Raw genomic sequence first — 288,358 nt, 5'->3', positions numbered from 1 at the left:
AATTATGCTATTGTCATGTATTTCTACCCTGTTAGTTAAATTAATGTTACATTTTTTTTGTGGTACTGCTTTGGGCCTAAATGTTTAAGCTTGATAAGCATTTTATTCCCCCAAAAAGTTGTTAATCTTTTGACCTACAGGTGGCACTGTTGTATTACACGTTAAACAGAGTTTGATGAAGTTTGCTGTTGGCAGAAAGTATAGGACACAGTTATGAAAAGTAATATCCTATGTGTAATAAATGTCTGGTACACAGTCACAGTCAGTTATCATTGCTATACATATTAGAAAAAAAAATTGTTGAGTGATGTTTATTTTTGTATTCATTTCACACTGTTCCTGCTATAAGATTATTATTATTATTATTATTATTATTATTATTATTATTATTATTATTATTATTATTAAATTCCTTTATTGATCCCCATGGGGGAAAGATATACAAAGATATACATTTTAGCATATTCATATCTACCTCATACTGTTAATTATTATTTAATCCTTATTTAATGATATTTAATCAGTTTAACTCATTATTATATTTAATCTATATTACCACTATATATCTGTATATTACTCTGCACTTTACTGCTTTTTGTACTTCTGGTTAAATACTCATCTAATCTAATCCAATCTAATCTAATCTAATCTAATCTAATCTAATCTAATCTAATCTAATCTAATCTAATCTAATATAATATAATATAATATAATATAATATAATTTAAATATTATTCAAAATTGTTCATACATCTTCCAGGCTCACCTTGGACTCATAATATTCTTTTTAAAATGTTCTGTATTATCTTTGTGATTTCAGCTTCAATTGAAAATATACCGTCATCATTACAGTGACGAAAATAAAGCAACAAGAGGGAAATTTAGTGTTTGGCATTGATACCATTATTATTGCTGAATGAATTAATCTGACATTTATTTTCAAATGAGAATACTTTTTCAAGATTAGAGTGCTGCAGTATACATAGGAAACACCTTCTTCTGTTACAAACAACTATCACACCAGATCCTCTAGAAGCTTCAGAGTCCCTACTGAATTTGCCAAAATTGCATTTTTCGCACATTGCACCCAAGGCTTGAATAATTAAAAACAAACTTGATATGATACATTCAAACAGCACATACACAACATGTTGTAATACGAATGTTACTGTTTTAAATCAATTGTTTATGTGACTCCTTCCATTTTGGACAGCTCTCTCTTGTAAAAGCGATCACTGCAGGAGACTTCCTGGTTAAATAAAGGTTAAACATATAACATTTTCAAAACGCTTACAATTTGTTTTTTTATCACAAATACTACAGCTGTGGTTTGGCAAAACCCTGCCACTACTTAGTGTACCCATTGAACTCCACAGCATTACATAAGCAATGATATATGTCCTTGTAGAGGAGTTCTGCTGCATTTTCTCTGAAGTCAAGTTGTGGTAATACATTTGAAATTCGAATTTGAACTCTGACAGAAGTAAATTCCTATTCAGTTGTTTATAGAAATGCACAATATGCATGTATACATTTCATTATAATGTAATGTTCTTTTTCTTGTTTCTTCATACAGAATTTAATGGTAAGATGCAGGCGGTGGGTAGTTCTGTGTAAACATAATTTTTATACCTGCAGACACTTGGAGAAGATTCATTACAATGAATGAGGTTCTTCTTAAAGCGACTCCAAAGATAGATTATCTCGCACAGTGAAAATAGGGCTGGGACAGGGAGTTCCCCACTGTTGCCCTGGCAACAAGATCTCAGCCCATCCAGCTGAGATTGCTTGCTCAGCCAATCAGACACGGGGCCTTGGATAATTTATGGTATCCTGCAAGGTGTGTGTGTCTCTGTGGGTTTCTCTCTCTGTACAGGAGTATGTGTTTGAATGGATTTAAAAGCAGGTTTTTCAACATATAGATCAACTATACTGTAGGTACAGGTTGATGGTTTAGTGTGGTGGCAGCTTATGTTGAGCTGTTCAAACAATGCAATAAGAAACAGGAACAGACAGTACTGTTTGTAAGGGAGGTCTTTTTTTAGCACTCACACTTTGATTTCCCGAACATCGAGGTTCTGTCGACTGGTAGTAGCTCTTACATCTTCTTTGATTTATCCCTGCGTGCACTTCCCTTTGGTTTTGGAAAGTGCCTGGGGTGTATCACCATCATTAATACATGTCCCCAATGAAACAGTTTGGGCATTGAAAAAAAAAGAAAGACAGCTGGTACTAATCACTGTGTCAGACTGTGTGCAACTGATCTAAAGTCACTGTCCTTGAAAGATAATTAGATAGGTTAAAGTCCATCTAAATGACATACATTTCTATGCATGTCTATTCACACAGTGACTCATTTTGAACTAAATATTAAATGCTTATGGCTGCCTGTTGTGTTTGGATAAATAGTTGAGATGCTTTTTCATTTGCATAACGTCTGTATAATAATGTACTACTATATTGGAGGATATATAAAAGCTTTCCACTTATTGGTGTGCAGTACATTTGCTGAAACAGCTCTGAGAGACTGGCTCAGACATCAGACATGTGGCCTTGTGATCCCCCACTGTACAGTAAATGGATGCTGAATTGTGGAGACATGTCCTCTTGTTGTGCTCTGCTTTCTCAGTCAGAGTCCCTGGGGCGTCTGCTGAGGTCCTTCAGTTCACTACATACTGAGGAGCTAAATACGCTCTAAATGTACGTTATCTTTCTCACATCCTTCTGACGTGTTTTATGTTCTATATATTCTTATATATTTTAGATGTGTTCATTTGTTGTATGCTACATTTGTCTTATTCATTTGGTCTATATATTTTTATTTTTATTTTCATTTGCATTAAAAGCACTAGTGGAGTCTCAGCACTGCTGTCCCTTAGCATGGACCTGGGTTCATGATAGTGCCAACCGTTATTTGTTCTCCCATTGTAGATGTTGATCATTAACATCTGCAACATTTTATAAAAACCCAAGTTGATAAGATATTTAAGTCCAGAACAAGATCATGGACTGACTGACTAACATAACCACCCTAAAGCTATGCCGCTAGAAAACGCTAAAATATTCAGACAGTTTCCATACATGGATGATTAAGTGCATAGCACAAAATTTAACCGGCAGTATCAGGCAAAAACACTCACACACAGCTACTCTATCTTTGCTTTGCTACATGCCTTACTGCATCAACCTCAGCTGTGCTTGTGTTTAGTGTTATTTAGCAAATATTAATGTTGCTAATGTGTTAAACTAAGATGGGAGCTCATGGTAAACTTTGGTCAGCTAAACATCAGAAAGTTAGCATTGGTATTGCAATCATCTTAGCATCCTGGTGTTAGCTATTAACTCAAAGAACCACTGTACAGGCTCACACAGCCGATAGCATGGTTAGCTCTTGGTCCTGTTTATATAAGAACATTTTTAAAGGCGTAACTTCTTCTGGCATGTAAATAGCTATATAGCTATGTATAGCTTTAGTCTGATTATAACATTATAAGAAATAACACACTGCCTATGTAGTAAATGATAAATATACTCGATTTATTAAATGGTTAGAAAAAAGCACACAAATCCTTTTATTTCACACCAGATTTTATTGTGGTTGTTTTTTGAATGTTTCTTCTTAACTTGTGGTTCCTCTTACATCAGATTAGCCGTATGGAGAGAGGAAATATTGCACACAAACATCAGAAAGCACTAAGGAATACTTTCACTTGAAACTAATTGCTCTAAGTTACATATGAGTTGGGGAAAGGGGCAGAGAAGATGCAAGATCACAAGACAAATATACCACATAGCTGCAGACACACATTATTAAAGTTCTCCCAAGAGAAAGATAAGGAGAAAAAGGCATAGATAAATAGACAGAGAGAGAAAGAGAGGAAGTGTAGAGAAAGAAGAAAAGCCAGTTCAAGCGAAATGTCAGTTCAGAGATTGTTGGTCATGGTGTTGGTTTGAGTTCCCTTGCAGGAAATCTGGTCGTAAGCGGTATCATGAACACCTGACTTCATTTCAGAAATATCTGATGAGCTTGGTTAGTTCATAGAATAGCCCAAAGTGTCAAAGCCTGTAATCATTGAGTTGTGATTAGTTAAATGTTTCTCCAGAAGGTCGCCTGTCAAAGTTGATCTGTGGCGTCTGTACTGTTAGCTTGGTTTATGTCAGGTATGTGTTTAAAGTGTCGAGCTTTTGTTTAACATACTTTCATCTAAAACACATAAGTCACTCACTCTCACCTCCGTGTGTTGCCTCTCTCAAGACTACGCCTCTACTGGAAGCTGTTACCTTTTCATCCCGACTAAAGAGGACAAACTCTTCTGTCACAAGAGATTTTCAGCCTTCAACCTGCAAAACTAATGTACTGCACCCAAAGTCAAGTGTTATATTGATACAGTGCACATTTGTACGCCATCTGAGTTACTGTAGTATACAATGTCATGGCACAACTTGCAAAAATCATAACATTTATTTAGCCTAGCCCTGTTGTTCTTAATGCAAGTCTGAGCAAAATCCACTTAAAAAAGAGAAAGAATCTTAACATATCATGCATGTCTTCCAACCAGTCCATCGGCAACAAAGCTATTTATAATTATAGTACAATGCTTTAGAAAAACAAGACGTTTTAAGGTTTATGAAAATATCCTGCCTCGCCAGCTTTACAATGGCACTAGCACTCCCATAGCTCAATGATTACATTAGAAACAGGTATAAGAAATAAGATCAAATTTTTTCTTCTTGAAATAACTTTAAAATAACCTATAAATAAAACAGACAATCTAAAATAAAACGCGATCCTCTTAAAAGCATTGTGACAAAAGGCAAGGGAGCGCATTTTGAAGCAACTTCCTGTTGCGCAGTGCAAAAGGCTATCTGGACAATCAAGCACAATAAATAAGCATTTAACATAATAAATTAGTATTGATACATAAGCAGCAACATAAACCAGATTCAAACATCCGTCATAAATCAAATGAAACCCAGCCGACTTGAAAACATAAAGTTTCACAATAGGTGCACTTTGTCTCGCCCGTGATGAATATGAAGTCAGACCAATCGGACATCATATTCATGCTTATCAGTGTTAAGTGTTCTTTCGAGTTAATTCATATCCACCATCATTCAACTATGTAACCATATAACAGTCCTTTTTGGGATTGACCACTAGTTTGTAGAGTTACCTGCCCACTCTTCTGCTAGTTGCACCAGTTCTTATACATTCACTTTGACTCTCTCACTAAGGCAATAACAGAAAACATGTTTTATCCTTTGGTGTGGATAACAAATATATCTCATGCAGGGATGTTTTGTTCCTTGAAAGCAGTTAAATTGATTAAACCCTCTCATGTATTTTGATCCGAGGAATCAGAAGAAACTCAATACCGCATCATCATTATTTAAACTGTAAGAGTAAGCTTAATGGACAATCATGACTTGGCAGTTTTTTGGGATTCTGATCTCCCAGCACGATCCAGTTATACTTAAAAATCCCCTTGAGGATGTCATAGATGTCTAACTTTACAGTATGTAGGAAACATTGTCCTTTGGATGGAGCCCCTCAAAGCAAATTTTTATTAGTGTTAGTCCTCATGGAGATATTTTTTTTTCAGGGTTCGGTACACAAGAAGTAGCATTTTAGAATATAAGTGTTTAAGTGTCTGCTTAGGTTTTATGCTACATGGATTTGTTTTCTTCCTTAAATAATCATTATCAGTCAGTAGGCCTGCTGTTTTCTTGCTGAGCAGGCCTACATTTCTATCTTACAAGCGGGGAAAGACTCATCCTGCATGACAACAGTGCTGCTGCTGGCCAGGACCATGATGTTGAGCTCCTGCTGCTTGTCGTGGGTCTCCTGGTACCACTCCCTCATCACATCAGTGTCATGGGTGGGGATCATAGTGACCTGAAACCAGAGAGAAGGGGGGGTTTCTAAGTTCAAGCATTCAGAGAATTCAATAATCATCCTTACTGTACAACCAAAACATGTCTTTGTCTTTCTGTCTCTTCCCATTTGATGTTTGCATGCAGAGTTCAGTAGTATTACTAGCAGGGATTTATCAGAGATATTAAAATATCCAATGTTTTGTACGTCAGTCTTTTAAATCATTGGTAAGAAAATGATTTGAAGCTGGTTTATTCCAATTTATGTTTTTCATTTACCCCTACTCATATACTACGTTCTAATCTGTTTGCAAATGTGACGAACAAAGGACCAAAGAAGAAGCCAAAATTCAGCAATAAATCATAGTAAATGGGTTTATAACTAACAAATCTATTGAATATTGTATTTATACCTTCAAACCCATCTTGCAAAATGAAATTTTGGCGGGGGCATTACCAAATTAGGAGTAAGAAATCTCAAATTGAGGCTCAAAATTGTAACTTTACTGTGTACATGTCAAATAAAGCAAATATAAACAGCACTCCAGTTAGTTTTACAGTATCATATCAATCATTTAATTACTTACCTGCATATTGTTTCCCCACTGGGCCTTCCCTTCAAGCAGAGCATCAAGAACAGCCCTACTGGGCTCCTGAGCTGTCGGATCATTGCCACTGACCACATAGTAAGAAGAGCGCACCCGCTTAAAGAACTCAGCATCCACATTCTTGGCATTGCAGTGATTAGGGATGTAAACCAAATCCATGTACATAGGAGGACAGTTGGGCAGAGATGCCCCACCTGATACCTTTCCACTGCCAGTACCTGAAAGGGCAAAAAAAAGCACGCTATTTAAATAGTTCTCAAAATATATGAGCAAATTATGTAAAGTAGTAAAGTGATCTGAATTATGAAAACAAGAAAGTAGTACTTACCAGATGAGGCACTTTTTACACCTCTGGATGCAGAGGTATTAGTTGCATTTTTTGCATCTTTCCCTTCTCCGACAGTCTTCTTTGGAGACAAAGTCTTTGTGTCCTTTACTTTTGATAGAGCACTCTTCCTAGCTGGCGATGAAGACTTTTTAATGAGCTTTTTCTTCTTGGGCTTTTCTCCTCCTTCTGTATTAGCATTGTGGAGGTTTTCTTCAGCCTTAAGGGCCTCCGGGTCCACCATGCAGACATCATGGTGGCCTGAAGATGGAGCGGAGTCCCTGAGAGCGACTGGAGGAGGATCGGCATGCCTGTAGGTCAGCGTTCTGTCAGTCGGCAGAGTCTCAGAGTCATCTTCAGAGTCAATGTTAGCATCTGCTGTAATAGAGGGGCACTCCTCTGTCCCTGGTGGCACATCTGAATCCGTCTGGGAGGGGGCAGATTCACTGATGGATGTGGGCGGGGTCTCCTCACACTGCTTGGCGGAAAGCTTACCACCTGGAGGTGGGGGCCCTCCTCCTGACTTGGTAAGAGGCTTCTCCTCATCCATGGCATTCTCTTCATTGATGAAATATTCTATAGGGTTAGGGTTGATGAAAGACGGGGAAAGTTCTGTTTTAGGGTGACGATACTCACATGAAGTGACTAGACAGAGGTCGACATCTGTCTTAGATGGAGGAGAGGGGCTCTTCTTTGTGGAAAATTCTGGGTCCCTGGAGCCACAGGCAGAATTGTAATGACAAGGATCAGAGGAGAGAGGTAGATATGATGGAAAGGGAACTTTGGGGCTCACAGGGGATTGTGCCTCAAGTGTAGCATCCTCACATTTAAAGGGATTAGTCTCCTTTGCCGGGGAAAAGGTCTCTTTATTTGAAAAGGTACAAGGCGATGAAGGAGAAGCAGCTTTGGGAGGTGAGGGTGACTTGTCATATTTCTGCTGTGTGTCAGATTTATTAGAAATGCTCTCGGCGGATGGTGAAATTGGGCTGATTTTTTCTTGAGCCGGGGAGCCTCCTAGCACTGGGGATGGCTCATTGGATTGGGGGGAATGGGTGAGAGAGGATGCCTTTGGGGTGACCGGAGACTTATCTGTCTGGTCAGCCATGGTGTGTAGCATCTCTGTCATCTGGCATGGGGTTGTAACAGAGGGAGTTGACTGAGATGTGTCTGACGGGGTTGCAGAAGTGGCAAGGGCTGAATCGCTCTCCTCAAAAAGAAAAGGTTTTTCCACTGTAGAACTATGGTCTTCGCATGGTTTTCCATTTGCTCCATCCGAGGGAGAAGCAGCTTTGGGAGGTGAGGGTGACTTGTCATATTTCTGCTGTGTGTCAGATTTATTAGAAATGCTCTCAACAAATGGTGAAATTGGGCTGGTTTTTTCTTGAGCCGGGGAGCCTCCTAACACCGGGGATGGCTCATTGGATTGGGGGGAATGGGTGAGAGAGGATGCCTTTGGGGTGACCGGAGACTTATCGGTCTGGTCAGCCACGGTGTGTAACATCTCTGTCATCTGGCATGGGGTTGTAACAGAGGGAGTTGACTGAGATGTGTCTGACGGGGTTGCAGAAGTGGCAAGGGCTGAATCGCTCTCCTCAAAAAGAAAAGGTTTTTCCACTGTAGAACTATGGTCTTCGCAGGGTTTTCCATTTGCTCCATCCAAGGGAGAAGCAGCTTTGGGAGGTGAGGGTGACTTGTCATATTTCTGCTGTGTGTCAGATTTATTAGAAATGCTCTCAACAAATGGTGAAATTGGGCTGATTTTTTCTTGAGCTGGGGAGCCTCCTAACACCGGGGATGGCTCATTGGATTGGGGGGAATAGGTGAGAGAGGATGCCTTTGGGGTGACCGGAGACTTATCTGTCTGGTCAGCCACGGTGTGTAACATCTCTGTCATCTGGCATGGGGTTGTAACAGAGGGAGTTGACTGAGATGTGTCTGACGGGGTTGCAGAAGTGGCAAGGGCTGAATCGCTCTCCTCAAAAAGAAAAGGTTTTTCCACTGTAGAACTATGGTCTTCGCATGGTTTTCCATTTGCTCCATCCGAGGGAGAAGCAGCTTTGGGAGGTGAGGGTGACTTGTCATATTTCTGCTGTGTGTCAGATTTATTAGAAATGCTCTCGACGGATGGTGAAATTGGGCTGATTTTTTCTTGAGCCGGGGAGCCTCCTAGCACCGGGGATGGCTCATTGGATTGGGGGGAATAGGTGAGAGAGGATGCCTTTGGGGTGACCGGAGACTTATCTGTCTGGTCAGCCATGGTGTGTAGCATCTCTGTCATCTGGCATGGGGTTGTAACAGAGGGAGTTAACTGAGATGCGTCTGACGGGGTTGCAGAAGTGGCAAGGGCTGAATCGCTCTCCTCAAAAAGAAAAGGTTTTTCCACTGTAGAACTATGGTCTTCAAATGGTTTTCCATTTGCTCCATCCGAGGGGCTGTAGTCAACCTCAGTCGGGCCATTCTCTGTAGCACGTGAACTACCTCCCACGGACAGATGCTCTGGAGATTGCCTACTAAAGTCCAGGGCTAAGGAGTGGTCAGGGGACTCCTGGCCAAACTCTAACGACATGGTGGAGTGCTCTGGGGATTTTGTGTCCTGTGTTCTGCTTTTCGTCTTTGGTGAGATGTCTGGGGAGATAGACATGGGCCTCGGGCTATCTTCCTTGGATGGAGATCCCTCGGCTTCGTGGAAGGTGGTTGGGGTCTGAACCACTGATACAGACAAAGAGTCATCTACCTCTGTTGAGTGAGGAGAGCCTACCTCAGCATGAAGGGAGGGAGAGTCTGTGGTGGGTTCTGGGAAGGAGCTGGTGGCCAGAGAGGTGGTGGATGCTGAAGCTAAGTGTGAAAATGTGTCTTCTGCTACCACCTCATCCAGAGGGGTTTCTGACTTGTCTGATGTGGTACCCTCTGAAATGGACATTTTACTCTCTTCTTTGAAAGCTGTGAAAGGATTGGTGTCTAATTCTGGTTTGATCATTGGTGCTGAGGACGAGATTGAATCTCCATTTTTCTTCTCTTCTACACTGAAGGGTGACTTTTCCATCTTTGTTGGGGAATCAGGTCCAATTAAAGGTGAACATTTTGGAGAGAATATCCTCTCTACTGGGGATGAACTTTCTCTTTCCGGCTCATTAGACTCTGGAGTACCTCTATTGGAGGAATCCTCTTTATCACTTATGACCTCCACAATTATTGGACCCTGTGCTTCGTCTTCTGACACAGGTGGTAGAGCTCCTGCTTTTTCATCTACTGGTGACTGATAGTAAGGTGTGTGACCAGAGGACTGAGGTGAGTTAGTTTCCTCCAATGTCTTGTCATCTGGGCTGATGGAGGGATTAGCTGTCTCTTTGGCGCACCCTGCCATTGTCGTGGACAGTTCTATTGGGGCAGCAAACAGTAATGGGGAATCAAACTTGTCCTTGCGGTCCACTGAAGGAGAACGGACGAGTGGTGATGTTGCGGAAGTTGAACTGAGTCTAGCTGTGTCTGCGTCATGATTCTCACATGTCTCTTGAGCTGTGGCAAACCCTTCAGCTTTCCCAGCAGAGGGAAACCCCTTACATAACTTATCCTCTTCTAGTGATGAAGTTGGAGATATCGTGGAGGCGGAGTGGATGTAGTCCTGGCCTTCTGTGGCATCACTATGAGAGTGATCTGTCCCTGGCATATCTGGAAGTGGAGACAGCTTCTTACTGTCAAACTCTCCAGATGCTGATGTCACTAACCTGCCCATGTCCTGTAAAGGAGACCCATCATTGGGGATTTCATCACTCATCATGTCCCTAGGAGTCAACATCTCATCCATGGGAGTAGGCACACTGGAGATCTCAATGATGGACTGAGTGTTACCAGAGTTGACAGTGTAATCCTCAGGGGGTTCATCTCTGTTCTCATCATCAGAGGCTGCTGTGCTGTCAAAGCCAACAGGAAGCATTTCGTCATGGATGGATGCAGCTGGAGAAACAGGTGAGGACACTTTTGGTGAGGCTGATACAAACAGATTTTGTTTGTCTGTTTCTTCCACATTTACACTCTGACCTTCTACATTTTTGTTAGTTACATCATCGTTGTCTTCAACACTAGCTCCTGGTTTGACGTCATCATTTCTGTCTTGGTGTTCATCTTCACTAGGAACAAGCTCAACTTTATCTTGTTCCACTCTCTGTGGTTCATAAACTTCTTCTATCTCTGCCTTATCTTCATAATCTCCTCCCTCATATGTCTCCTCCATGACAGTACCTTCATCTTCAAACTTCTCACTTACACTGCTGTTGAGTTTTCCTTTAGGAACTTGTTCTTCTGGAGTCACTCCATTGTCTCCTTCAACCTCTGTTGGGGTAATACCCTCATCCACAGACTCCAATGCCTCAGGTGACTCTTTGGTTTGTATTATTTCTTCACTGTGGATCATCACAGTCTCTTCTTCCTTCATTTGTGGCACAGTTGCGTCATCCTCCACTAAATCTTCAGCTTTAAGCTCCTCAAAGTCCTTAGTGAGGTCCTCTGGTGTGGACATCAGGGATCGTACTGCTTCTGGATCCTCTGCAACTGCAACTGCAACTGCAGCTACAGCTGCAGCAGCAGCTGCAGCAGCAGCTGCACTTGCTGCAAGTTTGCCACTGTCCAGCTTTGTCTCCTTCTTTGTCACCTTTGGCTTTCCTTTGTCTTTTAACTTTGATGGAGTTCCTGCATCTTTCTTTGAAGGACTTTCTTTTTTCAGGGGCTTTGGTTTTGGTGTTAGACTCTTTTCTTCACCCACAGCTGATGTCTTCTTTATGTCTTTAAAGGGCCTTTTGACATCTTTCTTTTGCTCTTTCTTTTCTTCCTTCTTCTCCTTCATAGGTGAGTCTCTTCTGATATCCTTTTTTATAACTTTCTTTGCCTCCTCTCTCTTTACTTTTTCATCCTTTTTAACTTCATGTTTGGGTGTATCTTCTTTCTTTGCTACTTCTTTTTTCACATCCTTTTTCTTTTCCACAGGCACTTTGACCTCCTTTTTGGGTTTTATGTCAGACTTCTTTTTTTCTGGAGTTTCATTTGCAGCTGTTAGCTCTGCCTTTGCTTTTGATTCTTTCTCGGGTGCCTTTGCCTTTTCCTTTTTCAGGGGGGCCTTTTCTTTTTTCTCAGTCTTCTGTGTTTTTTCATGAGACAACTCTGCATCTGCCTTTGCCTTTTCTTCTTCCTTTGAATCCTTTCTGAAGCTTCTGCTTGGTGATGGCTTTGGGGTAGATTTAAGGCTCTCTTTGCTGTCTGTTCTGTGTTTCATCTTAGCTTGCTTTAGTGTTGTCGTTGCCGGCATATTTGAAGACATCGCTTTCTGAGTGACAACTGGCTGTTTCAGGAAGTCCAAGTGCTTTAGCTTTTCTAAACCTTCAAAGACGTGATGCTGGGTGGCATTTCCAGGAAAGAGAACACGCACAACCTTATCTGAGGGATTTGCAGGGTGCCACACAATGAGCGAAGAGATAGAAGTCAAGTAAGAGACGGGGAACTCAGATTCTTTTCCGTTTGGCAGCAGAATGGAGGCTGTGTCTTTTTCACTTCCTGTCCACTGCTTCATAAAGTGCTGCATCTCCTTGCTGTTCCTTGATGGATTGAGCACATACATCTCAAGCTTCCCAACGCCCATTTTCTGAAAAAGTATAAGTGGTTCGATAGCGTTTCCAACAGGCCTTTGCAGAGGCTCTAACCTCAAATTTAGCTTGGTGAGGAACTGCTGAGTGAACGCTGCCTCCTCAACATTCTTCCGCACTCTGTAATTAGGTTCTGGGTTATCCAGGTTTTCCGGAAAATTCACAAACACAACGCCAATATCTGGAGAAATCATGTTTTTCACCCAGTCACTGTTAGCCGTCGAACCCTGTGACTGTTCCTCCTCAAGCTCTGAAACCTTCCTCTGCAGCATGCTATTGATGCCTGGCAGGTTGTCGTCACCAATGTGGGTCATGAGGATGGAGTCCACGCGGTCCAGATGTCTCACCAGCTTCCAGAAGCAGGACTTCCTGTCTGAGCCACCGTTAATGAGCATGTTGAAGCCGTTGACAGCAAAGAGAGCAGAGTCCCCGCTACCAGCAGGGAAAATGTAGCAGCATGGTTTGGAGAGTTTCAAGAATCCACCTGAGGTTGGTGGTTCTAACATGTCAAAAGGAGATGGGATCTCTACTGATTCAGATAAATACTCTGTGAACTCTGAGAGGCCCTCCATTTCAGGGAGTATGGGAGTCGAGTTTAGTTTCATGTAAATGAAATCCTGCAGGTTGTGTTTGTCCAAGTTGGAGTTTTTCCATTCGCCTTGTTCAGGGCAGGACAGTGTGAGGTTGGCTTTGTTTGCCGGGTTAATGGTGCTGAGCAATTCACCAATCTGTGCATGAGAAAGATGTATTTACTTTAATTTTTAATATGTCAGAGTCTGTAATAAAATGAGTAGAGCTTTGCAATAACATATTCAGTGTATATGTGTTTATGTACATATCTGTATGTATGTATGTTAAGTTTTAAGACTATAATTCAATACAAGAATGAGAGGTTTTAGGGAAAGCAACCACCATGCATTCATTGAAATGGTGTTACTGACAAAAATTTATAATTTTCTTATTCTCTAAAAAGACTGGGGAAGCCATCCATTAATGTAATAAATCAAAATGCCAAAACTTAAAACAACATGTGTATGAACATGGGGAAAACTATCATTTAACATTGTCAAAGATCAAATTTTGGTGTATAAAATAAATCATCTTGCCAGCTCACCTCTTGGTCAGTGAATATGTCTATGAATTTGAAGAAAGAGAAAGATCCGGACTGAAGAATCAGCTCCCCGCTGTTTTCAGAGCATTGCCCTGAGAGTACCAGAAGCTTGTGTCTAGCAGTGTCCGAGATCATCAAACGAACCTTTAAAAATTAAAAGAAGAAAATGACTTGATAGCGCACTGCTGACTTTGGTTGAAAGTAAATGGAAAATAAGTGAAAGCAACTTTATTTATTGCAAATGCTTATGAAAGACAAACAGTACTACACAAAAATAAAATTAGTGGCAACAGAGACAGAAAATCCAAAGCCCTGCAGCAATTAGCTTGATGATCTAGTCCATTAGCTAATTAGCTGACGTTTCTTTTCATCCGTCTATCTCTTGCCTTTTCCCCTCTTTCTGTTGGTCTTTTATTTTTCTACTTCAGCAACATCAGCTTTGGCGACTGGCCAGGTCAAGCCTGCTGTGCTGTGAGACATTATTAATGCACAGTTTGACTGCAGACATGGTTTGGGGGTGGAGGCAAAGCTGAAAAGGAGCAATGACACAGGAGAAAATCTTGGGTCATCTGTGCTCCTGACACTCCTATGTCTTTCTTGTCAACAAAATGTAGTAAAAGCCTTAAAGCAATGACAGAAGTTAAGGCTGCAATTGTTATTTTAGCAGTAAACAAGGCATTAGTCTTGTCCTCTGATATCCTAATTGCTTTTGCATTACAGTCAACAGCAACGAACAGCAGTTCCTATTAAGAGGGTATATAATTGACCAAACATGGGTGATAGTCAAGGTTGAAGAATAATCCTTTTCTAGCTGTAATTGCTTTGTCAATGTTCCATTATTTAATGTATTTGTGAATTATCCCTCCTTGATAGGAGGATGGGCGATTAAATGCAATGTAATAGTTACAGAATATGTAAGAGGTTTTAATAATTGAACAAAAATTGCAGCTAATTTTACCTCGGTACAGACTGCTTCATCTGAAGGGTTGATAAGCACCACTGTCTCCAGGACATTGCTTTTATGGTGAAGAATTCTCTGCCCTGCAAAACAAAATGGAAAATAGTAAGAGAAGAAAAAAAAATCACAAGAGAGGTTTTTAATTAACTATCACTTAAGGGAAAAAAAACAAATATTTACATTACATATGCATATTACATTTGCTTAGACAATTACTCAAATGATTAAATGATTTTCAAAATAGTTGTCAATTACTTTTCTGGCCATCGACTAATAAGTGTACTAATCAAACAACTAATCCTCAATTAATAATCGACTATACTTGAGTTTGGACAATCAATACAGACAAGACACAATGATTACTCGTTCAGACCCATTCATTGTAGGTTCTCTTTGTATATATGGGGACTAAATATGGTTCAGTCTATCACAATTTACCATTAGTAGCATTTCGCCCTCATTAGACAGAGGTGTTACAAAGAAAACAACAGTCGGGTGTGACAGGCTCATAATCAATCATCATATTTTTGGATGATTGATTATGATGCTGATTGATTATGATGCTGATTGATTATGATGCTGCAGTGTGTCTGTGTGTATTTGGAGGTTTTCCTTTGGTCCAGCTGACAACATCATATGTCATCTTAACACATTACATTACATTACATTACAGTCATTTAGCAGACGCTTTTATCCAAAGCGACTTACAATCAGTAGTATATTACATATCATTCACCCATTCACACACTGATGACAGGCTTCAGTCCCTCAATCTGTATTTGTTTCTTCTCCTTGTTATCTAATTTATTTTAGAATACATGAATCAATGAATTCCCCAACAGCCAACTGACAAAAGACTGGTTTTATTGATTTTAATTAAGCTAATTTTCTGCTGGTAAAAATCAAAGGGAATGCTGTCGCTAACAATCTGCGAATACGACAAAGAAGAATATGTTCCCTTTTCAGAGGTCAGTGAGGTGTTCAGATGAAAATTCAGACATGAACCTGCAGCAGCTATATGGCTGCTGGGCCGATTCCTCTATATCTATTTCATATAGCAGATTCTCACTTTGGAGCACAGAGATGTTAACCCTGTCACTGCCTCCCAGAGGGCTGTCACTCCATATGGAAAAACTCTTCCATTCAGTGAATGAAAGATGCTAGAGTTATTGAGTATTTCCCCACCAACCAACCCTTTAGCAGTTGTGGTATTGCATTCAATTTGTTTAATGGAGTTAGTTGCCTGAAGGGAATACTATTCCTAATGGGCCTTTGATTGAGTTTTCATAAAAATTCAGTATCATGGCAGATGCTTAAATGACAAAGACAACATCACCTTTTTCTGCTTTCTTTGGGAGAGGGGAGTGGGGTGTTTGCTATTATTTTCTGCAGGTATTGCATTCAAATATATTGGTGTGTGTATGTGTAATATTTTAATTAAATGTAAATAATACCCTATTAAACTAAAGGTTAATTCACATAAAAGAACAATACAATACAAATACAGGTGCCAGAAGACACCTGAGGGTATTAAATGGCGGTTGATATTTTTGTTAGCTAGACAATTCAAGCATTTTGCCTCACGGGGGAAAAAAAACATACGGTAAGATATTATTAAGGTTTTTTTTTTTTTTTGCAGAGACGGAGCTGGCTACAATTTTTAATGGTTTTATTTCAGATCTGATATTTGCTATTTTATTTTATGTCCATTCAGAACATCTGTCATGAAGATACTGTTTGCGATATATTTGAAAACCAAATGCCACCAAAATGTCATGTCTGGATCTTTAATCCTTTGCATTTGCATTTTATTGCCAGTCTGAAGCAGAGATTTGTGTCAGTCTACTACTTCCATCATCACAATCCCAGTTGACTCCGGGGGAAACCAGCTTCGCTCAGCTTTGTTCTGAAGAGAGAGCAGTCTTAAACTGATGACTGAAGAACAAGTGACTTAGGAAACAGTTTTCAGTGGTGTGTGAAATGAGAGATCAATCAATCATGGATCTCTTTCCTTCATCCTGTCGTGCTACTATACACAAGCCATTGCCAATGTAATAGAAAAGCATTTTTCTTTGTTCGTCACACTGTGGATGACGCCCAGTTTACCGGCATTTTATGTGATGAAACAGAAAATACAGTAGTCTGTTAAGAGCACAAGGGAGTCACCAGCACTGCCACCATCGAGCTGCCAAATTGCCGGGTGTCTAGACCAACTCATCAAAAAATGACAGATTGTGCATTGGGGCTTGCCTGACCCTGACAATTACCTTGATCGATATAAAAATACTTAATGCCCAGTGCATCTCCCTCTCAGCGGGAGGCGAGGTAATGTGACATGCATCGCTGAGCATTTTCCTTTCTGGCTGAATAGAAAGAGCAAGACTGGTATAGCCCGTCTGCCGCAGAATGAACCAGACAGGGGAACATCAATGTGGATGGCACCTCACCAAAAATAGATCAGTGGAACAACTAAATTCAGTGTCTCCTCCTTTTCGCTTCAAAAAAAGACCTCACACATAAGGATTTAGAATGCATCTCCTCAGATGGCTGCCCTGTATGTGTCAGCACCTTTCTCCTTCCAGTCGTTTCCTTTTCCACCGCAACAGAATAATTGACCATGTGACTTCCAGCAGCAAAGACGGGGGCTCCCCTGAGCACAGTTTTCAATGTCACTTGTTCCCGTGCCCCCACACTACTGGATTATAACGGGAACTGGTGTATGCAATATGTCTGGGCATGGAGCTAATGGCAAGGCCACTGCTGTTAAGCTGACTCACGGAGCAGTCGATGACTTTTGCTGTAGTATTGATGCCTCTAAATAACATTTTGTTCTGTAGCAACAAGCTCGTCAATACAAATTCTAATCATTATTTCTCAATGTTATGTCTTCCCACCACTGATTTCTTTCCCAATTTTTCCAGCTATGAATATGCGGCTTGATAGGTCAATGTCTGGTCAATCTATCTGATGATTTACTGCTAGGGCCAGTCAGGCTTAATGGTTTAATAAGAGTCGAGAGAACACAGGATTATATTTGTGAAAAATATAATAGAATATAATCTTAATCTCAAACAAATTCATTCATGACAGTCTAAACAATTCTTAATTACTATTGATCATAAACTGCAACGTTGTCTTCAACAATCTCATGAGGAGGATCTTGAGTGGATTTGCAGTTTAGAGAGAGCCTTTTTAGGCATCAGTGCTGTCTTCATTAAAGGCAGAGAGCTGGGAAATCTATGCGTCACCAGAAGTATCATATATCCATCAGGGCGACACGAAAAAAGGGACACTGTCTTGCCCCTTTTTTCCTGCCTTCTCCTCCTCCTCACTGTGGGGTTCAGGCTTCCTGTGCACTAATGCAGTGTGATGGATGGCATATCATCTGTCAGGCAGACCGATAATTACATTCATCCCCCTCCGCCCAATACCACCTGCAGGTTTGTGTTTTCCTGTAAGCACTGAGCCCTGAGCAATAAAACGTTGTTCTCTTTTACACAGCTAATATGAAATTATACCTATCATAAAGTCAGATGCTCAGCTTCCTAATCAACCAATATTTATCCTGCAAAATGCACTTAATGTTATTGAGTTCGAAATTTTATATATTATAATATGCTTGTTTGCTTTCCTGGCGAGAGTTTGATGAGAAGATGGATACCATACTCTTATATCTTTCCAGTATTTATACTGCTGCAGCCAGCAGCCGCTTAGCTTAGCTTAGCATAACGACTGGAAACAGGGAGAAAAAGCTATCCTGGCTCTGTCCAAAGGTAACAAGATCTGCCTATCCACAAGGAGCAGTAACTATACTACTTAATGTATACACGTTGGGAAGTTACTGCTCATAGGTGGTTAATACTGTGGCACATGTGTCATTGTTCTTGTACAGATTAAATAAACAAGGTTTTATGTGGTCGATTAGTGCAATTTGGAGATGCTGACAGTCGGATTTGGTTACCTTTTGTCTTTATGTTATGCTAAGCTAAGCAGCTGATGGATATGAGAGTGATACATTCATTGACCTTTCATCTAACTCTCAGGGAAGAAATAAAATAAGTGTATACCCAAATGTTGAAGTATTGCTTTCCAGCGTTTTATTTTGTGTTTCACACAGTGACGCAACAGTTTAAATTCAAAATATTCTTCTATGAATTAAAAGAAAACAACATAATTAGGCCGGGAGACTGTCCTTGATAAACTTGAAAGCCCTGTGAATGTTTCTAGGAAGCCCCTCATAAAGCAGTCCATGTATTAAAAGTTCAAAAGACAATGGAAATCCTTCCCATGAGAAACAGACTTGGCAAAAAGAGAATATAATAGAATATAAGAGAATAATATTATTCCAGTTTCAGTGCTTATGCAGCGTTACATCTAATAGGCTTTATTAATTCACTAAGTAATATCTATCTCCACCCAACGTTTTTTTCCTTCCTACCTTATCCCCCTCCTCCATTTCTCCCTTGTTTGCTTCTCTCTCATCTTCTTTCTCTTCACAGCCAGTCCCCTCCCTTCTTTATTTTCATGGACAGACACTTACCACTGGGGATTCACTGCTAATTACTCCCAAATCAACTGCACATCTAGAACTGCGTTGCAAGGCAACAGCACTCATGAAGCAGGAGGATGGAGGATGGGGAAATGGTGAAAACAAGGCTGGATGAAAGTGAATGGGAGTCTTTTTAAATACTAGATATACATCTCCATGTTTTACCTCCCTTTCAATGTATTGTATTTCCCCTCTGTTAGCTCAATTCTGCGATTTGATATAACTGCATTAAAATAAATCACCTGATTTAGTCTGCAGCAGCAGTTGTTGGCTTGATTCATCTATTGTGAAGTATGAAGCCCTGCTGGTCATATCCAATATGGAGCAATGCCAAGCAGAGGCCTGAACTGCTGCTGGTTGTCAAGGCCATACTGCCCACTGACAGACCACATGTCCTAACCCACTGGATCGCTTCCATCTTTGTAGAACCTCTCCCTCACCTTGCAAATAATATCAACACCATGCAACAAAATGCTGAGAGGGCATTTCGAGGGAAAGGTCATAAAACCCCTCTGCTTAGTGTAGTGCATGAAAATTAAAGCCGACTGTGTACGCTGATGAAAAGTGCAGAGATGAAATGTAACCAAGTATATTTACTCAAATACTTATGTGCAATTCTGAGGTAATTTTACTTCACTTGAGTATTTCCATTTTCTGATTCTGCTTTACATTGTAGTTTTCACTCCAGCAGCTGTAGATACTTTTAACTTTATGCATATTTTTCATGCAAAACTGTGCAGATTTTCAAACAATAATCCTTGTTTGGTAAAAGATATCTTCCTCTTATGAAGTAATTTAAATCTTTCATTTCAGTTTTCTTTTTCTTTCAGCAGTGAAAAAGATCTAGTGGGAATATTTCAACTAATATCAAAAAATGTTAACGTCACATTTTCTTTTATAGAACAAACTGCATACTGTATTGACATGTTTGAAGATACGGTTATCATTTATAAAAGAAATTTTTTTTAAACATTGCATATCTTTTAAACATTTAAATTAAATGTTTAAAAGATTAGGTTTTATTGATTACATTTTCAACAGAAAAGTCTTTATAAATTCTGAGGTTTTGCATCTCTTTAATATAGTACATAAAATCATATCAACCAACTCCAACAAAATTCTGCTCATGTATCATACATCAACAATAATGATCCTATAGTGTATATAACATATTCTACTTAAAAGATATGCTTACTTTGGATATCAATACCTATATACTTTTACTTAACTAATGCATTTTTTTGTCTGAACATTTGATTTATTGATTGCTGTTGGGGTGTTAAAAGATTTTCAACAAATATAACAAAAAAAGGTTTTTGAAGAAGATTACCAACCCCAGTTTTAAAGCATAATCAGACTGCTAATATGAAATTATCAGTGAAAAAGATCTCTAATTTCGCAGTTTACCTCTGACATCTGCAGAGAAACGAGCGGAGTGTCGGGAGACAAACAGCTTGAGTTCCTGGTCCAGGTTGCAGTCGATAAGGTTGGTGTCCCATGAGCGGATACCTGCAAGAATAAAATAATGAAATAAAAATCAACAAGAGAATAAAAAAGAGCAAGGAGAACAAAGGACGCCAGCGAAGAAAAACGTATGTTAGCTCGACTGTATGAAAATGAATCAATGCTCACAGCAGACAAAACACCGAGGAACTTGGCAACAAGTCTAACAAATGTGCAAAGTCTCACCCACACCCACACATTTATCTCACTCATCCTTTGCCTCCAGTTCATTGGAAAATCTTAGAGGGAACATGTATAGACTTGTTACTGGTTTGGCAAGAGAAAATAAATCTATAATAGGAAATATCCATGGGCCTGTCTGTGTTGTGCCATAGGCCAGATGCACTGGTAATCTCGGCTGAGCTGAGTCATGGTGGTATCATCCTCTACTCATGATCATGCCGAGTAAAGGCCTAATGAAGGCCTCTGTGTAGGCCTAAACTGGGATAAAGGGTGTGGCACTAATATGAGAAAACTGATTGACTAACATGAGCAACAGTGATGAGGATGGTAAAATGTAATTTTACAAGACTAATGTCAATACATGTTAATACAAAATACATTGAAAGAATGTAGCCTATTAATAAAATAAAATCGTTTTTCAAGAATAAAAGAAAATCCTTAAAAGTGCTCAGAAAAAAATCTAAAAGTCCCCAAACTCAATCTTCACAGTCACAAGATTGTGTGGTACAACCAAAAGCTCCAGAACAGCTGGTGAAGGACCTTGTGTTTAGATTTTTACAAGGTCAAAAGTAAACTTTTGGTCTTAAGATGTGACACGGCAAGTACCAACATAATATTATATTGAATTAACATAATAGAAAACTAAACTGTGAATCCAACAGGTTAAACTGTAGATCATGGGGGATCCTAAATATGAGGTGAGACCCAGAAGTAACAACATTTCCTTTTATTCTCTCCTCCTACAGTAACTGCGCCATATTCTCCTCTTCCTTCTCCTCTCTCACACAAACAGTGCATTCAGTCCAGAAAAAGGCAGACAAACTACAGCAGCTGTGGCTTTTCTAAAACGCCCTGCTCCGTTTGAAAATCGGTCCTTGTGGCTTTCCGTAGGGACCGCAGTGCGGACCGAGCCACGCCCACAAACCGGTAAAGGGATGAGAGAGCTGGATGCGGGATGATGATGCTGATGATGATGATGGAGAGATGTTCCCACGGGATGAGAGGGGGGATAAATCTAATATTATCCCGTTGTTATAGCCAAGAGGTCATTTCAGCCTCAAAACAACAGAGAGTTTTATCAGCAGAGCTCTCTGCCACCACAACACGAGCAGAGAGAATGATGCTGCTATAAACCCCTGTTGTCTGGAATCGGATGCGTGGGACCCTCAGCTCAACCTGAAACAAAAGCCTGACACACCTGAATAAAGCTCTGGCAAGGTGCACTGCAGAACCGTAGCCGCACTGGAGCCAAAGAAATGCGATATGCTGCATTATTGACGCATAGTCCAGATTTAATGCTGAATCACTGCTGCTAGCTTTATTAGAGGACTGGGCCCACGTGTGAGGATGACAACAATTGGGCCTACTGACAATAATATGATAATCATACTGAACTAACACGGTGGGTGGGTGGCGAAGAAGGGTATCTGTGGGTTTTAAAGATGTGAAGGGACAATATTTGTCTTCAGTTTATTGTGATTTTACTGGGAGGGGCTGTTCAATAACCCCCTGCAATAAACATCACCTCTAGTTTAAATATTGACCCAATAAACAAGGTTAAAATAATGTTAATGACTCATCAATATGAATAATCGCTCATGCGTAATGTGTCGCGCGTAAACAGGTGCATCTGCATCCAATATGACTTCTAGAGGCATAAGAAGAACTTCTACTCAAACATATCTGTTTAACTTCTCATGGAGATAAGTGGCTGGCCTACATCCATCAAATCCATCCTCCTTACCTTTCTCTATGTCCGCAATGGCACACTTCAGGTGATCCTCCGTAATGATCTCCCCGATAACCACCAGCAGATAAAATTTGCTGTCGTTGAAGTGCTGCGAGGGGCCGGAGGATGTCGGAGACGTCCCCGATTTGCTCTGAACGCCTAAAGTCTCCATTTCGGAGGATTCTACCAGGGTGGCCATCCTGTCTGTCTGTCTGTCTGTCTGTCTGTCTCTTATCTCCCGTACAAGCGCGCAAGATCCAAGCAGCACCAGCAGCCTCCTCCCTTTACGCGCCGCAGAGCACCGGAGTGGTCTCCAGACATACAAGTGGAGCCTTGATAGGAGTGGCCCTAGCCTTTTATACCAGCAGACATTGTGTCATATTCGGTAACCGGGGAGAGGAGAGGGCGCCGGGTTTTTCCTTTTTTTTTTCTTTTCTCTGCACACTCACTCCCCAGCTGATGTCATCCGCAACGAATCAAACGCCTCCGGAAGTCCCAGAGATTTGATGCTTTGTATGGAAGCCTTCATCATTGCTAGACTCCTTACTTGTTGTTACTCTTTACAGATGCAAGTTTGATGTGGTATGGAGTACTTTTTAACCATGTGCAAAATTGAAAAATAAAATCCAAAACGTTAAAAAATGTAAACACTTTCTTTTTTTTGAAAGACATCATTTAAAGATTTATCAAAGGCTTCATAGATTTCTCTGATGCTGACTTCCTCTGTTTTTAGCCCTGAACATACATCAAGGGGAGAAGAAGGCTTGTTAGACTGCCGACACAAGAATATCTCTTTCAACAAGATGTATCTGCATTTATTCTACATACAAAAACAAGAATGTTGACATATTCTTTTAAAATTGATCTTGTCCTCTGAAAAAAACAATCCGTAACATGCAATCTGTCTTTTACAAGTCCCCTCATTTCATGGATGTTCAATATTAAATAGCTGGAGTGCCCCTTATAGTGCTCTATTTTCATTGATGTTTCTTTTGTATTTAAGTTTTCTGTAAACATATTTCACAGAGTTATTGCTCCTGTGGATATGATCCCCAGAGGTTTATCATCTGTGTGCAACTGAATGCTCTGAGTGTGATGATTGCTTTGTTATACTGGCCACAAATGTTAAGAGGATCAGAGGTTTGGTCTAATTCTGGGTGATACTCTACCGTTTTGTACATGCAGTGAATTTATACAACTAAAATAAAGTAATAAAGTAATCAATAAAAAGCTGCGGTAGTCACATAAAGTAAAGGAAAAGATGAATGCCCTCATCAGAGTTCACAGAAGAGTAACAAGTCCAGAGATGACAGGAAATGGTCGGCACCGTCCCATTAAACCCCTGGGCCTAGAAATAAATCTATATTTTATATAATTTAATTTTAGTGTAAAAATAACTCAGACCAACATCGATGCCGCAAATATCCAACATGCTGTTCTGTCTTTATTCACATGCATAAAGGGCTAACCCCTACCAGTATCCTTCATAAGTAGAGATAAATGGTTTGATGTCTGATCACAGCATCCATCTGTGATCTCACTCAGATCGGTCCCTCACAGTCGAACAGGAAGTTTCAAGAGATTCACTTGAAAAAAAAAAAAAAAAAAAAAAAGTCTTTGATTTAAAGATTTAAAGCTTCCATCTAACCAAAACAAGTTCTAGTATGAAATAAATATCAAACCAGAGGGGGGTTAAATAGGAACAACTACAAATGAACAGCTACTGAAAAGAACAGAGATCAAAGGATTCCAGTCCGTCATATTTTAACAGAAAGGAAACAGCGTTTGTGTGTGTATGTATGTGTAGATGTTAAATGCAGTTGGCAGTGAATAATAAATTATTTTTTTTATCTGACGATGTAAACATAACAGATGCTTCCCAGGAGGATCATCTAAAGTAGCAGCTAGCAAATGAGGCTCTTTGTGAACGCAGACAGACTTCAGAACTGTAGCCGACTGTTGCAAGAACAAAGGTCACGAATTTGAAAGAGACAGCTCAGGATGCAGATACAAAAGGATGCACTAATGGACACACACACACACACACACACACACACACACACACACACACACACACACACACACACACACACACACACACACACACACACACACACACACACACACACACACACACACACTAATGCAAACCCTGATTTACCCCCCTGGCAAGCCACATTGATGTGATTCGGTCTCATAGATGGGGTCACTGCAGGTGCGTTATTGACTTTAACAAGGCCATCAGGACCAGTAGTCCACTCAGCAGTGTGTGAATATTTCAGGACCTTTGTTGCCCGGTGGCTGGGCTTGGCCATATTCTCCCAAGGCCATGGGAGGGCAAATCAAACATTCATCATACACAGCTGGGAAAGAAGGCAGCCATTACAAATACAACAGGCTGCCACCAAAAGTCTCCTAAGGATGGGATGAACATGCGTGTTGTTTTCGGGAGGAGGGTTGATGGATAAGATCGCTATAGGATTTTGCTTGCGCGCATGAATTTGTGTTCGTGTCCCTGTGTAGAGAGGCAGTTAAAAAATGAAAATGGAAGGATTTTAATAATTCAATAACCTCGAACCCTTGTGGGTCTTACAAAACATCAAATCCTGTGATGCCTCAGGTCACTTGTAAAAACAACACTGCATAATGTACTGGGTGAGTCTAGAAAACAAAGAGACAAAACATACGATGAGAAAAAAAGAAATGTAAAGACAACCTGTTTGGTTCAGACAAAATAATTTCAATAATTAGGGTATGTGTCTGTTACTGTTGTCCTTTTCATATCAAATCATTTCTGCAGCTTTATCTAACAATGCACTGGCTCTGTCCGAGCTCTCTTTGTTCTCTTTATGCTGCTCTGAAATTTCACATATCAAAGTGCTGCTCTCTGCACCCCTTTCAGCTAGCAAATGCTATCAAATTCAACATATAGTGACAGACTTTGGTAGGCAGGTTTTAAAATCCGATTAAAATTATTGAGTGTTATCAAAGTACAAATGCGGATTCTATTAGAGATATTCCCTTTGTTTCCTTTGTCTACTGGTCAGTGTCGCTTCTGTTCCGTTTGAAATGCCACTTATCGAAGTGACCAAGGTGACTTTGACTTGCTTTCTGTCAACTTTGGTTAGTGTTAATACGTTTGACCGCTCAATGTTATTGGCAGTTTGGCAGTCCTACTGTTGTGTTAGAAGTGTCACTGTTGAAATCTGTGGTGTTCCCCAAGGGTCAATTTAAGGCCCTCTTTTATTTTCAATAAGTCTTACCTACTAGAGTTACATGTGCCAGCAAATCTTTACCAATAGAGTCTGGTCACAGGGTAATAGCTGACTCCAACCTAATTTTTGACAACAAATTATTCAGGGTAGCAAAATCCGGTTAGGCTAGCGTTTTGTTAAATTGTACTGTTTTTTAATCTGTCCTGGTTTTATTTTTGTAATCCCCTCATTGTTTTATTATTTAATGTTTTTTTATAACCTTAAAGCTTTTTAAATTGATTCTAGCGTATTGTCCTGCTTACTGTTTGTTTTACTGGACTTGCTGTGAGTAATGCCAAAGATATCACTCAATTATGACAAATATCTGATATGACATTATTTGCTGGCATGGAAACAGCCATCTGCCCTGACTTCGCATGGGGCTGCAATTAAGACCTTATTGCCATGGTGAGAGAGTGGGTTTGTGGGCAAAACATCTTTTGACTGGCTGAATCTCGCTGGCTCCTCCTGTGCACAGTTGGCACATAATGTTCATAATGGCACATATGTGCATAACAATTATTAATTGTTGTATTAATTATGATATTTATGTAAGTTATACACTTTCATTTCTGTAAATCTTGACAGACCTTTAACATAGCAAGGAAAGCACAGTTGTAACTACAAACATGTCATTGAGGACATGTGAGTGCCAACATGCATAATACTAAGACCCTGCCGTGACACAGCCAACAAGCCCCATGTGTTTCACAAGTAAACTGGTCACCTTGAGCAAGGTTGATGTGCAATGCATGTTTTTTTTTTGTCAGATATCAAAAGAGTGTTTGAATTATGATGGTTAAACCCTCTAAATTATGTGTTATTCAATACAAACAAAAATAAAATAAAAGGTGGAGCAAATGACCAAAGGTACTAAAGTAACTTATTACTTAAGTACTATGTGATAATGGAAAGAAAAAACATTTCTATGCTTTATTGCTGCACTGCGAGAAGTACTACTTTTTCTTCACTACATTTATTATCTACATTGTAGATTAAGATTTAAAATAGTAAACACATTATCATCTTAGATTGAATAAAAAATATTCAATTTAATTTAGAATAAACTACCTAAATGTTGTACTGATGTTAATTGGTTAAAATTCAATTTTGACCAGCTACAATAATAGAGTGAGGCTAACATGTTAATGCACTTTTACTTTTGACTTAAGTACATTTTTCAGAATACGTTTTTGTCCTCTTACTTAAAGGTTCTCTTGATGATATTCAGAGCATTAACATAGCAACAAACAAAAAAAATGTTGTGTTCAAATATAAAGCAGTAGTGTCCTTTGTTTGAATTATAAATAGCCTACGAACAAAACATACAAAAAAGAGCAGTGAAGACGAGGTCTTGGATAATGTGATAACTGAAGAAATAAAATGTTTTCTGCAGTAGACACTGCATTAATTAATGAATAAAACAAACACAAGGACACAATATTATCCTGGAGAGTAGAGCCCAAGTGCACAGATCACCCTCCATCACCGAGTCCCTCTCTTTTCCTGCCTGGTATCTCTTTGGCATTTCTCTCGGCCAGCCTACACCCTGCTGAGCTGACAACACCAATGTGTCACCCTGTTGTGTGTTTGTGTGTGTGTGTTTGTGTGTGTGTGTGTGTGTGTGTGTTGTGTGTGTGTGTGTGTGTGTGTGTGTGTGTATGTGTGTGAGTGTGAGTGTGTGTGTCACTGGGAGCGCGTGGGTGTCTGAACATACAGTACAATTGACTGAGAGAGACAGCAACGGAGAGAGGCACAGTAGAGTTCAATCAATCAGTTTACATGAGAACACAGTGGAACACACTCAGTCCTGACACTCAGTACAGTAGGATACGGACAATAATCTGTATGGGGGAAATGGGATTTACTTATCTTTTATTCTCAGACTTTATCCTGTCCAGGCATTGAATTTGTTAAAAAATACCAGGCAGCGAATAATAGATTCTGACCTGTTTTTCAGGACACAGAGGTCAGAAAGACAAGCTAACTCTGTGCACAGCAGTGGTGTGTGTGTGTGTGTGTGTGTGTGTGTGTGTGTGTGTGTGTGTGTGTGTGTGTGTGTGTGTGTGTGTGCGTGTGCGTGTCTGAACCACCTGAACCCTGGTGTGTCTGTTTCAGACGACTGCTGTGCACAGAACATGGCTGCCTAGAATTCAGACTGGCTAACCAGCCGGCTAATTGAATATTATTAGCCACACTAACGGCATGGCTGTGGGGATGACAAAGTCGGTCAGTCGTCTATTTTGATCCAGACTGAAATATGCATGAAATAGTTGTTTAGACCAACAACTATTGCATGGATTGCCATGAAATACAGAGCAAATATGTTCATGTTTCCTATGAATCATTTCACTTTGATGATCCTCAGACTTTTACCCCCAACACCACCAGCAGGTCAAAATGGATCCAGTCCGTGTCATCATTCATGTCCCCCTCAACACTGGTGATCCCTAAGCTTTTCATCTGGTGCCATCATCCGGTCAGAATCCAAATTTGTCAAACCACCAAATACTTGCAAATGTAAAGACATTCCCATCAGCCTTCAATGTATAATAATTAGTAAATATGTTAGCATAAGATGGTGTACATGGTAAACAGCATACCTGCTATACCTGCATGTTAGCATGCTGATATTAGATTTAGCTCAAAGCACCTCTGTGCCCAAGCCCAGCCTCACAGATCTGCTAGCATCATGGCTGTAGACTTGTTTTTAGTATTACTTCTTGCAGAAAAGGACCTTCATATGATTCAGTACATTGTTGTTTTAAACCGGAAGCTTTTTCTGTTTTCTTTGTTGGTTCTGGATGTAGTGTGTCATATTTCTTTTATGCAGACACACACACACAGGGAAGGAGAGGTAGGGTCACTGCTAAGTCAATGGCCTCCCTCCATGACCCTCTAATCTGTACTTTACTAATTGATCCTTGAGAAAGGAAATGTATTATTGGCCACGAGGCATCAGCTCTGACTTAAGCAACAGAGCAATATTCAGATGCCACATAGGTTTCAACATTTCAAAGAAAAATTGCTGTGAAAGAATGACACAGCGGAAAAATACGGAGTTATGTTTCATAATGTCATCTGTTTTAGTGGAGATCACATGTGCAGCTGTTCAGTATCTTGCAGATGACAGTGCAGGAGAGGCTTCGCCATAATTAGATTGATAGCTCCCTCTTGTGGTGATACAGGGACAAGGATAAGGAAGAGCATTCTTCAGTTTTAAGAGTTTATTCAATTGGCTTCAGTTATTGTTTAGCAATTTATTTACTGTAATGCTGCAACTATACTATATTTATACATGTTTTGGACTTTAATGTAAGTGATTATGTTGCTGGCACTTAATTATATTATTATAATTATATTATTATATTAATATTGTTAATCAATTCATGTGTAAATTGAATTATTCTGATGTGGTTGGTTGAGCTGAAGTCAATTTAAACTACTTTTTGGACTGTTCATTTAAGTCACTATGGCTTTGAGGAAGTGAAGTAGAAATAGTGAAGTTTGTGTATAAGATGTAAGTAAATGTACTTAGCTACATCACATTAGCCTACTGCTGGAAGGTACTTTTCAAGATATAGTTTCATGATGGTTAGTAATAGTAGGCAGCTCAGGTATTTGACCACTCTCTGTTATTTTACAACGGGTATTTTTTTTTAAATGAATTTCTAGCTATTAAAATGTCATAAATACACGTCTGAGACCTGTCACATAAATGGATTACACACTGAGTATGTTATTCCCACTACAACCTCTCACTAATTGCCAGTTTGTCTTGCTCTTGTGTGAGCTCAGACTCTGAAGACTAAACTTTAACATTGTTAAACAAACGCTTTCTCTATCACTGATCTGTGCGAGTCAATGTTACACCCTGATAAAACCTTCATCCTTACATCATGCACCTCCTCTCTGATTCTCACTTAAAACGCTCAAACATGTCATTACCTGAAATCCACACACACACAGAGGTTCTGGCAATGACCTCTGCAAAACTCACAGAAAGCAAAGATGAGTTCAGTCTGTGAGGTCTTGTTTTGCACCATGCTGGGCTTTTATTGTCATCTAACTGCTTTTTTTCCCCCCACAAAAGCAATTTGAGGGAGGCTAACTACAACGTCAGCCTGCTTATTATCTGAATTTGTGTAGTGGGCCATTATTTGTAATTAAAACACAACCAGTGGGTGGAGCTGTGGTGCTATAACACGGAGAAATATCACCTACATCTATCTTTGTGGGAATCAGTTTTGACATGTATGTGGAGCACAGTTTAGGACATTTTTGGATTTGATTTTAAAGTTAAGGGTCCGACAGTTAAAGGAATAGTTTGGCTACATTTTAGGAAACTATTCACTGTCGTGCATAGAGTTAGATGAGAAGAGCCATGTCACCCTTTATCTATTTTAAGGCTACAACCTGCAGCTTGGCTTAACATTAACTGGTGACAGGGAAACTAAAGGCCTCTGTGCAAAATAGGAAATATGCCTTTCAGCACCTCTAAAGTGCACTAAATAGAATGTAATATGTAGTTTTTTTAATCTGCTAACCAAAGTGACCAAAACTATGTGCAACAAAACTCCAGGTAGTCACTTCTTCAGGTCAAGAAATAGTCCCACACAACTCCCCATACTCCTTGTAACGTTCTTGATGAGTGTTAGATGAGAAGTCCAAGAGTGATATTGATCCTCTCATCTAAGATATTACGCATATTTTTCCAAAATGTCAAACTACTCCTTTAAATATAATAGAATTTAAGATTACAGTTAGATCTCAGTAAATCTCAGTATGATGTTTAGGATTTGTCTCAGGCGGTAGGGAGTTATTGTACTTGTATGCATCAACACACACATGTGTACTCTGCTTTGTGTGCCAACTGTTTCCATTTCAACAAGGACATTAGGGCAACAGTGATGTCCATTTAATCCATCGACTCCATTACAGAAATACTTGGCACCTGCAGCACAATATCAAACATGGCAGCACCCTTCCCGACATCTCACAGTGTCCTGGAGCGGCTAGTGGAGCCAACTCTGCTTAGTGGTAAGTAAACTGTGGGAAAACACAGAGACTGCATGTCACAGAGTTTTCTCAGCCGACGTTGCACCAAAGTACAGAAAATATAAGACATATTGTTTGCCTTTGATTTGTGTAAATGGTAGAATTTATTTAAAAATCGTGAAAAATATCATTAAATGTAAATGGGCCAGGCAAAATAGTTTAAAATATACTTAAAATTACCAGAGATTAACTCAGTATTTCCCATTAAGAGAAATGTAGAAATACAAAACTTCCATTTCCAGTGAAAAGCAAAGACATCCCCTTTTATCAGACCAGTCATTCCTGTGGTCAGCTCTGTAGATACTCAACATCAGTATTAAATGTTAAAACGTGTTGTTTTATGCTGATCACTACAGAGGGAACTCCCAGTGGTCCATACTGTTCTGTTCTATGCTCTGTGGTACTTTGATCTGGTTCCTGTCAGTTTAAAGGGCCACTCACTTCTTATCTTTAACTGCATGCTATCCACCAACAGGTTGACTGATGGTCATCCAAAGCTCTTGCCAAAGTGACACACACACATACACACACACACACACACACACACACACACACACACACACACACACACACACACACACACACACACACACACATTCCTTTTGGCTGACTACTTTTGGACCGCCATATGAAACAGTTCCGATATGTATCAGTAGAAATGGTCATTTTACTGCTCGGCGTATTAACTGATTTATCGTCGTACTGCTCTTCTCGCTAAATTAATGTTTTTTTAAATGTTTTATATGAGGCAGTTTGTAAGGACAATGTACACTTAGTTGCGACTCATATATTAGGTACAAAACATAGTGTAACGAAGCAACCCTGCAACATATCAAAGTTTCATGGAAGTCATAAAGTTCAATTGCTCTAACTAAATATTAGGTGTAAATTAGCTTTAGGATTCTAATGAAGATTGTATTATGAATGTAATAATTAGACAGGTCACCACATTGCCCTTTTTGTACCCGACGTATTAAAAAGAAAAACATTTCTATGGACATTTTTGTTTTGTCTTGTGTTCTGTGCACTGTATCAAAGAGAACTGGTAATCTTCCATCAACAGGGTGGAAATTAAAGCCCTTATAATCAATATTTTTATATCAACAATGGGTCATATGACCATGTGTCCTATGAGAGACACAATAACATTACTTTAGGCCCTAGGGCTATGGAAGTTTTTGGAACTGCAAACATCACAAGCAAAAAACGCTGTACGCTGTCGAAGTCTCGCTTGTTTGATGTGTAGTGCTGTCCATAATGCTGATCATGCATGTCGTAATGTTGCTGTTTTAGTTATTTTGTTTGCATTACTAACAGACTCATCCCGTGGACTGTTTGTGTATGAATTGTAAGGTTTAATAGTGGATTGAGACTGCTAGACCTTTGTATACTTTGCCATTCTTCTAAATCATATATACAACATTATTTCATATCTACTGAACCAAATTTAACTAAAAATGTGTCATCATTCAAAAATACTGTAAATAAGCATATCATTTCATGGTAGTCATTTAACATATAAACCTACAAAATATTTATATATTCGATATGATTCCGTTGTTGCAATAAAAAGTTTGAAAAAAATGACTTTGATTGTCTGAGCCAGATTTCCGTCAGGAGACCAGAACCAGAACCAGAACGGGATTCAGTTTTTAAGATGTCTGCCAAAACTTTAACTTTACAAGACTTTACTATTTCAATGCTGTGTTCACAGCTTGTTATGCTGCCCCCAAGTGGCCAAACAAATCAATGAATGCAGGTCTAACAATAACATATATTGACACCCACATTATCTAACCTTGCTTTGTACTTTTACTTTGACAAAAGCTTATTTAAAAGAAAAGATATTGACAATGCTCAGAGCATTTAAGAATTCACGGCCTTATTGTGGCCTTTAACAAAATTAGAGAGTGTAGCAAAGTGAAATTGCTAATTTAATTGTGTTACGTAAAATAAACTATTCAAATATTGAGGACTAAAATATAGAAACACATTTATCACTTTGATTAAACCTCTATTGGGGATTTCCTAGGTCAGGGCTTGGGAGACGTAATGTTTATGGAGAGCTGTGGGTCAGTCTTGAAACATGGAAGGAAATACAGTATTTACAGTAAGCTTACTCAACCTTTTAAATGCACATTGCAATTTGCAAATGTGTAGCTCTTTGCAGGGTAACTACAGTAATCAGTCTTCTTCCAGGTATTAAAGCCACATTACAGAATTTACACAGAAAAATTACAGTCTCAAGCTTGGCAAACATTAATAGAGTCTTTAGCACATTAACAAAGTACACTAGAAAATTTATAACCGTGTTTTTGTAACTGATGGACGCAGATAGAAGGTTTCTCCGTATGATTAGTTGTTTATTCAGTGACCTCACAGAGGCTCAGTCTGGATCAAACATAGTCACATCACAGCAATGACACTGATGATGCTGAGGGTAGCTGTGTATTTTCTGTGTAAATGGCCTTTACTGGAAATGTTAATTGAGAGACCTGGGCAAAGCCCCCACATACAACAACATCTCCATATTTCCCCTCAGCATTTCTGCTATTCTGTCACGTCCACAAATTTTGATGTGACTGACTTGCTCATTCAGCCAAGTTGGTTTCGTCATTGTCTGTCTGTGTTTTCAGTTCCTTATTCCCAGATGAACAGTTAAGGGAGGAGCACTGGTTTTTATCATTGATATGATGTGATGAACAAAGCATAATGCTTGCAGCAGACACTGCCATATTCTTACCTTAAAAGGTAGATACAGAGAACTCGTCAGCAAACAGTTGCTATTATACACACAAACAAAATACATGGAACAAACTAGCATTCATTTGGAGTCATGTTTCTGGCCACCTGGGAATGTAAGTCCATTATTCATTCCTCTTTTAGCTCTGTTATGGTCTCCACCATCTCTTTAGGGAAATGCCACGATGTTGAGCTGCTTTTTTCTCCACCAGGTAGTTGCTAACGATATTTGTCTCTCCATTTGGCTCTGGGTAGGTAGTGTCCTCAGAGCTTTTTTTGGCTGTAATAGCAATGAGAGAAGTGTGAGGGAACCAAAACGTTAAAGATGCAGGCCGGAAAACCAAAAATAATGCGATAAAAGAAGAGTTGTGCCGGTAGCGATACCAGTATTGGAAATGCCTCCAATACATCCAAAAATAAAGGATAGGGAATAGGCGAGAGGAGAAGATGGTATCAGAACAGCTCTATTTGAAAGACACTATAAAGCTATGTAGAGCTGAGGGGAACTGCAGAGTCATGTGATAATTGTCTGTGGATTTGTCACTACAAATAAACTACACCTTTCCCTTTAACACATCAGATTAACATCAGATTAGTTTCTCCATTGATGCTGTGAAATATTGATAAGAGCAGTTTTAAGGTGTAAAACTTCATATACTGCATCTCAAGTCCCCATATAGCCATACTTGTTGGTATTATTAATACTCCCCAATTTGAATATAAATGTTTTCCTGTATGTCTGTCTGCGTCCTCTTTTGTCTTTCCTTCTGTCTCAACACAAGCTGAACCAGATCGTATGTGTCTGTTAAGTGTATTCTGGTCTGTCTGGCAGCAGTGGTCAGGCCTGGCCAGTGTAACTGTCTTCTGCCAACCGGTATGCCAGCTTGTTACTGTACTGATCTTCTTTCAAAGCTCTACAATGTTTTTAAGTCAGAGTGTTTACAAAAACCAAGTAAAGATAGCTTTTCAAAAAAGGCCAAGCATCCTTGGGAATGGTTTTGAAATAGCCAGGGCAGAATCACGAACATTTAATCACATGGGAACTCTTTGCTGCTGTGCAAAAGACCCACCAAAACCACTTCATCTCACTTCTCCTCTAGTCTCCCATGTGTCTCTGAGCTGAGCCACAAACAGAATTAAATATAAATTCTAAGGGTATTGTAACAAACATGGTTTATCTGTGGGTAAATTGACCAAAATGCGAATATTGATTTTTGGTAGAAATTACCTCTTAAAAACCAAGAAGAAAAGTATGCCAAGTATATTGTCTGAGCTGCTGCACTTTTTATTAAAATAAAAGGAGCAAAAAAACCTCCCCATTACTTCGAGAAGTTTTTTTTTGTAAGTTTATCCGAGCGACGTGTACTGTTTAGTATCTAGAGATGAACTATTGATGATGGGGCATTAATGCCTTGCAGATCTCCCGTTTTGATAAACCACTGCCTGGAACAAGTTGCATGTGTTTATGCACCTCACTTAAACAAAATAGTTAGAGGCTTTAAGAGAAGAAAAACACGTTCAGATATTATAAAGTCGAGATAAACATAGGGTAAAATACTACTGGCATTGGTGCAGTGTTTTCAATATACAGGACATGTGGCGTGATAACACAGCTGCCTCCTGATTAGTCATTCCAGGGGAATTACACATGGCAAAGAGCCTTTCACAGCTCTTGACAACTGCAGAGATGGAACAATATTCTCACTGGAGAGACTCTCAAGAAACGATCCAACACAGAGTCCAGTAGCGGTGCAAATTAAGCAATAATAACACCAATTTTGATGCAGAGAAGTCACACATGCCGACAAACATGCGCACCCCAGTGGAATTAGAGAATAATTAAATGTCCCCACTTTCTCTGGGAAAGCATTTATCTTTGACGGATCACCCACAATTATTTGGCCTGGATTCCACCGGTCAGGAGGGGACTTCAGAGCTTACATAATGATCAAACGCGTAGTCCGGCCAGGGTCACTCAAAGTGCTGCTCAGCTTTGACTCCTTTCCCACGGAAACAAGGGACAGTAGCTCAAGATTTTGAAATGATGAAACTTTCTTATCACCATATAAAACCTGTTAACCTGAAGCCTGTTTTTATGTGCTGCAAGTCACACTTTACTTAGATATGTCACCAATTACTACTTCCTGGTGAAATGATTGTGTTGACCAACAATGTGCAGAAAGTTTGACATTTTTGGGAATCTGCTCTCTTGCTGTGAGTAAATCAGTTATCTTAGATTAGCAGAGCAGATTGGAAACAGTAATCCTGGCCCTGTCAAGAATTATTCCTGATCTGCATGACTCATTTTAGATTCTGTGTAAAGTGGCAAACATAGCGTCCAAAAGACGACACAACGTGTCACGTGGACGTAAAATATAGAGGAATTTGAGTTATATACAGACATATCTGTACTAGCTAACTACTACCTTCCTCAGAACTTTAAACAAATCTTTATCTTATTACAATTTTCTAGGACCGACGGGCTGTTTTATTTTCTATTTTACGCGTGCAGTATGAACACTAAGTTTATCGGACTGGACAGTGTGAGTACATAAATTGTGAGTTGTGACTTTATGTTGCAGACGTTTTACTCGTACAGAATCAGTTCAAATTAAACCACATTTCTTAAATTGTACAGTGTATGCCCAGCTTAAAACTTAATATTTAGCATTTTGCATGTTGTTTGTTTTACCTGTACAAAAAACCCAGAGGGTAAAATCAACAGTTTGTAGGGGGAGTTATGTGCAAGAAGACTGCATGAAGTCCCTGCTTCTAACTGGGATATACTGCCACATATCAACACCCACAAACTTTTAAAAACTTTTTTGTTGAGAGTTAGATGAGTAGATTGATATCACTCTCATGTCACTGCTGTAATTCTAAAGCTACAGCCAGCAGTCAGTTAGCTTGGTTTGGCATAAAGACTGAAAACAGGGGAAACAGATAGCTTGTCTCCGTCCAAAGGAAGGAAGAACTGTTCTCAAAAGGAGTCAAAGATCATGATCATTGCTCCTTCGTAGATATTTAGTATTTGTTTATTCTTTTAAAGGAGCTTTAAAATGGGCCTTTTTATTTTTTAATGCTTAATATGACGAGGAAAGCTCAGTAGTACTTAGTAGTTTGGCCCCTTCCTTTTCTTACCACATTATTGCAAATAATCTACCTCTTAAATAGATGTGACCACAGAGCATCAGATGAAAACGTTCAGTTTCACACGGATGTGGTTCATGTAAACATAAACGACAAAAAAAGGGGAAAAAAAGAGTTTTAACATGCAGATTTTTTTTTAACTTTTTTCATGTTGTTTCTCTGCAGCACATTCCATTATCTCATCTCCAGAACATAACTTTCAGCTTATACATTATTACTATGTCACATAAATCAAAAGAAAACTTTCATGTCTCGACTGGTTGGCAAATTCGTGGCCCGTCCTATTCTATAAAAGGTGAACAGCGTTTGTAAAAGACTGGAGCGCATAATGAAATGTCTGAAAACAACATGACTCTTTGCCCCACTGAGAACCTGACAGACAATCAAAGTATGTTATCACCCCTCCATCAATCAGCAAACTTGCATTAATGAGTCCCACAGAAAACTGGTTATTCTGAAAGTATGCTGCTGACCTTTTTCACATTAATCAGGAAAAGAAAATAAGATTGTTTCCAGATGAAAGTGACTGCTGATAAACTCGGAAAATTGTACTTTCCAAAGGTTCCTACTTCGATTAAAAGTGCAGTTTTCTGCTTAATAGACTGGCCCAGGCTGTGATCCAAGCAATATCATTTTCAATTTCATGCATTTAATCCTCTGTCAACCCCTTCCTGAACCCTAACTATGTTGTCAGATGTGGAAATGTTTTTGTCAGATGTTGAAGTGTCAGATGTTGAAATGTTTTTTGTCAGATGTTGAAGTGTCAGATGTTGAAATGTTTTTTTTTTTTTTTTTTTTTTTTTTTTTTTTTCAAATCAGCAGTCTGAGACATTTTAACACGTAAGCAATTCCAAGTGATATGGATCAAGTATCAAAGGGTTGCATTGTTTTTTAATTTTCTTTTCAGAAAATACTTTTAAAATTGCACAATTTCATGTTGTCAAAGCACCAACATAACAGATGTTACAGCTAACTCACCTGGACTTTGAAAGAGATGGCATGTACCCTGCTGTAGGCATCTAAATTTACATAACGCTGGACACACTGATAAAATGTCCAAATTAAACATATAGTCATAAGAATTTTCATAATGTTTATGAATACAACATGCTGTGGCCTAAACATGTAAAACTCCAACACTGTGATAACTTTGAAGCACTCTTCAAACTAAAATGTTCAGGCTTGCATTATCATCCCACATGGCATAAATCGGGCTGCATGGTGGTGTAGTGGTTAGCACTGTCGCCTCACAGCAAGAGGGGCCTGGGTTCATTTCCCGGGCTGGACAACCTTCTGTGTGGAGTTTGCATGTTCTCCCTGTGTCAGCGTGGGTTCTCTCCGGGTTCTCCGGCTTCCTCCCACAGTCCAAAGACATGCAGCTAAGGTTAATTGAAGACTCTAAATTGCCCGTGAATGTGAGTGTGAGTGGTTGTCTGTCTATATATGTCTGCCCTGTGATAGACTGGCGACCTGTCCAGGGTGAACCCTGCCTTCGCCCATTGACAGCTGGGATCGGCTCCAGCACCCCCGCGACCCTTAACTGGATAAGCGGTTACAGAAGATGGATGGATGGATGGATGGCATAAATCTCATAGTTATTTGTAGACAAATATTATGCAAACAAACTATCATCATATTATCATGTTTATAGCATTTATAAAGTCTGGTGTATCAATTAATCTGTTTAAAACCCTGGTGGGTTGCAATTCTTTCCATTCCACACTTGCTAATAAACATGTGCATTCCTTTAAACGGATCACTCCAAGTTACAGAAGTGGGTGGTCGTTTGTTTCTGTTTGTTTTAATGGCAGGAACACAAACCCCATGCTTGCTTTTAACCTGATGGTATGACATTTAATGTGATTGATCTCATGTGTGTACACACAAACACTTGTTGAAATGTGGCTCTAACCTGTGTATTTGTGTCTATGTGTTTCATAATGTCTATTTTATGCATGCATGGTGTATGTAATGCCATTTTATTTATGTTGTACTTAATATTCACTGCCATTGACTGCTTTTGACGGCAAATTGCCCCTTGGGACAAGTTTTCCTCTACACAACCATCAGTTGATGCGTGAAGTGCACGTGGCCAATCAGTGTGGTGAAAAAATTGGCAGCGGGGGTGAGAAAGAGTAGGTGGAGGGAAACGGTGGAGCTGAGAGAGAGAGAGTGCATCAAAAGGACAAAAGCCCTGGAGGAAAGTGCAGCTCAATGCCATGAGCAAAGGTCATGGTTAGTGTTTGAAAAAAAAAAAACACATGGCAAGCAGGGTTGATTGTATTAAAGCACTTTAACACTCAATCAGGATGTGGAAAGTAAGAGTCATGTATGCATGCAAATAATAAAAATGAAGCCCTTTATACTTTTCTCTGTCAGGTCGGAGTACCTCCAGTTACTCAGACCTAAAACTGAGCCTGAACTTGCGTAACAAAACAAAGCTTGGGGAGATATCAGATTAAGAGTCCTGATAGTGAGTTACCTTAAAATAATTGTTTCACATTTTCATATCTACGTTTCTTCACTTTATCGACAAGTGAGCTGAGAAGATTGATATCACTTTCATATGAAACCAGAGCCAGCAGGCTGTTATCTTAGCTCAGCAGTAGGACTGAAAAGCAGAAGCAGGTTATATCTTGTTTCTTTAATCTGTACAACAAACATAACGTGAAAACAAAAAGTTCTGGTATTTACTGGGCGTTATGTGCTGGAACTATTTCTATCTGCACAGTGACTGAGTCTTCAACTCAGAACAGAAAAGCCATCAATGTCCTTTTAGTTTCTTCCCATTGTCCCATCAGATAAATAGCCTAGCAACATTTTAAAAACCTTAATACACTTTTTGCAACCTTCAATCAGGGCCTTGCTCTTTCTTACCTGACGGTCTAAATAGCTAATATTACTTCCATTTATTTGGGATTTGGTTGGGATTTTGATAATGTGATGATCCATAAGTGCTATGGAGCAGTATTTGGGCTCATGGGTGATGGCTCTGGGATTTAAATAAATAAATAGTGACATAGCTCAGAGGTTGACAATCCTATGGGGGCCTATTTGGAAAGGAATTTATGTGGGCAAAAAGTAGGAATATCTGCTTGTTGGGTGTTGGGTGCACAAACTTAGTGACGTGCATACTTTTCTAGATGGGGACATTTGGCATGGTTGCCTTTTGCCCTGTGTATAAATGATGTCATTAAACTGTACAATCAATCTTTATAAGAAATCTGGTGAGCATTAATTATGTCTTGAGCCCTGGAATGTAACTCATCTCCAAACTGCCGGGAAAGGTCTCTCTCATAGGACTTGGGGCATGGGAAATGTTTGCAAGGTAGCAAACATTAATAAAAAGGAAATAAGTTGGGAAATATTACAGTAAAGAGCGCCTTTGTTAGTAAGAGGAGCCAATTCCCAGGAACTTAATTACTCGACTGACAAGTCAAACTAGAATCTAAGTATAAGCCTTTGAGGTTTCGGCCGTGCGAGTTGACAGGTGCAGGCAAACGTTCAAAGACCAGCTGTTTTTTGATCTTTCATTAAAGTACAGCAAATAAAAAGTTTAAGTAAGTATAAATTGTATTCTATCCAATTATATTTTGTGTAAACATATTTAGTTCCATATTCATTTATGTCAACATTTATTTTTGAGTTATTTATCATGACATATCTATTTGGTAGATTTCTACATGTATGTCTTTATTAGAATTTTTTGTAGTATGGCTTTTTGATTTAACTGATGATTAACTGGATTTTACTTACTTACATGATTCATTTGTTTTTTGACATGTTCTCATTTTGTGATGAAACCAGTTAAGTGATGAATAGATATGCAACAACTGCTGTGATTTGAGAACAAACTGGAACCAAACATGCCCTTCAAACGTTTATGCTCCAATAGTTTCTTTCCTTTGGATCATTCATCCATTTTGTTATCAACAGCAATCTATGTTCCGTTCGGGAGAATAAGTGACACACGCAGGAAAGAGGAGCAGCGCAGCAGTGAAAGGATGGGTTTTTGAGGACTGTTGCCAATGGATCCAAATGAACCACAAGATTATATTCACCTGTGCTGATTAAGGAGTTTTTTTGAAACTGTGTGTAACTAGGAAAAGCCATGATGAACTTATATCTTTTTCCACACATATTATTCTTAATTGAATTGCACTTTTTTTTATGTTGTGAGTTCTTTAAAGGAATCTTTTCTGCTTAAACATTTGAATAAGAGATGGACAAGTCAAATCTTTACTCAATATCTCTCTACTGAATTCACCCACATAGGACCTTTTACACCATAAAATCCACACCATTTTGGCAACCACTCACTCCACATATGTGAAGGTGTCACAAGTCTAATACTTTTTTACCTTCATTTGGTTTTTTTCATTCAAGTTTTGAGCAACATGAGTGAACAAAGGACACACGTTAAAAGCTGCCTTTAATCAGCCAACTGATTACACTCACCTGTGCTAATTAAGGAGCTGTAGAAGATGAGGCAATCTAAAAACCAAAACTTAAAAGGGACAAACAACTCTGGCTTCAGTTCTTTGAGTGTGTGCCACATAAAAACAGCGATGTCTGAAAAATGTTTGTTTTTGGCATAAAGTAAATAATCTTGCAGTCTTTTCCTGCAAAGTTGAGTTAAATTCAGACAAATAGAAGCAGAGAGTGATTTTTCATTTTCCTTCCAGCATTTTCACTGCAACTTCTTGCTCCATCTCCTCCTCCCTGGCACTTTTTCCTCTCACTTTTCACTGATAATGGCCCCAGATTTGACGGCCTGTGCAATAAGACAGAATATCGAAACATGGATCATCCCTGTTTATCTGCATCTCATCTTTCTCCCCCTATCATTATGCTTTTGAATTTCCTGCATGCGTTCCCTGCTCGCCTGGTTGCTAAATTGTTGGCGACAAGAGATCAACGATAAACCTTTTTTTGTCATTATCTAGCAGCGGTGTTCTCACAACTTAACCACTTACACCAATACACAACTTCCTTTGTATTTAAACACAAACTCACAAGTTCCATTTGTAGGCAGAAACACCCTCAGAGTGTAGGAACAAGCAGGTGGGCTCTGACATTCAAGAGATGACTGGAGGTCAGCAAAATGTCTATGAGGTCAGACATGATGAGCCAAGCTGCACGTTCAGCTGTAGAACATGGAAGCTTTTCTTATATATTCAAGAAGTAAGCTCCATAAAGAATCAACAGAGGGTGTAGCTGTGTTTTTAAAAAAGCATCAGAGCTTCTTGATGGACCATGAAGGTGCACGGATCAGCTGCCCGCTCCCGGACACACATGGATGCCCGTCACACAGTCTACTTTCGACAGGCATAACCAGGCTCTCCTTTTGTTTTTATGAATCCAGTGTTAGTTATTGTTACAACGACCTCACTGCTCCGGCGCTGTGCTCGGCCCCTTTCTCTCCATCTTGTATTCTTGTCAGTTGGCGAGCTGAACCTGGCAGAGCTGGTGTGACACTAAGGAAGCCGCCCGTGCGGTGCTGCCTGCCTCAAACAGGAAGTGCTTTGTTTTTCTCTGCAAATATTTCATCACTCTGCCTGCAGGCCCCAACAGCCCCCGTCATTTTGAAAAGGACTCGTCAAAATAAACACGTACACACACATTAGACTTGAATAATGTAACGGTATATCTTTCACAGACTGTGGGTGTTCTGTAACCACTCCTTTTTATTCAACTAATTTTGCTTCACCAGTGTTGTTCTTAATCTACCATGTTTGCTCTTTTACTGTGTTTATACATGCATTACTCTGACATACTTTTATGTATAGATGTATTTTGCAAGGCAATGTGATCTTGAAGATAGAATTCCAGGCCAGTTAGTCACAGCTAAAAAAACTTTTCCCTTTCAACATGACTGTCTTGTATTGAGCAACAGCATATCGACATAGTTGATTTAAAGAAATAAAAGATGTTATTTTGAATATTATTGTCTTAAGAGGTACGATTTTATTTTTCAGTAAGCTTTTAAGACGAGAGTTTCTCATTATGACTCCATACTATTAAACCACGAGTAATAGAAAATAGTTATCAGCAGTAGAACCGCAGAATAGTTTTGGGTGGGGGTGTGAAGGATGTATAAGAAGCTGACAATTTACAGTCATGATTGGGCACTCCTTTTGCACCGTTAGATACAGATGCTTAAACATTGAATCAAAAATTGAATGAGGAGAAATAGGTCTTATTTTCATTCCTTTAAATTACTTCCTTTATTGGTGTTCATCTAGTACCTTTCTTGAGCGCAAAAGTTCAAAACATGACCGTCTTTCAACAGAAAAATCAAGAACTTCACAAACAAGGGAATCTTACAAATGTATGATCTTTTACTTCCATTAGTATTGCAAGATCATACTGTGTAAATTCTGGATTCTATACAAACATGATGCAGCAAAGCAGGAATAAGACCGCTGTCCTTTTCAGGATGCTCTTTGAGTGTGTGATACATAACACAGCGCTGCCTTTGGCAAATAGTCAATTATTTTGCAATCTTTTCCTGCAAAGTTCAGTGAAATTCCGACGAATGAAGCAGTCATTTTTCTTTTGCCTTACCTCATTTTCAATGCAACTTCTCGATCCATCTCCTCCTCTCACTTTTTCCTCTCACTTTTCACTGATAATGGCCCCAGATGTGCCCTCCTGTGATGAAACATTTTTGATGTTGAATGACTGAATAGTTAGTAAAAGTTTTAAAACACGGTTTGAGTTATTTGTTTTAATTTTATTTGACAAGCATGTATGACTTATTATCCTCTGAGATATGTTGTGTTATGGCACTGAAAATGGAATATAATACAGCTCAACAATAATGAGCGATTCATGGGGTAGGGTCGACATAACTTACTGTTCTCCTTACTTTTAACCTATAACCTTTTCCCTTAAGATTGATGGGTTGTCAAAGATGAACGTCTGTCCAGAGGACCATAGTTTTGTCATTCGGCCCTACATTTCAGGAGGTGAGGTCAGAGAGCTGTAGAAAGTGGCAGAACTTTCCTGCTCGTTCCAATAAACACAGCTTTTTTATGACTAGGCAGGCCAAAACTCACTATACAGATATATCCTGTCCTTAAACACACACTGAGACACACACGCACACACACACACACACACACACACACACACACACACACACACACACACACACACACACACACACACACACACACACACACACACACACCAATTTCAGCATTAAAAAGTAAATCTTTTGTCCAGGAAGACGATAAATTAATTATTAACTTAAATATTTTGTGATTATAAACATTTGGAAGCAATGGAAAAAATGACTACTGTGAAGGGTGTTGCTCATATTAGTGGGTGCACCCGGACCTTTTATCTAGTGTCACCATCAGTCTCCACCTGAAGGCATGGCTCATCATTCGTCTGCAGAATTGCTCAAGCACATTGACTTACTTGAGATGGAAACCACAAAAATCCCAGAACAAAACAGAACAAAACAGAACAAAACAGCCAACAACTTATTTGCATTTTAATGGAGGTGTGAAAAGACAAGTGCCTGAGGAAGCTCAGGGGAAGTATCTGAAATGAAAATGATTATTTCATAGCTGAGCGCCAGTTTATTTAAACAAAGGTCCCTTTGTGTCCTTGTAGGTAGCAGCAGCTATTACATTTTGTTTTGAAACCTGTAGGGAGCCCGAGGGATGAAATGGTGGCAAGTACCAATAAGAAAACATGTCCACAGAAGTTAGTGAGGGCTTGTCTGAGAGAGAGAGAGAGAGAGAGAGAGAGAGAGAGAGAGAGAGAGAGAGAGAGAGACATGAAACAAACAAAGGTGCATACACATATTGTTAAACGGTCTAACTGGCATGTAGAGCAGAGTTCTGCAATTCAACTGTCATCATTTTTATCACATTCATTTTTAAGGAATGCAGAAGAGGACAGGTGTGGCACTGTGTTATCAAAACAGATGCCAGAACCCGCTATTGACGCCTTGAATGATTGCCTCATTCAATTCTGATATGAAACACAGAAGTAACACCTGTTGCTTTGTTTAGATCCCGAATAACTCCAATCTGCTGTTTTAATATTCTGCCCAATAATAAAGTCTTTTTTAATGAGCATCCTATTTAGTGAAAAACATAGCAACATTATGTGAGTCTGTTCTTTCTTACACAATCATTTCGGGTACTTTTCTTTTATCAGACTCTATTTTTCACTTTCCTTCAATGAAGTAGCTTTTCCAAGATACTTGTGATAATAATTCACAATTATCCCAATAATGGAAGTTATCGATACAGTTACAATGTGTAGGGCAATGGAAACTAGGGAAACGAGTGGCGATGTGTTGGACAGTGAGGCATTACAGCACAGGCTGTGTAAAGGATTACAACTTGAAACTCAGTATTTATATTACAGTTATTGATCCCAATATTGCTCTGTTTCTTCGATAACTTTGGGTGGAATTGTTGCTAACTGACACGTTAGCTTGGCGAAGGGGCCAAGCGGGTGTTTAGCCTCAAATAAAATGAGAAACAGGCTTCCTGTTACAACCAAATATGTCATATTTACATGTTGTGTCTTCTGAGCTGCTAGCTAGCCTCCAGTTGCCGTTGTTAGCACATGTGTTCGCCATTGCTAAGCTAGCTGTTAGCTGTTGATGTAAATACTTCCTAACCAGAGGCTCACTGCTTGCTACACCACGATGTCTTTTTTACACGTGAAATACGAGTAATACAATTAACAACTAATGAAGGTACATACTTCTGCTGTTAAGTTTAGTAAAGTGATCTACATACTATTACCTTTTAAATTTACCAGTCACATCGCACTCACAGTCTACATTTATTTTTGGTTTCAGTGTAACTTTTTTACTATCACAGCAGTGGATCTTTTGGTGCTTTTGTCCTTTAGGGGAATACAACTTTCTGCTCCTAAGACATGCAGCCGCCGTGCAAAATGATACCCAAACTAGAGAGGTGTAAACAGCCGGGTCAGACAAGGTCATCTGCTCACAATGGCTGGAGTCTGCAGAGGCCTGTTGGATTCTGGATCAACTGAGGTGAAGTACTGACGTATAACTCTTAGCTGTGTTTGTGTATAGGATGAAAAGTACATGAAAGGTTTCGGCATGCATCTTAATTTGGTAATTATACAATGCATCGCCCCGTCTCTGTCTCTCACACAGTCTCACACAGATGCAAATACTGTGAAAGCTTTGGGACATGAAGTACTTGATGTTTGCTCTTCAAGATGCCCGAGGGAAATAGTTTGCAACTGTTGAGGCTTGTTCCTCTAAAGCTTATGTTAAAACCGCACCTGAGTGTTGAGCTGATGAGCATAATTATAGCCATAAGTGTCTGAGGTTCTTTATGAATGTACTGATTGTGAGGGGAAAACTGGGGTTAGATTAAAAAACAATGTCTAAAAGCGAGGAGAGGGTGAAAAGTACATACTGAGAAAAAGATGCAAGCTTGTTCCCCTTTTTTCCAGGGAGTCAGGAAGGAGTCTCTCACTTCAGAAAAACTAGCAACGAGGCAGATGTGTGACAGTTTGGCTTGACTCCTGCAGAACAGCCGGGTCTTATCTGTTAACATAAACACATAAACTCACACTCACTTCTTGTCCTGACTGCAGAAGACAAAGATAAAACTCTGTGGTCTGCGTTTTAAGCATGTGCTGTTAAGATAGCACAGAACAGGCTGTATGTCCAACATTAAACAGTGCTGTTAGGCGTTAACTCTGTGCAATTTTTCATTATTGACAATACAAAAGAAAAAGATCATTCTCAAAAAAACAGTTTGTAAGTTTAACCTGCAGTTCATCAGGGATGACTGATTTATTTTTAATCAACTCCCTGGGTAGATTATTAGCAAATGTAATAGAATGGGGGAGGACATTCTTCCATTTCAAAATGGGTAAACATTAATTGCACAGTTTTCCCAAGTGTTTCTTGTAGTTAGACACACAACCAGTATTAGTTGCATCATGAAATCCCAGCTGTGGATTTTCACATTATCAGACTACTGTTAATAATTTACCTTGCATTGTAAAAAACAACATATTTGTGTGAAAGGAAGATTAGCAATGATGGGAATTCTACGTCATTTAAAAAAATGTTTGACCTCTTTAAAAAAAAATGTGTCCAGGCTGTTTCTTGATGCAGAGATAAGCAGGTCACAGAATTTGTTTTCCACGATTGTTATTAGACACATGAACCTTATATAGAGTTTACAATCTGCTCAAAGATTAAGATTAAGATTATTTTATTAACATAAAACAGAGGGATCAGTTTGTTGGTTATTTTTTTATTTATTGTTATACTACAACATTCACACCACAGTTTGATTTCCTTGTGGGTGCAATTTTTAATAACCGCTAAATCACTTTAATGACATCATTGACTTGTGGTTGAAGCATGTGTGTCACTGTATGCAGATGACGCATGTTCCTTGTTTTTCTTGTGAAAACCTATTTCATACCATTGCGACTGTGCTTACTATATTATTATTCATTATCTGTTTATAAATCTCTATAAGTGGAAGCATCGGGAGAGGATATCAGCATCGGAGGCGTTGTGGTTTCAGTTTGTAGTTTGTTTTGTATTAACCAATCACACTTGAGCATTCTTTGGTTAAATGCAGAAAAACAGTGTGCAGAGCAACAGAGGCAGAAAGCATTGGCGGAACTGCAATCTGGGAACCCGGAGGCTATTATCTGATGATGATTTCGCTTTTGATTGGTTTAAAATTAAGTTTGCAAACTGGCTACTTGTGAAACAATCCGGTGGTACAAAAACAACAAGCGGACAGAAAAAGGAACTTTTGGCCTTGACATTCGCTGGCTCCCCCTGACCCAGGAAATATAGCCACTCTCAACCAGCGGCTTATCTGCATCAGATCCATATCCGATGGGTTAAGGGATTGTCTGTTTATACACCAGCCTCCACTTTAGTTGTAGACAAATAATCACTTATATATCTGCTCACAAGAAAGATTCATTGTTTAAAATAACATTGTTTTTGGCCCATAATCGGGCGAGCAGGCTGCAGCCAGCTGGGCAGCTACCACTTTTTGCCAATACTTGTCTCTCAGTGTTTATGAATCCCCTTTTAATCGCTTTAACAGCAACTGATCCCACTGCTGATATCATCTTTGGAATTTTATTGGGGTTACATCCAGAGACGGCGAGTGAACCTGACCTCCCTGGGGGTTTACTCCTTCCTAAACTGACATGTGAAGTTTGTGTGGGATGTTTGATGAGCTGGACTTTCTCTAGAGCAAACACACGAACACAGACACAACCATTTATGGCCTTCTGTCTTTAATGGCTGTCTCAGAATTGTGCAGTCTTATCTTTCTAGAATCATTAATATTACTAAATTTCATCAGAGGAATGCAAGAATTGACGGAGTAGAATGGACAAATTGGGACTTGCCTTTCTGTTCCCTTAATTAGAACAAAAATGATCCTTAATAAGGCTCTCAGACTGTTGGGACTCATCACCGTGTGAGAGCATAACATAAACCATATCAGTAACATAAACAACAAAATACAGATCTGTGCATGCAGGAGAGAAAAAGAGAATGTGATACTGGCTGGCACATTCACACTGTTATTAAACTGATCATTGATTTTCTCTTTAATAACAAACTTGTAAACAAATGTTATTCAGTAAGTGTGCTCTCACAGCGCTGATGAAGCCAATAAATGTCTCTATGGTGTTTTCATTAGTTCCCTGAGGAATACTTAACTACCAGAATGTCTGAGGTTTTGTCACATGACCCTTCTCCACAGACTGGACCTGATTTGAGATGGGGAAGGGGGAGGGGGGATGGGAGGGGGGATGGAGTGGTAGGTTGGTGCATATAACCTCCCTGGGGAACTCAAAAATGTATCTGTTTTCCCAGACTGGGACGGTTTTCAGTTTAAAAGTTCCTTTCCTAGAATTAGCATTTCTTCTCTACACACAAGGTAATCACAATAAATGGCCTTCAAGTACACTCTTCTGTCATTGTGCCACAGTCACATCAAGCGTAAACCTGACTGCACCACCTTGTTGGCCAATTTGCTTGGGGCTTAGATGTTGTACTGATGGGAAAAACAAAGTATGAAAACACCATTATTAAGCAGAGGTGGAACTATTTTTAAAATAGCTCTGTGCATAATGAAGAACATGATAAAAACAATGTGTTAATACTCATAAGCATGGCATACAGCCTTGATTACAAGTAAGTGTTCCATGGGTATTTTTTTGCATGCAAAAAGTTGACTTTCCTACCTCTGACATAACGTCAGCATTTTCAGGAGTCCCTATCAGGCAATGTAAAGTGTGATAAAAGTATGATAGAATAGTGACTTAAAGGCTAGGTTCATATTTTTCAAGTCACTGTTCAATTTCTAGAGTGAGTTACAAAGTAAGTGATTGAGGACAAAATGTGCCTTTAATGTTTAAAGTTCAGTTGAAATTGATTTGAAGCTTCAGCAATTCGATTCAATCTAAATTATGGTCTAGTTTCAGGTCATTTTCCAGAAGCTCTGCAGCTCAACACAGAAACACTGTCCGAGGACAAACAAGGAGGGAATCTGGTTATAAAAACACTGTTTGAGTTTGGAAGGATTCCTGCCTCATCTGTCTTACTCTTTCCGCTGAAGCCTCATATTAGCTTCAGCTGAACTCTATTTCTTTAAAGTACAAAGACTGGGATTTTGTCCTCCATCACTTTGGAATGGTGTTTTAATTCCGGAGTTCTTATTTTGTGGTCCACCTTGAAGTGTTTAAACAGATGCTAAAATGGCAGTTTTATCTTTATATATGCACAGTAATATACTTGCCTGTTGCAAACACTGAAAGTAAGTATCATGGCCAAAGTGCTTATTTTGATTATCCAGAAATCTACAGTGGGTACGGAAAGTATTCAGATTTTGGAGTCCAGCTGTGTTTAATTAAACTGATTGGACTTGATTAGGAAAGGCACACACCTGTCTATATAAGACCTTACAGCTCACAGTGCATGTCAGAACAAATGAGAATCATGAGGTCGAAGGAACTGCCCAAGGAGCTCAGAGACAGAATTGTGGCAAGGCACAGATCTGGCCAAGGTTACAAAAGAATTTCTGCAGCACTCAAGGTTCCTAAGAGCACAGTGGCCTCCATAATCCTTAAATGGAAGAAGTATGGGATGACCAGAACTCTTCCTAGACCTGGCCGTCCAGCCAAACTGAGCAATCGTGGGAGAAGAGCCTTGGTGAGAGAGGTAAAGAAGAACCCAAAGATCACTGTGGCTGAGCTCCAGAGATGCAGTAGGGAGATGGGAGAAAGTTCCACAAAGTCAACTATCACTGCAGCCCTCCACCAGTCGGGGCTTTATGGCAGAGTGGCCCGATGGAAGCCTCTCCTCAGTGCAAGACATATGAAAGCCCGCATAGAGTTTGCCAAAAAACACATGGAGGACTCCCAAACTATGAGAAATAAGATTCTCTGGTCTGATGAGACCAAGATTGAACTTTTTGGAGTTAATTCTAAGCAGTATGTGTGGAGAAAACCAGGCACTGCTCATCACCTGCCCAATACAATCCCAACAGTGAAACATGGTGGTGGCAGCATCATGCTATGGGGGTGTTTTTCAGCTGCAGGGACAGGACGACTGGTTGCAATTGAAGGAAAGATGAATGCGGCCAAGTACAGAGATATCCTGGAAGAAAACCTCCTCCAGAGTGCTCAGGACCTCAGACTGGGCCGAAGGTTCACCTTCCAACAAGACAATGACCCGAAGCACACAGCTAAAATAACAAAGGAGTGGCTTCGGAACAAGTCTGTGACCATTCTTGACTGGCCCAGCCAGAGCCCTGACCTAAACCCAATTGAGCATCTCTGGAGAGACCTGAAAATGGCTGTCCACCAACGTTCACCATCCAACCTGACAGAACTGGAGAGGATCTGCAAGGAAGAATGGCAGAGGATCCCCAAATCCAGGTGTGAGAAACTTGTTGCATCATTCCCAAGAAGACTCATGGCTGTACTAGCTCAAAAGGGTGCTTCTACTCAATACTGAGCAAAGGGTCTGAATACTTATGACCATGTGATATTTCAGTTTTGTTTTTTATAAATTTGCAAAAAGTTCTACATTTCTGTTTTTTTCTGTCAAGATGGGTTGCTGAGTGTACATTAATGAGAAAAAAAATGAACTTTTTCGATTTTAGCAAATGGCTGCAATGAAACAAAGGGTGAAAAATGTAAAGGGGTCTGAATACTTTCCGTACCCACTGTAGATGCAAATCAGAGCTACTTTTTGCTTGAAAAGAGTGGTGAGGTTTGGTGGGAACAGGTGGTCTTAAATAAGGTTATGATGATGTTTTGATTTTGAATGGCGCTTTGTGAACAACTGTGGCAAACACCGCCATCTGTGCTTCTACGAGTAAGATTTGCATTGTGCAGTCTTGAAAGCAGTTCAAAATAAACCTGGCGTTTACATCTGCAAATGCACTTTTGATGTTAGCGCTTGTTGAAGGATTTATATAAAAGTCAGTGTATGGTATATCTAAAGAGGTCTATGAAACCCAAACGAAAATCACATAAATGGCATTGACCTGGTTTGAGTAGATGACAACTATAATTTGACTCAGAAACTGCACACAACCACCTGTTTCTGCAGACACAGGCAATGACTGTGGAACTGAATAGAATCTGATCTTGACCACAAGACAAAAACAATAAAAAATAAGAGCTGCACAAAGTGAAAGGTTGATGTCGAATGTCATTATGTCCATCACCTCTGCCTCATACCAGAATGATTACCATAGGAGCCAGATGAAACCAATTAATTTTGGAACAATGTGCTAAAAATGACATATTGATGAGGGGAATTTAAATCTTTCTGTGGTGAGACATATGTCTTCTTTTCTTTGAAAACTTAACCTGAGGTCAGAGGAAGTGGCTTCTCAGTCAAGGTTTCAGTGACTGTTCAGTACGTGACAAATTGAAAGCAGGCACAACAGATCACTCCACCACTCTGCAACCAACGCTAACATCCTGTTCTAAAACACTTTGTTTACTGGCCACAAATAACAGCATTTGGTTTGTTAGTTGCTCCTTCTTTGATTCAGTGAACAAAATATCAACTTCCCGACTAGTGTCCTAACAAACTTTTATATATTTATCTGCTGCAGCTGTTTGTGTTGCACACAATCCGAATGCCTCCAAGTAAAACAGAATGCTGATAAATAAATGTCTGGACTCTAGTGAAGTATGGCAAAATACTATCAGATGTACACCCAAGATGATCAAGTGCACATATCTCAAATTTGTGTTTGTACGCATCTTGAATTGAAAAAGTTTATTCCTTCTAGATAGATTTACTTAGACATAATTGATTGATTTTGTTTAGCAACTTTGCAAAGTCTCGAGCTGACTCAGTGGAGTGTTTCGAAGCAGGAAAGAGTGGTTAAAAGGTGCAGTTACCGCAAGTGTAAAAAGTACATTAAGATGACACGTGTTTTCACGTTGATGAACTTTGTGAGTTCTAGGGACGAAATTAATTATTAATGTATGTACATGAGGGAGCTTATTTTGTAAAAACAACATTTTCTTGAAGCAAGTGAGTTTTACTGCACTAAAATGTTAGTTTTAAACTGTTTGATTAGGATGAATCTGTTATACTGTAGCCCTGCGACAGACTGGCGAACTGTCCAGGGTGCACCCTGCCTTCGCCCATTGACAGCTGAGATCGGCTCCAGCACCCCTGCGACCCTTAACTGGTTATAAGCAGGTTACGGAAAATGGATGGAATGGATGGATGGATGTTATACTGTAGTAGATCCTAACAAGAAGGTTTGATTTATTTTGGCCCTTACTAACAAATTTCCAGCAAGAATGACCGTTACCATATACAGTACCAGTCAATGAAGGAACACATCTGGAATTATGTGGTAAACAAACAAATGCTCAACAAACCAGAATATGTTTTATATTTTAGATTCTTCAAAGTAGTTGAATGAGAATGTGTGTCCAAACTTTTGACTGGCACTGTATAACTATTAAGCATTAACTTAAGGTGAAAACTAAAAAATATAGACCAAAAAGGTGTAGACTGAAGCTAATAATTATAGTGAAACAACACACCTTATATTTTTACATGACTAATGTAGAGTAAAAAGTACAACATGTTACATAATGCATCATCAAATGCAAATACACACCTTTCAGTGCTTTTTCAGTACTAATTTCAGTACTTAAATGATCTTTTATCTTATTTCCCACCTCTGACCCGGGCGTTTTGATTTGATTTTCTCTCATACATTATTCATGCGTAATAATTGCGTTGATCGTGTCGGATCTGCTGACAGATGACGCGAGAGGCGTTGAATTCAGAGGTAATGAAGAAGAAGTGAAACCAGAACAGTGTATCGCTGAACACAACCGTTCTCCCTCTGCATGTGGTGGTGCATGTGGTGGTGCATGTGGTGCGCTCTTTCTCCAACACCTCACTGGTTGGATGAAGCGCAGAGGAGGAGCTGCCTTCAGTGGCCCAGGAGGTAACTTCCCTGTCAGTTTTCAGAGTGACAACAGCACGAAGAGCAGCTCGCTGTCACCAAAAAAAAACCCAAAACATCCTCATCTTCGTATATTTCCATCACGGATTGTGGACTTTTCATGCTGTGCGTATAAAAGGAACATGAGGAAACAATGGATTTGCTTCTTGTTGGAGATCTTGGAGAATGCGCCTTCGTGGAAAATGCCACTACTTCGGAAGTTAGAGGGGAACCGTTTCTCAGTGTGAGACAATGATAGAAGAAGTCCCGGCAAGTATGAACTCCACGGCAGCACAGGGGGCATTTCGACCGCCCACCATCCCGGTGATCATGTTCATTTTCGGGGTGGTGGGGAATGTCATCGCTATAGTGGTTCTGCGGATATCACGAAAGGAACAAAAGGAGACAACTTTCTACACACTGGTGTGCGGCCTGGCAGTGACTGACCTCCTGGGCACGCTGCTGGCCAGTCCCGTCACCATCGCCACCTACATGAAGGGCGCCTGGCCGGGAGGGGAGCCGCTGTGCCAGTACTCCGGCTTCATCCTGCTCTTCTTCTTCTTGGTCCAGCTCAGCATTGTGTTTGCAATGTCAGTGGAGAGATACTTGGCAATAAACCATGCGTATTTCTACAACGAGTACGTCAACCAGAAACTCGCAGCGCTCACTCTTTTGGGCATTTACATTTCCAACATCGTGTTTTGCGCGCTGCCCAGTTTGGGGTTTGGGCAGGTGAAGCGCCAGATGTCGGGGACCTGGTGTTTCATCGACTGGCAGAACAACCAGACATCAGTAGCGACTTTTAACTTGATGTACGCGGGTGTGAACTCGGTCATCGTGCTGGCCACTGTCATATGCAACGTGATGGTGTGCGGGGCTCTGATCCTGATGCACAAGCGGTTCATCCGGCGCACGTCCTTGGGCACGGACCAGAGGCGCATCGCGGATATCAGGCGCAGACGGAGTTTCGGACGACTAGCCGGAGCAGAGATCCAGATGGTGATCCTGCTCATAGCTACCTCCGCTGTGGTTCTCATCTGCTCCATACCGTTAGTGGTGAGTATCTGTGCAAATTGAACCAGACACGTTTTGCATCCCAGAATAGGTTTTTTTTTTACGCGTAAGAATGTCACAAAAAAAAAAAAAAAGGGAAACGCAGTCGTATATTTGCCAGAAAGTAATGGAATGGAAATGAATCCAAATGCAAATAAAGATTGTGTCAAACACCAAGAGTCAGGCGATGGTTGGTTACACTTTCCTATCAGAACTTTATGTTCTCGTTTTAGATCTTTGTGGTTGGATGACGCATTGATCTGAGGCGCAAGTGAATTCGTTCCCACTCCCTCGGTTTGCTGTTTGCATTCACAAAGATTTCATTTTAACATATGTGCGGTTTATAAAAGATTAGTGTCAACTCTCACATGTTGTAGCCTATCACTCTTTGTGAGTTGGCTCATTTTTTTTTTTAGCTCTCATCAACAGACTTCAATGTTCAGTCAGAGCGAAAGCAGAGGATAGCGTGAGATCTCTGCAGGTGTTTGCTCGTGCAGTGCAGAATGACAAGCATTCCCGCATCTTTGGGGTCAAAGTCAGTGTTAAAAGAAAAGGTAGTTTCCCAAATTGACAGTTTGTGCTCTCTGTGGACACTACCGGGGACAGAAACCCATAGTCCTCATTCTGAGTTAAATAAATCAGGTGAGAATCCTCCAGTGCTACTGTCTTTTTTAGAAGAAAAGTCCCTCACATGAACTTAAGATGAACCCTGATCTTTATATTTGCACTTCCAGTGGAAGCATCTTAGAAAGGGATATTTTAAAGGCCCAGTATGAACAGGAGGAATGATTACAGCGAGAAAAATACTCTCAAATGAGCAGGGCATTGTTTTAGAGTTGGAAAAGGCAAACCTATCCTTATAGGATGAAATGTCAAACATCAATGCTTCTGGACTCTCGTTTTGTGAAACAATGATTGTTGATCAGACCCGAGGGAAGCTCAGTGGCCAAAGTCATCGTATAATGAATGATGATGAGAACTGTTTTTATTGGCCTCTTGCCGTCTCTACACTGCTGTGGTTACACAGAAGTGATATTCAGCCAAGTGTCTATTTAGATTTTACCGTTCCATGCCAACCTTGTAGGACTATGTTAAATAAACAATAATGTTACTCTTCTAAATGAAGGGCAGACAAGTTTGGGCTTGTAAGAAACACAGTTGATTCTGCACTTGGAATGTTGTTCCGTGCTCCTTTATGTGACAACCGAACAATAAGTTCCTCAACTCATCTACTTTTTTTCTCTTCTTTGTTTGCCAGCTGAGGATCTTTGTGAACCAGCTGTTCACAAACCAGACAGAAGTGCTTTTCGGGTTGAACAAAGACCTGCTGGCCATCCGCATGGCCTCTGTGAACCCCATCTTGGACCCTTGGATCTACATCCTGCTCAGAAAGACAGTGGTCCTCAAGCTGATGGAGAAAATAAAGTGTCTGTTCTGCAAAATGGGCGGGCGGGGACGGAGGAACGGCGGGCATTTCCGTTGCGCCGACGGCCGCCTCTCATCCTCCATCGTCTCACGAGACTCTCCCTCGCTGGTGTCACGAGAGCTGAAGGAAATTGTGAGCACCTCGCATACCTTCTTGTACCCGTCTGAGGGAACCACTGTGACATCTCAAACAAGGACACAAAGCGGTTCCAGCCTACCGGGGCCACAGACGTTACAGGGCCCCCAGGAAGTGGAGGGGCCTCAAAGGGGGCTTTCACACAGCGATTTAGTGGACAGAGCGGCAGGCGAGCCACTGAGAGAGCTTCCGATGTGTCGCAAGGACCCGGCTCTACATGTGACCTTCACGGATGAGACTACAAACTTACAGGAGAAAAGCATATAACAGTGAACGTGATCTCAAAGAGCATCCGTCACTGTAAAAGAAAGGTTTTGGGACCTCAGATAGGCATTAACAAAGACATTATAATAAAGGAAAGGAATCTGAAGACTGAGTAGTCATCCATCAATCTGTAGATATCTTGCAGCATGCTATTAGACAAATGTATTATTGAACTAAATACCCATTATCAATGTATTACTCCTCAGTCTTAACTTTCCACAAACACCATATCGCTAAATACACTTTAGTAGAATGAGTTGAAAACAGTTATATCAACTAAACCATGGAGAACAACATGATGTTGTGGAGGAGCTCTTTTGTTGCACTTTTTTTTTTAAAACCACTGCTGGGCTGTTTTCACAACCTGCGAGACGACTATAACGAATTAATATTAAAATGTGAAAAGTGTTACATGATTTTAATTTATTGTAAGTATGAAATTGTATTGTTTCAATTGTATTGTTTTACGTCTTCTCTGTGAGAAGGTCCAGATAGTTTGGAGCCATTTTGAATCGGTACAAGATAAATATGTTGGTTTTTTTTGGGGGGTTTGTGGTGCGCAGGAACATTTGAAAACTATTTGGTCCAACTGGTTGTCAAAGGAGCTATGACATCACAGCTAGAATAATATCATCCCCTGCATTTCATAACAAAAGGCAGCTATGGCTTTTCCACTATACAGACACTGGAGGATGTTAAGAGGCCTTCTGACATAATGTGTTCATATAAAATCATTCATTTACTATTTCCAGCCCATTACTTTGTAAAGATTAAACCAACTTCATCTCATTTCACTTCAACGTAATGTGCAATTCCTCTCATCTAATCAGACTTTATAGGGGAATTAAGAAGAGAAAGGAAAAACACATTATCACATTTCCTGTCTGAGTTTAAAGGTTTTGCCTTATCTCACCATGGATTTCCTAAGTAGATTTCTATGAAGATTGATATAAATACCGTGTTCATATTTCAATGCTAAAGTTGTTGTAGCAACAGCCAGTGTCGAGTTCACCACAAAATGTTATATATCTTGTGAAAAGACTAATGTTGTAGCAAAGTCATAAATAGAAAATAAAAGTTGGTCAATATTCATATGCATGTGTGTCCCTTTTTTTTTTGGTATGGTTTAGGATGAGAGTGAAGTATGTTGATATGACATTTCTTAAATATTCATGATGAAATGTACAGTGTGATGTAAAGTAGGAGAGGGGACTTATGGGACAAATATTTACAGCTAAAGTGTCCGTTGATAAGGGAAGGCTACGGACGGAAAAGGAATCTGCTATTATTAATAATAGTAGTAAATAATAATAATAACAATAATAGTAATTGATAAATCCTCTTATACAAAAAATAATTGGTTTCAACCTCTTTAATATGAGGTTTTGATTATTTTTATAACTGGAAATATAATTTATTTGGAGGGGGGTTTGACTGTTTTTCAAAATAATGTGCTCATTTAATTTTATAGCTCAAATGATTAATTCATTCGTAAAAAATATAATCCGCATTTTAAACAAAAATCAAAAGAATTATGAGTTGCATCCCTATCTGTACAGACACAAAATCTATTTAACCTGAATGAGGTCTTAACATGAGCCGCCTTTATGAATCTTTGCTGAAATGAAATATTGATCAGTCCTCAATAGAAGGACTGCCAGTCGTATTATCAATATGAAAATGCTGGAGAGCAATGTGCAAAGAAAGCTGCCAAGTTTTTTTTATTTTTTATGAAAACCTTTTATATAGTATTTACTATAAAATGAATACAACAAAAGAATCTAACTGAAGGTCAAGAACGTCTTCAAATAAATGCTCTACGATAACATTTTATTTTGCTAGCATATCTCCGTCAGTGTCATTAAGCAGCTGAGAGAACAGCGCTGATGGCTAAAGACATTTCTAACCATTATCCAGATCAGATGGCACGGCACCGCTCACCCGCTGACAGATGGATTCTTCACCCCCAGAAAACGTTCAGGTCCAATGTGGCAGATGTCTAGAACCTTCCGAGAAAAGTTAAATCTCCCCCCGAGAACAATATCCCGTTAAAGAGAGCTGTGACCGCAAACAGAGCAATCTGTTTAAGTCTTCCAGGAGGAATAATGATTGGCAAAATAGTTGATAGGATTTAAACAGATGGCGAAATGAGACAAAAAGATTCTTCTTGGAAACTTTTGCAAGTCATTCTCCACCTCATCAGCCAACCACAGTGACAAACTATGTGACAGGCTGTTTAAGACATTTGCAGTCCTGCCATGAGGAGCCTGTGCAAACAATTGGCTATTAGAAAATGCTACTTTAAAAGCAGTGAGTGTTCAGGATGAGGCCTTTTACTGCAGGAATGGAGTTACGAGCAAAAAGTAAATTCCAGGAAATTATGGATATAGAAATATTAACAGTATTCGTACTATTACATTTTTGGCTAGGGGTCATTTTAGGGTTGGTGTGCATGATGATTTAGAATGAGATCAGATCTATTTAGGATTATGCTAAGGCTATATGCTCATGGTTTAGCATTACCATAGACTAGCAGACACAGCAAATAGTGTTGATAATAGTAATTAATAGGAATTGTAATTTTCAACGTTACTGTTTATGTGCTGGTCTGTGGGCCTTTTTTGTAGAATTTTAATTGTAAGACACTGCTCTATGTAGATGTTTAATGCTCACTGATATAAGATGAGGCAAACCAAATGTATCTAAAATCTATTTGTCTATTTTTAAATTCTATTGTATTTCAAACATTGTTCAACCCCACAACACTTCGAAGTAAAATATATTCAAAGTCCCAAAGTTTCCAATGAATCAAATATAAGTGTATAAAGTGATTTACAAGACATCTACAATATTTCCATAATGGAGCGGTTCCATGTTAGCCTCTGAAGTGAGATTAGACACAGTGGTGCTTGGAACTAAATGATAACATCAGCTTGCTAATGTGTCTTCCATGGAAATCAAATAGATATTTGATTTCAAAGTTGTGGACTAACTGACAGACCAACATTGCCTGAACCAAACACAATTCCAAGTCTGAATGATTCACTCAGTGTTAACTTCCAACAACTCCAATGAGTATGTTAGCTGCTTACATTAGGTACTTAAATTATGTTCTCATGCCATAACAGAAGCTGTACAGAGGTTCGGTTGAGCCAAAACAGTCAAACAATTAACAACAATCAGTTAAAGTGATTTCCATCATTCCTTCCATTGGTTTGGAGTGTTTGTTTTCATAATGCATAGTGTTCAAACCTGCCTCAGCAGCAGTGGGACTATCCAGATACATGTGTATTTAAACTAAACTCACTTGGCACACCCTGATTGTACACCGGTGATCTCCATCTATCATATTATGCAACTTCTTATAACAACATCTGCACCAGCTATGATTTAGGTGTGTCACAGGTAAGGGTGTGTCTACATATTTAATCATTTTCTCTTTGTTTTATATTTGTATTTCATTTAGATCGATTTGTAGAAATGTGTTCTCTTTGTCTTGTTAAAAAATGAAACACTTTGTATTGTAATTAGTGGACAGCAGGATTGCCAGTGGCTTCCAGTTAGCTTAAGACTTTTGGCAGTAGTCTAATATTGTTAGGTTTTAAAAAAAAAAAAAAAGGATGTTGTCCTGATATTAACTGACAGTTCAGAATCATAACTTAGCAGAAACCCTATGCATTGATGTATGTTTACATGACCTGCCTGTGTTGCCGACTTACCATAGAAACATACATAGTGTACGGTCAGATCCAATTTTTTTTATCCCACAGAGCCTGTACTATCTCTCGGCTTCCAGTGCCCTTTTTATAGAAACTCAATTATTTCTATATTTATCCTGCCCTACAAAGCTGAGAAGGACCTGAACTGCTTGAGAAGAGTGACTTTTATCTTCTTTTCCACGTAAATGCATGTTGTCCTTTATAAAAAAAAAAAAAAAAAGTGCACAGAAACCCTGGTGCTACTGCTGTTTACATTCACATAGCTGCTAGCATGGCTAAAGACTTGAACATTACGGTCGAAAAGTCAAAAACTTTCCGTCCAATGTATTTCTTTGACCGCTTTTCCTTGACCTCGATGGAAAACCTTCATAAGACTTAGGAAAAGATAACCGCAGTGCTCAGAGAATCTGATTGAACATATATCAGGCTACAGATGGTTTTTTTTATTTTTAATGAGTGCAGTGACAAACTCAATGCTGTACAAAAAGTAATGATTCCTGTCCAAAACAGAATCGTACGTCCCAAGGAGAATGTTCTTAATTTATCCAGTGTAATAATAAACAGCAACGGCAGATGTTATAAACGGCTGAATGGTGATTCACTTTAAATATTGCTGCTCGATGGTGGTCCAACATGCCCTATACCAAAGAAGGTAAGAAAAGCACCTTTCCTTAGCATTTAGAGAATTCTACCCGCTCTTATCACGGCAGCCACTTAGATAAAAAACTATTCAAGCGCAACCATAGACTGGTTACTTTCTCACACACTAATCATTATAATTGTAACATTTGGTTCAACTTTGGAACAAGTTGGTCAAAATCTTGCAACTCATAACCCAGAAACCATAAAAGTAGAAGATATCCAGTGGACTCAAAATGTCCCCAAAGAAAACAAACAGGGAACAAACAGGGAACTAATACATATTTTGATTCATGTTTATTCACTCATTGACAATTTGCTGAGCATGCACGCTCTTTATCAGGAAAAACAAGTTTCACAAAACACACACATTGAAACCTCACAGGTCATTAACATTCATCTAATCAGGGTGGATGAGTCCATGATCTGGATTTTCTAGTTAAGACTGGGAACTATTTGATTCTGTTTAATCATCACAGTCATGTGATTTAATCATGGGGGATAATACATTCTGAAAGATAAATCAATGGTATGAGCTATAGAAGCAAACGGCATTAACACAAATCTTTGATTGTGTTTCCTCATCAACATGTTTCACTGCTTAGTCTATAGTATAATGTGTGTTTCGAGCTTATGTTTTCCTTTTTTTTTTATTGTAATTTTATGCATAATCCCAAATGAAAAGTGCACTGTTTGAAATCCAGTTTTTATTTTAACTCAAACCTATGGACTCTATCAAGTGGAAGTCTAGTTTTCTAATGTTAATGAGTACATTAGCTACTAGCTAAAAATGTTATTGTGCCATCAGGTGAAACACAGAACTAGGAGATGCTAAAGTTAGAGTTTCAAAACATGTAAAAACTTTACATTCACGTTTTACACAATTAACATTAAAGGGATGGAAAATGTAAAACAACTCAACTGTCTTTTTATTCCATCGATTTAAACCTTCACCAGAATTAGTCAGTTCTCATGTTTGCTTCGGTAAAGGTTTCCTCTTGCTATAAGTTCACACACACACTCACTCACTGTGGGTTCAGAAATCACACCATTCAGTCTGGAAAAAAATGTAAAGAGGACAATCAACTCATCCTGAAACCACTTCAAAGTCCTCTTACTTTGACAAACTGTTCTTGTGATGGCGTCACTGCATCCTCTGATCCTTCCTCCCCAGCGAGTACATTTTTTATATTCCCCTCAGCGTCTATGACCACGGCGGTCCTCTTCAGCTCCTCGTAGCGCGTCTGTCTCTCTGCGACCGCCACGCAGGCGGCGAGCACTTCATCGGACTCAAAGTCGTAGTCCTGCTGAAGCTCAGGGGCATTCAGGATCTGTTCTTTGGCCTCCTCCTCTTGCCGAGTCTTCTCCTTGGTCGCCAAATGCTGCTTCTGTAACCTCCAGGCCCACTCCAGGTCTTCCTGCCACAGGGTGCGCTCGGATGGGCACAGGTGGATCGCAACCTGGAAGGACCTCACCGCCTACAGGGGACAAGTACCGCATGAGCTTAGAGTTCAAACACAAGCTTTTACGGGTGGTCATGAAAGATGGGTGAAGTTGTGTTTATCGTCTCCAACAAACTGATTGTTTTGGCCCAAATCCATTAGGGCCTTTTTCGCGGGTTCACTGCTATTCTCACAGATGAATGGTCTGACACTGGCATCGTGCAGCTGAATGAGCAGGTTTTGGTACATCGTTGGCACGTCAACCAGCAAGACTCTAACATTCTTTGTGTTGTGTTGAGGGCCAATTTATGGTTTCATTAAGAAGACGTCAATAGCTCTCAGCTGACTGTGCAGTTGTAGATCGATCGGCGTGAAAATGATTGTCCCACTGAACAGAAATAAAAACGGCCGCTGTCGTTCGTGGGACATAATGTCAAGCTTTAGCTGTGACAATTTACCGCCTGTGAAATGGTGGAATAAATCCATCTATACACGCTATCTGATGTTACTGATGAGCTCATAAATCCAATCTGACAGAGGTCTGAAATCTGTTAAGAAGATTAGATTCCAAATTAGTTAAGTCCTACTATTGCATTAATTAGCATGACAGTAATGAAACACCCAGCCAACAACACAAGTTTAGCTAATTTCAAGGAGCAGTGCTGCTCAGACTTGAAAAAAAAAAATGCTGTATAATCTTCTGAAGCTCAGTTAGAGATTAATGAGGTCATTTTGAGTCAGTTTTTATACTAAATATGAAGAAAAGGTTAACGGGGAGAATGCAACTCCTGAAACTGACCTGACGAGATCAGATCAGATTTTACCAGAGAAAACACATCACTCTGTTGGAGTTGTTAAACCTACAGTACAAAACACTCAAGTACAACAGACAAGTTTTTGGCCTGCCATCAAGATAAACACTGAATTAACATTAATTATTGACAGCCGACATTACTTGCTGCTGGCAATGTTTGACAGTACTGGCCGCAACACTGGTATTGTTTTCACCTTGTGAGTGCGTTTGTGAGTCATCAAGGCAAACTATGGTTCTGGAGAGCCCTACTGTAGCGGGAACTGCCACAGAAGTAGTACTGTGGACTGCCAGGTGTTTATGTCTGTCTGTCTGTCTGTTTGTGGACAGATTTGTTTAACACGATACAACAAGGTCTGGCGTAGTGGCTGGAGTGATCCCATCACCACATAGTCATCTAGTTTGTTTTGTGAATGTTTTGTGACTAAAAACTGCTGTTTGCTAATGAGAAAGAGAGATTCAATGACAGATTTGTGTCTAAATGTAGTAAAGGCGAGCAATTAGAAGCCTGAGGATGACTGAACACCATTGACTACATTAAAGAAAGGTTCTGCCCGTAGGATCAGCTCAGGACATCTCTTATGGAAGTGGCATGAGTTGTCCTACAAGCACCATGTACAGATGAAAAGTTTTAAACACCTATTATGATGAGCTCAGTTTTTCCGTTGCACCTGTTTCCAGTGAGCCACACCTCTTGTGAATATCCAATTAAAACCAGTCCATAAGTCAGTCCTGGAACATGAGCCTCGTGGCCAACCTGTGATACAAGTCAGGCCGAGGAAGTGTCATTGATGCATCAGACGCCAAGAATTTAATAACCAAGACAACAAACAAATAAACTTCCCAACTGGCTTTTCCTGGCCCTAAACAAGCAACAATATCATCTACAATAAATTATTTTCTAACGAAACTAAAAATGTACCTGTATGAAACTAATACTTGATTAGTTTCTATGTGAAAGCCCTTAATGGGAATCTCACATAAAGCCAAAATTGCTTAAAACATTAAGTAAAAATGTTTCCCGCTTGTATCATAAATAACCTGCACTGTCAAGTCCCCTTGAAAAAAGTGTTTGACAGGTTAACTGTGATATATTTTAGACTAATAACACTGTCTGTTCCCAAAACAACATATCAAGTTTCATCTTGAACCGACTAAAGTCTCATCATGACCTCGTTTCAAAAGTAATCCTTCAACAGACAAAATGCCACAGTAGGCAGATTAACCGGCTTCATCCTAATAATGAGGAGATGAATGGGGATGGGGCCTTTATGCTGACAGTGTCAGTTTGCAATGTTTTTAAAAAACATTAGAAAGAAGTGAGAAAATAAATATCAGAAGCTATATGTTTTATTTGGGTACATTCCAGAAGTGGAAATTAAAGAAGGGAAGGAAAAGAACAGACTCGTGGGGAATCGCTGCCCTGACATTTGCACAAACAGGCACTACTCGAACATGTTGATGCACACAAAGCTCTAAAACCTGACTGAACAGGCCTAACTAAAAATAGATGAGCTAATTTTCTCCCTCCGTTCCTTTCCAAAAACTTCATTATACAACGAGGTGTGTCTATATTTGGTTTAGTTTTAGCGCAGGTAACTTTCAACACTTCCCATTGTTGTTTGTTGGTGCTGTAAGACAGGTCTCTCGACGTCTCATCTGACATGCGGTGCCATTAGCTGAAGGGTTTTGGGAGTGCAGCCTTGTTTGCTTGGCTCTGAATGGGCAGACTGTGTAACTGAGATCCGCGGGTTCCATACGCCCCACAGGTCCTGGCGTGTTCTGCTGGCAATTTGAGCAATCGTCCAAGCCCCGGGGCGAGTGGGTGTGCTTTGAACGAGGGAACATCTCAGAAGAGAGTTTGCAGAAAGTAGTAAACAGAAATAACTGACGTATCTTGAAAGCCCTTCAAAGGCCAAGACGAAAACTGATTTATAATTATAATTAAGCCTTTATTAGTCCCACAATGGGGAAATTATTTCTCTGCACTTAACCCATCCCGGAGGAGCAGTGGGCTGCAATGAGTGGAGAGCAACTTGGGGTTGGGTGTCTTGCTCAGGGAGACCTTGGCATGTTGCCAGTAGAGGGGTTTGAATTGGCTACACAAAGAGGTTGAGTTTATTGGAAAGTCAAACATTCAAAACAAAAATGGGGCCTTTCCAATGAAGATCATTAGTGACTGACTGAGCAAGAGGCCATCAAGGTTATGCAACACGACTGAGTGATGTTAATGCCAGCTTGAATTTTGGTGCGTTTGCATTGGCAAAATGGCGCCTTTCTTTTCACTACAACCAAACAATGCATGTGTTTTAATCACTGCAGTGATACTGAGCCACCCCTAATACACGGTCATCTGCAATTATCAATGTTAAGAGTATTTTCTTTTCTGGTTCTGTTGTTTCCACCTTTCGTGTCTCCTCCCGCTATGAATCACAAATTCCTCCGCCATTTGTTGACAGCCCAGAATTAGATTGCAATTCAACAGCTTTTGCGAGCACGCCGCTCATTTGTTTTGGTTTGGAGTGTGTTTGCCAGACAAACTCACCAGGTCCACCTCTCCCAGGTTGAGCTGGGCACGGCCCAGAGTCTGCCAGCCCTCCCACCAAAGGGGGCGGAACTTCACCGCCATCTCCGCTGCCTTCACCGCGGGAAAGACTTCCTGTAAAATGGTCAGTATCTGTGGAGAAACCACCAATGATTAATTAAAGACTATTTAGGAGCTACCTCCACAAAAGGACAAATAAGGTGTAATTCCCAATATCAAACACATGGTTGATAAGATAAGATAAGATAAGATAAGATAAGATAAGATAAGATAAGATAAGATAAGATAAGCCTTTATTAGTCCCGCAGCGGGGAAATTTGCAGGATTACAGCAGCATAGAGTATCGTGCAAACAAGAGACATAGTAAAAATCAAGATAAAAAAAATACTATAAATAAGCAAATAACAGTAAATAATATTAAATTAAAAAAAGTTAAAAATCCACAATAACTAAAATATTATATACAGATAGAATAATTTTTGGATAGCAGAGATTGCACAGATTTTGATATCTATTATTTATTACACATATATTGTCAGTTTTATGCAAAAATGCCAATAGTTTACTGCTTCCAGAGCGTATAAAGTTTTTCTGGTTTTTATATAATTGCAAAAAATGATTATCTTTTGGTTTGGTTTTTCTTTTTTACATTATAAAGACCAAACAAGCCCTAGCGATGTGACTCATTCACCATCAGAACATACTTAACTGAACAGAACAATAGCACTGCTATGGTCACAAGATGAGTTTCTGTAATTCACTATGCTTCCATTTAACAGTGTTGCACTGAGCTCATTAACCCCCTTGACCTTGTCAGGCCCATCAGAGTGTTTAGAATCATCTTTATTCAGACACTAAGTTGATAAATGCTTGCAGTCACATTGGGATATTTTAATTGTGCTTTGTTGTCATGTACAATTCAAGCTGTCAAAAAGCTTTAAACCAATTATGCGCCATTTGCATAACAATCTGTGTAAAACAAACATAACACAATGGAACATAGCAATAATTGTTAATTGGAAAAGCCTATTTTTAGCCTGATAATAGACAATAATGTGTTAGATGTGCTTTAAATGTGTATTCAAACACATTGGAGCTGAATCTCAGCAAAAAAAAAGGTTTGTGCATATGTCATGTTTCAAGTGAGTCATAGCATAGAGTAGATAAATAGAAGAAGCCCATTTGCGGTGGTTTTCAAGTCCTGGTCCTCTAATGATTTCCTTCTCAAATAACCTATAATGGATAATATCATATTAGGAAAACAACGGTTAGGGCTATGAGGAAGTATTTAATTGCGTTTGTTGTAGTAAACGGATAAGAAAGAATTGAGTTTGTCTGTCCGCCTCCTCTGGCTTATCCACTTCTCCCAAATATATGGGAGCCATTTTTTTTTCCCCTCCAAAGATGCCTTTGTTTGAAGAAAAGGAAAAGCAGCTGAGGAACAAAGGCCAAAGAAGAGTGAGAGGAAGAGGAAGCGAAAGGAACGACAGAAAGGAACGACAGAAAGGAACAAGGAAGTGGAGCTAAAGAGCTGTTGGAGACATGCTGCAGACTTTTAGTCCTGTCAGCACCGTGCTGATACCATTAATCAAGTTTAAACGCATACCAAAGCTGCAGCCAAAAAGAGGGTCTATGTGGCCATGATGGCTGAGTAATAATCACTCTCACACACACACACACACACACACACACACACACACACACACACACACACACACACACACACACACACACACACACACACACACACACACACACACACACACACACACACACACACACACACACACAGGTCGTCACTCAGTAGCATTCCCAAACCAAAGGAGATGGACAGAGGATTTGTTCAGTTTTCTTGAAAGCTGGTGTAAGAGACATATTTACTGCAGGTTGGCTATGATTTCTTAGGTATATCCTGAACAAAAAACATTGTGAGATCATTTACATCATCCTGCCCAGATGCAAAACTACACCCACCAACCCTGAGGGCAGCTGTTGGGCTGCATCACATTTTAGACACGCATGCACGACCAGGAAACAGCAGATCTGCCATGTGGTCAAAGGAAATTCTAACCACTATAGATAAAGTCCGGCTGCTTAAAGCATAGGCTCACATTTCCTCATAATCTCCAACACAACTGTCCGCTGTTTAGTTGCATTATGGCTGATGCTGACGTCATGTTTTGACGAAGAAGAAGAAGACAGCGTGGAGTAAAAGTATATATATTTCTGGTTCTGCTGCGATTTTACTTCTTTTTCTTTCAAACTGTCCAACGACCATGTTATAGGATACGATGCTAAATTCATGGTTTACTCTTTTAAGACATGATGTAAAAAAAGATATAGATTTATAACATACCTGAGACTTCATCTCATACAGTAGTGCGTTGTCTGGAGTCAGCTGGATGGCCTCGTCCAACTTCTTAATGGCCTCCCAGTGCCTAGAGGAAACACACACTGTGGTTTAAACACAGGGCACCGAACCGGGGGATTGATCGCACGAGAACGTGTTGGTACATTGCATCACAAACCATAACCTGGTTGCTACGCGTGCACTGTAAACCACAGTGTGACACACGACAAAATAGATATGCATCTGAATTATTAATAGGGCATGTTTGTTGGCTATGATCTAAAGTTACCACAGCTATCAATGCCCCACACAGGTAATTTGCACTACATTGAGTTGAACAGGGCTTTGTGTTAGCATGTTTACATTACATTACATATTACATTACAGTCATTTAGCAGACGCTTTTATCCAAAGCGACTTACAATCAGTAGTATATTACATATCATTCACCCATTCACACACTGATGACAGGCTACCATGCAAGGTGCCACCATCAGACTCTAACTAACATTCATGCAACATCCAGTCCACACCGATGGCAAGCCTTCGGGAGCAACTTGGGGTTAAGTGTCTTGCCCAAGGACACATCGACTGCCGAAGCCGGGTATCGAACCACCGACCCTCTGATTGGAGAACTACCTTACTCTCCACTACGCCACAGCCGCACAGCCTGTTTAGATAATGCAGCGCTGGAGCATGACAGGCTCAAATAGACAATCACATAAAGCCATGAAATTGGACGCTCAGTTTTATTGCCTCCGCCCTGAGATTTGATATAAGTAAGGTCACCTGACGCACTGCCAGACGTTTGTTTGGTGGATATCATGACTTCCTTTTCCCGTGTAATTGCATATAATAGAGAAGTCAATACTGCCCTGACCCTGTCTTTCCAATCATGCATATGACATCTCAAAAGCTGAGATAAATAACTTTTTATGAAGCATGGCTGAGTCATATTTCAGTTTTTTGTGCATTTTAGTTTTTCCTTATTTTCACTCAAATAAAAAGGTCGAAATGAAATCCATGCTTTGTTCTTTTGACTTGCAGAGTGAAACAGGACAATATGCTGCATGGACTTCTTAACGCTGTTCAGCTGCAAGCGTACGCCACAACACTTGTCTTCCTGTCTTCCTGTCAGCAGAGTGTAAAAGGGCTACAGCAGGCTAAGTGTAAACACACACACACACACACACACACACACACACACACACACACACACACACACACACACACACACACACACACACACACACACACACACACACACACACACACACACACACACACACACACACACACACACACACACACACACACAGGGAAGCCCGTCAGGCAGTCAGTTTCTCGTGTGAGACAACAGGACCTTGATATTGGCTCCACAGACACATTTGCATACATTTACACAGAAACAACTGCAGCCTCACGGAGCAGCTGCCACCACTGGGCTACTGATCTGTTTTGCATATAATTTTAGACGGTTAATTTTTTTTTTTTTTTTTTTTTTTTTTTTTTAATGGGCACATGAATCCAGGTTCAATGTCATTGCTTATTTTCACTTGCCCGGTCTGGCATGTGGGTGAGAAAACCATTTCCCCGAAGTCAACTTGTACTTTCCCCAGTAGAAATGGTTTGATTTATTTGTGGTTTTCCCGGCAACACAAAGATGAAAGGGATAAATTAATGAGAACAAGGTCATGTTGTTGAGAAAACTTGACGTGCTTTTGAAAAGCGACCAGGCAAACTCTGCAAAACGTGGTTCAAGTTTCACCCACATCCTCCGACTCTTCCAAGCTAAAGTCCTGTTTCAAGGATAAAATAAAATGTTAGCTTGTGCTTCAGCTCACAAACGCTGTCTTTACCCGCCGCCATTTTCTCGCAAATGCTGGATTTGCACTGCCCATGTGCACCTTTAAAACGGAGATGAGATGGAAAGAAGGTGAATTCACTGGCCCGGCGGTTTACTGTCTCGATGTGGCATTTAACTTGAGCCGGGCAATCGGGCAATCATTGTTGAGCTCTGATGAATATGTTCACTCCAACATCCTTCACCTCCTCAAGTCAATATTTACTCAAGAATCATTTCAATAGATAACCAAGACAAAGGCTTGGAAAGATTATGAATAAGTCCCGTCTCGGTCTTTTATAGCTTTATGAAGAAGGATATCCTGAAAAAAATCAAAAAGCAATCAAAAAACACACAATGAGACCTTTAACGCTGATTAGTTATAAAACTCGGTTTACAGTCAGAACCAGGATCAAGCCTGAGAAAACACACACCACTGCTGTTTAACAGTAAGCGGGGAGTGAGGAAATGGAACTGGAGCGGTGTGGAAATCTCGAAAACGTATGAGGCAAAAGACGCTGCAAAATCATGTGAGGAAATTAAGCAACAAGTAAGCTAATACACCCCATGAAGCCGTAGAGCTAAATACAACTCCTCTACAGTCATTACTTCTCTGTACAGAAGTCACAGTAAGGGCAGAGAGAGAAGTACGATAAGTGGAAAGCCTGCAATTATGGGAATGATGGAATTGCACACTCATATGTAGTTTATAGAAGAGTGAAACATATGAAACACATGAGATAATTGAAGCATGGGATTGTTCTGAAAAGAGTAGAGGGTTGGGGCATTATGATCATTTTACACACTGTAGTCCAAAATAAAGAAAAAAGGCCCAACACATGCCTATAATATTACTAAACCAGTGGACTAATCTAAACCGCAAGAACTATAAACAAACAAAAAAGACCTTTGCAAGATGCTGGTCAATTGAAATGGCCTCTGGGAGCCGGATTCCATCTTGCAAATGCATGGCAGCTGGAAACCGGAAAAATCATCAAACTATGTGGAGCATTTGGTTGATGACGTGACCTGCTGCTTCACAAAACCCAAACGCCTACTAAGCATCTGTTGAAACAAGCTTTTGAACAAATAAATCAAGGCATACTTCTGCAAATACACGGGCTAAGTGTTGTTTACGAAATGTTAGGATTTTTTCACAATTGCCGTTTTTTTTTTCAGTTTGCGTGGGTTAAAGCTGATTTCTGAGTGAAGGAGGGAACGGTTAATCATCTTTTGTACGACCCATTTGAAATGACAACAGTCTTAAGTAAACGCCCGTTGAGCCCCATTTACAAATGATTATGCAATATGCATAATTTAATGTTCTTTTTGATTGTTTCGTTTGTTAAACAACTCCTTTATCAGTCAGACAATGGGTATTTCTTATTTTCCTTTCATCTGTACTTTTCACATATAATAAAGTGTAAACCAATCTGTTTATGCATGAACAACAATGACAGGCGTTAAATGAAACAATACGACACAATATCTGTTGACCTTAGGAATGTAGAAAACAGCCACAAGTTGCATAAAACTTCTATTACAAACAGGTACTAGAGGAGCTGTTCAGTTACATCAGGGGCATCTAAACCTAGGAAATGACAGACTTACATCAGATGTCAATGTTGTTAGAGAAAAAAAAAAAACCTAGCTGACATCCCCAACCAGACAGCATCTCAAACCTCTGAACAGCCATTATGGAGCAGCAAGACATCATTTCCCCCTGCAAAATCCACTTTCTCCTCACAAATACAATTACAGGCAGTCACTAAGGGCAACAACATTACATCTCCCGGTCCAAAGGGGGTTTCACAAAGTGATTGTTATATGGCTAAAAAGGTCAATTATCATGGAAGAAATATCAGATTACAGCTCCTCAAATGACTTTTTTTTTTGTCTAGCAGTGTCTATAAAAAAACACTTCATACAAAAGGCAGCTACGTTTTTTTGTGTGTTTTGAGTCACACAATAAACGCAGTGCTGGAAATATTTTGGAAATCCATAGAGCGGGGAAATATCACTTTGAAGTAATCATTAGCATTCTTCAGCATAGCATTTTTCTTTCCACAAGAGCACACTTTAGGGGGTGTTAGAGTAGATTGTAGGAGCAATTTAAAAATAAATCACTTTCTGTTTGAAAGCTTTCCTTAAATTGCTCAATGTTTTTGCCCTTTTCCCTCCACTATCAAATATAGGTCAACAGGCCTGAAATCTAGCTTCTTTCATGGCCGAAATATAAATTGTTCTTATATTCATTTACAATCTTGTCCTGAGAGGAATACAGCTCTTTGGCTTTTTAAATCCAAATCTATAGAAGAACATAAACTTGCAGACACCAGAACAGACCTAGTGCTTACACAAAAAAGCAATTATTAAGAAAACTGGGAAAACCTGTAGTTGAGATTGAATTACACTATTTAATGAATGTTTTTAATTTAAGGAGCTGGTCAGCAGAAAGCTTTTAGCTGCGTTCGATGGGTCTCAGTGCTCTGTACCATGGTGCCCTCCCTTGGACGGTTTCTAGTATGACAGGTCCCCAGTTGAAGCAAAGTTGAGCTCTTTTGTAGATACAGAAAGTTTCTCTTATTATCAACCAAATCACATAGTTGAAGCTGGAAGTATTGTAATCCTCATCTCTCTCTCTCTCTCTCTCTCTCTCTCTCTCTCTCTCTCTCTCTTCTCCCTCCTTTTTCAAGGTAAATCGAAAATGCTTTTCTTAACAGATCCTGCTCCAGAAGATGAGGAGCGGATGGTAATAACTTCCTCTGGATGCACAGTGGGTTTAAGTGTATTTATCCCCTGCTATTAAATCCAGATGTTCACTTAGATAATCCAGCAGCACACAGACAGGAAGTCATCAGTTTCAAATAAAAAAATAAAAACTAAGATTCAAATTGTAATCCTGCTTGCTATACAATTGGCACAGAGTACAGAAACCATCTTTCAAAAGGACATACTAGAATATGCATAAAGCTTGTTTGAGCAACAGGTGACTGACCAAATCCTGAATCATGCATTCTCTCTGCATGTTATTTTCAAACATGCCACTGACTCTGGATGTGCACAGTGCATGCACAGACATCCTCCAGCTCTGAGCATCGCATCATCCCCCCCCCCCTCACCTGCCATGCTCAGCCAGCACTGCCCCATCATCCTTCAGCCTCTGGCTCTTGGCTGCACAGTCCTCCAGCAGGATCTCTCTCCGCCGTTTGATGGCGAGCAGCCAGTCCACCTGGTCCTCCTGACTCGGTCCAGCAGCAGCCTCCGTCTTCTCCGCCTCGGCCTCGAACTGCTGCACCACTGCCTTCAAAACCTTCTCACCAGCTTTCCTCTTCCAGCCGAATGAAGCCATTCTGTGGGGGGGAAACAGGGGTGGTGGTGGTGGTGGTTAGAGAATATGTGCAATCAGCAAACTAAAAAAACTAATTATGCACCTCAGTACGTTTGCACATAAAAGATTGCACTTGAATTGATTTAAACATAACATATTACATGTGCACTTGCAGACTTCTACAGCTTCCCGTGTGCGAAACAGGACAATATTGGATGACCCGGAAGTAATGGGAATGTTTATGCTGTCTCTTAAAGACACAGTAACTATTATATTTTTTTTTTTTTTTTTTTTTTGTAAAGTAGACACACTATCATGCAGAGGTGTATTTAAGTACAGTACCAGTCAAAAGTTTGGACATACCTTCTCATTCAATGGTTTTTCTTTATTTTTATTTCTTTCTACATTGTAGATTAATATTGAAGACATCCAAACTATGAAGGAACACATATGGAATTATGTGGTAAACAAACAAATGCTCAACAAACCAGAATATGTTTTATTTTTCAGATTCTTCAAAGTAGTTGAATGAGAAAGTGTGTCCAAACTTTTGACTGGTACTGTATATATATATATATATATATATATTTATTATTATTTTATATGTTTTACTATTATACATGTTTTATTTATATTTTATATGTTTTACTATTATACATGTTTTATTTATATTATATATTTATATTATATATATATATATATATATATATATATATATATATATATATATATATATATATATATATATATACAGTACCAGTCAAAAGTTTGGACACACCTTCTCATTCAATGGTTTTTCTTTATTTTTAAAAAAAAATAATTCTACATTGTAGATTAATATAGAATACATCCAAACTATGAAGGAACACATATGGAATTATGTGGTAAACAAACAAATGCTCAACAAACCAGAATATGTTTTAGATTTTAGATTCTTCAAAGTAGTTGAATGAGAAAGGTGTGTCCAAACTTGTGACTGGTACTGTGTGTTGGTAAATTGTACAGGAAATATTGTTACTAAAATGCCAGGTGTGCAACTGACTCTCCATTTTGCACACTAGATGGCACCACTGGGATGACTCAGAACAATCTTTTTGCATACTTAACATTTTGTGTGCCATAGAAGATGTCAATTTTAATAAATGTAAATTTGATTTAAAATGAGCATTGCTTTATTATCACGTATTATTTACACAGAATTACCTGGATAGCTAAATAATAAGTGTGATTCCAGGAGAGCAAAGAAAGGGTTAACCTTAACTTCCTGTTAATTTACACACCTTTTTCCTTGTAGGATGGCATTCCTTGTGTGCAGTGAAAGTAACTTACATTCAAGTTCCCTTGGTAGTGTTGATTGCATGGTTGGTACTATCTTTCAATTTCATGTGACTTAATATTTCCTGATCTGTCCAAAGACTAGAAACATGCAGAGAAACTTCAGCAGAATTGTGTGCAATTTAGCAGTTTATTAGGCAGTTGTGTATACAAATGATTTCAACACTGTCCATTCAGATTTACACTGGTCCATCTGGTAGGGTCCCTTTACACAACAAACAAAAATAGAACGATATTTCTTTGAAGCAGTCCAAACAGATAGACTGGCAGAATTTATTTTCACTCCACTAGGACACTACTCCATAAACTGTCAAAAAGGTCACGGTTTCACACATTCATCTTTCCTACAAAACCCCTTTGAGAAGCTTTGTAATCAAAACTTGCAACTGCCCTATAAAACTAAAAATGTTTAGTTTTACAATATCTTCCCAAGACCATAGTGTGTTTCTTTACCATGATCAGTTTATTTCATAAACTTCAGTTTAAAATTGAGACATAAAAGATCAAATATTAACTAAATATTTCAGTCCAAAACCTGTCCCGCAGGACAGCAAGAGAAACAAGTTGATCACAATTATTGTCAATCTTGGCCATTTATGTTACATTATATTTTTGAAATGTATTTTTTTTTAATGCTAGTTTTTTTTTTAAAGCGGTAGAGCCAAACACTGGAAACAAAGCCTTGAGCAACTGCTACCACCTCAACACAAATAAAGTTAACACTTTTTTTAAGTGACTGACTGACAAAGGTAACATGTAAAGTTCCTTAAAACCTGGTTCAATTGACTTTAAGACAAAAATCTAATTATTCATGAGAAACCAGTTTACCATTCAAGTTGCTTTGTTTTCTCCTATTGCCTACTTAAAAAGTGTTAGCAGTTACTGAGGGTTTAAAATAGTTTGGCAAACAGAACCAGATGTTTATTTTACATTCGGCAGATACAAATTGTCTCCTTTTTTGGTAATGCAAACACTTAAAATAATCTGTGAATTTGTAACAGTTTTTGTGAATTTACAACACTGACAGAATAATTCTTGGACTTCCAACGCTTGTTTTGCAAAAAGTGCCAATAATTCTGATCAGCATTAGAGTCCAACTTTTACTGACATAAAAACAGTACTGATAACGATAAGGCAGCCAAACAACAGACCCCGCTTAAAACTTTAAGACTGTGGACAGGAAATGGAGGGAGATGCATCATATTCGTGATTAAACACATATATATCCAAGACTTTGTGAGCTTGCAAGTATATAATATTGTCCATCATTTTTTTTATCAAATATAAATCACCAACACTTTTATGATCTTAATGATTGTGTGATGTTTTTTTTTCTTCTACCAGAATTGCAATCTACCCAGCAAGACTTAATTCCAAGCTCACAAGTTTTTTTTCCAGGTTTAAGTATGTAGACCTTTCTCCAAGGTCAACATTCAAGGGAATGTGTGGGCAAAAAAATAATACAAATAATAATTCCAAAACGACAATATTCTGGATGTATTTACCTGCCAATAGACATTGTCCATGCACTGCATGTAATTGCTACTACTCATTTTCAATTTGAGCAATGAGGCCTATACACTTTTGATGGATTGGCATTTACAAATTGGATGTATGCAAAAGGCATTTCAGTCAGTGATCAAACTCAAATCCTAATCATTAATCTAAAAAAAAGAAAAAAGAAAGAAAGAAATAGAGAAAATACAACAAAAAGTCAAAACCACCTTGTCATTTTAATATGTGACACTGAAAATGATATATTTCTAGATTCTGACTGTCATGGCAAAATACCTCTTAAATGGTAAAAGCAGGCTATATTTATCTGGAAAGACAATCAAGTATCAGAATAATTATGATTGAAGGAAACAAAGCTGTGATATTGATTTAAAAACCAGTCAGTAAAAAAGGAAAATATATACCATCCAGCAATAGATCTTGATGCAAAAAAAACAACAACCCAAAATTCCATTTCCAATAGAACCAACACTCCATCCACTGATAAATATATTCATGTCTTTATATATAAAAATGTTGGGGACAGACAAATTCAAACATTTTTTTTTACAACTATGACACAAATCATGAAAATTTAGTCTCCGACAACTCAGATTCACACAAAAAAAAAAAAAGAAAACTAAACATAAATCTGATGAAGAATTCTTTTGTCCCTGACACAAGACAGAAATAAAGGGGTCATTGCACTTCTTCAGAGTTCAATGAATGTGATGGGCATGACAACTCTTGTTATAAGCAGTGCAGAGCCCCAATTCATCTGCACCACTTCTCTGTTTCCCCACAGAGAAAGAAACTAAAGAAACAAGAGCAGCAGGAAATAAAAGAAACTTGTGCAAAAGTGCTTCCTGCACCCTATACGACAGCCACCCAAACACCCAACCCTCAACATGTGGCTTCCTCCTCTGCAGGCAAAAACTTGATCTCGTTCTCTGTACTGGAAAGCAGTGCTCACTGGCTACAGTACAGAAAATTCAGTGTAATCACTTGCGCTTATATGTATAGGTGAGATGTGGACATTTTACCATTAAATTGATCAGGGAATTGTAAAAACCCCCTCCTATATGTCGTTCTGTCCTAGCTATTAAGTAGCCCATCTTTCATCTTTCCAAATAACCCCTCACAGTCCCTGTCCGCTTAGGGAACACTAACCTGCGTCAGTGCCACGGAACAATCACTTCATCCTCCACCGGGATGAATTGAGCCATGAATCGGTTGCATGCTTATTGCTATAAAGACACTCGGAGAGGAATAAAAGGCTAGCGATTGTTTTGCAAGCTATCGTGCAAGTAATTTAATAAGATTCGCACACATCTCAAAGAACTCGATGGTGTGGCTTCCTGGTCGAGGGACAGTCGGGGTGTCCGTCCCTCCGGTTGATTCGATGGATGAGGTCAACGATGACGCTAAGGAGCCCTCTGCGGCCTTGGGGGGTTGTACAGTGCTAGACGTAGCCGGAGCGTCTGCCCCGTCTACATCGTTCTTAAGTGTGGTGCGGTAGTTGCCCACAGACCCAGATCGGAGAGGGGTAGCAGTTCCAGATTTTGCCTCCAGCATGTCATCTAAAGAAAACAAGACACAAAAGGTTTTCTATAAAAAAAAAAAAGGTACATATAAAAAAATAAAAATACTTTTATTTCATTATATTTCCAAATCAAAGTCTATAAACAGCGTATATGCAGGATTTGAAAAGTTGGAAAAGACATTGAATTCTCTCACAAAAAGAACCTGAAAGTTATTTGAAATTAATCAATTTAATTTACAAAAGCCTTGAATGTTTTTTTTTTCTTTCAGCTATAGACTGTGCTATTAGTTATACATTGTTTTCTATGTGGTTGTAGGACTTTATACATCCATCAGCCTCTCTTTCCTTAAAACAACAACTGTAGCTATAAATGAATGCCGAGGTCGACCTGGCTGTAGCGAGAAGTCAAAATGTAGTCCGGTGCCCTTTAGACTGCATGCCTTTGCTGCGTTAATTCCTCTCATAACAACACTCTTATCTCATATTTGCCTTTGAGGTACCGCCGCACACCTCCAAAGACAAAAATCTCGAGCCCTCAACCCTGAGTCAATCATTTATGAAGTCTGCACTGATGCAGAGAACTACAGGACAGAAGCCGGGTAAACATTATCAAGATACAGGGCGCTGAATTCAGAGCTTACCAGAATATCTTATCAATGTTGACAGGTTATAAACTATCAAAGACTGTACGTTTGTTTGAAACATAAAACAAACATTAGTGAGCAACGAAACTATAATTTTATACGATCTTTTACCTTTCAAGTTGCTTTGATCATTTTTGTAAATATGAAATGAACGAAAAAACACATACATTTTCTGCATTTTTCATTCCCAGCTTAGTCGATGTGATTGATTAGTTAAAGCTCACCGTCTATGCTACGGAAGTCGAGGAGGTAAGTTCTACTGTCCACCTGGTAGAGTTGAAGGCTCATCTTGGTTTGCATCCCAGTAACGGGATTCTTCCTTCTCACACGTAGATAATAAGGATTCACGACCTGGAAGAGTTGTGAAGTGTTATGAAACAATGACTGTATAATGCAACCTCTTTAAATGAACTATAATATCACTAGTTAATAATAATAATAATAATAATAATCAATCCTTTATTAGTCCCACAATGGGGAAATTATTTCTCTGCATTTAACCCATCCCGGAGGAGCAGTGGGCTGCAATGAAGCGCCCGGGGAGCAACTTGGGGTTAGGTGTCTTGCTCAAGGACACCTCGGCATGTTGCCGGTAGAGGGTTTGAACCACCAACCTTGTGGTTACGGGACAAGCGCTCTACCTCATGTGCCACAGCCGCCAGTAGTTCACAGTTTAGTTACATAATCTCAACTTTACTAACTGTTTCAACGTGTGACCCTATTTCATTTAACTGCATTTCAACTACAAAAAATGAAGCCCCATCTTAGGCCTATTTTCTCCTCTTTGTCCCTCTCGTGGAGTTTCTTGCTTACCTTCCACTCATAATCCAGCTGTTTCATGGCACGGCACACTTCCGACATGATATCATTGGGTCTACTCTGACTCCGGATACCCAGGTGCCACTTGGCCCTTCTCACACCCTGGTGCTTGGACTTCTGGGGGTTCAATTCGTCCAGTGTGTGGCGAGGCCTGGGTGGAGTCTCCGCCAAGAGGAAGGGTACACGCTCAGGGTGGACCTTGATGATGCCGGACACAGCCGCACCGGTCGAGGTCAGGAGCTGGTCGTCTAGAAAAGAGTCGGGGGGGCTGGACGCCAGGTAAAAGTCCTTGGCTTCATTCATGATGCGACGATTGTCAATGATGAGGTGGTAGGCGACGGCCAGGGGGTCCTGATGGTTGCGACTGTATATGCAGGTCAGGACCTCCTCCTCGGTGCACTCAAACTTCTCACAAACCTCCTTCAGGGCCTCGTCGTCAATCATGTTGTTGCTGTAGGAGGGGTCCTCAGGGAACAAGTACTTTGGTAGGCCCTCTTTGAACCACTCATCCTCTCTGCAGGAGGAGAAATTATTTTTGTAGTCAAACAAACCACAGACCATGAATGCAACACTGACAATAAGACTAGTTTTAAATGTTATAATCTAGACAAAAAAAAAAAAAAAAAAAAAGACTAGATGGTTATAGCAGTAGTTCTAATTTGTAATTAATCTGGTGAGGCTCACCGGATCTCTTTGATTGTTGCTCTTTTCATGGGGTCCACCTGCAGCATGTGTTTAAGGAGGCTTATTACAGAGGGGTTCAGATACTGCGGGGTGAAAAAGATTCCGTCGCAGATCTTCTTAAAGAGTGTTGGCACGTGGTCGTCATCAAAGGGAAGCGTCCCACACAACAAGGCGTAGAGGATGACCCCGCTGCTCCAGATATCCACCTCCGGACCAGCATATAGCCTGAGGACGAGTACAAAAGAAACAATGTTGGAATCATGAAAGCCACGCCTCACTAGGTTTTGTTTATTCAGTAACATCTTGTTGCAACATATTGGGAGCATTCTTAAGCGCTGTGTCAACATCAAACATTACCTTCCTGAGATGACCTCAGGAGCAGCATAGTTTGGAGAACCACAGCTTGTTCGCAGGAACTCTCCATCTGACATCATGTTTGATAATCCTGCACAAATTAGACAAGGTTATAACAAAGTCAGTATAAGCCCTGAGAGCTGTTCGGCATATTTGATTGGTTTATCCTCGCATATAATACAAAACTAAAAACCCAGAGACCCGCCTACAAAACATTGCACCATAGTCTTATTAATTGTGAAAAGCTCCACATGGACTCTACATTTAATTTAGAGTTACTGAACCCAGTTCTGTACTATTGTTTTGACAAATAATGTCACCTGTGAAGACCTGGGTTTAGGACTCGACACGCTTACCGAAGTCTGCAATCTTGGCATTCATGTGTGCATCAAGCAGCACATTTTCAGGCTTGAGGTCTCGGTGCACCACCATGTGTCTGTGGCAGTAGTCTACTGCTGAAATAATCTGCTGGAACAGCCGACGACTCTCCTTTTCATCCAACTGTCAAAGCAGAAATTATCCATGAGGTGTGATCTTCTCTGTGAATTTGCACATCGCGGCTGACTAAGCAGCACTTGGTGTGGTGTTAGGTTATCTTTTCAAGCCACAGTTTTTGGTTCACAGGTTGCAGTATCTGCACCAAAGGCTGGCTATAAAACACAGAGAAGTACATAATGCACTTATGTGTTCAGGTCCCCTCACTGAAAACAAAATATGCAAAATCTGCTACATATGACATGATGGAAAGAGTGAAATCAAACATGGGACATCATTATAACAGACTTTAAGATTTTTTTCCAGTATCATAGTGTATTACCTTTCCATTTTTGCAGATATAGTCAAATAGCTCGCCTCCTGAGACATACTCCATCACCATGAAGATATCTGTAGGGGTGCTAATAACCTGATACCTGCAGACATCAACACAAAGTTGAAATCATGTGGGTCATCAACAAGTTATGAGACAGTTATGAGTATTTTTTCATTATTCGAACAAATAGGAAAGCATGCTATTAAATCCCAGGGATTTGGGGAACTGTGGAATGTTGTAGAAACATGGCATGTTGTGCTACATTTTTCTAGTAAAATGACTGAGCAAGAATGTGACTAAAACATAATATCTTGGTATTTTATGCCTTGCTGTTAGGAAAATAACCCATTTAGAAAAGGCACCCTGTGACATATTTTATGAACCTGAGATGGTGCACTGAAACACATCTCATGCTTGCCCTCACCGGACCGAATTAAATAAACTACAGGCGTGAAAGCACCTTTAGTTAGTGAGCCTAGTTTGCAACAGACTTGTTCCAAGCAAGAAAAGCTTATTTGTATATATTTGCATACAAGTCACAAATACCACAATTGAATACATCTATGATACAGTACATCTGTGGTTTGATCTGTTCTGCATGGAGACATTTTCACATTCAAAAGCATTGTACATAACTTCATATTGGAGGATCATTAGTTTTAACTTGATTCAGGTATGTAAGCCTTTGTTATTGGTTACCGCCTATCCTTTCAGTCCATGGCTTAGTGAGAAATTCTTGCACTTAAGAATCTACACTGGCACCCATTATACCTAGCCTACATCTATTTACACTACACCGGCTATGTGGCTACGCTTGCACATAAGCCCCATTTCTCCCAGTGATTATCATATTCAACATCAAGCAGCAGAATAAGCTAACAGGACAACAGACATTTCTGTCAGCAGCATTGCTGCAGCTCTGAATCCACAAGTTTTAAAATACAAAAAGAGCAACAAAGTAATGACATGGTAATATTGTTAAGAAAGAAGAGGAAAACCGTCTCATCCTAAATCCACCAACCCAAATTTGCAATGTCAGTCTAAAGGTAAATGCATAATGATTGTGACAGATTTGTTCTTGTAAGATGCACCACAAAGTTAAATTTATCCAAGTTTCAGTAGATGTGACAGTTGCTAACCGCTCTTCTCATCTCTCACGATTGCTACAAACATCCTGTAAACCAAATGAATGTGTGTTGTGTTGTATTGCTTCACTTGTCCTCACTAGACAAGCAACGCTGTGCCCTCTACCCCAGTGTTTGTGCGCCCAGTCAAAGATTAGATCGCTCTCTCACAAACAACACAAAACAGAGTTTACATTCTTTTGCATGCATGACATGTAGCTGGCATTTCATGCAATTAGCCACACCTCATGGTCACTTTAATGACCCTGTAACTGTGGCCTCGGGCGCTTGCTGCTTGTTGTGAACATTAAGATAGAAGGTAGGAAGTAGCTCTGCATTTTTCTTAATATCTAGATCGGCGAGTGTTTCAGCTCCACCACAGCATTTTTGTGTTGCCAAATAGAGTGTTTACTTCAGGGTTGTCGTCATTAAAAGCACGGCTTGACGCACATGTGCATTTAAGAACTAACAGCATTTAAGAACTGACAGCATGCTGAGCTTGCCTCTGATTAGTTTCACCGTCAGGTCAGACATGTGAAGTTATACAATGACTCATTCAACATCATGCCGTCATGTATCTATCTGCACCAACACATGCAGGGGTTGTCAGCAGTGCCATTCGCGATTTCTAAACAGTACAGGAAATATATTTGCTTTGGCAAATATATTGAATAAGCTTTTAGTGAACACTAAATTGAAGGAGAGGCCATCACACAGCAAGGCATGATGAAAGATGGTGATAAAGCACTTTTACTTATTAGAATGAAGGCTCAACAGAGAGGATCACCAAAACAGGCAATAAAGCAGAGTGAGCCAGGGACTGAAAGGAGAGGAGACCGGGTCAGACTGATATCCCCACATGGATGTATTTTAAAACACAGCATTAAAGCCTGGAAATAGCTCAGTGGGTGGCATTAATGTGGCGGCATGGGGATTATGGAGCTGCGAGTAGGGTGTAATCTAGGACTTACAGTTTAATTATGTGAGGATGCCTAAAAAGCTTGAGGTTCTGGATCTCCCTGCGGATCTTTCCCACCACGTCCAAACTGCGGATCTTCTGCCTGTTCAAGATCTTCACGGCCACTTGGTGCTTGGTCAGCTCATGTTGGCCCACTGCAGGATAAAACAAAAAGAACAGACATGAGCAATCCCTATTACAGCTCAGCACATACACTGGCGTTCTAAAGTTTGGAGTCACCTGTTATATTAATGTTTTTGTTATTTCCTTCAATAGTGACTTTTTTTAACAGAGACAAAAAAAAGTATAATTCAGACACCAAATGTATTTTTTACGATTTGTTTTCCAGTCCAGGAAAACATTACTGACCCAGATCATTTTTTGAGCCGCAACGTTTCTTGCAATTGGGCTCTAAATATTTTGGATGGCCATTTTTCTTTGAGCCTTCTGAAGTTTACCGGTTAGACTCAATAGGTTTAAACTTTGACTTGTCAGTCAATAATATGCTATTCTGACTCTCTGTGATCCAATTCTGACAGTGCTACCCCCAGACTTACCTTCTTTTTTATTTTAATTGTGAGGTTGTAAAACTTTCTACAACCTAAAAGAATGAAAGAAAGAACAAGAATAGTATTTTCTGACTGTAACTCATCAGGTTTTTGTGGCAGGCAATCCCAAACTTTTGAACAGCATTAAGTGGTGTTAAAAGCTTAAGACCTTAATGTGTCAGTTACCACAACACTGTGAAGACCAAGAATTATTAACAAACTCTAAAAACAACCTACGACGTGGTTGAGCCAATAGCTCGACCACCCCAAACTAAGCCTAATCTAAACCCAAACATGTATTCGTATTAGTTTGTTTCTGCACTGTACTTTTGCTCTGGTTTATGCTCTTAGATGCTTGTTTAAGAAAGGAGATGCACTTATGACTTCTGGTGACTACTCTACGCTGCTGTAAGCCTGCAAATTTCCCCGCTGCGGGACTAATAAAGGATTATCTTATCTTATCTTATCTTATTAGTTCTCTTGAATACCTATTTTGAATACACTTATTGTAAGTCACTTTGGATAAAAGCGTCTGCTAAATGGCTGTAATGTAATGTAATCCTTCGGGTTTAAAAGGGACAATAACTGTAGGGGAAAGAAAATATTATAACATACCATGCAAAGAAAAACCCAAACTTAATGGCTGAAAGGGAGAGGGGGGTTAGTAAACAGCTGCTATTGATTTACTAGTGCTGGTGGTGAACTATTAACCAAGCCCTTCAGTAATGAAGACCATAATCACAGAGCAAAAGACTGTGCAGAGATGACTCACTGGGAACTGTCAGTAAACAAAGCCTGTTTTTCTGACTCCCCCCCTAAAGAGACCCTTTATTTGGGGGTACATTAGGGCTCCATCATGAATTAAATATGCACTGCAGTCTGGAAAAACCATCAGACCAATAGTTATTAGTTATTGACACATGAATGGTGCCATCCTCTAGGTTGACAACACTGGGGCGTAGATGACACACACACACACACACACACACACACACACACACACACACACACACACACACACACACACACACACACAATAAAAGGCAAACACAACTCATAAGACCATGTGTCCCTCTGAGCTGCAGCACAGTTTTGCATAGTGTTTATAAAAAGGGATGCATTCATGCAAAGGCTCCTCATTCATATCCACCCATCTAGACTGCTCCACTTCCCGGTGTCTGTGGCTTTCATGCTAACTTAGCTTCCAAACTGATGTGGCTAATCAGAAGCTAATCTCATATATAATTCATTGTTTTTGCAAGGCGTTGGCAGCTGCGGCTACACTGCTAAACAACACGTCATGTCTGTCAGGAACAAGCTGAGCTAACTAGCAGGGCATGAGGACAACAAGTGTGCTAGCTTGAGTTAGCTTCCATAGCATGCTAACCTAGCGGCTAGGCTAGGAGCTATCCCATCGGCCACCATCTTTCAGCTGGCAGGATGCGCAGTCAAAGACGTACCTTTCACCTTTCCAAACGTCCCCACGCCGAGTGTGTCTCCGAGAATGTAATGTCCGATTTTAACTCTGCCTTCATGTTTCTGTTTTTCCGTCGCCATCTTCCCGCAGTGGCCTTTGCTGCGGGGGTTTAGCTGTTAGCTTAGCTAGCTGCGAGCAGAGATGGACCGAACTCCGCCGAGTGCGTCTCTACTCAAGCGACGGGGGTGGGCGGGGCCAAGGCCGGTGACGTAGCATGATGCCTTCACGGGTTCTCAGTAAAAAATCAGAAATTCGGGGTGTGATCATCAACTTGACATGGGATCGAGATTGTTTGCGCCTGAAAAAAGATATCACCAGGAATATATGGTTATTTTGAATTAAAGGAATTAAAGGTCAGAGTTAATAAAGAGGAAATGTGTAATAGACATACATGCGATGATTAATGGGAAGGAAAAGTAAGACAAAACTATTGCATTGGGGACAAAATAAGTGGAGCCGAGATTCAGGAGCAAATTTGAACAGACGCTTTAAAATGTAACATTAATTATTGACAGAGAAAGCTAAACAGCTTTATGGGAACTGGAGACCAACTCTGCCCCATAGAGCCATATATGGGCCATATTGTTTGACTGATGATATACATGACCTTTGTCTAAGACATTACATACTAGATTAGATTATAAATAAAATGCATTGGGAGTTAAAGGACTAGTGTATTAATAATGTGCATGGAGTTTTGTGGAAATGTGGTTCTGCCACACCCAAGCCTACCAAGTGGCAAAAATCTTATTTAAAAAACTTCCTATAATAAATTATAATGCTTGAATGAACACCTATTGCAATTTACGATAAAATGCACTCTTTTTTTATTGGGTTATTATTGTTTCTTTATTAGATTTTGCAACCCGGGGGATAGGAAATGCAGTTTTAAGCTCATGTTCATCAGTTGGAGAAACATTTAGTCATATTCAAATATTCAACTCTATTCAGGGAACTATACGAGCTGGAGAGTGAAATAAGAGAGAACATTTGGTTGGATAAAGAGAAGTGAGGACACTCACCTACCTCCAGAGACTGAGATTACCACCACTTTATTATTCATGGCAGTAATACTTACGAAGAAAATTCTGGTTATAGAAGTTATTAGATGGAAATAAAATACTTTATTCAGTGCTGCTTTTGTTCCTTGCATGTTCTGGGTTGATCTTTTAGTGAGTTGTAAAGTCAAAGGCAGCTGGACCTTGCTGTGGAGCCTCATTGATGGCTCTTGAGTTTCAACGGAGCCCCTTATACTGTATTTCATGACCTGGAAGGCTGAGAATGAGACGTGTTGAGAATAACAATGAGCTTGTTAGGATGTGAAGAGCTGCTTAGTGACAGTGATGCATGACCAAACTTCCTCAAAGCATCCAAACTCGTACCCCAAAGCACAGTGATCACAGCGTACGGTAGTGCACTTAAAATTATATCCCAAATAAGTGCAATTACTTTATTTTATTGCCAACCCAAAGTACAGGCTGAACAAATACAGGTTTCACTCTGTCAGTCGGTGATTATCAAAGAAAGAATGGCCTGTAAACAGTTACCATGACTCCCCAGAGAGTTCTGCTAGGAATTTACAGTTTATACCAAAAGTCCTTGTTGGTGACACTGGGTCTGCGTTTGTGTGTGTGTGTGTGTGCTGGGCTCTCTAAATAGGATTTGAGATTAAAAAAAAGAAAAAAAAGAAGAGAGATTAGATTAAAAACTCAATTCATCCAGTCCCCATTTTAGAACACAATAAGTCCAATCAACATCAATACAGTACAGTCAAATAGTCAAGAGGGTTTAGTTCTTTCTGTTCTTATTTATCAGGTGGGAATTTGAGAAGTGAGGGCCAGTAAATGTTTGTCTATAAACGTGTTTCACAGCTCTAATCAGAAACCTACAGATGCGATCAACCAAAATCTACTCAGTGGCGACATCTTGTGGTAGCTTGTCAATCTTACAGGCGCAATTTGTCAATTGAGGTTCTGGTCAGCTCTACTTGGGGGTAAGAGGTGAAGAAAAGAGCTGCTCAAGATGAGTAGAGGTGCTCTTTGACAGTGTATCCAGGGTTTATATATATATATATATATATATATATATATATATATATATATATATATATATATATATATATATATGCTTTATGCTTGTTTATATATACTTCTGGTGACTATATATACTATGTTGAATACATTTTAGACTATTAAGATAATATAAAAACACAATGTGACATAGGTGGCAGTCAGGCAGACGGGTTTTTTGAAAATACGTTTTTAGTGATTCTAATTTGCAAGTCTTGTGTAATAAGTGTGAATGCAAAGCATAATTTTCTTTTGGAAAGTACAAAACAAAGTTTTTGGGTGTGACTCAATTTCTGGTATTATTAGCTTTAATGTAGTGCTATATCTTAATACTTAACTATTTGCTTGGGTGCATGCAAATATCAATGAAACAATGGTCCAATCTGCCGGTTCAGTATCAACAGCTTAGAGATCATGGCTTTGTTTTGATGCTAAAACAAGCTCTCTGGATCCTACATTTCCCATGATGCAACTCGATAGTTTTTTTCATTAAACCCCAAATGACTCCTCAATACCAACTTCTTTTACACTCCACACCTTAAGTTTATAGTGCAGGCTTTCTGTTACAAAAAAAATCTACAGCTTGGCTCAATCTGAGATGACTTTAATTACATTACTGTTAATTTAAGATTATACTGTTTTCACAGGCTCAGTTGTAGTCATTGTGATGTGTAGATCTGGTAGAAAACCCCTTTATAACAATGACAAGTATTGGACTTTTAGAATGAATATGTCCTAATTTCTCAAAATGCATATACTATTCAAGCAACATACTTTTATCTGAGGTTTGCAAAAGGCCCTCAATTATACCTGACAGTTGCTACTGCGTGTCCTTTTTTATTACATGTTGATGATGATCTTAATGTAGCTGGCTTTCTTTAACACTAACAGTCTATGAAAGATGTCATCTTTATTATATAATTTGGTCTTTTTGTGTTACTAAGGAGATAATGTGGTTCCTCCAGGTTAACGAGCAGTCTGCCACCTGTCAAACATCTCACCCATGTCCTGACTTTGAGTGACCACTAGATGGCAGTATCTATGCAAGGCAGGAGATCCTGAGGAGGAGGACATCTGTCCTTAGACGCACTGCAGTGTTGCCTTCCTTAATTCCATGTAAGCCATAAAACCATTAACTACCATCAACACAGAATGATACACCTTCTGTAACTCAGGAACAATGAATCAAGGTCAATTAAAACCAGTCTGTGACAAGAACACAGTGTGTATATTCCTTATCTGCTGAGCAAAGGGTGCATAATAAATACCTTGTTGCTTACTGTGGAAAACACAATAGATACAATTGGACCTAACATTGGCCCCGGGGTCAGTGTCATCATCATTAGCTGGATGTTTTTATTTCTCCTTAGATACGACTCCCACTGTCAACCTCAGTTATGTGTTCCACCGTGCCTACATTAGTGCCTCCAGGCAGTATCACATGCAACGGTGATTATCATTTTAATTGCAGAGGTGCTTATAATAATCCCACTGAATCCGCCTGTTGACATGCTTATTTAAATATGCATACACTATTCCACACCCATGCACCTGCTCTCCCAAGGACATGGAATATATGATGGCCTTTACATTACAGAAAAATCAAACAAACCCAACAGACTGACTGCACTACAGTAGCAGCTATTGACTTTTTAATGAAAATGTTTTTATTGCTCAGGAGTGTGTGTGCACACAGCTGCACGTACATGGAGCAACAATGAAAAATGAATGAGGAAAAAATACGGAATGAATGCATTATTACAACACGCAAACGGTTGTCAGCCAAAGATTCACACACGATTCATCTCTTCCTGGGACTGAATGGGGAGATAATCATGAAAAACTGATAAATGAGATTTGCTCAATTACATAACTGATAATGCACAGGTTCTCCCTTTACATTTATCAGCACTGATAGCCAAACAAGTGGTGCAATGTGATCTTTAACAACACATGGATTCTTACAAGAAAAACTCCCCTAAGATGATGGACAGCCAATCTTTGACTGTGGCGTCAAGGCCACCCACCTGTCATAGACAAGGGGCTACAGTAAATGAACAAACACTGGTGTTTACTAGTGAAATAAAAAAAAATATCAGAATTAAAGACATCTCTTATACCTATTAAACTTGTTATTTTTCACTCAAAGTAAAAATGTGTTCAAGAGTTTAAAAAGAGATAAACAATTCAAAACTGAACAGGCCAGTGTAAGAATAATTTTAATTCCTTTGGTGTCTGCAAACAATGTGCATCTTAACAACATTAAAAGATGTAATACACCTATCAGACTGAAAACAAATAATAGTTTAAAAACACGTTTAGTGGATTAAAAATACTACGAGTACCAAATTCACAGTAAGTAGCGTGAGTTATAGGGACACTGAGGCACAAATAACAGAATTCACAGGACAATGAACGCAGTTCAACAGAGAGGGACGGTTAGGAGACGAAAGAAGAAATGTGTGAGGGAGAAAAAATAAATCCAAGAGAAAGTGAAACTAATAACACATGTATGAAGTATAAGATAACCTTAGCAGTCAAATCACCCAACAAACTGGTTAAACGCTTGTTGTGACATAAAAACAAAAAAATAATAATGTCAAGGAAAAGGGAAAAAAATGACATTTTAAAAAATTCACCACTTGAGAATTTCACTCACTCAGAATGTTGTGGAAACACCATATCAATATAATTCAACACACATCATCAAAACTACCTCACCAAAGAACAAAGAACATAATTTCATGTTTTTCTCTTTTTGTGGTATTAGCAAACTAAGAGGACTGCTGGAACTGAACACGTATGTGCACTCCCTCCTTTTTTTCAATGGGTGTGTTTAAGCTCTACACAGCATCTGCATGTTGAGGCACTTGGAAAGAATATGATTGTACTGTGTGGAGTTTATTATGTACATTTGTTACGCTTGTGTGCCCGTAAATCACACTCCCTCCAAAACTAACATGTGCTTAACCTAACAGATCTAAAAAAAAACCGAGTCAGGTTTGCTGTTCAAGCCACATACTGAAACTGAACGTCCCATGGTCAACATGATCTCTTGTTCACTCACACTAGCCGAGAGAGGAATATTAAAAAAAACGCATAGCAGTACAGTTATCTACAAAAAAAACAAACAAAAAAAAAAGTTTATTTGATCATAAGGTGGCCGTGATAACCTAGTTACTGATTCCAGATCAGTGTTTCGGCTCCAACGGGCTGATGACTTTGACCCAAAGGAAGCTCGGTCTGTTATCTCTGGCACCGGATCTGAGCCGCTGACTAAGATTAGCCTGGCGGGAATTCATCCAAGACTACTGAGGACAGTGCAAAAATGTGTTGGGAAAAACTGCTTCTCTTCCTTGTGCTTCTCCAAAAGCATCGCTAAAATGAACGCTTCCCCGAAAAAAAAATAATAACAAGGAAGGAAAAGCGACCTCTGTAGTCTGGAGTCTTCCCTTCAAATATATCCATGAGACAGTCACAACAAAATGTAATTTACCAAGCCGATGACATGTATAACTAACCAATGCTACATTTCAATTAAAAGGGAGCAAAAAAAAAAAGAAGATGAATGATAATATTCCCAGTCAAACATCATTTAGTGTGTTGTGGGCTCAGACTTCCAAAAATGACAAACAGCTTGCACACACACCATATATCACAAAATAACATCCTCAAATCACTGGTCCCACACTAATACAACACTCCACATGTCAAGAGAACGGTTGGATGGTCCCTCTGCTCTCAGGAGCAGTCCCGAGGCTCACGTCTACGGCTAAGGCAGGCTAGAAATGTCCCGCTTTGGAGGGGGTCCGTCCGGTTTGCAGGTGGCGCCGTTGGCTTTGTCCTCAAACACCAAGACTCTGTGGAGAGAGAAAAACACAGAGGAATCATAAAATAGCTAAACAAAAGGTCAATTCATTCAAAAGAAACACTTTTTATGACAATATTGACCAAGATACATATTAAATGCAACATGTTACAGTTGGAAATTCAACTTGTGGGTGCTCTCTGTTGGACAAGCTACGTGACTGACTTTTTCCAAACGACTAGAAACCTTCTTTGGTATTTACGACTGCAATTTATTTTTATTTTTATTGATATATCTGTATCATAAAATCGGGCCTAGATCCAGTCCACAGTACACAAAGAATTATGTTATTTGATTGTGATGAACATGCATGAATCGATATGAGTGAGCTCCTAACTAATATAAAAGATAATAATGTTGATGTCTGATTAATGACATAAAATGTTTTAAAATAATAAGCTTCAAAGGAAAATGCTGTTATTATGCATTGCATTTGCTGTTGTATTTGTGTGTTTTTGTCTTATTGAAATAAGGATTATCTAACGTTTATTTTTTATTATCATTTCATATACAGATTACTTTTATAAAATGTCCTAAAGCCCAAGTTGCGTTGTTTAAATAGCTGTTTGTTGCTAACACTGCAGCAACTCTTTGCAAATGAGAAAACTGTGACGTTTGCTTGAAAGATTACATCAAGGATTAGTTGTTTGATTGATTATCAAAATATTCCAGTTGACGAATCAATTCATCCACTAATAGTTTCAAAAGAAATGAATTAGGGGAGATAGGGAAACTTGGTGTGATGAAAGAAATGTAAATAAGAAAGACAGAAGGTTGTAAAAAGAGTGTAAAAGAAGTGAACAAGAAAAGTATAAACACCACGAGCAGGAATGTGTGAGTGAGGAGGGATAATCAGCTCCTGGAGGATTCAGAGAGTTACAGTTACAGTCGGGGTTATGAGCTGGCTGAGCGGTAAGTGAAAGGAAAAGAATGAAGGGAAACCACAAAGGGGAGTGAGGGGAATGGTGGTTGAGACTGTACACAGTAGAGAGTGAGGGATCTGACAGGAGCTATTCAGAGCTCAGAATGCCTGTCTTTAATTTCCTTTTTTGGAAAACTCTGCAAAGCTCCACTAAGCTCATAAGGAGCAATGATCCCCGACGACCAATCCGGCACTCAGCGACTCCAACTCTGGCACTTCTCCCTGGCAAACACCCTCACTCCTCCTTTATCTTCACACCGCGGATGTCTGCTACTCAAAGCTGCAGGCGGGACGGTCAGATCACACCTGATCAGTCCTTTACTACTGATTCAATCAGGAATCAAACAGCAATTTAAATGTCCTGTTGTTGTAAATAAATTATTCTTTATGGGACTTATCTGCTCTATTAAGATAGAAAAGCTAGATAGAAAAAAAAGTTACTGGCTGACTTAATCTTGTTATTGTGTGCATGCCATTGACTGTACAGTCTATGCTACACACCAAAAACGTGTTTAATATGTACAAAAACTGAAACATGTTTATGAACTTTCATGCCAACATGATATTACGCCAGTTTTTATCTCCATTTCATGGGAAAAAAAAGTGGAATTTTGTTTGTTTTAAATCCGTAATTTTGCAGTCAAAGATCCCTCCCAACTGTTGCTACTCGTTATCTAATCTCACCAGAGTGACTGTGCGTCCCTGTGTCATTGTGTATTGCACTAATAGTGACTCTAACCGGAGAGCTTTCACAAACGGGGCCCAACTTGCGGAGCCTGACCTCAATCATTTTTCCTCTCATTGTAACTACAGCAATTGTTGTTGTGCCAAATGCTTTGAATAAAACTATTCTAGAGCTCATTGTACCCTCAACCCCCCCCCCTCTCCCCTCTCCCCCCCTCTGGAGACACAAACAGCAGAACACAAGAGAGGCAGTGTAGACCTTTTGCAGTCATCAGAGAGCGGGGAGGAGTAGTAGAAACAGCAAGATACTCTATGAAGGTAACCTACACCCTGCGACCTATGTCACACACACACACACACACACACACACACACACACACACACACACACACACACACACACACACACACACACACACACACACACACACACACACACACACACACACACACACACACACACACACTACAGAACGTTAGTAGCCAATAGAAGCTTACTATAATGAACTCTCCCATCCTGTTTATATAAATATGTGCAAAGAGGAAACACAATTCTTCAAAATAAATGAATTTAGTAAAAGAAAATTGATCAAATTAAGACATTCAACATTTGTTTAAACTTTTTCATGATCGCTGACTACTGGACCTCAGCTGGAATGTGGAGACTATCTCACTAGATCGCTACCAAGTGGACAAGTCAGGCCTGGAGGGAATGAGGTTTTTTATAAATAGCTGGTGTGGGATTATGGGATACACTTTTTTGAAAAATGGTTGAGGGCAAAGAAGGGAAAAGTTATGCATTTCCCCTGTTTGGTGTTTTTGGGATTATGAGGATTTGTCTACTAAATGGGTCCAGCCAGTTTAGTCCGGCAGAGCTGACATGAAGCAGCCGATACACTCGTTCTCCTGCAGTCTGACCCGCTGCAAGGCTGCTTAAACAGGCTTACACTGCAAACACATTCCAGAATAAAAGCAAATAAGTCACCTTATTATTTTTAAGATATCATTTCTGTTGCAAAATCATTTCTGTTGTACAGAATCTCATGTGTTTGGGTGTTTTTGCCGGCCGGTCCCACGTGACTGTCAGTTGTTAATCAGCCTATAATCAGTTACCTAAGCACATGATCCCAGCTAAGGATAAGGATGAGTTGACTATGGATAGGCTTGCATAGATGGGTTTGGTTGCCATGGAGACGATTTACGCACCATGTGGGTGGTGACATCATATCTAGTCATGCCTGATGAGACAGTAGGCTGACACAGCACATGATTCATATCCTCCTTAACCGGCAAACGGTTTATTGACACAACTGACTCTGCATGTAAGTGAAAAAACATATTCTTATCACACACACACACACACGCACACGCACACGCACAGAGGTTTACTCACAGTTTGAGCACGGCTGAGCGCTTGCCCAGCATCATCTTGACAAAGTCCCTGTAGTTGATAGTGTTGCTGCTGCCTCCGCCCGTCACCTCAATGATCATTTTTTTCAACTCCAAGTGGGTCTTGGGCACCCCCAGCTTCTCCATCATCCTCTTCAGGCCCATCATGTCTGAGAGAAGGCAAAGTAGACAATCAGATCTGTGCCGAGTTGAGAGAATACGAATCATTTTTACGTATTCAAGTCCGCATTTTAAAAAGGGTCCCTCCAAACAATACTCCAACACATGTTCTGTTTCATTGCAAGGACCACGACAGCTGTATAATGTCTGACGTGTCTCTGGAAAGGGCTTTCTATGTCTTAACAGACGCTCAGAACTTCTATCAGCTTAGGAACTAAAATTTTCAACAGAAAGCATACGTTAAATTATGATTATGTTGGGTTTGAAAAATAATAAAAGACCAATAGAGTAGGTTATAATAAAAGATGATTTGATTTGGATCCGATGTGCTTTGAGCACTAATAAATTGCTAAAGTAAACCTTCATAATAACTAATAAAGTTTGCAATGTCCTTCAATGAAGGGTTTTTAGTCCAGGCATTTCATCACAAAATGATGGTTAACCTCACACGAATTGCAGCAAATTTTTTTTATGTCAGATAAAAAAATCTTAATGAATTGTATGAAGGGAAAATTGCCTAAATATGATTCTACCAAAAACGCATTTTTAGCCATATTTCAGTGACCGTAAACCTACATAATTTTTTCCTTGAAAATCTGGACATATATTCTACCCATATCTGGTCCTAATCTACACATATCTGGTCCTAATCTACACATATCTGGACCTATTCTACCTAGATCTGGTCTTATTCTACCCAGATCTGGTCTTATTCCACCCAGATCTGGTCTTATTCTACCCAGATCTGGTCTTATTCTACCCAGATCTGGTCTTATTCTACCCAGATCTGGTCTTATTCTACCCAGATCTGGTCTTATTCTACCCAGATCTGGTCTTATTCTACCCAGATCTGGTCTTATTCTACCCAGATCTGGTCTTATTCTACCCAGATCTGGTCTTATTCCACCTAGATCTGGTCTTATTCCGCCTAGATCTGGTCTTATTCTACCCAGATCTGGTCTTATTCTACCCAGATCTGGTCTTATTCTACCCAGATCTGGTCTTATTCTACCCAGATCTGGTCTTATTCTACCCAGATCTGGTCTTATTCTACCCAGATCTGGTCTTATTCCACCTAGATCTGGTCTTATTCTACACAGATCTGGTCTTATTCTACCCAGATCTGGTCTTATTCTACACAGATCTGGTCCTATTATTCCTAGATCTGGTCCTACTCTACTCAGACAGGATTAACAACACAAAGTAGGGTATGGGTACATAAGTAGTTTTGAAGGTATTTGGTTTGAAAACAATAAAATGGACAATTCAAATGCTGATGAAAGCACTAGATTAACAGTTAGGGGATCACCACACTCATCCTCTGGACAGCATGGACATCTGTACCAAATGTCAAAGTAATCCATTCTGTAGTTGCTGAGATATTTTAGATTGGGCCGTAGTGGTGGACCGAGCAACTGACATTGCCATCTGTTTTTTGTTTTTTAGCAGCTAATGTTGCCAAAACGACAAAAACAAGTTGACTTAAAGGACAATTAGCAGCTTCTTTCAGGACCTGCAGACCGACACTATCTCTGCTGTCGGACTCCCAGACTACAGTTCGTCTAGCATCTGCTCAAGACCGTTCACCCCGGTGTACAGTATGGTCTCACTTTACCTACAGGACACTAACATGACACATGAGCCTGCTCAACCTGGCCAGACAATACACACAGTATTAATTACTGCTCCCTCATGTCGACGCTGCACACGGGTCAGCTGACAGTTGTTATCTGTGCAGTTGGTGTTTTGGTGCTACTGTTACTCACCAATTTCTCCTTGGTCATTCAGGTCAAATTCTGAGTATTTATCTGCAAAAACAAACACACACAAGAGATAATTACCATCAGCTCAGACACACCACTTCACCAAGAACAACCTTTGAACAAACACCAATCCCCAGCTGGCATCTTGCAAGTCAGTTAAACTGTGTGTTAACAACCACTGTCCAGTGATATGTCTAACAATCTGCTGACAGCTGGCAAAAGGACAGACACAGACAGCTGATGATGACAGGTGTGTGTGGTGTGTGTGTGTGTGTGTGTGTGTGTGTGTGTGTTTTGAATGTCTCAGAGGAAAGCCAGGCCGAGAGCAGCTGAGTGTGGCTGACACCTGAGACGGATTAAACCGAGAGGGTCAGGAAGTTAAAAGAGAGAGAACTTAAGAGTTCAAACGCAGCAAATCAGGAAGGAAAACAGAGACGCTTTGGGCTTAAAACTGTGAAAACTTTCACTCATAGTGGTTCACTCAAATGGAAAATCTGGTCCTTCTAGACTGATAACAGCAGATAAATCACTGATAGTTTCCAGACAGATCCATACTTTTTAACTACTGGTATATAACTACTTGGTTTTCTGTCTCAGCAGAAGAAAAAGCTGCATTTGGTGCTGTTGTCTTGTACCTTGTGTACAGCAAACTCATCACTTATTTGTCTGGCACTTGAAGTCGCAAAGTTTTGTTTTTTTATTAGCAAAGAGCAATGAACCGGACATGCAGTCATTTAGCTTTAAGTAATAGTTTAACATTTCTGAATGTATGCTTATCTTATGCTTCGCTAGATGAGAAGATCAACACCACTCTCATATCTGCCCGATAGATATGAAGCTGGATCAAAGAGACAGTTAGCTTAGCATAGCTACTCAAAAATCACATTTCACGGACAGATAGGAAAGTGATAAATTCACCTAAAACTTTGTAAGAAAGTCAATATTGATACTCACCAAAATGTAAAAACTTCCTTTAACCTAAAATATGTAATCTTTAACACAAAACTTGAGTTCTGATTCTATTTTGATATCTGAGCTTTAGTTTTAAAAAATTAAGTTATTTATAACCTTACTTTAAATTATTGTGGGATAAAACTAACTAGCTTTGACGAGCTCGTTAAAAAGTTTTCACTTCAATATGGAGATTTGCTATTATGTTTAAATATCAAACTCCAACTCAAGTTCTAATCTTATTTTCATTGGTGGGTCGATGACTCTGGTTCTTCCATTGTTCATGTGCTCGTACTTCATTAATCCTCTTATCTTTAGATAATAATTGTTTATTATAACTAGTGTTTTTTTCCCCTTTCAGTACATCTTGCAAATCTTGCTCTGCCCTCTGTTTCCGTCACCTCTCTGTTTCCTGCCACAGTTAGACTTGTAGGTTATTTAAAGGAATAACTTGACTTGTAAACGTTGACATTCTGCCATTACATAATCCTGCGTTAGTCAGTGTAAAAATGACGGGGAGTGATTTCTGACAAAACACAATCGGGGCTAATGATTACTAAAGCAGCCCTAACGTATAAAAGCTCATTATAAACAAGCTACTAAAGTGTCTTCACGCTATGAAAAAACAATGGCTGACATTTTCCTGCTTCTCCCTAAATTTTACCACTCTTTTGTCCAGAACACTTTGGTTAGATTACACTTGCTATTTCTGTCCCACACTGGAAGCTCTGTGTTTGTGTGTATGTGTGTGTGTGTGTGTGTGTGTGTGTGTGTGTGTGTGTGTGTGTTGGGAGGGGGAGAAAGGGGACTGTGTGAATCCCATGGGGAAAGGGACAGGACAATGCTAACCCTGTTCATAGAATCTGAGAAGGGGGCCTCCACACATCATGCACAGACACACAGAAACACACACACACACACACACACACACACACACACACACACACACACACACACACACACACACACACACACACACACACACACACACACACACACACACACAGAACACAGACACACACAGACACAGACACACACACACACACACACACACACACACTTCTTGAGTGGGCCACTTGTCGTAGAGCAGCCTGTTGATCATCTGCAGCCACAAAACTGAACAGAACTGTCTTCAGTGTGTCCTCCTGACCCACATTCCTTCAGCAGCGGATGTGACAAAATGACAATCTATGAAGCAGCCTTTTTCTGCCATATTTACAAAGTGTTTTCTGCTTTTCTTTGGCCCTCATGAAGAAGTCTGTGATTTATGTTTGATTTTATTTTCCGTGTTTTGATGCCGAGTTTACCCACAATCACTTTGGCAGCTAACCCTATTATCTGTGGGGGGGTTTTCCCATTAGAAAAACAACCTTACTGATAAAATATTTGATATGGATAATGACTTCCCCTGCTATTTTGGCAAACACATAAACCAATTATGCAATGCTGTCAACACTAATTTGACACCGACTTAGGCTACAGGAGTAAATGTTCCTCATGTAGGGGATTAAGATTAGAAAATAACTATATGCTTTCTCACTCGAACACATCCACACAAGAAAGCATGAAATCACAGAAGAACTGATGCCTTAAAGGCAGAATGAGTGGGGTTTTCCAAAATAAAACAACAATGATGAAAAGACAGAAACATAAACCCTCTCAATCATCACTCATGACTCTCTAGACGTGTGTGGCGGCGTCTGTATCTGCAGAGATTTTTTATTCTGCTGTGTTAAGGATGTTTAATCACAACTTTAAACCGACTTCATCTTGACGCAAACTGTTTTGTGAAATCAGTGTCCAAAATAACGGTGATTATCAGACTAACTTCGGGTTAGTGTCTGACGCTGCAGTTCAGCAGTGACAGCTTTTTGTCTCTACTTTTCCCAACATGAAATACTGCAAAGTGAACGTACGATGTGTTGGATCAATCACCTGCTGATATGAACTCAACTGAACTGCTGTCAACATGGCTGAAACCGCCATCATTGACAGTTACATCCCAATAAAGCCTCAAATCCATACTAATGAATTCAGCTAGTTTAAAGAGGCACTGTTTACTGTTTGTTTTGTATTTTTTTGTTAACAAACAGCTTCAAATATGTAACTTAACAAAAAAGGGCTGATATAGGTTATTTACCCAGTGCGATTACAAGGTTAGAAGCGGAATAAAGGGAGGTTTCCAACTCTGCCGTTATTTACTAAGTGCAAATTTAACAAGCCAAATATTATATTTCATAAAAAGGTCAAACTTGGTGTTCCTCATGTCAGGTGAGGTGGAGCCTCAATATAAAACGCTGCAGGAAATCCTGCGTTTCAGTATAATTATTGTCCCCATAACAGCAAATAGTTTAAAAGGTTCAATAATATAAACTATTCTGTTTAGATGGTTGTTTTTTGACAAACATGGTGACAAGCACCAGCCATATAATCTATTAAAACAAATACAATAATAGTTTGAATAAGATTCCCAAAATCAATAATTCTAAAGTTAAATGTTAAATGAGGGTATATTAAGAATAATTTATAATAAGAATGACTTATTTTGGTGATGAATAGAGTATAATTGATATGATTTGGTTGGTGATAAGAAGCACTCTGTCTAGATACTGACCTCTGGGTCACTGGGACAGAATGGAAACAGAAGGAGAAAGATAGAAAGAACAAACAGCAATCCTCTCAGGACCTGGGTGTCGGATCCCCTTTCTGTTTATATATTACTGCTCCATTTCCTCCAGCAAGCAGAGATTGTAAGTAGGACACCGGAGTATGTTTCTCATGCCCCCTGCTCGAGTGAACAGCCTTATGCTATTCCTTCTGGAAAATCCCAGATATAAAAAAAATTAAAAAAAACCTCACATAGTCAGAAAACTAAATACTCTACATACACTCAGAGCACACATGTGTAATATCAAAGCAATGGGGAGGAGTTCTTTGGCAAATCATGCAATTTTGTTCCCGTAATCAGCTCCTTGTAGCAGTGATTTTATTCTATTCCCAGGAGCCATGAGCTTACCCAGCGTAGTTCTGAATATTGAAACAACAAGCAGAGGAACGCCCAAGCACATTCCTGCAAGCCCTCTGAGGACTTGGCCTTAAAAACCTCATTGGAATCTCGGTGTTTCCCACAGAAAAAAACCAAAATGCTTTGTATTGTGTGTGTGAGCAGACTGCTAACAAACAAACAAATATATATTGAGGCAAAGACAAATGCCAGATAAGAGGAACACACCCTCACAAAGACAATCACATTCTTGCAGATATACTGAAACTACTGAGGGGCTGGATTTGCTTACTTTTGAGCCCTTCCAATTTTTCAGGCAGGTCCTCTTCATCTCTGTATTTCTGGTCTTCCAGGTATTCCTGAGAAGGAGGAAGAGGGGTGAACAAACTGAAGGTGATCAGGAAACAACAAACACGTTTTACCAACATCAGTTCTGAGCCCTGAAACTTTGTGTAGGAAGTTTCAGAAGTGTTTAACAATGCACAGTTAAAGAGGAAAGCAGCCCATGCACAAACTAGAGCATGAAGTACGTTAATCTGATTGTGTTCTGTCAAATGTGTCCAAAAAAACTTCCAACTTGAGAGCGATGACTCCCAATAGGAAGATGTTCTTCCCCCCGCAGTTACATTACTTATCAGTGTGTTCATTAAGTGGAACACCCCACAAGGGTGTAAAGGAAAGAGCCTGAAGGGAGCTGTACTAATGAAATTATAATGACGCAATCTGCCATGTGGGAGTCAGCTTCAATCTACATGGAAAGAGAGAGAGAGAGAGAGAGGGAGAGCGAAAGGAGGACAGAGAGTCAGGTCGTTCTCTGCATTGACCTCCGTCAGGCTTGAAATGAAGGGTGAAGAGGATGAACGCCACAACTGGATGGTTATCAAGGACGCCTGACTCAGACGTGCTGAGTCAACGCTGTAGCTCCAACCCTCGCAGGAATGTCCTCTCACAGTCAGAGCGTAACTTAAAAGTACGCAGGTGGGAATGAACGAGGGCAGAGACAGTATTATGAGTATTATCACAAAGAATGTATCACGGTACTGAGGTCAAATACTGAGCATCTCCTCGAGCTGAAGGTTCAGATATTGGAAGTACGGGATTTCAGAGCTGCAACTAACACGTATTCTCATCATGAAATTATAATGAAATTGTATTGATTAATTGTTTGGTTTAAAAAAAAAAAAATCCAGAAAATATGAGAAACACTAGTTCAAACTGGTGTTTTATAAATGCTTGTTTTGTCCCATTAACTATAAAGATATTCTTTATAATATTAGGCCTATATATAAACATCACATCGGAGAAGCTGGAGTGATTTCTGGTTGCAGATTAATCGTACAGTACCAGTCAAAAGTTTGGACACACCTTCTCATTCAATGGTTTTTCTTTCATTTTTCTTTTTTTCTACATTGTAGATTAATATTGAAGACATCCAAACTATGAAGGAACACATATGGAATTATGTGGTAAACAAACAAATGCTCAACAAACCAGAATATGTTTTATATTTTAGATTCTTCAAAGTAGTTGAAGGAGAAGGTGTGTCCAAACTTTTGACTGGGTATAACTATTAAGCATTAACTTAAGGTGAAAACTAAAAATATAGACCAAAAAGGTGTAGACTGAAGCTAATAATTATAGTGAAACAACACACTTATATTTTTAATTGATTATTTGTCTTTATGATCTGATGGTATTTACATAGATGAATAACACAGGATTTTTTTGATTTTTTTTTTTTTTAAGATTTATCAGTTGAGGAATAAAAGGGGGTTATTGCTCCAATAAACACATTAGAAGTAGAAAACAAATGAAAATGCATAAATCTCATGAAGGAATGACCAGAGAGAGAGAGCTGTGACAGGAGCTCCACTCTGCCCTCTGTCCGCGACCTGGTTTCCACGAGTCCAGAGTAAAGGAGGGAAACAGAGATTATCGGGACATGTAGTTAATCTGAGGAACCACAACGTTACTGCACAGTTAGAGAGAGACAGCATGCATCCATTCAACAAGTGCCACGAGACTGCAGGGGTCAAATCAATACAATGCATTAAACATGCATCGCTATGGTCAAGTGCATTATTCACAAATACACCTCAGTGCCATGCCATGCGTGCGTACCTTGTTTATTTCCTCCAATTTGGACCTTTGCTGCTCCTTCAACAGTCCAAAGGCTTTCCCTCCTGAAAAAAAAAAAAAAAATCATATTATTATAAATGCATGCTGGTTAATACCGATGCAGGCTCAGCGTGCACGGCCTGCTGATGCTCCATTGTAGAGACTCAACGCGCTGCAGATGCAAGAGAGGACAGACAAAGCGGTCCGCTGTCTGCTTTATTTATTTATTTATTTATTTATTATACCTTGTACATTTGAAGGCATCCCGGAGTCTATCTGCGGGCTATTAATCCAGACAATGAGACAAATATATCCGAGCCAGAAGGCTGCCGCAACTGTCCGCCGGGGCGATGCTCCTACTCTCCGTTAGAGACTGGGCTGAGTGGGTCAGTAGGTACCGGTGTCAACACGGACGCATTCAGAGGGGGGACATCCGGTTGGTCTTTTCAAAATAAACGTGTGACACCCTCTCTCTACACATCCAGTATTAAATTGACCTTAATAATAATATACAGGGTTAGGGTTTTATTATTATTATTATATTCCTTTATTGATCCCCATGGGGGAAATTCAAGTGTTGCAGCAGCTCAACTACACAGACACAGACAATAAATACACATACTATACAACTACACAGACACAGACAATAAATACACATACTATACAACTACACAGACACAGACAATACATACACATACTATACAACTACACAGACAATAAATACACATACTATACAACTACACAGACAATAAATACACATACTATACAACTACACAGACAATAAATACACATACTATACAACTACACAGACACAGACAATAAATACACATACTATACAACTACACAGACACAGACAATACATACACATACTATACAACAAAATAAAGATAGAACAGGAATAAAAATGTACAGTATACAGTTAGGGTGTCACCCCCGGTGTGTGAAGGAGAGGTACCGCAGGTCCTTCCTTCCTGCTGCTGTCAGGTTGCACAACCAACTCTGCTCCCAGTAGACCACATGACAATAATAACATGACAATAAAAACCTGTGCAATACATTACACATTACACTGTGCAATAATAGTTAAAAAAGTTAAAATAGTTAAAATAGTTTTTTTCCTGTCTGTAAATATATTATTTCAGTTATTGTTGTTTTTTTCTACTGTTTTTTTTTATTGCTTATTTATAATACTTGTTTTATTTTATTTATTTATTTTTATCTTGTCTTCTTCTACTATGTCTCTTGTGTGCACTTTACTCTACGCTGTTGTAAGCCTGCAAATTTCCCCGCTGCGGGACTAATAAAGGATTATCTTATCTCTCTCTTATTTTAGGGTTATACAGTTTTAGGAACAATGTAATGTAGTATGTACCAGTCTGAGAGATGTGTGGATGCAATTGTGAACAGGAAGATATAGATAAATCATACAGTTGAATGCAAGGATAACAATATAAATAGGTTAAAAAAAAAAACAGGGACCAACATAACACAAAATATTGCAATAATTTACTTATATAAAATATTGCGATATTTTGTGTTATGTTGGTAGTTTTTTGATTGAAAGTTGACTAACAAGTATTTCTTTCAGCAATACCTTTTAATCACACATCTTAAGGTCCATACACATTATGGATAAGATGGATATATATATATATATAAATATCATTCAATCAAAAGACACACCTTCTCATTCAATAGTTTTTCTTTCTTTCTTTTTTTTTCTCCATTGTAGATTAATATTGAAGACATCCAAACTATGAAGGAACACATATGGAATTATGTGGTAAACAAACAAATGCTCAACAAACCAGAATATGTTTTATATTTTACATTCTTCAAAGTAGTTGAATGAGAAGGTGTGTCCAAACTTTTGACTGGTACTATATATATATATATATATATATATATATATATATATTGCAATATTTTGTAACTTTCAGCAAGACCTTTCAATCACACATCATTAGGTCTACAATGGACTTAAACAAAACTAATTTGTGCTTTTTTTGATGTTTCAAGCTCTTATTTTGAAAGTTGAAGCATCCGAATTCCTGCACAGTGTGTATTTTGTATCATCTAGCCTTCCCATTGAATGATGCTCTCGGAGTAAACTGGGTCGCCTCTTGCTCGCACATACCATCGTGTGGAGGATGAGAAAACTGCACCCAACGAGGCTGTGATTCAGACAATACCGGCGCTGTACCAAGGTGTGCCTACCTGCCGAGATTTGCATGCATCTCGCGAGAAATTCTGTTTTTCCCCCCGAATATTGCATCCATCCACCTCTTTAGTTCCTTTTCACACAAGTTATTATCAAACACTGTTATCAGCTGATGTTTTGATCTGTTTAGACTGGACGGTGTGAAATGCATGCTTTTAAAAGTCTGAGAAAGGTTCGGCTGCAGTTTATATTGCATCCACAAATCTCTAAATAAAACAGACTTAATCAACCTCAAACAGAAACACAAGTTTCTGTGAATGAAATCATTTTCAGTGTGCAGAAATACATTTCAAAGCGATAAAAGTAAGACAGCCGTAAAGCTCATTTCCATCCTCAAACAAAGCCTTTCAATCCACAATTAAAAAGCCAGTTTTTCCACCCAGTAAATGTCTTGTAAACACTGTGATATGAAGCCCTATCATGCAACAAAAAAAATGACATTCATCATCATATTGCGTGCAGATAATTCACATTCTCTTTCTCCAAAGCGTTTCATTGTCTCCCTATGATTGGCTTCTGAAATTATTATGCCCCAGATGGGGTTTTATGCCTCTTAATATGGTGTAATTTCAGCCTCATAAATACACATTTGGCTCATACAGAAAACCAGTATGAGGATTCATATTGTTTACTGGATGGAGGGAAATTACAAAGCAATCTGGGATGATTTCATGACCACGGCACAATTCAAATCCAACTGCCTGTTCACAAACAAATCATTAACAGACCTCTTTAAAGTGCATCCAAGCCTTTAATATAAAGAGTAGACACCCAAAACTCTTGAACATCTATCAGTAGTAATAATTAGTTTTTTTAATAGGCCCCCAATGTGTTTTCATCATGAAAGCCAATTAGCAGGTAAACAATTGCTCCCACAATCCCATATCTAATATCTCTTTATCCCTGGAAAAAAATCAAATGTTACACACCACCAGTTACACGACAAAAATGAAGATGCATTATTTAGCTTTTTTTCCACTGTGGTGTTAAATAAGTCCCTTATTTCAAGGAGTTAAAACATTTAAGCTATAAAGTTTCTTCTATGTAATGTAATAAAATACATTAGAAACAACATTAGAATTATGAATATATGTTTTTTATTTCATTCTATAAGATAAGATAATCCTTTATTAGTCCCGCAGCGGGGAAATTTGCATCTACGTCACATGAGATTTTAAAGTGTCCGTGATCGTCTTAAATTTGCAGATTAAACTTTGGTATAAAGAGGATTAAATTTAGATTAGTGATTTTGTTTGTCTCCAACTGTCTGGGAAGGCTGGACTGGACAACAGAGTACAAGTAATCCATTACAGTAAACATTACATTTGTTTTATTTCTTCATCAAAATTAAGTTTACAAGCAGAAAACAAACACAAATCTGGGTAAAGTCAGGGATGCTCTCTTTAACAAATGTACACTGTGGAGCATAACTGCACTGTGAATGTTCTACTGTACTGAAATGAATGGAAAGCAATGATGTGTAGACATGAAATGTATCTAAATGTTATATTTACGCTTTGAAAGTGGTCAGTATGTTTTCTTTTTTTTGTAACAAGAGAGATTATGAGCAGCTTTAAGAGTATATCTATTGCCCAGTCATCATACCGTTCTCCTAAATGTGATGCCATTTTAAATGGTTGTTTACTTACTTTATCCGATTTTAAGTAGAAGAATTATCTTCATTTTTGTTTCTTGTTTGCACCAAAGCATAAAGCAAGCTGTTGATATTACAAAAATCAGACACAATATACATTTTTCCACCATTGCCATGGTCCTCTTCAATGACTGAATGTATCGGTTGAATAAAATAAAGTATAAAATATAAATATTATAATATAGTCAAGTTTCTTTGGACTTATTTAGGGGTAGTTTGTCACCCCCTTGTGGTCATTTATTGTAAAAGCCTTTACTTTTGTTGCATCCAGATGAGGGCACTTATGCGGTTTCTCATCTTTTTTTATTAGGTGAAATTTTGCTAACACATGCCCATATATGTAAATACTGCAGAGGGATTGGCAATTTACATTATATGTGCATTTGTAAAACATGTTGTAACATGTTGCAGTATATCCAATATGTTTTGGATGTTTTTTTTTTGTTAATATCAATCAATTAAAATCTACTCTACTCGATCTAATTAACAATTTTAATGACATATTTGTTAAAGGCAATGTTAGCAGTTGTGTGATGTAAATGTCAACATAATCAAATCAAACACAACATTTGCACATTTTAAATGTTTTTGGCCATAGGGGCTAAAGTTGAACAAAAAAAAGTTGTAAAATAGGTCAGTTGTGTAAATGTAATGTACCTTCATTTGAATATATCGAAATATGCATACAGATGCTCACAAAAGGGAGATTAATTAGTATGAATCATAGAAACACACAAATTAAACTAGGTAAAGAAACCATTATACAATAACACAAGAAATGACATTATGCATGACAACAAATTAGATATATAGTTATCATATAAGATGCTATCTGTCTGTCTTAATGTAACGTTTAGCGGTTCTCAGTGTCATTTAGCAAAAACTGCACACTTGATGCGTCTGTAGATTTTTTTTTCTTAATGTGGCTCTCTGCTCCAGTGTCTTTGGGGATGTCATATTCATTAATTGTTTAATAATGCAGGCAATGGGCTTTTCTGCTCCGTCAGCCCTTTTCAGATAAGCTTGACTTGTTGCAGCTCATCCACAGTTTCAGGGCGTACATGTTATTTTAAAAGGCGCAGTCTCACCTCATTCATTAGATGGCAGTCAAATGCATATGCTGATAACTCAGGAGTGATATTAGTACAATCAGGAATAGGTGAGTGATTCAGAAGACATGTTTATTCAGATGCTGCGTGTTGCACTCTGTCAGAAAAGAGGCACAGAGGTCAATCTCTTGTCACTGTAGATGAACAAAACACAGAATTTACAGAAATGACAAAACGTGTTTTGATGGGAGTGGACTTGAAAGCCGGTTTATTCATTTTGCTTTATCACAGGAGACATTTTTTAAACACTCAGCATTCTGATTTACATGAAAAGGTCTAATGGTCATCCTTTATAACAGCTAAAGAGATTAGCTTGCATCATATTAATAATGAGACCGAGCTACTGGTGCTGCTTTTTTAAATCCATTAATTCAGTGCCAGATCACAGGGCAGCTGGTTTTAAATAAATCATGACCTTGGCAAGACCACGGTCTGGTACTAAATCAAACCGACTGCAAAACACTTTCAAATTATAATAAGTTGCCTCCCAGGGTTTTTAAGAGTTATCTCGTACTTTTGTTGAGGTTCAGAAATGGGTGGCCTACACGTTTTCTTCTTGAATATTTAGTATGTCGCTAACAGTTTGACTAGTAGAAATGAATCACTCTATACTATAATACTTATTCCTTCATAAAAGATTGATTTAAATGAGACACAGTCAGTTCATTATTCTGAGGCAAGAATAATGAACTGGTAAATCCCAAATTAAGACAGTTTAAGATTTACCAGAACACTTTTTTGAAAAGCTGTCCAGTTAGACCTCCATTCAGTTCGCTTCCAGTTTCATACTGCATAATTCTAATCAGGTTTTTTTCCAGGTGGTTACACTGGAAAACTTCCAGAATAAAGTACCAGACAATGTGCAGACTGAATGCGGTAGATTTTTGAGTGTGCTACTTGACATTTATAATTTGCAAATTAGCTTTAAAAACTACAGTGTCAAGCTGTTTAAGGGAAATTATGTATGAATGTGACAAAATTCTAAAGTTTTACATCTTCAACTGGAACAAATGTACTTTGTATGTGTGAGTGCTACAGACAAAGTAAGGAAAGGGGAAAAGAAAAACTAGAGCAGGCTTCAAGCACGGCAGAAGAAATTAGTTTTTAGGCACCTGTACAGAGGGAGATGTTAATTCAGAATCACTAGATAAAAAAAAAAAAAAAAAAAAAAGGAGATTGTGAGTGAGAATTTGGTCAAGGGTTAAAGGGTAATTGCATCGTTGGAGGGTGTCAAACTTCTTCTCAAAGTGGGAGACACAGTCCTCTGTGATCAGAGACTAAGGTACTGAGGTCAGAGAAGGTTTCGTCAGAATCTAGAAAGTGAGAGGAAGGAATCCAGAGGAGAAAATGAGAAGTGAATGAAAAGGAAAGGTAGTATGTGTTAATGTGCTTTCCCTATGATGAGGCGAGACAAGAGGGAAACGAGGACAGGACAAAACAAGGCACCAGGTTAGATAAGATGATGGTTTAGTTACAGAAAATACAGGACCAGACTGTGACATACGTCAGAGCACAGATAAACAAAAACACCCCAACCAAGCGTATCAAGTCACTGACCCTCGGGGCAGATGGAAAACAATTTGAAACAAAACACTGAGAATCAAACACACCACATGAGGGCAGCATTGATTCACACTGCTGTTGACTTTCTGAGAAGTGGAGCCACGTTTATACTGCATGCAGTACATCATTTAGAAAAGCAGAACGTTAAGAGGATTGTGGTATATTTTCAGGTCTTGCACAATACAGCGAAGGACCTAAGTGTTTTTGTCTTACATAGGGTGCAGGAAGCAGATGGACAGGATACCAGGGGCCAAATGTGATTAAGTGTGTATAATGACGGAGCCACATACATTATCTTGACTTTCCCCCCCAAATGTGATTAACATGTACCCTATATAATGAGGTGTAAGAGCTCGAAAGTCAGGGAACTCACAGATTCGACTCGAGACCTCCGGGCGCTATAGACGTCCGTCATGACATGTGTTGCTTGTTTGTAATAAACTTTATTATACCAGCAAGAACAGTGTCCGCGGAGCATCCTTTCTCATCACTTCAACAGCACTGTCGCATGAAAGATACGACAGGATCAGTCACAAAATGATAAAAAATGTGTTTGAGAACAACAGAAAAATGGTCTAAAAGAAATTAGGACAAGAACACAGCACACGGAAAAGGGGAAAGAATATCGATACTAGTGACGTAATGACATGAAAAATCACACAAACTTCCTCCTCGTTTGTAGCACGGGAACGATATGTGGTGCTTATATAGATTAATGCAACGTTATATATGCCGGATGCCAAAGAGGTAAACATTCTGATAAAAGTAAGAGAAATTGACACCATTAAACTGCCATTTATCATTTGAGTATAAAGGCCAGGTAATGCTGCACCAGTCAGCCACCCGTCTATTAAGCATACATACTTGAGACTCAGTTCACTAAGTTTTCTGCTGAGCGTCTGAGCTTACAAAGATGAATGTCAGAAAATACGGCTAAATTCTCTCCTAAATCACATCAAAAAAAATCCACACAAGTCTTCCAGAATATGAAAAGAGTGAACAGAGGACAAAACACTTTCAGATAATACCCAAACTCCGAATGAACCCGTGTATTTAAGAGATTAGTCTCAACTTCACTTCTGATAATACCGGCCTATTTATCTTTCACAACTCAACAGTTAAGCATTTAATGTGCTGAAGTATGGCTCTCAAATTGTTAACTAAAGGAAAACTGACTGGTCTAATTTGTCAACAGATGTAAATACACAACAGATCATTTTCTTAATATCACGTCATTTGTAATCAACTTCAAAAAATGTTATTAAATCATTCGCTATCAGTAAACAGTGTAGGAAAATAGTCCCCGCTGTTTTATTGGATGGCAATTAACTTCTAAACGATGACGGATGCACTGCCTCAAAGTGATTATTAGTGTCACCAATATTCATTAACTTTATCTGTGATTGGATTATGTAATCGGTTAACAGCAGAAAATTATGATAATCTAAATTGTTTTGTTTTTGCTTTTAGTGAATAAATTGAGCTGCCAATTGTGCCGTCGATGTTTTAGGCTGTAGGGACGGCGATGTCGGTTTGTTGGCCCACCAGTTTGGTCCAGATGGAAAATATCTCAACTACTAATGTAATGATGAAATGTATTAAACTCCCCGTTACCAGACAATATATCTGTGTCACTTTAGTAATCCTCTGACTTTTCCTCTCACACCACCATGAAGTTGACTTTTGAGGTTTTGCGTGAAATGTTTTGAAAACTACATTCAGGTCCTCCATAGGAGACATTTTCCACAATTTTTTGTTATGTCCGATATTTTTGATTTATGAGCAAATACACGCAAAACTGGTATTCCAGTCATGCTCAGCTGTCTTTAGTGCTAATTAGACAATGTTAAAATTCTAACATGCAAAACCAATGGTGCACATTATGCCCGCTAAACATCAGTAAATTAGCACAGCCTCACCGTGCCAGTAGTGTGGCTGCTGTCGTAACTGTATAATTATTGACACCTCAGTTATAATATCAATCCAACCATTTTTCCTAATGCTTTTTCCGGAAAAAGCAACCGACGACAGCAGAGCAGCCCTGTCAACCCCATGTCAGCTACTAAATAATAGATAATTGTCTATTCTGGCTCACATCAACATCATCCATTATGTCTCCATCTCTGCCTCAGAGAACTCATTTTTCTGCCTTTTTGACAGGATTTCCCGTATGCGGTGTGTCTTTGTGGGTGTTTTCTAAACACATGGTTACGATGGAAACGCCACCAAATATTTGATAAATACAAGCCCATTGTTACCTTATCAGATTACACTTACACAAACATTTATGAACATATTTATAAATGAGGACCAAAGTTAGGAAGCTACAGCTAGACCCTCAACCTATCAAGCAGAGAGAAATCAGCCTCCCTGTGGAGGAATCTCGTTTGATCTGCTCGTGTGCGCAATCTGATGGTCACTTCCCAAAAGCTGGCGAGTATCAGATTTAAGATCGACCAGTCAGGTGAGAGTTTTAACATTACATTACATTAGTTTTAACGCACTCCTCGGCTCCCTGTGAACAACCGCACTTCATACAAAGTCTGTATTACTGCAGCCGATGCCCTCAACTGAGGTCACATTCCTTGTGAATAAAACACCTTTTTGTTCAGTCGCCTCTTGAATTGCAACCGTATCATGGCGGAGCCGATGAGTGTGTGCCGGTGACCCTTGGAGCAATGTTTTCAGGAACATGAGCTGCTGTTAGTGACACCTGAAGCAAACTGGTATCAGATGAAGAGGCTGTGAAGAAAACTGAGCAGAATAAACACACCAGGGTAAAGGAAAGAGTGACCCCTGTGGCTTGACACGAAACAGGGGCCAAAATGTGCACCATTGTGACCTAAGAATGTAAAAACATTACCTGTATTGCCTTAATTGTGAGTCATGCTCGGACGAAAGTATTATGACTTTGATTATACACTATTTGTTAATGTACTAGTGTAGGAGTGGGCTGGCATAATCTACATCAGTACAACAGCCAAGTTGACCTTGCATGCTTACATAAATGTATTCCACAATTCTTTTGAAAAGTACAACACTTAAGAGATATACTACAATGTCTAGCCAATGTATTCAAAGAAAAAAAAAAAAAGTAAATTCTAGCAGCCAAACCCAAAGGCCTGTTTTTCACTGCAATTCTTTTGAAGATTGTTATTGTACCAAGATCAACATGCATAGTCATAAAAAGACAGAATGAGAGTTTCAGCTGGCTTCACCGTTGCTTTTCCTGTCTGAGGAGCCTATCTTTTTATTCTCAGTGGTACATGTTTTTTGAGTCTGTCCTTCTCCTGTAATACAAATAATCAGAAAAACAATTAAAATCCCACAAAAGAAAACAAAAAGGATTCATTGATGAGCCTGAAACACGGTCCCCCCAAACATCTGCTACCTGTCTTTAAGGTAGACTTAACCCAATATCTTCAAACCCAATTAACCGATCCCAAAGCAGCAATGGTCCAATCGCAGTGACTTACTACCAGAAGTAGTAACCAGTAGTAACCAAGCGCTCCCTCCAAGGCCATGGGGCACATCATAAACTATCTACTTTACTTAGTGGGGTTACAGTGTACTTTAAAAAAAATAAATACCTGTTAACAACTATTTCTGTCTAACGTAAAAAGCCTATTGTTTGAAAGTACAAACAAAAGGCTATGTAAGCTGAGCAGCCAGCCATACTCCTTTTAGGATAAAATAATTGTCTAGTCTGATTTTCCAAATCAATGCTACAACTAGGTCTAACAAACAATGCTCTACTTCTTCTTAATTTAGGATACCTACTGTATCTTCTGCACAGATCATCCAACAGAGAGGATGTTGAATTTCTTTTTACCTTGGACATGGAGCTTTAGACTAGTGTGGGCCTACTGTAATATTTCAACCAAAATAGTATGCGTTTTTGCATACTAGTATTTTCATAGTGCAGTTACAGACATACTAAAACAATCAACTCAACAGCATGGTAGTTTAGGATTTCTGAGGCAGTAAAAAAAAAAAAAAAAAAGTCAGTAAATACCCTTCTTGTGAATTTTGAAGCTTTTGAGTGTCTTACCAAAGGCAGCCGCAAAATAGTGGCTAAATGAGACAGTAACAGGCACTTGTTATCTCCCATGTGATTGTGTATTCTATACAGACCTGCAAGCAGAAGATGGGCGTGGATGATTCCTTTGTAGACCATATTCAGTACTTGATGTCAGCAGGCAAAAACGCCACCTGATTGGCCAATAGACTGTTTTTTTTATAAAGCACTCGTATCCGTGGAGAAGGACATATGCTGGGCGCAGACAGACAATGTGTCTTGTCTCTCTTTTTTTTTTTCTTGGTGAATAATCCCCCCCTCTCTAGTCTCTTGCTACTCCTCAGTTGTGAAGTCTGTTCCGCAAAGCTGAGTGGGTAATGTCAGTGTCCGAGTGTCAGCGGTATACTTTGACTGTGTGAAGGTTGAGTGCATGTAGGGATTAGTGGGAGGAGGTGTTTGAAGTGGGTATTACCCTTTTTTTTTTATTCACCTCATGTGTATCTTTTCTTTATTTGCCCGGCGTGCCCGAGCAGCTGGAGAGAGTGGCATGTCAAAGCGATTAATTCTGGTACCTTATTTCAGCTGTATTGTGAAAGTTACTACAAGGTTGTAGTAGACCTTGTAAATGGGAAAATTTGCATAAAAGTCTCCTTTTCTAGTGGACGTGCAAGTTTAAAGTTAAGTTTTACATTTACTTGGAGATTAAACTTATTAATTTGCTTTTATCTGGTATTCAATGTCCTTATTTAAAACCTGTGTTAGGTTACAGCTGCCTCAAGGCGACAGTTGAAAAAGTTGTGAACACAACAGTGTCGTGTTCACACCTTTTAAGTTGACATGATCAACTTGTAAGCTAACATCCAGCAGATACAGAGCAGCATTAGCATTCATTTGGAGTCCTTTTTTCTGGTAAATAGAAAACCAATTTTTCCACTCTTCTAGCTCGGTTTTGGTCTCCACCAACTGAACAAGACAAATATTTGTCCCTTTGGCTGCTAAATCCTCCTCTTTGTTCACCAGCTAATGGCTAACACTGCCCTGTTGCTGTTTGGCAATGCACTGGAAGTGTGTAGTCGTTTTATTAGAGCTCTAGTCGAACCCCCCCCCAAAAAAAAAAAAAAATGCAGATGAGACTGGTGGGAGTGAATTAAAACGATTAGCTAAAAGAGGCAGCAACGCTCCGTAGAGCTGCAGGAAACAATTAGCTCTGTGGTCGTCACTATGAGTGACCCCTTTCACATCAAATATAATCATTGTATCTATTGTTATTATGAAAACATTGATTATATCATCTTTAAATTACTGAAAGTACCTGTCCTAATACTTCTCCACATTTTGTTATGAATTTAAACGATTAAAGTTATTTGCAGCCTCATGATTATAAGAACTGATGGAAGAGGATTTCAATTTCTTCCCATTATTGAATAACATGAATGCTCTGTGGACCAGCAGTATTCATTATTTGCAGCACGAAATAAAGAACACAACATAACAGAAAATCCTCAAGCACAATGAAGCATTTGTACAAAAAACATCCATCAGATAAGTAAAACACATAACAAACTAGTTGGGCTTTTGTCTTTTTCTTCACAGCTCTGCACTGTGTGTTTTTTTCATTCATGAGAAATGGAGTTATTGAGGCTATACAAGTTCCCCTGACAGCAATAGTCCAGCTAATAAACGCTAGATAACGTAAACTGCACTTACCTGTCGAGGAGAAAAACAACTTGGCTTCAGCTTTCATTCCCTCCGACTCTCTCAGGTTTCTTCCGCTCTGAGCAGAACGTCCAAAGTGTATTGTTGTTTATGACCTGACTCTATCATTGACAATTTGCAAGGCATATTGGATATTTATTCGGGGACTCAAAACTGAATGCTCTTCCATCATATTTTGCATTACACACCTGTCCCTGGAATGGTTTTCTAAGCCTTTCAAAACCAGAAAAATGCTCTGAGCTCAGTATATAAATCACGCCATTCTTTTACAGTCCCCTTCTTTTTCCAAATAGTGTTTTTCCATTTTTCGATCAGTGAAATTGTTATTCCTTATATTGTTTAGTCAGAACCAACACAATCTGCACGGCTAGATATCACTTGAAGAAAAATATCTGACTGATTAGATTTTTAGTTTGAAAGGTTCCTAGATCTTTCCAGGTTTATGTAATTAATCACAGAGACATATTTTACCGAATACTGCATGTTGTCAGAATTCAGTGAGAGATTATAGAGCTATTCTTCATTTTGTAGCACAGACGCTCCAAATAAAAGCTGGCAGGTTGTTATGCAGAAACAGACAATTTGGAAAAGGGATAATGAGAAATACAACTGTGGGCAGAATCCCATGCAAAAATGAAATATGGAGTTTTATGAAATTCTAAATGAAAAAGAACCAAATGCCTCAAACAAACCCCAGGAACTTAAAGTAAAAACAAATTTCACATACCTTCAAGCATTCCTATTTGTCCTAAATTACAAACCAGTGACGTTTCACCTTAACAGCCGGACCTAAACTGGGTCGTACCATCTGCTCAGGTAAACACAGGGGTGACCTAAACAGATGTAAGCTCTCACAGAATGTACAAAACCACAAATCAGTTATTTAACTTACTGATGACATCTGAATATAGACAGACACAGATACTTTATCCCTCAATAGTATATCATCTAACGCAGAACAGTTTTTCTTTATTATTTGACATCGCCCAGTCACTTAAGTAAAAGAAATAAAGATGCACACCTGATTCCAATCATCAATCACAGTCAATCCTCACCACAGTGATTGTGACCCGTTAAACGTGTGTTCCTCATCCACATAAACACACATATGATGAATGTTGTAATTAGCCTACAACGATGCCTCATCTTTCCCCAGCAGGTGCTTCTGTTTCTAGGACACATTTAAATGAATATTAGAGCAGAGGGGGCTGAACCATGACTAAAAAAAGCTGTGCCACCTCTGAGATTTCCAAAACTGCAAGTCGCTATCGCGCAAGTGAATCTCTCCCAAGTAGAATTATATTTGCATGACTGCTTTACCATAAGAGAAAAAAACAAACACTTTTCCTTTCATGACACCCATGATATCCGTTACATTTAGTAACCAAACAAAGCTAAAAATGAATTCCATTTAAACTGTAAAAAAGAAAAAAGAAATAAGAAAATATGTGATAATAGAAACCGAGCAGTGATAAATCTGTAATACAGACCTAAACAGCAGACAGAGTATACAACTTTTCTTTATCATTTACCTGCAATTATTAAAGGATGTAACACATCAGTGAACTTGAGCTTTTTTGTTCATACAATATTTGAAAGCATATTTATTTTCAAAATGAGCTCTAGCCAAGAATAACACAAAAACATGCCACAATCTGATTCACATGACAACCCAGCCCTCCAAGAGAATTATGGAACCTAAAAAAGGACTCAGGCATCATTCATTTAATTAAATCTGTGTTTCTTATCCACACTTTTGTGTTTTAAAGACACTCTGTGTTTGTGATGAATACTGATTACTGACTAAAGGAAATATATTCCAAACAAGTGCTTTATAATAGTTGGAAAGGTCATTTGAAATATTGTTTCTTATAAATTATAATGAATAATATAATACTGCTTGTAACAAAAGTGTCTTGAAAGAACTTAAAATAAATCTTATTTAGTTATAATGGATTTGTTTTTTGAAAAGCTAATCTTAACAATGCAGTAATCAATTATGTTATATTATCATATTTACAATTGCTCAAACACTGTTAAATCAAAGGTGTCCCTCGTAGTGAACTCCCCACCGACGTCAGGACAGCAGAGTCGCTGCCCATCTTTCGGCGCAGGCTGACAACTCACCTCTTCAAGAAGTACTACCCTGAGCCTTCCTCGTAGCACTTATTGCATTCGTATTAGTTGTTGCACTTATTGTATTCGTATCAGTTCGCTGCACTTATTGAATTTGTATTTGTTTACTGCACTTATCCTATTCGTAGTAGTTTGTAGCACTTACTATATTCGGATTAGTCTGTTGCAATTATTGTTTTCGTAGTAACTTGCCTCTGCACTATACTTTTGCTCTGGCTTATGCTTTGAGATGCTTGTTTAAGAAAGGAGATGCACTTATGACTTCTGGTGACTAGTAGTTCTCTTGAATACCTATGTTGAATACACTTCCTGTAAGTCGCTTTGGATAAAAGCGTCTGCTAAATGACTGTAATGTAATGTAATGTAATGTAGTGACAAAACCACAGATTCTACATTTCTTCCAGCTTTACGCAGCATTTTAGCGACTTTCAGCTTGTTGTTTCGGTTGACTCTCATCGCTCTCATGAGCCCGGTTTCTTGATGTAGTAGGCAGATGTTTTCTACTCTGTGAAAATAGCAGCTTAGAGCAGCTAAAGAGCCAGATATTTCATTCAGAGACCAAAACAGAGCTAAAAAGGGAGTGAAGATCGACTAACATTTACCAGGTGGCCAGAAACACGACTCCAAATGACTGAAAATCTATTTAATCGATGTGTTAATAAGCAACTGTATGCTAACCACATTCCATATACATTTTATAAGATGACAGGATGTCAGTGTTGTGTTTAAAGCTTGTTGCGCTGCCCCCAAGGGACCAACATTTTTACATTAAAAAACATTGGTCAGCTTTCCTATCAATCATCCATGTGCAGCTGCTGGTTTTAAGACATCCCTGTGGAATCATTTTGGTACCTTAACATTTTATGTGTGATATTAATATTTTACTTTCATCTGGCAATTATTTTAAACATGATAGGTATCCATTGAAGACACACAGAAACACACACACACTAGCTTTCATAGTTCATTTGAGCTCTGTCAAAGCTTTACATTCCCCAACAGGATCACAGTATGTTCACCATCAATGGGAAATGCAACAGGACTTAAGGCACAAGGTGTGATTGTAAATGAGGTTACAATTATTTCATCATGCAGAGCCCTTTTCTTTAAAGTTTCAACTTGAATGATTCCATGCATTGCAATGCAGCAAGCGGATCTGTTTTTCAGTCTTGTCACTCTAGTCACAGTCTGACTCCTTCATTACACATTATCATTAAGGGAACCACTCGAAAACACTGAATTATTATAGTTTAAGGAAGTATTCATGATTTTGAAATTCTGTGTATAAACAGACATAAACATTAACATTATGGAACCGATTTTGTGCAGAACTCTCTAAACGTGTGTGATTTAGTGCAGCATGTTTTGAGTACCGATGCTCTGCTGTACAATTAAGTAAATTGTTGCATTTCCAGTGTTATGACAATAAAACAATCTTATGAGGCAGATAAGGAGCTGCTAGAAAGATAAATATACCCGAGACAGGGCTTAAAATACGTTTCTGTTTTCATATACAAATAACAATGAATTGATGGCAACTGAAAAGCATTTATTTGCATATGTTTACATGATTTCAAGAGGTGAGTCACAGCACAAATCCCTCTGCAGTTATTTGTGCAGGTTTTTGTGTGTGTGTCAGCGATTTCTTTGATGTTGAGGATTTTGCACTTGTGTTGCCTGCTCAGACTTTGTCAGGTATCTGGGTTCTGTGCTATTTTTTTGTTGTTGTGGTTTTTTTACCAGTTTTTGTGGGTTTTAGAACAGCTAATTTGACGTAGAGATGTGATTTTTCTCGGGAAGGTACAATGTTTTTTTAAATTTCTATTAATCTCTCCTCAGCACATGGTTGCCGTGTGAACGACATCCAACATGCTGTCTGACGCCAGCGTGCTTCTTGACAAACGATGGGAGAAATGTGAAGGTTGATGCATCCTATAGATGTCAAAGAGTGGATGGTAATTACCCCCCCCCCCCCCCCCCCAGCCCACCCACTCCCACACCAGTACAGCCAAATAGCATCTATGGTTCACTGCCAGTTTCTGTTTGGCTTTCGGCTTATTATCACTGATCCAACTCTTGGTTTTCTGCTCATGGCTGTTCCCTTTAATGGACATGGCTTTTCTCTGCGGGAGGAACTTTTTTTTGGCAAAACCAGAATGAGAGTTATAATTGTGCAAATAGACAACTTTGACAGTCGAAATTATATAGGAGGGAGTGTTCTAGAGGGATTTATTGCAGAGATGTTATTGATTATCATTTCCTTGAATGCATTTTACTACAATATCTTAAAATACTGTTTGTTCAATCAAACATTATATTTTTTCATGTATATTGTCTATGTTTAATTCTTACTTATTCTTGGTCAATCATGTGCAACCTTAACATTGACAGCCCCAAAGATATCCCCGAGACAAGCTCTTAGGTTTATCTAAAGGTACACAACAGATTCAAATTTATTTATCTTCTTTTGTTGTCCCAAAAACATAATTTTCCAGGACAATTTAACATGTGTAAAAAACACATTGTTATTGTCTTTGAAAACCTTTACATCATGCTTTAGAATTTACTCATCTTCAGCACTGACACTACAATCAACCTGCTTGTGTTTACAGTAGAATGATCGAGCTTTCTTTCAACAAAGAATGAAAGATGAAGATGCGGTTGGAAAATAAGCAGGATGCAACGCTGAAAGACACACATTGCAGGCTGGAAGACTGTTGTTTCTGTAATCTGTAACTGTTGAAAGAGGTGGGATCATACTAAGTGAGTGATCCTCTGATGCACAAATTCCTCTCACTGAACTCTTTAGCAGCAAACTCTCAAAGTGTGTGCAATTATCTGTGTAAACACATTTTGGCTTTGAGAGTTCTTTGGTTGGTTTTGTGTGAGTTTTGTTCTCTTTTTAGCTCCTTTAATGAGAACTCTGAGTAACAGATCTGTGATGTGTGAGGTTAACAAATTTAGCTTTAGAGACAAAACCGTCTTTCTTTTCCTGTATAATTGTTTATTATCTAACGAATCATTCAAGTTCAAAGAGCTTTTCTGAAACCTTTTCCCTGTGCCACAGCAATACAGCTTTGATGTGTTTTGAAAAGGCTGTCATAAATGTTTTTTTGCAATTTATATAAATTTCAAATATGTAGAGCCAAAATGACCTTCAATGATATTGCTGCTAACTACTGACTGACTGTAAAATTTGAAACTAAAGCTCATTGGCAGCACAGCAGGTGATGCATTGACTCAGTTATAGAAAGCAAGTTAGATACAGAAAAAATTGTATTAAGGTGTCCCAATTTCTATATTAACTGTTTTTGTGGCCACATCTGTTGGACCAGTCAGTGTCTATGGACATGAAGTTACCAAAAATCTAGGCAATGTCATTGTATATGAATTGATACACATTGTCTGTGCTTTTATGGAGTAGAGTTATCGGAAAAACTCTTTCAATATTCACTACAGTACGACTCCGAAGCATGAATATTTTAATAAAGCAATGGCTTTAAGGACTCTGCCATTTTCTATATCCTTATTGCCCCTCAACAGTCATGAATTTGGATTTCATTTTCATATGGTAATGAAACTCGTCTCTACTCAGCCGATAAACGGACTGAAAATGACTTCTTTTAATTCCTAAAATTCAGAGCTGCATTTTATCCACATGATGAATTTCCACGAATGTTCTCCTCTGTGACCTTAAGAGTTGAACAGAGACGCTGCTGTTGTCTTTGACCTGGTACAACATATGGTGCATCAGAATCAGATGTGTTGAAGAAAAAAAAAATCCTGTTTACAGTACAGCTTGAGCACATTTCATTGCTGGTGTTTCAAAAGGTATGTGTGGACCGGAAATGTTACATAATATTTAATTTGCGTTAACCTCTTAACAAAAAGGGACATGTAAATTGGCGTTTTCACACTAAACAAATGCAATGTAAGTTGTTAATTAGTGAGCATTCGAGGTGCTGGCTAAAAGTCAAAAAGGTGTAGCTTCACATTTACTGTACATATGAGAGTGGTAATGATCTTCTTATCTCATGGAGAAAAAAAAAAGTAAACATGCATATTTTCTAAATCTTCCAAACAACGACATGCTGATTTATTTACAAAGGTTGACTCTGTGCATTGTTTTAACACACAAGAGACAGATGTAATTAACTGTTTGGTACTAAAAGGAAATTAAACAAGATGTGAGCTAATAGATGTTAATCAAACTCTGATGCCCCTTTGGAGCACTGCCACATTTAATTTTAGAAATATCACAAACAGCAAGAATATTTTCTAAGGGCTGAATATATATATATATATTTTTTTGATTTCTTTGAACCATCACCAACAAATTTAAGCTTTTAATCAGCTGTGAGCAGCTCTTTTATTTCCATTGTGCATACCACTGTTGTACAATAGTATCCAGTAAAATAATAGACATTGTAATATGCAAAATGGCCCTTTCAAGTATACTTTATTTTGTACTGATTTCTATGTGAACGCCTTACATAATCAAAATAATTACTATTAGTAGATGTAGATGTATAACATGAACTGGACGGATGACACCATTTGTCTAAATCTGATTCCTGATCAGATATTCAACATTATTAAAAACAGAAAATTGTCTATCTTACATCATTTTGGTAAACCATCACTCCACGAGTCATATTGACAATACAAAGGTAATTAGCTTTTACATTTTGGTCATCAGAAGACGGACAGTGTGACCAAGACTGTGACCCCCAAGACAATGGATATTGACCATTTAATAGTCACCACAAAAACAGAGAGGTAGGCACTGTAAGAATCCCAAACACAGGTTTATGTGCTCTTGAAGCCTGACCTGAACCCCAATGAGGCCAAGGGGACTAATTGTTAATTAAGCCAGGCTGATGAAAGAGAGCTCAAGTGTAAATGAATGTGTCAGTCTGGAGGAGCACTCAGACACACCTTTTACCCCGACAAAGGAAAATCAGCATTGTTTTTAAAATTGACAGGGCACTCTAGCAGTTCAGAAACGGCTGCTTTATTATTCATGATGAAATTCAAGTTCTGATGTTGTTGAGAGGGAAAAGGAAATTAAGGGGGAAAAAAAAAAGATTGGGTATAAATCATGGGAGACAGTGGAGAAGTCCACGGCTTCGAATGGGAGTGTGTGTGAGACAGTGTATCAAGGTGGTAAAATAAAATGTTCCTTGGTGCAGAAGCTTGAAAAAAGGGAAGAATTTAAGGATATAACTGCAATTTTTGAAGCAGAATAAAAAAATAAACTGCCTAGCCCCTTTTTTATAAACGAAATCCTCAGACTTCTAAGATGTTCAGCTGTCTAATCATGACCCAGTGCCCGTCATCTACAGTACCTAGCCTTTACCTGCTCCTGTGGCCTCGGGGCAGGACCGAGGCAGGTTTAAGGCGATGTCCCTGAGACTGTCTCTCTCCTCCCTGATCTCCTGTAAGTCCTGTTCAATGAAGGACATCCTGCTGTGCTGCTCCTTGGCGGCCGATTGCAGCTTCTGGATCTTGGAGCCCAGCGTCGGGCTCTCGACGCTCCCGCGAAGCATGCTCAGGCGGCGCGCTGTCTCATCCAAGATCCGGTCATAGCGCTCCAGCGGCACGTTCACATCTGGTCCGGACATGCAAGAGAGGGGACAGGTGGAGAAAAGAGGAAATACCACAGATGGAGGATTCAGAAGTGTTTTGTAGATCGTGGTTTGTAAACGTCAGTCCTACATCAGTGATTCAAGTGGTGGATCAGCCATGATGACATAATGACAGTGATTCGGTCATTATCCTCTCAATCATGTTAGCATAAGCACCACGGGGTGCCAGGTACCTGCCATTATAGGTAATTGAACAAATTGTAGAAAACATTATACAAGAAATGTGTTTTAAAGTGTAGTTCAGATAATATTATGTAAGAAAGACGCCACTTAATTATTCTTACACACTGATATTTACCCACAAAGAAAATGCTGCTTGAACCCAAGAACGGCACTTACTCTAACTTTATCATGGGGATACCAATCTGGGAAATATTTCCATGTTTAATGAGGCATTAAAAAGCACAGAGCTCTTTAGGGGTCTGACATTAAAGATATAATGGAGATTTACGAGTTTTATAGATATGGAAGACTAAAAAGGTGCCACAGTGAACATGATCTATAAGGGGGTGACTTACCAATCTTGCTGATTAGCTCGGTTAGTGTAACAGAATAGGCCTTTAACTGGAGCTTGGCTGCTTCCATGTCTTCCATAACGCTGGTCAGGGACACCTCAGGCTGGAAATGAGAAGACACACTCTAGAAACAGTCTTTTAAGATGCACACAGGAAGTACAGATCAATGAACATAGACTCTGCTTTTTAAATGTGTAAGGTACCTCTGAGGTGATCTGGGAGTTGACTGTGTCAGTTAGCATCTCCTGCTTAGCCAGCTGTTGTAAAGCAGAGTCTATATGGGAGCTAAGGTGAGCGGATGCAGTCCTGGTATGCTTGGCCTGGGTCAGAATGGCTTTGGATTCCTGCACACAAAGAGATAGAAATAGAACTAAGGAAAGACAAAAGATAACTGAGTATTGAGGATGTTTTGTTTAATTCCAGAACAAGACTAAGGACCCTATTTAAACTGTAGCACATGGTCTGAAGATAATGGTTTAAGTGCATTTAGTCCAACTTAACTTTGGAAAGGCCCATAATCTGGGTGATGTGCCTGAATCTGACACATTGCTATCTAAATGGCGGATCCAGCTAATTGGATAAAATAGCGTTTTTTGAAAGGATGGAAGCCAACAAATATGAATTGAATTGCGGATTATTTAGCTAGAATTCATTTCGGAAACGAGTTATTGGACATGTTTGGATCACTTGACTGGCATTTCAATCTACAAATAGTATAAGACGATTAATAATAGTTTAGCCTGATCTTTATCTGCAACTGTGCAGAAATGTCGTATTTAAATAGAATAAATATACATGCAAAAAATAAACTGTGCAGCTTTCAAATGTTGATTTAGAATTCAAATAAAAATCCATTACATTTGCATGTACAAAATGACAACTTTGTTGGTCTTAAAACTAGAAATTATAGTTGTGCTGTGCTTCGCTTTAGGCCAGGTGTAAAATAGGACCCTTAAAGTTTATAGACATGAAAGTGGCTCTGTGAGGCTGCACTTTGGCACATCAACGTGCAAATATGCTCATAATAACATTACTGGCATGACTGCAGTTATATGGTGCTTTTATCCCATCCTATATGCCTAAAGGAGGCTTCAACATGCGGACAGGAGGAGCCATGGATCAAACCACCAATTGGATAAATGACAAATTTGACACTAGATTAAAAATTAATTATTGCAATCCAGAGATATTTCACAACAAAACAAAAATCCCAACCTGGACCAATGAGCACACATACCTTTGCCACAGCATGTGCTGTCCGTTCCGCCTCCTTTGTGGTGTTGCGGGAGAGGCTGGAGTTTTCCAGCACAGGTTTTAGCATCTTCTCAATCTGGGAGACCTTTTTCCTGACATCAGCTAGAACCTTTCCCTCCAGGGGTCTTTCCTTCTTTATAGCAGCTCTGGTCTGGCTTTGCCGACGGGGCCACTCCCTCACCATGTCTGAATGGAGATCGGGAAGAAGGCAGGCAGTAGGATTAATTAAAATAATTAAATAAAATATATAATCATGAATAAATAAGCAAAATTAAAGTTAGGAAAAAGACATCCAGAGTGTCAAATGTTGCTAAATCCTGATTGGTCATGGAGGTATGGGGCATCACACATATTTCCAACTGACACCCCAACTTAAAACCAGTAGGAAAAGCTCAGACAAAACCACAAATACAGATTTATCTCATGTGTAATAACCTAAAATTTTAAAACTAAGATAAATATTTGTGTTCATGTAGGACCCCATGATTCATCATAAAAAGCTGATTAGGAAAATAGGTTTTCAGGGCCTTTAAGACAGATTCAGTTTTGTAATGAATTATAAAACGGTGGATTCAAATATATCATTGTTTACTGGCTGAATTAGAAATTATTATTCATCCTTATTTTGTGCTACTTTAGTATTTCGATGAAAGTCTGAGGAGACAAAATTCCCTTAAGATTCTCTTCACGTATAATAAACTGCCAACCTTTCATTCATGAAGTTGACGCTGTAAAAATTCTCAAAACATTCCACTTCATTGCATTTTCCACACAAGTCCCTGCTGCATTCAATACATGACAATTAGGTCAAAATGTTCCAATTGTGATGACATATTTATTATACTAACACTTCAGTCTGTAGCTCTTATATTTGTTTCCAGTCTCTGCACTTGACATTTCAATTTGAGTCGAATAATTCAGTTGGACGTTCAACAAAAAAAAAAAAAAAAAAAAGCAAGAAATAGAGTGAAGAGAGTAAACAGAGAAACAAGTCAGATAGATGGAAAGATGGAGGAAAGGAGACTCACAATCTAGTTCTCTGTGCAGGGCGATGGCGTCAGATTCCACCTCTTTCCCCGCCACCACGGACGACAAAGCCGTGACCTTTACCCCCTGAATGTGAGCTTGCAGCTTGAAAGAAACATGACCTCAGTTAAAGTGTATTCAAAGCTTGCAACAACAGATATCATGGCAAACTGAGGAAACGACAGCATTCAAATAGTCTACAGCCATGATAGAAAATTAATAAAACCAACAAAATGACAGCCTAGATACATGTGACAAGCTTTAGCTGTTGTTTCAGAATATTTGAACGTGCTGTTTGTTTTGTCTTTGTGTGTAGATGTGGCGATGTCCAAAGTGCTGAAACTGAGCCTGTCTGAGGCTGTTGCCGAGATGCTCCTCGGATGGTCTTGCAAATTTGGAAAGTGCGATTTAGTCTACATGGTCATTTAGAAAATGAATTCTAAATTAAGTTTTCAATGAGAACCAAATATGTGAACCACACGGTGGTATATGAATTCATCATCTGGGAACCTTAATTATCTTCACATAATTTAATCGCAATCCTTCTGATAGTTGTTGAGAGATTTCAGTGTGGACGGACAGAGCTGTTCCTAGAGCTGCTAGCATGACGTATAAAACAAAACTTTACTTTATTTACTCACCTCCCTAATGTCATACGCCTCCTCCAGTTTCTTACTGGCAGTCTGTTTGAGAGGCTCCATCTCCTCTGTGATCTTACTGATGAGTTTGTCTTTGGTCTGAATCTGCTGGTCCATCTCTTCTTTTTGTTTTAGCAGATCCTGGCCCCACCAAACAGGAAGCAGAAAAACACAACTTTAATGCTTTTATTTAAAAAATAATGCTTTCTTTATCAGTTTTAAAACACATTCGGCTTTTAATCAGCCATTTTCAGGGGGCAAATTGGCCTATTTCTGTGTCATTTTACGATGTTTTGTCTGCTCAGAGAGGCTGCAGTGGTTAATCACCCTCCTCTGGAACAACATGTACCCCCATGAGCAGCAAATCCTGCCAGGATCCTCTCTCCTGTGCCTACTCAGTGCCCCTCTCTGCTTGCCAAATTTAAAATGAAGAAAATAAAATGATGTGGAGGTAACAGCCCAATTTAAAAAAACAAAAAAACTTCTATCTGTATTTTAGCCTTGTTAAATGTCCCAGAATGGTTTCTTATATAATTTGCACAGCTATCAAATCTGGCTCTAATTAGACTAAATGATCCCCTCGTGGGTCTATGATGTAACATAATAATGCTTCAAAAGTCCATTTGTACTCTGCAGGTGCTGTCCAAACTGACCTCTGTTGTACGGTTGGTTGGACGTGTTTGGTTGAGCCGCGTTTGGTCATGCTCGGGTGATGGGCTGGCATCTGTCAGAGCCAACTGATGTAAGGATGATGTGATGTTACCCAGGGCAAGCTTTAAACCAGCAGCTTCCTCCTCCAGGGCCAGCTGTTTGGCTACCGTTTCATTCACCCGTGCTCTCAGGTTCACCTTCTGCTGCTGCATTTGTGTTATTCTGAGATGAAAGACGTAGAAAAAGAGAGCAGAGAAAATGTTGTAAAATGTAGTGTACTGTAATGGACACTTTTAGACATCAAGATGTTTTTCTGTTCACTTGATTTATACCTGTTAACATGATGAAAAGAGATTATATGCTGCACTCTCATTAGAGCAACACATATTTTGCACATCATTCAGTACATTCAATTTCATACTGTTGGTTAGAGAAATTTAAAAAGCCTCATGCTGTGCCATATTGAAATCAATATAAATCTGGGTTAAGAGGATTAAAAAGGTAAGGCGACATTGTGCGAAGAAAGCTTGATGAATTCACGAAAGGTGTTAGGCACAGCATAGTAGATGTTAAAGCACCGTTTTTATCACCTCCACAGCTGTAATGATATCCAATCTGTTTTCCCTCAACAGAGCAGAAACACATTGATTCATAGTGTGACACTTCAGCTATTTTTTTCAGATCCTGATTTCAGCAACAAGATCCTTCCCTTGGGTAGTTACAACCCATATGGCAAAGGTCTGGTAAAGTAAAAGTATTAATACAACAATGTAAAAATACTCTACTAAAAGTAAAATAAGTATTAGATAAGTATACTTTAAGTATCAAAAGTAAAAATGCTCCTCCTGAAGATGGCCCCTGTCACTAATATATAATTTCATACTACATAGAACTGTTCGGACTTATGCACCAAGGCATTAGTACTATTTTATGTACATAAAATATCCTGTTACAAACTTCCCATATTTATTCAAGCAGCTTGCACTCTGCATCATTGCACTTGTATCTAAATTTCATTGTCGTTGTTTTTTTGTGTTTTTGTGTTCATGAATATACTTTTGCATTCTTATATTTCATGTTGTACATAATAGTTGAATGTTTATCTTTTGTTCCTCTTGGTAAAGTATCTTAAAACTGAATTTAAGAACAGTAATTAAATACACTTATTTACGTTCCACGGCTGACCTGCTTTCTCCAGTGTTAAAGTCACACACTTTAGCGGTGGTTTAATGTCAAACTACTTCTGAGTTTGCTTTCTGAATATAAAGGATGAGGTTGATTGTTAACATGGGTTATTTTTAGTGCTCGAACAAACATGTCTAAACTACTGTTAAGGATGGGGGTCGTAACTGAAGCCTTGTAATACAGGCCTATTGTTGGTGTACGTTTGTCATTTTTTCTGATTGGATAGCTGTCCTGCCTATAAAATGCATCTGATCTGCTAAAGAACCAACACATGGGGAAATATGTCTAGGAAATGCAATTTAACGCTGCCCATCTGTGCATAAACTGCTCAATTCCCATCCTGTAAAGTGACAAATACACAATCACGTACACGCACTGTCATACAGCAGCGCCCCAAAGATTAACAGAACTCTCCTGAACTGAGCTGACTACTGTTAGGGGGGGGGGGTAATCAATTTTGAGTTCCTCGGTTCTTGCTCATCATGGCCACCGGAGGGCTTTTTGCATCATTCTGTCTGGCATTCAGGATAATCCTCAGAGCAATCACACGCTAGGAGATGCAGCGAGCGTGCTGCAAATCCGAGAAAGCAATAGGCTTACAGTGGAGAGAAGCTGTCCCCCTGTGGCTAAATGTCTTACTCCTAAACTCCAATGTGCTTTAAAAAGGCTGCTGTGAAGAAGAGGACCTCGAGCTGTTATACAGGGATAGGTGCACTTTGTTAGAAATATACTGCGTAAGCACAATAATCCAGGGAGTCGTGCAGCCTGTTGGGGTTGGGATTTAGCAATACAAGATGCTTTATGTGAATGGGAGACGTTCTCCCTGCTTGTGCTCGTGCTTGTGGGTGGGCGTGTGTTTGGATTGGTTATTGTGCTCACTGCTCCGTTAGGTTCCTGATGTACTCCTCTGTGGAGTTGTCCTGCAGTAGATCCATCAGGAAAGCGAAGGTCTGCTCTGAGGCTCTTGCCGCCTTGCTGGCTATGGCCTCAATGTGGTCCGCTGTTTCTCTGTGACTACAAAGGGAATGGGGTGGGGGAAAAAAAGGAAGACAAAGTGAAAGGAGGGGAAAGAGGAAGTGAGTAAGAGAGAATAACAGAGCATTGCAACCGCCTGAGGAGAGATGAAATGGATTTAAGCATCAACGACTTCCCTCTGCAGTCCAGATTTCTGTAACTACCACATAATAATGCTGCATACTCTGAGCGGCCAAGGGCATCGATTCACAGTGGCCTAACCCCAGTGTCAAGCTAAGAGACGGAAGTAAAGAGAGATGAAGTTCCACAAATTACTTCAGTGCTCCATTGATCTGTCTTACCTTTTCATTAGGGCCTGCGAGTCATTGACCAAAACGTTCCATTTGTTGGGTTCTGACACCACCTCAAAAGGAATGATCTATGAAAAAGGATAAGAGGGAACATGCTGAGCAGATCTGAGGAATGGAAAAAAAAGTACTGACATGTTTTGACATGTATAATTTAATCAGGTGAACTCAAGTCAGGATCTAATTTTTCACACAACAGCTCAGTGGAGAGTTTTTCCTTTAGACCCTGTGCTGTCTGCTCCCAAAATTTGGCATCTGTGTGAGAGCGGTTATTAAAATCTGGGCGCAGATTTGTGAAAACATAAAGGTTAGTTTTGGCTTGATTTAAATTGCTTTTCTGGACTGCAGTCATGGGCGAGCCTCAAAATGGTGGCCTATGGATTGCTTTAATTCTGCAAATAATGACGCTCTGAACTTAAGTATATGGATTCAAAAAGGTTCAAAGCAAGGGCATATGGAGAAAAAAAACTCCCTCAAAATAAATCCCCTTAAGTTTTGTCCTGATAAATTTAATGTGTATACAGTCAAATGCAGAATTCTTCCATGAGTGACATTTCATTTGAGAAAATGCAAATAAAAATGGGAAAACCAAATCAACAAATGACACCCTCTCATTCTTTCTTTATTTTGGGTGGCTGCTCTGCTTATTAATATGGAATTAAATTGCTGCCGCTTCAGGCTTACCCAAGTGATAAGGGCTACGGAGGTACAATGTGTCTGACACACACACACACACACACACACACACACACACACACACACACACACACACACACACACACACACACACACACACACACACACACACACACACACACACACACACACACATACACTCAAAATCAGAAATAGAGAGTTATATATTGGCAAAACAAGCTCTCTCTCATCTCCCAGAATCTGAATAACATGGCAGCAGAATCCGTAATAGATTCCTGCAATGCGTCATGGTGAGAAGGTAGGAAGTTGTTAATTTTAGCGTCCATCAAACAGTCTTTGGATTTTCCTTTGGAGGCAGGAATTTGCCAGGCAGCGGGAGGAGGGTGGAGGGTGGTGGAGGTGTGGGTAAGAAATATTGTTTCGCCTTGGGGGGGACTTTGTGATCTATACAGAGGAGCTCCACCAAGAGGAGTAAACTGCAGTATCCAGTAATAAGGACAAAAAATCAATTGTGTTACAAACAATATCAGCCTCCTTGTGGACTCGGTGAACCCTTACGTTAGAGCATTTTTACAATGACGTACCTGGAATACATTCTAACTATGTACCATAAACACAATGTTAAAGAAACAATATGGTTTATCAGCCTACCATGTTGTCCAGGTCCAGTGTTGCCTGCTTTAGCTGTTTCTGAGACGCTCTGACCATGAACGTAGTCTCTGTGAACGTCTGACAAACAGCCTTGCTTCCTTCATCCTTCCTCCTCTCCTTCCCCTCTTCCTCCGTCATGCTGATGCTGCAGTTCAAAGTGGATGTAATGCCATGCAGCTGGGCTAAGAGTGTGCCTGTGGAAGCTTCCAGCAAGGAAAATTGTTTTATGAAGGCCTCCCGAGCTTCTGAAAGAACAAAGAGCGAAAAAGCAAATACAACCACATTAAATTCTTCCAGGATTATTTCACATTATTCCTCCAATTCTTTGTAGCTATAAACGCCGTGTTTTAACACATCTCTCGTGTGCTGTGTGAATTCAGACTTTCATCCTTTCTGTCTACCTGTTTGTAGTCAGAAAAAAACCCCAAAACCACAGGGAATTCTGTCCACTTTTGTCACAGTCTCACTTTGTATTCAGTGCTGTTTCTAGAGTTATTGGATGCCTAGCCAGTCTGGAGTGGAGTACAATTAGTACAACATGCCCGGGTGTTTGTTACTTCTTTGTGTGACATACTTTGCATGTCTCTTTGACTTCGTGTCACATAAAATGAGAGATAACAAGTGTGTGTGGAGCCCCAGTGTGACTTGTTTGGCTCCCGTGTGCCCACACAGTGAGCCTGTCGCTCTCACATACTCATTAAATCATTATTGGGCCACCTAGTGTCATAAAGGGCATTGCTGGTAACTATATGTGTGTATGTGTGTGTAAGCATGTGGGTGTTGGGAGGTGTGTGTGTGTGTGTGTGTTGTGGGGGGGGGTTGTAAGACAACTATTATCGTGATTGCAACTATAATCATAATAAGCCAGGGATTAGAGATGCATCGCCTGTCATATAAATAGGGATTAAGTTGGTCACACGGCGCCTTGTTCTATATTGTTATGATTTGTCTCCATTTGGCCTGTGCAGCTGAGCCTGTAAGCCCTTTCCCCTCCAAAGATAATGAGGATATATCAGCATTGTGTTCAGTAATTGGGAGAGGTTTGTATTGTTGCCTGCTTCCTGATTGAATCGCTTTGTTGTTTGGTTACATCTGTAACAGTGTCACGCCGAGGCGACACAGACGTTTTGCAGAACGTCGTGGGCGGTTCCACGTCAGATGTCTGAGCCATACTCGCTGGTCCTGCATGTACTGATATGGCACGTTATCATCTCGCAGCCAAAATGTGACACAATACTTACAAAAGGCACATAAGGGAGCTGCACATATCACAAAGCAAAAAGGCTGGCGAGCCGTCTCTTGCGTGACCACATAGAAAAAAACATTAAAAGCAGTGACAGGACAAGTGGAATTATCTTGGCTATTCGGGCTGCTGTTACCTTGGAATGCCAGAAAATCCTCCAGAGCGTTGGGTAGAGAATCCTCCCTCTGGTGCTCATGCTCATAAAGCCGGGCCATGTGATACTTCAGCAGGTGTTGCTGCTTCCCAAATCTACCTCTGCAATCAAAGTGAGCCAGCAGCTTCTCCAAATCCTGCAGGCGAGTCTTCATCTTTTCTGCCTGAACAGTAATAGCACAGAGATTTATCACTGACAACGTCAATGAGAATACAGATTTTTTGCAACAAAAAAACACAAACAACTACCTCGACAAAAATACATATCCATCCAGATCTGTATTTATTTATTCAGACACAAGGATTGAGATAGGGCTTTGATTCTTGGTACACCATGACATTAAAATGTAGTATTTCAACAAAAGCAATGAATAAATGAATACCAACAACAGGATAAGGACAGAACACGTTTTTAATATCCACATCCACTCCCACTATTCTCTGCATGGCATGTGGCCAAAGAAAGCGTCTCAGAAGATAACTGGATCAGACTTCTGAGAGGATGGAAGGTCCAGGTCTGGAAAATTGAATGAAGGTGCTGTGATTGGCACCGATCTGTTGACCCTGGAGGTTAAATGGTCCGGAAAAAGGAGCCTATAATTTAGCGGCGAACACGCCTCCTTTTCAAACCAGTATGTTGTATATGTTTCACATATGTGTGTGGTTACGAGGTGTCGTCTCTGGTAGCAGAAATAATTGTGATGGCTGGTCGTATTAGGTAGCAACCAATGTGTTAATGAGCTCACATGACTTCAGTCAAGTCATTTTAATAGGTGCAACATATGAATTCTGATACTGTGCTCCTGTCGTTGAATAAGACCCATGTAGCTGTACCAATTATTTATTTTGCTGTTATTTGATCTACGTCTTTTCCAACCTTCCTCTCTTTGCGCTTGTTAGTCTTTTCCTTCCTGTTTGCAAAGCCAGATGAAAATACGAGCAGCGATAGAGGGTGGGAGAGGCAGAAAAGGGGAGCCGGGGGAGACGGAGGAGTAATTGCAGGTGTTCAGAGCAGACAAGGCTTTGGTTGTTCACCGAATTGCTAATACCGTTGAAATCACAGCGTGCATTCACACAGGTACATAAGTCGGTCCGGGGAGAACACACGGCCCCTTTTAGCCGGAGAAAGAATGTGTTCGGAGGAAAAGACTGAACATGTCGGTGGTATTGGATTGGCTTCAGGAGGCAAATCCAGGGACGCAGCACCTTAGCATACAGCCGTGGGTTGCGACAAATCTAAAGGGACAGAAAGAAGCTGCCCGGGAGATCATTAGGGCAAATGTCCCTTTCTGTTTCACTGCACATCTACTGTTTACTTGCAATCTACAAATACAAAAGAGCCACATGGCTTTCATGAGGGTCTACAGAGGCGAGATGTGCAGAGGGGACCGGGCTATTTCAAGAACAAATTGCAGTTCAAAACACAACAGTGAGAGCCAGGACGGTGAGGAAAACATTTATGTCAATTTGCGCAGCAAATGCATACTAATAAGTGTTTGGAAATAAGTTTGACATGTTAACTAAGGAACATAAAGCAATATTCGACATTCAGAACATTAATATAGCAGCAATATAAAAAAAAACAAAAAAAAACTATAAGTTTGTATAGTGGAATGTGTGCTTTTATCAGAGGTTCTCCTTGCTTTTTTTGACATAGCCAGTTCTGTCGCGCATGCTTTTAGCGCATGTTCCTGCATGTGATGTCACGCTGTACTGCTGTACTGCGGTTACAGTTGATAGCACCATACTGTCTGACAGTGTCGTCACGGAAACGTAGCATCCACCCGACCTCTAGGTTCCCCCTCAGGTTCACACTGTTATCAATGTCAGCATGTTTGCAATAGTTTGCACTGTTAGCACTGTTAGTGATGAACCGCCGACTCAGGCGTTGCCAGAGTGAGAGCCGCTTAGAGCCAATCAAAATGCTCCCTATCTCGGATCTTGCACCTTTAAATTGTATTTTGATATTTCAATGCTGTGTTCACAGCTTGATTGTGTTGGCCCGTGCCCCCCCAAAAAAGCCACATAAAAATAATCACAAACAATCATAAACTCACCTGTTTCTTGACAAGGCCATAGCAAACTGGGCATTCCTCACACTGGTGTGTGGCCCTGTTGTGGAAGTAGTTCATCTCACATTTGTCACACTTATAACCCACAAAGCCCTGGCGGCAGTGGCAGGTACCATTACCGTGACACTGCATTGAAATGGAACCCATTGGGTCACAGTTACAGGCTGGGAGAGGAACAGAGGACAGCAGGATGGGAGCAAAAGAAAAAAGATGGGGGGAGCAGAGGTAAAACATTTGAAGAGTTAGAAATGCCTTCATGTGGGATCTGTATTATAGGATGTATTAAAGGATTAGAGGATGGCACATGCAGCTGTGATGCTTGAAGTGAAGTCCTGTACCTCTGCAACCTCGTGACGAGAATCCAAAGAAGCCTGCACGGCAAGAATCACACAGCCTCCCGTCCACTCCTGCTCGACACACGCAGTGCCCTGTGATTGGATGGCACGCGATGGAGGATGAGCCAATCGGGTTACACTTGCACCTAGGAGAGGCAGGGAAAAGTCATAATGATAATAAATAGTCAGTTTATAAGCACAAATATTATGTCTATTCCAAAAAAATTCCACCCAGTTCTTCAAAGGTGATCTAGATACCTCTCACATCCTACGCCTGGTTGGAGGTTGAAGAAGCCAACTTCACAATTACTGCAGTCCCGTCCGGTCACATGACCAAGGCACTGGCAATCTCCAGACTGAGGATGGCATTCATTTACATGCCCAGAGGTTCCGCCTTGATGGCAGCTGCACTCTAGAGGAAACAAAATAATATAACAAATATAACATTGTTAACTGCTAAAATGTTGGTAATGTATCACCTTAGTATGGATAACTTTAATTGATTTGATTCTAGAGAAAAATGGAAGAAAATGAGACAGGGTCTAATTGATTGTAACACTGATATAAAGCTACAAAAGCAGAGAGAGGCCCAACGAGTTATAGCTGTGATGTGTTCATCCTCTGATATACTTTCTACTTCAGTTTTACCTGTATGCCTCGGGTCAAACTTCTGCACAGAATAATGTCAAGGAGAGATCTGAGAGCCTACTATACCGAATTTGAACTCCTAAACTCCGGATCTATGTGAATGCACCATGTGAATGCACCATTTTATATATTCCGTTAAAAGCTACACCCAAGGCCATGTAGCCTTTAATGGAATTTATCTATTTTACTATCACTTAACCCTACCTATCATGTGGCGAACAGAACAATCGGACTCCAAAAAGGCATATTGATGGCATGTCATGAGAGAGGACACTAAAATTTGTAAAACTCTCGTCCAAACATCTAATAAGTTTCATATTTAAAATGCTTGTTTTGTTGTACTTAGACTGACATAAATGAGCAGCGCGCAAGTTTGAGACTGTTTATGTGTTCTAAAAATAAAGGTTTTAGTGAAGATGCATGAGTGCGGGAATCCCTGAGCATATGACTGGATGAATGTGACTTGGATTATACTGATTTTGTAAACAGATGTTTTAAAATAGTTATTAAAGCTATGATTTAGTTTTTGTTAGACCCCCATACATCAAGACTTTACTCTGTTTTTTGATTCTTCATTAACAATGGAGGCATTTCTTTAAGGTTAGCACAGATATACTTTCCCCAGCAGTTGAATGTAAAACCAGCCTGCTAGTGTGTAACTCTGCACATCCATCATTCTGCACAGTGAAACTCAAACATCCAGGTGAAGTAAGAGTAAGCACATTTCTTCAGTGGAGGCAATCTCTCTCTTTCTCCATCTTTCTCAATAATTATGAATGAATTGACCAACGCTCCATTGCAGTCCCTTCTCATTTACTCACGCTTGCACTTCTGGCCAGCTGTCTGGTTCAGGGCGTCGCCGTAGAAACCCCGCTGGCAGCGTTGGCACTGGTCGCCCTCTGTGTGTCTCAGGCATTTCAGACATCGCCCAGTCATGTGGTCGCATATTCCCAACGCGTTGAAGTCCACGTTGCCATTGCAGTCGCATCTGGTACACGGTCGAACTGCACCAGATTGTCCCAGGGGGTCACCATAGTAACCATCTTCACACATCTGACATCGCATCCCTACACAGGTGGGTGGGAAAGGTGAAAGGAGTGGGGGGCGGGGTTTTAAATGGATGGCTGATCTTGAACACTGTTGGAGGTCATCCCCATGTCACATCACACTCTGTCATCATTAATAGTTAAAAGCTGATGTCAGATGTGTCTGAATTACAGGTGGCATTGTCAAATGAAAGGTCCTGCAAATGAGCTGCTTTAAAGCCACAGACTTTTCATTATCAAGGTGTCCGGAGGAAATGCTTTGTTCTTGACATAAAGCTCATTATTTACTGTGTCGTGCCAGAATAAAATATGTTTTTTCCTGCTGTTGTTGTTGGTTCATCTCACCTGTCTGTCCTGCAGGGCAGTTGGTACAGACCACCTGTCTTTTCTCTGCAATTTCGGCACAGCTGGTACGGCCTGGGCAAGGGCAAGGCTGACAATCAGCGGGCGTGCCAATCAAAGCGTTGCCATAGTAACCATCCAGGCAGCGCTTGCAGGTCATCCCAGTGGTGAAGTCAGAGCACTCACACACACCTGCAACAGAGAAGAATGTAACAATTACACCCTCCTCCTCACACACACACCTGCCTGTGTTATTGTTTTTCACACTTAAGGTTTGACACGAGTAGACCTCAGAGGGTGGTGTTTTCTCCATCACCAGCAGAGTGCGCTGTGTCTCTGACCATAACTGCATTCAGTCCATGCAAAAACACTCCACTTCACAGCACAATCCGTTTTTAAAAAATAAAAAAAACATTCCCCACAGCCCACCACGGAGAGCGGAAGACAACTAAATTCCCCCCGACAATAATTGCTTTGGAAAATATAAGAGCCAAATGCAGTCAGAAAGACCTTCAAGAAGTAAAGCAATTCCCCCACCAAGTGGGAGAGATTACCAATTCTATGATGTCTTGAAAAACAAACTGTTGTTTCAAAAGCCTTACGAAAACAGCCCACAGCTTTAAAACCACTTCAAGGGATTCGTCCAAGTGCAAAATGTGCCGATATACAGGTACATACGCCAAGTCTCTGGTTAATTCTCCTCAGTTCATTGAGCAGATTTCCAGTCCTCATTATACCACATTTCAAATCTAGCAAGGTATAGGCAGAGCTGAATATTATATCATGATAACCAGGGAAAATATGTACAATAGTGAAGAAACTGACATCACGTCTGAGCGAACTGTATGACTATAAAACAGCAAAAGGACTCAGAGAAAAACAACTGTGTCTCCAGTTGCAGTTCAGTGGCTTTGACGTCACAGACGGAGATGATCGGACCCACATGAACCCTAAAAACATCCTCTGTGTTGATGAATTTGTGTAACGGCAACTTCTGAAATGAGACAGTGGAAATGTGACATAATATCATGTGGCATTCTAATTTAATAACTGACTGACTAAAGCTTAAAGAGGACCACAAAGTAATAAGTGTTTGTGTTCCTGGAAAACCATTTATGTAGTTTTAAAACGCAACAAAATAATAACTGCTGTTTTTTTGCTGCAAGAAGATATTAAACATTCTTTCTGCGCTGCATGATGATTAGAATTCACTGGGCGCCTGTATATCAGAGAACTATTTGAATCATTTAAAACATTTTCAAAGTTTCTGTAAATACTTCAGCACGGGTTGATAACAATAAGTGCGCTGATTTTCTGGAGAACACCAATAAGATCTCGATAGCAAAATAATCCGTGGGCGTGATTTTTTTTTTTACAGAGTCCTCATTAAAATTTCCCATCACTCCCTCTTAGCCTACGGTGTGATTCAGTGAGCAGCTCTTTGCTGTGCATTTTTAAATCAGCTCACATCACTGAATATCGGAGTAAAGAAGTTCTTGCCGCTGGTCATAGGGTCCCTGCAACCAATGTCTGCATCACTAAATAAAGCCCTGTTAAACTCCACACCTGCAAGTCAGGTATATGAGATAGAATAACGCCTGCAATGCTAAATTGATCACACTGCCATTAGGGGGAACAATTATCCCCATGCCCGATGAAGTGTAAACTTCTGGGTTGAAATCATTAGCTTCTCTGAGAGGTGATGGGAACAATACATGATTTCCAAAGCATGTCATTTAAACAGAGTATTTAGTAATGATTGTTCTTAGCAGAAAGAAGTGAATCTTTCTTGAATTTCACGAGGCATTACAATGACACTGATGGTGCGCGGTGTCAATCCCCAATGAGCCGTAGTAAATTTAATGGCAGCAGAAATGTGCTGACTTTACCGGGTGTGAAGATGACTGAGCGTGATATGAGGCGCCGGAGCCACCGAGGGGCCTCCTCGACACTATTATCATTCCATCGGCTCCTCGCAAAAGCTAACGGCATGCATCACAAACTGTCGCCGAAACGGCAGTCTGGCTCCTCACACGATATTCCTCATGATCACGCTAATCGTTATTACTTCATAACATCCCTGCAGAATCATTTGATCAATGGATCAATGGCCGTTCATTAGGACTTAATGATTTGGGATTTCTGCTGAAGCTCCCCGTGGCGCCTCACAATTCGACAAATCCACACAATCCGGCTATTCTGCTCTCTCGCCCGGGCCTTCTCGTACTCCTCCTGCTGCACATCAGCGCTCCGCTCTCCACCTGAACTCTGCTTGTCTGTTGTGTGATGGTAAAGGGAATATTTCTGTTTGGGAGACAAGATGTCTGGAAGTGTTTTCAGAAGAGCCTAATATACACATTACACTCCACAGAGTTATTTTCTACCAATGCTCATTGTACCTGTACCTCAGCCCTCCACTCCACTCCTCATTGTGCTCTCTCTAAAGACACACACACACACACACATCCAGGTCTAATGCATTTCATTAAGGAGTCCACTTGTGGAGGATAGGAGTGAATACATCCCTGTACTTTAGTCGCAGGGACAAGGAGAAGCACTACAAAACGAATGAAAGACTGGCAGCTTTTCCATCAACCTTTTTCCACATCTCGCTCATTGAGTGTGTTTATGCTTGTGCGTCATTCAGTGTTCCTCTCAAACAAAGTGCGATGAGTAGCTCTTCCAAAGATAGGGGTTATCACTGTTTGCAGTAGCTTGTAACGGCTTTAACGCCAGATGGAGATAGAAAAGTGGGAAAGAAAAACTGGAGAGAAATGGATTTTAAAATATGCTTTTGTTTAGGAGAAGATAAGAGCGGGCCCCTCTTCTGTTATTACATTCTTGTCCCTAAAAATTACATTTATTTACAGACCAAATTGAGTTTCTAAAGATCGTTGCATGTCTTTCTGCACCATCTTGGGAGGTCTCTCCGAATGAGAAGGGGTAATGTGTGGGGTCTTTGATGATGTGTGAGCCCAGAAAATACAAGAAAAACAAATCAAATTTGTTCATAGCAACATATGGTTGCGTGAGTTATATGACTGTTGAGGCTTCGCTTTGCGGCTAGACCAGTTCATTTCTTTTATGCTTTACACATACACAACATGGATTTGAAGTCTTAAAAATGAGCTTTTTAACACATCCACATTTTCCAGGAGGCTTGTCTTCTCAGCCCAGTGGAACATTAAAAAGCTCCGGGCCGAGGAAACGTATTTACTAATGCATGTGAACTCCCTGTTTTAATGAAGGAGAGAAGGAAACAAAACGGAGAGGAGGGGGAAAGAGAGAGGAAAAGTGAGTGTGCAGCTCCGAGGCCTGGAGGGTAAAAGTTGGGGTGAATCTGCTGCGGGACTGTTTGATGGGGATGTTGCTTTCTAATTTAACACAGATATGCTGCCAGCGCCTGCTGCTGCAGATGTGGCTCGTCAGTGGGGTCTGAGTGGGGAGAGGAGGATGTCAAAGGAAGGGAGGAGGGGTTGTATATTCTGCCCCCCCCCCCCGTACATAATGTGCACAATATGGACGACTGAGGATATTCGTTTGTCATACTGTGACTGTGGAAAATAAATGCATTAATTCCTGTTCTGTGTATAGCGGCTGTCAGCCAAATTGTTATGTCCAAGGCCTCCAGGGTATCAGGGATGCACACTCTAACAGCAGTGGTTGTATTTCATGTTGTCTCGCTCTGGGTCACCAAGTTGTTATAGATGAGCTGGATAAGCGATTGATTGTGTATTTTACTCTAATCAAATGTCAGTGTTTGAATATCTTGCACTTTTATTCTGCTGATTTAACAGCTTTAAGAGTTTCTCTGGCTTCCTCTTGCATTAGGTTTATCTTTTTACTCTTTTTAGCCACGCTTGCAGATCAGACTGAAATCTATTAGTTGGATGAAGCTATGAACTTTTGCTACAGACATTCATGGTCCCCAGATGATTAATTATTTGGTGATCCCCTGACATTTCATCTTGTGCCACCTGTGCAATATCTCAACATCTACTGGATGGATGGCCACAAACAAACTTTGATGATCCCCTGACCTTTCTCCCAGTGACAGTTTGAAGTTGACATTTCTGATTTTGAGTGAAATGTTTTAAAAACTATTTGATTGATTTTGCCATTCAATTTGGTGCAGACTTTTCTGGTACCCTCATAATGAATTCTAACGACTAGGTGATGCCCATGATCTGGTCAAAATTGAATTTGTCCAATGTTATAGTTTAAGACGATGCTAACACGCTAAACCAAGATGGTTAACATGCTGAACATGCTTTGCCATGCTGCTTTAGGGGCCTAACCACAGCCCTAACAGAGTTTGTTAAATGGGTCTCTTGCACAGCCCCAGACATTAAAGAAAGTGCAACTCTAAGTTGTGTGAATGTCCCTTTAATTGTACCCCATCTCTCTGATTCCTTTATATTTTCATTTTCTGTCACCGGCCACAACAAGGTGGAAGAGCTCTATGTTTTTCTGTAGCTTTCTCTGTAAAATACAGAGTGCAGTTATTCTTTTCGAGAGGTTTTCTCTTCATATCTGCTGTTTTTAGGCAGGGGAAACTTCCTCATTTTCATTCATTTCGGTGTTGCACCAGGTTTGTTGTGCTAACTGTTCCTTGTCTAAACTCATTTCATCATGGGAAAGGTTGAAACCTTTTCAAATCAGCGGTCTCTGACAGTGTGACTGGAAACCAAGGCAGGCAGACAGACTGTGCACATTGTTTATCTTTCTGTTTATTTTGGTGTAAAATAAATGCGCTGGTTGTGAGGAGATAAGTAAAGCGTGCTGAATAGGATCAGCAGAGGAAATTACATGGTGGGATTCATTCTAACTGACTACATCTGTCGTTCTTGCTCTTCCTCACTTCTTTTCCCCCTCGCTGTCGCTCCTCATATCCCATCACGCTGATACAGGCCAGGCATCTTAGGGCTTAGCCTGCAACAAATGCAGCCCACCAGAGAGATTAGGGAGCAGAGTAAGCCAGTGCTAGACCCGGCTTCACTCTCTATCACTTTGTCTGCCTCAACTTTCTCCCATGCATTTTTCTAACTAATGACCTCAGAGAGCTGAAGATGGCATTTAAGCGGGCATTTGGGAAATGCACGCCCTGGCTTTCCCGGTCTCATTGTAAAGCAGCCCTTTGTTGGTAAACACTGACTCACAGTGTCCTCCATTCTGAGCTCGCATTCTAATGAGTATTGGAATGAGCAGCATGTTTTGGCCATTTCTTCATCTGTGCCCTAAATGATGCGATGAGACATGTACTCTAGGTGATGGCCTTTATTAGGGACCACTTCAATGTATTTTTTGCTGCAGGAGCCCCAGGTAGTCCGTCTCCATTCAACGGAACCAAGAACTAAGAAAAAGCTTCTGTTTCCCATCCTCCTCCACCATACTGCAGTGGGCGTGACATTTAGCTATGCAAAACCAGTGTGCATTATTCAAAAATTTGGCCCAGCACAAATGTCATAGAGAGAAACAAGCATATGCTGTTATGAAACAGAACAAGGACCAGAAAGACCTTATTTATTCTGGGTTTGGTAGAGCAGATGCACATGCTGCATTCAGGTGCTTTTGGGCTAACGTTAGCTGTCCTTAATATCTGCAAGACCATAGCTAGTTCCAAAGTAGTCTATGCATTGGGCAAATGATCCCCCAGCAGTCAGTCTGTGGATGTACGTACAATCCCAAATGAAGACCACTTAGATCCACATCGATCCATGTCAAACCTTTCATGCACTTCATTGACATTGATAAAGAGAAGAGGAAATCAATCAAATGATGACCTCGGTTTGGCTCACTGATTATGTGTGAGTTTCTTAAAATGTATTAAACTGCAGTATTGTGCCAAACTAGCCTCGTAGTGTGTTCTGTTTGTTGGGACCTCGCAGTAGTGTTTAGGATTTATCTAAGATTTGCTAATCAAAGCACCAGAGGCCGAGATATCTTGACTTTTAGCTCCTGAAAAAACTGGATCATATGTTTACCGTAATGCAACTAGAAAGCATATTTTCATCAGAACATAACAGCTTGGTAAATACCCACATCTTTCAAACTCCATGCCCCCAGTTTGTTACACAGACTTCCTGTTAAAAATGTGTTCCCTCTCATGCTTGAGTAAATGTCTCAGACTTCAGAAAGTTGCCTGCAGATCCACACAAGACATGATAGAACTATTTTCAAAGATTAGCAGTACTCCTCGTGGCTAGTCATTTGACTTTGCCCCCCTAATTACTTCATACTTTCATATTAGAGTCATGTTAGGCATTTCTCTTGAGACAAAGAAAACATCTTCAGATGCCATTGTTCTTTGAAGACGTACGTTTAAGAGTGGCTCACAATGGAGGGATAACACATGTCTATTAGGAAGAAGGACTAAGAGAGGAGTTCTAATACGGCACCCTATTGTTCAATACCCAGCAGAGACTAGACAGTGTTGAGAGCATCATGTGTTTCATTTGTTTAGGTGATTAATGAGCGCTCCCCTACAGTGTGGGCTGCAGAGAAAATTGAGTGTATCCATTTTATCTGTGCATTACAATCATCTCTCTCCTTCCTCAACCCTCCACTTTATAAATCATGGCCTCAGCCCAATTTTATGGATGGTGCGTACGCCACAAACACAGTGTACAAACTGTGAAGAAGCATATCCAGGCCAGTGGTACAATGAGGTGAAAGTATGTCCAAAATTGTGAGAACACATGCACCACACACATTTTTTGTTGTACCAGAAGGACATATGTTTGCCTTCATCAGCCCCGCAGCCCAAGTCATCGGCAGAATTCACAAATCCGTTCCACCACAAATATTAACATTTCCAATCTGTTGTGTTGCGCTACAGCAAATAGAACCGACACGACTCAGAGAGCGTTAATAAATCATGATTATGAAGCACCATTGGCTGCAGCTTCCCTCGGCAGCCAGTGAATAAACTCCATCCCAATTCTGTCTGTGGGCACACCCTGCATGGTGATACAAGTCGTTAGGTAATTATACAGCAATTAAGATTCTGATAGGAGAAACAGCAGGTTGGTCCGCCCTCCTGGTGACAAATGATGAACAGGGTGTCCCTAATCAACTTACTTTGATAGTTCCCCTTGACCTGAACTTACAGATTCATCGAGAGCGTCTTTTTTTATTTTATTTAAATTTAAGACAAGCCAGCCAGCTGTCAAAAAATGACATGCCATCATCATCCATTGAAAAAAAGACTCGCTAATTTTAACTTGCTTCCTTTCCTTATAGTCAGCTAATGCTATTCAAACCAAGATCTTCGTGCCAAAGGATACAACAAGCCCAGGAATTTTGATCCATGACTCAGAAGACACATGGTGTTCCATATTCAACACTCAAAATGTGTCAAAAGCATCCTCAAAAGCAGTTGTGTGTTTGTGGGTGTATAAAAAAAAATAATCTTCACAGCCTGTGGGGACATGTAAGGTGTGAACTCTGTTAAGATGCTAAACACAGCTAAGCTGAAACGGCATTTTAATTTCATTAATAAATAATAGGTTTTTTTTTTCACATTTGTGTACAGATCACAATGAAAACTCTCTCGTATCTTTTGACACTTTCAATATTTTTGAAGAACATGAAAAAAAATGAACAGACTTTTCTTTTTTAATCGCACTGCTCTTCCTCTCACATCTTCTTTTGGATTCAGGTTGAAGTTATTGTTGGCCCTGAATCCTGCTCTACATTAAAGCACTTACACAATTACAAAGTGTGTGCAGGGAACAGAATGTTGGATACTGTATTTAACACAAAGGGGAATGTGAAAGACAGAAGGAGATACAAGGAGAGGAAACTTGAGAGGACACTGCACAGAAGGGAGTCAAGGACGCCTAAAACAAAGTCAAGGTGACTGGGGAAAGCAGGTGCAATCCTAGCTGAGAGGGAGAAGGAAGCCAATAAGAGGCTGACTAGGGAGTCTGGGGAACAAGAAGAGGCAGAGAAGAAGTGTGTGTGTGTGTGTGTGTGTGTGTGTGTGTGTGTGTGTGTGTGTGTGTGTGTGTGTGTGTGTGCGTGACACAGAGAGGGAGACATCCAGATTGAGAGGAGACATAAGACACACAGGAAATCTGCGAGCAAATTAGACATCATTAGCCAAGAGGCGGCTAACAAGTCTAATTAGGGGGGAAGCAGGCAGGCAGTGATACCAGACTTGCTTCCGGACCTCAGATGCACACAAACTCATAAAAACACACACACACACACACAGTCACAAAGCACACTCACAGCCAAAGCTTCAGGCACCTCCTAACTAGGTCAGATCTCTGATACTTTAAGTCTGAGGGTAGGAGGCAAAGATAAAGAGGAAGAGAGAGATTGAGGGAAAGATAAAAAGATGGAGGGTGGGACCTTGGATGGGAGAGTTGTCTGTTCTTGGTGAGGTGCAGAGACTTATTTAAAGCTGTGAGCGTGAGATAGCATGAAAAAGACACATAAATAACTGCATAGAGGTTGACTTGTTTACACGCCCAACAGCTGCTGTTTTACTTCTGTCATTTACGGGACGTTGCGTTTAGGATATGAATCTGAAAGAATACTGCAGGTGCTGTTATCATCTCCCATAAAGATGTCAGGTGCGTTAAAGACACATGCCTACAAGAGTTTATTGTGAGCTGTTATTGTAAAGATTACGTGTGTGAAATGAGGGTACTGCTGCTGTATTAGCACGGCAATCCAGTTCTCCGTTTGAGTGATAGCTTGCCAATACACCTGAGGGATGACTGAGTTACATTCCCTTGAAGCGATGATGACTGAATGTCAGCTCTGGGAAGACACAGAAGAAATGCTTCAGTAGAAAACAGCCTGCGTCTCTTTCTGTTCCCTCTGCTCTCTCAGAGGCACAGTGACAGAAAATATTGTCTCAACGACTTCTGATGATCCCTCATCTCGTGAAACGCTGGCTGAACGCTTCGGAAGAACTGCATCAGTGCCTAACTAGCAACTTGGATCAGTTTAATATTCTATAAAACTTTAATACGCCAACTCGCTATTTTGTTTAACGATGTTGTCATGGCAAATACTATTATTGGGAACAGTTTCCAGCACTGACTTTTGAAATGGTGGAGTTTTCAACAAGCTGCTAGTTTGACAGCTGTGAGTCCTAACATTAGTCAAGTTTGCTGTTTACATTCATAAAGATGGTTTTGGGGGAGTGGCTTTGGAGGGAGGCCTGAAGGGACTGGACGTAAGTGATGCCGTCGTTGAAGTTAGTGCTGCTAGCTTTTTTCATCTGAAAAGACTTGGCAACACTGGGCTTGAAACTTTAAAAATCTAGCTTACTTTCCCAGCTTTATCAGGGAACTATTTGAGCATAGCACATGTCCTTCGCTTAATATTTGTAGCCTCAACCTCAAGCTGATATACTCAAGAAATATCACTTGTTACTGTTATTTTCTTAAACCTGGCAAAGCTACTCAAAGGCCATAGAAAACATTGTGCAGCTGTTTTCACTGGCTGTTGAGCACTCCCCATGACTAGTAAATTGTCTTTGGCATATAAAACTTCTGAAGTTCTCCTTCAAATATAAAAAGGTATGCACTTCATTTTTTCGCCTTTTTTTAATGCTTTTCTACAGTCCAGGCCACTGAAATAGTAACATTGTCACACATATTTATACATATACACATATTTCAATGCAGTTGTGTTCATACCAAATATACATTAAACGTTTCACTTATTACCCGTCTCTGGATGACATGTTCCATGCTGGTGGCAGTTGCATGGCACACATGTTGAGAGAGGCCCTCTGCCGGAGTCCTCCCGGGTGAATCCCGGGGCACAGCGCTCGCAAAACTGGCCTACAAACCCCGGGGGACAGGAACAAGACTCCACCCACGGGGCGGGAGGGGCGGCTGGACCGGAGGAGATGAAAGCCGAGGTCAGGGTTACCCCCGCGAGCTGCGACGTGTCTGGAGAGGAAGGAGGAGAGAAGACGGGGAAGATCGCTTAGACATAAAACTGATGCTTACAAAGGTCAGCAGTAAACTGACCAATTGTTGCCTCAGTGGGCTGTTGAAGTGTTTTGGGGCATCTGCTTTTCTCTGGAATTAGGGGTATGTGTAGATGTGTGTGTGTGTGTGTGTCCATGTTAAGTAGTGGGTTATTAGCATTTGTTGCAGTGCTCTCCTTCCCTCCCTGTCTCATTACAGGTTCTGGCCTGTGTTTACAGTTAACATTCTAAAAACACACCCACGCACACACACACAATAACAGATTCATCCACCCACAACGCCCGTAAATGCCACACTTAATGCTCACTTGCACACACACGTGCGTACGCAAGCGCCCACACACGTTCACTCGTCACCCAGGGAATCTTTGATATGGCAAATGAATAAATCACTGCAGCAGAGCAAGACAAGAGGAAAAAAAGGAGACAGGAGACTCGGTGGAGGTATGTCAGATGTGCAGCTCCTGTGGGGTTTCAAGATCCCTCTCTCCTCTCATGAATAGTGAAGGCGGCAGGCCATCCTGAACCGAATCCCTTTCACCCTACACTCTCGGAAACCACAGCCACCGAACACAAAATTACTTTTGTTCCTGGGCCAACACCGTGTCTGCTCTCGCTGAGGAAACACGAGAAAAGGACAGATGGGCGAATGGATCGAATGCTGTGCACGTATGACTATGTAGCTCTGTCCGATAAAGAATGAACCATGTGTGAATGGAGATGGCTGAATAATGAGGGGAAATCTGTGCAGGAGGAACCAGAGGAGAGGATGGACCTTGACTTCTAAGAAGTCATGATCCAGCCAATCCTTCAGCAGTGATGAAACCCAGTTAATTTGCACCTCTGAGGGATAATCAGTAGGCAAGCCAGTCCTCTCCTCCTCTCTATGGCTCGCCTTATCCTCTACCCTTTACTCCCCTCTTCTTCCTGAATTCTATTAGCTCATTCAAGGGGGGAAAATGTGCAATTAAAACAATATTCAGACACTGAACCCGATATTGCAGTTAATTAAAAATATTTCATTTTAAGTCATGCTGGGCAAGTTCTAGCCATCAATCCTTTCAACAAGAAACCTTTGTAGGCAAGTCAAGATTTTTAATTCCCTTGAATCTTAAATGGCTCACTGCAGCCCTGTGGACTACGACAGTTTAGCTCTGTTTCGGTACCTGTACATTAAGCCATTTATCATAAACTTCCAAAAAGGCTCAGCTCTCTTTTCAAAACTCAAATCATGGAGGAAAAATGAAAGGCTTTTACTGTGACTGCTGCCAAAGCCCGCCTTTATAGGCTTGGAGACAATACTCTCATTAAAATAATGCAGCTCTGTTACAGGAGACTTTCTGTGATGCAGAATAATTTAAAGAATAAGGAGAACGTGAGAGAGGAGAGAGGAAAGAGATGAGAGGACAGCTTTACGGGAATTTTGAAATGAAAGTTTTCTGCGCAGCCTGCAGCGATAAGGCGCTTCTGACAGAGTGTTTGAGACCTAACACAAATCATTAGCAGAGTTTCTCCCCTGTGATGTGCGGTGGATGCAGTGTAAACTGTGTGCTTGACTTTGTTTGCACGTCCATGTGGGTGGGTGGGTACGGGAAACAGTTTGATGGAATATGCATGACTGGGCTTCAGCTTCTGTGTGCACAAACCTCTGTGCCAGTCTTTCTTTTTTTTTGCAAGTGCACGTGGAACGACATGTGTTTGTGTGTGTGTGTGTGTGTCACAACGCCCGCACTGAGCAACTAATTAAAATGGTGTAAGTAAGTAAGTAAGGGAGCTGGTGATTTTTGACCAGCTGTTCTGTCTTCTTGGTGCTCTAATCCGCAGTAATGCCTCTAAGATCCTGCTTGTGCTTTACAATGCAGACTATCAGATAGAGAGGGATTTTCGAGAACTAGTTACTAACATCTGGGAATAAATGTCCCGTTCTTTGCTGAGCCAGATTTGGAACAGTTATACTATTCCCCGTTTGCAAGCATTGACATTGTTTTAGCAACTATTTCTGGTGCAGCTGTAGCAACTTTGTGATGTCAATGTATTTTTGATAAACAAGAATGTGAAGGTTTTCTGTGGCACTTTAAATGTTGCTGTTATTGTTTGCAAAGGGTCATGCATTTTATATTATATTACATGGTGTTTATTTTACAACCATAATGCATTAATGCTCTCACAGATGCAAACACAACAATACCCCTCTGGACAAAAAAACAAACTGTAATTGCAGTATAAATGACACAATGGTTAAATTATGAGACAAAACAGAGCCTCAACTAGTTGTGTTAATTGCGTCTTTGCACACACAAACAGGCACTTACAGTTCTGTCCTCCGGCGTTGCTGATTCTGAAAGCTGTCAGGTTGTAAAGAAGTTGTTGGAACTTAAAGGCAGACAACAGAGGTTTGAATCTCACCTCATTTTCATGAAGCCTGTGAGACGAGAAGAAAGAAAAACACATCAATAACAGTATTGTGTAATCACATGCTAGCAAACTTCAAAAAACATTTTGAAGGTACAAAAACCTAAATTGGGTGTAAATTTGTGTCTGTGGCAGACAAATCATCAACTGGAGTGTAATTTAGAGCTATTCAATTACCCTCCACAACTAAGAAGATACCACTTGCCCCTGTCACACATGTGCTTGACCTTCTTATGGTCGTCTATATCTACAGCACTACCAGGCAACACTCACACAGTGTGAAGAAAAATTGAAATGTGCTGACTTCAACACATATTCAGGGTCTTGATCATTGAGCTTTGCCATCTGCTGAGGGATGTTCTGCAAAGCCAGGCTGCACCGCTGACATCTGCCTGTTTTACAGCAGGAATCATGCACTCCTTCCATCTCGATGAGAAGTGCCGTGTCAGCTCCAAACAGGCGACGCAGTGTTACAACGGTTTCTCTCAGTATCGTTTGAAGGTCCCAAGGGGCCGAAGGAGCGGCAGCATGAAGGAACAGATTCACGTAATCTCCATTTACAGGTGTAAGAAACACAATTACTGGGAACATTTTCTCCCTAATTATTAACAATAATCTCAATGATTCTCAATGTATAATAAGCCACTAAGTGTGCAGCTATTAATACAGGTGTTTATGACTAGATACTGGTCCAGGTAGTCTGCGCCCTTTTTTTCTTCCAGAGGGAGAAAGGGAAAAAACATTTTTTTCCACAACCAGAAAAATACGAGAGATTTAGTGCCGCCAATTGTTGTTTTGAGCGAAACATCTACAACAACTACTGTGTGAATTGCCAGGAAATTCGGTGGAGACATTCTTGATCCCGTCTGGGTGAATTGCTGCAACTTTGGTGAATTCTTAATATACTTCTGGCGAAAAATGATATCTGTCCAAACTGTCTAAATACCTGAAGCCTCAGGAGTACTTTGTGTTAAGCAATAATTAGTTAATCAGTTCAGACTGAGTATACTGGCCCCTAGAGTAAGGCCTCACGCATGGCTGTAATTTTGAAGAGGCATTTGTAACAACTTAATTATAGAGGGCGTCTTATTTGAAAGTGGTACCGAATTATAACTTATGAAGCTTGTAATCATAGGCAAAAAAACCATAAAAGAATGAATAGCCAAACCTTAAGTTTGTTGACCATATCAGTCTAGGTCAGGCCTTTCGTGTGTGAGTGTTTCGATGGCCTCTATTTTATTAGGTCAACAGTTCTCGGCGCGACACTAATTCACTTTCTTTTTTGTTACATGGCCTTTCGCTCTGCATTCACATTTTTACTGTGCAGCATCTGACAGCATCTGTGTGTGTGTGTATGTGCATTCCTAGCTTGCCACACAGAGCCTCGGTTGGTGCGGCAGGTCCTTGTTCCTCGGCCTGACATGTAGGCACGGTAATAAAGAGAGGCAATTACAAACTGGGCCTCAAAGCCATGGTAATGGAGCTGGTCAGACAGAGATAAGCAGAGTGTGCATGAAAGTGAACAAACTCCCAGCCATGCTTTCCCTATGGAGCATCAGTGTCCCTTTTAATCAGCAGCAAGCAGAGTGCGGAGAGAGCCACGCTGTAATTAAGCCTGCTCCGCTGAGGATGAGAGGAGATCATCAGGAGAGAAAAGCCGAAAAGAAAACTGGACACACACACAGACACACACACAGACACACACACACACACACACACACACACACACACACACACACACACACACACACACACACACACACACACACACACACACACACAATTACCCATCGAGAGAAAACAGAGATTGAGATACAAGGTGAGCAAGGTACTGGGATAATAAGTGAGCGAGCAAAATACTCTAAAATTGAAAAAATACAAAGTAGTTACTCAAATAGAATGTGTATGGGGATAAATCATTAGCATATTCCAATAGCATATTCTAATTGTGCCAATCTGCTTGTGAAAAAAACAAAAACATTTTTAATTGGATTGTCTATTAATACAAATTGTAAAACTAGCCACAAGGGCGTCCGACCGAACAAGTATCTGACTATCAGCCAAGTTTACAATGGCTCTCTGATCCTCACAATTAGTTATCATGCTTGGTTGTTACCACTTATCGTTATGCTGTCTAAAGTAACATGCACTTATCAAAGTTTGTGGCTCATTCCAGGTTAAGGACGGTAGAAGAGTTTACTGAGTAGTGTCCTGCTTTATTAATTGATTAACTATTCAACCTGTTGGTTTTCACCCTTAACCTCTACAAAGTCAGAAATATCAGGACATGGCTTTTAGTCTAAGATACTTTGAGTGAAGCTTTGTTGTTGTAAGCCTATCAAATCATTTTCCCTTGTTTTATTTATTGATTATGAGCCTTAAAGCCAAAGGTTGCTGGCAGTTATACATTTAAACATACATTTGATATCGTCAGAATCTAATAAAATGCATTTTGGAACAAAAGATGTCAGATCCTGAATGCAATTATTGACGTTGAATGCAACAGCTCTGGTTACCCCCAAAACATTATTGTAAACTCAAGTTATACAAAAACATTTCTGGCTTGGGACTGTGAATTATAGGTGCACCCAGGTACACAGTCACTCCATGTTTCTTTTTGCTTCGCTCAGTCACTCGTAGCAGTTATTTTTATTTCTTTTTGGCAGCAATGCGACTGCTTTCTGTTCAATATATTTAGCTGGTCCTGATCTATGATCGAAGTCGGGGAATTTTGAAAACATGATAGAAAAGCGCTCAGTGCCAGATGGACCACATGTCTGCACTACTAGAGGCTCTGCTGACTCCTGCAAAGTGGCTCATATCTTTTAAAAAGGCAGTCATATACCAACCTGAAACACTTCTTTTTGCCGGTGACAGCAGTGAACAGCTGATCACTGTATGTAGATTGTTTATCACCTGCGGGGTTCCTTGTGGCATAAATATTATGCTGACATGCGGCAGACGTAAACATACAGCTACAATCAAGGCAATAAACACCTCCCCGCCTACTGGAACAGAGAGTGAACAGAGGGAACATCAGAGAGAAGAGTGGATGCTACCTTATATAAGCCGTTCACCTCCTCCTCTCATCAGCCCCCTAGCGCTCAAATCCCCCACGCTTCCATATATTTATCATTCATCAGATTTTTGAAATGATCTTTACCCCATGTGGGCACACGTGGCCACTTAACCGGTTAACTGGTTTACCAGCTATGAACACAGATGCTGTCAGACAACAAATACGTGCCCTGTGTGTGTTTCTGCACATGTTTATTTATGCTTAAACAGGATTCTTTTTCGACACATGTTGCATCGGATTGCTGCAAATCACACTGCCAGATGGCCACATGGACCGATCGTGCTTGTGTGAGAGCTTAGACGCATGTGTGTGTGTGTGTGTGTGTGTGTGTGTGTGTGTGTGTGTGTGTGTGTGTGTGTGTGTGGCAGAGAGAAGGCAGGGAGAGATGGAGGAAGTGTGAGGAAATGATATAGAGCATGCACTGGAGTGCATCTGTGCATGTACCTGAGACATGTAATGAGATCTGTAGAGGAACTTCTCCAGAGAGGAACACTTAATGACATTCTCTGTCCCCCACTAAGCTCCAGTGCATTTCAGAAAAGGAACCACAGAGCTTCTTTAGCCATGGGCTCATGGTGGTGCTAAGGGGGAAACTCATTACTAGTGCGCAGACACCAGAGAGAGGCGTGGAAATATTGGAAGGGACAGGAAGACACACAAGCAGCGTCCCAGTTCAGGGGCTAGATCCTCTGATGGAGGAGACAAAGAAGATGCGTCCTCCTTGACTTTGAAGAGCCTCCGCCCCGTATTAAGACTATTCACAGGAACCAAACTGTTGGTGCATTCAAGAGCTCCTCGTCATCTTGTAAAGTCAAATATTTACATGTTTATCATCACTCAGGAAGGTGGCCTTAAGTGGTTATTGGTGTATTACATATTTATTTCTGTTTTTGTTCGCAGCATGCAACTCCTTACAGCTTATGTCTCCTGTACCAAGACGCAGAAAATTAAAGGTTCAAGACTTGATAAACAACTGGCAAATTGTGTACTAGGTTAATGGTGAATATGCCCATAAAACACAGACGTTTGTGCCTGGGTTCCATTAATTTCACCTCGCATTGGCTTTTTTTATGGTCCATTGATACTGAACCAGTGATTGATGACTACCGAGGTGGAAATACCTGGTAAATAAAAAATGTGGATGTGTGATATTTTATATGTATATGAGTTAAATAGGATTACGTGAACCCAAGCCAACGGTCGACCGGCGCTAAATTAATATATTGTGGGATTCTCAAGGCCGCAAAGGATGTCATTTAAATTCAAATTGCAGTTTTATGCAACATTTGGAGAAGCGATGCATCAAATAATTCAGTCCGATAAGGCCTCTAGAGCCAAGCTAGCATCGTGGCTAACAATATTCAAACTATACAGGATATAGATGGTTACCATGCACCAAATAAATGCATATATATTAAATATAGCAGCTCAATGTGCAGATTAAAGATATATATTCCACAATAAAGCAGAGATTATTCCATCATATTGCTATCACCTTGCCAGTAACAGACTCTGTCTCTCATTCCCAACAGCCGATACTCCAGTTGAAGGGGGGATCTCTTCTTCTTCCCACAACACTAAAAGCAATTTCAACAAGACCGACCGTGTCCTTTGTCAAATTTAGTTTTCCCACTACCACAGGCAACGGTAGGAGTTTATTGACTCCTGCCTGAACTGCCAACAATCGCAGTTTGATTCAAGACAACCAACTCGCCGCGTGAGCCCTTCATTACAACCACAACACGATTCAGCCGGTTTACACTTCACAACAACTATCAATCAGACCACTCCTCACCGCGGGGCTTGGCCAGCGCTTTGCTCGTGCTTTGATCATCTCCCATCTAAACTAGCACTGCTCCACACACAGCAAAGTACAACTAACTCTGCTGTTGTAACCTTCTGTACGTTTTTTTTGTCAGCTTCTTTAAAATTGAACATATCACTGTTTTTTTTAAAAGATTCCTTTCAGCAGCAGCCAACAGCCAGCTGCCCATTGTTATCACGACTGTAAGAGTGTGATCCCAGATGTATGTGGAGGCTCTACAGGACTGTTTCCAGCTAATGGACTGGAACATACCCTGCGGAGCACACAGGGAGGACAAAGCAGTGCTCCCTGGCTGCATAACATGTCAATTTCCATGTGGACCCCTTCAATGCCATTGAACAGTTTGCTGTTTCCTGCAGTTCTCTTTAAACAAACTGTGGAAAAACAAAGAAAATGTAATCCTCTTCTTAGGGGAGAGGAGAGCTTCCAGAGCTGGCCACAGGGAGGAGGTTATGTGGGTCTGCGTGTGCTGAGGAGGAGAATTTAAGATAGAAACACTGGGGCAAAATTGAAGACAAAGTGCAACAAAACAGTGTGAAGGAGGTGCCGAGTGGGATGAGAAGGATTACTGGCTCCGAGACGCCGGGCCAAAGTGGGGGAAGAGGACAAAAATAGAGAGAACGACTTAAGTGTGTTTTTAACAGGTTTCATGTGGAGACCGGGGCCAGCTGCACCCACCAACTCCGCCACGCTGACGGAGTATATGAGATCTCTATCTCTAACAACATGACTGATTACGCTCCTGCTTCCCCACAGAGCCGTCGCATCAGGGGTCACCTATTCAGCCCCAATCACGCCCGCCTTCGGATTGACCACTTCACAGTAAAGGGAGGGAAGAAAAAAAATAAAAAGGCCTGCAGGAGAGAGAGCAAATTTGTTGCAAGGAGAACCAAGCGGGTGGAGGATTTCCAGCAGAGAAAGTGGTGGTTGGAACAGTCCTACATATGGCTGACGGTCAGTCTCGACAACAAATTGGACTGGTCTCACAACATAGATGATGAGAGTGGGCTGTTCCCTTTAGGAAGGCACTACATGTTCTAGCGCCGTCTGCCTTTTTTGGTATGTTGGCTACTCACATGCCCATACGTATATTGGAATAATTATTTGTGTAATTGCTGTACATGTCAACATGTCCTTTAAGGTAACTGCATCTTGGATAATCTGGGATTAACTAATACATTAAAAACAATTGTAGTTTAAACAGTGATACAAATAACTCAGGGTCATAATATAGTAAAGAAAAACTAACAACTCTCATCCAAGCAAATCAACAATTGGATTGTGCCAGGAATTTCTTCAATTAAACAAAGAAACAACTGAGGTAGTTGTTTTTGGAGCCAAGAGGAAACGATTAAAAGTTGCCACTAGACTCTAATATGGAATGTTAAAAAAAACATTAGACCAATTCAGAAAACTCAAGATATGAATTTCAATATTTAACATTGACACAATTAGAAAGTCGGTTTACTATCACCTTTAGAATATATCAAGGATTAAAGGATTTATGTCTCAGCGGGATTAGGAAGAACTACTGCTACTACTCGACTACTGAAACAGTGTCTTCACAGGTCTCCCTAAAAAAATTGGATTCTCGGGTCTACTGGGACAGGAATTCAGTTTTTATGCACCATATAATTGGAACAAACCCCAAGAAAACCGCAGGTTTTAAAACTAAAACGATCTCCGTCCACACACGCGTTTCAGCATCGTTTTCGAAATGATTTGCGTCCAGACTTGCTCCCCTGAAAACGAATATCAGATGACTATTCACCTACACTGGGCATTTAAAATAAACAGTTACTAAACGAAGTAACGGTAAACGGTAATCAAGGCTGTTGTTGTTGTTCTCTTCTGGAAAAGGGTCACGTGGTAAGGGGTTGACGAATCAGGAAAGGACACGCAGTAACTGCTAAGACCCAATCAAATAGCGAACGCGGGTGCCTACGTCATCGTTTTCGAACCGCTTCGTTTTCCGCCATTTTCAAACGAAAACGGGATAGTGTGGACATGCCCTTAGTGAAAGGAACTGTGTCACAGCTTGATTTAGGTAGTGATGATAAGAAATCAAGCCTTTAAATGAAATTGCTCTTTGAGTTTATATAAATAGTTATCTGTACATGTGCTACTGAAGTTGTATGAATATGATCTGATTAGTAAAACATGTAGGTGTAGGCGGCTTCAGTATGCATTAAACCAGAGTAAGAGAAACTACTCAGACATTTTAAAACTGCACCTGTTAACAGCAAAGTTCTGTGGCAGGTCAGAAATACTGAGTCAGAGTCATGGATAAAAAATATCAAACAAATGTTTAATTCAAACTTAACTTGGCCATTTAGTAAGAAAATCCCTGAGCTGAATCGTGGTATGTGGGCTGCAGCTATCCATGGTCAACCGTAAAGCGAATGCAGAGCTGTGAACAGCATTAACACTTATACACTATAATTCCCTTTATGAATATATTCTACAAACAAACCTCTACAGTTCCTAAGGATGAAATTGACTTTATGAACCTGCATTTGCACATTCAAACCTGCCTATTCTGTTAGATTGGAGAAGGTGCACAGCTCTTAACTGCACCCTTGTATTTATATATATATATCCTGTGTACATACCCAGCACATACCTAGATAGTATCTAATATTTAAAAGAAAAAGTAAAAATGAAATATAATAATACATTTTTGTCCATACAGATCATCTATTCTAAGTAGATATTTTAATCATGAACTTAATTAATCAATTAATAAAACATGAAGTGCATTTGAAACAAAAATAAACTCAAAAAACTAAATCAACATTGTCAGTTTTGTTTACATCCCAAATGTTGACATGATCACCTTTTCTACATAATACTATCTACAGTCTACCTTTTCTTTATTCCTTCATTGGGCTATTTTTCTTCATCAAAATCAATAATATCAGATTTTATCTGCTGGTTGTCCGTGACTGCTTATTTCCAATTTGAAGCCCTGGGGATGTCATATCAGGCTGCAGAGGGACCACTGCCCACATACCTGATCTTCTAGGCCATGGACCCACCTTAGACTCAATCTAGTACTCTGCATGTTGTCCCTATAATCCACTTAGCTCTCCTTTCCCTGCCTCCTGGAGCATTCTAGTAGAGTGACCTTGCCGGTCCGGTCAAAACATCAGACTCCTACATTTATATATTTGTGGTCTGATGTGAGCTTTGAAAAAAAGGATCCAATCTTTCTTAAACTAACCTGTTTTTTTGTCATGCTAGAAACTAACGCCAACAGCAGGTCAAAGTTGTTTTGATGGATTGATGCAAAAATATTGTGCAGACATTTATGGTTCCCATGACGTCTCAAGAAGGATGAAATTTTTGGTTTTGAGTAAAATTAGATTTTGTACACTCATTCAAATCCACTTAAGGATGAGTTGCAATAAACATGGTAATCCCTTAATTTCTTCTCCAGCACCATCAGGTAAAAAAGAAATAAATTGCCCAATACTTGTGTTCATGACCAAATATATGCAAATTAGTCATTACCATTAGCTTCAGCTGTACTTTGTGTTAAGTGCTACTTAGGAAAAGCTAGAATGCCAACATGCTAATCTAGGATCGTGAAGGTGGTGAAGACATTATACCTGCTTAACATCAGCATGTTAGCATTGTCATTGTGAGCATGTTAGCGTGCTGCCTTTTGCATTTAGCACACACCACCACTATTCCAGTGTACACTTTAGATTATTGTCATTTTCTTGTCATCTCTATTCCATGTTCATTTTAGGGTCACAATAATTTGTCAGTTAGGTTTAAGTTTGACTCCTGCGCTCCCTTAGTATCACTTATTTTGCACTCTTGGTGAGTTCTGTGTCATTCCACTTCTGTACACATTTTACATCGCTCTGGGTGAGACCATCTGCTGAATGTATAAAATGTTAAAAATGGAAATGTAGTGCTGCTGCTGCTGCTGCTCTGTACCTGCAGATCTACATGACAGCTAGCGCATGCGGGAGCTGGCTCATCACTACATTCATATCCTGACATTCTGCTGGGACCCTGACAGCACAGTCAGCGTAGTTGTGCTGCAGTCAGTGCATGGGTGTCCTGGATAGTCTCTCTCTCTCTCTCTCACTCTCTCTCTCTCTCTATATATATACTGTAACAAGGAACAAGTCAGGAAACAGGGAATTGCATGGATGTAGAGAAAAACAAACACCCTGACATCCATTCTTATGCACACATTCAGGCAAACGCTTTGGTATTCTCCAGAGAGTCACAAGTTCAACAGTAAAAAAAAAAGAAAAGAAAAAGAAAAGCATGTGCACAGACTTACAAACTGACAGCCCCATGCCTGCATCCTAGTACCTGACAACGAAGGAGCGCCGCGATGTGAGGCCGGGGTCATGGTCAAGCACCGGCTGGGGTGAAAGGTCGGCAGATAGGGTGACTCCAGAGCCTTGGAGGAGCAAGGTGACGTGGTAGGGGAGCAGCTCGGCGGTCTCGGAGGTGAAGGTGATGGAGAGGAGCTGGCCGTAGCTGAGGACTTGATGACCCAGGAATTTCTCTAGTGGGGCGGTCAGAGGTTGGATGTTAGAGAGGTGAGTGGAGTCAGCACTTATTATTGAAGTCTCAGCCAACTCTCTGCCATTAATGAAACAAACACTGAGACAGATTTCTGTTTGTGCAAGTGTGTTGTTGTTGAAGCTGAATTAGTCTTTATTTATTTTGCATATTCACAAATATTCTGCCTATTCCTATCTCTTTCAGTCCGTGTGTGTGTGTGTGTGTGTGTGTGTGTGTGTGTGTGTGTGTGTGTGTGTGTGTGTGTGTGTGTGTGTGTGTGTGTGTGTGTATCAGGGCAGAGGGGTACAAGCTTTTTGAGCACACATGGAGCACTGCTGGAGTCTATGTGTAATTACCCACTCTCTCATCTCTGGCTCATTACAGCACATTTACAGGACTTCAAAGATCTTAGCCACCACTAGAACCCCCCCCCCCCCACACACACACCCTCCACCCCCACCCTACTACCAACATCCCAAAAGTGGCTGAAGGAAAAAAAAAAAAACACTCACAAGGGGTACTTTTGATATATTAAAATAAACAGAAGTCTTGCCGTCCCGCAATATGAAACAAAAAAAACAAAAGAAAAATGTAGACAACACCTCACATGCAATTGTAGAACATCTTGCACCAGTTATGCCCTAAAAATGAAAAAATCATAGCAATCTTTGGAGAAAAACAACTGTTCTGCCATTCTCTACCTGCTCTGGGTGAGCGAGTGGGCAAAACTGACAGGTTGCACGCTTGGTTGCCACCCTGTTTTTGAGTGTAATCGTGTGTGAAGTACATCCTGAGCTCCTCCGGGGGTTGGAAGGGCTAAGGACTTGAGTGGGTGATTTTGCTTGCGAGGTGCCTCTGGCGCCATACGGAGCAATTCGACTGTCTGATCGTCTAATATCTGCTCCACCAACAGCCCCCTTTTATCGTCTCTCCCGGGCCCCGTCTGCACATCTACAGCCCCACTCTCACTCTCACTGCGATACTGACGGGCAGATTAGTCAGTGTTTCCATCTGACCTGCAACACTTCTGTAAGGCCACATGTTTTGATACTCCAAAATTAGGTTTTTGGATGCTGTCGATAATGTACTACTCAGTGATGTGTTAAAGTAATTATTCATAGAGCTTGAGTAGAGAGCAATGTAACTTATATTTCAATTAGTATAAATCGTTTTATTTTGTTTGTTCCAATAAATAATGCTATTTGCTTTACCAATCACTTCTTTTGGTTTATTTTTTATATATGTTACTGATATATTATAGACTTAAATATCAATTTTTCTCAAGTGTTGGAATCCAGAACCCCTTTAGACTTCTTGTGAAAACTGGACATAGTTGTAGACTTTGTTTTTTTGGGGTTTGGGTTTTCTGTTTGCCCATCTACACACCTGCTCTGAATCAGCCTCGTTAGTCCTTTTCCTGTTTCCCTGCCAATTAACACATTCCCTTCACCTGAGCGTCTCTGCCCGTCTCTACACCTGCACTTCACTCCTCGTTAGATAGGTTTGAATTTAGATCGGGCGGCAACCTCTGGTTCTGAAAGGTGAAGCCATTGTGGAAGTGCCTTAAGCTTGCATTCTCTTAATTGGCCATCAGGGGGCAAATCCTCTGGTTGCAAAACGAAGTCTGATTGTATAGAAGTCTATGAGAAAATGACCCTACCTCTTCAATACTGCATGCATTTCTTTTAGTAAATTATTGTCCCATTTAGAGTGAAATAGACAACAAAACAGGGTATGCTTTAGGGCGTAGCTTGTTAATGAACTTGTCGCTACCACAGCGTTGTCCAGTCTGGGTGGTGCTCATGTTTTCGTCTTTGACCTTTAACCCTTTCAGTGTTCATGAAAGTTAATTTGAACATTTTGGTCGCCAAAAAATGTCTTATTCACCCTTAAGTCTTACTCAGCTCCAACCTCTCGTATCACTTCTGGTGAAACAACAAAACAGATGACGACTAAGAAAACTAGTCAATATGCAAATGTAAAAGTCAATCTGTATTCCACAGACCAATGGGTGAGACCACGGTGACTATACGTCCATGTTTTGTATAGTCTAATCCTAGTAATATTCGAGTCCTAGTTTTCAGTTCAGTCTGTGTTTGGTATTTGCTCGGTGAGGTTCAGTTCTGCCTTGCCTGCACAGACTTTAAATAAAACAGTTCTTTCTTTCTATTCCTGATGCCTGCAGTCTCCTGCTTTTAAATCCACCTGCTCCTCTCTTCCTGACACCAGTGACACATTACTGTGTCTCTGTTCTCTTTAATAAGCTGCAAGCTTTCACAAACAGGACACCAACCTTAAAGAGCTGAGCCTTTTTTCAGTTTACATGAAAGAAAATAGCCTGCTGCCTTCCATCTCAGCAATTCAATTTTAATGAGCGGGTACATGAATGAAGCACAACACACTGTGTTATCTTTATTTACCATTCAACACCGTGGGATCAGCATTTGTTGGAAATGAAAAACAGGCAGTGATGGAAGGGGAAAGGCTTCAATTACATGACCAGCAATAGCACTTTGTGTTCGGAGTCGAGTCAGGCATCGTTCATGTCAATGTGACTTCAGAATCAATAGAAAATAGATAATTACAGCCAATCAGGAGCAGGGGGAGCGGCTCAACAACCACCAATCATCGCTAGTAAAGACAAAACGCTTTCTCAAGTGAAATGAGCTTCCATACATCTCGGTGTAGTTTCAGAATCAATACATATTGATGACAAGGAATAAGAAGAATCAGCCAGAAAAGAAAAGAGTGTTGATTAAATCCATCACAAATGAGACAGGAATGCATTCAATGAGCCCTCTCACATCTAAACATGCTACCAAATGGAAAAAAAACTAATATGGTTCAGTGGCCAAAAAAAACAATAGATCAATAATCACTCCGGACAAGCCACCACTCAAACCAGTGCAAATTTAGACCCAACCACAAAACGGACTACTTGTAGTCTTACAACTTTTTGCTCAAATTTTATTTTCTTACTTCTTACTTGCTGTTACATGCTGTCTACAGTTTTCCTAGACACTATTTAAAACTATCTCCTAAAATGCTTTAGCTGACGAAAATTTAATTTAGATTTACTCATTTAGCAAAGGGTGATTTAGGAATTTGATGATATACATTGTCTCCACTGGCTGGGATGGTGTTATAATGAAAGCTAGTAGCAGCTAGTTAGCTAGCCAAAAAGGCTGGCAATGGTATATGTTTGGGGTTGAAAAGAAAGAATCAGTATATGATTAAGTGTGCACCAAGAGCAAAAAAAAAAAGCTAAACTAAAAGGCAGAGTAAAGAAAAAGCATAAAATAGCCTTTTTTTTTTTACTTTTATTATTTATAATACAAATAATTAGATATTATATTATTAATAATATATAATAATACATATTAATATAATGAATTTTATCATAACATTTAGTACTTGCCTTTTGTAGTTTCCAAGCTCCATACAGTACCTTTGTGCAATATACCTATGGACATTTAAATTAAATTTAGACATAATCTCTACACTCTCCTCTATTAGTCGCTGTATATTTGACATTTTATAAACTTTGCTCTCTCTACTAAGTCACTTAGACACACAACTCTTTCTGCACTCAACGGAATAACATCCTCCAACAGACGATCATTGTTGCATTAAGTTAAGTGAGAACAGTCTCAGCAGAGCCACTATTTTGCGGGAACAGAAAAGAGGCAATTACCTATATTTGGGAAGTGATGCACTATAATTATGAGTAATATGGGAAACTTGTGTTCACAGAAAATAAAAATCAACATATATTACTTTTGAAATGATTAATTGGAAATATATACTGCACATTCCTTGCATAACAGTGGGTAATGAGCCCAGTAATGCTGTTGTGTGACTAAGCTAATATTCTTTCCTAAAGTGCTCCCTTATGGTTGTGAGTGGTTTTGTTTCAGCTTGCTGGCCATTATTCTGCTGGGCTCTGATTTGCGTCAGCGTGGTTCCTGGTGGTTCTTTCTTTGACTGTGAGGACAGAGGTACCACAGCATAATTGCTCATAACCCTAATAGACCATCCAGAAATGGCCCCACTTGTGGGCCCCTCTTCATAAGTAATGAATCACTATAAAAAAAAAACAATGAAAGGATTAATCATGTGTAAGCGTGATCTGCTGTCTGTGTATCGCCATGGATTTATATTCATTATTTTATCTCACATGACAAATTGGAGTGAATTATAAAGTTTAGCAATCTCTAAATACCACAGTGTGCCGGCTGCACATACAGTATGAGAGGACGTTCCCCTTCTCAGTATACTGAGATACCTTTTCTTTGCTAACGGTGCAAACAGTGCTTACAGTGGAAACTACTGTAAATACGCTGACAGAGCCAACATTGTTTACCTGAGGGGGTAAATGGCTAACAGTGCCATTGTTCCAGAAATACGCTTTATTTTGCCTCTTGTTGAGAGTGTAATGAGAAGATTGATCCAACTCTCATTTGAGTGGTTTCAATCTTCGCATCTTATTTTTGACAACAAAGACAAATTTGAGTGTTTCTCAAAATGTCAAAGTAGTCTTTAAAGCAAAAAATCCCAACATATTAAAATGTTATTATGTCCTTTATATAATAATCAAAGTAATTGTTGTAGCCTGGGACAGTCCAAATAAATGATGATATTTCAATAAACTATGAAACAGGACAGAATGAAGAGAACCAAAGCTTTAACTTGTGCCATTCCTTCCATTTTGTTTCTCTGAGTCTTGCTGTGCTGCTGTTGACACTCTGCCAGGAACACATAAAGTCTCTACAACAACAAGTGATAGATTCCCCTATAACTTTTGGGGAATGGCAGAGGAGCCCATGATCAATCAGGGGGTTTAGACTTCGCTCCAACCAAATTAAATCAACTCAATTTCAATTAAATCACAGCAGCCTTACACAAACACAAGCACAACTGAGGCTCTGAGATCGACCAACGATGCGGACAGTCTGAGGGCAAAGGTTGGCTGGACAAACTTTAAACTTTAAAACAGGTTCAACTAAGGATGTCACAATACTAGATCTCTAGTGTCTGTAGCGATACTAGTGATATTCCACATTTCTCTATACCATGTTAAAAAACAAAAACAAAACAATGAATGCCATGTACTTCACCATACACTCCTTTATTTCCATTTGCATACTGCTTTTGCAAATTCATAATTGTTAAAATGTTTATTAATCCATGAAGTTTCTTGGCAAAAGCAAAATGTTACAAGATTACATTTGAATGCATCATAATAAGGTTAATTAATAATATTTTTTTGCTGAATATAGCTTGAACGCATCATAATGTAGCTCAATGCAACCTCCGTACGTTAGCAGTTAGCTCCGTTATTTTGTCAAGGAGCACTGTGCTGCCATTTGGCTGCTAAACGCTAAAGTTAATAGCTCTTCTTCTGCGTATTTGTCATTCACAATGTGGTACTATCAGGAAACTTTTCTATTGTCCCCAAAACAATGGGAGCTATTGATCTCGGTAGTTATATTTTAAGAATCTTGGCATGGTACGGAAGCATCTATTCTCTTGGCATCCCTAGCCATGGAGCCTTGTACACATACACATTGAATAAACCTTAAACCGTTTGTGATGATTTATCTCAGATACAAACCTAATGTAATATAAATAAAATGTGGGATCATATAAACAAATCAACACGTTCATACAATTTTTTCCTCAGCCAACGGCGTCTGCGTCATTGTGCCAAATCTGTGGTCTGAGATGAATGAGAATTCTGGATGTTTTTGACAGAGCGCTGTTGTCAGTGTGAACAGCCTTAAGGCCTCAGAACGCTCAAACAAACTGCTCGACAGATTGTCTGAAAAGCGTGTGAAGTACTCTCGGCCCCACATCTCTCCAACCTTGGAACCGGCTGGACCACGCAGCGATTGGTCAAGTGTTTGGAGGGGGAGAAAGGAGGCAGGGTTTGAATCTCTCTCCAAAGCTCTCTTTTCTTCTACTCCCATTACTTTTTGTATGTGCGAACAGAGGGCAACATCGTAAAGACACTGCCCCGAGAGATTATCTGTGGCAAGACAACAGAATACGCAAGAGACACAGAGTTCTTGGAGAGACATTGGGGAGTAATGGGGGTGCGGCCAGGAGGAGGCTATGATGGCAGGCTTTACACCGGGCCCTTGAGAGAGGTCATCTGGACTGGCGACACTTTTCCAGTGAAATGTGGTCTGACATCAATTTGCACAACTGAGTTTGTTTCAAGCACACTTTACTATCCCACTCAAGACACACTCAAGAACTCCTTCACCTTCAAAGTTAGTACTCTTTTATTTCCCCGTTTTTTGTTCTCTCTACTTCCTCTTTCTCTCGCTCCACTCAATTTTTGTCATCCCCCTTTTTGCTACATCTTCTTTCTGTTTTGTTCCCCGACGACAAGGCCACCAGACTGGTTTGTATGCAGACCTGGGTGCAGCTTTTGCTCAGGTTGTGTGAGGCCCTTAGCTGCAATTGCTGCTTGAATCACAGTGACAGGTAGCCTGGAGCAATGCTCTCAAGGATCCTTTCTCTCTTCCACTCCTCAACTGAACACAAGAGCAGCCATATGCTGCTCTCTTGCCTTCTACGAGAGGGTTGTTTCATTTAAATTCCGAATTTTTTTTTTTCCATCCGTCTTTGTTTTCCTTTCTGTCGACTCCCTGCTGCTTCGGGCTTAGCAGGTTGGCCCGCGCTGCAGATATGAAAAAGGGATCAACATTGCAAGCTCCTCAACAGATGGCTGTAAGGACTTATGTTAGATGATCTCCCCTTCAGCATGAAACGCTGCTCAGCCAAGAGAGCCACAGTCACTGTCCAGCCGAATTCAAGTGGCGACCACAGTTGTTGGAGGTGGGTCAAAGCGACTGTTTAGGGAGGTACTTCGCGTTTGTTTATGATCGGTCCTGGCAGCTGCGCTCAAGTGTTCAGTCTGTTGAGTCACCGGGGGGGCCTTGAGCTCCGCCTGTGTCAACTGTCAAGCAGATGTCCAGGATCAGGACGAGGACAAGTGGCGTTGCACATGGAAGGCTGTGTCCCCAAGTGTCCCCAAGTGTCCACATGCATACGCAGTCACACGTCTACATAGTACATACATTTATGACTTCGGAACTTGGCGTACTAGAATTGAAAGGAAGAAAGGGGCAATTTAAGATGTTTACAGAAAGATGATGTTTTCATGCGGTGGAAAAAGAAGAAATAGTGATGTCCTGACTTGAGTTGGTCATTTGAAAATTGGGGTGAAGAAAAGTAGAGGTGAAAAGAAAGAAGGCATGAGTGTGTTGTTGGCCTCGTTGTCACTGGGAGTTCAGCAGACTCAATGGAAATTATTTCTCTCTCTTTTTTTCTTTCATACTGTCTCAAACTCTCCCTGTCTGGTTCAACAACTCCTTGTCAGGCTCTATTGGGTGAATATATATGACCTCTTGTCCTCTGCATTGTCGGCTGAGCTACGCAGATGCCAAACACCCGTTCTCTCTAAGAATTCAATAAAAAAAGCCAATGATTGAATCCTGTCCCTTGTGTGACAGCAGAAGCCCAAGACAAACTACGGTGACAAATACATTCATGGGGCGAAAAAACACAGAAATTGCATTTCGCATCATGTTGGACGCAGAGTTGTCACTCAGAATTATCTCGTACTTTGGTGAAGAACACATTGGAGGGGATTTCAGCACAAATACAAATTAAAAGTTAAAAGAGCAGAGACAGTGGCAAAGAGAGAGAATTTGAGAGCTGCTTTCAAAGCCACAGCTACTCTAGTCTAATCTTTAAAGTAACTGTACACATGCACCACTATGAAAAAAAAAAAGAAAGGAGGGAAAATGAGATCATTAATAGGGATGGCAAGGCAATAGATTTGTGCATTTATTATGTGGAGAAACAACATAAACAAGCACTGCGAGGAGTAGATAAGCAGGCTGCCACAAAGCTGCTCTCGGCCAGTTGGGCCACTAATCTGTGTGTTGTGGCCCACAGAGACGTCACTATAGGCCGTGTGAAGAAGAAAGCAACTTAAAAAGACGCTATTAACTATGTACATTTATAATTACACATATATATGGCAAAGAATGCAGGCATTCATTATGGACTTGCACATGTAAACACACATTCACACTCACACACACTCACTCACAGCAGTCAAACTTGCACATCCATGACTTATGAGCGCATTCATAACGACATCTTACAAATTATGCCTGACCGCCAGGCTTTGTCACATCCTGCTGTAAGCGTTTCATCTTTTCTAAAAAAAGATGCCTCCAAATGGAGTCGTTCTCTGTGATTCGCCCGGTTTTGGGGCATTAAACCTCCAGGATGCGGAGTTAATGGGATTGCTCCTATTTTGCTTCTGGCTGTGGACTGCATGGTGGCTGGAGGGGCTGTGAATTGATGCCTAGAATCGACTTAGCGGAGACAAGAAGAAAACCAAGCCAATTTTCACTTTGTTGCTTCTCCAGCATGGCCAAGACTTCCAATTCCATCAGGCCTTTTGCTGCTGGGGCGGCTGATAGAAATGGGCCCTAAGTCCTGTAGCCTGGCCAGCTTATTCCCTTATCTTCTAATGGCTCTGATAACGGATTGGAGGAAATGGTGTCGGAATAACTGCCGCATGACCCGCTGCCAAGGACCTGATTAATCTCACTAAGGAACAACAGGAACAAGCTATGGGTATTAAAGATGCTCTACTAACACTAATATCATTTACATATTGGATGGATGAGCGACAACTGGAGTATTTATTACCTAATAACATAAATGTCAACAATACTACAACTGCTTCCTGGGGAGAGTATCCCACCTATTTTACCCAACCTGAGGAAACGATCTGTCTTCAAGGATGAACTCAAATCTCTATTATTTTCCATTCTGACTCACCGGGGGCTTTGTAGAAGCCGATGTCTTCCTCGGTAAGAGGAAGCAGGTAGACTTCACCTTCCTTCCACAGCAGGGGGTACAACTGCCCTCCGGAGAACTCTCCCAACCAGCCGTCCTGATCTGGAGACAAAAGAAAACATTTAAAAACATGAATCATAGCTTGTCCTCTGAATCCCAGACAGCCTCCATAAATATGGTACATACTGGTGTTCGCAAAGAGTTTGAACTTATCGGAGATGTGTTCGGATTATTTTTCTATTAGTTTTATTCTATCTGTGATCAACAGAGAAAAAAAACAACTGTACACAGTGGCCCCTGAGGACTCAACACACTGTAACTAAAGAAAACACATGCAAATACAGAAACATGCTGAATATACAACAACTTAACCAAATATAGAAAACACACATAACTCACAGCAGATTATGTGCATTTATATATTAATTATGCACACTAAATGTTAAAACTGAGATAAAACTCAATCGCACATTTTCTAACACCATTGGCAGGTAGTCAACTTCAGTGCATTTCTGTTTCTGTTTTCTGAAATTGGTTGCTTTCTTCTGCGTCTGCAGCTTGTTTCGTTTTGCTGCATATGTGTTGCCAAATAGATTTTTCTAATTAGTAAAGTCTTTTGCCTCTTTGAATGCCTTTTCTTAAGTTGCAGTGCGTTGAGATCTTGAGTTTTCATCTGTTCTTTGCCACATGTTACCATGGTTCTCTAAAAATGAAATACACTGATGAATAAAACACACATTAAAACACATGGTAGTTCAGGGAGAATTAAGAAGGCGCAAATTCAGTCAGAACAAAGTAAACATCGTTGGTCTTGTTCATTTTAGCTGGGTAATTACGATCCCACAGGAACAAGGCAACCTCATTACCGGCTGGTGAGTCAAAGACAATACCTTCAATGAAGTCAGAAGTGATGCTGACAGCGGCGTGGTGATCGGACGAGGAGCAGGCCAGAGAGTGTCCGAAGCAGAAACACGCCTGGCATCCTGCTAGGTTGTCTTGTTGTAGGTTGAAAGAGCCTGGTTTGCATCTGTAGGTACACACACACACACACACACACACACACACACACACACACACACACACACACACACACACACACATGCATACTAAGTTATGCATACACACATACCGTTATGCATACTAAGTAATTAACATCCACATGCTGCACACACGCCTCATTGCAGCTATTTACCTCATCCTCGCTGTAGTGTTATTCGTACTAATCTCTATAATTTGTTTTCAGTGCAGCAGTCAGGGTGTGCTGGTCGCTGCAGACTGCAGTGTTATGGAAGAAAGCACCAAATGGAGCTCAGCCTGCGAGGACCCTGAGCTCTGACCTACAGACACTAGCTGGCATATGGGCGGTAGAGGAACACGGCTAAAAAAAATCTGCCACTACACCGGTCGCATTACACAGGAGAGGGGCCTGCTCAACGAGCCGTGAAATCAGCAACAAAAAAAAAGTCAACAAACAGGGAGCACAGAATTATTCAATAGTTTGAGACCTGGGGCTGTGTGTATTGCTAATGTCACAGTGGGTTTATCTGTTTGATCCTGTATCCCTGAGGAGCAAGATGGAATCAGACAGAAGGGGAAAGCAGCGGTGGGGTTATTGACATGTTGGGACAGTCATGTTCACTGTCAGAGCAGTCACAGTGACAGACAGCCCCAAAACACAGAGCAATTTCTAGACAAAGTATTCTCTTCCTGAACCTGCAGGAAAGGAAATCTATAAATATATATTTTTTTTTCATTTGTATCAAATATAGGAGTAATAATGTAAATGTTTTATCCTCAAAAATTAGGAATTTAAAGATCAGTCATTATTAAAAACATTATATTCTGCACATAAACAGATGAATGGTCAGTTAGCGTTTCAGTTGTTCTATTGTGGAGGACTTTAACGGTTTCCTCGGTAACCACTTGTCATGTGTGTGCACATACGTGACCTAAGCAACAAGCTTATAACACACCTGTCACAGCTGTGCCCCTCCACGTTGGCCTTACAGTAGCAACGTCCATCCAGAGGAGAGCAGACGTCCACGCTGCCGCTGGGGTCACACTCGCACGGCCTACAGACGACAAGTGACGTGAAGATGAAAGATTTAAATATACTTCAAAAATGGAGGGTAATTTAATTTGTACTCCATAAGGATATTCACTTTATTGGCTTGCCCCCTTCCACATCACAGATGGTCAGCTACAGGACAGCTACCCAGGAAACAGTGGGATGTCTTGCTCAAGGACGCCTCAACAACACGGATACTTGTCTTGGGCCTTGAACCTGGGTCTCCATAATAACTTGTCCCCCCTTTGTGAATTGTTTTTTTTTTTTGTCAGCACTACTCAAATTCAAATCATAGACACTTAGATATGTGATTTAGTACACAGAAAAATGAAACAACCTTGAAAAAAGCAAGCGATGCGTACAGTATGGGTGGGCGGTGACTTGGACAACGTCAAAATGCGTTTGATCACCTTTACTGATTGATTACTTTTGTTTGAAACTGTAACACAGTATCTATTTTTTTAATGAGGCGCTATTACAAATAATTCAATTATCCCAAGGCAAGCCGTCTCCATCTCGTTTCAGCTCCAGTGGTCTGAATAATTCACACCTAAACTCGACAGCCTGATTTTGCCGCATGAATGAGAGAAAACAGTGTGTGTGAGTGTTTTTGTGTGTGTGTGGGGGGGTGTTCATGCATATTGGCATGTGTGCATGCATATGTGTGTATTACTAGAATTGCATCTATGACAATAATCCACACTAAGAGTCAGTTCTAAATGTATTTTACACTTCTAATTTATTTATTTGTTAAGGTTAAATCTTTTTTTGGAGGGTTCCTAATCAGTCCTGTTTTGCAGAACAGCCTCCTATATCTCGAGCCTCACTCTAAACCTTCATTAACTGATGTTTTTTAGGCCCTCTGTGGGCGGCAAGAACAAGCTGTAAAAAAACAGCACTGGAATATTATAACCACTTAAGTTGATAGGCTGAACATGTCAGCTACAGTTTCCTACGCATCCAGATATGAAGCAACATTAGCATTCATTTGGAGTTGTGTTTTTTTACCCACCTGCGCTAATATAAATCCAATATTTACTCTCATTTCATTTGAAGGTTGGTCTCCACCTTGTCTTGAAACCAGACAAATCTGCAAACTCATGCTGTATTTTCTCTGGGCAAGCGATGACTATACAGAGGAGCACTCTTGAGGCATTTTTTCAAACAACCACGATGACTGCAGCTTTTGATTGAAGCCATTATCGCCCCAGTTTTGAACAAACTGGACCGCATATATTTTCACCAGAAGAAGAGCAATCAACTGCACTTTTCTTGAGGAGACAGATGTGTTTTTTGCTGTTCTGTGTCCCGCCCTAATGTGTTGTGATTGGCTGGTACTACTATACAGTATATATTTTATGGTCAAACAGCTTCATTTGCTTCGCTGCTGTTTTAAAAACGAAGGCCTTTGCACACCCGTGTAAATGCATCAAGGTATGTGCAGTGTGACAGCAATATTTAAGTCACTAATGCAACAAGTATAAAAAAATATATTAATTTTGGGATGGATGTTTTGTCGTTTGCTGTCCCTAACTATTCAAACGCTAAAAAGTTGTTGCCAATGGTAACCTGGCAACCCTTACTTTCGAGCCCCGCTATTAGTCCCCCCTTTCATTTACTCATCCTTTGTTTATCCCGAAAGACTGATTGTTAGTCACAAGAATAAATATTTAAGATTGTTTTTCGCAAGTTTAAAATGAAGTTGTACTTTTCTGTTAATCATATTTGTTGCCACAGTATCCACGGTTAGGTGTTGAGAACTAATGTAAACACCAAACAGCCATTGATATGCGATTCAACACCATCACAACTTAGCATTCCCTCTGCAGAGAGAGGAGGTCAGGGAAAGCTAGGATAGAGTTCTTATGAATATAAATACTGCAACATACTTCTCATACGCGCACACACACACACACACACACACACACACACACACATATTCATCATCCTATACATTTACATGCAGGCTCATATGCATGCATACTTAGTAGGAGAACTCTCAGGTCAGAGAAAGTTAGAGTGTGCTTTTCATCATCACAATGTATGCAGCAGGTCAGTGCATCTTCAAGCTGCAACAAAGGAAGCAAAAAAAAAAAAAAAAAAGCACCCAGACTGTGTGTGTGTGTGTGTGTGTGTGTGTGTGTGTGTGTGTGTGTGTGTGTGTGTGTGTGTGTGTGTGTGTGTGTGTGTGTGTGTGTGTGTGTGCAAACCCTCAGGGGTAAATCAGTCTCATATCTTAGGAATGAAAGCATCTCTGCCTATCTTAAAATTGATAAACCCACTGAGTTCATTCCTGTAGCATACTGAAAAAATCTAAATCAGAGCCAAGTACAAATAAAGAAAAGCAATACTTCCATGTACGTGTGCTTTTTTTTTTTTTTTTTTTAACTCAGGGTGCTCCTCAATTAATAGAGACTGATTGTAATCAGCCATCAATCCGACAATTTTGTGATATTTATCCATTCAGGGATTAGTTTGTCTCTGCAAGGAACACAAAACTGTTTTTCTTTAAACAGATACAATCATTTATTGATTACACACTAAATAATTGAATAAATGAGGCAAAACAAAAGATAAGTCAGGATTATTAAATTGAATTATTTATGATCTATAAAAAGCTTGCTGATAATAGTTGGTTACAGTAGGAAGAGGTTATGGATGTTCTGGTCATTGAAAGCAGATTAACATGGGGTAATGTTATATGCACCACTATACTACTCTAACCTCTCCTCACTAAAGCATCATGCATCACACTGTCTTTTGCAGAAAAGCAGTTTTTTAAGGCTAAGTTTGTCCTTGGGGTTGGCTGCGGCTAAAACGGTTCTCTGAAGTTTCTGAAGGCAGTAAAGCTCGATCCGGTCACCATGGTAACAGGTGGAGGAGACCGCATGGGCTCTGGCTTGGTTCTGAGGGGATCTTCAAACACCAGGTTCTTTTTCTCCTTGTCAGGACGGCTGGCTGACTGACCAAATCACTTCCCATTTGCAGGAGTAGGGAATTCATTTCAATAGATTGCAGGAGCTGTGGTTAGTTGAGTTCAACCCACAAGTTGAGTTCACCCTGCTGCCCTCTGGAAAGAGATACACAAGTATCAGCTGCTAAACCACCAGACTTCAAAACGGCTTCTCTCCTCTGGCTGTGATACTCCTTAATCCATCCTCCATCCTCCAAATATAATATATATATATATATATATGTATATATTTTTGGTTCTGTTTTTGTGTTCTTTCCGATGACAAATCAAAACCGTGTAACCTTGTAACCTACTTGAACAGGCCAGTCTACATAGAGTAGAACAATTTTTACTTTATTTTATATTTTCTAGGCTTGGGTTACAATGACACTGGATATTTGCAATGTGTTTCCATTTGGCTTTTTTTGAACATTAGATTGGAAAGGGAACATTTTTTTTTTCTTAAACCTACAATAGTTGACTGTTTTGGGCACTTGGGGGCAGCAACACTTGCTGCAAACGCTAGTGCACATCTTTAACCACTTATCCTGGTCAGAGTCGGGGGGGGGGCTGACATTAGGCAGGGTAAAGACCCCGGAGAGGTCTCCTGACACAAAGAGAACGGCAAACATTCACACTCACATTCACACCTATGGGCAATTTAGAGAAATATATTAACCAGACCCTAAGCTGCATGTCTTTCGACTGTGTGGGAGGAAGCCGGAGAACCCTGAGACCCACGCTGACAGAGGGAGAACATGTCACTCCCCAAAGAAGGGCCCTCCAGCCCGGGAATAGAGCCTCTTACTGTGAGGCAACAGTGGTAACCACTTCACCACTGTGCAGCCCTGACATATAATCTTTATTACTGAAATGGAAAACATTTTCTTATTTACACATCGTCCAGACATTAAACATTAGCATTCATTTGGAGTCATGTTTCAGGTCACTTGATAAATGCAAGTACAGCATTTAATCTCTGTTTAGCCCTGTTTTTGTCCCCACCAACTCCTGAGGCAAGGTTGGAGGATGCATCCAACTGAAACGTCTCCTGTGTGCCAAGCGCACTCAACAAACCTTTTCTAGAGCCAGTATTTGTTTTTTTCACTCTAGTCTTCTGTAGAAACACTGCAGTGCAACATAGCAAACTCCATGAAGAGGACCCGCTCTGTATATATATTCATATATATAAATAAACACTTCATTCTAAGGTAAAAAAAAAAATACAATTCTTATTTTTAGGTTATTATACACTTTTTAGGTTATTATACACTATTATACATTTTTAGGTTATTATACACTAAGAAGACATCCTTATAAATATTATATTCCATTTCTGCCAATAGATCCCTCTACATGCTACACGCTGGTTCTTTTACAAAAGTAATATGAAGTTTGCTTTCCCATAATGCAGTATGGAACCTTAAGGATTGGTCAGATTATATGAAAATCAACACTGTCCTACTGTCTCGTCAGATAAAGACAGTAATGGACATTCATTGTCGTAAGGAGATGATAATAAATATTATACAATTCAGCAAATAAACCTGTTAAAAAACCCAAAGAGGCAGAAAACAGTGCCATATATAATTGTATTCATAAATTACATAAATTAAATACCCAGTTCTGAGTTTGATTGAGATTTGCAGAAATCTTGATTAAATTGAAAGATGACTTTTTTTACAAGTTCATGTTTACAGCGCTCTGGGTCGTCTTGCTTTTCACAACGCTTGTTAGCAGTTTGATAGTGTACCGAACATCCTGGTAGTCGCTGATAAGAAGGTCACTTATTCACAGCGGTGTCACGCAGAGAAATGAGAATCCTCTTGTTTACGACTGCTTTGCAGTTTGATAAATTCAGGCTTGGGGAAGTTGGATGATATAACTGCCAAACAGGGAAGATGTATGAAGCGAAGTCCTTGTCTGTTTTACCTGTTTTATTAACCCCTTCTCTCTTTTGTCATCATTTAAATGTTTCTGCTTTGTTTTTTGTGACTCCTGTGAGTGAGCACATCAGTGTGTATGCGTGTCGCTCACCTGCAGCCGCCAGGGCCAAGCGAGTGAAAGCCAGCCCGACATGTGTCACACTTCTCCCCTGTCACGCCATCTCGACACGCACACCTTCCTTCTACATCACACTGCAGACTCACTGAACCTGGGGGGGACAGCATATGGATCAGCAGACAGAACATAAAAAAAGAAAAGGGAATAAAAAGGGTACCAGGATAGAAGGACGAGGAAAGGTAAACAGGGAGTATTTTCAAGAAAAATGGAGGAAAGCACCTCATAATCCATAAGGTGAATTACAGCAAATGGATCGATGTATCATTAATAATTTGTCCTGACGGGGATAACTGAATACCTGTTATTGCATTCTGCTCAAAAACCCAGGAGATGAGCTTGGAAGAGCAGGATAAAACCTTACAACCACACTGCAGCTGACATACTGTGGCTTTAGATGATGGAGAAATAAGAGCAGCTGGGATATTGTGGACATGAGGGAAAAGGTGGCCGGATGGAGTTTGCTACAACCTTTGATCAATATAATGGACTCAAACAACTCCGGGCAGTCATCCGACACTATCTAGGAACTCTAGTGAAAAGGTTGCTGATGTATTTGTCCATTTCTTTCTTCTTGTTCTCTCTCTTTACCCTGTCGATGGTGTAATTAAGAGCCCAAACATTGAATGACCCTCCACCTTAAAAAAATTAGACTGTTAAAAGAGCACTGAGTCCATTCAATGATAAAGTTCAGTGAGTCAACTGGATCCATTTACAACAGCAAGGCTAGGATTTATTTAATGGTCATCTGGGAAGCTGAGGCGAGGATAAATCTGATGAGATGTGCAAGACATGAGACGGACAAGATTGTATAAATTATGAACCAGAAAGACTCTACTTCCAGGCAAGGTTTGGCAGTTGAGTAGTCAATGGGTTAGTGTAATGTAATATTAATAATGATTTCAAAAGCCATTAAATCTGCAACTACTAATCCCATGAGTAGCTAAATCTTGCTTAAGGTGCATTATTGGGGCAAACATAGCGTTACCATTTAACCATAATAACATTTTGTCATGCGAGAGAAAACAAAAATTGTGAGTAATGATATTTGCTTGGAGGGTTGCTTTTTAGGCTTATTATCAAAAACAATTAAGAGTTATGTATCTGCAGTTTACCATTACTATTGCAGTTGCATGGCAGGCAGGGCTCTTCATCAGAATTCCTGTAGTGGTCCTCTCTGCAGCGCTCACAATGGGGCCCATCAGTGTTGTCTCTGCAGCTCACACAGCGACCCCCGCTGCCAGTGCTCCGGTACTGCTCCATGTCAAACACGCACTCGTCCGACCTCCCACTGCAGTTACACTCTATGGGTGTGAGAGAGAGAGAGAGAGAGAGAGAGAGAGAGGGGGGGTCAAGTGAGGAGAGAATGAGGAAAGAGGGGAAGAAGTGGGCAGAGGAGACAACAAGGTAAATAAAAGAAGAGAGAAGACAGAAATAGACAGATGCAGAAATAGACGGGAGGGAAGAGAGACAGATACATGTGTGAGAGATTATGTGTTCTGGGATTGGATCATAATTTAGAGGCTCGCTGCTAATCTCATTTCACACAGGCCTAATGAGGAGCCAATCGGCTGTCAGGGGGCACTTAGATAACAGTAATTCATGTTTATACAAGAGCAAATTACTCAGCTGATAACACAGCATCACAGCTCTCATACCCCTCACATCAAATCCCTCCTTAGTTCAACCCGTTACCCTGAGGGGGTATTTAGGTGAAATTGCCCATTTTATTATGAATCAAGCTCTCTGTTGTGCCTGCAATAACCATATGGTTATTATTTCCTGTTAATAAGAAGTCTGAGCAGTGTTCATCTAATTTCAAAGATTATAAAAACTGCTTTCAAAACCAACACGTTTTAAACTTTGGCTTGATGGTAAAAAAAAAAAACCCAACAACTTTATGGGGGTTTAATAAAGATTTCTATTTTTCATTTGGATCTCACTTATGTTGCATTCATTAAACCCATTAAACATCTTTTTTTCTGGCTACTTGGAGACGGCGCATATGAATGTACATGGCCTTTCATCACCTCAAACAGTTGATATGGCAAACAGTTGACCAGCACATCCAGCAAGCAGGAAGAAACATAAGCATTACTTTTGGGTTGTATTTTCATGACACCTGACAAAATCCCAATATTCACTCTCCCTCTAGCTCTGTTTGGTCCTTCCCAACTTCTGAGGGAAATATCTGCGACGTGATTTATTTTCACTGACGGGTAATGTAAGGCATTAAAATTTGAAATTTTTGTACGATTGCGACTCCAAGGAGGCTTTCTATCAGTTAATAACAGAATCAATCCGAGAATTTTTGTGGTCGGCTTGTTTACTGTCTTTAGACATAGATGTTCAATTTGTCTCTGTGCTTTCAGCGGAATCAGAACGTTAAAGCTTGGTATTGGCTCTAGGATGAGAGGTTAGCCTCGACCAAAAGAGGAGGAATTCGCACCTCAACACATTTTTTCTAACTTTTGTTCTTGTCATGACTACTTTTTACAATGATTGCAAATATTACGTGTCAAAAAAGCAATATTTTTTTGGGGGGAACAATGCCGATTTTTCTGAGCTTTCGTATCAGCCAATCATGTCGTGAAGAATGGACATATTTTAATCATACACTATAGTTTATAACAACGGGGATGCTCCGTAGTCAGACATAGTTAGACGTGTGGGTGTGGAGTTAGGTCAAGAAAGTAATTAACAAATAATGAAACAAATAACTTTTGCTGTTGAGTAAAGTCATGTAATTACTTTTTCTATGGGTGATATGTAAGGGTACGTCAACATTTTTAAAGTAACTTGTTGAACACTGTGAACAGTGAATTTATCTGAGCCTTATCACTGGAAACATTTGTCATCTGCGTCTGTGAACAACCAAAATGAGAGCGTCTTGTATGATCCAATACAGTAAGGTTGATACCAAAAAACTAAAACAATGAGCTGAAAGGTGCTAAAACATCCCATAAAGATGAGGGGGATTGCAGATTTGGGCGATTATTCTCTTTATTGGCACTTTACTACGAGCTACTCCTTTCACACTGCACATGGAAATGTGCGCATTGTTAATATAAAAACATTGACTGCTGCAGCTTTAAGCATTGGTCTTGGAATTGTAATCCTGATGGATGGAATGAAAAGATGCTGTCGGAGCCAGTAGCCTTTGCAATGCCAGGAGTGGCCTTTTGAACACAACGTGCACCTCTTGACTAATGCTGAGTTCTATTGTTATCACATCTGAAATCCCTCTGCTCAGGGGGCAACAGACAAAGACAGAAACTGACACTCTGCAGGGAAAGTCGCTGCAGCATGACTCCGTTCTGATTGGCTCTGTTGGGCAACTAGAGCACAAATACGACCGGCCGGCTCCACCCGTCAGATCCCATCCACTCCATCTTTATCGTGCCAGCTAGCGGTGCTGCCACTGCTGGTCGGGCTAGCTGATATCCAGATGGCAGAACTGTCAACAACCTGAGCCCCTGTTGCATGGTCCACATTTATTGTTGACTCTGAAGGCATGTCATAAAATGTGATGTAAACTGTTATACCAGGAGATTGTTTAATACTCTAAGGCTATCCTCAACAATTATCTCAAAATGATGTTTTACTTACATAACTTCAGGTCTATCAATAGGTTATGTCAAACTTCATGTGTGAATTGAATCAAGGGAAAGTACTTTGCTTAATTATGGTCCTTTATCCTGAAATGAGCTTCAGTGCAAACCGAACATCTGGCTTCACAGCAAGTTCAAAAGTATTTTTGCTAATGTTTTAATTACTTGTGGATCCGGTATATTAAGCTTTTGGTTTTGTTGTGTTATTGGTTTGCAATTTTGTTAGTTATCTGCACTGAAAAATAGGCATATGACTTGAAGCATTTTGGATTATTCCCAATTGTGTATTATGACAGCTTGTGTATTTTTATTTTTTTATAAAATAATGAAATATATTGAGAATAATGTACATTAACAGCCTTTGACGTTAATGCAATTTTTACCCTGCTAACCTCTTATCTTGAATGCAGAGACATTATACCAATAAATAATATGCATTGTAACGTGCAGGTTTTTCATCTTTGTAAAGGAGTGAACGATAAATGCATTTTTAAAAGTGGTGTTCGCAGGATGAAGTTTGCTACCAGCAGAGCACACACACAGTATGGAAGAGGAAAACTGGGTCACGGCAAATCAATTAAAGCTGTTTTTCAACAGAGGCTAAACAAAGACCTTTACAATCCTCTCCACAGCTCGTTTGTTCATCTTGACCACATTTAGACCGGCACGCCCACGACCACCTCTTCTCCATGCTTTCCTCATCACTGGTACCACACAAGTAAGGAGGCCGACACCTCCTTAAACACTATGCCTCACACTTACTTTAGAACAAAACACTGTGGGGTATTCTAGAGTTGGCCTGCCGCAGTACTTCTGTTTCCAAAGTACATTCACACACTTACATTTGTCATCATTGTTTACAAACTGTAAAAGGGTCTTTATACTTTTTATATGCTTGGAATATTGTCACCGCAGGACATAATGCTGAGAGCAATTACGTTACCCTCGCACTGGAGGCTACTTGGCAAAAGAAATGCAGATTATTTGTACGGTTATTTCGGTTTGGTGTTACGGTTGAAAACCTGGGAAAGCAGTCTGGTATGAAGGTCACAAACAAACCTGTATCATACTTGTGGTTTGTTCCAGAGTAGGAAACCAAAACTTAAGAGTCCTTAACTTTTCCAATACAACTTCATTTAAAGTGTAGCCACTACAAAAAAAAAACTTCCTGTGTTGAGAAAGGGACGGCTCAGTGTCTTCAGTGACTATGAGCCAGTAGACCTAACCTTTCTACACAGGCCAGTACAGAAGCACTTCAGACTCCCGCTGAGGGCATTCTAGGACTCTTTAATTTGCAAATCAAGCCCATATAGGTGTGGTGGTCATTGCACTAATTATGCGCCTTGGGATTTTGTCTCTTGGAGATTAGCACTAAGTAAAATCAGGTTGATTTCAAACTTGATTTCAAAGTGGCGTCATCCTTTTGATTGGGTAAATGTTGATGGATTAACACTTGCCATCATCAATCTGAGTGTTATTAGACGTTTGATCAAAGCTGTCTTTGCTCTATGAAGTAGAATTACTGCCTTGCAGCTGTATGCCTCCGCCAACAAGTCAAGTTGCACTTTACATCCATGGCCGTCTAAAATATCCTCCTTTTATCATTTTAAACCTTTTAGACATTTGTCTGAATTTGTTGTAACTTGCATATTAATTCTTGAGTTATTGCCAAAACATGTTTCATAAGGTCACAGTCACCTTAACTTTTGAGCACAAAAATCGTATCATTACATCCTTGAGTCCAAGTGGATGTTTGTGCTAAATTTGAAGAAATTCCCTCCAGGCGTTCCTGTGATATTGTGATGCAAATACTTACTAAGCAACCTACCAAATAACATAATGTCATTAAATAAAGATATGTAAATTAGTGAAAGGATTAAATAATAATGGAACCGAGGTTATGTTAAGGCCAATATTGTTATTGGTTAAAGGCTGGAATTATAAGTATTTATATACGAAACACAAAATGTCAGTGACAAACAAGCTTCACTAACTTTTCCTGACTGGATTATGAAATTTAACAATGTGCATCAGCAGTCTTTCAGCAGCAAGGCATGTTTTTTTTGGAGGCTAAAAGGAACTTGCCACCTCACCCCACCTGAATGAGAGGTGATGCAATTCACCATCTTATTGTCTCCTGCCCTTTATATGAATACTTTCCTGGTATTGTTGCAGAATGCATTGCACAGAGGAACCACGGACCCTGCAGGCACCATCGTTTCTCATTTTTACATCTAATTTGCTGGACAAATGAGATGTCGGACTAGCCAAGAGAGCATGACACCAGCAGTGATATGAAACCCGTCTATGAGGGATCATGCTGCATAGATATCTGTGCGACCTTTAGTGTGCTGTTACAGACAAATTAGACCTCTCTACCTAACCCACACACTATTGTGCCTCTTACCTTTGTGTGTGGGTTGAGGTTATGACTTTTTGATAAGAGGTCTTCAACAAAATCAGCCGAAATGTCTGTTAAATATTTTGATGTTTAACATCAATTTTGCTTTAATAAAGCAAAGAGTCATAGGTGTTTTTATATTGTTTTCACTTTAGTGTGGTGGAAACTCTTTATTAGCAGTTACTGATACTTAATTGTTTTGTTGCCCGGGGTTAGATACGATTGATACCAGTCTAAATATTAAACTATATCTAAGTTTAAATATTAAACTATATCCAGTTTTATTGTGCAGAGTCTCTTTTTTTAAATCTTGTAGGGTTGATAAAATACCTATTAAATCCTTTATTGTCATTTTCTCATGAGTTTTACCTTCTTAAGATAACACATTTGGCATACATGCTGTATTTATACATATGTACATTACTAATATAATATCCAGAATGAGGGGGGCTCCTCTGCTCTTGTGCAGCATGCCAACAGCATTCATTGCATGCTTACTTAACTTGCATGAGGGGCTCCTGTGCTTGGAGCTAGTGATTGTTTCAGACACACACAGGTACATTCTCAATACCTGAGCTAACTTTGTGTAGTCTGAGTCTACGTCATCATTGCTAAAGCTGCTGTTTTCCCACAACTTCACCTCTAAAAACAGCCTTTTACTGATTTCCAGCAAATTGGATTATTTAGAAAATCTTTGTGTAGTTATCCACGGTATCATGAAACTTTGGCAGATAGTTTTCTACCTGCTGTTTGATTGTTTGTAAATGAGTACAGTGTTGCACATAAGCACTGGGGGTTCAGTAGAAGATAATGTGTTTTTTTTTAATTGTCCTTAATTACTAGCTAGAATATGGGTTCACAGAGAAAACACAAAAAGCCAGAACAAAAATACTAGAGGAGATTAAACCAGATTTAAATCTTAAATCTAATATATATTTCACAGTAGGAATACCACAAGGAGGCTTAGATGACAAGAATCTGCATTATTATGAGTGTACATTTGATATCCCAAAAAATTATCACAGTCTCCCAGCTACTACTGCAGCCTTCATCCTTAAATCAGTGGGAAGAGAAGATTTAAAGTGTCTTCGTACTGGAACAGCCTCCGGCTAAGCCGATGACAACATCAAACGAACAACAGAAACCATGAATACCCGATGCAACCTGCTTGGGCTATAAATGGTTTCAGTCTCAGAGGGGGAGAATCTTGATGATAATGACATCACATTTCACCCCCCAATAAGCAAAACATAAACACACACACATATACAAACATCAACAACTCTGCATATTTCTCCACACCTATTTTTAAGACCACAAAGCAAACAGCAAGCAGAAACAAATCAGCCGTCCAATATCCATCTTTGATAAACAACCTCGACTCCCAATAAAAACTTTCAAAAGTGTTCACATTACACTGACACACTCACATAAAAAGCCCCCCCCCTGAAGCTTCCATTAACCACCTGCTACTACTATTCACACAATAACAATTGCAAAGATAACTGTAATAACCGCACATTGTTGTCCCTGCCGTTCTGCTTTTTTGCTCTGTGGAACAAGTTCTGAATCTGAAGCCATAAACGTCTTTAAACAATTTCAAGAATAACCACAAATGACATGCAGCTATTTTGTCGCCTGGAGACCAAATAAATAGATACAGAAGAGAAATATGAAGGAACCGTAATGCATCACAGAAGCAGGTTGGTATTGTGTCATAGTGTGTGGGAGGAATATGCTAATTTGCCTAATTGACCAGAGCATTTTACTCACACACTCCATCGAGGGTCACCACTGGGGTTACTTTAACGTGTTTGAATTATGGTGCTTGTTCAATACTATTTCAGGCACTCTGGTTGATGTACATTGTCAGGCACCTCACACTATGATTGTATCTTGTTCTGACATGCAGAGCCTTATCCAAACACAAAATGCACTGACTGAGATGAACACAAGTTTAATAACAATGAGGGACATTTTGGATTTTCGGGGATGTTTGTAAGTGATAAAGAGGATAAACAGTTAGAGTTACAAGGTGAAATAAGACACCGATGCTGATATTAACTAAATTATAAACTGTGTCACTTTATGTTTATTTTGTAAAGTTCAGGTTTTATCATTTTTTTTTATCATTTATTTATTATTGTCTTATTCTTGGGTTCCATGGTTTTGTAAGCCCAAAAAGGTCATGAGTCTCTTATAGTTTATTTTCCCTGCTAAAAGATTATTTGCTAAAAACATTGCTTTAAAGAGACACTTGACAATTTTGCAAGATTTGTAGGAAATTGTAAATAGCCAACACGATGGCACTGCACATGTTTTGACTTACCACCACCTTTCGAAATGTCTTTTTTGTGATGCAATAATTGGAGTCGATGTTGCAAAGTGTTGCTGAATCAGGGGCTGCCTCTTATTTGCATGAGTGCACCATATACATAACTATATCACTGTCAGGTTGTTTTGTTGTCAGTTGTTGTTTTGTGTTCCTGTACTGTGCAAGAGTTTAAGTTTATAAAATTGCTACGATAACAAGGATAACACTTATATTATACATGATTTATAGTTTGTGTATACTATATTGGTATGTAGAAAAAAGTTAAATCCACACTATTGAAGACATATAGAATATGCAAATTAGCTTTAACTGATGATGGGGTTTTTTTAAGGACAGTCTTGTAACACTCATTTCTATAGTGATTGCAGTTACATTAGAAAAAGAAAGTGTAGAAATGGTACCTTTTTTTATAAGAAAAAAAACATGTTAATCACTAATCTATTGAAGGTACTGGCGTACACAAAGCAAGATTAGCATTAAGTAAGTAAAACTATTAAGCTCCCAACTTTATTCTATTCCTTTATCTTACACACAAGACCTGGTTTTCCGTTAATCTTCATGGATTTTTTGAATGGATTCTTCCAGGTCAAAATCTATTCATAACAAAACATGCATATCAATCCATGTGCAAACAGGTGCTACAAGAAACGATGGCAGATGGATACAATATGGGCTCTGTAAACAGCAAACAAGAGCAAATACATTAACAGAAACAGCACACATATTGAAGTTCAGCAAATGAATGCATGACTTTTTGTTTCTTTTTTTTCTCTTAGTTCCTGCAAAGCGAAAGATCATGTTTCCCATATTCGATTCAGCCTGCTTTATATATTCAGAAAATTCACATAATCCCTTCTACCTTATTTCAGTGGTAGTGCAGCCAAAGCAGTCTCACACTGCAAATGGTGCTGTTGCTGCTCCCTCAAACTTGATATAAATTATAACGAATGGCCTCAGTCCCCTCAAGCCCGAGTTCCACACCTTTGACCTCTCAGCCTGCATTTGTTAGTATGAAGACATCTCTCCCATAACTAGCAAGAAGAGTGGCGGGACCATCTTGACATTGTTCCACCTCTTGGGAGCAACAAACAGCATGTGTAGAGTTTATGCAGTTTTTACAGCACAGCACCATACATAGGAAAAGTTTATTTTGCCAAAGAGAAGATGCCAAATTAGGGACATTTTCAGTCAATTATATGAAACAATTTCACCCAAAGACTGTATTGCAATATTCTAACTATGCTAAATAGTTTTATAATTCCAATTATTTTACAGTTAAGATGGGGTAGTTCTCCTTTCCAACCTTGGGATGACACGGTTGTCTATTTTATTGTAATATAACACAATCTCATTCTGTCTAGAAATATAAAAAACAACTGCATTTCTACTGTTTGTAAATTCATTATAAAATATTTAGTTCATATTTAAAGTCTTGGTGTATTTAGTGCATTTAACTTCCTTGATGCATATTAGCTGATTAACATCACCAGCACACAAAAACAAGTCTCAGAGAGAATGGTTCCGGTGCCTGAGAGAGAAATATAAAAGGTTGGTGGGGTAAACCAAGGCAAAATGAGTTTTGTGCCAGATAGAGATATGCAATCACACTGAGCATTCAGCATGTTGTTTCCATATTCTGTGTCTCTTTTATATGGTGTGTGTGTTTATTTATTAATATACCGCATTGATTTAGTTGGGTGCAGCACTCTATTTAAGACGCCATCTGCTTGGAACCAAGAGTAAGAGTAATTAAAACAAGCTTGCTTCTTAATAGAAATCAGCATAAAAACAAATACAATTTGTGAGCCACTCTCTTTTATGGTTTTTATCCCTCCGCCAATTACAATTCATCTTCAACAGCATTCAGCAAATGTTCACAATGTGATGAGCCAAATATGATAATACTAATAATGCTAATTCAAACATATGGGGGGGTGGGGCAGCAAACATATGTGCAAATATCCACAGAAAACGGAAACTGAAGAAGCTGATTTGAATATACACACATCTTCCACGATGCCAAATACTTAAATTCAATAAATTCAATTCAATCAAACAAACAATTATTGCTTTTAGTTTGTGCTTGAAAAGTGATAACCGGAGAATCAGAGATAGAATTTAAATGAAAGACTCATGCTCAAACTGAGTTGTGAATTTATGCATTGACATGGATAACACAGTGGTCTTCTTACGTTTATAGTGAACATTTAGGTTTACAAACGAGATATAGCTGCATTGATATGCATGCATTTATACAACAAGTCTGTTTGCTTTAATCATTGTTCAAAGAATATCACCAAACGTTACACACGACATGTGAGTGCAATTAACACAACTTTCCTTGCTCAATGAATCAAACCGAATAATTTTAAAACTAGAATGAGAGGAGGGACCCAAAGTGGGTTATTCCACATATCTAGGAAGGAGGCCTTTCTTAGTGTAAAGCCTTCTGCCTAACTTATAAAGGGTTTCCGGAGCTGAGTTAGGATAGAGAATGCCCTTTTTTGGGAGTCCATCTATGTTCTTTTTTTTGCAAACAGGCAAAATAATTTTATTTGTTGATATATAATCCAGTTTGCAGTTCAAAAATGCTCCAGTGTTGAATTGAGGGGATACAGTGCAATAAATCACATCGAGTGTAATGATATAATATCAAAGATTTAAGGTGATGTCTTTAGATGTTATTGGTTTGGTCCAACAAAAATGGAAAAAAGAGAAAATGCATAATACTTTTCTTAAAGAAACCCATTTACCACAACAACAGCATGAGAAACTGAAGATTGGGGTCTCAAACTACATATAAAATGTCACATACGTACATGTGAGGAAGATGACAATGGTGAGGTAGATCCATCCATACTCAGGACTCACTGAAGGCTGCAATATGGGGTTGGTTAATAGCTAAGACAACACATTAAGAAGATTTAAGAAGTTTATCTTAGATCTGATGGATTGAGGACAGAAGAACAAAAATAACAAGGACCAGAAGATTATATAGATGGATGTGATATTGGGTCCAGAGTTAGAGAAAAAAGCAAGACTCATAAAACAGGTATATAACAAGCTGGGCCCTAAATCCACCAAATCACTTGCCAAACTTACAAAACAACAGGCTTTCAACACCACTCACACTATTACGGATCCCTTTACACACAAATTGTAGAGGGGCCAAAAGGTATAGCATATATCTTCCATTAGTATTATAAATAATTGTAAAACACAAACCTCTACAGAAGATGGGGAATAAATTGGGATTTTTTAAAGTACAAAATAAGACGATCACATCAGAAATATCACAGTGGAGATAGAGAAGACAAACAAGGCTCCAGACAGCGATGGTTTCCCTATCGAGTGGTACGAAATATTTCAGACTGAGCTGAAAAAAACTTCATCAAAGAAGGCGAGACAGCCCCCTCATGAAAGAAATCGAAAACAAGGAGAACTGTAATAATTACAGACCAAAAATCAATTCTACATATCGACTCTAATTCGATGACTGAAACCTTCATGCCAGATTTAATTGATGAAGACCAGACTGGGTTAATAACAGGCCAAAAAACACAGGGTCGTATTAAAATAATCATACATATGATAAATAGGATAGAAATAGAAAAGTAAACGCACAGCCCTGATAAGCCTTGATGCCTTTGATCGGGTTAATTGGTAAATAGACTTTTACTTAGCGTTTTCTGACCACTCAAAGTGCTCTTACACTACATGTTATTCCCCCATTCACACCCATTCATACACTGATGGCACGGAGCTACCATGCAAGGTGCCACCTGCCCATTAGCCTAACTAACATTCATAGCATTCATCCATTGCAGGCACAGCCTACACTAGCAATTTGGGGTTAAGTGTCTTGCCACATTGAATAAACTAGCCGAGCCGGGGATCGAACCGCCGATCCTCTGATTGAAGGAAGACCTGCCCAAAGTAAAGGTAAAGGCCTCCATAACTTGGAGATTTGTGGTTAGCAAAAAAACGAGAAAGGGATGTTGTCCATGTCCTACCCTGTTTGCAATCAATATTCAACCATTTGCCCAAGAGATCCATCAAAGATTTGGAACTGAGCTATTGGGGACAGGAGACGTAGAATTGTCCTTTTCATGGATTCCAACGTCTTGTTTCCAAGTATGAAGGGGATCTTGAGAAGTTTCATTCATATCTAGGATATACATTGAATGGCTGAGCTTCTCACCCTATCCCTAAGGACGCCAGCCACGAAAACTCATCTCCAGCCACATATCTAGGATATACATTGAATATTTCAAAAACATTTTTTTTATTCAATTATGCGCATCCGAAAGAGAGGTTTAATATTAAATATGATTCAAAATCAATCAAATACCTAGGGGTGTATATTACAAAACAATTATCAATGTTGTATGGGGCCAATTATGATCACATCAACCAAAACACAAGACAGAATATAGTAGGATGGTCCACATGGATTTTTACTGTCAGATCAGTGTGGTGAAAATGAATATTTTGCCTAGGGTATTGTATTCATTTCAATCGCTGCCAATAGAGGTACCACTAAAACAATGCACAGAATGGGATAAATATAAATAACTACCTAGATTTTTTTTTGGAAGGGAAGAAGGCCAGAGTCTGATACACAACACTAACTAAAACAACAAATGAATTGATGTGTTGATAGCTCTACAGCGAGATGAGACTGAGACATACATCCCTGTCAACCTCATCCAAACACTCTTGGGGACAGCGCTTCTTGGACATATTATGAGTTTGATCGATCCAATTACAATATTCAAGTTAGAAATCAGGTTCACTCAGACATCTTGAAAAAAGAGGATTGTGAATACGAACGAGGGATGTATTATTCAACATTTAGGGAGTGGATGAAATAAGGAATAACTTACTATTTCTGAGAAAGAAGTTTTAAAAAATTTGAAGAATAGATTTGCACTTCCAAATCATGACTTTAGATATCTTCAACTGACTTGAAATTACAACACAAAAGTAAAAGGGAAGGCACGAGAAGAAAAAGATCCAGAGGTAGAAGTGATGAGAAATGCATATCATCATAAAAAAGAAAAAAGTATTATTTCTAGACTTTGTCATAGTTAAAAGGAATGTCGTGCTAGAACTACATTTCAAGTGGTAAAAGGAATTAAACATCACATTTTCTGTTAAATAATGGCATCATCAGGTATATGTCCACAAATTCACATAAATTAATTTAATTGGAAAATCTTTTTTGTCTAACTTTATTACAACTTCTTACTTCTTAAAGCGAACAACTTCTAATGCTGGAGGAAATGTGTCCATGCAGATGACTATTGTGCACATATCTTCGGGAGGTTCTCAAAAGTACAGCCATTCTGGGAGAGAGTGAACTCAGAATTGAATGAGGTATTAGGAAATATAATCTCCAAGAAGTGTTCCATTTTATACCGGGGCAATATAGCTAAAGTGGTGCTGAGAGAAGATAATGACCTGGTCAAATCCTATTCACAGTTTGCAGAAATGCCATTACAAGAAACGGGCTTAGAACAGACCACCCAGACATAGACAGCGGTAAGTTATGGTACAAGAAATATTTGAAATGGAAAAAATCTCTTATTATTTAAGAGTGATTTATGTGATCAACATAAAATAGGAAAACTAGAATAGGTTAAAAAGAAAAAGACATCAGCACTGTGAGATGTTATTGACGATAATGTTATTGTATTATAGTAAAAATACGCAAATAGTACGGTACACTGCACAACTAGAAGTAAACAGTTTACTCCTCTTTGCAGTCATAAGTTTCAATGTTATATTGTCATTTGACTTGTGTATTTATAAAGCAATAATGAAAAACGCCTTGTTCCCTCATAGCTCTGTGTACGAACAGGAGTCAACAGGAAGTCCATTTATTCATATGGGCTTGTAAACTTTTTTCCTTTTTTGATCCGCACTGTCTGCCAATGGAATTGGGGGTTTATCAACTGATTGATATTTGTAATACTGATATATTTTTTCTAAGTGAAAAGTTTTATTGCATTTATTGCATTTCTATTTCCTGGGGAGTCACTCTTTAAAATGGGAAACCATGGCGACCAAATTTTTTGCTATAGGCCTCATCTATAAACCGTGAGAAAACAAATTTGTGTGCAAATTAATATTCCTAACCATTTTTACTGCCATTACCGCATCACCTTTCATCATCTTGATTAGCTAAACCGGCCATTTCAAAGAGATATACATTTCATAAATCCGAACTTTGTTTTATATATTTGTTATTAAAAACATATACACATATTAAATACTTTAAGATGCGACCAAAGGTGTAGACAAAGCTGTATGAAGCTTGGTTTAACAGATTATTCAAGTTACAGCATAAAAAGAATCAGTGAATTTCAATATCTATGAATACTTGAAATGCAATACTGATCGTCAGTATCTACTCGTTCAACCGGCATGTGCAAGAGCTGCACGAGAGATTTCCCCCGGTGGGTTTGTGACAGAGGAACAGAAGCCGACTACTCACTCAGACACTCGTTGGCAGAGTCCCCAGTGGCCCTGGCCCAGGGTCTGTCTTGGTAGAAGGGGTGACATCTCTGGCAGTCGTCTCCCACCGTGTGATGTTGGCAAGAACACACCAGGCCCCGCTGGTCCAACTCAACGCACTCGCTGGCGTGACCGTTACACTTACATCTGAGGGAAACACAGACAGATAGATATGTTAGGGAAGTAGGTACTACTTTTCCTATGCCCTTTATCTCTCTCTCTCTTACTGTGCTTCTTCTGACTGACTCAAGTGGAGATAGACTAATGCACACAGTGAATGGCGTTGAAGGTAGAGGAGAGGGCAAAGTGAGAAGGTATTTCCACCTTAAGGAGTTGTCACTTCTTATTATCTATAACGCGCATAAACACGGCTCGAGATGAGGTGGGGTTTTCATTTCCATTTAGCAACTTCACTATTCAACTGAGCACTCAGTGTTATTACGCTCACTCTGTCCAACAGTAGAAAAAACAACTTCAAGCCTGTGTCTCTGTGAGCAGTAGGTATCAGTGTGTTTGTGTTAATGGTTTACCGACGTGCATGCCGATATTTACTTTCAATCTTTGTGTGCACACACCATCTTCAATGTTTTACAACTTCCCAAAAATAAGATGAGTAAATAAATCCTGAGATAGGGTATTTATGAAGCAATTTTTCACAACTGGATTGCTAATTTATTTTCTCATTGCATGTAGAGAGCCTATCATTGCCTCTGCAGCACGGTGGCAGCTACGCCCTCCTGTGTGTAATATTTCCTGGCAGTGTCGTCGGGTTTTGTCAAGTGGCAGTGATAGGGGACGGGGACTTGTCGCTGAGTGGCAGGCTCTGTCAAATTTAGCCAGCTGTCCCGGATCCAGACGCTTGCTAGCCTGAGGCTCAGAATCAGTTATTTCTGTTGTCGCTGAGACGACAGACAACAACCCCAGTAACTCCAAAGTGCTTCCAATCCGCATATCAGATCTCTCTGCTGGAGCGGACGTGAGCTGCTCGGTGATAATTCAAACTGAATATAATGTGAGGGAGGGGACCTGAGCTGTACAGTCTGCTCCAAAAGGAAAAAAAAATGCAATATGTTGAGTTATCGTGTTATTCCTGAGTGAAAAGATGCACGAACAGCAGTTTTCACATGTGGATTGTTGCCTCCACAATTCTAGCACAGTTGTTTTTTGTAGCAGTCCAGCATGGGTTATGGTTGCATTGATATCCTTATAAATCATGAGGAGTCTTTTAAAGCATCTGTGAGTAGCACTCACTGGCTGCCTTGGCGTGGTGTAGCGCTGAGGTGTGAAGGCATGTGAACTCATACAGAAAGCACAAGGCTAACATGTTGTCATGTGGCTCTCTCCCTCAGGTGTTGTGGCATTGGAAGGTAATTTGTCCTGTCCCTGCAGTGATCCTAAGTGTTTATGACATGTGTCAGATTACATTTTCTGACACATGATTAAGTAGTTGAGGCTTCATCTCAACTACTTAATCGTCTACTTGCATCTAAGGCTCCAAAGTGCAGCCTGGTCCTTGGCACCACGTCCTCTCTCATTATTGTGAGTAATAAAGCAAAAGAAGTGGAAGCAGGATGGATCATTATCTTGGTTTATTCTCAGCTGATGGCAACTTGACAGACAGCAAGCTGTCTTTCTTTTATCAGTTTTGTAAACAGCTTGACAGGAAAAGGTTCTGATTACTTGTCATTCTTTGGAGACAAACAGTATCCATGTGGTACAAAACCCTGTCCTCTAAAAGTGAAATTCATACATATACAACATGTGCTTATTCAAATACGTTTTAATGGAAAGCTAACACTGCCGGGATATCGTTGTTTCTAAAAAGGAAAAGGACATTTTATTTTAAGTATATCTGCAAACTGTTCACTGCAAAAGCAAAATGTTCACACTTAAAGTAGGGCTGCTCAATTATATCAAAAATCATAATAACGATTCTTTTGGTCAATTCTTAATTAATAATTATTTTTGGAAATATCAATCAATTTCTTACTTTTTAAAGTTAAATGCATACATTTTGTGCACTCCAAGCAAATTACGAGGCTAGATCTATGAAGAATGTGCTATTGTAAACAATTATGTAACTAATCAATGGTTGTATTCATTCCGCCACAGAATTAAAAAAAAAAACAGCGAGAGCCGGCCTCCGTTGTCCAACTAAGCAAGCCAAAAGAGCACAGCTATGACAAGGAGGAGAGCTCTGGATAAATAAATGTGGAAGCCCGAATCTTAAGTGAAAACAATATTTTATTATTGGCTTACCAGCTCAGAAAAGTTTGTAGTATTGGTTGATTAAGGAAAAAGTCAAAGCCACCTTGAAACAACAAATGGGACATGCTGGATTTTTTCAATATTTAACGAAAACCATAATCTTTCCTTAACTGAAATATTTTCTTGACGAGCTACAATATGCTCTGGCCTCTTTGTATGCCCAACCACCCACCCCTACCGCCTCAGGCAGCAGTTTTGTTTTCTTCCAAATCATGTTTGGCAAAGCCAATTAGAATTATATAAATGTGTTTTGTAATAAACAGGGTTTGTGTTCCATTACCTTTGAGATAGCTGGAAGCAGGAAATACAAATGAATTAAGCGAAGAAAAAAAAAACATGGCACAAAAGAATTGGTTTTTTTGTCTTTTCATTTGGCTCAAGCACAGTTTCATGGGACCGTTCTTAAGGTTAAATTCTAAAGTGTTTTAACATTTCAGAAAGAGTTTTGGCTGTGCCGGGTGACATCATCCTGGATGGCACATTCTCTGGTGTCTCTTACCTGCCGCCCACAGAGAAATCAGAGATGGCATAGAAGTACGAGCGCAACACTTTAGCGTCCTTGAAGAACTCGTCTCCAAAGGTGTTAAGCCTGTCCAAAGAGATGAGCAGGTCAGTGGCTGTCACCCATTCCTGGAAAAGCAAAAAAAAAAAGGTAGGGAAGAAGAAAGGACCGACAGGGTGAGTGGGATGTTAGAAAACACCATTTGATGTCATCCACTTGAGTCAGTGCGTTGCCTGCTGACACTCTTGGAGGTACAAGGAAGCAGACAGGATTCAAGAAGAGGAAAACACACACTGGGCATCAGCTGAGAAAGGCAAAGAGGTGCGAGGATATGTGAGCCAGGAAAAGTTGCCGGAGCAAAGACAAGAAGAAAGCGAAATGGAGAGTTAGTGGAACAAGGAAAGGAGTCAGGGGTGATGGTGTAACGGCAGGGGAGAGAGCAGATGTAATGGGGAGATAATGAGTTTGGTGGAGGACATTGAGTTAATGTCAGAAATAGGGGGCAAAGAAAGAAGGGGATTAATGGAGACAAAAGCCAAAATATGAAAAAGGAAAAAATAAAACATGACAAAAGAGACAACGCTGCAGCACTACTTCAGTATAATGGATGGCACATGGCAAAGCTCCCATCCCTGATATGATTTAAGCTCCTCTGTTTGAGCTCACTGCAAAGGTAAAGGCAGGATGAAGCAGGAGTGGGAGAAGAAAGTGGAGGGGGATAACACAAACAGAGAGAAGCCAAACGGGAAGTGCAATAGTGGGGTGCAAGATGAAAGTGAGGCCAGGTAAAGGGAGAACAAATGACATGAGGAATCTCTTACTCGAGAACAGACCCAACTTTAAAACAAATAGCTGAAGAGAAAAACTTTCTGTCTGTTTCTTGGCTGGTTTGGGACTCTGTGGCAGTCCTGAAAAAAAAAAAAAAAAGTCTATAATGCTGGACGTTTTGAAGCTTCTCCCAGAGGTCTCTTTGAAGTGTGGCAATGGTAGAGAAAGAGATTGGAGCGGATGGGCCTCAGACTTAAAAACACGTGCGATGAGTTCATCCATTCATGTTTTTTTTTTCTCAGGCACTACAGCTTGGCTTTGTAGTCCTAAAGCCCATCAGATAGCACTGGGTTTTTGCCTATTTAAGCCCATTAACTGGTATAAAAAGAACAAATTCTGTATACTTTATATCATTTGGTAAAGTGTACTGCACAATGGGAAGTATACCGTACCATAGAGTTACCATGCTAGCAGCAGAGCCCCTGGTGATTTTGTACAGACATTCATGTTCTGCCGATGATGAATCCTAATCACTTTGGTGATCCCCAGACATTTCAACTGCACCGTCAGATACACATTCCCAGCCTCTCCCCATCTCTCTGTGAGTACGAGTGTAGACGTACCTTCTAAACGGACATGTTTTGGGGCTGGTGTCTCGAAGCAGTGCCTCATTTATTTCTCCAGCAGTGCCCGGGTGCAAGCCTGTGCTTAATACAGCCTCTGGGGGTTTCTACTCAACCCTATCGGTTTACATCGGAGAAAACTAGGCTGTGGATTGGCTTGTCTCCATGAAAGGACTCGAGAAGGACTCAATAAAAGCATTCCTTTTTTTTTTTTACGGTTGTGTTATTCTGCAGTGTCGTTGTTGGTATTGTTATTTGTCATTGATTGAAGATGTTGTACCTGGTGAACATTATACCTGATTAAAATCAAGCATGTTGTCATTGCCACTGTGGGCATATTAGCAAGCTAACATTAGCATTTAACTTAAAGGACCCAAGTGCAGCTTCACAGAGTTGCTGTTGACTTTTAGTCTTGTTTTAAACTGACTTTCTGAGTATGTTTTGTAAAAGTTACTGTTGTTAACATGGACATGCATTTGATAGCAGAGAACCATTCTGACAACGTACAGTGCATTTAGGGATACTCAAACATTGCAATAAGCAAACATGGCTCCTTTGGCAGCCTAATCCAAACTTTTGTTGGCGTCAACAGTCCCTGCTGACAACTGCATTATCATGAAACATCAACAGGCGTCAACTTTCAAGGATTATCAGTCTCAAGCAAGTTTTTAAATGTCTGCAAAGTTGTTTCATACAATAGAGAAGATAACAGAAACCAATGTGCAGTATCTCTCTGGAAGTTAAAGTCGATCTAAAAAAACAAAGCTTTCAGGAATGTGATTAATAGAATAAAAAGCACTAGAATTGCTGGTTTTGCTCCTTTAACATACAATGCCTCAGCACAATCTGTATAGTTTACAATGAGCGTTGAGGTAATGTATCAACATTATTATTCGTTAGCTTCATGGCCCTTACCATGTGAAACAAAGCATTACTCTTTGTTCGTAAAGTGAATAAAACTGGCTTAATTGGTTCGCAGCAAGAAATTGAACAAAGGTGACACTCCTGCCCTCCGAGGCTCTCTTCACAGGTAGCATGATCTCTCTCAGCTTAAAATAGCACTGCAGTAAAAGTTAAGAACCAAGTTCTCTTTAAAAGAGCTGCTTTTCAGGGGCTTTGTTCTTCTGTCAGCACGACTACCAACCCTCCTGTTTCAAAGTAAAGGGCTCTTGGGATTCAGACCGCCTGCTGGTTCGACGCCTGCAGTCCCAAGAGATGCACTGCTGGGGCATCAAGAGGTCACAGCCCATTACTTGAACATCTGGTGTGAATATGCCACACATGTGTTTCTGATTGGTTTAAACCATGCAGGAATGGTGTCAGCATTGTCAGTAAAAAGAAGACTTTTCAGAGTGGAGTTTTGTGTACTCAGCAATGTGCAATCAGTGGCGGAGCTTATAAAAAAAGGTCATTTTAAAGCATGAGGATATTCTTTTTATTTTTATTTTAACTAGGTCAGCTGGTGACTCCCTTTCAGCGAAATTTCGGACCGTTCTGCTGTCGTAACTCATCCCACCTTAAGTGTCCTTACCTGAAATGCCCTCTCACTTTCTCCTATACCTCGTGTCCTTTTTCCTCTCTCTGCCTCTGCTGACCTTATCTCTGCACTCTTCTGCTAGCCGGAGTGCTCTTCAGGATATCTAGACAGTTCTGTGCCTTAGCAGCCTATTGAGGGGCTATGGAGCTGTTATTTTGTAGTAGCCGTAACGACAGTGTTGCAGAATTGAGTGTAGTTGGCTATCGTGCTATTGTTCCGGCCCTTGCTTATCGACTTTGCCCCTGCTTGACATGGCTCCGCTGGCTAATGGGGTCTGGAAGACACTGAATGGCCCTGATGCAATGCAGCTGCCAGGGAAAACAGATGCTAATTATTTATTTTGTTTTACACTCCCTGGACACTACCATGGTCTTCAGCCATGGTGTATGAGAGGTGAGCTGTGGGGTTTGAGAATGGAAACGTAGCTCCAAGGAAACACACAAATTGAAATAACCCTGTTCTTATAATGATAAAACATGCCCCTTGCTCAATAAGTCAGGTTTTCAATCAGTGAAGCAATTAAATAAAGGCCACATGAATGGAAACAGGTAGCTGTATGATACAGAAGCAGCGCTGTGGAAGACATATGGGTGCCAAACCTGCGCTAATTAGACAAAAAGAAACCCTCTAATTTTCAAAACACCCGTAAGGGGTGAAACGCACCACTAACTGTGCTGCCTAGCAAATAGTGTGCGGTGCTCCTCTGCTTTTTTCACTTATTTAAAGTAGGTAATATGCATACATTTGACGCAAAATTGGCCCCTTTCTATGCAAATGAGCCTCATTGCCAAAGCAGTCCAATTCACAAAGATCCACGCTAAACAGCCGCACGCATTAGAGTGAAATTACAAGCGTCTTTAGAGAGTTGGTGGGAACTGAAGCGCATTTAGGCTACAAGGGGCGTCTGCTCAAACTCATTTAATTTGGGATGTGGTAACAGGATGCAATGAAAGTGTGATGAAAAACAAATGAATAAAGTTTCATTTTTTTAAATACTTGAGAAAAAAAATAAAATAAAATAAATAAGGGTATTATATAAAACAAATAAACAAACCAATTACTCCCTCTCCTTCCTTTCCAAAATCCTGGGATTACATTTTTCCCTTTTCTCTCTCTTAATTGCCTTTTGGAGGTTTGGATGGAAGTGGCACTCTGGCAAGCTACTCCTAAAAAGACCTCTGGATCAGGCTGACTCTCACCCCTCCAAATCAACCCATTGGCCAAATGCATTTATACTTTGCCTTGTGGATAATTACAATCAGATAGAAATGCGTTTCTATTATAATTAGCGCATTATATTTGGTGAATTCTACCTTAAAACAGGGCAGATAATGGTTGCAAATGCAGCTCTTGGTGCTATGAGTGGCCTCAATCCATTCTTTATGAATGTGAATCCATTAGGATCCACTAGGATACATATTTTTTTTAAGCATTTGGTCTGTCTCCAAGCAATGGGAAACTTGTTGTTTGTTTGTTTTTTATGTGATCAAATCAAAATATAATATTTCCAAAAATTACAAAGGAAGGTCAATGAATCTAATTTAGCACCTAACCAAGTTAAAAGGCAAGCAAGCCAATACAGTTTGTTATTAACAAGCAAAAACAACATTTTAAAAGCAAACAAAAAAAAAGCTTTTTTATCACATACCAAAGCTTTTATGAAATCATAAAAAAAAAGTGATTAGCACAAACTGATGATCATAAACGTTAAAATGCATGCTATTATCACCTTTAATAATGAGAGGGGAGTCTGAACACTGGTACTGCATTACTATTGTGTCCCACATCCAGAGACGATAACATGCTTTGTTAGCATTTTAAAGTTCTTACTTACAGCACAATAAAAGCAAATACTCTCTTCCATTTATCATAGAGTACAAGACCATTATCATATGGAAGAGTTATTAGCTATGCTTGGTGGAACAGTGCTAACTATGTGATGAAAAGCAGACATAGTTCCAAATATCACATACTGCACTGAAAGGAAGCACTTTCTCAGGGTTAATTAGTAGTCAGCCCATTACGCATTATTTTGCGAAGCACAGCAAAAGCTTAATTAACTTTGATTCTCACTCCCTTGGAATTTGGGCCCACAATGCTTCAATGATGCTGACTTAGGGATAGGCTGAGGCGTTGAGAGTGCCAATGAGCCAGTCCTTTGCTTAAGACAATAACGGTCTAATGATCAAACGAGCAGGTGCATAGACATGCACAAGGCTGCACACAGCTAATTTTTGGGATGATATCAAACACTGTTTTTCTGCTTAAGGGCTCATAACCTCCACCCTCACCTCTAAAATCTCTCTTGTCTCTTGCCCCCGTCTGTCTCTATCTTTTCTTCAATTCATGTCTGTCTCCCTCCCTTCTCCCCCTTCTGTTTTCTCCAGTCTGTTTCCTTGAACTCTGAAACCTCTGGCTGCAGGCAGTGACGGAGAAAAAAAAAGGGAGCAGTGTCCCTCATTCTAAAGTTAATAACTTTTTAATTTAATTGCTTGTGTTCACTGTGGCCTCAATATGTACTTTTTCCCCTTTTGCTCATTGTCATTCAACACTGGAGCTCCAATTTGCCACACAGCTTTTTAGAGAGAGAGAGAGAGAGAGAGAGAGAGAGAGAGAGAGAGAGAGCGAGAGAGAAAGTTGGTGGGGGGGGGGGGGGGGGGGGACTGTTGGACTGGTGGCAGAAGAGACGGACAAACTGTTTTAATGGATGACTGAACAAATTAAATTAGAATTCAAAAAGCAGCTTTCATCTTCTGCGTTATTATTGAAAAAAGAGAGCTTTACAAACTTGACAACAGAGCCCACTTTGAAGTAAGCCATTACTTTTGCAAAAAAACCATCTAAATCCCGTGTTACAAGGTGAGAGTTGTTTATTACAAATTAAAATCATTTGGCAACGCAAACACAACCCATTAGATAACTGGTATAACACACAACGCTACGCAGATGACACAAACACCTGTGCATTCAAGTGTCACATGATGTTTATTTCTTTTTTCAATGTAATTTAGCTTTGACCTCTCAAAATGACAAGGAGATATCTTTTAAAAGAAGCAGATGAAGCGTGTGAAGTCTCTATATTGAAACTACGCGCTCTTCAGACTGAGGCACAAGCGTTAAATCTGCAAGGGGATTAAAATGCTAATAAAACAGACGGGATGCAATTCCTGTTTTTTAAGCCTCATGAAATATGCATGACTTCTGTATGAGCCACATTCAGAGGAAATGGCACACTGACATGCCACAGAGAGGAACAGGGATCATTTTATGCTCCGTTGGCAATCTGTATGTAAAGACTGTGATTTTAACCCCCGACACAAATGCCCAATCTTTACCTCACTGCAAGAAAAAAAGACAATTTAGACGCGTGATTTCTAACAATAGTTATTCCATAGGTGATCAGTCTACACTTTTATCTTCCATTGATGCATTTTGAAAACCTATATTTATAAGAGATGTATTTTTTTACAGTCCATATTGACTGAAGTACACATTCGAGACATAGTCAAAACTACTCATTTTTAAATGCATCCCTTTTCTGTGGTCTACAGTACCAGTCAGACAGATGAAGTATGGTAGGCTTTGGCCTCTTTTGAACCTCCGGGGTATGATTTTACCGCATTAGCTGGATAACTGCTCATGTCTATACAAATGCAATATTGCTACAAACAATGCTGGCAAAAACTGGACAGTGAGTGCTTAAGGCATTTCCTCTGATTACATCAACTTAATGAAAAACACATTCTGCCTGAGCAACACATTCTGAAAAAAATCAGAGACTGAGGCTTTTGTTTTATGGCGGTTAATCAGTGATTATAATCACAACGCTGACATTTTTTTTCCTACTTTTCTTTTCGCTTAGCTCTTGGAGGTTTGTATTCTGAAGAATTTATAAGAACAATCACAGACACCTAACCACATGGTATTACAGAGTGTTCTCCATTTACCTCGCTATGACATGAGAAAATGTCAAACTGAGCGACAATGGGCTACATTCCAAAGTGAGTACGCTACATTCCGTGCTTAAAAGCGTACAAACATTTAACGTACAAATCCGAGATTCAACAACAGTAACTTCCCTGGATTTCATGTACTCTTACACACCTTGAGGCAAACATACCCTTATAAAGAGAAATGGACCGTGACAGCATGCTGATTGTAAAAAGAGTGCCTTTATGACCCGTAATTAGAGGCTCTATATTGCAGGATATAGCACTTTCAAGTGTTAAACGAAACATTTCTTGCCATACTTCCCCTTGCCTGTTGCTAATCTTGCACCCACATTTCTGAATATAACTAGGCACCCATGACCATTATCTCATATTAACCACAGAAACACCAGCCACTATCACCTGTTTATGGTAATATAATCATATTCACACAAGGTTTGACTTAATTACGAGGTCTCTGAAGCTGAAGGACTTCTTCAGGTGATTGCTGCCGCTTGGCTATTTAGTAAGATTGCCAGACTCTTAGATGATAACAGATGTGCACTTGATACCTATAACATAATAATTTGAATGACAGAAGAAATAGTAAGAAGAATAATAGAAGAATAAATTGAGATTAAAGTATTGTGATGTGTTTTCTTGGAGTTCTGTATTCAACAAGACTGAGAGTGTCTAAGTAGCGGCTCTGTGAGGCTGTACTTATGCACAGCAGGGGTTTTCAGCTAAACAGTAACATCAGCATACTAATAATGTACTGACAATGACAACATGCTGTGTTAAAGCAGGTAATGTTTACCAGGTTCGCCAATGTAATTAAGCCTGATAGTGAGCTTTGATTACCTAATTTCTCACTTCTCACAAAGTAAACCTGAAGCTGATAGCAATGTCAATATTTCAGCAAATATTTGTTTTTAAACCTTATGTATAAAGTATTGGACGAATTAGAATGTTGATCACAAGAGGAAAAGTCACAATTTTAGATATATATGCTGGTAATAACAGCATAGTGGACAGAATTATAGGAACTTTACTGAGAGTGTTTTTTAAATCTGTGTGTCACGTTGCCCTCATGACAGCACAGATTAGGTCGGCTTCACCACCGGCCCCTGAAGTTCACACAAGGTCAGTCGTAAAGGCTCCGGAGGGGACAGGGCCCACATATCCTGGAAATCCCTGGAGCCAGAAAACGCTGCATTCCAGAAAAGCCTGCAGTGTTGAAGTGACACTCTCTGGGATCAGCTTGACAGGTCAACAAACGAACAAGTAGCCTACAGGCCTCCAAACGGAAACCAAAATCTGTACACCAATACACGTGAGCAACACACTGTACAGCCATTTGAAATGTATTAATTATCTTATTGAGTGGATTACGCTGGAGAAAAAATATAAACTATTCATTATTTTCACTACGGAAAATAATAATAAGCTTTTTTACCTTACCGTAAGGTTGTATTTATTGTTCAGAACCAATAGCTATTACAACCTTACACATACTCCCTTCTCTGCCGTCTCTTCCCTCTTTTTTTGCGCCCTTCATCTTATATTCAAGAAATAGTGTTGTTGCAGGAATTATATTGAGTGCTGCTCTCAACCATGACCCTTGTATTGAGTTGCCCATTTTCTTCTTGTTTTTCTGGGGTTTTGTAGCTCACGTGGGAACCTGTATGTATGTCGTCATTAAAGAAGAGTTTGCCGCACTGTCCTTTTTTTGGGGGGGATGAGTCACCGCAAGGAAAAGAATATCTTAACATTCTACCAGCATTGATAGGTTTTTTTGTATTTGCTTACTACACTCATCTGTCCCATCACCCTGAAAATAGAACGGGAATCAGAGATTTAATGAAAGAAATTGTGCAATTGATCCGCCTTTTATTCTAATGGGAGAACAGATCACAGTCAATTATGGGTCTTCTCATCTTGTTGTTTAAGAGGAAGGCAGAGAGGGAAGGTGGAGTGAAGGAGATGGGGTGTTTGGCAGGTCTGCTGAGAGATTTACCACCCAATCTATGTATTCTTGGCTTATATTGATCCTGCACAGCTTTACAATCAGTGGGTCGATGTCATCCAAAGCATACTGAAATCCAGCCAACAACACCATTAGTAGGCAGGTTTAAATGTAAGTACTGTAAGGCCTCCTTACCAATCACCCAGCCACCCATATGTCTGTCTTTACATGGCATCACCAGGAAATTAATAACCTCTAACGGTTCAATAGGTTAATGAGAAAATACAAAATGCCCTGTTGCTATGAAAGAGTAGTGAAGCTTTTTTCAAAACTGCGACAGGCAAGGGGAAAGAAGTTCCCAATTATAGACCGACTCTAAAAGAAAGGAAAAAGTTTACTTGTATATTTCCCTACATTAATTACAATCAACACGAGCAATCACAGGCTTAAGTTGTTGAAATGAATGGAGCAATCCTGCTGAGACGACAACTCATATAGCAGTACAAATAAAGATGTAATTATCATATTCAATCAAAGCAAATTATACAACAACCTACTCAGCTGCTTATTTATGTTGTTTTGAGTAAAGTGCATTGTTTTCATTGCAAAGCTTCCATAACAGCACCCATTAATTCAATAGTAATGCGTATACAGCAAAATGTCAGTAATAGTAATGATTAACTTTACTTCAGTAGGCTAATGCTTATATCTGTTGCAGGAGGCATCAAATTGGTTAAAAAAAATAATATATATATATATATTCTCTCTACATAATTATTATTAACAGCAGTTCTCATAGCTGTATACATGAAAGGGACTTTTGATAGTGATACTAATAACTTTGTACACAGAAGAACAATGATTCAATACTTTACAGTAGCAATTTATGTAATTGTATGTCCTGGGATAGATATTCTTATTATTATGTTCAGTACAAAACTGCCATATAGAATAGATTTGAATTAACTACAGGCAAACACGTGCATGCAAACCTAGATATTTTTCAACAGAATACTGCTGAGCTAACCCCAAACACCGACTAATGCATTAATTCATTGATTCCCCCCTCCATTCAGCAGAACAAGAGCAATGATTACAGAGACAGCGACTGAGGAACAGACACCAAAACCAAAAGTGGCTGATGCTGTTCCTCATTCAGAGAGTGAACGCTGTGATGCTGCTGACCTAGACAAGAGGAGACAGAGACAAGCTTGGAGCTGTGGACGGACACTCCTGGGAATCATAGGGATGTTTATTGGAACAGCATTGCCCCTCTCAGAAGCCAAAACTAAAAGAGCTGTTGCTATCATATAAGTGCTTTTAGATCCACTGAAAACTCGAATTTGAAGTCGCTGGCGGCCACCATAGGTTCAACAGGTGTACCTTCTTATATCTGTTGAAATAATCTTGTTTTGTAATATAATCAATGCTCTTCTAGAATGTAAAGACAACATCAAGTACATTAATATATCTAACCGCCCAGTCAAAAGTTCAGTGTTGGGGTCAACAAAAACAGTATTCCTGTTATGTGGAATTCTTTAAAAATGTTGCAGGGTCAGTGGTGCCCCCCTTAGTGTCAACCACAAAGTCTACAGATATGCTAGTTGCTCGTAGCTAGTTGCTAGTAGCTACAAACTAATATCAATATGCTAACGTGCTCACCATTACAATGCCAACTTGCTCATTTTTAGCATGTATAATATTTACCATGTTCAGTGTTGGATTAGTGTGTTAGCATGATAAGATTTGGTAATTAGCGCTGAACAGAAGGGCAGATGAGGATGATAGGAAAGTTAGTTTTGCAGGTATTTTGGTGAAAAAAAAGAAGCATTGGACAAAACTTTTGACCTGATGATGGCCCTTGAGGATCATTAAAGTTAATACAGTTCATCCTGATGGAGATATGAATGTGTGTAACAAATTTGATCACAATTTATAAAATAGTTGAGGATTTAACACAAAACCACAAACGTCAACCTTGTGGGATCATTCAGGTCCTTCAGATACAACAATCGGAACCATGAATGTCTGTAGAATCTTTTAGCTTTAAGTCTTTCCAATAGTTGATCAAATATTTTAGTCTTGACTAAAGTAGTTGACAGACCAAACAACATTGCCATCCCTAGCGCAACGCTTTACTAATGTGGCTAAATGCTTTAATCATTTGTGGTTTTGGACCTGAATATTTAAATATTAGGATATTCCTTGGTTGGAACTCAGTTTTCAATTTTGGGATTCAAATGTTCCGTGTTTTCTGTTTGTTCTTTTGCTTAATGTTGATTCATAAATGATCCATTATGAGTCAAATTGTCACAAGCTGTTATTTTGTCACAAAATGTGGATAGATAGGACCTCGTTCAACCAAAACCCTCAGTATAATAAACATGCATAAACGAAGGGTTTGCCAGGCCAAAGCATCAGAAATGTTTTTATGTACTTTTGAGATTCTTTTTGACTAAATTGTGTGATACAGGAAGCTCATTCCTTGAAGGATTAACATAGTGTGTAGGTTTGAGCATTACATTAGCTAGTATGTGTTTGAAGTTTGCAGTAACGTTATAGTTGTGAATGTAGCAGTGCCGTTTTTGTGCATTTTATTTGTTGTTTAATAAATGCTACAACTCCTCAAGTAACCAAGCCAAGTTTATGTGTCTTGCTTGCCACCTGGTCAAAACTTTAAATGCTAGTGAAGCTTAAGAGCCCCCAAAAAAGAATTATTTAATTAGTTGGTGTGTAGAACATCTATAGCTTATGTAAACAACAAGGTGGTTTTTTTTTTAATTCTCTCACATTGCACCCAAGGTGTGATAACACCTTAGAAAGCCCTTTACAAAACACTGCACAGTGTTTTGTAAAGGTTGCACAACTCACAAAGATGAGTACGTATAACTGCTCAAAATGCCCCAAAATGTCCTCCTCTTCCTTTACCCTTTCCAGTGTACAGAATGTAATGGGATAAATTCAGTGTGTTGGGGACAGACATTTTCTTATTTTATTTTTCTTCCATGAATTGTAACAGAACCCGGGTCAGTAGATATTAAGACAAGTTCACCCTGACCACAGTACCATTTCTTCCCATCATGCTACTGTTGACACTCAGACAACATGTTTCGCCAATGCCACCTTCGCCTATTCCTTAGTCCCATATTTCCTTAATCCCACATAATCCTTTCATAGTGAAAAGATGTATTTTGGGCTCTTTTCATGCATTGAGCATATATTTCCAACTGAAAACATAATGCTCACTTTACAAAATTTCAGCAGACCGGGCTCGATTCTGTATGTCTTACAAACCTATGTTCTCCAGCTTGTTATTGTCCCAGGCTTCCAGAGTCCAGAATTACATAACTGATAGATAGAGAAGCCGAAATAGCACAGCGGTAGAAGACTAGTGTGAAGGGATTAATCAGAAAGGGACAGTTTAACAATCTCTGAACACGGAAAACAGGCCGCTGCTACCTTTTTCTTGTAAGCATTTTATAACTGCTCTCTTGCAATAAAAAATGTAGAACTAACAACGCAGGAGGTGAAGAAGCAAACCTCTTCTAGAGAGCTCTTTTTTTGACTGTGGGAAAAGTGGCTATTGCTAAGCAACATTAATATGTTATTATTTCATTCACTCTCCTTTTCTTGTTGTCAAAGAAAGACGGATAAGAGTAGAATGTGGTCTTTCAGATTTGGAGCCAAATCCAGTCCTGCATAGAGGTTCCTGCGACTGTATGTGGCCTTAGTAGCCTGCCACACATATACATAGCAAATATAAAGCTAATCCAGTGGTGCATTTAATTTGTATTTTCACTCGTTGTAGACGCAAGAGGACCTCACATAGCAGACTTGAGGAAAACATGTCTTTACTCTGCTCCTCAATGCAGCTTAGCTTATGTTTGAGAGCTGCTGTGGCTTCACCACTGATGTATTTTCATCCTACATTTTTTTCCCCAGTTTAAAATGGGATCACTCTCGAGGAAAGCTGCTGCTTTCTACTCTGTGGGAGGTTTCAGGGATGTCACCCATTCAAAGTGCCGTGGTTGATGGGAGGGGGGGGGGGGGTTTATGTGCAGACAGCATCCGCCACAGAATGCATGTTTGTTAGGGTGGTAGGGGGTTGGGGTTAAGGTATGTGTGCAGGCAGAGAAACCATATGTAGCCCTCAGGGCTTGTCAGCTGCATCACACTGTTTGTGCTTTTAAAATCTTTCATCTTAAGGAGGTTTAAAAGTGCAAATAAAACAAGGAAGGCATCACAATAAATCCTCACCAGTCCCAAACTCTTAGAATCAGCTGGTATAATGTGTACTTCTGTATTTGAAGATTACATGCAAGTAGTTTGTTCAAATCTAACCTCATATTGCAGCTTTTGTGCATAAACTAAATATAAATTGTTAAAGGGAATGATTAGATAAAAAAAAATTCAAATACACTCGCGATTCCTCACAAAAATACATTAATCTGCTCTGAGTCAGACTTCATTGAACGTTGCATTCAGTGATTTGAAACACAACACATTTCATAGTTGAGTTTCAAAACATCAAGAGTGAGCTGAGAGGAATATTGGAATCCGGGTGTGCTATAGCTTAATCATCTTAAAATTGATTTATAAGCCATATAGAGTACACTGCAAATATACTGACAGGCAACAGGAGCAACACACATCCTCCAGAAATCCCCTCATTGTTACTTTATTAAGTTTTGGAAGATGGTTTCTGTCTTTGGGAGCGGGTTATGGTTATGCAGGGTTACACTGCATATCCTCCACACGTCCTCCAAAAGACACCCTTACTCTTCCTTTTTAATGATGTGGAGGAGGACAGCTTCCTTTACAGAGGTGGTAGTCTTGCATTGACAGACATATTCCCTCACAACATTTTGGGAAAAAGGTCACACAGAAGAATAGGTTGTCATTAGCTAACATGAGGGGGCAATGACTGTGGTCCGGTCATCGCGGCATAGAGTTCCTGAAATAATTAAAGATCATTGTTGAAGACGTATGTCCACTACATGGTAGAATTTTTTTTGTTGTAGAGACAGGGAATAAAAATAGCAGCATGCAGAGAGCAATGGAAGGGACAGTGGAAAGATGCAAAATGCAGAATTCTGAACATTCGGGCTGTGGGAGGCCTGTATACAGCATGTCCACATCCTGTTAAAAAAGAGGTTATGGAGGTGGTGGTGGGACTTTCACTGAGAAAGAACAAATTAGATTTTGAATGAGGTTCATTTATCATGGTTGCTCCTGCTGGTTGTCAAGTTATTATGAATGTCACCGCTTTTTTTTTTTGGCAAAGACCTGCCCTGCGTAGCTGATTGTAGCGTAGCCAAGTGGTTTCGGGTCACGACAGATCATTGAAGAGGGCGTAGGATCTGAATAAATCGAGTTACCAGTACCTCCCAGGAGTCCACAGTGAATTGAAGCACAAACCATACAAAAGATACATTTTTACTTTATCAATATTTAATCAAAACAATGATCTTCATATAACTTTACCCGACGTGCCTTTGTAGCACAACTCTAATCACACCCAGGACTCAGGATGCAAACCTCAAGTCTCTAGTGCCAAAGAATTGTACCTCTAGCTTTTCTGTCACATATTTTAAATATCCATTTTGAAGAAAAGCTTTAAGGAAATGGCAAAATTCAATAAAACTTCCTTAATTGCAAAACAAAGGTTTTTACGTTCGCTTTTGTTTTTTGCCTTTGACGAAAAAGAGTTGATGCACTACATGACATATGGAATATTTTGCTCAATTATGCACAAAACTATATAGCTCTTCAATTTTAAAACATATGTATTGTACATATTTTATCTTATGTTATCATATGTTATCTTCTTTTTATTTTCTCTTATACAAAACACTAAGGCAAACTTTTTATAAAAGGTAATTTGGTGTGAGTTTTTTACCACTTGACCATTATAATCGTGCCGCCACCAAAATTCATGTTGTGTTCCATCCGAATAGTTAAGACTTAATGGGTACAACAAAAGAAAATTAAATATCAGCAACTGTCTCAGAATTAATGTTACTGTAGATTTCTGCATCTGATTGAGAATCGGCTGATTATTTCTGGACAAACATACACGTTTCATCTGCTTAGTGGAGGTATTATTACTTTATGTATCATGATATATATATCCTCCTTCAGTGGATGTTCCTGTAGAGTGCTCTAATGGGCTTACTTGATGCATTTTTTGTGACTGGATATTTTCCTGTCAATTAGCCTATAAATGACTGTAAGCAGTACAGAGACCTGGAAATAAATACATATTTTCATAGAAATGACAGATAAGATCTTCAGTAATTTATAAAAAGAAAAGTCTGTCACTGAAGGGGGGTGGACAGATGCACACATGTATACTTATAGCCGTGATGGAGAAAGAGGAGTGGATGCATTAAGTGCTTTATTTACTCATTTTCATCCCCGCTTTACTGGGCCCACCCCTCCCGGACTCTCTCCCCCAAGAGGCTGCCATTAATTCAGCTGAGCCCTCTCAAAGCTTCATCAATGTTAATCAGAGCTAAATATAACATCTGATTCCTTTCAGCTGCTTTGAAAAAGGATTGAAGTCATGCATGTATATGTGTGTGTGTGTGTTTGTTTGTGTAAAAGCATACGCCTAAGGCGGTGGGCACGATGTCAGTTGCACGGCACAATTACAACATGCCATCTGTGTGATGAGAGCAGCCCTTTTGTCTAAAGGTTAATAATAACCCTTTTCTGATAAAAGTTGTTCACAATGTCAAACTCAGACACATTATTCATCAGAAGAAATAGGGCAGAGGTCAACGCTTACATCTAATATCAAGTAGGGATTCAAGGTTTTGAAATGTAATATATCACAATAAAGCAAAACATTTTTTGCTGCTTTTTTTTATATAATTGATCTACATAAAACAGTAGTCTCTTCTAAGAAATATTCATTTTGCAGTTTTTTTAGAACAGATTTTTTTCCATTGCAGTAAAAATCTGTGTTATTAGATTAGGTTGTGGTCGTTCTGCAAAATCACTTTGAGTAGAGCTGATTATAACCGTGTTTACCAAAATATGAGGATAAAAAAAGAATCATAGCCATTACATTTATACAAATACACAAATCAAAATGTTACCTCACCTTCAACACCAAGCTTTGGTCAAAGTTGTATGCACTGGGCCGTCCCTCCAGGGTGGAGAAGGCCACGTTTCCTCCAGTGAGGGGAGAGATGTCACTGAACTCATCCGTACATAACGCGGTCCTCTCATCATCTCCTGGGCGAATGTAGGCATTGGCATCCTTCCCGTAGGTCTTCTCACAAGAGGCGCTGTAGAACTGGTAAGGCAACCAGGGCCCATCTTCTGCCGTGCGCTTGTAGATGGCGAAGCTCTCCGGCCGACTGGTGTAGAATTTCAATCGTATATAGGTTATCTCAAAAGCCTTCCCTGTGGGAAACAGATATGATTAGCTTTAAATGGAATCGTTGAAAGAATTACTGCTGGAACTAGATCCATTGTATTTACACAGTTAGATCAGGGCTGGTTATGTAAGAAACAAATACTGTGGGGTGATAGTTTAGGGCCCAGGAGCAAAAGGACAAAAAAAAGACATAATTGCATTATAGAAAGAAAGAAAACAATGGGGGATAGGCTTAATTTCCCGTGCCTCTATGCAGGGTAAATGAATGTCGTTCCTGCAGGAGTAGAAGAATACCCAGGATTATTTTCTCATTATCCAGATTATAATCGGCCCCAGAAGTGAAACATAGGTCAAAAGGAAAAGAGACAAAACATCTTCTTTTTCTAATAATAACTGGAGGACATAATAGGCCAGTGGCTGCAAAACCACAGGGGAAAGTGTTTGTCAACTCATTTAGAATGTGGTCTGATGCAACATTGGAGGTGCGACAGGAAAGTGACAGATTTAATCAATAGAAAAGTGATTGGTCAAACATGCAAAACACTAATGAGTGTCATGGGGGGGGGGGACTGAGTATGGCATAGAATTAAACATATCATCGATTGAATATCAAATGTGAGGTTATAGATGCACCACAGCCATTTGTTTATAACGGGAGAAACAGACAGCAAGAGAAGTGAGACTTTTCATAGATTTGTATTCTAGCTAAAACAGTGATTTGACTTAAATCCGTGAAGAAGGAAAATAGGTTACAGAGTCCAATCTCATCTGGAAGAAGATCAGCAGCAAACGAGGAAATATAGCGTACCGGGGTTTCCATTTGAGTTGGTATGGGGGGATTTAGCAGATCCGGCTAAGTTGCGATGTAATTGCTGTTGCATTGTAGCTGAAGGAATGCCTGTAAAGTATTTTTTGAAGGTGCATAATAAGTTGAGAGAGAGGAGTCGCACAGGTAATGGGGGGAAAGTTTAGGAAAAAAAGCCTTCTGGCATCTTCTTTATATTTTGCAAACTCATATGTCTTGAATTACGAAGTTATTTTGCTTCATAATGTCTCCTTGTGTTGAAAACTCAAGAGGGAACTTCATTGATTTGCAACATAGCTGTTGTCCTTATTTTGGTTTTATAGCAAAGATGACATCTCCTTCCCGACTGTCAGAGCAAACACAGAGTCAGTGCATCTTTTTGATTGAGCGTGTCATTTCCTCCCATTGTTTACCCACTGTGGACACTTCAAAACCAAAAAAATCCTGGAGCCATATCAGGGAGGCTTGCAAAGTTTACATGCTGGATATGAACACACATCCAGAATCTGCCAAATGTTTTGCAGCTTTACAGGGGATTGACTGGGCAGACACAAACTGAAGTCATATTGAGGCCAAAAAGAGAAGTAACATGCAGAAACTCTCTTAAGGAGTGTTTCCATTGCACTCTTGGGGATTTTTTTCTACATCATTAGATACTAAGTCTGAGATGCTCTGCAAATTCATAGAGAGATGCCATCCGCGGGTACAGCCATAATGACATCTGTTGCTTTTACTCTGCCAAGTCAGATGGAGGCAGCGCTGTCTCTTGTCTCTGAAGCTCTCTCTAATGGTATCTTTCCTTTAGGAGCGCTAAGATCATTTAGCTTTCATTTACTCCCTGCATGAGGTGAGCTCAGCCCTGCTGGGACTGAGGCAAAAACATAAAAGAGGCAGAAGATGAAACATTTGTTGGATGTCCCGTGATGAAATGCAGAGTAATTGCAAAGGATATTTGTGTGTTGTTATGCATAATGCTTAATGATTCGTGATGCATCCAGTGTTCACCAGATTGATGCAGGCACAACAGAGGGGATTTTCGCTATCAAATCCTAAACAAGCAAAATAACATATATAATATAGATAACGTACGCAATAAGATATAATTCACACGTTTATTTCGGCGGTTTGCACAGCTCAGTTTGAAGCAGAAGCCTCTCTTTGTTTGCCAAGAAACCCAGAAGAACAGCATGGTGTAACTTTACAAGGCTGATCCAGAATCTTCTGGCATCACAAATCCAACTGAAGCTGTTTGTGTTGCGCACGAGCCCACCAATAAAATGACTGTTTGGACACAGACTTTAAGAGTAGAAGCTAGGAGCTGCAGAAGCACATCGTCTGACCCTCCTCTGAGTCATTAGTGTCAACTTAACACAGCTGCTCTCACCCAGACGGGCCGAGACTAAACTCGCCGCAAGTACCGTAGACTCAATATTTACAATCTGTTTACTCCAAGCTGAGAATTTTGTGATCGTCAAATAGCACGAATGAGTGGATTTATCTTCCAATCATGCTGCGTCTCAAAGATTGCGAACCAAATAAAACAAAATAGCCTCTTACAGAGAGTTGTGACTCATATGCGCACCAATATCCTGGCTGTGTGAAAGCGTCGTGCCAACTGTGGCAGACTTTCATCATTGTTTTACATCTGAGACAGGATGTTGCTTTTCTTTGACGCGACTGAATGAGAACCAGCTGCAGAGTCTGTGTGTATCTCAACAAGGCTTTGTGGGAAAAACCTGACCCCGATTCCTTACCAGCAAACCGCCCGGCATTTTCTTTTTTCTACCCCCCTTCTTCCTCATTATGTTTTGCTTACTCCCCTTGAAGCAGCCCGACTCCCCCCCTCTTCTTTCTACTCTTTCACAGAGCCACTCTGACCTGGCTGCAATATGTGTCCCCGCATCCTACTGCTGTGTTTATCATCCCAGCGTTTGCTTGTATTCCCTTCAGAGAGAGCTTGCTTTGTTTGGAGAGGCAAAAGAAAACAGCAACGTCGAAGACACCCCCCACTGCCAACCCAGATGGATCGCAGATCTTTCAAAAGGACCAAAGGGATGCCACACATCCAACATTTAAGGATATTCATTTACAACAAAAAAAAAACGTGTGTTAAGAAAAACATAATCATCATTCTTTTAAGAATTCTTTTTAGAATAGGTCAAAAGCATCAGGTCTAGTAAAACACACGTTTGGGAGAGGGGAGCAAAGGTCAATTTAGTCTGAGGGAGACAGACATGTGGGTGTCACGATTCTTTGAAGAATAACAAACCAGCCAAACACAGAATGTACATCTGTGGCAGAAACATTGGCGCCCTTCTCCAAAAGAAACCCTAGATTATAAACAACAAAGCCTTACAAACAACAGCCAGACATCTGCTTGCTATTGGAAATCAATATCCTCCATTTGTTGAAGGCTCTGCTTGCTTCCAGAGAACGTGATGTAACAGTTTGACCACGGTCAAAGCTCTGACATTTTCAACTTCTGTCATCATTTTTGTCCCCGTCTCTTGTTCCTTTGAAGAGGAACCTTTTTTGATGGGTAGCGCCCACTCCACCGGTACAGAGGAGGAGGAAGGAGGAGGGAGGAAATATCAGGAAAATTTCCAGTTTTTGAACAAGAGCTGTCTTCACTGACTGAACCCAAACACACCTTTTATACACGGAGCACACAGTTAAGGTGATTCTAACTTTAGTTATAGCGAATGTAATCAAAGTTGACAACCCCACAAAGATTTATCACCTGACTCTTAAGTTCCCCTTAACCCCTACTGAGCTTTTTATCATTTTTAAACTCATACTTTTCGTTTTCCGTTTCCAACTGTACTGCTAAAGTACCCTCCCCACTTTCACTGCGTTGTTTCCATTCACAACAGGAAGCTGTTTTTAACTAGAAGCCCTAAATGCCACTGAATGCAACGTTAACGGCTGACAGAGTTAGCATAGTGGAACGTTAGCATTCAACGTTAGCAGCTAAAGTTACAGATATTTCCCCCCAGGAGATTAGAGTTAATATTAGGCTTACATTCGCCAGGCAGGTTGCCAAAAACACAACTCCGCAGTGTTGCTCCCTAAATAACAGTTTCTGGAAGTGTTAATTGGCAACTGTTAGCTAACAAGCTCGCTTTATCAAGGTTAAAATGAATGTCTGTGCTTACAGCTTGTTTTTGCTGCCCCCCCCGAGGCCAAAATCGTCATTACAGGTTTAAGGTGATATTCAAATAGCCATTGCTTTTTTACATTGCATTTAATTCAACGAAATGCTGCTACGAATTACACAACCAGTCACTCAACCTAATCTAATCTAATTACCTTTCCAATCCAAAATGTAGCTGGAGAGGGTCCATGAATATCAATCTACCAATTCCTTTACACTCTTCCTGAACATAGCAGGTAGGGTAGGAGTCCATCTCAGCTCACATTGGGCCAAATTAGGATACAACCTGGACTGATCATTATTTTACCTCAGGGTAGATTCTCACAGCAGATTCTCACTCACATTCATTCCAATGTGCAAATCTGAGTTGTCAATTCCAGATTTGGCATAAATTCCCTAGTGTTGTTTTCCTAGTTTTTCAGCTTGCATGCACACGATCTAAGCAGTTATTATCAACCAACATATGGCCGATGAAACAATTAATTGACGACGACTTTGACATTTATTTTAAGAATTAACAATGCTCAGGCTGCTGGATTTCCCTCTCCCATTTAACAAGTGCACCCTCTCACGACTAAGGAATCGTTTGACATTTTGGGAAAAGCCTAGACTCTTATTCATTCACTTTTTTGCCCAGAGTTAGATAAGAAGGTTATTAACTTGTCAACATACGTCTGTTGCCAAATGGTGGTTGTCCAGAAGAAAACATATTAAACAAACAAAATATAACTATATAATTTTAATTAATGGGCTTAACAGGTGCTATTATTTTTACTTGAAGGCAACGCCAGGCTTCCTGTTTACATTCTTATGCTAAACTAAACCAGTTGTAATGATCTTCCAAATAACAAGAAAACCAATAAGCCTATTTCCCATGCATGGGCAAATGCAGGACTATTTCTTTAAGATTTCATGGAGGAGTAATTGTTAAAAAGGTTTATTTGTTGTGGGAGTGCCAGCTTGATAGCAGCCTTCCTGTCACAAATTATGCGAATTATACTTATAATTAATTTAGTTCAATAAATAAAGGGGGCCCATAGCAAAATTCTTCAAAGGGACCCAAATTCCTGTGTACACCCTTGCTGAGAGATTCCTTTACACACACACACACACACACACACACACACACACACACACACACACACACACACACACACAAACACACACACACACACAAAAACCACACAGCTCAGCAAATAAATGGAAGCAGGAAAGGTAATTTCATAGATGCTTTGTAACATTAATCGCCACAATTTAATTCAGTTAAAGTGACAAATGTGTTCTGTTACTTATTTCAGCAGCTTTGCACCGCATGGTAATGGGATAATGATGCTAATGGCTCAAGCTGGTCTTATACAATTTTGTGAAATGAGAAATGTCTTCAAATGCAAATATTTACACAGTGTACAAAAAGTAAGTCAAAAGTATTATTGCTTAAAGGCAAAGAGTGTGTGAAGGAGGTGATCCTAGACTAATTATTACTAACACAGGAATAATGCAGCGTGGTTATTCACTGCATTATTCCTGTGTTAGTGTTATTCTAAACAAAGAAGAGTTGGCCCAGATAAAAATGTACTGTAAATGCATTTGAGTAACTGTTAGTCAAGCTTTTTAAGTGATGAACAAAACAAAAGTGTTTGAATTAAAACAACATGCCACATATTTCACCTCATGCTGGAGAAACATAATGTTTACATAATTGTTGTGCAAACAACAACGATTTGTCTTTAAGAGTTTGGCTCATTTTACAAAATATTATAAGATATTGCAATTATGCTCCACATATTTTCTCCATATCCCCAAAGGTCTCTGTTTAATAATGCATTCATGCTTACTGTATCATAAGCTGTATCAATTAAACCACCGCAAATGGAAAATACTTTCTCAATTTGTACAATAGTTGCACACTTTCCTAAAAAGCTCCTAGCTATTTAATATGTTGCTGGTCTAAATGGATCCAGCCAAGAGAAGTTGTTAGCCGTTATTTTTTTGTTAATTGAGTTTTGACAGTAACTGTGTTAACTGCAGGCGTTTGACAACATTTCAAAAGCTGAACTTTGTTTAAAATGCATATCTGGGTGGTTCTTTCCAAAAGTTCTCAGAAGACTTTCCCCAGAGTAAAGGGACAATTTGCATAATTTCTAGTGACAGTAGACCTGCTGACCAAGTCCCTGGCTATGCAAAAATGACTCTGGCTGGGGGGGTTAATGCAATTTACCTGCGCGGAAAGTAAGTGTATCGTTTGAATTCCAAATACATTTTATGTAAATGCCTGGCTACCTTCAGTTTACTCAGGGCTTTTTTGAAGGTATCGGCCGCTTATATCCTGAAATTTCTCTGGAAAAAATGAAATGGCTTAGTTTTGATTTACAGTCAGTTGCACAGTACATTTGTTGTGGTTGAACCTGACAATTGCTGAGATGAAAACATTGAATTGAGCCTGCGGCAGAATATGTTGAAGTTGTAATGAGATCTAATGCGTAATGTGGATCTCAATCCAAAATGTTTACAAGAAGGTTGATTTCTGGCCATGGCCTGGTCCAAATCATGCTTCATGTGTCTATGAAGGCTAGGAGTTGTGGTTGTATTCTAGCTGAGTTCTGGCCCAAATCATATCTATAAAAAAAAAGCCTTGTCGGCTTGACTTGTGACTGTATTGTGGCATCCAGATTTGGATGGGTTCATCACCAATACCCATGGTGGTACGCAGGCTCAAATGTAACCTTGGGCCAGAACTGAACCATCACTCAGTTGCTATCTAGGCATGCCAGATGCAAGTGTGTGTCCTCCTCATCCACTTTAAATCCAACCAAATTCTCAGACATGCCCTTGTGGCTATGTGCTCGCACACACTCCAATTCTAAGCCATGTCTGGGCCAAAGTGTTTGTTTATGAAGACAGCTCAAAGCGACTGAAAAATACAAAAGAATGTGTTGTAAAGCACAGCTGTTTTGTATTAAAGATTTCCACACCGATGGACTTGCAGTACTCAAAGCAATGTATCAAGATACTTGCTGCAAAGAAAAGAAAAAAGTGAAAAAAAAGTGATGAAACCTCAACTCAACTGGCCTGAGGACGACTAACATGCATTGATGTGAAATCCCATCACCAGACTCTTCAACACTGGAAACCACCTGCATTCTGTAGAGCGCTAAACCTATTACTGATAATCAAATATTACTCCAGGAGACAGCAAATGCAGTGCACATGAAGAGCTTTCAAGCACTTTAAAATCAAATAGGACATTATATACAACATTATTGTAACGGAGACCATAATTGAACCCTGAGGACACACATGCTTGACCTAGATCACTCAGCCTGGCCACAAACTACACTGCAAGTGGAGGGAAGTCAAACCGAGAGAGTTGTTGAGGTCAGGCTGATCTAAAAGTTGTGCTGCTGTGCTCTTACCCAGGTTTAGGGTGATGTTGACAGAACTGGGGTGCTGGATACCATAGTACATGGACTGGCTCTGCCACCATGTGGGCTCCTCATTCCTGTGGAAGTCTGTCAGGAGGCTGGCATTGTGGCTCTGGTCTGGATCTGAGGCGTCGCAGCGGTGGCATGAGCGCGTGGAGCCGGTCTGCATGCAGTAGTCCTCAGGTGGGACGCCACACACGTTGGATGCCACCACAGTACGATTGAAGGCCACGTTCTCAAACTTAGGCATGCAACGGCTCTGGGCGCCCTCCTCATCAAAGCAGGAGTCCATTGCGGCCCCAACAAGGAGGTTGCATTGCAGATGGAGAGAGAGGAGCAGGGCCAGGAGAAGAGAGCTCACAGCAAAGGATGTTTCCATGTCTAAAAGCACTTTCAATCACATTCAAACTTCACACAAAACTTTTTACATTCATTCACTCTGATGCAAAGATGCAAACACATTCACACCCTGACTGGAGAGAAGTAATCCAACAGCAAGAAATAAGTCCAGATTGTGAGCTTTGTTTGTCTACTCTGTCTGCTCTCTCTCTCTGGTGAGTCTCCAACATATGTTCTCCCTTTGTGGAGTGGAATGAAGTTTGTGCAGGAACTCCTTTCATCAGGGGCAGCATGAGACAGACAGAGGTGGGGGCGTGAGGGTAGAACAGTCCATGAAGACTCCTCCACCTGCTGGTCAACACAAGCACCGCACCACTATTAGCATCAGATGTAAAGCAGTCTGACCTAATGTCGTTTGACAGGAAAAACACATTCTCTAACATCTTTAAATAATACTACAGCGAGGTTGTTACACCTTTGGGCATTGAGGTAGTGAGTACCAAAGGACCTGCATTCAACGCTTAGAGGAACGCAAAATATCATCGATATGGTGATAAATGTACTTGGCAGCTGGCCCCCGCAGCAGGATGTTCCGGTAAATGCTGACTGTAGTGATTCACAGTGGAAGACTGGAGGTGCTAAAACTGTCTGGAATATTTCAGCGGGCACGGGTCATCTCCATAAAGAGATGTCGCTCAGGGGAGTTCTTTGACCTAAAGGGACAATTTATTTGCAAAAATAGAGGAGTGAAGCAGCTGCAGTGCTTTTTCAGCAATATCCACTCAAGGCCCAGCCACCGTGAAAATGAGAAGTGGTTTGCATATCCCTGTAATTCATACGCACCGCTCCAGGTCCTATGGAACCCATCCACCAGTGTTTGATTAGACTCAGCCATGAATTAAAAGGTGGGGAAACTATGACAAGTAATTGTAATTCATAACCAATATAAACAGATCAGCTATTGGTGGGGATGCTAGCATGTTATATATTCCAACAGTTTACAGTGGAAAGTAAAGGCATTGGAGCCCATGGTCATTAATCTTGTACACATTCACTCGTTACTGATTGGTTCCTTGTGTTTGTAGCAGACAATTTAAATCAGCTGGTGGTCGCCAAGACCAATTTTGTCCAACTTCATTTCTTTATCTGCTGGTTCAATAGTCACATTGTTCAATCGTTGGGAAAGTGTTGCTGTTATATGTGTTTAAAAAAAAGATATACTTTATTTAAAGATGCAAAATTTTCAGAGCATATCTTATATTGAGGGACTGCCTCCACACGGCTTTCAACATGGCGACGGCTTTGCCAGCAGCAGGCAGCTATAGGAGCTAACAGTGCAAACAGTGCAAACAGTAGCAAGAGTGCTAACAGAGCTAACAATGCTGACGTGGGGGGTGGTTATGTTTTGCAATGACGGCGTTATCAGTGGTAATAAGTATGAGAGTGTAGAGCCGTGCCAACTACATTGTCAAAGTGGTATGACAAGTCCCACAAGTGACAAGAACAACATGTGTTTGTGGAGGCCGACAACTAATAATCTGTAATGTTGTGCATTTAAATCCTCTTTTTTTCGTGAATGATTTTACTGTCACTGAATCCCTTTAGAAATCTACCCCAATCACCCAGAAAACCTGTAAACATTTACAGTGACAGCACAAATCAGCACTGGTACAATCTAAATGATGATTGGATCAATGTCCACCTGGGAGTGTTTTAGACGAAGAAGAGGGAGAAATGGAAGAACAACCAAAGATCGTAATATGAAGACAGATAGCGTGAGACAGAGAGGGGCAGGTAGTGTGGACAGACACATTTAGATGCTGTACATTTATGATCCCGCTGGGATTTACGGCAAAGTCTTTCCCATATCTCCTTGTGATTGCCTTGATTTATACGGGCTCTATCAGTACTCAGGCAGGGACATTGTAAAAGGGACCGCATCAATTTGCAGTGAAATCCTCTGCTGGCTTTGGATGAGAGCAGGCTCGCCGTCAAATCTGTTTGGCTGTGTGTGGATCAACCATTATAATGAATTATCCGAAGCCTCTGCAAAAACACTTTTTATGCACTAAGGAGGTTCATTATCGCACCACCTGTACACCATGTGCAGTATTCGAGAACACAACTGTTGCATGGGATGACAATGCGTTTAAACAATATGCAAAAAGGGAGAATTGTATTCACTGCGCAAGGAAGGGAGATGTGGGGGAAAATGTTATTAAAGATCAGTAACGGGCATTGAGGTTTTTCTTGAGGGCAGCGGCAGATGAGTTGGCCTGTCTAGGTCTGTTGAATCAGCATGAGGCTGCAGAATTCATCTGTCGAGAATAATGGTTTCGATGTAACCTGTGACTCATCCGGGAAGCTGGAGAATCATATTCTTCCCGACAAAAAAACAAAAAATGCAATCAGCAGACAGAGTTGTATTCTTGACTTCATAATTGTGGGCAGTATTTGGATCGGGTGGATGAGCTCAGCATGTGGCCTGCAGAAACTAGGGGGTGGGGGGGGGGGACGTCTGCAAAGCACCCAAGGGTATACTATTCCCTGGTACCCCCTGCTGTTTGGAAACCATTCAGACAAGCCAACCACAAGGCTGCACAGATGATAGACCACACACTCCGAGCAGGAGACTCACTATCCTGGCTTCATACGAACTAGTTCTCTTTGAAAGTGACATGTCAAACACCCGCACTACGATATAAAGGTAGAAACGTACATCTCGTATACATATACCTTCACTTTTTCTGAATTTCTGTACTGAAAAGGTGTGCATCATGATGTCTCAAAACAGATGCATCTCTGTTTAGGGGACAAGATTTGTTTGCAGCCGTCTGGCTTGCTTGCAGCAAATTTGGCTATGATTAGTGTTTATCAGTGCAAAGCCTGTTCCTTTTGAGCTCCTGCCTAAACCAGTGATTAGACAAAACGTTCGACTGTCATGATACGCTGGTCCCAGCCTCGCTGCAACTGTAAGTGAATATGGACAGAATATTAATTTCCGATGGAGTTTGTTTTAAATGAGATTATTGTCAGTCTGTTCATACTTTAGATTTCTTATCACCCGTCATTTCTGTCTGCTTTAACCCCGCTATTTCCTGCCCTCTGTTTTCCTTTGCACTGACATCTTTCTCCCCCAGTGCCATGTTATACTTCAAACTTCCTCTCTGCCCTCCCACATTCTCTACTCCTTTCCCCCATGCGTCTAACATCCTTGTCTTCCCTTCTCTCAGTGCCACAGATCCTTTAGCCTCCACCTGCCACCTACCCCTTTCATGCTGCAGATTGGTGCAGCTGGCTGTCACCATGTGAAGCTTGCTGCACCGAGACTAGCAGGTACGGCCTCCTTTTCATGAAGCCACGATGTCGTAGCGATGAGTTACGCTTTCAAACAGTGATTTGATGTCACAGCTGTCAGCGCTCCGCTTTGCAATGCAGGAGGCAGCTGCCATATCCCTGCAGGGAAGACTTTATCTGACAAAATAACGAGCGCTGCACAAGCGCCGCGTCGTCACAAAGATTTCCTGGCATCACACACCTTTATGAAAGTTCTCGTAGCCTGAAAAAAACAAAACGTTTTGCATTTATGTATAACGACTCTGTTTATACTGTATGACTGTATTTGATTATGTTTTGATGGCAACATTGATACACACAAAGCTGAATATGTTAGCATGCTTGTGACAAAAACAGGTGTGCTGTAAACATATTTCCACAAGCTAAATATTATGAATGGAATACGGAATAATAGTCAAATATTACCATAAGGTTCTGGGTGTTTCTTAAGTTCGGTTCATTGTGGTTAACTGTTCACAGTATACCTGTCAATAGGAGAGAAACACTCACCTTCTGAGAAATGTTATGCCTTATGTGGCACTTAAAATTCATTGGCTTGCTAAGTCAGCTTGTTTGAACCAACTGGGAACACCTGTTCTCTGTTCACTCTTCGTGAGTGGACTGTGGAAATTTGCAAGGTGAATTTAAAAATTACAAACTTTTTTCACACACTCATATTCACCACACAAATTAGGATTGTTCTCATACAATGTTTGTAGCTAGTCTTACTACAAGTAATGCACTATAATTAAAACTAAACCCTCATTATCAAATCATATGAAATTCATATGATTTTGAGCCAGGATGGGTTGCCCGGGAAAAAATGACAGAGATTATAATGGGAGTGGGTCAGGATGGAGGGTTAGGTCTAAAAAAAACAGATTTCACCATGTGAAACCCAGAAGTCAGTTTTGAATTATTGATATCATTACTATTGTACTTGAAAAACGCCACTTCTGTAGTTATTTAAACCCAAACCAAGTAGTAATTTTGTTACATACACACTACAGGTGCTTGCACTAGTGCACTGATCAGTCATGTTACTGGCAATTTGTAAGAAAGATATTTCCAAAGATATCATACAAACCATCGCACAATGAAACATTGCACCCACTCAAGTGTGTCATATGTCGAGTTGAATGCATACAGGTTTAATCCCATGTCTCCAGGTTTTATTATCTGAGTATTATTGTATCATATCCTATAATAGTCACATACATAGTTGTCATATGATGTCAATATTATTTCTTAATAAAGAATATCCAACATTTACATATTTATGACATGGACCGTGCCTGCTGCCCAGAGTCTCCTCAGATAATGGGGAAGAGATTTATCTGCCAGTCTCAGGTGTAGCAGCAGCAGCTGAACAGGGTGGGCAGAATATTCATAAAACACACACATCAGGGTCAACACACCCAGGCCGGCTTTTACTACCAGTTCACCACTATGAAACTAGAGTTCATACAAGGCTGTTATCCACACAGTAATCCACACAGTAACCCAAGGAGAGAGCATGCCACGGGTCTGAATTGATCAATAAACAAGATTTACTAGCAACAAAAAATACCATCCTTAGCCTGTAAACTAAGAGTAGCAGAACAGTTTGCAGGCACAAATAAAACTTAATTTATTTTTTTCCCGCATTGTCACTCGCGCAGGAGATACACAGACATTTTTTAGTCTTGACTTGTTTCTCAAAGTAAATAGAAGTTAATGTCCAGTTATGGCCATTCTTCACTGTTTCGTACTTGGTAAACCCTAAAAGACTTTGACACCAGGTTTCAGTTTAGTAAATGTTTAATTGTATAGATTAGAACATTTTAAATGGCTTAAATTGGTTATCTCCTTCGAAAAACAAAGATGGCCAAATGGAATTTAAACCAGCAACCTTCAAAGTATCCAAGTAGTATTCTATCAGCTGAGCTATCTAACATCAATGTATACTTAGCTCAGTGTGATTAGATATCAATGTAAAACGGTCATTGTGTTTCAATGTGAGGGGGTTTCAGTGTTTCAGTCTATAAACCTTGTTTCTCTGCCGGTCGATGAAGATGGACTTTCTGCAGCTTCAATCTGATCACTCAGTGGTTCCTTATTTTAGTCAGCCGTGAAGATGATCTGGTGGTGGAGGACACTTGTTAGGGACCAGGAGATGTTGATTTAACTTCAACTACGACTTAGATGACCATAAACCTTAGACGACTATGAAACCAACAGTTGGGCCACCAGTGTACTTGAAGGCAACGTGATAATGAATGATGAACACTGAGCCTAGGGTCCCATTTAATCTGGCATGTTGATAATCCATGATGCCACAACCTTGAATTTACTGCACCATCAGGCCTGTCATTCCAAAGACAGATATCCCACGACATGACTATTATCAAGTATGGCGTGATAATAGCGGGAGTCCAGAGTCACTGACTTTTAACAATGCCCTTATGTATGAGCCATTCAGATTGATAATGACCAATCATCTGTGACCTCAGGTCTAGGCTACCTCTTCCGACATGCCAAATGGAGCAGTGCATCATGAGCAGAGAAGAGGCAATAGAACAGACAAAACCAACCGCTCAAATGCAGGTGTTAGAGAGGCACAAATAAGTCAATGACTAAAGCTGTATGGATGAATAAAAAATAATTATGAGAATGGCATTTTTTTATCATCAAAACTAATTGATGTCTGCTACCAGGAGAACAGGGAATCAAAAAATGTTGGAACCGTCACAATCATCTGTCATGTTCACTCTCAGACAATAATTTGATTTGATTTCATACAGAAAATTCATACATATACTAATGAATTTTGATGTGGGTGTTCCAATGAGTAAAACACAGGAATGCTTTCAAGCCCTCACAATGAGAAGTCCATTTATCTGCTTCTTCTGATATGATGTGAATGGACAAAAAGACCAACTGTAAGCCAAGTAAACAAACGTGGGCAATGCTGAGGAATGCTTAAAAAAAGAAACATTATAACTGAGACATGAGAACAGTTCATTTAATGCTACTTATAGAACTGTAACAGCATTGTGAGTTTTTAAGGGTTTAAATTACTTGTTGTTTTTTGCTATTTGGATTTTAGTGGATGTGATGGTTCTCTTTTCTTTCTCTTTCTAACTAAAAATAAAGTCTGTGATTACTGTGAAGAGCAATAATTGTGAAAATAATTCAGTGTGAAAGGATTTCAGTGTTTCTGCTTCAGCCTGTTCTTTTTTCTCTCTCTGGTTCTTCCCATTGAGCGGCTGTGAAGATGGTCCAATGGTGGACTGAACCGACCGGGGAACCAGAGACCTGGGATCGATACCTCCATTCCAATGAACTGAGGTATGACACACAGGAATGAATGTGATGAATGTATGCTTAAAATGTCAAGAGTTTAACTTGCGAATTTCCGAATTTCAACTTGCGAATTTCCAAATTTCAACTTGCGAATTTCCGTCGTCGATCTTCAATTTCTGAATTACCAACAAGGACAGAGCAGGCAATTGGTAAGTCTAAATGAGTCTAAGCTAGCAAGCTTTGTAAGCCAGCTAGCTTGGCGGGAATTTTGGTTGCTTTTGTTAACACTTTACATTATAAGAAGTCTTTTCGTCCCCATATAATGTAAAGTAATGACAATCCCATGAAATATAAAATGTTACAACGTTCACCTTAATGAAAAATAGATTAGAGTACTCATATTCTGAACTGTAAAACCCCCTTAAATCAAAATAACGTGTTAAAAAGTGACGCCATGGGTCCTGATGTCCATATGTGACGACTTGGGAGTGAATTTGTTGAATATTTAGCCATCAACGTGCAGTAACAGTTTGACCTGTTTCACCTTATATCTGGCATTATTTTCTTGCAATTTCAGTGCAAAACCGTCCACCGCCTTATTAAAATCCAGGACTCAGACCAGAAGCTAGATACTAATAGCTAATTATGTAGTCTGAGCTAACAGGGAGGTGTCCTTCTTGGTAAAGTGCATTTTTCACCCATTACTTTTGCGATTTGTGCAGTGTATGGCTCGAAAACAACTTTTCATGATCTCCTCATTAGCTGTCTGTCATTCCAGTTTTACTTTCCACCCCATTCCATCGTAAGGGAACCCGTCTAAAGTTGATAATCCCACTACGCTCTGTCACTTCAACAATTTGCGGTTTCTGCTTGTTTGCTGTCTTATTGAGAGTTTGATGGGCTGAAGGTGTGGGGCGGTGGCAAGCCTCTACAAAGAGGCTGTTTCTCCCTATAAGTCAGAAGTCATTGTATTCACATGTTGTTTCTTCATATCTGATGTAGGATAAACCCCCTAGCTTCACCATGGCCCCTTTTACACAGAGATTTCTGCCGAATACTGCCGTAACGAAGAACTGCCATTACGCTGGCTTTTCCTTTTTACCCTGAACCAAACAATAGCAGCATAATGCTGCCCAAGTGTGTGATTGTAGATGCTCTAGAAACAAAATAGGCGTGACGTGTAACACAACTGCATCTAGGCTTTTGTGTGGGTTTACTCCTGCCATGCTAGCTTGGACAGCAATTCCCCCCCCCCATTCCGTGTCTATACCTTTTACAAAGAACAGCTAGGTGAAATTACATCAGTGCATCAGTCCTTCCAGAAAGGGTCCTATGAGACTGCTCTGAAGAACCACTGGTAATAGTCAGCAAATACCTCCCAAACCTGTGCCTTGTTAAACTAAAATGTCTTGTTTAAAATAGTACAGGATATGGGACATATTTCAATGAACAGATTGCTAGGTAGGGACAAATGAGGATAGGTGGTTGATGAATGTCAGTAGATTTTGTGTTTAGAAAGCATCACACACAGGTTGAAAATAACAATTATTTGTCATTTTAAGTACGCTATTTACCCTATGTATATTTTGTGTGTCTATAAATTTCTGTCCTTTCAGCCATAGCCAGTGCTCTTCTCTGGCTGAATGTATTTAATTAGCTCTATAAAGCTTAAACCTCTGACTGCAAACCATTTTGGCACAGTAAACACACTTTTAAGCCGGGCCATTGGATGCCATGCTCAGTGGGATTCATATTTAACTTTTTTACTAAATATTTGATCCACACATTTTTCTCCATTTGACTATAATTTACAACACTGTTACAAATTGCACTAATAATTTAACAGAAACATGTTGTGGCCATCCAAATGTTGGCAGTGCACTGCAGAGGCCTTGTACCTCTTAATTCTCTAGCTGCCTAATATAACTCACCCCACTTTGCTGCTCTATATAGTGTTAGTTCACAATGTGTCTTCCTTCCAGGGGGATTTGTCAGCTTCCAAGGTTAATGTGAAAATAATTTACCATTACAGTGTTGGGAACACTGAATGGAATAAACTTATTGATTTAGAGGCTGCTGTCCAAAAGAGCTTCAAAGTTTCATAAGACCTGCAAACATGGTAATATGACACTTCTTCACAGGGGTGCCATCCACAGGAAAAAATCATTTGAAGGATTTAATATTCCCAGAGCTGGACTGAGGCCTTGTAACAAACCAGGGATTGTAGATATTTATTGTGTCTGAGCTGTTGTTAAGCTGTTGTCAGAGGCCCAGAATTTGCAGCTTCGCCCCTGCTCTTGCATCCTTCAGAGCAGAGATTCCTTCTGTTTTCTTCCCTTTTTTTTTTTTTTTTTTAAATGGACAGCAGGGAAGGCCTCGTTTTCTTATCTCTCTGTCCACCCATCTTCTTGAAACCAGCAGCTTTTTATTCGTAACATCCCTGGGATAAGTAATTAGTTGACTGTTGATTAAAAAAGGGCTTTAGAGAGAAAGGAGAGATCCGGCAATTACCCAGCATATTAATCCCCTTCAGTGGCTTCATTAGAATGCTCCACGCACCCTGGTTTCAAGTTTTACATTTAAATTTAACTCGGAGATTTTTACACTGCAATTTGCACTTTTAATTTGTGCCTCCCATAATTGGACATAGCCGGTTTGTGCTTGAGTCGGTTTGTAAGTGGAGCCAGTGTTCTGCCCTCCTATTTGTGTGTGACTGACTGCAGGGGCCCCACAGGTTTGGAAAAGAAGGAGAGAAAAAACACTCTTTTGTGCCGCACCAAAGTTCATTTTCCACTTTGTTCATTTCCTCCCCGGCCGCACCATCACTGCACTTTCCTAGGAAGTACTGAAGTCAGTGTGGGGTGACGGGGAAACTGAAAGTTGGGTGGTTTATTTGCTATAACATAATTAAAAGGTCCCCTCAAAACATTAATTTATGACATACTAAAAATATCTGCTTTGAACAATGACTTGTGTTTTTTTCCACAATAAAGTTAAATTAGTGAAAAAGTCTTAAGATTACAACTATTCCTTCTCCCTCACTAAAAAACCCAAGGGACAACAATTCTACCTCATGTGAAACAAACAAACACACACAAACAACACACACACACACACACACACACACACACACACACACACACACACACACACACACACACACACACACACACACGGTCTCTAACATAATAACGATGCCAGATGATTAACTCCACACTCCCCTTATTGCATTCTACCACAATCACTTCACACTGTACTTAACACATCATGAACGGAAGCAAATTCAGTTCCGCTGATGAATATAACCCAAAGACTAGCACCACATCTCGCTAAAGCATACAAGGTCTGATGATTCATATGAACATCCAATTAATGTAGCACTCCAAGTTGCACCCAGAGTTCCTCCATCAAATCAGACTCCACCAGTGAGATTACAGGTAAACCGGTGGCACTAATATTGATCTGTGACGCATGGAGAAATAGCGTGCCTCTTAACGTTGATGCTTCACTTCCATAGTCTTAAAGCTTCAATTTACAGGGAATACGTACTAGGAATCCTTTAGGAGAAAGAGCAGAAACACATGAAGCTGATTATGGTCCAGTCCAGCACCCATAACTAATGGGGTAGTGTCTGTTTTGACGGACAAATATGATTCATTCATGCTTTAAAGCTAGACCTAGGGCTGTTTTGAGCTAAATCATATGTTGCTCATTTTATCTTCAAACGGTCTTACCTCTGTCTGGACATTGATCCCTACTCATCTTTCATATAATAGTTTTCATTATTTAATGTTCTCGTTTGTGCTCCTATCTACCCACATGCATTGTTTAAACACATACGCACATACAAGCAGGGATACCAGGTCGTTAATTTAATAGCTATTCCACCTTTGATGGATTGAGGATGGGGACTTATGTTAAATATTTGCACATTTGACCTTGTTGGTACTGCAGTCTGCCCACACATGCAGTTAATACACACACACACACCTCCATTCTTTGCCCTTTTTCCTCCTTCTCTTCCTTTCGCTCACTACATGCACATACTGTACATCCATACACAGGAGCACACATGCTCACACACGAGCCTGCACCTTAAGGCTAACAGTGTCTGCTTAATGGAGTTAGTGATATATCCATTGGGTGCACTGCTCATTTAAAAGTCAGTGGAGGGAGGAAAGGAGGCAGGCTGGGAGGAAGCGAGGATGGTGAAAGGCTAGAGGCTACGGAGAAAGCCGCAACACAAGGGGACCAGACATATGGACGGGGAGGAAGAGGCGGGGCCAGTGTGAACAATAGGTGCGAATGACAACATTAATCCCACATCAGGGCTATCACTGAAGGGTGAGAATGTGTATGTGTGAACACGGCTACTGAGGCTCCCTGAATAATGTGAAGATCTCACCGGGCCTGTACTGCCAAGTGTTATTTTTCAGTATTCTCCGGTATCAGCAGGTTTTTATTACGACATAAAAAAAGACATATAAAGTTGAGAAAATGGTTTTGCCTGGTACTGGCCTACTCCAAATGGCCCACCTTAAGTGAGACTGCCTGAGCTCAAAGCCTGTAGTACAGTATTGAGGATTATAGTTTAGAAGCATAGATAAAAGCACCAAAATGACAGAAAAGTGGTGCAATTTAACACACATTTCAAAGTAAGAAGTAAAGGATTATCACTGGGAAGGCTTAGTTTTAATGTCCAGGCTGTTGTTATTCCTTTCCCGCACCCTCTGATTCCTATAGGCCTGGTTTACAAGGACGTTATAGCGGAGGCCATTTGTCAGATAATGTAAGTCCTTATTGACCTCTCCAAGGCTTATCTCTGCGTGGTGCCTGTGATCAACCCTGAGGCTGAGCTGTGGCGTCCTCCTGCTAATTTTCCTCTTTTCCTCACGTAACTGTTCTTTTTTTCTCACTCCTTCCTCCTGAAATTTTCTTTCTGCATGGTAAACCTGACACAGTTTGGTCTGGACACACCCTCTTTGCCTCCCTTTCTGCTTACTTAGGGAGAATGTGTGTGTGTGTGTGTTTGGGTCTACGTCTCTGTGTGCACATCCTTGTGACACAAATACAGTGTTAATGCATGTTCCAAGTTAAAAAGAAATACAAAAGATTTGTTACATGTGTTGAAAGGGAATTGCCCAAGAGGTTTTATTTCTCACAGAAAACTGTCTCCATACCCATGCTGTAGCTGAAGACATGTCTATTGCGAGATAAACATTGTTTATTTGTAACAGGACAGTTAGAGGAGGTGGTGTATTGATTTATGTAAATAACTGCTTTACTGCATGTCTACCTAACATTTCTTCAGTGCCTAATGATATATGCTCTGGATGCATGTTTTCTGGCGAATTCTCACATCACTGCTAGTGGTAATAACCCCTGCGCAAAGCTCAATTAGTGAATCCCCGGAAGAGATTAGGGCTGTATGGTAAATGTTTGCATCTCTGAGCTGCTTAAATGAGTGACCTTTACTGGTTTTCCACCACCTCAGACAAGTTTAAAGAGCTCAACTTTGAAATAAATAAATGTATCTCAGCTGATATCTTAAGCAGCCAGACCAAATATGAAACATGTTGCCAAATCAATAAATACATTTCAAGTCTGTGTAACAATGATCTTTTCACGGTAGTTTCTGTCAGAAATGACCAAGCAATTTGACATTTAAAACACATAAAGAGCAAGATTTTTTCTTGATAAATTGAAAAATGAAGCAGAAACTGATAACACATATCTAGAATTCTTGTAGTTTTAAATCAAGCCCAAGAAGTTTTAATGAAGCTGTCCCTCCATGAACATAGTTAGATACTATTTTATTTCAGCCCAGTCTCATTCCCAGGGCGGCAAATAGCGTTGTTTTGTCACACCCCTCATCATGGCACAAGGAAACCTTCAGCCTCTGTATGAGTAGCACCAGGCTTTCAAGTAACTCCCATGTAATCCCATTCCATTCTCTGCTCAGTGCACCATTACTCTGAGATATTTAACTTGCATACTCAAATCATCGATTCTCTGGCTCCTTTCTATGCAATCAACAATGGTCCAATTGATATAGTAAAGCAGTATTAACACATTCTTTGGGAATTAGATATCTCACAATACACATGTTGTTCATAAAGTGACATTATTGTAACAAAACAGAGGTTGTTTCTCCATTAAATACAGAGAAAAACATTACACACCTTACTGCTGGGATGAAAAGCTAAGTATCCGGAAGTTAGAGGCTCTCATTGCTCTGATGATATTTTCATTGTATTGTTTTAATTAGTATTTGTATGCAACTAATCGTTTTGTGTGGTTTACTCATCTCAGTTGTGATCTTCGATGTGTGTAAATCGTTTTGAGGTCTCTCATGTTGATCTTAGGGAGTCTTCCAGAATAAATAAAGCTTAATAGAAAATCTACAAGGAGGGACCTTTAACCTGGCATTCCTCACTGAACTAGAATTATGCTCTGTGTTGGCCTCTGAGATCTATAAAAAAGCCAAGCTGTCTCCCAGAATTAAAATAAACTGTATTGATTAAGAAAACCTCTCTGGAGCAGCTACACTGGAAATGAGCTGGGAAAACCCAACCCAACCATTTTTCAGTTTTACTAGTGAGAAAATAATGCCAGATGCAAGTACACAGACCTTCCCTGTCTGCCATTAGAAAGACCTGCAGTAAATTCAAGTAAGTACAAGTTTAGAGTTTAGGTTTTTTGCTGTGAGGTCATTGCTTTCGTACACTGACATTTCACGGCCCAGCTCAGAGAAGATCTTTTTTAAACCTGTATGTCAGTATTGTGTCGACTCATGTAATCTGTGGGTGTTGTGGGTGTTTTTTCGTTGGTGGAAACTTTGGATGAGTGTGTTGTGTAAAAGCACCCTTGTGATGATCTAAGCACTTTGGTGGTTTGAATCATTAGGGTGTGCTGCAGCATAGCATAGGAAAAAGTCATCCTGGACTCAATTGGAGGACAGTACATGCCTCAGCATATATCAGTGTGTATATCCTCATACTTGGCCATCTACAGTTATTCATTATTATTTAACCGCCTTAACACCCCATTCCTTCACATCTATCTAAACAAGTTGTGCACCCTTTCATTCACTACATAACCTAATATATGAATTAGGTCTTTTGTGTATCTGTATTATTCCAATCTAAATATTACATCCCAAGAATCCAGTCCATGTTAACACAGCCCTAATGTTTTTTTGTGGTGAAACTATAAACAATTGACTGATTCTGTTCTTCATATGCCCAAGAGATTTGAGTTAGTGTCAATCAATTCTTTAAAAAAATGTATAAAGTTAAACCCATTTGTAAAAGTAACAGCATGCCATTAAGAGTTTTGCATTTCAGCATGCTGAGGTAGATGCACTCGAGGCCCAATCAGCTGGTGTTGTACTGTATTTTTTTTTATGCAAAGTTGGCAGATAGCAAGTAATGAAGGGAGAGGAAAATGGGAATTTGTATATAGAGGGCATCTTGCCATTTCACTCATCCCGACTGTGGGACAATTTTTTCATTTTTCAGCAATGCAGTGACCGATGTTATAAGAGCTCTAGTCACCAATGACTCTCATATCTCCTCTGGACATTTCTCCCTTACCCTCATGTATCTTCAAGTCAATTATACTTGTATACCCCAATAACACAAATCCCTCCCAAAACGTAGTGTGTAAATTATAAACCAAGATTACAATATGGGAAATGACAATCTTGTCCTTCTCAGAGTTGTGCCAGTCTTTCACTGACACTTTCTCTCTATAGGAACATTCTATTGCTTTGATGCATTTTGATGGGAGCAGCCCAGCAAGACTTTACCATGGGATGATGAAGAGGACAACCATCACTACTGAACTGTATGCTGAGACAGCCCTTGCCTTTAAGGCCAGACTGTAATTACCTCAACTTCAGAAGGCAAAAAAGTAGCAGCCCTCAATGCCGAGTAGCACAAAGGTAAAAAAAAATCGCTGTTTCACTGATTTTCTCATATGGAGACACCTCTACGTTTCAAGGGTGAGGGCAAAGGGAAAGCTTTAAAGGGTAAAAATCTAAAACAGGGATTGAAGTAGTCATACTAACTACTACTCACACTCTGCACATGATGAGTCAACTGATAACTGGGTACAACACTCTCCGGAGGAGGCAGAGGAACAAAGGACATGAAACGAGTTGAATCAGAGTTCAAGAGTAAAGGGGAGTGAAACAGCACAGCCGGTTAAATTGCCCAGGCAAACAGGATGAGAAATATGCACTTATCTAATATTGATGTCATACTTTACATCAAATATGAAGGCAGAGCACTCTCTTCTTCATCCTACGTGGCTGATGTTTAACTATTTCTATTGTACATCGTCACATCTAGCATTGTGAGCATTTGACACTTTCAATTGTACTCTCCGTTTATAGACATTTTTTTATAAGAGTAGAACTTCATTTAATGTTAAGCAATGTAATGTAGGCATTATGTTATTTTTGTCTTCTCTTAATTTAATCTGGTTTATCAAAGTTATGTGGGGACGGGAGGCGAACTGGATTCATCCTGGCTGTAACATACTGAATAAAGTGTAACTCTCTATCCAAAAGTTTTGCCAAAGTTTACTGACAGAACATACCAATTATCTACTCTATGTATGCAGAAAAAAAATCATTGCACTGTGGGTGCAGTTCTGTTGGGCAACTTCCAAATCTATATGGGTCGTATCATGAGTATAAATAATCGTTAGTGTGGAGGCCTGTTGAGTTAGAGCATAGAGGTGATCTGGGAGAGCCATCCACATAGTTTGGCTTCCCTCACTGTGGCGCCATGGATGACTTAGCTGGAGACAAACATCTCAAGTAGGCAGTGCAATAGATAATTGACAGTTCTCTCCGTCTCTCAGTCATCAACAATGAACACTTCCAACAGATTGGACAAATGCACCACTCACTGGGCAGTCACTGGTCTATGTCTACAGCTTCGAAATTACATACTGTAAAAATGGCGGCTGTTGTTGACACATTCGATTTCTCCCCAAATCGTTTTTTTTTTTATAAATTTGATTTGTTCCAGCTCTGAACTGGGCTCTAATATACTAACTGATTGCTTGCCATTCACAAAGGACTGACATAATTTGTATTCATCAAATTTGGGTTATTAATATGCTAGAGCCTGCAGGAAATTAGCTTAGCTTAGCATAAAAACTGGAAACAGCCAAAAGTTGGTAGGATTACTAAGCTTACGATGTGCTGGTATCAGACAGCAACTTCCAGCTCTGAATAGGGAAGCCAAAGTAAAAGTGCCCTAAACTTTCCCTTTTCACTAAGCATTATCTCTATTTACCAGTCCGGATGCTAAGCTATTCCATACTTTTTATTCATTTTCCCAAATGGATTGCTGGTATCACCAAGCTCTTAAAAGCCTTAAATTATCCTTAACATGCAAAATGTGAGAACGTGTGCAGTTATCTACATGCTCTGCATTCCAATTGAAGTCCAGGTATTATGCATTAAAATTCCCATCATGTGGACTCTACCACATTAGCTGCCATTGGAATGCACGCCACATGGACATTCCCAGTTGGGCAGAAACATCACTGTACATTAATTGCATATTGGGGCTTTAAAAATGAAGTGCTATGGTTACTATGGTGTTGCATAGTTCAACTGTTGTAAAGTTCAAGTGAGACAATTAAATGCCATATGTTCCTGAATGATATATTGCTGGATAAAGATAATATATTCATTCCTTCCTCTCTTTTTTTTCCTTCTTTTTTCCACATCCCCACTGAGTGTGAGCGGCTGAAAGGAGTGGAAGGCCAGCACATTTACCCAGGATTAAAGAACCTCTGTGTCTCTTTCACACACTAAGGCTCTAGCATATTTTCCCGCTTGCCCTGTTCTCCTTCTAATGATTCCAATCCTATCATCTCTCTCTCTCTCTCTGCCTCACTATTAAGGCCTTACCGTCTCATTTCACCAATATCTGCCTTCCTTTAAGTACACACTCTCCCTGTGTCATCCTTATTGTTTTCCTTTCCTACTCTCCTTTTTATTTCCTTCCATCCGGCCTTCCCTCTTCAGTTATCTCCTTTCATCTCCCGCTGTAGCCCCCCACCGCTCCTCTGCTCCCAGGTTGTCAGTTAAAGGTGAAAATCTTCTTTAGAATGCTTGGCTCTGCTTTTCTCCTCCTTAAGATCTTTTCTTTTTTTGTTATAATTTTTTTTTTCAACCCTCATGTCCTAACTATAGAATTTTCTTTTTGAGCTCTGGTGGTGGCATTTCTGATTGGGCTGGAGCGAGAAGGGAGATCTTTGCAGTGAGTGACCTTTGTGGATTTCTAAAGCTCATTATTCCTCATTGGACTCAGTTGTGGGCGCTGTGGGGAGTGGCACAAATGTAGAGACAGCTGCTGCTGGGCTGGTGCAGATCTTGGTGAATCACTTTTCTTTCTCGTTTTTGTTTTTTTCATTCTTGTTCTCATTCTCCTCTCCTCCTCCGCTTCTCCTTTTGTCATTTCATCAATTTCCCCTGTATTTCCATCCCACTAAACCCTTACTGTCTTTATTCTGTTCTCTCCTGTCTATAAGCTTGGCTGACAGAAATGACGTAATCACGTATTTCACTTTACACATTCACATTTGTGGGTTTTGTCAAATTTTTATAATGTGCATCTTGATTGCAGAAAGGTCACCATTCGAAACATATCAGCAGACTAAACATGCCTTGGATATGGCGTTTTTTATTCTTTTCTTTTATAATGCAGTCTATATTCCACATGTAAATGCGTGCTGAATAGAGTTGACATTGTAGAGCAGAAAAAGTTATTTCAGACACTAATATTATGACTTGCTTCACTTTTAAATAATGCAACTTCAACTAAAACCTAGTTTACATGCCCCTGATGTGCTTATCAAAATAATTGAATACAGGTGATAATGGACAGCATTAATACATGACTTTTTAAGAAGGATATCTCAAAGTTAGAGTTTTGAAATGGCTGGCAAGATACTGGCATTCAATTCTGTACCACAGTGACAAAGCAGAGGAAGGGGTAGGGCAGGAAGAAGAGGAAGCTGTTCGACAATCAAGGCCTGTATACTGGGTGCAGGATATCCCATCAGAACTAATTCATGTCTGCCACAACCTTGATGACATATTATGCAGATTGCACAACTTGATTTGGCTGTGTGGTTGCAGTATTCAGGATCCTCCTTGCTTGCAGGCATACAGCATAACAACAAGGAATATGTGATAAATAAAATGTTGTGTGCATTGAGAATAGCTCCCCAAACCTCAGACACAGGAGCTCGTCAAGTCGTTAAGTGTGTGTTTTGAATGAAAATTAACTATATGCATTATGAGTGCGCACGAAATACCCTTGGCCGCCCTTCCAGTCTGTATCGACTCACTGATAGACTTAATAGAGGTGTGTTTTCTCTGAAAAATAGATACATGCTCTGTAGCCAGATGAACGTATTAGATATTTTGTCTAAAGTAATTAAACTAAGGTTGAGCACCTTTGAATGAAAAGATTTCAGAAAGACAGTCACTTTTTTTGCCCTTTTTTTTTTAACATAATTTCTTTCCAAACCATATGTCAATGCGTTGATAATTGCAAATAATAAAGCCATTTAATCAAGTCTTGTGCTAGGATGATAAAAATATCATTGCTCACAATGCCCTCTTAGGGTATTCAATACATTTTACAATGCAGCTTTTCCACAACAAACGAGACAGGTGTTACATCTTTAGCTTTTTGGGAAAGGTGAGAGATGTTTTTTTACATCTCTATTCGTCAATTTAATATCAGTAGCTGTTGTATTATTCATATTATTTAGTCTGATCTACAGGAGACGTTCATTCAATAAACTCACTGGTAAATGTTGACTTGAGTGCACTTATAATAAGACAAAACTAAGACAAAGAGATATTTTAATAATGTAAACTGATACAAGGTCACATCAATAGAGCTCATAATTAACATTGAAAGCATTCAAATCATTCAAATCTTAATTTTGCTCTTACTGTGATATTGCTTAGCCCCCAGTTTAGCTTGCAGATCATTTATAAGGAAAGACAATTTAGCTTCAGTCGCATCCATGGGAACAAACTAGTCTCCCAATAATTTACCTTATCAGAGCTATGCACAACCAACTCTGCTCCCAGCAGACCGCATGACACATGACAATACAAACATGACAATAAAAACCTGTGCAATACATTACACTGTGCAATAATAGTTAAAATAGTTTTTTCTGTCTGTAAATATAATATTTCAGTTATTGTTGTTTTTCTACTGTTTCTTATTGCTTATTTATAATACTTGTTTTTTTTATTTTCATTTTTAATTTTTATCATGTCTTTCTTCTACTATGTCTCTTGTGTGCACTTTACTCTATGCTGCTGTAAGCCTGCAAATTATCTTATCTTATCTTATCTATGTATGAAGATGAAATATGATTGCTGTGATTTTGCAAGAGAGTGGTCATGACAAGTCTCTGGCCTCATTACTGGTATAGCCTGGGTTTGACTGCTTTACACACGGTGGGCATTAATGAGCAGAAAACTATGACACGTTGACACATGTGACATTCTTTGATGTATGAGCATGTGTTCACTGTAGCATTGAGACGCCAAGTAGTGAGTGAAGGTGCTGCTCACTGAAGCTGACATCAATTTCAAAGCTTATTTAAACCTCATGCAATGGACAGTATACGTTATGTATATGCTGCATGTGTGTGTTAGAAGTGCTGGCTCCAGGATGTTTAATCAAAATGTTGGACCATTACATATTCCATATGGGCATGTCTGTAAACATATAAGGGACATTTGTTTCTGTTGGCAGTAAATATCCTAAGTACGCATCTTCTTTATATTCAGTGCTACAGTATATAAGGTCAACAGTATTGTGCGATGCCGAATCATATTTCAAATCTAAGTTTTGCCTATATTCACATGAAGTGATCAAAAGGGCTTGTGAATCAAAGGTCAGCATGACGGATGTCGGGGGAATAAATAATGTATGTTGTGTTCAGAGGGTAAGTGCAGTCACTTTGGACAGACACTGCTGATTACATTTTCATGCAGTCCGTACGGACACCTCCAAGATACTCATACCAGATGGTTGAGATGCGGGTTTTTAATAAAGAAGCTCTCTCCAGTGGAATCAATAACAGCCTCTCCACACAACGCAGCACAGCACCTGGGAAAAGGAGTCCCACTGCAGGAACAGCAGCTTGCCTCTCTCTCCGACATGCTCGGCAGATCCTGGCATGTAAGTACAGCAGCTGTAATTGCAAGCCATTGAGATTCATTAGTTGGTTTCCTTCCACAACAGCACAAAATCCATACAAAGGTGCCCTTTTGGTGATTGTGCACCCCCCACCCCTACACACACACACATATACACACACACACACACACACACACACACACACACACACACACACACACACACACACACACACACACACACATACTCATATATTCGGAGAGAGCTCAAACATGAAATGTTTTCCACTGTTTTTGGTCCATGAAATGCACCGATAATTAACACTTTCTTGAACATAGTTTTGCCAGCATTGATTGCGCCCAGATCGCCCGTAGGATTAGTCGGAAATAAGTGAGGGACTGTGGAAGAAACAACACAATTAACTGGCAGGCACCATTAAGTTAAATGGTGATGATACTGAGGGTCACCTATTCCTTTTGCTGGTTAATTTGTCTCGCTTACAACAAGGCTGCAAGTGCAATCGATGGTGGATTAGCACTTGGTGCAGATATAACACAACAAACAGTGCGTCAAAGGTGTGATAAGTGGACTCTAGAGGTGTGAATGGAAAATGGTAAATGGTAAATGGACACGTATAGCGCCTTTCTAGTCTTTCGACTGCTCAAAGCGCTTTTACACTACACGTCATTTGCCCATACACACCCATTCATACACCGATGGCACAGCCTTCGGGAGCAGTTTGGGGTTAAGCTTCTTGCTTAAGGACACATTGACATGGACTAGAGGAGCCGGGTATCAAACGACCGATCTTCTGATTGAGGGATGACCCGCTCTCGTTTCTGAGCCACAGTTGCCAATTGTTTTGGTACATTTTGTACAAAAAGAAAAAAAATATATGTTTAATGAAATCTTAAGTAAAGAGGTAAAAAGGAAACACCCAAAATATGGCTTACATTTTGTACTACCTTGTCATTTGCATTCGCAAGTACGTTCATTGTTTCAAGTTGATTATAAAAATAAATGTTATTTGGCTGCTCATGGCCGTTTCTGGAAGTTTATGTCGCAGGGTGAAAACTATAGAAGAACAATTTGATCTCATTTGCAATTTTGACATCTAAGACATGTTATTGCTTTACATTCGGTAAACTACTAATAGTAGCTGACTTAGTAGTAGTCATCCTATTTCTACCCTTTTGTGCCATCAATTCTAGACAAATGATTATGTCTATTTGCTCCTGGCAAATCCAATTTGTTTCTCCAATTTGACCTTTAGGACTGACTGTCCACACTATAATTTGTAAGCAGTCAAGTTGGTTTGGTTGTTACGGCATCATCCTCATTTGTTGCTGTGGTAACCAGACAGACATGAATTAAGACATAAAAATGGATTTCAGTTTACATTCAAGGCCAAGGTTCTTGAGTATCCATCCATTAAAAACCACGTAACTATTTTAACTATTTACTTAGAGAATATATTGGGGTCCATTCATATATATATTTTCTCTCAGAAATGAAGGGAAAACTGTTGATTGGTTGGTGGGTCCACCACTTTGTTCCAGACTGAAATATATCAACAATTATATATTGATGCCTTGACTTTTCCTCTTTTGACATTTTCTTTTTATACAGAAATGTCTTGTATTGCTATGGAATTTGGTACATGACTTGCAAATTTCAAAGAAAAATGAAATCCTACATGCATTGTTTGCTTTGAATTTTGTGCCTTCTTTTTCAACTGTTGAGCTAATTATCCATCAGTCCAAATTGTACTTTGCGTTTGGTGCTAATGCGTAAATGATGGTTTGCTAACACACAAAACTAAGACGGTGACAATGGTAAACACCTGTTAAACACTAGCATGTTACCATTACCATGATAGCATGCTGACATTAACATGTACACTCTTGTTATTGTCTTGTTAAACTACATTGTGGCCTTTTTCTGTTTTCACCCATCCTCATCTTTGTCCTTCAGCCATTTAGATACTCTTTGCTTATTTGCAGACTTGGCAAATGCAACCAAATAATCCATGTGGTATTTTCAATACAAGGCACGGAGAAGCTCTTATGTTAAGAGGCGGGAGCACAACAAACAGTCCAGATTTGAAAGGGGATCATTTCGGTGAGAATGGGAAGAATATGGACAAATATGAGCAATAAAGCACACAGGGGGCCAACTTAATCCCTTAGTCTTTAGGCTACTTGTGTCTTGTTTAGGCAGACTGGTGTATTTGTGTGCTCTGGACCGGCAGTGCAGACGGAGGATGCGAGCAAATAAAGATGAGAAGGGACAGAGACTCAGAAGCGAAAACAGAAACGGCTCTGGAGATAGACAGGGCAGGCCACGGAAAGTAAACAAAGAAACTGGGAGATGAAGAGATAAAGACAAAGTCAGCACGAGAGAGAAAAAGAGACGAGCAACGAGAGAAGTGAACGGTAAATGCAGGAGAGAGAGAGAGGCAGAGCTTGGATTTGTGTGTCCGTGGTTCATTTATTGTACACCCCTGCGCATTTCTCTAATGGTCGAGTCATTTTGTGATGCTGTATAACAAACAGAAATTACATGGGGCTACCACTGATTACCTTTAGTAGTCGGGTCCATTTAGGAGGCTGTTTGTGCCTTACTCCTGTATGTCTCTGAAGATAAATTGCTCTGTTTGGGCCTTTCTCTGCACTCTGGATCATATTTCATGCCACACAGCACAGGATGGAGAGAGAGGGAGGACTAGTAGGTAAGGAGGAGGTGTATGAGGAATATGAGAAGGAGAAGACAGAGGATGTAGAACAGACGAAAGGGAAGGAGTGACGTTCACACATGTGATGGTGACCTAGTATGTCACTGGAGGGATCATTTTAGGGCTAAAGTCAAGTATAGAGTAGCACCTCCTCACCTCAGGGGTCATTTGCTTACTTTGACATCTTTCCTCATCCATGGATGAGTCTGGCCTGTTGCCATGCACATCCCACTGGTAATTGATACATATACTTACATAGGTCATCTCGGATGGTTTGAAGAATAAATATGATATATAAAAAGAATATATTTAATGGCACTGTTGTTTTATATTTATAGGTTAAGTTTACCTTGCCAAGATGAAGGCTTAATGAATAGCCTTGAGTGGGCGGGTATTAGATGTGAACAGACACAACCGTTGGCTGTGGATTCCCCTGCCTTTCCTTTGCAAGATGGCTCCATTTGGTGTGGGATGATAGAATCACGTCTGCTATTTATGATCACCAATAAAAACATCTAATTTATGTTCCTCTGACTAGAGACACCAATTTTATTTTCATTAGCAAACAAAATGTGCTAGTCGCCTCACCCGTGTTGATGTGAAAACCATCGCAGCGTGTGTGGTTGATGACCAAAATCTGGAAAAAAATAAAATCTATAAGTCAATGCTTGAAAGCTCCAGCCTCAATCATGGCGATTTGATGGTGGCATGTCAGCAGATGTGACGTCATGGTTAATCTTCAGTCACTGACTGAGCATATGGAAGTTTTATTATTCTAACTTTAGCTGCCCAGGGACTAAGGGCAGCTATCTGCCTTTATTTTATATAAGGCTTTTATTCGTTGTGCATTTTCCCTGTTTAAATAATACTGGCATATGCACATACACATACCTGTTTAAGATCATATTCAAACAGAGACATTACATGAGATACAAATTTGCAGAAACGTGCCTTTACTTTAAAATGCCTTCCTAATGTCTGCTGATTAAAATGTTTCTTCCACGTAAGGTGCGCATATATTTTGTGCCACTTGCATTTGTCAGTCTACTCCCTCACTAACTGAGGCATGCTGCGCAGTCACTTAGACAAAAATTGCTGCTTTTAATACACAGAGGGGGGGCCAACATGACTGCAGGCGCAACAATTTCTCTCTTATGTCTTTTGAATGCCTGAATTTAAAAATGCTATCACTGGCTGTGCTGGCAGCAAAGGAAAAGAAAAAAAAAATTAATTTACATCTGTGACCCCTAATGCTATAGATAAAAGCAGAACATTTGTTGAAGATAGCAGGATGAGAGCAGAATTTGAAGTAGTTGGAGAGCGCAAGAAAATAAGAATGTAATTCTGATAGTTCAGAGTGGAACTGAGAGATAGGGTGAGTCTGAGAAAGGGTGCAAGGAGATAGATGCGGGAAGAAGAATTATGAAGAAGCAAATGTCCCATGCCGATAAGCAGGAAGACAATCTCAGACAACATACGAAGCAGCGTGGAGAAGGAGGTCCTTCAGCACAAGCCTTATCTGCCGAAACGACTCCTCCTCAGCCTGATTGAATGACTAATCTCTTGTTCTGACAGCATAACAAGGCTGAAAGTACACCAAGACACAGAGCCTGAGGAGACGGAGGGAGCTGGCCAACCTGGGAACACTGCGGGCATTTAGCCTCAGGATATAGGCAGAGACATAGAATAGAAGTGAAAGGATACAATGATTGACAATATACTGGGAACAGAGGGGAATAATGCAGTGGATGACTATTCCAAACAAATGGCATCCATGCAACAAAAAAAAAGCAGAGAAGACAGGCAATGTTCACAGGTAAAATGGCGTAACAATGCTACACGGTTTCAGACAGCGAAGGTGGTGCAGAGCCCTCTTTCTGTTAGACTATGGATAAGTGAAGAAGAACACTGAGCCATTTGTTACCCAAATTTCCCCAAGGAGAGTCACCAGCAGCACGCCTGAACTCTCCCTTACCCGCCACTGCCCGCCACTGATTTTCTCATTTAGACCTCCACAAGTAATTAGAGTTCATTATGAGCATTCCTGATGCAATTACTTAGCAAATGGAATCTAATTAAAAACCTGCAGTCAACTGGGCCCATTGTTTTTGCTCCTTGGTGTTCATACCTGTTGTTATCAAGAACTTCAAGTCATTTCCGGATAAACAAAAAGGAGAAGGATAACAGCAACGAAATGACTTTCCCTTGTTCATTCATTTTGTTGCGACATTTAAAAAGAGTTTTCCAAGTGTGATGCAAATTAGAGCATATACTTCTTTAATAAAGGTATATAATAACGAAGACGTACTATTGGGACTCCCCAATGTTACGTTTCAATAAGCATGTCCAAGCTATTCCACTTGGACAACCGTGGTTGGTTTCAAAGACTCATTTTTAATAAACTTGTATTAATCAAAGCTGGTTATCAGTTTTGCCACTGAGCCATAATGTACCATTGGGTCATGGTATTTAATTGTCTTTACAGAGTGTTTCCCTGTTTCTCTCTCTCTCTCTCTCTCTCTCTCATCCCTCTATAATCTATCTCTTGATCATAATTTGGAGACACCCGGGACCTAATCAGCGTTATGACTTAATGTATTGCAGACAGTGTTGGTCATGGTTAAATTGAACACCATAAGCGGCTGATTATTACAAACAAACTCTTTTTTCTTTATTTCTCATCCAGATTACCATTTAATTTACTTATTTTGTATTCATTACATAAATATAAAGTACTGAACCGGACAGCTTCACTTTTCATTTTATTGACTGTTTTAAAATACAGTAGAGCTGTTTCAAACATTTATCAAATTAATATGCCGTTACTCAGCTCAAGGAGGCATTCATTACATGAACGGTCTTTAGCAATCCACTTGATGAGGGCGGTTTCAAATCCAAACGCTTTCTCATAGTGCATTAGTTTTCTTTCTCCATCAGTAGCAGCCATGAGGTTTTTGGGCAGTTTTTCTGAAAAGTTTCTTTCTTTTCCCCATCCTGATTTCAATGTGCACGCAGCATCAGCGAGACATTATCATGGGAGTAAAGTAAACAAATAAAAATATAGAGTTACCGTAGTTTGAAAAGTTTTTCCATATATTGTCATGTATGACTTGAATTATTCAAACAACGCTTGTACAAGAAAGATTATTTCTCACCTCTTTGATCTATATAAGTTTGATCCATATAAGCGCTTCATCACTGTAGTTACAACTGAAATTAAATAAATTACGAGTGGTACACGGATTAGTACAAGAGTGTGATAAGGGACTTTAATACTTTTTGAAAACATTGCCAGTGGCATATTACTGAAATAGTTGAATAAGAAATAAAAACAAGATGAGTGGCACACAGTCCGAAAGGACTGTGACTATGGGCTTACATCATGTTGTTCCCAGATCCCTATGCATAACAGCAATGTTTCATCTAAGGCTTAAGCTATTCCCTGTGGAGAGATAAGGAGCCATGTGGTGATGCATGTTGATAACCTTTGATTGGAGCATATTCACATTCAGGAGCATTGCTACGAAGCCAGCCATGCAAGACACATTGACTTTCCGTGCAGGCCATACGGCTCGTTGATATGACCAGACATGAATCATTAAAGGACTATTGATTTCTGGAAAGGAGCATTATTAAAAGATAATAAAAAGAGGCTTATTATGCCATTCATAATAAGACGAATGAAGCAAATGTTTTAGTCATTTTCTTTAATGTCGTCTCGGACAAATGCTTGATAAATCAGCTTGATGATGCATGTCTTTGGATAATTCTTATTCTCCTGTAAAAAGGATTTACAAACCTATATAAATTGACTTTATGTTCATCAGATTTTATTGGTTCCAAATTAACTTTAGTTTTGCCATTTGCCTTAACGTAAAGCCTTCGGTAAACCCTTCTCATGTATCATTGTATACCTGATGGACACCTACCAGAGGCTACATACCAAAACCATCATGGGGCTTGAAGATGATCATTTAAAAATAAGAAGAACCCAAAAGGTGTTTGGCATGGCAAAACCCAGATAATCTTCTTTTAGACAATGTTAACCAATGCTTTAATTCCTTTCTAAATGATTTATCTTGGCATTGGTTTGTCTTTAAAGACATCTCAGTTATTGTTGCATAAAGTCAGGAGCTGATCCAACAGTTTACTGTGAAAATCGCTGCGTAGTTCCTCAAAATAAATGATGGCATTTAAAACCCAAATTCAGGATCATATCATACAGATGATAATTTAATCTCAAGAGATATAATCTTGATATGGACATATTTTACATTAAGTATTAAAATTCACATTGCTGTCAGTAAAAACACCCAGGTTCGTGGCCTGAGAAGAACTGTTACTCTTGCTGAATGTGTCTTTATCTTTTTCATGGAGAGGAAATCTTAACAACCATAAGGAATGGTGCGTAAAAATTATAAAGTTTAATATAAAATAAAGTATGAATAAGTATAAATGGGTGTCATCTGCATAAGAGCAGATGTTAAAGATTGCTAGAGATAGATCCCAGTGCAGTACAAACTGAACAGGATTGATCTTAATGTGAGAAAAGTCCTCTAAAGGAGACAATGAGATAAATGATGTGGGGTCCCTGAGAGATCCTCACACTTTTACATTCTCAGATAGAGGAAAATGTTGTCCTTTGTAAAAAGCGGCACTAGAATATAGTAAATTCTAGAAATACGCTTCTCCCAATGTTTGAAAAGAAGGCTTTATTCTTAAAAATGTTGTTCATTAGAATTACCAGTTAACCAGCAATTCAAGGCTTCTGCTGAGAAACAAAAGAACAAATTCTTGAATTATTAAGACTGGATGAATTGGAAAGAATTCTTGAACAAAAGTCTGTCATTTAAATGGTAAAATAGAGTATACCCGTGATATTTGTAAAATATTAATTCTGTATCTACAACCTTCATCATAATGTTGGTTCTGTCATTTGTGCGAAAGGCAGCAAAGACATCAAATTATGTCCCGTTTATGTTCTAATAATATTGATACTAATAACAATAACATTAATAATGATTGTTGTTAATATGATTACAATTTCTAATGTGATTATTGTGGTTATGATTATAACTTTATTGCAATTATTGTTATAATTATTAAGACATAGAAAAAAGTCTGTGCAATAATATTACTAATTTTACTTAGGTAGAAGAATACAAAGGGCACATTTGTCTGCTTTACAAACAACACAATGACAATCTGACTGCTTATTTGGCTTTATCCTTTTCAAAACATGTTCACAAGCCACAGTTTTAGTGCACTCTGAAGATTAGCCTGCAGCTAGAGTTTACACCCCCACTAACGAACTGACTCACTGAGTCAACAGCCCATCGTTCACAAGTTGCTGGTTGCCTTTGGTTCCTAATTCAGCTTTGGAGCCAATTACTTCTTTGCAACAATGAGTCCTGACTCCCAGCTCACTATAAAACAACTCATTTACAAACGGGGTTTCAATCACATCACTCATATTGTTATATAAACAGATTTATGAGGCTCTGTGCATTTCAGGAGTGAGGAACGTAAAACAGCAGGGTTAAGCCCTACCTTACTTAAGGCATCAACAGGCATGCTGCGCAAAATAAATGTTTTCAACATTTTAGAAAAGAAATTAAACTTTGTTTTGAGCTGACACAAACACTATCAATCATTTTAACATGGCAGACATTTTATTTCATGGTTTTATTTTAATCCTGACCCCAAATATTCAAAAGAATAGCAGGAGCATGTTGTTTCTGCAACTGCCCAACAAGGACTTATTATTATTCTAACCTAGACAACAAAGGTCCTGATCTCTCCCAAACCTTGAGCAAGTTGTTTAAAAAATAATAAAAAATAAAGATACCTGTGCACAGCAGTGCTTCTCTCCAAGTTGCAAGCTGATGCAGAGAAAACCACAGTAAACCAAAATAAATCAAAGCTCAGGTTCACACCTGGATATTGGGATGGAAACCATTTTATAAACATGTGCTGATTAGCACGCACCTGGTTATGTAAAAGCACATCTGGCACAAAGTAAATCTGATGAAGCAAAATATGTACATGTAGATTGCTTATTTTTCACAAAACAAAGCATGACACACCTGTATTTAACATAGACTGTATATATGAAGTGGACGTAGACACCTTAATATCACCCATTGGTATGTGGACCACGGTTTAGAAACCTTGAGTTTGGCATTTTTGCCATTGTTATATTCATTTTTGGCCGCTACTATCTCGGTTTTTGCATCCAGGTGTCACATAAGAAGTTGGAGCTATAAGTACCACTGAACGCTGAATAAGACTTTTTTAAGTCCTTAAACTCAACTACAGCATCATTAAAAGCCGTTAATCAATTTGTTACTTTACTTATACATGTTCACTACTACATACTATGCTCGGTGACTTGTTGATATTTGTAATTATGGATGACGATGGATGGCATTCCGGGTGTGGGTAATTTACAAAAGCCAAAAATCTTGATGCATATAGGCTAAAGGCAACCACAGTTGAGGAAATGGAGTTGAAGCACTACTTCCTACTGCAGACTCAATATTTTACCTGCTGGAGAATGATTTATGAAAAAAAATTGTCTGTTCTTTTTTGATAGTCGTGACTCGGCCGGTCCTTTTTAAAGACAGTTTCACTTGGCTTTCCTAACCTTGAAAATAAAAGAAAACCAATATGTGTTCAATGCAAATAGCACACATTTTGAGTTCTCTCCGTAATGGTATCCTTAAAGTATTTAGTTTGTTTGGGGATTTTTCAGTGTCTACAAGTTATTCTATTCTGCATGTCTTCTTATGTTACTACAGTAGTCAATTTAGCGCATGTTCTCGGTGAGTACACTGCTCTCCAACCTTGTGTGCAGGGCTATTTAACGGGAAATTAAGTTCGAGCCACATTTCCCCAATTGTTCATCCCTGTTAACAGGGGATATAACCTGCTGTGTGATGAATACACTGACAGCGGAGATGGAGATGGGGGGGGGAGGGTGCACTTGATAACGAGGCATTGCCTTAGACAGCTACAGGCATGGTGCACTTTAAAACGGAGTGAGAGAAGAGGAGGGTTGGGGAGTATGAAATGGAACATGACAAGACTGTTGGATCTCCACTTATTCTCTCCAGCTGAGCTACAGTTTGATCGCAGCGCTGGGACTAATTTCTTGGCAGTTTTCAGGCAGTCTGCCTTTGTAGGCGGGCGAAGGTTTAGATGGAATAACTTCAACATATTTCCCACAAGTCCCCGGGCTTGAGAATTGGGACAGTGAGGATTGCTAATTGAGTCAATTACGAGGGTATGTGTGAAGGACAGCTGAATGCTCATGTTTTACATGTAAATCCGCAACACATCAGAAGGGACTGTCTTATCTGCTGTATGACTGCATGTCTGTTGAAGCACTGTCTGGTTGCCAAAATCAAACGGGTTAACTCGACCACAAGGAGTTACCACAATCCACGTAGCTATATTAGTCGATGGATTGCCATATATGTTTTATCTTTGGCCAGCCTGGCGCTCCCACACCCACAACAGCAAGATCAGAAAATATTAGCTTCATGATGTTTTCTAAAGCCTACCAGCCCTGAGATAAGAGATACTTTCCCCTCAGCCTACAGGGAACCCTAAGACGCTCACTAATGGATTGTAATGAGCTTAATTTGCTCCAGGATGAGTGATAAGGCTGCGAGAGCAATGAGGCACGTCTTAAGCCTCCATTTTACCCATATTTAATATTAAGTTAAGAAGGAGGGGGCGAAGCATAAGAATAAAGCCCATTGATCATATATATATATATATATATATATAGTATGCATGACTTTCTGCTGGTGGATTGTCTCTTCCCAAGAAGAAGAACAGGGACAGACATTTCTCTGGGTGCAAGTAGACTAAATCTTGCTACCCTGAAGCAATGCCAGAGCTCATCTACCACTTCAGCTCCCCTGGAATACAGATCTGCTGCTGAATTAAAGAAAAGTCACAATAATAAATTAAGCACAAGCCTCACAAGGAAAATGCAATCCTCGTAAATAGGGCAGTGAGTTGAAATAAGAAATGCTTTATCTAATCTTTTTGTATGGTTTTTTTTTTTCAAGGTTCATAACTGTGTTGTGAAGTGAAGCCCAGTGTTGAGTAATATGATAGTGAAAAAGTTCACTTGTTGATATATTTTTGATTAAAGATGACGATGACATTTAAGGTTTGGTTGATTTACAAAAGCCAAATATCTGGATGCATAAGCTAAAGTCAACCTAAGCTGAGGAAATGGAGTTAAAGAAGTATTTACTACCATGATTTATGAAAAAAAAATCCTGTTCTTTTTTTACTCAGCATAACTCTGCCCATCCTATTTAAAGGACATTTTGGTAACTTCTAAATACATTTTTGTAACCCTATTGAAGAGTTAACAGAAATTTGTATAAAAGGTGTCTGTGTGTGTGTGTGTGTGTGTGTGTGTGTGTGTGTGTGTGTGTGTGTGTGTGTGTGTGTGTGTGTGTGTGTGTGTGTGTGTGTGTGTGTCGTGCGTGTGTGTGTGTTGTGTGTCTTTGTGTGCGTGCAGTCAGATGGTTTTCACATGGCACTTTTGTGGGCTTTTATCATCTGGATGTAATGGGCCCCTGCAAAGCATGAGCTGTTATCTCTGTGGGTTCACAGAGTGTAATCCTGGTTGGGTTTCAGAGCATGATTAGATATGGCAAACACGTCGATCTGTGAATACTGAACAACTGAAAGGGAATCGGACCAGAACATACAGTAAGTTTGCCTTTGTGATGGCTTCGCCAGTCGCAGAATAGATATGAAGAAATGGGACGCGGAGTGGTGCATGTTCATTAAAGTCAGCTTGTCACCTGTAGCGTGTGAGGAACCTGTGGATTAGGCCTTGATTTCACCCTCTAACCTGCCTCCCCCACCATCTTGAGGGTGTAATTATTTTCCTCTTATCCTTCATATCACATGCAGAGACACACCTACACTCATAACACGCTTCGATAGTGTCAAGCCTCCAAGTGGGCAAACACAATGTGCTTTTTCTGATCTAATTAATACACCAATTAAGAAAAAGGAAAACCGGCTTCCCAAGGGCAGCTTTGCCCAGGCTCTGCTAATTAAATCTTTGAAACATGAGTGATATGCTTCCTGATCAGATGTGACAGCTAGTTTATTGGGGCAGACAGCTACAATAGGTAGGACCACACACTCACATGGCTGCACGCAGTCGGACACTTACACACAAGCAGGTGGAACAGTGGGGGATGCTTCGGTGTCCGGGAAATTTGTGTAAAGGTTAAATCTCTGTTAAGGTCCAGACATGCAGAAAAAAGAAAGGAAAGAAAAGACATATGTATATGCAACATTAATAAAAATGATCCTTAGAGCCGAATAACATATTTCTTGTTTCTTTTTTATTCAAAAGCAGAAAATTAGATTTCGCAACGCCTTGAGAATAACAAAAACAGCTCCTTTCTCCTCCTTTGACAGACTATGAAGCCAATATCTCAAAATCTCAGAAAGAAAACAAATTGTCTGCTTTGCTCCATACCACTGGGGCTAAAGTAGTAAGTAGGAAGTAAGAAACTTTTTTTGTCTGATTTGTGTGAGATTTCCCAAGGTTTTCCAGTGATTAGAGAACAGAAACAAACTTTTAAAAGTACCATTTACGTGTATGACAAACACTCGAACCACTAGCACTACCACCATCTGTTTCTGTATGTTTAACCTTCCTCTTAAATGTTAAGTAAGTCAGCCGCATCAGCATCTGCTAATGTCTGTATCCAATTAACACACTTAGAATGAATTGATAAAGTCTTTTCATTCCTACATAACTTCTAATTAAATGCCACAGCTATTGCCAAAAGTGCAGTTAATGAGTTATCAGTGGTGGAGAGCAGAAACAAAAGAGCAGCTATCACAATGCAAAGACGATCTAATTCAAATTCTGTACTTCCCTCATCGTACATTAGCATTTCAAAGGGACGTTGTTATATAAATGTCTCGAGCTTATGTTGTCTTTCAGGGCTGATGGACTGAAATGTGACCTGTACCAGACATGCCTGATCTCTTTTCTGGGTACATGTTTAATTCCTGTACTCCTTCACTTTGATTGGCAGCCCGACATGGGGAGGGCTAATGATCTAGACCAGAAAAGAAACTGCCAGGATTATTTAAATAAATGAGAATATGTTTTGTTCAATGCAGCTTTTGATGGGGTCTAACTACAACATTTCATTTACACGATTGGATGAAGTGGTCGAAATTTGTAGAGGCCAAAGAGACTCCCTTAGAAACAGCTGCAGCTCTCACAATAGCCAATTGATCCATAAACAGTCAAGCACAACGACACAAATGTGAAATATTAATAAAGTGGTGATGAGGGTGCGATGAAAGAGGATATTCCCTGTGTTAGGACAGGGACAATTCACTCTGTCTCCTTCTCAAACAACTGTTCTACAGGTCTGTAAACAGGAAACTGTGTTAAATGGATCTACTTTTTCTCTAGGTTAGAAATGAACCCAGAGATTTAAACAACCGTTAAGTTTGATTTCTATATTCATCACTTTGTCATTGTTTTACAGTATTTTAATGAAAATGAATCTCATTGCCGATACTGCATTTGCGATTCATTTTGCACACATTCACCTTCAAAATGGCGATTGGAATGAACTGCTTATTGATGAGTTTTGTCCTTCCTTTTCTGCTCTCCCCTTGTCTGTGTCTGTTGCAAGCTTCCATCTTTCATACAGTTTTATTCTTTGATGAAAAACACAAAAATGCTACTTTATAACACAACTATGGGCAAACTTGAAGAGAAGAGTAAACACTTAACAGCTTTGTCCTTGCCCCTTGACCTCACCCCTGTTGATCCCTCCTCCCTGTGCTTCAGAAGCACACACAAAACCTAGCCCACGGTTATCAGGTTGTGTTCTTCATCCAGCCTTGAGCTGCTGATCCTAGAGGACGGTTATGATAAAACGTTCGATCAGCCTTGACCAATGATCTTTGTATACTGATGCGTTTAAACCTTTGGTTTGTAGGAATGGCCTGCTTTTTTCCCTTGCAGCTCTTTATAGAGTAAGGTCAAACTACAGTATTAAGGGTTCAATATTGCAAACGAGTTTATCTGTATGAAAAACACACAAGAGGCATGCATGGTAGAACAATAACCCAGTGTGCTAGTATAATGATGAGGTGAAGTTGACTTAAAAGATTAGATCATTTGCCCTGGGTTAGGTCTGCGTTTGTGGTGCTATATTACATTTCTGTTGTTGTATATTTATTCTTGGATATTCTGCATTTTGTAGACTGGACAAGAACAGTTCTCTCCAGGCAGGAGTTGACCCGAACAATCAACCTTTATTTTTTCAGATTGCACCCCGCTGTTTCGAGTTTTTCTGGCCATTAAACTACAATGCTTCTCCTGCACACAAGATATATTATGGAGATGCTAATTAAAGGCATGACCAAAACAGTGTTTTAAAGGGTCAAATTAATTATTTATTTCACTAGAATCATTCAGTTTAGTGAATTCACTCATGGGGATGAAGCAAATCTGTAAGTTAATTTTTGATTAATCTGGTTAACGTTGTGTGACGGTAGCAGTAAAGGTGCCTCCTTGTGGACAGGTGAGGAATAGCTGGTTCAGAAAAACAACAAATACAAATGGTAACTCTCAGTTCTTGTGGATGAGGCCTTTGGAATTCAGTCATATGTACTGTGATATGTCTGAGGTGATCAGATCACATGTGCAGGGGCACTGAGCTTCAAGGTTATTAAGCGGGCTATGAGATCAATGCCTCAGTCTACACATGTAATTTAAGTATTCTTTTGACCACATATTGAATTTATGCAAGCCAAAAGGTAGCAGAGTCTGCTGCCTTAGATAGATCACAGTTTCTGGCCACAATTGCCTTATTTATGTGATAGTATAATGCCTGATGTGCATTGTAAAATCTCCCATTAATTTAAATGGCTTACAATTGGCAATGCTGTTAATGCTCTACTGACAGTAAACCCTTCAGCAGAGGAACTTCACAGCCATAAAAAGGTGGTCAGATTTCTTACCCAATTTAAATAAAATCAATTTTTGAAAAATAAATTATATTATTAAAAAAATACTGGTCGAGACCAAATAATTCCATATGCAATATTAAACCTTTACAAATGTGAAAATCAATGTCCTTGTATTGTTTATTCAAACCTTAAACTAGTTTTTTTATGGTTGTTTTGTTTCTTTATTTTGGAGTCTTTTATTTTTGTCTGCATTTTAAGTCTGCGTGTAGGATTGTCTGGATATTTGTATTCAGCGGGTGACTAGGACGGGTACAGACATAAAGAGAGGCCATAAATGTCCTCATAACAGACTTTATTTTGTATTGTCTGCTTCCTGTCTTTTTCAGTCTTGCGTCTGTGCATGTTTTTTGTCAATCCGCCTTGAGTGCCTCTCAAAGAAGCGAGGTCGCTGGCCATGAAAGAGGAAGTCAGAATGTTGAAATCAAATTTAAAAAGGTGCCCTTTGCTGCTTATATACATTTGCTCTGATCTCTCGCCGTTCTGCTCTCTGCACTTTATCGTTTACTCTGAGCTCCCAAAAAAACCTGACCGGTGTCCCTGTGTGTTCTCATTACCACACAATGCATACACTTCTGAGCCTGGACTCTTACAATATGTACTCACTGTGGAGCCCCAGGTCAGGGACAGCTCCTCTGAGGTTCAGCACTGCAGACTGGAGTGTGTGTCAGGACTAACATTTTCCTAACCGCAGTATTGTTTTTTCTTAAAGGATAACAGACGAAGAGGGGGAACTTGCTGTTTTTTTGCCAGAGTGTGCCCCTTATGTCCCTTGCGCTCCCATCAGTCACGCTCAGATGGCTCCATCTACCTTTAACGGGCTTGCCTCGTGTGTGATTTTGAAAAAAATGTTGAGCCTGCAGAGAGGCCGAACCTATAATGTGTCTATAATTCTGAGAGGTTGCTTCTAGGCGGGTGTTCTTCCAGCACTAGAGAGGAAAAATAATGTCACCTTGGTCTTATATAACTATGGATGGCTTCTCCCATCATTGTTTGAAAGTGACATTTCAGTTTACAACCCGGGGAGATGGAGAGCAATGAACTGAGATTTAAACAACTTATTTCTTCAATTTGACATAAAAGTCAGTAAATAGCAAATGTGCTTCGGTGTTGTATCATTAATATTGCCATATAGTCTTTCTTGTTTTCTGTTTTTAATCTTTATTCAACCCTTCCAAAAAAAGATAATGTGATATCCATACAATCTGCAGCAAAGAACATCTGTGTTTGACCTTGTTGTTGTTGTTGATATGTGGTAACACTGATCAAGTAGATGACATAGATAGATAATGTATTCATTTGTTTCCTTTTATTTATACATCTAGCTGCAAAATGCTAAGTAGACCTTTGGAATAGTGAATGTTTTAATAAATTCATATTAAACTCTCACATCCATTTCTTACAAAAGTAAAAAACACTAAAACCTTGCAACTAAAGATGTTTCATTATTAGGATCTGTTGAATATTATTTATTTTTTTCCAATAGAGAACACCATTATTTGCAAGGCTCAAACAGGGCGTAATTTAGCTCTTATTCATGAAACATAAAAAAACTGCTATAAAAAGATATTAGATCTGAAGTGACCTTTTAGACAGAGCCAACATTTGAACATTTAAAACTGTAAAATTAAAGAAAAAAGGGTCCAGCATCAAGGAATTCACATAAATTGCAGACTGAAGCCTGAAGGGAGAGATCTCTGTTGGAGAACAGATGGGTGCTCAAAGTGCAGTGAAGAATTGAAGCAGTGACCCTGGGCTTTGTCTGAATCACCAAAGCACAGATTTTAAAAAATAATAATTTGTCAGTACATCAACTTTACTGCTTTGGTCCCTGGCAGCAATGTGTCCTTGGTTCTTCTTGCTTATGTAGACTATAAATTGATTTTCATTCAGTGTGTTTTCTACATATATTAATGCTGTGAAAAATACCAGATTACAAAAATACTTACAGTAAAAACTACATCAATTAGGTAGAATGCAAGAATAAATGGTGTCCTATTCAATAACTATCATGGATTTGTGCTGCATTTTAAAGCTCATAGAGGAGAAATCATCATCATTGAATGGAAAAAGTTCACCTTAACTGTACTATATCAAAGCGTGGTGTTTTTCCCATCTTTTACCCTGGAACTCAGATGTATATTGAAGTATTTTCAAAGACTTGTTATTCAATCATTTTTTCTTGCTCAGTTTGACTGGTATTTCTGACAATGTTGATAAGTGTCTACAGCAGATAAAGTCCAGGTTTTTATGTTTCATGTTTATCAGCACATATAATCAATAAAGTAGAAGATGAATGGCACGAGCAAACTGCAAAGCAAATCAATATCAGATGACAGCATATGTTGTATGCAGACAGTGTTTTGGTCAAACAGCTTTTTCTTTCTTTATCATGAAGACATTATGAAGGAATACAGCACCTTAGGAAAAAAAAGCATAAAGCCTGATGATTGATCTTCATGTGTTATAATGATGGAAATAGGTACAAAAAGTACTGTATATATTTTCTTTCATACTTTAATCAATAGTTCAGTGGTCAGTATTTAATACAAATTGTGCAGTAACTTCTCCTCACACACAGTCTGATCCATATAAGTTAAAGTGGATGAACACAGTTGGCTTCGGGTTGAAACCCAATGCTACACATTGTAAGAAAAAAAATATGATGAGAATCTAGAAACTAAAAGCTGACAGAAAAGACTAATTACATCAAAGGTATTTCATTGTAACAACTCCAAAAAACCAACACCTTCACACCAACGCACCAAAAATATGTTTCTCTGTCTTTTTGTTTTTGTTTTAATTGAACTAAAATCACAAGTTGACTCCTTCAGTTTCCTAGAATACCTCCACCAACCATTAAAACGATTTCCTGGACAATAAGAGTTCAGACAATAGTCCTTCAAACCTCACAGTTTAGTAATGCTCCTCTTTTGTACCTGATTAATTCCAGAAAATAACAATATACTGACAGAGAATGGGCCAACAAGCAACAATAGGGGGCCACAGTACTTTATGTTGGATACAAACAGTGCTTGAAAACAGAAGCAGAAGGTTTATTCTTCCATTGCCCTTTTTTATTAGTGTAAAACCAGAAAATGGAAGACACACAGAGCAGGTATAAAATAAGAGCGGAGTAAGGGGTAAGATAAGGCGACATGTACTAGAGAATAAGCTTTTATTTGCTGTTACAACTCGCTACTGAACACAGAAAAACAAGCATTATACAAACACCATATACATTTCCTTGAATATTATTTAGGTTTTTGCTCCCCAAAAGTTCCTAACCAAATATTCTGTACAGCTGGATCCAAATCACTCAGTAAGCCTATTGAGGCAGAACAGCAATTTTGAGAATGATCAGACTCCGGGGCCAACAGCACTTTAGAGATGATGGGATTTCATTCTGGCATGGGACACTTTGAAGTCAATCATGTTTTTTATTAGTGACTGATGATAATAAGTGCCTGCTGAGAGTAGAAAAAAATAGATATAGCTAACACTACTTAAACCTATTGTTCGGACAATCTCTGCTTCAATAATCATTTCCCTTAACGACGTTATCTTAATGTGGCTAAGCTGTTAAAATAATTGTATTTCTGGTCATTCATTCACCACCCTAATTATAATCCACTCTCCGAGACATCCAGAGTCTTAGCATCTCGAGAGTTATGGATTGCATTATTCACATTTCAACCAGGGATCATTTTGTTAAAGATGTTAAATGCATTGCAATTGAGGACTAAGCATTGTTTGACTGCTCAGATTCATGACAACTTAAGAACAGGCAGGCAGAATGAAAGCCAGGCCAAAGCAAACTAGACAGTCTGGCAGAGAGAGAGAGAGAGAGAGAGAGAGAGAGAGAGAGTGGAGATGGCCAGTATATAATAGTGCTGGACTAATCATGGAAATGGGGAGCAGGTGAGTGAGTGGGCGGGGATGGTTGGGTGATGGGGAAAGAGTGGGAAAGGGGTTGTTGCAGACCAGGAAGGATTGACTGGATCTACAAAGACAGGAAGTAGTATAATGTGGCATAGAGAAAAGAGCCAGTATGAACATTAAGGATCTTGCTAGGTCGCCTTTTTTTTTTCTCGATCTAATTGATTTGTGGAAGGTCGACGTAAGCGTGACCTTTCATTTATTCATTGAGTGGAAGCCATTCAGTCTGCAGTCTGATCTGCTGGCCACTGAGCAGCTCCACTGGAGCGACTGGGGTCAAGGGCAAGTGCTCAAGGGCACCTCAGTGGTGGGAATGAGGTAAGGGCTTTTTCACTTTTTCACTTTCCGCTTTCCTTGAAACCATTCAGAGCTTAACTATAGTTTCCACTTGTGAATATGACTTGTAACAGGTGACATAATCAGGTTCATATTGGCAGCACACTGATTCGACAGTGCAAATAAACAAATCTCTCAGCAGCAATGTCAACAACAAGATATATAGTCCCACAAGGTAATTACCTAATGGCTGTTACCATAGTGCTACATTAGTCTGCAGTAAACACGCTGCAGGGTGAGGAATATGCCACCCATTTCCACTACAGTCACCTGTGAAGAGCATGACTGGAAGCCTGAAATGGCACATGTTGAGAATGTAAAGAAGAGAAATAGGAGGGTTTTTTTTATTTTTTTTTATGATGACAGTGGTGGTGGACGGTTGATAACAGACGCTGACAGTGTCCTCATATGGGATGCTAATGTGTTCTAGGTGAAAGAGTGGTGTTCTCCTCATTAACCGCCTCCTAGTTTGACAGAGGTGTTGGTGTGGCTGCCATTCATCCTTCCTAATTATCCAAAGTGTGCACTGAAGAAACCCATTTTCTCTGGAAACAGACTCCCCTGAGAAAACAACAATGCAAAAGTCAAACATTTTCTGTGACAGATTTGTTTGACTAATGACCTATTATACAGCTTACAAGACAAAGGCACTCTTGATGTATCTTCACAAAGCAAAAATTCCAGTGTAAGGTAATTTTTCATGTCTTCAGATTAGAAAATGCAAGGCTTCTAAACATGCTGTGAACTCAGAAGAAGAAGTTAGTTGTCACTTTCTCTCACTTGTTTTCAATTTCACTATTCTCCAGGCTATGGTGTGTCCAGGATGCATAAAACTTCAGACCGTCAAGACCTTGACAACACACGTTTCAAAACAGGAGGATATCAGTGGCCAGTCACACAACAGAGACTTCTGACAACAAAATTCTGTTTCCCGCTGTGGCTAAAAATGACAAGGCTGTGGTCCATCGAGTGTGTTTTAGACAAATATTTTAGTTGTTCGTCTTATGTGACAAAACATTTCTGTTTACAGTGACAAAACAGTACCTTACAGAAATGGAAATGTCACTCAAGTGTTCATACTCTATACAATTTATTTGGGAAAAGAAACAATTTCTCTTTTATAACATTCTGTCCACAAAAGGAGGCAATGCTCTTTTAAAACTGGGCCTTTAAATAGTCAAAGCCTGATTGGCGTTGTTATGCATGTGCCTTAATCAATTCAGTAGGATAAGTCAAACATGACATGAGTTCCCCCATCATTTAAAAATATTAATAACAAAAAGAGCTTTACATAAGAAGATCATGGGTTGCTGTGGGAATGACAATAAATAGAAATATGTATGTAGGCATAAATAAAAGCCAAACATTTGATGACTTGAAAAACGGTTTGCACATCTATTTTATTTGCATCTACGAATTAAAAAAAAGTGAGTTATTTTTTTAAAACATTATTTGGAACCAAAATCCTTTTTTTTTTTTTTAACTTATTTTTCTTTAAAGTTAAAGCTTTGAAGATATAGGTTTTTTATTTATTTAAATGTGACTTTTGGGTGATAATAGTCACTATTCCTGTATTTTTCTGTAGTTTCACTGTGCAGTGAACTCAAACTAACATGGTTTGTGTTGTAGGGATGGACATTTAGCTAAACGCTGCATTTCACAACACCTATCCTCCTCCATTCAAGCTTTATTGCAGGTTTACTGCATAATATGTGACTTTGCAGAAGCTTCCCCTTCATCAACCTGCAGTGAAACAAAGTTTACAGACCGAAACATTTTCACACTAAGACAGATTCACACTGGACTGAACCCGATTCACAGAGAAATCTGGGCACACTATTCTACCTTCACACTCCAAATAGTTAATCTGGTGGAAGGAAGTCTTTGAGTTACGAAGGTTGTCAGTTCAAATTCCCCTTGAACAGTTTTTGTTTTGCTTCTTTCAACCTTCAGAGAACTGTTTCATTAACATTTCACTCATCGCGGAAACAAGAATAAAAACTTAGATCGAGACAGACAATGAAATTTGGAAATGGGACAAGGTAATCTTAGCAAAGAAGTCAAAACAAAACTTCCTGCGAAAACAAGGTAAATAAAAAGAATAAATCATCATGCTGTAAAAAAAAGATAAAACAAGGCAGGCCCAGTGGAAGAAATTATTTAGTGAGGTGAACAAAACTGTTCATTGTTGAGTCCCGTAGTGTGAGATTCACACTTGGAGTATGTGCTGGAATATGTGAAGGCATTTTGTCTGCTCAGAGGTATTGAATTGTTTTCCTCTGTAAGAGAAAAAAATATTCAGAGGAATTTTGGCCATACGTATACAGTTGTTTGTTCTCAAATTCATTTTATTCACTCACTCATTTTATGGCCCAAAACAAGTGGGCACTTTTGCTTCTATCCATAACATTAACATGTATCACTGGGTTAAATCGAACGTGTGCTGCAGTAAAGGATTGCTCTCTGCTGTGCAGAAATACTCTCTAATGAAGGTTTTTATGTTTCTGTTTGTGTGAGTTGCAGCGTGCTTTTCAATAGAAAAATTGTAGCTCATGAATAAGTACATTTAAGTTATATCCTCCTGATCAGGGCAATAATAATTAAAACATAAAGCTTCAATAAAAAGCTATTTGTGGGGTGGGGGAAAGGGACATTTGATTTCCATTTGACTGTATCACAGCTCATTATCCACCACTGACTGCTGTGGGCTTTTTCTTCAGAGAGAAGCATAAATAACCCTAAACATGTGGATTGCCTGGAAAAAAAGAGATTATTTCATTACATTCTCTGTTTACAGCAAGAAGGGGCCAAGAGAGATGGAAACAAAGAAGATGCAGATATAGCCTCCCAGCTGGTGACAGGCTGCTTAGCAGAATGTAGGTTGTGTGTGCAGTCGAGTGGAAAATGAGTCGTAGGTAGACATATTTTGTGAATCTACAGGCAGTCCAGGTGTGGAGAGTACACTTGATGAGTGTGATGGGCCTTAATTCAAATCTCAACAGGCAGTTGGATGGACAACACACTCTTTGACTTCCACTTATTTTATCACCTTGTTTCACATCCATTCAAGTGGATGCAGCATAGCGGCTGTGACAGCATGTATTTAAGAAGAAACACTAAGTATATCTACTAAGCCACTGGGAGGGGAAATCCCTACTTTTCAGTGTTGTATAAACATTTCAATACATGCAGCATATTTTGGTTCTTTCAGTGAGGACAGCAAATGTAAAGAAAGTGCACTTTTTTTCTGTGAAATGAAAAATGTAGGTAGTAACAGTGAAACAGATGCGCACATCACAGGCAACATCACACCTGAACGAGAAGAACTTAAAGTATAATCAAGCCAGTGCAGTGTACTGGTGCAGAACATCACACCTCTGTCTTTTACCCGACTGAGCAGAGTGAGGGAAATTAAATCAGCAGGCTGGGATGTGGGCTGTCTGTAATCAGGTTTCACCGCCCTTCGCTATCGACTGCTGGGTCAAGATCATATAAGCATGCTGCTGTGTCTGCCCACCATCCTGCCTGTCTGTCTCACTTGCCCCCTCACTCAATTTCAGCTTCTCAGCATCCCTCTCTGGTGTGCTGCTCTGCTTTTCCTTAATATACCTTGAATGTAACAGTCGATGAATATTATACAGTTTGGGCATCAATCATAGGTTGAATGATATATTTTAGCTAGCACTCGAATGTGAACAATGAGGGATTAGAGCTGCATGTTGCTTTGTGATTATTGCATTGTGTTCTGAACAATGTGCTGTAGTTTTTTTAACATTACATAATACATGTTGTGTTAGTAACAAATTAATTCCTGATGGCACTTTGAGTAGGATTCATGCACAAATTCAATTAGAGGGTCATTCACCCTGATAGAGGCTATTTCCTTCTACATTTATATATTGGAAACCTCAAAAGAATTGATTTTCATTGTCAGAGGCACCTAACAACAATAATAAAGCGTACGTGGGATGATATACATATTGTGGTATTGTGTGTTTGCAGGGAGGGATTTTACAGTGCACAGGAGATGACATAGAGTCAGCATGTAATGAGCCTTGATGAAACTTAATAGCAGTATTGTGAGATGGTGAGCGCTCCATTTCACTGTGATGGAAGAGCCTGTCTCTTAAAGATCCATTTGTGTCTCACCAAGGTCAGCATTTTGTCCTTAATGAGAGCAATCTCATAGAGGTGCAGTAAATACTGTAGCTGCCACCCATACTTCAATATACACGGACATTAATAAAAAATATATGAGTGTCGCACAGGATGGACGCAAAACAAATGGCAGCACACATCTATGGGGTAACATCACATTTCACAATTTGTTAAACTGAAAGTTAATTCTGAGAGTTTCAATTGGGTTTTAATGAAACATTTTGAAGTGGATATTTGCGATAACCTTCAAACTCGTTAGTCATTTTTTAAATGTTAAAAAACCTTGATGTCATATGTGTCATTTACAGTATTTGTCAAATTGTTTAAAGCTTGTGTTTTCCTTGGAAAAAGCATGTGTCCAGGTATTCTTGAATACTAGTCACATCTCTGTAAATGACTGCATTAAAATTTCCATACAGGCGTTAGTTGAAGAAACTGACCATTTTTGGTGAATCTAACGGTTTCTTTCTCACCCAAGAAAGTGTCTAATTAACAACTTTTAGTCTGGCTAAAAATATCACAAGACTGACAGCTGGTTTCAAAGTACCCAAACGCAATTCAATGTGAGGCAAGCTAAGTATACGTGCAGTATAAGCTCCTATCTCACACTCCAGACATTTCTCAAGTATACAAAATCCACATACTATGCCATGTGAAGGCACTTTATACACAGTGTGACAGTATAGAATGTAGTATGTAAGTATGGTATTTCAAAAATAGCCAAAGACTTTTTGTCTACAGTCAGCTGAGGCTGTTGGGAATATCATTAGTTCTGCAGGTATTTGGACCAAATTAAACTTTTGACCTATTGGTGGTGCTGGATGAAAAGTCAGGTGAAGACCAAAATCATTAGGATTAATTCTGTGGGCACCAAGGATATGCGTCTCAAATTGAAGGGAAATCCATCAAATACTTGCCGAGACAGTTCCTGAAAATGAAAAAATGTCAACCTCTTGGTGGGGACTATGACTCTTTGTCCTAAAACATATATGATTGCCATCAAAGTGGTGGATTTACAAACCAAAAGACCAAATGCCGTCACCATCTCTCGAGCCATGCTGCTAGCAAGGCTAACAATACAAACTTTACCTTCAAAGGTAGAGTGAGAAGACAAAGACATTCAGGATTCCACACTGTGTTCTCATACTCAAGCAACAAAATACTGCTTGGTCAGTGGTAAGGAAAGATTGTGCTCATGGTTATGATAAATTCATTGTTCTGGTTAAACAAAAGACAAACTTGGTCTTTTGTAAACCCTCCCACCACAGGGATGTCCACATGTGTTACATTATAAGAACATCACATCACAAGTCTTCCTTCTTGGGCATTGAATAGATAAAAAAAAAAAGACCAATGTTATGTTTCCAGAGTGGATTCAAATCCTAAATGGAGCCTTTTTCGTTGTTCATCCAAGTGCAGTTGTTATTTTAAAGTCGTACATGTTCCTCAGAGTATCTCTACAGACTGCAGCTAATGAATGGATAAAAGTACATTTTTCTAGCATCATGAATTAATAAATAGTTGTATACAACAGGCTCCTACAAATAAATATATTACTTTAAACTTTTACTCACTCCATGGCAAATGGCATGTTGTGATTGAACCAGTGACCCCGCTGTAGTGAACAAACAGAACTGTCTCTGGGGCTCTGTTTATACCACCGTCTTCCAGACAAAGAGTAATCAGCTTAAGCAAACAAGGCTTCAATTTCTGGAATAAACTTTAATGATTCCTCACCTCTGAAAATCATTACCTTGTCGATCAGGGATAGCTCAGCGAATCTGCTTGTTTTAATGCAATAATCTCACAAAAGCCTAACAAAAGGTCTCTGTGTGCTATGTATGGAGCATGTTATGGTAATTCATTTGTTCTTTTCTGTGAACTCTTAGATGTCACTTCATGAAGCCCTCCATCACCTCATAACTCATTTTATGTCTGTGGACATCTTGTGTCTCCACATGGTCCTATTCTGTGTCTCTTTGGTTGTCCTGCAATTCTTTCTGGTCGTATTCTATCTCTGTTTGGTCATTTGTGTAGACATTTTGCATCTTTTTTTGGGTTGTTTACTGTCTTTTTTAGTTTTATCGCATCCCTTTGTGGTTGTATTCTGTCATTTTTCAATGTGATGCATCTTCTCCAAGTGGTTTTGTGTCTCTTTTTGGTTTTGTGTTTCTTTGTGGTTGTTTTCCCTCTCTTTGTAGATGTTTTGTATCATATTCTTTCATTTTTGTGGATGTTTTGATTCTTTTAGTTTTAGAGTTTTTGTTGTTTTGTGGCTGAAGATTTTTTGCATCTCTTTGTGAATGTTTTGTATGCTATTCTTTCATTTTGTGATTGTTTTAGTTCTTCTTTTTTGTGTGGATGTAGATGTTTTGCATCTCTTAGTGGCCAATTTGTGTCTACAACAAGAAGTGTCAGTAACTTTAAGGTGAGGCTCAGGCCCAACGGGCCCTTAAACCCGTTGGACCCCTGGGCCTGTGCCCAGTATGCCCGTTCATTAACCCGTTCATGACTGAAACATTATTGGATTGAAAAGATATGTGATTATTTTTAAACCTTGCTGGCTGAAGCAGAGATGCCATGGTTTTTTTGTCCACCTGTGGCTTCTTTCCACAAAATAAATTTCCCCATTGAAATTTTAATCCAACTACAAAGACTGTGTGATGACATGTTTTGGAAAGTGACTGGAGAAAATCCTGTAAATGTGCAGCCATTTCTCAGCCCAATTATCCATGAAAATGCTTCAGACCCTGACAGTACCTTGAGCCTCAGTAGTATGAGCTGCTGCAGCAGCATGGCCTGAACCACCTATAATCCTCATGTGTGTCGCTGTACATCCGTGTGTGTGTGCATGTGATGATCGTATCATATCACTTATGAGTATGTTTAAATTGTTTTATCATATTGATTGTCCAATTTATTATGTGTGTCAGGGATCCAGCACTTTTATTAGTTAGTTTTATTAGTTAATTTAGTTTCTTTATTTTGTTTAATTTTTACCCATAATCAAAAGTAAGTAAGTAAACAAAAAGAGGGATTCATAACCAGTCACTGCTATTACTCTAGACACAGTCCAACTTAATTAGGTAAGATTTACATTTCAACATTATTTAATTCACTGAGCTGCAAAACATTAAATAAGAAAAATTGCAATTCCTTACTTTACTAAAATGTGTTGGCAAAACCAAATAAACAGCTTAAGATTTTTAAAAAGTTAAATTTTATTAATTGAGTCTCATTTAACCATTCATGCAAATTCTAACTTTGGCATTCCTCACTGTTCACATTTATGACCAAAAATAAAACAAATTTTATCAAAGTAACCAAATTCCAATATTTCGGACTCAACTTTTTTTGCTTCATGCGCCTCTGAGCAACTTTCATAGGAATATACATGGCCCCGCCTCGTATATCAAAAACTGCATCCAGTTCTCTTTATTCATCCATCTGCTGTACAAGACAGTTTCCAGTTGTTCATGTGTAGGTGTGTGTGAACAGGGACTTTGTGAAAAAGACAGATTGTTCTCAGCGAATAGATGAATAAAGGTACAAATTTTGACATATGCAAAGTTGACAAACTGTATAAAAAATAGAATTGTTTCCAGAACAAACTTCTGAATGGACAAATAACAGTTTATGAGCAGGTATTTCAAAGAAATCCAAGAGTCTTAGTCTGATCAGATCCGTGAGAAGATCTAGAAACGTTAAGATTTGAAGCTAAGATCACCTCAGAGTGTCACAAAACCACTTTAAAAAAAGGCCGTGCTCACTCCTCCCAGACTGCCTACCTGTCACCTGAAGCTCCATCAAACAAGCTGTGACAAACTGACATGAGAGGCGTCTGGAAGCTGTCTTCTAGCTAGACAGCCACGTCATCTTATCCTGCTCTGGCATGGCATTCAGGAAACCAGGGGGATTAAACTTAACTTCACAAGCAGAGAGCGTTCCGAACACTACTTTGCATCTCGTGACAAGTGGTGTTTGTTCACGTTGTTGTGGTGTAAGCTGTATCAGTGACATTGTTAGATCAAAACCGGTATAAGTGTAATGACATGTGCCAATAAATTATGAGTTAACAAGAAAATTATTTCTTGTTAATTTTTAAATGAGCCAAATAGATCAAAACCGGTATAAGTGTAATGACATGTGCCAATAAATTATGAGTTAACAAGAAAATGATTTCTTGTTAATTTTTAAATGAGCCAAATAACGGTTTATACTGAACATAACTAAGGTGAATTAATGTGGTGTATTCTGTCATGTAATCGCTTTGATTGCTTCCAATCTTTCTTTCTTTACGGATAGGTTTGAGATCTTCAATGGAAAATGACACAAAACATTGTGAGAACTTAACTGCTTTACTGCTATAACTATTTGTTGATGTCTTTGCTTCTCCACAAACCAAGAAAGAAGCGCAAACTTTTCCTGACATTACAGCTATCACGGGCCTCTCATCATATCCTGAACTTCTTCCATTCAGTGAAATCTGTCATTTCTATCTACAGTACACCGCCAAATGACCCCAAACAATTCACAGCCAGAGTGTTTTTGAGTTCACCCATTATACCATTCCATAGTTAGCACCAGCAGCTTTTCCTCAGGCCTCCATGTTCGAGGTTAAAGGATCATTTGTAGTCATTTCTGTAGTGCATTTTTATTCAATTTGTTTCGGGGAGTCTGTAAACAGTAGCAACAAAACAAACAAACCTGGACAGCCACGGTGGAGCCAGGTCTCTGTAAAGACGTGGGCACCTCTCTAGACCTGTATTCAGTATGAAAATCAATATTTAGTTCACAAGATATCCCTGCCACTGTGCTCTCTTTTGAAGTTTCTCTTTTACTTGAATACTACTCGTATTCTTTCTCGTAAGCTTGGATAGCCTGTGAGTATTAACCAGAAGTTCAATATGTTTAATCCCAAACAGCTACATTTTGACATGTCTGTGTTGCAGGACATCCCCAGAGGGATCAGGGAGACCCTACGGCACTTTGTCTAACTTGTCATCTCACATCGGCACTTCCCTCTGCTTAGTCAGTGCTCCAAAAATACTTTAAGCCTCTCAAAAGTCATTGAACTTTTATGCAAAGCGGTTACCACAGAACTGCCGTTTTCTTGTATATATGCATGGGTGTCGACGGCATACTTGCACATCAGGAGGGGTCAGGAGGAAGGAGTAGAAAGGAACCAAGTTAAAATGTTTGCATTGCATTGAACAGATGGCCATAAACCTTGGAAAAGATAAAATAGAATGTATTTAAGCTTTCTTTTATAGTTTTCACAGAACATATCATTTATTCAGTGGTTTGTTAAAAACATATTTCTTCAGTTGTGAACTCAAACGCATGCTGTCCACCTGAGTGGACTGTGAGAAACACCTTGAAAAATGCAATTTTTAATAAAAAAATGATAGTTAATTAATATTTTATGTCATGCCAACAGCGGAATCAAATCTCATGATGGAAGTTGTCAATGCAGACATGAACCAAAGTGATCACTCTCATAGATTCCCTCCACATTGCCTGGAGCTGGTTATATCAAATTAAAAAACTTGTTTTACACACCTATATAGCCTTTTTGCGCGACAGTTAAAGATCTCACCTCTGTGCTGTCACACCGCACCTCCTCCTCTCATTCATTATAGATCTAGTCAAGTTCTCACCTCATCAAAACAGCCATGTGACTCCTTTAAGGTGCAAATGAATCGCACCATAAGTGAAATTTTTTTTTTGCAATGCTAGAGGTCTTGCTAAAGGGATCACTATATCTCTCAGTTGTTTGGTCTACAACTTTGGCCCAGACAGATTATTGGATGGATTGCTATGGAATTTTGTAGCAACATTCATGCTCCTCAGAGGATGAATCTTAATGACATTGGTGATCTTTTGAATTTTCCTCTAGAGCCACCATGAGGTTGACATTTGTGGTCTAGGTGAAATGGCATTATGACATTCCCATCAGCCTGAGCTGGACTTAGTGTTTTGTGCTTATTCGAAAATACTCACACTGACAGATGAGGTTACGTTGCTTTTCCTGGAGGTCATTGGATGTTGTTTCTGAGTGTGCAGCACGCACCCTGCTCCAGCAGCACAATGACATGTTAAAAAAAAAAGGAAAAGAAAAAAGTGTGATGTTTGGTGCCGGTTGTTAGGGGTGACACACAGCCTTGCAGTTTTTCGCTCTGCCTCAGAAGACACATCAAGGGGAGTCAACACAAGGCACAGTCCCATGTATGAGCGAGGTAACTGAGGCTGAAGAAGGACTTATTTTCCCTCCACTTTCAGTAAAGAGAGAACAAAGAACAGTCTGGCTCATTAAAGGTCAATACAATCTTCTCCTGATTCTTGAGTTTACAGGCAATCAGTGCAAAGACGATAAAATAGGTGTAATGTCATCATGCCTTTTGGCCCGGAGACAATGAATGTTCCTTTGAACAGACGGGGCTTCCCGCATAGATCACTCGCAGGATCACATGTCTCACCTGTCTGTGATTTATTTTCACGATGATTTTTAAGTGTAGTTGATGATCTCACTTGAAAGAAAAAGTTTCAGTCATAGGCTTTTGATCATTGCTTAATCTTTTTAACCAAAGATGCAGGTAAGAGATGATTGATCTCTAGATACAGAGGGATGTTGGACTTTTAAAACAGTCTCTGTTGAAAACTAATAAATTCTCTGAGCTGACAGGTTTCAGAGATTGCACTTTTGTGTTAATAGCTTGTTATAGAAGATGATGCTCTTAATGGTGCTTAATAAGAGCCTCCCTGGGATTTGACTAACAAAAGTAGTGCCACTTTTGTTAGATGTGTTTTTAAAAGAGGCATCTCCAGGGTCATGAGTGGGAATAAAAATCAATTTTCAAAACATCAAAAGACAGCAGTAAAAGGAAAGAAAATTTGACTACGGATTTTACTATAAAGGCATTTATCTCTCATCCTGCTGATCAACTAAATTAAAAGTGTAATTAGGCACAGTCAAATAAGCACAAATGCTTGCTCACTAGAGGTTGGAGCGCTTTTACTGATAGACATATGTGACTGCAGTCAAACTTGAACAACATTAATCGGATGGCCATTTATCAGACTTTCATGGAATTGCTAATCCAAGCTAAATCCTGTCACACTCGGTTCTCACCAGGGGAAGTGATCCCTTGCTAGGCTTTATATAGATAAAAGTAATTGATGCAGAATGTTTAATTTCTCGCAGTGTTCATTTAGCACCTTGTATTAAAATGCATATTCATTGCTTTTATGTCTGATTATAGGATCCAATTGAACATGCTCGTGGATATATCTGTACTTTTGCAGCATTAAGTTGCACTTTCCCCCAGAGCTTTAGTCCTTTTGATGCGCTCTCTCTCTCTTTCTCTCTCAGCTCCACCTTTGCTGTTTCTCTTGTTCTCTCTTTCACCTGTGCTGTCCAGTTTTTACAGGTCTGAGTGACTCTGTCTGACCCGAGTTGTTTTCCCTGAGATTTACCCTGTTTAACACTGGCCTGACACTACAAGCCATTTAGCTGGTCAGGCCTCCACATGCTCCCGATGGCCAGATCAGGCCTGCATGTGACACAGTAACTTTCAATTATTTTTGTTCTTCCTCTTCGCTAAAATGTGTCCACCTGGCTTAAAACCTTTGCTTAATGTGGGAAGGATGATCGTATTACAGTGGTATACAAAGGCATCAAAACACTTTGGATCTGCACACTGTTTATCCCACATACTTTGAGATCTTTTTCATGCAAACAGAACAGGAGTGAACTTATGTTGCATTCCAGATGCACGGCTCCAAACGTAAACAAAACCCTGGCTGACTGTGACCAACTGATATTTATTTGGCAAGCGTCCACACAATTGAAATCTCAGCTGTACAGCTTCCACATTTTCAGAGTATTTGTTTTTGCGGAGAAGATAACTTTTAGGGATTATTTACAGTAACCATTCAAGTTATAACATATTTTGGCATCAATTTACATGCAGAACAGGTTTTAAAATATGATAGTCTAAATGTTTTTTGTGTTATTGAATACACGCAAAAATACTTTATTTTCTTTTTAAGTCGGGGGTTGATGAGTTTTCAGAAATATTTGTATTAAAAGTTGTCTGGAATTCATGTATAGTCTGTTTGGTGATAGGTCCAAACGCAAAGCACCTGTGTATTACACACACACAAGGAACTCAATTGGGCCTTGTAGTCTCATGTAATGACTAAAAACATGAAAGATAGTCAATGTGGACACAAAGACATACATGATTTCATTAAATGCATCATCTATTTTAGTGGTTTGTAACCAAAAAGATTTGTTCCCTTGATAGGTTTGCATTCGGTGCTTATTATTGAGTGCTTTCAACCTCTGTTTTCCTGAAAAAGGTCTATGACCCAAAGCTTTTATGCAAAACATTAAAGTGTGCAGATCACATTGGATGTTGTTCTTTATTTTTTCCACTGTCACAATTTTGCAGTCCCCCTAGAATTATTTACCTCACCTGCACACTTTTGGTGTTTTTATATTCTCTGTGTTGCATCAGTCATACGCCGATGAAAAAATAAATAACCTGGGCCATTGGGACGCCAGGTATCTCTTTTCTTCTCTGTCCTTCATTCTGAGGAGCGCTGTGTTTGTGTTTGCAACCTACTGGATTTTTTTTTTGGAGTTCATTTCCCCTACATCCTTTATCCAAGTACTCATCCACTCATCTTTCAAACCTGCTTTAAAGTCTCTTTTGTTGCCTTCCAAAGCCCGTGCAAACAGTAGGGTTGGAATAATTCATATGGCAACGAATTCATTTGGGTGTAACACTTCCTCGGGCTGTTCACCATCCACCATGCTACCTTTGTGTTCCAAAGAGTTTCCTGAGCATGCAGCTGGAGAGTGAGATACCCCGCCAGCTCATTGCCTCATTTCCCTGTGCTTTCCCTTTCTTTGTATGTAGTGCTCACATTTCTGCTCGAATCACCTTGTTCCTCCCCAAATCAAAAAAGTTCTTTGCTTTTCCATATTTTTATCTTCTGTGTATACTTCTTTCATTTTTTTGCATTAAAAAAACAATGTTCTTCATTCATTCTTAAAGGGACGACAACCCGGAAGAAAGCTTTTTGTCATCATGACAGTGTGTGTTCATGCTTTGTTTGGCTCAGTGTACTCCCATTGTAGCCAATCCAATCATCTGCAAGCAATAGATCAAAAGAGCCAATATGAATAGAGATCCCCTGTTTATTGAGTCATAAATTAAATACACATTTCCTCAGATTTCATAGGCGCACTAAAGAGGTCCTTGTATGTGATGCATCACAGATGTGACAAGACCAGTAAATCAATTGATGGCAGACTTTCACAACATGTATAGAGGGAGATAATTTATTCGTGCGCATGCTTGGCTAGTATTGCAACTCGGGTTGGATATAAGAGGACAAGTATAACCATTCAGTTTTTTTCCCCCCAGATTACAAATTCATTGTTGTCTTTTCGGAATGATGCTTTTGAAAAAGAGAAAGTCTTCTAGTTGATTAATACTTCAATAGTGAGCAGAACTGAACATGGTATAGATAGAACAGACGTTTTATACTTCAAACTTAAATAAACTGTTTTATTTTGATAATGTCTGGCAATAAAATATAAGTCTCATAGTGCATGTGAATTGAATAAAGTTTTATTATACATATTACATTAGAGTAGCCTCTATCCTTGAGCAAACAATTACATCAGGATTGTGCAGGAAGCTGTGTGCTATATGAAGCGACTGTTGGATGATCACATGGGACTCACAGTTCAACTGACATCTGCTTCTAAGTGTTGATTTTCCTTGTGCAATCCCATGAGATTTCAATGTCAATACGTGCATTCCATTTGATTTCTCCTCGCCTCACTTTTCATGCGAAAGGTCACAAAGAAGAAAGGAAGTCAAATAGGGAAATATCTTGCATGCAAGGTGTTGCATTGATGTTTGAAGTGCCATGATGAGGCTCCTCCCACACAGGATCACAATCTCTGCAAGGATGACAGCTGTTTGGATGTCTTGTTCAGACAGGGTGCTTCTTCAAACAGGTATTGAATTACTTTTCCAAGACAGATGTGCTGGAGCCATTTCTTTATCTATTAATATTAGGGATCCAAACTGGACTCAAACTAAGACCTTATAACACCAGAAAATGAATCAGTGCGTCCTAAGGCAGGGCTAGATGCTTTGTGACACAGAGACTAAATACAGGGAGAGTTGGGGACCTAATACAGTCAGAATTTCCCGGTCGAACTTTCCAACTTCCGAGCGTTCCAGGTGCATGAGTCTTAAACAACATGGCTGACTGAGAGAAACAGATGTTTTTTGGGGAAATGTCAACACAATTGAACTCCCAGCAGTGCAGCCTTGTTGCATATACAAACGAAACAGAGCACAAAAACATCGCAATGAAGTGGTGAAATGACAACAGCCTGCTAACAGCACATTTTATCTTGGTGGCAAGTATTTTGAAGACAGAAACAATGTCAATGGAAGTCAATAAGAATTTATTTTCTCAATGGACAAACAAATTCCCAGGCTTAAAAGGAATTGATTTTAATCAAAGTCCACAAAGGGAGGACGTTGGGGTGGACGAATTGAGTCAAACACGGGACCCTCAGACACAAGATCAGTGTTTGTGAAAAACGGTTAATCAATTTTGAATTATTTCTAATTTATGTTTTCTTTCTTTACCCCAAACAAATAGTTCTGTTTCCAAAACCTTCAATTATTTAACCTAACAACATAGTTTTGTTGCCTGAAAATGAAATTGTTTTTGTGGTGGTGTTAATTAATCTTAACACATTTTGTGCCACCACCATGTAGTTGTTGCATGTGTTTCTGTGAGATCACATTGTTTGTGAAGTAGTTTACAATCCCACAGGGGAGAGGAATGCAACTGGATGGTGCAACACAGCTAATAAGCTGGGAAAGCTTTCTCCATTTTGAACTCTCCAGCTCTCAGTTTCTTCAAATGTCAAGAGAACCTTTGATTGGTCACTGGACACATTCACATGTAAAAATAAAACAAGTTGAATACAGCACAAAAAGAACATGTTCACATATCCACACAGCTGATTTCATGGAAATAAATTGATTTATCTGCAGAAGTTTTTTTTTTTTTTTTTTTTTTTTTTTTTTTGCTGGTGTGTAAGAATGCCGTTTGCCACTTATTTTTGATTCTCCTACTAGGACAGAAATGTTTGTATCCATACACACAGGGGCTTTGGATAAATAGATGGGGAGATACGGGTGGAGGCAGACAGACTGACATATACAGGTCAGCCCTCCACATAAATTGCCCCATCACAAGTCAAGATGCTGGCTAAGAAGAAGCTTAGTAGAATGATGTAAAGTTAAATCTTCTCTCCCAGGTCGAGGCAGGGAACCGATTTTGATCAAGAGGCTTTGGTGTTAGAGAAATAAATATAAAGATATATGTGTAATTCGTCTCGATAATCATCAAAACCCCCCCCCATAGTTTAAATTTGTATAACAGGAAGCCTTGGCCCTCTGTTCACAGGGGTTTCCCTTTTATATTCAAGCTGTCTCCTTGAAACCACAGCAGACTCATCATTGTAGGCGTATACGTCGTCATGCACACAAGAAGTTGCAGCATGCAAGACACCATGCCTAGCTTAGGCTAACTCATTTATATGTACGATTGAGGGCAAATGTGCTTTTAGTTGGTTGTAGGTCAGTCACGCTCCAAAACCCCGCCCCGAGCCAGGCCCAGTAATTATTGTACGCTCCAGAGCAAGGGATTGGCAGTTGGCCACCCCTCTCTCTCTCTCTCTCTCTCTCTCTCTCTCTCTGTTGCCCTGGCAATGCTGCACTGTTATTGATAAAGTTGATAAAGAAATGCTTGGGCATGCACCTGACAGATTAGACCTGAAATCCCTTAGGTGAGGAACAGCAGCAGGCAGACAGCATACACTAAGTCCCCTGACAATCAGCAGCTCACAGAAAAGTTTGGCTCAAGTGCAGGGAGTGAGAAGAATGTCATTTTCTGTAGATTTGTTTGCTTTGGTTTCGTCTTGTTGGTAATGCTGCTGTGTTTACGGCAGACCCAGAAGCTGTGAGCAGAGAAATAAGAGCCTTGTTAGTTGAGACATGCACTGATTGGAAACAAACACGTACTGACTACAGACGAAAAGTTCCCACCAGTCTGAAGACTAAACCGACTTAAATCTAAACAAACTGAAGTCCCCAATCACGTCCCCAGCGGTCTATCATGAGGACTTTCAGATGCAAATAGTGCAAAGCTATGTGATTATTCTCGTAACTACACACATGTGGTGGATTTGTAAAAGCTTTTCTTTAAGCTCAACATTTGGTGGAATCATCTGCAGTGGCTTACATGCAGTTTAATGGTGTTGAGTGAAAAAGCGCCTTTTCAAAAGTTAGAAACATTTAATGTAAATTGCTGATTTGAATGTATTTTAGCCACAAGCACATACTAAATGCATTGTACACATATAAACAACAAGCATCAGTACATTTAATACATTATATTAACGTAGAAGTCTGAGCATGAAGAGCAGCCGCACTCAGAACTTTGGGTGTCAAATCTATTTAACTTCAGAACTTTGAATTGCCACAGAGCCTTGAGCAATAATGAATCCATTTCACTTGCTGGTGAGAATCCAATTAACGTCCACCAATCTATAAATTACATAGGTATTTCACCTGTCAGTCAAACTGTCAGGTTGATGACATGGTTAGTAATAGTGAGTCTAAGGGTATAAAAATGTAAAATTCTTAAATGGCCAAATTTACAGAAATTCCTTGCAAGGACAATTCTAGTTTGAAAATCGCACATGATTCTATTAAAGCACTTGGCATTACTTGAAAGATAAGATGAGGTGAGAGATGACTTTTGTTTTATTTATTCGGTTCCCTTTCGCTATGCATCCTTAGCTTAATTAAGTATTATTGTCATGTGTCAATGGCAGGAAGGTTAAAAGAGTGTTCTGTGCATGTGTTTGTAATGCGCACGAGGATTCAAAGGATGTGATTCTGCATATTCACACTGGTTAAGTAGCCTGTTTTGGTGGTACTTTACGAAAAGATAAGACACAATATTTGTGTAAATAGCAAATTGTAATTCCCCATGGTAATCATTAAGAAATGGTGCAATGTAGTAACAACTAAGTTTTATGCAGCGCTGAACTTCAGACCGGCTCAGAACAATCATTATCTGCTTTTGATTTGGAACCTTTCATTCACTCCATCCATTTTAATGTCTTGACTTCTGCAATGCCCTGTTCACCTGCAGAAGCTTGTACAAAATGCAGCAGCTAGGTTCTTATCATGGACGGGCTGTAGATCTCACATCACTCCTATTTTAGCCCTGCTGCATTGGCTGACAGTGAAGACCAGGCTTTAGTTCAAAAATGCTTTTAATCAATTTTAAAGCACTCCATGACCTCCTGCCTACATCTCCGAGCTATCACCAAGTGCCCACTTAAATAATTATTAGTCATAATCTGCCATTTAGCAGCGAGTTAGAATCCAGAACTATTAATTAAGATGAATGTCAGTACACACATGCATATAGTATTCTCTATCAAGGAATGTTTTACTAACAAGTGTGTTCATTAACTGCTGTTTCCTGACTTTGTCCTTACATTTTTGTCGGTGCGAACCCCAGGGGAAGTAAATTACATCAATTAGAGCAGACCAATCCATCCTACTAAGCTAAATCTATCAAGGCTGTAACATGATTTGTTTTGATCTGATCCCCTGCGGGTCACCGAGTTAGCATAGCAAAAAAAATACAACATACTTATTTAATCGCAATTTTCCACATTTTTCCAGGCAGCTGATTTGTTAGCTGAGCTGTGATATATCCTCAACAAACCAATCCCAAAACTGGACGCCAACACGAGACACTTCACACATGATTCTTGATGGTCCTGAGGGCTGCGGGGCACGGAGCCAGGTGGAAAGCCGGGCGTTTGTGGCGGAGCAATGAGGTAGCAGCTGTCGTGTGGTCTGGCAGGATAAAACCTGCCTGTGGGTGCTGATTGACAGATGGGTAAAATAGTGAACCCTGTCTGGAGAATCCCCGCCGCGTGATGGATGGAGGTGTGACCAAATAGCAGCGGAGCACATTTGGATGCCGGGTATTAATCTGGTTTGACAGAGGAGGAGCGGATTCTGCCAGCCAACGTTGATCTGGGGCCAGTTTTTAATCTTGTACAATCTTCTCCTCCATGTGTAAGTTTATCAATTCACCTAATATCATCATCAAAAAAACTGTTTTCCTACAACTACAAACATTACACATGGTTGACATCTACTACTATAACTGGGCTAATGAAGACCAAGCGGGGAGAGTTCATCTTGTTCCTCTGTAATTGAACTGAAACAGAAGTTAACACATCATAAACTTTAGATCTTTTGTCTCAGCGGGGTAAGGAAAAACTAAGCTTCTGGCAACATTTCCCATCATGTGACTGTCAATCATCAAGATATTTGTTCCATCCAACCATCCCAGTTGTCCATCCATCAGTTTAGCCATCCAGACAGACAGCTGTTCTCTGATTGCATCGAGGCTTCCAGGCTATTTATTAAGTTTTCTAACGGAACTCAAACTTAAAGGACACATAACCAATGTCAAAATACTGTGACAAAACTTCTCAATGCTCTTATGTCAGATATTAACAAATCAACCAGTCAATTAATGACATATTTGCTTGCTAATTTTCTAAAGACTCATATATTACATGATTGGAGCTATATCACCTGCTGGCCTACATAGTATACTATGAAGAGTATCAAGTACTTTGTATTTATAAATGCGTTAAATACATAAATTATCTTACTTGGCATTGGCTGAAAAATACAAAATATGAATATTTAAATACTTAAATACAATTTCTATCTCAGGCACAGTTAAACAGAGTGGCACATCTAATCTAATCTAATCTAATCTAAATTAACAATTATTTCTGTCAGACAGAAGAGAGCAGTTTTCTACAAGACCACAACAATGTCATTTCACTGATTTTGATTAGTTCACAGTTTGCATGTGCGTGTTGAATTAAATATAATATAATTGTCAACTGTCTTGCACAAATATGTTAGTTTATGGATTCATAGAGAACCCACACAGTGTGTATATGTTTAAATTGATTTGACAAAGCCACTCGTCATAACAAACCCACAAATGTGCTCTCTATCCTGATCTTGTCAGCGCAAACAGAAGGCCTCTCAGCAGGATCACTTTCCAGCACTTCATCTGTCTCCTGAGTGGGATGGATGCACCTTGATCAGCAAGCGCGGCAGATGGGGATTCCCCAGGTGCATTTGAATGGATATGGAGCACACGAGTCAGTTTCATTAATTCATATTTTGTTCATGACGGGCTTAATCATGTGAAAAACACATTTCCAACACACTCCCTTGCTGTATTTCGCACAAGCAAAAAACAAACAAACAATGAAGTAGGCAGTATTGCACGTCAGAAATAAAGTGCTGGATGGTCGCAGACATCTCTCCAGGTAAATGAAAACAAATCTGAAAGCATTCTTTTCGGTCCTCCGAAGTTTATCCCAATTTTAAAAAAACATCTTGGCTCTCTGTCTACAAATGTCAAACATGCAGCCAGAAACCTGACTGTAAATTCGACAGTGACCTTTCACTTGAAAAATTACTTAAAGAAGTCGTTCAGTCATGTTTTCATCAACCTAGGAGCATTTCAAAATGCATGTCTTTTCAAGTCCTGATTTTGTAAGGTTGTATGCTTTCATCTCATATCTGTTAGATTTTTGTAATTCATTGTATTTGGGGTTAAGCCTCAGCTTGAACTAAACGCTGCACGGCTTCTAACAAATACTAGAGGACGCCATTACATCACTCCTGCTTTAGCCTCTCTTTGCTGTAAGTAATTGACTTCAAGATTTTACTGATTACCTTTAAAGCACGTAATGGTTTAGCTCCCAGTTATATTACTGAGATTCTGTTTCCGAATGCACTGGTGGACTCAGGCTGCCCCCATGTTCCAAGATAATGCTGAAAAAGCGCCCTTTGGATGCCCCGATGGAGGATAAAATGTAATACAGTGCCTTTCGGGAGAAACATGATGCAGTGCCACATCAGCTGCATTACATGCAAGGAAACATTCTTCATGCTATAATTTGATGATTACAGGCTCGGTTCAGTTCTGAGTGTCTTTATGAGACAGATGGATCCTGGTTCAATTTAGTTTGACTCATTTAAGACAGGCTTTTCATAATAAGAGACACCATTATGAAACGGTTTTCTGAAGGTTTACAAAAGGAAAACAAAAACCGTCAACCTTTAAAGCTTTTCCTCTTCCAGCTGAGCTATCTGGACTCTGTGAATCTGGTTTAATGTTAACAGGTTTTACTGTGAATCGGCAGGTTGATGAAAGTGAAATTTCTGCAGATTCAGTTAGATATTCCTTCTCTCTCTGGATCTTTATGTTTTACGTTAAGCAGCTGTGAAGATGGCCCAGTGCTGAAGGATACTGATACCTAAATGATCTGAGGTATGTCAGACAGATATGTATGTGTATGTGTGTGTTGAATTTGTTTGCTGAAAACTTCAAACGTTTGAATGGATACATTTTTTTATTCCCAAATTTTCTCTATCGACCAAAGAGCAGGGATTGACAACAGGTCTATGTGAGTCCAGTTAGCTTGACAGATATCAAGGTAGATCTTTTTTGAGGCTTTTGTTATCACTTTACATCATCTGCATGCTCCAACCATCTTCTCTCCGTTTCATGGGTGATTGCAACCGTGGCTTTTGATGTTGCATACTGCAACCACCTATTTGACTGAAGACATTGAGCCAATGAGTCACATTCTAGCTGTTCGACACAATAAAAGTCCTCCCTTAATTTCATGTTTTTATCAGGGGGGATAAATGCACATTATAAATGTTGATGTATCCCCTGCATCCCCCCAAAAATCTACCCCTATGAATAGATAAGCCAGCTCAGCTCTGCTCTCCCTCCAGTTAATCATTTGGTCTCCAACCCATACAGCAAATATATTTCAGTCATACATGTATTTAAAATCTCAAGATCATCATTTAATTTAAAGATTCGGCAGATCAGTTTAGCGTTCATATTTTCATGTTTTATTTATTTTACATTTGTAAGTTATTGACTTGGCTAGCATTAGCCTTAAACTTAGAGTGTGGGTGAAAGTCTGCATTAATTAGGGATAACATAAATTATATATTGTTTCTTTACTTGAACAGCGTGTGTTAATTGCTGTTTGTGGGGGCTTAATTTTACAATAATTTCTCCAACAGCATGAGCCTGTTAAAGGTGCCTACTCACTTGTTCTCGACCAGTTGCGAGATCATGTCACACTGACTTTATTTAATGATGAGTGGGCCCGGAAGTCTTGCTGCTTGTCCCTCACTGCGTCCACTTCCAGCCTCCCACCTATCCATGTCTGTGTTTGATCCCAGCAGGACTTAGTGTCATGCGGGAATGAACTTTGCCCCTGCACAAGATACAACCAATTCAATGGTGTCCTATGTTATTGGACCATGAGCCATCTGTGTCTGATGTGCTTTGTGTGGGCAGAAGCGACTGGCCATGTTGCGACGACTGAGTGGGATTAAACCCTCTTCATTTGTTCTGGAATCCGCTGCATTATGGGTATGAAAGCAGACAGCTGTATATTAAAATTAATGAGTCTACTGTCTACACAAGTCTTGTTGAGTTTGAATCGATTTCTGCACTACCCACTCACTTCCTATGCGCAGAATCAGCCACTGGCTCTTGTTAGTATTCCCCTTAGTTTTCCCCTTTAATGCCCTTTTGTGCAAGCAAACATGCAAGCATATTTGATCATTTTTGGTGAAGGTGACCCCGTTCGTGCATCCACTGTAGGTGGTCCGTGTGTCATTGGGTGTGCATCTAGATGCAGACCTTATTCAAAGATTTCCAATCAACCGTGTTAATGCATTAAGCAAGATTAATTACCCATTGACATGTAAGGCACACTGACTGCATCGACATGTTAGGAGAGCTAGACACCATTCTATGACACAGACATACTGCATATGCAGTGTCACAGCTGCAGTCAATCCACACTCGTAGCAAATGAGCTTTTAAGTAGCAAATCTCTACTATTATATAGCTTTTTATTCTGCACCACCAAGCTGATCAGGTGGTGAAAGATTATATCCAAGTCTCTAAAACAACAGACACAAAGGATTCAGTCTTAACTGAAAAAAAAAGAAAAAAGAGAAGTGAAAAATACCTCAAGGCCTATAAGCTTTTCAAATCTAAATAAAAATATGGCCTCAGTTTCGCAAAGAGAAAGAAGGAGCCAGATGAACAGCAAACTGGATTTAGGCAAAAGAACACTAGTGAAGATGTCTTTTTATAGCTATATCAGATTGCTCACTCACAAAAACCGCACACTGTCGCTGAAGATCTAATTCTACCTGCTGCCTTAGCCATTAATCAGGTAATGCCTCGTGATGAGGCTGCTAGGAAAGTTGATATGGTACTGTTCTCTGACAAAACAGTAGCCAGGGACTTAATGAGATGGCCCAGGACGTTTCATTTCACCTTTGGCAGGAGGTGGGAGCCAGCTGATATTTAATATTGTAAAAACACAGATGTAACTGATGCCACTCGGCTGCTTGTTTATAGTCTGTATCTCAGTGAGATGCATTTTTGTGGAAATAACAATGTTATGGTCTCTACCACACTGTGAAGCATTGTGGTTCACACATGCACACACACTTATTTTTGGTCAAAGGAATCATCACAATAGGTGTCAAAGTTTGTAAAAAACTTTTGGAACATGTTTACCGGTTGGGTATGGGCTCAACTGAGATGGGAAAATGATTGCTTTCTTGAAGATGAAGGAATACCTTCTGCATTTCCTCTCTGATAACAGATGAAATGATTTCCATCAGTCCCCAAAATGACTTTTAAAAATGTGTGAAATTAACCAAGAATACATTGCTCATTGTTTGGCTCTCCGCGTGAAAGGCATTTGCGGGCACTTGTAGTAATTTGAATAAATTGCGACTTTCGGTGTGCGGTCTGACGGCTGTCGGGGGATTAGTGGCGCTATCTCTGATTCTAGATGTTTGTCCCTTCATTATCATCTGTTTCCTCGAATAGATCATAGCAGATTGGAGCCGGCCTTAATCTGAGAGACCCACATTGCTAAGGCAGCTGCTGGCTGACCAAGAGGTTGGCACTGCCACCACCTTGTAATGACCACGACAGCTGGCATGGCACAGACGCACGTCACAAGTGTTTGAAGACACAAGTGTGCTGGATCGTTCCGCTTTCTGTGTCTGCCACCTCACAGCGATGAGCTTTACTCTGCATGGCAAACCTTTAGTCATACTATGTTTACTGTGTTTAAGCGCGTGCAGTTGCATTGTATTAAACATTGATTTGTAGAATCAACCATGAGACAAAAACGGCCATAACTGTCATTCTATTCATTATCTTTTCTTTTTGCTCCCCTTACATTTAAATCACTCAACTCTCTTTCTTGTCATTTCCTGTGACACTGATCCTCTTCCCTCCTCCTCTCCCTTCCTTACCTCCTGTACAGATCCTCTCTTGGAGTGTGCGGCAGCAGATGCTCCCTGGGCAAAAAAAACTGGATAGATTACAGAATCTAACAGATGCTGCCACTGTTTCCACCAGCAGTGGTGGCTGAACCAAATCAGTCAGAACGCAGATATGCATTAGTGCACATAGTGTACAGTATTTGTGTTGCAAAGTAGAAACTCCAAGGTTGCAGTGTTTTGAGGGGTGCATAATGATACATCCAACATTCATTAAAAATATGGTTTGTGTTATATGGCTTCCTGTGGAAACCTCGCAAAGATAAAAGGGAAAAAAATGAAATTAAGTAGTTATTAGAATTCTCCGTTGACTCAACATCTTTTGAAGAAACATTCCCCTTCTCCTGCTTCTAGCGCAGCTTAATGCCTCCTGCTGTGGTAGCTACTGGATATGGTGAAAATATAATCACAAAACTCTGTTCTGGTTGGAACACTTCAGAACCCTGGCCTCTTAAACTCAGTCCAACCAAATCTTTTTACCTTTTATTTTCCCTTTCTCTGTCTCAGAAAAAAAGAAAAGAAATAAAAGAGTATGTCGACCAGTGAATTATGTGTCAGACTGGCTGGTCTCTGCACACTAAACCGTCTTTTTAGGGTTTTTCCTGCGGCTCTGCTAAACTTTTCATAATACTAAGGGAGGATACTCCCTCACAAAATGGCCATTTAGTGCAGCACTCGCACACTAATTGGAGACACAGAACATCTCATCCATATTCAAACCTAATTTACAGATTTGAGGATGGAGGAAAATGGGTGAGCATATAGAAAAATACATCACAATGCGTTTTATTAAACAATGTTTATGCCCTCTCTCCTGCTTGCTGACAGACTCACGAAAAAAAGAAGTTAACCATTTTCATCCTCTCTCAAGGGTATCCACGGGTCTGACTGAGACTATCCAAGTTATTCGATGTAAAATACACAATAACGATGATGGAAGTATGATGGCAGAGCCAGCATTGTTTGCTTCTGCATGCTGGAAATACACCATGCTTTAGTCTACAGGAACAATGGTTTATCTGAGAGGGTCATACCTTATATATTGTGTTCAAACTACTGGATGTAAACATAAAACAGGCTTTTTCCAAGATACAGAAAAATAACATTAGGATATGAGGGATAACCTTTACAATAGATGTATTTTCCCACTCCAATATCTGATTCTTGTACAATCAATAATTGTTTTGGAAAAGTGATTTGCAACAGATGGCTGAATGTAATTAAAAAAAATGTAATTTTAGACTGTAGCAAAGACAAATGTGACAATAAAGTATTCTACTTTTGATTGCTTCCTGTAATAATGTAAAAGTAAGTGTGGCTTGTTCAGTTAAGGATGAGGACGGCTGTATTTGTTTTCAACTCCAACAGCCTAGGCTCATTTCCAAAATGCAACTGGTAATTGCTGCTTTTTTTTTACTAAATAGATTCAGCTGCAGACAATGTAAATGCATAAACAACGTTTTCCCAACATTTGTTATAATATTATCCGTTGTCACGGGTGACACTTTCCAACAAGCTTTAACATTGTTGGGGCAGTTTTAAGGGTGACTAAACACCTGTAGAATATGCTGTGGATTTGAATATAAAGAGAGCAATAGATGAAAATGACTCTCCAAAATGCAGTGTGCAGACATTCCCTCTAATATTTGCTGCAGGATATATATATATATATATATATATATATATATATATAGACAGAACACACACACACCAGGTGCAGCATGTAGCTGAAGTGCCTTAGGGCACATGTGATGAACTGCTGTATTGGGCCTGTACATTTCGTTATTGTAAAATGTATAACAAATATTGAAAAAACTCAGAATCTTGAGACATTGTTATATTTTTCAACTGATTGTAAAACACTTTATGCTTTCTTTCTTGTGGACCTCTGACTAGAAAACAGGTTTAGCCTGTCTGATGGGTCTCTTATAGAGTAAACCATTTAGTGTGAACATCTATTATTCTTCTATCTGTACTGCATGAAAACCACACCAGTATCTGTCTGCTTGTTCACGTACGTTAACGACCTTTCAGAGTTGGATGAGAGCAACCAAAGATATGGGTGATGCATGCTGAATATCGGGAGAAAAGAACACGAGGAGAAATAGACAGAGTGAAAAACAAGCGTCTCTCAGTGGAGATCTGTAACACCTGTTAACTTTATACGAACAGCTGTCCCAATGACAACCTCTTGGGTAGTCATTGTTTCTCGTTTCTTTATCCACTGCTGTTTCTGGAAAACACTTTGTACACAAAGTACACTTTAAACCTAGAATAGTATGAGTAATTATACTACCGGTACATTGAGGGCTCCTTGAGAACTTGTAGTATTGCTAGTAGTACTTGTACCTTGGTCTGCCAGGCAGCAGGAGAATTTCAGATTCTCCATGATCCAGATCTCCAACAAGCAGAACCTCAGAACCTCAGAACCAGAACCCGATCCAGAACCAGAACCCGATCCAGCAGAGTGGGTCTTCAGCGTGTCTCTCGTCCCCATCTCGGTCTCCCTCTGTCCGGTTGTTGACCAAAGGGTCAAAGTGTGATGTGTCTGATGGGAATTTCAACATGTTTGACTCAACCAACAAACTGCAGTTCTCCTGGTTTTGGAACCGAGTGCAGTTAAGTTGAGCATCTATAACATATGCACTGAAGGAGTGTCTCCATGAACAGAATACAGCCAGTAAAACATCGGTGCTACACAAATCTGAGGTTTTCAGTTACGCATCCTTGAGTTCCGTGCATTGATCTTTATTTTGCCTCATTTCCCCCCATCTTCATGATTGATTTCAGTACGCACAATGGCTGTTGTGAAGCTGATTATCCGAAATACTGATTGCATTCAAAGCTCATTTTATCACAGATGCAGTTTTATGCCCACTCTCCCTGAAGTATGAGTCATTGAACGCTGACTGTTATGGAGGGAGACAATTAAAATTGAATTGGGCGGCTGTGGCGTAGTGGAGAGGACGGTAGTTCTCCATTCAGAGGGTCGGTGGTTCGATACCCGGCTTCGGCAGTCGATGTGTCCTTGGGCAAGACACTTAACCCCAAGTTGCTCCCGAAGGCTTGCCATCGGTGTGGACTGGATGATGAATGTTAGTTAGAGTCTGATGGTGGCACCTTGCATGGTAGCCTGTCATCAGTGTGTGAATGGGTGAATGATATGTAATATACTACTGATTGTAAGTCGCTTTGGATAAAAGCGTCTGCTAAATGACTGTAATGTAATGAATTCTATTGCTAATTCACTCAAAGAGTTATTTCATTGGGAATATTTTATCAATGATTTGCTCCAAGCCATTGTACTGCATGACTCAAGGTGCTGTGCATTCTTAAGGGTATGCATGAAAAACAAGTTATATAATTTGAATGTTTAGTACTATGATCCTCATGATCCCACACTGTTTGTTTTTTTACTTGGACCTGTATGACTTTGCAGGTTAATTAGACATTTGCCATTATAGCACAGCTTTGTTTTAACCCACTTGCTTACCATATTGAGAGGTCTATCGTCCCTAATATCCTGTACTGTAGGCAAATATAATCAATTTCCTTGTAAATAATCAGCAGCTTGGGTGTTCCCTTCACATGTTTAATTCTCACCTCTGAGAAACAGTGTGAATGATAACCAAACCTGTTGCCCCCCTGTTCACAGTTCTTGTGCATACTGCATCATAATTTATCAAATTAAATTTAATGAAGGTCAGGAGGACCTTTGCTTTTCCATGATAAGGCCTGTAGTCTATTTCTCATATATCCTGACACTCACTCTTCTCACCCATCCTCATTCATACTTTCCTTGTGGCCATTATTTGGGGCTGTCAATTGTGATGTCATCTGTTCTTATCAGCTTGTCTCATCCATACATTGTTAGTCTATTATCTTGCTGCTGTCTTAGAGTCCCTCTCTGCCTTTATTGCGTTCATGCTGCTGTGACACGTGCCCCTCCACCTCCCAGCAACAGCCGCAACCAGTCTCTGCCGCATCATCAGCCACCACCACCACCACCATCACCATCAGTGTCTGAGCTCCATGGGGGGATTTATCTTGCTACTGCTCAGGGAAGACACTCATCAATTACAAATCTCCCTGTAGAATCGAAAACCCAAAAGGCGTGCTGTCAAGACTTTATTATCACACATCGGTTGTTATAATAAACAACTATCTTTCTTTTTATTCACTTGTCTCCCCTGATTGAAATGAAGACAATGGTATGAATCAGATTCTGATATATATGACATGTGGTCGTTATTTAGGTCTATAATCGATCTCTTGTGTGATGGCTTTGCCAACTCTCTCTCTTTCCATACCTCCACTTCTTCCCCCAAATGCCACCTCTCAGTCTGACTCACCATCTGTGACTCAGCAATAACACATGTCTACATAATCCTTATCTATCATATCCATTCATTGCAAACTGGCCCCAAGTGTCTCCTGTTGTTTCTCTTTCTTCTTCCTCCAAGATGCTCTTTGTTTCCCTCTCCATTGTCTCCATCTTTGTATCCCTGTTCCCTGTAGTTTTTGCATTTCAGTATGATTCATTATGTTTAGTTCTGGAGGTAATATGCAATTAAGTATACATGTATTTTATGTATGTTATCATCTAAAAACCTATGTTGAATTCCAAGTGCATGCACATATGCATCACACGTTGTTGATTGGAACCAGATGGGCAGAATAACTGTGCTACAATGTGTGCTCCTCATTCCCCTGTGGAGGTTCAATCAGGTGTGACTCATGGTGAATAAAGGCTCGGAGGACAAATGGAATTCACAGTGAGCCGTCACACTGACAAGCTTGTCATCTTCTTCTCACATAATTGTCTTTCCATGTCTCAGCAGGTCAGCAGAGATGCAGCTTAAATGCGCAGCGTTGCATTCATGTCTCCCTTTTTCATGGCCAGGGAAGGATTTTCTTTTAAAAAGGAAGAAGAGGTTGTTTTGATCTTACTCCTAGGTCGTCTTCGTCTCACACAGAGGTAAACGAGCTAGGATTCCAACAATTAATCCCCAAAATGCACAGTTATTCTAACTCCTGACACAATAACAAGTCATTGTTCGTCCCACAAGACTCTGGTGCCACAAAATAAAGATGTATCCCTGCCCGGTTGTTTTTGTGCGACATGGTGGATGGTACAAACTATCTGGTGTTTGGTCAGGACACCTTTCTACTCTTCAGCTGCTTGCCTGAGGGAAATCTAATGCATCAGCATACTCTCTATAATCTTGTTCATTCATTTATAATACATTATTTATAGGTAGAATGTATTTCAGAAGTCTAATGCTAGCTGCCAATTTCAATAGAGAAGAAAAACCTCAACACAGCTTTTAGATGAGGGGTGATCACACCGGTGTAAAACCCTGGTTGGGAGCAGAATAAGTGACACTGCACATATTCTTTTTCTTTTATTAAAAACCCCATGTTGAAGCGCTGACCCTTCTCTCTGTCACTAACTGAGCTTGCATTCACAGACCATGCAGCATTGTTAATACACTCTGAATAAGATACGTTTTATATGCCATATGGGCTGTGGATGAAAGCATTAAGTAAAAGTAAATCACAGACAAATTATTAAGATAAAATAAAATAAGATAATCCGTTATTAGTCCCGCAGCGTGGAAATTTACAGGATTTACAGCAGCATAGACTATAGTGCAAACAAGAGACATAGTAAAAAACAAGATCAAAACAAGTGTTATAAATAAGTAAATAAGTAATTAAACAGTAAAGAATATTAAATAAGTAAACAAAGTAAAAAAATCCACAATAACTAAAATATTATATATACAGACAGAATAATGATTGTATTGCACAGATTATTTATATTGCACAGATTAATATTGTTGTGTGGTCTACTGAGAGCAGAGCTGGTTGTGCAGCCTGACAGCGGCAGGAAGGAAGGACCTGCGGTATTAATATACAGTTTGTAATCTTACAGAGTTACATTATTTATGTTTGGAGTCAGTTAGATTCCAGATTGATGAAGCTCAAGAGAAATTCTAATTGACTAATTTAACAACTTGGAGGAGTAGTTCTGCCTCAACAATCACAAATATAGAGCTCATATATATTTATTTATTTTTTAATTCATGAGGTTTTTCAAGGTTTAACAATTTGAAATATGTTTTTTGTGCTTCTAAAGAGGGCTGGCCGTCTCCAGGGCCCCCGAACAGAGAATTAGGTTTTAAATAGCAATGCAATTGGATTGATTTGATGTTTGCAAGTTACATGTGGGAAATTAGTGAAACACTCCTGCTGAATTGATCATAAATGTACTATTTCAGTGCAGTTTGGTGAGGGCACAGCCAGCTTTGATCATGATCATATATCAGTATGAAGGCCACACGCTCCCACATGATTTATAATGCAGAGATTTATAATGATTTATAATGCAGAGTTTGAAAGTGAAAGTGAACGGACGGAATACGGAAAGATTTTTATACGAGACGAGGATGACTTATGCGCTAATTAAAGAGAAAATGCTGCGCTGAGGAGTTTTCGGAGAGGAAACAGAGAAATCGTCTCATCCAGAGTTACCGTACGTCGACAGGAATGAGAGGACTTATCTCTGCAGCAGCCTTAGAAACTTTGAAAGAGTCGCCGGCATGATTGACAGCCGTCGATGTTCCTGAAGTGTAGATGATGAAGTAGGCTGGTTGAAGTGATATTATGATTAAAGCATCAAAATTTTAACCAATATGGATTGAAACAAACATCCATCCATTTTCATGAATCACTCATCCTGTTCAGGGTCGCGGGGAGAAAAAGACACTTCTTTCGAAATATACTGCTGACTCATCATGAAAAATGAGTCAGCAGCACTTGCTGACAGCTTTGTTACCCTTAAATCAGCATTTTTCTGTCACTGCTTCTATAAGGGCTTCAGCAGCGTTGGAAAGTCACTCAGTGAAAGAAATCACACTCCTACTACATTTAGTATTTATTTAATACTGAATGAGGACCGCAGGAAAAACATTACTCATTATTCAAAAAACTCTACTTCAACCTCCCCTTTCCAACAACTCAAAATACACCTCCGGTACACAGCGTAGAACTTAAATCCTTTCATTATTTTTGACCTTTACGTCGACCTAACAGGTTTATGTGAAAACTAAAAGCTCCAATAACACTTAAAACACTCGAATGCGGGAAAATCTCTCCCACTGGGCAATTTGTTGAGCAGGGTTGACGTTTTCAGCATTTAGCCTTTCATGAAATTCCGTTGAAGACGTACTTAGATCACTCAAAGATGACGCAGGAGTGGTTCAGTCGAAAAGGTCATTAACTGATTATACCGACCGTCTGGGCAGCGGGTGGTCTCGGCCTCTCTCCCTCTTTTCTCTCACCTTTTGCTTTCTTCCTTTCTTCCTTTCTTCCCTGCTCCCCCCCCGAGGTCTCTGCCCTCAAACTCTTCCCGGCTGCAGCTCGCTCAGATGTTACCCCCCATGCACTTTGCTATAGAGCAGCATTCATATGATGGCTTGTGATCTTATGATGAAATGAATCCTAAATGTCTTCACTCCGCAGATGCCTGGGATGATCTCTCTTTCAGTATCTCCTATATTCCTCTACATTAGTGGGGTGATGATGGCCCACGGCTGTGCATCATCAGAGTATAAGCATTACTTTGCCTCTAAAATGAATTCTTACCAGATGCCCCACCTGACAGGTCTTGACAAGGCTTTTTCTAATTTCAGCGATACATATTGTCACTGTGAGCGCTGGATACATTCCGAGGCTCGCTGTTTTACGGGCCAGTGAACGCTGCATTATGTGAGGAGATTATTGTTCTCTTCTTTTCTATTTCATGAACAGAGATGAAATGAAACCAAGGGTTAGGGATCGCTTTCATTTTTCAATCACATTCGGTGTTAGTTGTGTTTAATGATAAGTAAATAATCGTATTCTGCCTTTTTGTCCAAAAGATCTTTGAAAAGGTTTAATGTCATCAAGTGTTTCCAAATCATCAGAGTAACAGCAGCTCTGATACATTTCTGCTGAGATATGAGTCATTTTGCAAATTTGAAAAAAAAAAAAGTTTTTACTCTTCATCCTAAAAGAAGAAGCTAACATGTGTCACTTGTGTCCAGTTCAGACTGAGTTCATCCTCCAAGAAGTTTGAAGCATTCTTTATGAAACAGGCTGATCCCGGTTCAGATTGTTTTTGACTGTTCAAGACAACCCGAGAAAGAAACTCAAACAATCCAGGAGGGATTTAAACCCACAACCTTCCAAATGTAAAGCTCTTTCTCTTCCAGTTGAGTTACCTTGATGCGTTATGAAGCAAACTCAGTGTAAACAGGTCTCAGTGTGACGTCCGTGAACGTTGTTTCTCTGCAGGTTATGAAGGTGAAGTTGCTGCAGCTTCTATCTGATCTTACCTCTCACTGGTTCTTTGTGATCATCTGTTTTCACTTTACATTATATGCAGTGTTTCTATCTGCAGGCTCTTCAACTGACTGCAGATGATGCAGGGGCAGATCATGTGATGTCCCCCTGTATATGTTATACAGTTAACCTGCCTTATTAAGAATCCCTTAACATATACATTCCAACTTTCACTTTAATGAAAAATGTAAAATTTCATAGCTTTTAAACAACTATAGAGGTAGCTACACCTTAATTTGTACCTTAAATGACCTGGATTTTCCAATTAAGATGCAAATTTTGGGATAATTAATGGATAAATTAATAGATTGATAAGAGGAGTTTAATTATTTATCTCCGCAGTGAATCTTTAATATTTTTTTCATTATGAGCTAATCTTACCTTTCCTCATTATAGTTTATATGTGGATTATCTGAATGATGTAAGATAAGCAATCCAATGAAAAGTTCTAAAATAATAATAAAGCCACCACAGACTGCCACTGCCCCTTAATTGGGGCCAGAAATGGCCAGAAGGGGGACAAAAAATATATAAATTAACCCCAGTAATACAGATAACATTTACTGCAACACAAAACAAAATGGAACTTTTATCATTTAGATCTAACAGCTTGAGAGCATAACTAAATGTGAAGGCAATTGAAATTGCAAAATCCGAGTTTGTTCACTTTCTGATCAGGCACATTAATATGACACATTATGGGTTCGCTGCATCTAACATGTGACAAACTTTACACGAGACAGACTGCAATTTGGGCAGCAAAATGTGTTTTCTAACAAAACGAAGTGTATGTACAGCATGTATGTGTGTATATTTAGTATGGGAAAGCAATAACACACATTGAAGAGACGGCCGAAGTGTGAACTGGTATTTCTCCTGGTACAGTGGGGGCCTTGTGTACTAAGGCTGATTGCTTACTACAGTGCCTAGTGTTCAAATCTGACCCATGGCCTTTTTCTGCATTTCATCCACTTTTTCTGTCGGTCTTCGGCTGTACTACATATTAAATGCAAAAAATGCCCCATATAAAAGGCATTTATTGAGAAATTTCCTTCAGGACATGGAAAGTGAGACAAGAATACAACAAAGGATTTTTTTACTTGAATGGCCACTGGGAGCATTACCTATTTAGTATGGTAGAGTATGTCTACTAAACTCTTGTACCATCAAAGGAGAACAAGCGAGCATCACATAAAATACACATTCAGGTATGTCAACAAACTCCTCCAACATACAACTCCTGAAACACACAAGCACACACGCAATTTACAGAGCATACGCACTCATGTCCTCCTGGCATGATCAGAGGAGGTCAAGCCAAGGTTATGATCATTTGTCTTTCATATTGATCAGAATGTGACACTGGGAAATGAGAGGTCAGAAGGTTTCAAACTAAATCAAAGGCAAATACTAACATTGACAAAATGAGCTGAGTGCGTCCCACCAGCCCCTCCCCCAAAGCCCTTTTGAAGGAGCAGTTAGCCGGTGCAAATTACTTCGAAATGTGTGAAGTGACATGGGCTCTGAGACCAATTAGGCTCAAGGCCGCAGGGCATCACTGAATGTATGGTTGCCTCACCTCTCAAGAGCCTGTTTCAGGTCACAGAAAAACAGCATACAAAACAAGCACAAACACATCAACACACACACAAGAAAAAAAAAAATGTTCCACCCCACCTAAGATCCATTATGCATGATTTGTAATGAGGAAGGTTGATTCAGCGGTGAAGCCGGTGTTTCACCTACATGCACATGAGACCATTCCTTATTTTCTTCTGCAGAGGTTCATGCATTATTTCATAAAGAAACCGTATTATTGATGCAACCATAGCAAGCCTTCACAGCTTGTGATATTGATCACAGGATATGAGGTCCAATTGCTTGTTCAGGCACGTTTAAGCTGGGTGAAATGCTTACCATGGGACTTGAGTAGTATTCTTCAGTTGAAGTGCTGTATCACATTTCAGTGTATGTTGTGGTGATAACAGAAAGGAGATAACAAATACACGACTTATATGAAAATACATTCAAAGCATTCTGACTGTTGTGACAGACATCTTTGTCTCCTTCTTGTAATCACTGTTTTCAGGGAGGTGCTGTATGGGTAACGAGCTAACTCACACCTTTTATGGATGCACTTAGAAAAAAACCCTAATGAACACAATAAAAAAGAAAATGTACATGATATTTTAGGAAAATTTAGAAATACATTTACTTTTTACAATGAACATGGCCTGTAGTTCATCGTTAATCAATCTCACATACAAAGTCCTTCCGCCGTAAATACTCACTAACATACCAAATGTGTATTAATCCGAGCAAAAAAGTCCATAAGAAGTGTACCATATACTTCTGTTTGATTTACTAAAAACTGCTGGACCCTATCAGGAAAATGAGCCTTTGAATCTTAATATTTGTATATCTATATATTTTTTTATGATTTATCTCTTTAGTCAGAAGGTATTGAAAGACAGACTAAAACATTTTAGTTATTCATGTTTTTTGTTGTCACTAAGAAAAACTGAATAACTCCAGACTTGTTCTTTACCTGTTGGAATAGCAAATATGCATATTGTTAAATGTATTTCTACTCTGCATTGCATTTTTATTACTGTGATCATACTGATCTTGAGTGGATACAAAACTTTTTATTTGGAAAAGTTGCTTCCTTAGAAGCCCAATGTGCATTGTGTGCATGTGTTTCTGACTTCAACCAGGAGGGCA

The 288,358-nt window shown here is 39.6% G+C and overlaps 6 protein-coding genes across 6 annotated transcripts; 1 reads left to right on the top strand and 5 right to left on the bottom strand.

The window, feature by feature from the left end:
* Positions 1–5,740: 5,740 nt before the first annotated feature.
* Positions 5,741–22,672, bottom strand: map1b (microtubule-associated protein 1B). Its single transcript, XM_054612990.1, has 8 exons — positions 22,489–22,672; positions 20,466–20,567; positions 14,510–14,592; positions 13,555–13,695; positions 9,123–13,168; positions 6,811–7,970; positions 6,462–6,700; positions 5,741–5,896 (listed from the first exon to the last, which is right to left on the bottom strand). The coding sequence occupies exons 1-8, from the start codon at positions 22,670–22,672 to the stop codon at positions 5,741–5,743; spliced, it is 6,111 nt and encodes a 2,036-aa protein (XP_054468965.1).
* A 30,540-nt stretch (positions 22,673–53,212) lies between these two features.
* ptger4b (prostaglandin E receptor 4 (subtype EP4) b) lies at positions 53,213–57,139 on the top strand. Its single transcript, XM_054612063.1, has 2 exons — positions 53,213–54,235; positions 55,491–57,139. Exons 1-2 carry the CDS (start codon positions 53,432–53,434, stop codon positions 56,058–56,060), a joined length of 1,374 nt encoding a protein of 457 aa, XP_054468038.1. The 5' UTR covers positions 53,213–53,431; the 3' UTR covers positions 56,061–57,139.
* A 3,151-nt stretch (positions 57,140–60,290) lies between these two features.
* On the bottom strand, positions 60,291–72,955 carry ttc33 (tetratricopeptide repeat domain 33). Its single transcript, XM_054612917.1, has 5 exons — positions 72,899–72,955; positions 72,529–72,759; positions 67,570–67,651; positions 65,214–65,345; positions 60,291–61,893 (listed from the first exon to the last, which is right to left on the bottom strand). The coding sequence occupies exons 2-5, from the start codon at positions 72,756–72,758 to the stop codon at positions 61,519–61,521; spliced, it is 819 nt and encodes a 272-aa protein (XP_054468892.1). The 5' UTR covers position 72,759; positions 72,899–72,955; the 3' UTR covers positions 60,291–61,518.
* A 2,831-nt stretch (positions 72,956–75,786) lies between these two features.
* On the bottom strand, positions 75,787–84,750 carry prkaa1 (protein kinase, AMP-activated, alpha 1 catalytic subunit). The gene is made up of 9 exons (XM_054612514.1): positions 84,512–84,750; positions 82,517–82,658; positions 80,428–80,521; positions 79,967–80,111; positions 79,614–79,701; positions 79,257–79,481; positions 78,567–79,086; positions 77,978–78,104; positions 75,787–77,146 (listed from the first exon to the last, which is right to left on the bottom strand). The coding sequence occupies exons 1-9, from the start codon at positions 84,606–84,608 to the stop codon at positions 76,863–76,865; spliced, it is 1,722 nt and encodes a 573-aa protein (XP_054468489.1). The 5' UTR covers positions 84,609–84,750; the 3' UTR covers positions 75,787–76,862.
* A 4,050-nt stretch (positions 84,751–88,800) lies between these two features.
* Positions 88,801–101,837, bottom strand: aif1l (allograft inflammatory factor 1-like). Its single transcript, XM_054612505.1, has 6 exons — positions 101,721–101,837; positions 101,479–101,540; positions 99,650–99,716; positions 95,406–95,447; positions 93,464–93,629; positions 88,801–90,457 (listed from the first exon to the last, which is right to left on the bottom strand). The coding sequence occupies exons 1-6, from the start codon at positions 101,737–101,739 to the stop codon at positions 90,370–90,372; spliced, it is 444 nt and encodes a 147-aa protein (XP_054468480.1). The 5' UTR covers positions 101,740–101,837; the 3' UTR covers positions 88,801–90,369.
* Positions 101,838–120,254: 18,417 nt separating this feature from the next.
* lamc3 (laminin, gamma 3) lies at positions 120,255–214,786 on the bottom strand. The gene is made up of 28 exons (XM_054612484.1): positions 214,275–214,786; positions 206,624–206,928; positions 190,690–190,820; positions 187,903–188,069; positions 174,172–174,360; positions 173,033–173,150; positions 167,948–168,046; positions 166,865–167,001; positions 165,957–166,076; positions 156,888–157,086; positions 147,549–147,658; positions 144,968–145,195; positions 135,282–135,470; positions 134,712–134,957; positions 133,501–133,654; positions 133,246–133,388; positions 132,893–133,071; positions 130,819–130,999; positions 129,440–129,684; positions 128,126–128,202; positions 127,689–127,823; positions 125,627–125,846; positions 124,977–125,114; positions 124,338–124,440; positions 123,293–123,495; positions 122,259–122,399; positions 122,059–122,158; positions 120,255–121,503 (listed from the first exon to the last, which is right to left on the bottom strand). Exons 1-28 carry the CDS (start codon positions 214,660–214,662, stop codon positions 121,241–121,243), a joined length of 4,908 nt encoding a protein of 1,635 aa, XP_054468459.1. The 5' UTR covers positions 214,663–214,786; the 3' UTR covers positions 120,255–121,240.
* Between the last annotated feature and the right edge of the window lie 73,572 nt (positions 214,787–288,358).

The sequence above is a fragment of the Anoplopoma fimbria genome, chromosome 14 (assembly GCF_027596085.1).
Source record: "Anoplopoma fimbria isolate UVic2021 breed Golden Eagle Sablefish chromosome 14, Afim_UVic_2022, whole genome shotgun sequence".
In the NCBI taxonomy this organism is placed as follows: domain Eukaryota; kingdom Metazoa; phylum Chordata; class Actinopteri; order Perciformes; family Anoplopomatidae; genus Anoplopoma; species Anoplopoma fimbria.
Note: the sequence above shows the minus strand (reverse complement) of the source record. Positions and strands in the feature narration are given on the sequence as shown.

Excerpts from the sequence above, each read along its gene's own strand:
- ptger4b (XM_054612063.1), top strand. The coding sequence starts at position 53,432 with ATGATAGAAGAAGTCCCGGCAAGTATGAACTCCACGGCAGCACAGGGG. Across the intron at positions 54,236-55,490 it reads TCTGCTCCATACCGTTAGTG|CTGAGGATCTTTGTGAACCA; the intron begins GTGAGTATCTGT and ends TTTGTTTGCCAG.
- aif1l (XM_054612505.1), bottom strand. Across the intron at positions 95,448-99,649 it reads AAAATTGGAAGGGCTCAAAA|ATAAATACTCAGAATTTGAC; the intron begins GTAAGCAAATCC and ends TTGTTTTTGCAG. Across the intron at positions 93,630-95,405 it reads GAATGACCAAGGAGAAATTG|ACATGATGGGCCTGAAGAGG; the intron begins GTGAGTAACAGT and ends GCCTTCTCTCAG.
- prkaa1 (XM_054612514.1), bottom strand. The coding sequence starts at position 84,608 with ATGGCGACGGAAAAACAGAAACATGAAGGCAGAGTTAAAATCGGACAT. Across the intron at positions 79,087-79,256 it reads GCAACAATCAAAGAGATCCG|AGAGGATGAGTGGTTCAAAG; the intron begins GTGAGCCTCACC and ends CTCCTCCTGCAG. Across the intron at positions 78,105-78,566 it reads AGCTGGATTATGAGTGGAAG|GTCGTGAATCCTTATTATCT; the intron begins GTAAGCAAGAAA and ends CAACTCTTCCAG.
- lamc3 (XM_054612484.1), bottom strand. The coding sequence starts at position 214,662 with ATGGAAACATCCTTTGCTGTGAGCTCTCTTCTCCTGGCCCTGCTCCTC. Across the intron at positions 206,929-214,274 it reads CAACATCACCCTAAACCTGG|GGAAGGCTTTTGAGATAACC; the intron begins GTAAGAGCACAG and ends TGTTTCCCACAG. Across the intron at positions 168,047-173,032 it reads CTTGGCCCTGGCGGCTGCAG|GCCGTGCGAGTGTGACCCCA; the intron begins GTGAGCGACACG and ends TGTCGTCTGTAG.
- ttc33 (XM_054612917.1), bottom strand. The coding sequence starts at position 72,758 with ATGGCTTCATTCGGCTGGAAGAGGAAAGCTGGTGAGAAGGTTTTGAAG. Across the intron at positions 65,346-67,569 it reads TGTATGAGATGAAGTCTCAG|ATACTGACCATTTTACAGGA; the intron begins GTATGTTATAAA and ends GTTTCTCCACAG. Across the intron at positions 61,894-65,213 it reads ACCTGGGAGAGGTGGACCTG|GCGGTGAGGTCCTTCCAGGT; the intron begins GTGAGTTTGTCT and ends TGTCCCCTGTAG.
- map1b (XM_054612990.1), bottom strand. The coding sequence starts at position 22,672 with ATGGCCACCCTGGTAGAATCCTCCGAAATGGAGACTTTAGGCGTTCAG. Across the intron at positions 14,593-20,465 it reads TTTCTCTGCAGATGTCAGAG|GGCAGAGAATTCTTCACCAT; the intron begins GTAAACTGCGAA and ends TTTGTTTTGCAG. Across the intron at positions 13,696-14,509 it reads ATGAAGCAGTCTGTACCGAG|GTTCGTTTGATGATCTCGGA; the intron begins GTAAAATTAGCT and ends TAATTTTTAAAG.